Consider the following 276,232-nt stretch of genomic DNA (forward strand, 5'->3'; position numbering starts at 1 on the left):
CTTGGAGATCTTCTAGCCCAATTCCCTGCCCATGACAGGAGATCCTACATCACTTCAGACAAACGGCCTGTCCAGTCTCTTCCGAAAAACTTCCAGTGACGGAGCATTCACAAAATCTGGAGGCAACTTCTGTTCCACTGATTAATTTTCTCACTGTCTAGTTCTGGACTGGATCTTTCTTTAATGACTGGATAAAAGATTGGATAAGGGATTGACAGCCATTTACCTAGAATGGTACAGGGCAGTCTTGGTTAACCTTTTTAGCACCAAGTGCCAAAACAGGAGCGCACATGCATGCGTGCATGTGCCAGAAACTAGGAGATCAGCCCCCAATATGCATGCAAGGGAGTGCCGGAAACTGGAAGTTTAGCTTCCTGGTGTGCACGTGCACACCAGCCACCTGCTCTTCTGGCTGGTGTGCGCCGGAACCCAGAAGAGGAACGAGCAATGGCTGGTGTGCCCAGAGATAGCTCTGTATGCCACTTCCGGCATGCATGGCATAGGGTTCGCCATCATGGGTATAGGGTCTCCTGTGTGAGCAGAGGGTTGGGCCCCCAAGGTCCTTCCAACTCGGTTATTCTGTGTTAAAGAATTTAATATCTGGCACAGAATTTATTATCCATGATTGAGACACCCCGTATATAGTGTCCCATATAGTTCAGTAAAGAATCTTTCATTTTCTGAGTTATCTGCAAACTGGTTTCTGGCTTCATATTTGTATTCTTTTCTTATAGTAATTTTGTATCTTCTGCCCATTACTTCTTATCCTGCAATCAAATGGTTTGGAGCATAGGTTGACTCCCTCTTCTCTGTGACAGCCCCTCAAGTACTAAAAGACTGGTCTCATGATCAGCCCTAGGTCTTCTCTTTGTTAGACGAGACATCCCTAGTTTTCTCAATTGTTCATCATACGCTTTAGCCTCCAGGCCCTCTTTGTTGCTCTTCTCTGCACCCTCTCTATGGTCTCACTTTTTTTGTACTATGATGACCAGAGTTGGATGCAATATTCCAAGCTCAGCATCACTAGTGCGGTAGAAAGAAGTAGTATCACATCATGTGATCTTGAAACAAATCCTTCTGTTGATGTATTGACTGCGTTGGCTTTTTGCAACTATCCAGCTAGAGAATCCCAAAAGAGAACTTCTGGGACATTGTGTTTGCCCAAAGTCAAACTTTATTAGATCCACGACATTGGCCCAGAAGAAGTGAAGCCAGTTCTAGTTTTCCCATGTGTAATACCACATAGCTTTTTCCCTTTGGCCACCCCCCTCAGTTCCTTGCGTTGTCCAAGGAACTTCTTTTGTTATGGGAACGGTCCGGATCATTCAAGCACCACCGTTGTACAACCTTGGGGCTAGCAGCAAGGTCTTCCAATCTGCAGGAGTAGTCTTGGCATTCCATTCCCGCCCTTGGCATTCCATTCCCTCCCTGGTGGTGGCATTCCAACCACCACCACCCCCCTCCGATTGTTGTCAAGATGGATGCCAAGAAGCAACTAGGTGAAAGAGCGAGTCACTCTGCCAGCTCATGTTTAAGCGGTTGTCCACTAGATCCCTCTGACAGTAACTGCTGTTGAGCCAGGTGCCACCTGTTCTATACTTGTGCATTTTTTTTCTTGCCCAAGTGTGACTTTACTTTTCTCACTACTGTCAATTAAATTTTCTTGGATAATTCTCAAGTCTGTCAAAATCCTTTGGATCTTGAGCCTATCTTCTATTGGCCGTTGGCTATTCCCTCCAGCTTGGTGTCATTTGCAAATTTGATGAGTTCTCCTTCTAGTCCCTCATCTAGATCATTTAGGAAGATGTTGAAGAGTACTGGGTCCAAAACAGAACCTTAAAAGTACACCACTGCATGTTTCCCTCGATGTAGATATAGTTCCATTGTGGATTGCATATTGATATGATCTGATAGTGATGCTGTCTATCCCAGGGGTCCCCAACCACCGGTCCCTGGACCGGGACCGGTCCGTGGATCATTTTTTACCGGGCCGCAAAACTTGGGCGCCGCCATCTTGTTTCGATGGCGCTTCTGGGTTTTCAGTTGGAAAGTGGCGTTTGGGTGCTCGCGCCTTAGTTTCGTCGAAGGGGGTGGCAGCTTCGAACGAAGAGCCGTCCCGATGGCGGTGGAGTCTCGCGTTACTCAGGTACCGGTCCGTGGAAGAATAAATAATCGTGAAACCGGTCTCTGGTTCAAAAAAGGTTGGGGGCCATTGGTCTATCCCACACTGCTGTCTTACCAAGAGGTAGGCTGTGGACTTCTTTGTTAAATGCCTTAGTTGAAGTCTAAGTAAACTATGTCCACAGCATTACACAGTTTTAATCACTTCGTCAAAGAATGCAATAAAGTTTGTTTGGCATGGTCTGTTTTTGATGCACAAATGTTGGCTTCCCATAATAGCATTGCTTGTTTCTGGATCTTCCCAGCTCTATTCCTTGATTATCTTCTGCAAGATCTTCCCAGGCAATGATGTCAACAACCTCTAGCTGACAAGCTCGTAGTTTCCTAGGCCTCATTGTGAAAGATGGGGATTTGCTGCCTTAGGCCTTCCAGGCCTGTAGGAATTCTCGGCGATTCCTGAGCAGGGCTTTCTAGGTTTTTTTTTTTGTGCTCTGGAGTATTTTTGGCTGCAGGACCTGCATTCATCTCACTAAGCTCCTTCTGGCACCTCCTTGCCAAGCCAATGCAGCCCTTCCCTTCTTCTCCCAGGGGCAGAATGTGACCAACCAGGGCTCCTTTTCCTTCTCGGAAAGGATTGGCGCAAAACAAAAGGTCCTCACCCGTTATTTCTTCTCCACTTTCTCCTGACATCAACCCAGCCTGCTTTGACTTGTCTTTTTTAGCAGACAACCTTGCATCCTTGCCCTGCCCTTACCGCTTTCTACAGAGGGACGATCGAGAGTGTCCTGTCCTATTGCATTCCAGTCTAGTTTGGAAGCATGACCGCTTCCCTTCTTCTAGCTAGGTCAGAGCGTGTAAGTGATGCTTGCGTTCTCTGTAAATGACTCCGCCTAGGCTGCAGACAGACATTTTAGCTGGAGGGCATCCTGACTGCCTTCTTTTGGTAGATGAGCCTGTTGGTCTGCAGACTTTTTCCCTGGCTCTCTTGCTTTCACCTGATCCTCTGCTGCACCCACCGTGCACCTATGCACCTGCAGAGCATTTCTCTGCAGGTAGACAGGACATTAGACAGGGATGTTTTCCTTCCAGGTGCAGTACCGGAAGCTGTTCCAAATGGTGATTGTATTAGGAATGAGTGGGACCCTCCTTATTGGCTTCCAGGTCTCTGTGATCACCTATCTATCCCAGGTAAGCCACGTAAGCTTTTGCAACTCGGTAGGTGCAGTCCCAAAGCACAATATGGCCCCAAGAGAGCTGGGACAAAGTATTCCGTTTACGCAGCTGAACACAGAGATTTCTGGCCACTCTCCTTTCCTCTTGGTGTCCTTCTACAGCTGCACCCTGCTGCCAGAGTCATTCAACTGTTGCTTCTGCTGGGCCAAAGATCACCTCTCGTGGGCAGTTCTGTCAGCACAATATATGCCACCCATCCTCCCTGCAGTCATCAGATCAGGGAGGCCTAGGGGTGATGTCATGCCCCCATGATCATCATGCTTCCAGGCACAAGCTTTCACGCGACTTTTATCCAGGGCAGGGGGCAGAAATTTCTGTTTTTTATATAATGGATATCCTGTGTGGTAGAGAGTTTGAACCCCAGAGAATAAGAGCTGTCCAGTCACCACTTTGATGAGTCCCAGTAAGGTTGCAACTGGTGATGCCTTCCTATGGGCCAATGGGACTGAATGGTTACTAAAATCTTCTCTCTTCATAGTGTTGTGGCTTGTTGGCTCCTGGCCCCTTTGGCAGCTGAGTCATATGAGGAAGTGGTTTGGGAATCAAGGCCAGAATCAAGGCAACCTGAGAGCTCCGAGAGGGGAATGGAACTGTCAGAGAGAGAGAGAGAGAGAGAGAGAGAGAGAGAGAGACAGGCAGAGCCTGGGCTGTCCATCAGCCCTCAGATGGAGAGTCAACAGCTCCACAGGTCTGGAGGTGGCTGATGAGGAAGAGGAAGAACAGTGCCTGTGCCTGTCCAGTGCCTGATGCACAGAAGGCAGAGGAGAGGAGAGCAATGGAAATCTATGGGCCGGTCCTTGGAACGGAAGAGCCACGGCTGCTAGTGAGGCCCACCTAGCTCTGAGGATAAAAGGCAGGGGGAGGAGATGAATAGGTGTGGCAGATAACTATTCATCTCCCTGATGGTCCGCCACTGATAGTCTGCACTTCCGAATCCTGTCTGGAAATTATCAGAATTTTTGGAATCTGAAGCACTCTCTGGGCGTGTGTGTGTGTGTGTGTGTGTGTGTGTGTGTGTGTGTGCTGCTGGAAGAAAGCAAGAGGACTTTCCAGGACTTCCTTTGCAAGTGTGGAGAGAGAGAGAAAGAGAGAGAGAGACAGAGACAGAGAGAGAGAGAGAGAGAGACAGAGACAGAGACAGAGAGAGAGAGACAGAGAGAGAGAGACTCTCCTGATGCGTTGGGCCAGTTCAAGGGGAAAGGGAGCAAGCGTCACTTTCCACAGGACTTAGAGACTTTGTAGCCTGCTGTGAGAAAATGGCTGCTGGCACTCCTAATAAAGGGAACGTTTCATTAACCACAAAGGGCTTGTCGTGTTTGAGAGCCAGATCAGAGCACATGGGCATCCAATGAGTTCAGAGATACTGAAGGGCTAGTGACACAAAGCCCATGATTTTATAAATAGCATCTTCACAACAATGCATTTGGCAACAGAACAACAAATTCTGAGATCAGGCAGCCACATTTCTTCCCTTACAGACAATCTACAGGTAGTCCTTGATCTACCGCCGTTCCAAGTTAGGACAGTGCAGAACAAATGGTGGTTACAGTCCTTGGATGCCTGGTCATTCCGACACCCCCATAATCTCATATCATGATCTGGGTGCTCGGCAACCCTTGTGCACTTTCAACTGGTTGCCAAGCATGCAGCAATCACTTGCTCACCATCTGCAAACCTCCTAGTTGGCTTCCCCAGAAAATCCGTGAGGAAGCCAAGTGGCGTGGATAAATAACTCCCACTTGTGCACCCTCCCCCAGCTCCTCTGTGCTAGCTCCACACTGGACATCTGCACACCCCACACACCTTTGCACATCCTCAGTGCACCTTTGGGCAACTTCCCCAAACTACATAGTGCCTCCTGTGCACTCCCACAGACCCTCCACAACACAGGTGGCACGCATACCCTTGCACCATTGTGCACACTCTCTGATCTCTGTTAAAACCAAAGAACTGATTATGGACTTCAGGAATCATGGACAGGACCACGCCCCACTCATCATCAACGGAGAACGAGTGGAAGCTGTCCCTACGATCAGATTCTTTGGCATCCACATTTCAGGTGATATCTCCTGGTCCCCTAACACCAAGGCCATACTGAAGAAGACTCAGCAGTGGCTGCACTTCCTGCGGGTTCTCAGGAAGAACAATCTGGATAAGAAGCTGTTGCTGGCTTTCTATAAGGCCTCTGTGGAGAGCACTCTGACATATTGTCTGCGTGTGTGGTATGCAGGCTCCACAGTTGAGGACAGAAAAACTGTACAGAGGGCAATAAACACAGCTCAAAACATCATTGGTTGCCCTCTGCCCTCCCTGGAAGACTTAGCCAGGTCCCGCTGCCAAAGCAAGGCCATTACAGAAGACCCCTCACACCCTGGCAATTATCTTTTTGACCTGCTGCCGTATGGACGCCGTTTTAGGTCAATAAAATCCCACACCACTAGACTAACAAATAGCTTCTTTCCCTGGGCCATCCGAACCGCAAATAAACACGAAGTCACTACCTCATTAAGATGTGAAATCTCAATACCCCATTCAGATGTATAATAACATATTACAGTACAATCCATCTCTTGTGTATTATACTCGGCTAAGCGTTACAGTCAGTGTTGGGTGTATATTTTGTGGATATTCGTGGATATTGTACTCTCAAATTGCAAATGGAGACGTGGGTACTCTTTCTTTCTTATCTTCATTTTTAAGTGCTTTGGTTTTATTGTATTGCAAACAGTTGCTGGGGTGCATCCACAGTTTCGTTGTACCTGTACAATGACAATAAAGTTCTTCTAATTCTGCATGGCACCCCTCATGCACCCCTATACACCCACGTTCTTACCTTTCCCCAACCAACGCACTCTCATGCACCCCTGTGTACCCTCCCTGACTCACACAGCACCACTTGTGCAAACCCTCATACTCATACACACATACCCAAATTGTGCAGCATATACCTCACTGTATAGCACCTCTCATGCATCACCTCCCTCCTCTTTTCAACTCAGGTGTGCCTTTTGTACACCCCCTCATACACTCTCCTGAACTCACACTGAGCCTCTTGCACACCTTCCCCAATCCTCCCCACCCCTCCCTACTGCACCCAGCATGGCAGGCACTTACCTAACTGGGCCTGGGAGTTGCAGTTTCCTGCCAGATTCTCCAACTGACTGGTAGGGAGCCAGCCAGAAGTTGCCACGGGAAGGAAATAACAACAGCTGCTGTCATGAAGGGATGCAGTTAGACAGTACTTCACCACCAATTGCTTAGCAACCAAAATCCTGATCCAAATTGTGGTTGTAAGTCCAGTACTACCTGTGGCGACTTCATATATTTGTGACTCTTATAGCCAGGGAATATAATAAAGCAAGCGTTGATGGAATTCAGAATTCTCTTTACCGAGGCGATATTTTGCCTTAGTGATGTGTCCCTTTTTCCACTTTTTTTACTTGTCCTTTTTGTCACCCAGAACAGATCCACTGCGCATGCGCACACACCTCCCGCCAGCTGGTCGATTGTCAGGTATCCTCTGCGCATGCATGTGGGAGATGCACGCACATGCACAGGGGAGCAGGGCACGCACAGGGGTCGCATGTGCATGCGCAGAGCCACGCAGAACACGGGGGTCACGCACACATGCGCAGAGGCACACGGTGCGCACAGGGAGGGGGCCGCATGCACATGCAGGGGGTGCATTGCATTATGGGTATAGGCAGGGAGGGGGGTCGCATGCACATCCCGCGTGCATTGCATTCTGGGTATAGGCAGACACACTTTTGGCAGGCGACGAGGAAAAGGTTAGCCACCCCCCATTCCAGGCAAACGTCTGTCCCGTCTCTTCTTAAAAGCCTCCAGTGATGAAGGGCACAACTCCTGAAGAGAAGGAATTTAACATTGAACTAATCTGTATTAATATACAATTTTGTTTTAAGTTTTTAATGCTTAATTTAATTATAATCTATATGTTGTTTACATTGCATAATCTCAAATGTATCCTATATTTTATTGTATGTCACCAATAAAAAAACCTCTTTATTGAAATAAACCATTTTCTGCATTGACACAATATATGCATTCATGAACCATCCAGGTTATCAAGATTCATAGAATGTACAATACATGAAAAACTGATCCAGGTTGCGTTATTTTCCATGATGGCTGCTGAACGGACTCTCGCTTGTTCTCCTAGGACATCAAGCGTTTCATCAATGAGACGTGGCTCCAGCGGCATGGTGTGTCTCTTCCGCCAGACAGGCTGGCCGTGCTGTGGTCCTTCATCATCTCCATCTACTGCCTGGGGGGTCTTCTGGGCTGTTTATGGAGTGGATCATTGTCTGTGAGATACGGAAAGTATGGCTTTTTCTCAAGATGAAGTTCGTTTCTTGTCTTATAGCTGTGAGATTTCCTCACATAGGTTGAAGTCAGTGACTAAAGAATTGGAAGAGTTCTCATTTTCCACTTCACCTTAATAGCAATAGAAAGAGCGCTTAGACTTATGTGCCACTTAAGGTTGCTTTAAACTGCTCTCTAAGAGGTTTACAGAGTCAGTCTCTTGCCGCCAACAATCTGGGTCCTCATTTTACCCACCCCGGAAGGAGGGAAGGCTGAGTCAACCTTGAGCCTGGTGGGATTTGAACTGCCAAATTGCAGGCAGCCAGCAGGCAGTAGAAGGACCTGCAGTACTACACCACTGCGCCATCAAAACTCTTAAATGAGCTTAAGTTGCAGAGAAATCACTCAACATGGTTAATACGCATGTGACTGGAGTCTCTAATTAATACCTGATTGTGGTTTATTTCAGAAAGAAAACTTTTACTTGCAGCAATTTTATTATAATTGTGGGAGCTCTTCTTATTGGTTCCAGTAAGATGGCCGGATCTTTCGAAGTTATTCTGATGGGCCGTTTCCTTTATGGCATCAGTGCAGGTATGATGGAGAGGGGAGGCGGGCTTCGGACCCTCGGGGAAGCCAGATGCACCCCCCAAATCAGAAGGGACAGGCGGTGTGGGGGAGACCCTTTGATCCCCGTGATTCTTCTCTTGAAGGACTCTGCCTGAATATCCACGGGCCCTATCTTGGCGAAATTTCCCCCAAGAAGTTCCGAGGGTTGACCACCACCACGGCGGCCATATTTTTCTCTCTCGGAAAAGCCTTGGGTCAAATCTTGGGCTTAAGGTAAGCTCACCACCCAGGAGGAGCCTATCCAGCCAGACGGGCTCTTGCCCTTCCATCCTCCATTCCCACTGAACGATTCCCAGCCAAGGACTTCGGCTGTCCTGGGCCGCAGTTCTGCCCCCTGCTCTGCCAAAGAGAGAGCTGGTCTTCTCATGTCCTTTAGACCAATATGAAAACTGAGGAATAAACTGCTCTCCCTTTTGGGGTTCTCAAGGGGTCCTCGGTTCAGGCTGCGATGATGGGAAGGGGACTTGGCTTTCTTTGGTCAAAGTGATGGTGCTGGCTTCGCCTCCCTCACTTTGGCACCTGCTGCCCCCTTCCAAAAGAACAACGGTGTCTCTTTCCTCCCCCCACACCCTCCATATCTCTCCTCAGAGAACTTTTAGGCACCGAGGTCCTGTGGCCCCTTCTGCTGGCCTTGTGCGGCTTCCCAGCCCTGCTGCAGCTGCTACTGCTGCCATTCTTCCCGGAGTCGCCCCCGTACCTCCTGATACAAAGGAAAGACACGGATGCCTGCCGAAAAGGTGAGCCATGTCTTCTCCTGCAGGAAAGAACCTTCTATTTGTGCTTAGCTGAAGGTGGCCATTTAACGCCACCCAGGGTTGCTTTCCATGGGATGGGCAGCCATATAAATGTGACTAATAAATAAATACAAAAATAGGGGTGATGTAGGTAAGGAGGAATTAAATAAGGCCAGAAAAGAGATAGGTAAAAGACAGCTATTGACATGTTCAGGGGTGAACCAGGCTTTTCAGCCAGGCCAATCACAACTTTTCAGTGGCGACCCGTTGGTGTCCTTCAGCAGACCCAGATGGTGGGCTGACTGATGGTGGCCTCACGAGCAGTCGTGCTTTCTTTACGCTGGCTTTCTTCTCACTCGAATGCCTTCTTACTGTGCTGCCGATACATTGTCTTGAACTCGAATCATGGAAATCAAGAAAACAACCAGGAAACCGAGTAGAGACCAATAGGTTTTACTTAGGAAACAAAGATCAGATTTTGGGCATGTCTGGCTTGGTGGTAATCCCAATAAAAAAATATTGTGGAATACAATTAACAGTTGTTGATTAGAATTATGAAGAATCATCCCTGCGATCATACTGTAAAAAAGGCATATAGTCGGTTGCATCCAAAGAGTTTTGAAGACGCAAAGGAACAGTTCCATTTGATTCGGTGTTGCTGACACCTTGGCTTCTGCCTTCAGTTCCGGCACAAGGAGGACTCAGAGAAGCAGGAATTGCTTTTAAAGAAGCACAAAACGGATGATCAGGGACCTGTGACTAAGTATCAAGAGAGAGGGAAGGAATTGGGATTTGGATGATGACGAGGCCGAAAATTATGACGATTAGACAACTTGCTAACTTCCCTTTCCTGTGGGAAAAGCTGCAGTTTATGAGCAGTATCTCTCTCAATTTTATTCTCAAACTTAAGTATATTCTTTTAAGGAGGAAAGTTGAAAATGTTTGTCAGGAATGCTTTTCAGGAGAGAGAGAAATCCCCATTGATGGTAATGGATGCCAGTGAATCAAAAAGGAGAGGTATGCAAAGCAATTCCTGTTTGCTCCTCTCACTCACTGGCTAAAATAGAAAGTATGAACGGTTGTTGTATTTCTGTAGTGGTTTTAGTATTGAAAATGCCCTCATGTTTGGAGCAACAGGGCTCTGCATATGAAAACGGAGATCTGGGTTAAATGTGCCTCAGCAGAGCAAGAACCGCAGTCCAGAAATTCAAATTAAGAGACTGAATCATCCCACCCACCCACCCCGGAGTGCAGGACAAAAATATCAGCACCCTGTCTGGCTAGGAACAAAACGGAGGAGCGGGCAGTTTGGCACTACCAGATGCTGGAAAGAAAACATGAGGCCAAATCTATGAGAATTACCCTAACAATGTAACAGGCTGCAATTCAAGAAGCCAAATGCCTTATATCTTTATACATTGACTTGATTTAGTTGAGTCTATTAAGCTAAAAAAAATAATAATCTGACAGCTAGAACTAGACCCAGCCTTTTGGAGTTACAAAAATCCAAATGACCACTAAATGCCATCAGAGAGCAAATTTTGCTGTCATCCAATGATCATACAGATTTTGCAGTTGTGAAAGTGACTTTAGTTAGACCGTGGTGGTGATTTTTCTCTGCTTTTTGATGCTTTCAAGTTAGCATTGATTCCTGGCAATTGCCTGGGCCAGTCCCTATAGCAGGGGTCTTCCAACTTGACGGCTTTAAGACTTGTGGACTTCAATTCCCAGAATTCCTCATCCAGTCGTGTTAGCTCAGGAATTCTGGGAGTCCACAAACTTGCCAAGTTTGAAGACCCTTGCCCTATAGTTTTCTCCACTCCTTTTGAAAATTGAGGTGATATTTCTTCTCCCCTAGATTTTTGGGTTCCACCCCACCATCCAGGGCTTGTCCAATTGCTTAAGATAAGGAAGTTAATCTGCTGGAAACCATGAAGAACCTAAAGCCCATTTTGGCACAGTATCAAATATGTAGCTCTACTTGCCAGATGATCTATAGTTACAAAAATGTATAAGGAAATTTTCTTTAAAAGGTTATCATGGTTTTGAGGGTGTTTTTTTTTTAAACTGATTAATACTGTAGGTATTCAGAATCTCCACAGATATAACAGCATATAAAGTGTGCTTTAAACAAAAATCCAAATCATCCAATATGATCATCATCTTCTTTTAACAACCCCATAATCCCATGCATTGGGGTGGAGTCTGAGCAACTGAACGGAGCTGAGTGTTTACTGGCCAGATGCCCTTCCCTGTCGCCAATGCAGAGTTTTTTTTCAGCAGATATATTCTCAGTGTGCCTCGAGAGAGAAAGATCTGTCTCTACCTGCGATTCAACTCACAGTCTCCTGACGGTGAGGCAAGAGTTCCACTTCTAAGTCACCGCACCACATTGGAAATGATCGAATATGATGCTATTTCAAAATACAATTCCAATTCTGTCTAGAAACAGGCACGGGAAACCACAAACAGGAGTTGGATTCAAAGCACTAAGAATTTATTCAGCTACCTATACACAAAAACCTGATCTACTAAATGGTCAAGCGAAATTGGTGCTAGATAAGGATCCATGGAATTTACAGGGAGCTGAACGTGGGTCTCTTGTGGCTATACAGCGATTCTAAGCTAATGACACATTTAACCTTCACCTCAGCTACTCATCTCGAGTACAGAAATTTCTCTTGTTGAATCAGCTAAATGTGATCTTTTTAAAACCAACATTGAATTTTTTCTTTTCTCCCTTCCCCCAAAGCAATGAAAGACCTCTGGGGTGAAAGACATCCGCAAATGGAAATCGAGGAGGCATTGAAAGAGATGGCCATTGCAGGCTCCAAGAACTTAAGTATCTGGGAAGTGGTGACAACCCAACTTGCGATGGCCGTTGCTTATTGCCATTCTACTGGTCACAAGTTTGCAGCTCTGCGGCCTGAGTGCAGTTGAGTAGAACTATTTGAAAACAGCTAAGAAAGTGACCTTTCCTTTGGGGTTTTTTTTGATGTTGCTGTTTGTAGTCTTAGTACCGCTGCTGCCTTCCTCTTTGTGCTCCATACATAGGCAGTAGTGGTACTGAGACGGAAAAAGAGAGGAATTATGCGATTTGGCCCAGAGCTTCTAGACTCCTCCTTTTTCTTTTTTACCCCAAGGCATTCAACCAGGACCAAGGACAGCAGTTAATTATCTTGTGTTTCCATTTCTACCCAAGGACCCCCTATTTCAGATCAACATATTTTCATGCCTGCTTTTCAAATTAGTTTTTTTTTTTAACCTAACTTTTTAAAATAATGGTATGTAATCCTTGACCCACAGAACTGGTTCTTAAAAAATTTGAACCCACCCCTGGCCTCAGTTGTATAGTCACACTGGCCCCATGACCCCAAAAGTGTCTTCAGGCAACCAAAAGACCAAAAGACTCCAAGAGGTTAGAAAACCAGGAAAGACGCCCCCAACACACACACACACACACACACACACACACACTTAAGTGATGGAAACAAAAATAGATACCTATTTAAGATGGGGGCAGTGGGAAGAGAGAACTTAATCTGGATTTCTCGGAGTACAAGTTGAATTTCTTGAGCTCCGATGGGGAAGTTTATAGGCTGTGACTGTCTAACTTCTGAGTTCAGGCATGTTCAACTTTTATATTGTACTGAACAGTTTGCCAAAAGGAAAAAGAAAACCAGCCTTGAGGAAAAGCAATGTGAGATAACTACAACCCTAAAGGGAAGACTTGATGATAACAATGACAACGGGTAGCCTCTTGTTGCACAGATAATTTATAAATAGCACATTTTTTTAAAAAAAGTAATAAGCTAAAAAGCAAGCACAAAATGCAACAATGGAGCTTGAAAGCCTCTCTTGTCCACTACATATTCAAAACCCTTCATCTTGAAAACCTGCCATCCGTGATTCCCCTTGCTCTGCCTTCCAGATATACTTCTATGCTTTTGAAGTTTTCCGCACCGCCAGGCTTGAAGAGACGGTCATCCCTTACGTCACTCTGGGTGTTGGTCTCTGCGAATTCGCCTCCGTGGTCCTGTGCGTAAGTACACTCGTTTTGCACCAACAGCTGCAAAGAGAAGGGGTTCAGGCAAGCAGCCTCCCAAGGGAAACACGTCAGGGGACAACAGCTGGATCGAGCCCTGGTGGGTTGGCATTCTCTCCTCCAGAACAGGGGTCTTTCAGTCAGAAGTCAAGGCAGGAGCTGGCAGCTAGGTCAGGCCAGGCTCACTCACCTCCTCCTGCACCTGTGGCCTGTCGAGGTTCCTTTGGGGGGGAGGGAGCATCTGTTCGGAGTGACCGTCTCTTTTGCCCTCAGAGCTCCATCATTGATCGCCTGGGCCGGAGAGTTCTGCTGTGGGGCGGGTTTGGGATGATGGCCTTCACCTTGGCCCTCCTCGTCCTCACTCTGTCTCTCCAGGTAAGCAAGTCCCACCTGGCTAATTCCTGGCTCTGTGGCTCAACAGCTTTTGGACAATTCTTCCTTTTTAATTCGCCTTCCTCTAACCACAGTATTACCTTAGCTGTTGCTACTGTAGTTTGTTGCCCCACAAAGTGTCACAAAGGTTTTGACTTAATAGTTTCCTCATTTTTATCTAATTTTTCATCTAAATTTTAATTATACGAATGCTGTTTTATATGTGTGTGCATATGCTTGTGTTCATGCCTGTGTTTGTGTGTCTGTATGTACACTCTTGTCATCTGCTGATTATCAAATAGATTGATGGAAAAGGAAAATAAAAATCCACGAACAATTTAAAAGCTAAGGTTGTGCTAGAAATTAAGGTTTCACCAAAATTCAAACTCAAATTTAGATAGAGACAGAAAGGACCCTGGAGATCTTCTAGTCCAGCCCGCTGCTCATGCAGGAGGTCCTATACCATTTCAGACAAGTAGCTGTCCAATCTCTTCTTAAAAACCTCCAGTGATGAAGCACACCCACAACTTTATTTTATTTATTTATTTGTCAATCACTTACAAGATAATAGGTATAAGTATAAACATAGTTATGAATACATGAAATGGATACATATAAGAAAAATAAAAATAATCAATAGGAAGGGATGGTGCATTTATGCAGACCTCTTAGGAAAAGGGTGAGGTCAATAGTAGACAGTCTAAGGTTAAAGTTTTTGGGGTTTGGGAAAGAAACTACAGAGTCAGGTAGAGTATTCCAGACATTGATCACTCTGTTGCTGAAGTCGTATTTCCTGCAATCAAGTTTGGTGCAGTTAACCTTGAGTTTGTATCTATTGTGTGCTCTTGTGTTGTTATGGTTGAAGCTGAAGTATTCATTGACAGGTAGGACATTGCAATGTATGATTTTATATAGTATACTTAGATCGGACCAAAGGCGGCATAGTTTTAGATTTTCTAGGTCTAGAATTTCAAGTCTGATGGCATAAGGTATTCTGCAACAAATAGAGGAGTGGAGAACTCTTCTTGTGAAATATTTCTGGACTTTCTCAACTGTGCTAATATCAGATACATAATATAGGTTCCAGACTGATGAACTGTATTCAAGTATTGGTCTAGCAAATGTTTTGTATGCTCTAGTTAGTAGTGTGATATTACCAGAGAAAAAGCTATACAAGATTAGGTTAACAACTCTTAATGCCTTTTTGTTTATGTAGTTACAGTGGGTTCTAGCACTTAGATCATTAGAGATGATCCTTGACAGGTCCTTGACAGAGTTTGGATCATCAACAAGATCTTGACTAGTCAGCTTGTATTTTATTTTCTGATTTATTTATTTTTTTGCCAGTATGTAAGACAGAGCATTTATTTGTTGAGATTTGAAGTTGCCATTTGTTTGACCATTCTGATACATAGTCGAGGTCTTTTTGAAGGGTAGCAGTATTGTCTGTGGTATTGAACAGCTTTACATCATCAGCGAAGAGGACGCAGTTGCTCTTGATATGATCACAGAGGTCATTTATGTAGAGTATGAAGAGAGTTGGTCCTAGAACACTGCCTTGGGGGACACCACTGTTGACAGGTACAGAATTTGATAGGACGCTCCCAATTTTGACCATTTGTTGTCTGTTTGACAGGGATGCTTCTATCCAGTTATGCAGGTGTCCAGAGATACCATAACATTTTAGTTTTAGGAGTAGTTTGTCATGTACTACTGAATCAAAGACTTTACAGAAGTCTATGTAGATTGCGTCTATTGCTTTGCCCTGATCGAGTTCTGTAGTCCATATGTTTTTGCAGCGTAAGAGTTGCAGATTACATGATAGTTTTTTTCTGAAACCAAATTGTTTATTAGAGAGTAGGTTTGTATGCTCCAGTTAGCAGTACAATATTACTGGAGAAAAATTTATGCAAGATTAGGTTTACAACTCTTAATGCTTTCTTGGCAATGTGGTTACAGTGCGCTCTAGCATTAGATCATTCAAGATGAGAACTCCAAGATCTTTGACAGAGTGTGTGTGTGTGTGGGGGGGGGTCATCTATAAGTTCTTGACTATTCAGCTTGTATTTTATTTTCTGATATTTTTTTTGCCAGTATGTAAGACAGAGCATTTGTTTGTTGAGATTTGAAGTTGCCACTTGTTTGACCATTCTGTCAAATTGTCAAGGCCTTTTTGAAGGGTACTAGTATTGTCGGTGGTGTTGAAAAGTTTTACATTATCAGCTAAAAGAATGCAGTTGCTTTTAGTATGATCACAAAGATTATTTATGTAAAGTATAAAGAGAGTTTGTCAGATCCGTGTATCTGCCATTCTTCAATGGAAGGGGCGGGGGGTTGGTACAAGTAATCCTTTTTGATGTAGCCTGAATATCTTAAGTCTTGTATTGAATCCGTATAACTTGCACATGATATACAACTGGGGGACTGGAGCCCAGATGCCTGGAAACTTGTCACCTCTTGGAGAGATAGCAAGAGGAGAAGGGGCCATAAAAATTCCAGCTCCGAAAGAAACTTCCTGGGAATCTCTTCTCAACTACGTTCCCATAAAAAAAGAGGGATGGGGGGGGGATTAACCTGTTGCTTCTTTGTATTGACGAAATCCACACCGGACTAGGGGGAGGGGTTCTAACTCCCTTTATCTAAGCTGCATGCCTGGAAGGATATCAGATCCTGCTTTGACTAGTATCTGGATAACTTCCTTTTAATAAAGAATTCCTTTTGAAATACCCAGCTTTCAAAAGTTAATTCGTATCACCTGAACGGGAGAGACCCTGAGCCTTAACGTAAAGCAGTGTCTGTAATAGCGGTCAACCCGGAGAGGAATTTTTTTTCTCCTTCCAAAATTTAACTCTACCGAGGGGACCCTGCAGAAATGTCTGAACATAGCAACGAGCAAGAGGAAGCTGAGTGCTGGAAAACTTCAACAAATAGTTTGTCGTGTACCACTGAATCAAAGATTTTGCAGAAGTTTATGTCAATGACGTCTATTGCTTTGCCCTTTGTGTAGGCCCTATGTTTTTGCAGCGTAAGAGTAGCGTGAGATCGCATGCTACTGATCCCACACTACTTTAGGCCTCTGTTCTTTATGAATGCACCAAAGCAGGCAAAGGAACCAAGACTCGCTAGATCCGTGATGGCAAACCTATGGCATGTTTGCCAGAAGCAGTGTGCAGAGCCATCTCTCTGAGCATGCCAGCTGTTGCCCTTGCTCTTCTGGATTCCGGCATGTGCATGCGCTCTGGTCAGCTGGTCTTTGCGTGCTGGGGAGCTGCTCTTCCAGTTTCCGCTGCTCCCCCGTGCACGTGGGCGCTCCTATTTTGGTACTCAGTGCTGAAAAGGTTCACCAACACTGCGCTAGATCGTTGCAAGGTCAATGAATCTCCACAGGCCCAGTTCCTGTGGAGACCTGGGAGTGGGGGGAGGCAGGGCGAAGGTTGCAGTGCCTCTGTGGTCACTCGTAAGTATGAACGACTGCCGGGTGCTGCAACATTTGTAACTTCGGGACTGTGTCGTACTTGGGGCGGGGGGGTGAACTGTTGTAACTCAAGGATTATCTATACTTCATGTGATTTTGTTTCTATTCCTCTATTTATTCAGCCAAAGATTAGCTTTTGGGGTTGCTGCCGCACACGGCTGGCTCACTGTTAGAAAGTTTCTCCTGAATTCCAGGTTGTTTCTCTCCTTGATTAGTTTCCATCCATTGTTTCTTGTCCTGCCCTCAGGAGGTCTGGAGAATAGCTTGACTCCCTCTTCTTTGGGGCAGACCCTCAAATACTGGAATACTGCTATCATGCCACCCCCACCCACCCCCCGTTCACCTTTTCACTAAACTAACCAAACCCAAGTCCTGTAACCCTTCTTTATATCTTTTAGCCTCCAGGCTTTTAATCATCATTAATTTGCTCTTCTTTGTACTTTTTCCAAAGTCTTAACATCTTTTTTGTGGTGACCAAAACTGGATGCAGTATTCCAGGTGTGGCCTTACTAAGGATTTGTAAAGAGGCTCTAATACTTCATGTGATTTTGATTCTATGCTTCTGTTTATACAGCCAAGGATTACATTATTTGTTTTGGCTGCGGCCGCACACTCCTGACTCATATTTAAGGGATTGTCCACTAGGACTCCAAGGTCCCACTCACCGTTACTGTTATTGAGCCAGGTTCCGCCTCACCTTTACTTGTACCTTTGGTTTTTCCTGCCTAAAACCTCGCTTTTCTCCACATTTATTTTATTTTATTGGATAAGGCCAATTGATCAAGTCTGTCAAATCCTTTTGGATCCTGGGCTTGTCTTCTAGGCTGTTGGTATTCCTGCCAGTTTAGTGTCCTCTGCAAATTTGACGAGTTCTATTCCCTCACCTAAGTCATTTATGAAGATATTGAAGAGTACTGAGCCTAAGACAGAACTTTGTGGTACCCCACTGTTTATTTCTTTCCATGTAGGTGTAAGTATATCATTAAGTACTTGTTGGGTACTGTTTGTCAGCCAGTTACAAATCCATCTGGTGGTGATGCTGTCTATCCCATATTTTTCTAGCTTATCAAGAAGTAGGTTGTGGTGTGCTTTGTTGACGGACTTGCTGAAATCCAAGTATACTATGTCCACAGTATTTCACATAGCGTTTTGGGTTGGTTGTCCTGAAAGGAATCAGGCGATGGGGAGGGATGGGGGGTCCGTATCAGACTGGCCCCAGCTACTCCCTAGGAAAGAATGGCCCTTGACTTCATACGTTTTAGAGAAAAGGTACTTTTACTAGAGGTGTTGAGTGCATGGATGAGGCAAACTCTGAAGAAAACCTGCACAAAAAATCATATATTGAAAGCAATCCCCAATACACCCACTTGGAGACCAGTCCAATCAGGCCACGTTCTGATGTTTTGGGAATTCAGTGCTTCAGGCGCCCTTGTAAATCCCTTTCCCGGGACTGTTGTACTTAAAGCTTAGCAGGTGGCTCAGTTAGGCACCCCTGGCTCCTGTTAATGTCCATATCCCCCAATTTCCCATAGCATTTTTCACACCTCCAGCATACTTCCCTTTCCAGATGCCCCCACCTCCAGATGTGTTTATGGTAGTTGCGAGCAAGTTTCCAAGAAAGCAAAGATGAACAGCGGACAGTCTGCTAACTCAGAGACCTCCATGGCTAATACTCCGTAGGAGTTATTAATATTTAATATTGCTAGAACCACTATCCCAGCAGCAGCTATATCGATTGTAAGCTGGATAATTTGGGTTCCCTATTTCAACAGTCTCCTACACACACACACGCTGCAAAAGATATCATACAGGAGGCGACACAAACTTTGGGTTGCTGGGACCTCATTTTAATCCCACCTGCTCTTGTTCCTCCCTTTTAGGATCGGTCTCCCTGGATTTCATACAGCAGCATTACCCTCATCTTCCTCTTCATAACTGTCTATGGAAGTGGTCCATGTGAGTAGAGCGGAATTCAATATGGACTGTCCTTCATTCTCTAGACATGTTTTATTTATGTGTTTATAGGTTATTTAAAAAATATATATTAGCTTTATATATGGATTGTATTTTAATCTTATTGTATGCTGCCCAGAGTTGCTGTTTTGTGAAAAGGGTGGCCATACAAATTAAGTCACATGGTTTTAATGCCTAAATCAGAAGTAGAACTCATGGTCTCCCAATGGTTCTAGTCTGATGCTTTATCACAATGTTTTACTTCTCCAATCAAGTAAAAATGTTTCTCCAACAATTTTTTTTGTGGGGAGGGGGAAACATCTCACCTGGGGGCAAGGAAAGACCAGATGAAGCTGAGGAGATAAATTCTGGCAAGGTCCTTCTGGGGCACTAGAATAATCAAATGCATGGAAGAGGACACTGAGACTAGGCGGTCCCAACTTTCAAATCGGAGAAGCCATGACACAGATCATAGAATAACAGGGTTGGAAAGGACTTTAGAGGTCTTCTAGTCCAACCCCCTGTCCATGGCAGGAGTCCCTATATAATTCAGGACAAAGGGTTCTTCGTTCTCTTCTTGAAAACCTCCAATGATAGACCTCCGCCCGTTACATCTTGTCCTGCCCTGGTGCTTTGGAAGATAGGTTGACTCGGTATAGGAATAGATGTAAGAGGAAGATATTTAATATATTGAATGACTCCTCTCATCCGGGACATCAGTTCTTTGAACTATTACCATCGAGAAGGAGATTCAGGGTATTAAGAACAAGGACGACTAGATTTAAGAACAGTTTTTATCCAAGTGCAGTTTTGAGTTTGAATGCAAGGTCATAAGATTTTTGTGGAATTTAATGGCTGAGAGTAATGGGGTATTTACATTTTTAAATTGTATAGAGATTATTGTATGGTCTGTTGTGTTTAATTTTATTTTTCTTTCAATGGTGTTGTCCAGTTTTACTTGTGGAAGAGCACCTCATTTCGTTGCACCCGCTTGCGAGTGTAATGACAAATAAATAAATTCTTAATTCTTCTCTGTGACAGCCCCTCAAGTACTAAAAGACTGCCCTCATGATCAGCCTTAGGTCTTCTCTTTGTTAGACTAGACTAAATCAGTTTTCTCAATCATATGGTTTAGCCTCCAGACCCTTTATCATCTTGGTTGCTCTTCTTGCACCCTTTCTAGGATTTCAACATCTTTTTTCTTTTATTGTGGTGACCAGAATTGGATGTAGTATTCAAAATGTGGTCTCATAAAATAGTACTATCATTTCACATGACCTTGATACTTGATGCAACCTAGTAGTGCATTAGCTTTTTCGGGTGGTGGGGGAGTGGTGCTTTACTATGATACCTAGATCCAACTCAAAGTTGCTACTGTTGAGCTGAGTGCCACCTATTCTACATCGGTGCAGTTGGTTTTTCTTGCCTACGTGTAGGACTTTACTTTTTGCAACACTGAAATGTACCTTGTTGGATAGGGTTCAAATCTCTCAAGGTCCTTCTGGATCTTTCGCCTGTCTTCCGAAGTGTTGGCAATTCCCCGCAGCTTGATGTCATCTGCAAATCGGATGAGTTCCCCTTCTATCCTCTCATTTAGAGCACTTATGAAGATATGGAAGAGTCCTGGACCTAAGACAAAACCTTGGAGTAACTGACCTTATGCTTCCCTCCACGTAGATGCAGTTCTATTGAGAACCACTTGCTGAGTCCATTTGGTCAGCCAGTTGAGAATCCATCTGGTGGTTATATTGTCCTATCTTACCCAGAATATAGCCTGTGGTCTACTTTGTCAAATGTTTACTGAAGTCCAAATATACTGAAGTCCACAGCATTTCCCTTGTCTACTAATTTGGTCAGTTTGTCAAATAATGCAATAAGATTCGTTTTGCATGATCTGTTTTTAACAACCATGTTGGCTTCTAGCAATAACTTGTTCTAGTAATAACTTGCTTGTTTCTAGATGGTTTCAGGTCTTGTTGCTTGATTGTCTTTTCCTAGGATCTTCCTAGGTGTTGATGTCAGACTGACTGGTCTGTAGTTTCAAGGAACATTGGAGCCACATCTGCTCTTTTCAGTCCTCTGGCAGTCCTTTTATGCTCTGGGATCTTTGAAAGATTTCATTCAGTGGTTCTAAGATCACATCTGCCAGCTCCTTCAGAAATCTGGGATGTCATCCACCTGGTCCGGGTGATATGAACTCATCTAGGGTGGACAGGTGTTGCCTTATCCTTTTTCTTGCCTATTTCGACTTCGTATCTATGTCTTTTACAACACTGTTTTTGGACTGTTTTTTTCTCTTTTATGTAAAGAGAGATGTAAAGAATGATTTAATTAAAGAATGCAAAGAATGAATTAAGCTACTTTCTCCCTTCCACTCATCACCTCCTTGCCAACTTCTTCTGCTAGGTGATCAACCATTTCCTTGACTTTTGTCTCTTACATGTTGAAAGAAAGTTTATTTTGCAAATGACCAATGGGCACTACTCAATACTTGACTGAAGTGAAGGCTTCCATCTTCTTTATCAAAGGCTCTCCTGCCTCACCTTCAAATGGCATTTTTTCCTGACATTCAACCAGAACCAACTTTTCTGTAAGTTATATTTTCCTTCTGAAATCTTCTCTGTGTGAGAGATCCTTTCTGATCTTTGAAGGGCTTGGTCCTTCTCAAGATCAATACAGCTACTTCCTCCTATCTCTCTTTACCAGGGCTGAATTTCTAGCTCTCCTATCGTCTTTGATGTCCTTCTCTGTGAACCTGCTCCAGTTTGTCCGGAGCTTTTAAATTTGGGAGCAAGAACAGAACCGGTCTCTTCCAGAGTGAAACAACATGGAACGATTCGTGCCTGTGATCTCATGTCCTGGATTTGCCTCATCTTCAATATCCAATACTTTTTCAGGATTCCAAGTTGTTCCACTGGTTAATTGTTCTGACCATCAGGGCATTTCTCCTTAGTTCAAAGTTGCTTCTTTCCTTTATTAGTTTCCATCCATTGCTTCTTGTCCTGCCCTCAGGTACTTTGGAGAATAGCTTGACTCCCTCTTCTTTGGGGCAGCCCCTGAGATATTGGAACATTGCTATCACCCCTACTAGACATACTCAGTTCCGGCAACCGTTCTTCATATGTTTTAGCCTCCAGTCCCCTCATCCTCTTTGTTCTTGTTCTCTGCACCCTTTCTAGAGTCTCAACATCTTTTTACATCACGGTGAGCAAAACTGGATGCAGGATTCCAAGTGCGGCCTTACCAAGGCCTTATAAAGTGGTGTTAACACTTCAGATGATCTTGATTCTATCCAATTTGCTCCCAGGGAGTGCATTTTACGCAGCAGGTTATTACTATTCTCTCATATTGCGACACAGGATGATGGGGGTGATGTACCTCCCCCTCTCCCTGTTCATCTTGGGGGCAGAGAACATGTTCCACTCAGGGGTGTGGAGACCACAATCCTGACTATGAACTATGACATACTTTAAATTAAGTGAACAACATACCGAGATTCGAGGGTGCCGGGATTACTCTCAGCGAGCTTTTTTCACGCACTGAAGGCCTGTCCATGGCAAGCTCTGACAGGCACAAGGGACCCAGGGCTGCTCAGGAGCATGGAACCTCAATCCAGCAAGGAGAGTCTTGACATTCTACGGCTGCCTCTTCTTTCAGCTGGAGCCATCTTCTCTGTCATGGTGGAGATTTTCCGTCCTGATGCAAGACCATCCGCCCTGGCCGTGGCCGGCTTGTTCAGCTGGGCAGGCCTCTTCATCACCGGCATAGGCTTTCCCTTTGTGGTGGTAAGTTGGACTGAAGGTTAGGAGTCCACAGCAGGGGTGGGATTCAAAAAAATTTAACAACCGGTTCTTTGGGTGTGGCTAGTGGGCATGGCTATGTGACTGAGTGGGTGTGGCTTTTTTTGCAGCAACCCCCCGCCTCCATTTTGGGGCCTTCAAGGAAGCCTCCTGAAGGGGGCGCGATTTTTCTCCCAGAAGGCTTCCCTGGGGCCCAGAAAGGGGAAAAACAGCCTGGGGGGGCACACAGCACACTCCATTTTGGGGCCTTCAAGGAAGCCTCCTGAGGGGGGCGCATTTTTTCTCCCAGAAGGCTTAAGGGAAGGGGAAGACCGCAGTCAGCAATGTCAGGCATGCGCACGGTGTTTCGCATGCGCGATAAAGGCTGACTGGGCGGAGAGGGGAGGGGCAGGCGGAGAGGGGCAGGACCAACCAGGGGCACGATTCGCCGGTTCTCCCAACTGTGCAGAATCATAACAACCGGTTCTATAGAACCGGTGCGAACCAGCAGAATCCCACCCCGGTCCACAGGGGAAGGAGAATTTAATTAAAATAATAAGACGAATCGTGTACGTAGTGACAATCTTGGTGGTTGATTTCAGAGCTGATTTCCAATGAACCATTTCAAAACATTTTTATTAATTCTTAATTTCAGAGAAATTAATTTCTTTCACTTTAAAGAATAGCATATGGATTGGCTTCTGCTGTTCTTCAAGTGTCTTAAAAGATCGTGGTGTGCTGTCCTGTTGGCTTGGTGGCCTCTGGTCTGTTCCCAGTCCCAAATCCATTCCACTCTTGTCAGCTCACTCAGGGGCCTCACTCCCTTTTTAGGCTGGGGGAGCTCACCTTCCGAAGCTGCGGGGAGGCTCATTTCCGTTATTTGTTCAGGCCTCTCGGCTTGAGGAGCAACTAAATATAGCAATTTTTTTACTGTTTCTTTCCATCATTTTCAAAGAGGGCTCCCTACCCACCTCTCTTCTTCGCCCCAGTGAAGACTCTGGTCTTCCTTTCCTTCTTTCCCATTTCGACTTTCATGCTCCAAGGCACTTTAGAGACCGTCATTCAAAAAGGACCTGACTGACCAGCGCTTGAGCCAGTCCAAAGCCCTCGGCCTAACCTTCTTCACAGAGTCTGGCCCTAGAGATAAAGAGAAACTGCTTGGAGCTGCTGGAGAAAGAGCATGAAAGAAATCTTTTAAAATCAATCAATAATTAATAACGTAAGATTTTGAGACCCAAAGGGTACAAAAAGGCAGAGTAAAGACCTAATCATCATCATCACCGCCACCATCAGCAACAGCAGCAGGCACCCATGGAAAGATTTTTCCTCAGGGAGGCTGCGCCCCACTTCAATTACTTTAAGTGGTTCTTCAACTACTACTCTGTGGGGAGAAAGAAGCAAACGATGGTGCTCAAAGTATTGGCATGAGGAAGTGAAAGCCGGGGTGATACTGTCACCCCAGGAGTAATCATTCCCCTGGACTAAAGAATTGGCAGCCGAAGACCACCAGAAGAACTCGACCTCTCAGCCTCTCTCCTCTGCCTGCTTCCCTGTGCTGCTTTGTTGTTTGGAGGGAGGTTGAAAGTGTCTTCAGCGCTTCCTTCAGTCACCACAGTTTTCTACCAGCCATTTAGGCTCCAGAAAGGGCCTGTGCTGCTCCTGACTTTCAGCTACTCATCCCACCCCCGTGTTGCATCACCTGCAAAGTCAATTATTAACCAATCCATTACCCTCCACTTAGAGACAAATGACCGACTCTCTACGCCACCTTCGATCTGTCCTAAGCATAGTAAATAAAATTATCTATTGCAATGACTACTTCAGCTTCAACCACAACAATACACGAGCACACAATAGATACAAACTCAAGGTAAACCGCACCAAACTCAATCGCAGGAAATACGACTTCAGCAACAGAGTGGCTAATTCCTTGAATACTCTACCTGACTCGGTGCTTTCTTCCCCAAACCCCAAAAATTTTAACCTTAGACCGTCTACTGCTGACCTCACCCCATTCCTAAGCGGTCTGTAAGGGGTGTGCATAAGCGCACCAATGTGCCTACCATCCCTGTCCTAATGTACCCTTTTTATTCATATCCATTTCTTGTATTAATAATCATTTTTATTCTTGTATCTGTTATCAAATACATATTTTACTAAATAAACAAACAAAAAATTAAATAAATAAATAAAGTCTAGGCCTTTCTGAACTCTCTTAAATTTGTCCAACCTCTTCTTAGTTTGAGCCACTGACTTCTTTGTCCTTCTTGGAGACTATGTGATGGGGACTTTCTTATTGTCCAGCTCCACCTGTTGTCCGTCAGATTCACTCAGTGTCTTGGATTTCATTAGATTTTCAGTTCTCCAATATTTTCCCCCTTCCAAACAACTATGCAGAGGAGATTGTGGTTCTGGGAAGGGAGCCTTTCTGGAGAAAACCCAAAAGTGACTTGAGGTTAGACAGTCAATCTGTCACCTCTACATCTTTACACCTTTACTTTAATCTGTCACATTCTCACCATTCCGAGAGTCCGGCAAGGCCTCAGTTGGACCTCAGTTTCCTCTCTAAATCTCTGCCAAGAGACTCATCCTTAACCTTTGATTTTCTGTCCTTAGGAGGCCCTTGGTTACTACTGCTTCCTCATCTTCTTCGGTGTGCTCATCGGAATGGGACTTTTCACCTACCTCTTCATTCCAGAGACAAAGGGGAGGTCCATCCTAGACATCACAGAAGACCTCAACAGGATCCCTCTGTGGAAGAGGCGCACATTACCGGCTCTGGAAAACAGCTTTCCCCACAGGAGCCGCAGCCTCTGCACCAAGTTATGACCACAGCCCTGCGATCTCTGCAAAGGAAGTCTTTGACGCCCTAAGCCGAAGAGAATCACCTGAGTGAAGGAGGAGAGAAGCGGGGAAGGTGCTCCTGACGGGATCAGGGCAGCCAGGAAGAAGCTTCCGCCACGTGTTTCCCTCCTTCCATCGGAGCTGGAAAGCCAAGATTCTTCATCAGGCATGACAGGCACAACTCTGGGGACTATGAAGCTTCCAGGGTCTACCACAAAAGCCTTAACTTAAAAAACAAACAAACCCTAATATCACAACGTGTGTATCCTAACATTAAATATATTTAAAATATTATTACCATTTGATTATATTTATATTTGCTGCAATGGGCCAGAGTGGATGGGATCACTTTGACTCAATGGATGAATTCTGACCAAGCCTTGGCGGGATGGAGGCACGTAGTTCCCCTCCCACAGATGTTGATTCTGTCCTTATAGCCTACATCAGGGGTGTCCAACCTTGGCAACTTTAAGACTTGTGGACTTCAACTCCCAGAATTCCTCAGCCAGCTGGCTGAGGAATTCTGGGAGTTGAAGTCCACAAGTCTTAAAGTTGCCAAGGTTGGACACCCCTGACCTACATCAACCTGGGTGCAGGACTAAGCAAAGAAAATTTGATATATAATTTATATTAAAGAAATTTCTGGAAGAATAAAAACAATAGAAATTATGAAAGAAAAAAGTAAGGAAAATAAAGAAGTAATATGCAAATGTAAATAAAAATACAGAATAGAAAGAAAAGAAAAGAATAGAAAAGAATAGAAAAGAATAGAAAAGAGGACTGGAGGCTAAAACATACAACAAACGGTTGCAGGAACTGGGCCTGGCTAGTCTAGGGAAGAGAAGGACCAGGGGAGACAGGATAGCAGTCTTCCAATATTTGAGGGGCTGCCACAGAGAGGAGGAAGAAGTCAAGCTATTTTCTAAGGCACCCAAAGGCCAGACAAGGAACAATGGATGGAAACTGATCCAGGAGAGATTCAACCTGGAAATAAGGAGGAATTTTCTGACAGGGAGAACAATCAATCCATGGAACAGAAGTTGCCCTCGGAAGTTGTGGGAGCGCCATCACTTGAGACTTTCAAGAAGAGATTGGACTGCCATTTGTCAGAAATGGTGTAGAGTCTCCCGCTTGGGCAGGGGGTTGGACTAGATGACCTACAAGGTCCCTTACAACTCTGATTGTCTGTTATCTGAAAAAGTTTGAGAGATGTGGCTTCTGGTCTTCTTAACTGCAGAGAACAAGGGTATTTATAGTTTACCTTATCTCTCTGTAAGGTTACCTGACAAGTTCCTTCTTTCCGTAATTTGCCCTTTTTAATTATCAAATACATAAATCACAAGGTCACTTTTTCATGTTTCAACAAAAAGTCCACCAGAGGTTTCCAGCCACTAATAAATGTAATGATTATCCTTTCACTAATCAAGTAAGCCAATTCTGCCAACTCTGTTAATCCTGTCATTTTCACCAGCCATTCCTCCATTGTGGGCACTTCAGAGTCTTTCAACAACAACAACAACAAAAACCCGGAAAAACCCTCCCTGGAGATCATAATAGTCCCTCTCTAAATTGATTCAATAGCAGTAGCAATAGCAATGAAGTGGTATATAGACTTAATGTACCGCTTCACAGTGCTTTACAGCTCTCTCTGAGCAGTTTACAGAGTCAGCCTGTTTCCCCCAACAACCTGGGTCCTCATTTTACCCACCTCGGAAGGGTGGAAGGCTGAGTCCACCTTGAGCCGGTGAGAATCAAACTGTCAAACTGCTAGCAGCTGACAGTCAGCAGAATTAGTTGCAATACTGCCTTTTAACCACTAAGCTATCGTGGGTCAAAATGTCATTCCCTTAGAAGACGATCGATTTGCTTAAAAGGGTAGGTTATGGGAAGAGGAGATAATCTTCTGATCATAACCTTATAAAAAGTGAAGACTGGAAGAAATTTCTTTATTGTCAGCTGGGTGCTCCATTCAAAATCCAAGAAAGAAATACTTAGACCCCATTAATTAGAGAAAAGATATTTTTACTGGCAATCAAGTGGTAGCATCAAAGGAATTCTGAATCGGAGAAAATGAGCGTGTAAATCATATATACAAAGTGACGGCAACATTCCCACCCACAATAATCCAAACTGTCCATCCAATTAAAAGTTGTATGTAACATCATGTGGGCATCTTCAGGCGGTGATGTGGGCATCTGTCCGTTGACCTTGACGTATTTTGATAAAGTGGTGCGCTTGCGCATAGCATAAGAAAGAAGCGTAAACAAGAAACTTCCTCTCCTAACTTATACAGTTTATTCTCTGAAACCTCCAGCCTGCTTCCCATAACTATTTCACCCCTCCTTCACCCCATTACTTATGGCAGCCAAAAGATGCAAAGCAAAGGAAAGAAATCTTGAAGGCTAACATTTATATTGTTTGGAGAACAAATCTTTACTGGCACAGTTTGACTTCACACTGACATAGCGCTTTCATTTTCTCCTGCCTGATGGCAGCACCATCCACAACCAATGCACAAAATGAAGCGAAACCCAGCTTGGGTAACAACTAACCCAGGCAATGAAAACGACCCTTTCCCAAAGATGAGTGATTTGCAAATCACAAAGTGGACGTCACCCTGTGCGTGGATCTCACGTGGGTTGGGAGCAAACTCTATGTGCCCACAGGCCAAAGACCTCTGATTTTTACAAAGGATCCGTGAGTCTAAAAACTACAGGTCCTTTTGTTTTGTAAAAACCCTACATTTCATCAGATGTCAATTCTAGGGGCCGGGCACGAAGAAAGATGTAGAGGGATACATGGCTAGTTGTCCTGTGTGTTCATCAGCAAAAGGACTTGCTGGAAAGCAGCAGGGACAATTGCAACCAGTTGCTAGTCCTACAACACCCTGGAAGGAGATATTTGTGGACTTTACTATTTGAAAGCTCAGGGAACACTGTCATTTGAGTCACCACCAATCTATTCTCAAAACAGGTACGTTTTGTGGCATGCCCCAAGATCCCATCTGCATCTATTCTCACAGCATATCTATTGGCTACATGATTCCTAAAATTATTAGGGACTACTGAAGGACTTGGCTCTTCATATCCCCTTCAGACTAATAGTGCCTATGAACACATTAATGGCCTTTTGGAGCAATACCTCAGGCATTACATCAATTATCAACAGGACAATTGATCTGAAGAAATGGCATACAGAAATAGCAGAAATAGCATACAACAATTCAGCATGATGGCCGGAAAGGATTTTCTCTAGCCCTTTGCGAAGTTGCTTAAATTCAATTTAAATATAAGAGAAATAATCCTGATAGTAATATACAACAGTGAACCAGCCTTCTCTGGGAGGTTGTGAATTTTCCATCTCTGGAAACATTCAAAAAGTCCGGAAAGCCACTTCTCATGTATAGTTGTTAGGAATAACAAGGTTACCTAACGTAGTTTGGATAAAATAATATATATTAACTATGATAGTAAGTTTAAGTGTGTGTCACTTTAAATTGCAAAGCATGTAATTTTGGGTGTGGTGTGAAACCGCCATAAGAGGGAGCAAGAGAACCTGTTTGATTCCTGACGACGATTGCTGGTTTGATGGATTGATGGTTTGTTAACTGCGTGTTTCCCTACTGCTGAGTTGCTGAATGCTGAAGGAAGAAAGGGAGTTTTGACTTCTTCATATCTCTACTGTGAGGAGATATATTACTGGGCTGATATTTGTAAGTTTACTGACCTCTCTTTTTCGACACTGGAATTTGCAACTGAATAATCCCTGGATGGACTGAATTAGTGAATGATATATGGACTGTTTGACTATGCTATAACTCTTACTGGAATAAACTAACTAGCACTGTGTATCTGTTTTACTGAGTGTTATTTACAAAAACATTTATCTCGCATATTTTGCCTGCCTGCCTGCCTGCCGTGCAGATTCTGCTAGGGTGTATCCCTAACACTAGTTTAGAACAGCGGTCCCCAACTTTACTGGTTTGGTGACCTAGGGCGAGGCGGGGGGAGAGGGAATGGTTGTGTGTGAGTGGTAGGCATGCACATGAGTGCACACAGCTTCATTTGTGCAAGTGGAGGGCACATGTGTGAGCATGAGCACCCATCGCTGGCGCAAATGGAGCTATGCGCAAACATGAGCACACACCACTCGTACAAGTGGTGCTGCACATGTACGTGCATGCTCACCTGCCACCCCCACATGACCTGGGGGTTGGGGCCCTGGTTTAAAGGGTTTTCCTGCATACTGCAGAGGCTGGACTAGATGATCCTTATGGTATCTTCCAACTCAACAATTCTGTGATTCTGTTATTCAGGACAGCCCCGATGTTCTCTGCCTCCATGTTCTACGTTCAGGCAGGAGAGTATCTTGGAGCTGTGAGCCTTCCTGAACCAAAATGGCCGAGGATTGGTGAGCAGAGTTTATAACTAGAAAAGGAAGGAGATTTATTTACAGGAAATGGATGATAAGGTCTGGCCACCCCATTCTCCCAGGAGGAGAGCCCTGGAGCGTGTGTCCATGCGTGTGCCTGGGAAGAAAGGCGACACTGGGACACACAGAAGGGAAATCCCCTTTTCAGTTGCCGCCCACAGGTGAGCAGGACATGAGGGGCCAAGGAATCAAATGAGGTTTGGACTTCCAACAAATTAAAACCCAAAGGCAAAGCAGGAGCACTAGCCTTGCAAGCATGAGGGTTGGCTGGTAAGTTTAGATTTCATGCCTAAGTGAGTTTCAACTTTCTACCGTCAAACATTCCACTCTTTTATTCTGCCTGTATTAAATGGAATGAATTATCCAACAGTCTCATCTTACCCAATGAGCAAGAAGGACAGAAACAGGCAAGGTTAATGATCACCCTGCTTGTCGTGGTTTCGGTAGCTCAGAGGAACGAAAACCAGCTGAGCTTCCTCACTCAAAGCTCTTTGCTGAGGTGGAGTCACAGGATGATCCAGGGGCTCTTCTCCAACCTGGTGAGTAGGCAGGCAGCAAATGTGGCAGTCTGCAGCAGAGGCCCCTGGAGCACCAAGGCTTACTGGCCCATCCTGGGCGGCCCCTGCAGTCCACCTCGGGACCTCCTGCTGGCTCCAAGGTCAGGACGGCGTCTTCCTGTAAGGCTCGGTGGCTTTGTCCAGCATGCTGTGGATGGCCTGGTGGTTGTTTGGCTGGTTCTAAGAGAGTCTAGCTGCCATCAGCCACTTGGTTCTCTTGTCCTAGGGACCCACCCTTCTTCTCTTGTCCTAGGGACCCACCCTTCTTCTCTTGTCCTATGGACCCACCCTTCTTCTCTTGTCCTAGGGACCCACCCTTCTTCTCTTGTCCTAGGGACCCACCCTTCTTCTCTTGTCCTAGGGACCCACCCTTCTTCTCTTGTCCTAGGGACCCACCCTCCTTCTCTTGTCCTATGGACCCACCCTTCTTCTCTTGTCCTAGGGACCCACCCTTCTTCTCTTCTCCTAGGGACCCACCCTTCTTCTCTTCTCCTAGGGACCCACCCTTCTTCTCTTGTCCTAGGGACCCACCCTTCTTCTCTTGTCCTATGGACCCACCCTTCTTCTCTTGTCCTAGGGACCCACCCTTCTTCTCTTCTCCTATGGACCCACCCTTCTTGTTCTCTTGTCCTAGGGACCCACCCTTCTTCTCTTGTCCTAGGGACCCACCCTTCTTCTCTTGTCCTAGGGACCCACCCTTCTTCTCTTCTCCTAGGGACCCACCCTTCTTCTCTTCTCCTAGGGACCCACCCTTCTTCTCTTGTCCTAGGGACCCACCCTTCTTCTCTTGTCCTAGGGACCCACCCTTCTTCTCTTGTCCTAGGGACCCACCCTTCTTCTCTTCTCCTAGGGACCCACCCTTCTTCTCTTCTCCTAGGGACCCACCCTTCTTCTCTTGTCCTAGGGACCCACCCTTCTTCTCTTGTCCTAGGGACCCACCCTTCTTCTCTTGTCCTAGGGACCCACCCTTCTTCTTCTCTTCTCCTATGGACCCACCCTTCTTCTCTTGTCCTAGGGACCCACCCTTCTTTCTCTTCTCCTAGGGACCCACCCTTCTTCTCTTCTTGTCCTATGGACCCACCCTTCTTCTCTTGTCCTAGGGACCCACCCTTCTTCTCTTGTCCTAGGGACCCTTCTTCTCCCTTCTTCTCTTCTCCTAGGGACCCACCCTTCTTCTCTTGTCCTAGGGACCCACCCTTCTTCTCTTCTCCTAGGGACCCACCCTTCTTCTCTTGTCCTAGGGACCCACCCTTCTTCTCTTGTCCTAGGGACTCACCCTTCTTCTCTTCTCCTAGGGACCCACCCTTCTTCTCTTCTCCTATGGACCCACCCTTCTTCTCTTGTCCTAGGGACCCACCCTTCTTCTCTTGTCCTAGGGACCCACCCTTCTTCTCTTGTCCTAGGGACTCACCCTTCTTCTCTTCTCCTAGGGACCCACCCTTCTTCTCTTGTCCTAGGGACCCATTGTTCCCCTTCTTCTCTCTTGCAGGCCCTTCCTGCTGCTCAATGATTTAGCTCAAAAATAAGTGTAAGCCATAATCATAATCGTCAAATCCATATAGCACAGGACACAGGATAATGGGGTTGGGGGGGCCCTTGCAGGTCTTCCGGTCCAGTCCCTTACCCATAGATCCCATTTCGGGCAAATGGCTGCCCAGTCTTTTTTGAAAACCTCCCGTGTGGGGCACCCACAGCTTCTGGGGGCAGGCTGTTCTGCTGGTTAATTGTTCTCACTGTTTCTCCTTAGATCTCCTTGGATCTCTCTTTAACGATCCACTATCATTATGATATGAATGGTGATGATTATTAATTATCATATTATATTTAATGACCCCTCATGCTTCGTGCCATGGAAAGCAATTCTAATCAACTTCTGGGCATGTTTCCTTATTTTATTTTCTTTTTAAATTTTATTGGTTTTTAAAAACAAACATAAACAAACCAAACATAAAAACATCAAGCTGTCTTCCATAGGTGTACATACAGTGTGCCGGTTGGTTTACAAATTGTTTTGTGCTTCCATTTCGTAGTCTTCAAGTACAATTACATTACATATAATCTCATATTGTCAATCAAAAACTAAATACCTTCGTATCATTATTAATCAATCATTTTACTAAATTTTACTCATTCATGTTTTACAAGATAACCACAATTTACTTAATTTATTGTGTAACAGTTCATATTATCACCCCAAATCTATCCTAAAATCATTTTGTAGTTATGATAAGAAAGAAGTACACCTTTATATATTTATTATTTTCTAGAAATCTACACATTTCATTACTGTATTTTGTTATCTAACCATTGATAGAAAGGATCCCAAATTTTGTAAAATTGTTTATCCTCTTGTTCTCTCATTTCAAATGTCCATCTACTCATTTCAGCACATTCCAACATTTTCTTAATGATTTCCTCCTGTGATGGTATCCTCTGGACATGTTTTCTTCTAATCACAGGATGTGGGATTCTCTAACCCAGAGTACCCCCATGTTCTCTCCCCACTGCACATATTTTTAGAACTTCCCAAAGTCAGAGAACCTTCTGGAAGAATCTGACCGGGGGAAACGTTTTGCTTAAGAGAATCCATGCTTTGCTCTCTCTACAGGCTCCTTACCAGAAGTTTTTTCAGATGATCTTTGTCCTGGGGATTGGTGGGAACCTTATCATTGGCTACCAGATTTCTGTGATCAATTACCCATCTGTGGTAAGAGGTACCTTAAAGTTGGTAGATTGGGAGGCGGAGACCCCTCTGCCAGGTAGGGTTAGAGTTAGGGTTCATCCAAGCTTCCTCTCTTTCCTGGATCCAGAAATAGGTGTCTTCCCCCGCGCCTCCAACCCTTACCAGGTTGGAGACAATTCTCTTTCTGCATGTTGAACAACAGTGTCATTCTAAGTCAGACGAAGTTGGGCAGACAGAAAGCAAGTTCAAGTGGATTGCAGGACCCTCATCTCCATATTGATGGACGTATTTGGCTGATAGGAGGAAGTGAACCTTAAGGCCAGAATAGCTTTCAGTTAGCAGCTTGCCCTGATAGGTCACCGCCAAAGTGCTGAGCGACCCCCAGTCAGGAGAGAAATAAATAGTCAGGACGTGTTGGGGCAGGACTGGTCTGCTTCCCTTTGAACTTCTTTCTGCAGCCTGCCAACTCTAGGATGGAGCCAGTCCTGAGCCCCGTGGGCTCTTCCTCGTGGCTGGGTAGCCTGCGTTCTTCCAGGCGTCCGATCTGGCATGAAAAGCATGCAAGCCCAAGCTGTCCTGCCCCCAAAGCTCAGCTTCCTTGCACCCCATTATTGGCTATTTAAGTCAGCCAGAGGAGTTTTAATCTTTGTTTAAGCTCATCTGCCCTTCGGATGCAGATCAATGGCTCCCTCCTACTTCATCTGGCTCCTCCACAAAGTCCCACTGACTCCTCAGCCCGAAAACTTGCTTTCCCATGTTTATTTTGCAAACAGTATGTGTCAATCGGACCAGAACCCTCATGGATGTGGATGTTGCTTCATCCCAATCTTCTCCCATAGCACTAGTGCTTTGGCTAAATAAATACATAAGTACATTCTGGGCTGATAGGCCTGCTCTGTGCAAGCCGGATGCCCTGTCTCTCTTGCAGCTAAGCCCAAACGGACATCAAAAGGAAGCAGCCCAAAAGACCCAACTGCCCATAAGGCGGGGGCTCAGACAGGCTCCCACGTCACTCAGGGCACTTCCTAACCAACCACCCGACAGTTGAGAGATTCCTGGTTAAAAGCAACAACAACAACAGCAACAGCAACAGCAACAGCAACAACAATATAGGTTGCAAAAGGTAAGTCTACCTCTCTCACAAGCGAGCCAAAATGTCCAGCAGCAGACAGACTTCAGGAGCTGGACTTTGTCCTCTGCACCATGACTGGCCATATCACCAATGCGTTGTGTTGGTTCATGTGGCAAGACTTGGGATGGAGAGACTCTTTTAGTAGGATTAGACAGAAGATGTAGATGTAGTAGGATGTAGAACTACTACAGCACAAGACAAGTGAGCACTCCGCAAAGCCAGAGCTGCAAATGCTGCAACAATGGTGCCCATACCTGCCTGCCCGACATAAGGCAGAACATTCCGTGCCCATATAGGCCTTACTAGCCACCTGCGGACACACCATGGACAGCTCATAACCTGTTAGATGTCAAGGTCCTCTTCAAACACGATGGACGAACGTCATCAGTTGGTTCATATGATAAGATTTGGGGTGGGAGAAAACTGTTTTAGTAGGATGAGACAGAGGAAAGGACAGACACGCAAGGAAAGCAGCAGAAGTCTTTCTTTCTCTCCCATCAAACTCTGCCAGAAATGAGTCTTTGCCAGTGCAGCCTCTTGGAGCAGGAGGCCTTGCAGAGTCCCAAAGACTCATTTCTGGCGGAGTTTGGGGGAGAGAAAGGAAGACTTTGACTGCTTTCCTTGCGTGCAGCCAAAAGCAGAAGAAGAAAGAAGCAGAAAGAAGCAGCCCGGTGGTCAGGCAAGTTCCCCCCTCCGCCCTTCCCCGCTCCCCTCACTACCTCATGTTGTTCCTAATGCAAGTGACGCAAGCCTTGCCTTCCCGCGGGCCATGTGGGCGGCACAGCCTTGTGTTCCCCCGGGTTGGGGGGGGTGCTTTGGGGTGGCATTTCTCTGAGGACCACCAAAATTTTCTCGCAGACTACCTGTGGGCCACGGCCCACCAGTTGGTGACCCCTGGATTAAAAGACCTCCAAGACCTTCTCTTTCAACTCTGTTATTCTGTATTCTCTTCTGATGGAGCCCTCACAGATGCAGGAGGCAGGCTGGCCCACTGCTTCCTAGCCCCAAGAGCCCAATAGTCAAACCAACCCTGCAACCCCAAAGGTTGATAGTTTCTTGGGTCTGGAACCTCAGACTGAAATGCTACAAATTCCTTTTCAAAGGGATATTTATTATGGCAGATAGTACTCTGTGTGTGTGTGTGTGTGTGTGTGTGTATGTATGTGTGTATATATATGTTTTCTGAGGTTCTCGCGGGTATTTGTATGTGGATTTGTATTCGAATCTTACGCAGGAGAAAACCCGAACAACCAAAGATCCATCCATATATATACATATACATATACATATACATATACATATACATATACATATACATATACATATATATATATATATATATATATATATATATATATATATGGATCTTTGGTTGTTGGGTTTTCTCCCAGCTAAGATTCGAATATCTAGGCAGCGTTTGATGAAGTCTCATTCATCATCTTCAGGCTTCTGTCTCGGCTCTGTGCTTCTCAGGAGCCGAGACAAGCTGGTGATGAATGGACTTCATCAGCATGCCTAGATCTCAATCTTCTGTGCACCAAAGATCACATATAAATACGAGAACCTCAGAAAATATATATATATATATATATATATATATATATATATATATATATATATATATATATATATAAGTTTTAGGTACTTACATGTATGGTATTCAGCTTTGTTCAGGTATTTTCCACGTCATTATAGTTGTGCTTTTAAAGTTGTAGCAACGTTTTGGCAGAATCTCATCTGCCATCATCAGGCTTCCGTATTACATATTATATTCTGTATTACATATTACAGTACAGAAGCCTGATGATAGCAGATGAGATTCTGCCAAAACGTTGCTACAACTTTAAAAGCACAACTATAATGACGTGGGAAAATACCCGAACAAAGCTGAATACACACACACACACACACACACACACACACACACACACACACACATATAAATATTACCTGTACCTATGGATGAATGTTGCTTAAAAATACTACATGGACCATATAGGCCCACCCCCTCCCGCCATTGCTGAAATTATGGCTCACTTCATCTGTAAGCCTTGGTTTTACACCAGGTTTGCTCAGATACTTTCACATTGTAGGCTTGTGCAACGCAGCCAGCCACAGCTCAGGGGAGGGGCAAAAAAATTCCTGTACTGTGTGTACAGTAAATTAACAGTAATTTGGTCTGGAGAATCATCCTCATCCTCATCATCCTCATCAGGCTTTTGGCCAAGATCTCTTCTTCTCCTCTCTGTTCTCAGTACATCAAGAGGTTCATGAATGAAACCTGGCTGGAGCGCACCGGATCCGCCCTCAATGAAAAGACACTGCTCTTCCTGTGGTCCTTTGCCGTGTCTGTCTATGGCATAGGAGGAGTGCTGGGATGTCTTTGCAGCGGATTCCTGATCATGAAATACGGGAAGTAGGTGTGCTCAACAGATGCCAGAAAGCTGGCTACTTCCTTGGGGCTGAGCGGAGAAACAAATACATCCCTCAGTTGCAAAAGAAACCATTTTGGGCTGCTAGTCCAGAGAAAACAGCAGAGCCAAACTCCAGCAGGAGGGATCCACAAGAAGAAGTTTGCAGTTGTTTTATAAACTTTCTTTTGGCCTAATAAATATAGGGAATCAACGGGCTTATTCAAAATGCAAATGCCAACGGGATTTTAAAAGGGATGTTTCCTTCGTTGGCCCTGCTAGCAACTGGGATGCTGCCTCTGTCTCAGTCACCCTGAGTCACTCTTAAAACTTGTTCTCGCACACTTCTGGTTTGACTCCCTGTCCCTTTTAGGGGGGCAGGAATCTTTCCCAGTGGGTGGTACCTGGAGGTTGAGGGCTTTGAGGGAGCAGTGGATGGAGCCAGCCCCACGAAACAGGCTCGCAGGCCAGGCAGCCCAAGGCAGTGAGGGGGCTAACGTGGTTCCTCTCTCTCTCTCCTCCCTCTTCCCTTGGCCCACGGACACAGAAAGAAATGCCAGCTGAGCACGGACCTCCTGGTCATCCTGACGACCGTAGTCATGGTCTGCAGCAAGAGAGCCAAGTGCTTTGAAATGATTCTGCTTGGACGATTCTTTTACGGGATCGGTGCTGGTAAGAGGCCTTGGAAGACTCGGCCTTTAATGTGGCTTTTAATAACATTCTCCGGGGAAAGCTCAGGGGCCCAAAGTCAGCCGGCCTTCCATGAAATCCCAAGGACAGAAGGCGGCAGTTGCTGAGCCCACTTCCCCTGATTCTCATGGGGACAATTAACTGGTCAGCCTTTGGAAGAAGGAGGCCATGGGCTGCATCCATCAGAGCTCTTCCGCTCTTCCAACTTTCAGAAGAATAGAGCTGGAAGGGACCCTGGTGGTCTTTTAGTCCAACCCCTGCTCAAGTAGGAGACCCTATACCATTTCTGACAAGTGGCTGTCCAGTCTCTTCCTTAAAAACCTCCAATGATGAAGAACCCACAACACCTGAAGGCCAGCTGTTCCACCGGTTGATTGTTCTCATCAATAGGGAACTTCTCCTGAATTCCAGGTTGCTTCTCTCCTTGATCAGTTTCCATCCATTGTTTCTTGACTTGCCTTCTGGAGCTTTGGGTAATAGTTTGACCTTCTCCCCTCTTCTTTGAGGCAGCCCCTCAAATACTGGAAGGTGCTATCAAGTCCCGTTCCCCACCCCCCCAGTTCTTCTTTTCTCTAGACGAGACATACCCAATTTCTGCGACTGTTCTTCATATTTTAGTCTCCGACCCTTAATCACCTTAGTTGCTCTTCTTTGCATTCTTTCCAAAGGTGCAACATTTTTTTTAACAACACGATAACCAAAACTGGATGCAGAATTCCAGGTGTGGCCTTACTAAGGTTTTATAAAGTGATACTAATATTTCGTGTGATCTTGACTTTATCCCTCAGTTATGCAACCAAGGATTGCATTGGCTTTTTTGGCTGCTGCTGCACACTGCTATAAATGATTGTCCACTAGGTCTCCAAGATCCCTCTCTGATGACCTGGGCAATTGGCTATTGATGGCGGCAACCGAGGAGCCTGTCTCAGATTCTGGGGAGAAAAAAGTTAAAGTAACTTGTAGCATGACATGAGCACTATCGGGACCCTCCGCTGAAAAACCTCCAGGTGCCCCCTGTGATCTGAAGCAGTTCTTGTCATCTGCCTAAGCCAGCAAAAGTCTTCTCCTGGGACACTGTGGTGATTTCAAATTTCGTTGGTTTCTGTCTGTCCTCCCTTTCTCCTCCCTTTCCTTCTAGGCCTCTGCCAGACCATTCATTCTCAGTACGTTGGAGAAATTTCGCCCAAGAAATGGAGAGGACTTGCAAATGCGACCTCGGGATTCTTTTGGTCTCTGGGGAAATGCTGGGGCCAAATCTTGGGACTCAGGTACAGAAGGATGAGGAAAGTGGGAGGGGGGCTGCTCCTCCACCCCCAACCTCCATTCTCCTCCCCTCCAGGGAACTCCTGGGAACGGATTCATCCTGGCCTCTGCTGCTGGCCTTTCCCGGTGTGGCGGCCTTCCTCCAGCTGCTCCTCCTGCCCTTCTTCCCTGAGTCTCCTTCTTATCTCTTAATCCAGGAGGGAGATGAGGATGGCTGCCTGAAAGGTAAGTTGCCCTCAAAAAAAAATTGGTCCCGCCTCAGAATAACCGAAGTGGAGCTGGTCTTGGCAAATGTGTTGTCCAAACCTTTGACTGGCCAGAATTAAGGAACAGTTGGTTGATGGTAGGGACTTTAGCTTCCTTGCCAACCTGCGCGTCAACACTGTCTTCTTCATTATCATTATCTAGTGCTTCTTTGGAACGGTCCAGAATGTGTTGTGCCCTAAGGATGTTGTGTGAACGTTAAAGGGAAAGGCTAAATATGTATGGGAAGTCCCTGGTAGAATTCTGATCAATGTAATGACAATGGCAGTCATGAAACATAATCCTTAAAAAGCCTCCTGTTGGCCCTTCGCTCACCTGGAACGGAGTTGCTGGCCTGCAATCTGTGGCTGTCATAAGAGCAGCAAAATTGGGGCGATTGGGTTCTTACAGCCACAGGGTCATCTTTAAGAGAGGTTCTTATATGTGTTTTATCTATTTTATGCACCCCTTGTGGAGCCTTTTTGGATGCTTCATCACCTGGAACTTTTCTAAAAACTTGGGTGCAAAACGAGGAGAGGCCACCAAGGAATAACCGGGTACAAGGGTGCTGTTGTCCGCCATCATCCCAAGCAGTAACTAAGGCCTCATTCATAGTACAAGACCCTCAAGAACAACCCCAAGGTCCTTTTGAAATCCAGCATGGCCCATTGGGTACCCAAAGTGGACCAAATTGAATGTTTCCAAGGCCCCACATCAGAGAGCAGCTGTAGAGAACTACAGAGCCATCAAAGAGTGATCTAATATGTCGAGAGATAGATATTAAGATCTCCAGATCACATTGCCACTGGCCCAAGACAAAAAACAGATCGAACCTTTGTCTTCTGCTAAGGCAAGTCCATGGTTGCCACAGCCAGGGAAGGCAGGTAAAATCTCCCAGTGTCATAGGTTTGGGAAGCTCCACTGCCAATCAGGCAATTTAAACGTTTCTGTTTTTCTATCCAACTAGCCCAGTCCTTCTTAGCAAGCTGTGAGCTAGGGCAGGGGTCTCCACTTCCACAACGTAAAGATCTGTAGATTCCTCCACCCCAAAGCCTCAAGCTGCAGAGGGGGAGAAACACTGAGCTACAGGACCAAGCCAAAAGGCAGCTCCCCGCCACCCCAGTGGGCTCCTTTCCGGGGGTGGGATTCAATTTTTTTTACTACTGGTTCTGTGGGCATGGCTTGCTGGGCGTGGCAGGGGAAGGAGACTGTAAAATCTCCAGTCAGAGGTGGGATTGGCCGGTTCTCCAAACTACTCAAAATTTCCTGCTACCGGTTCTCCTGAACTGGTCAGAACCTACCGAATCCTCACCTCTTCTCCTTTCCCAGTGACCGCTTAGAGGTCGGGGCAGCTGCCGGCAAGGATGGGAACTGCTTCTCTGGGGCTCTCATGGCCTGCCAGGCCTTTCTGGCTGCGGGGCAAAGGGTGAATGACTTGGCTAAGCTTCGTGGCCGGTATCTTTTCTCTTCCCCAGCAATGCACCAGCTGTGGGGCCAAGGGAATCACCAGGAAGAACTTGGGGAGCTGAAGAAAGAAATGACCCCAGGAGGGCAAAGGAGCAGAGTGCTTTGGCCGGGAGAGCTGCTCCGTGATGCCTCGCTTCGCCAGCAGCTGAGCATCCTCGTGGCCATCATTGTCACTGTGCAGCTCTGTGGCATCAACACGGTTAAGTGTCCCTTCCTCACACAACCTCCATAGAATTGAGGGAGAACCAGCTGGGGTCTGCAGCCTAGAAACTGCCTGGGCTGAAGCAGAGGGTGGCTAGCCAGGTTAGGGAAAGGAAAGGCAGCATCTGGAGGGAGACAAACTGGGTTTATAAGATGGAAAAGCTAACACCCCCAAAAATGAATTAGCGAGGCAGCCCAATCTCTACAAGAACTACAGCAGGGCAATTCCCAAACTTGCACAACTCCTGTGGTGCAAGTATGCCTTCTCAATTAAGACTGGTGGAACTGGCACCACTGCATCTGGGGGAAGAGCAAGGGGCATCCTCCAGGCCCAGTTTCGGCAAGAGCCCAACTAGACAGTCCCTGGCACGTCTTTCACTCCGGGGTGCATGGTTTTGTCTCAGGCTGCACTGGGCTTTCTCCCGCCCATCTCCTGGGCTGCCCTCCAGGTCTCTAGGACAACTCACCAGTCAACTCGCGGTGGCCAACATGCCACAACCAACTTGCTGTGGCCAACTCACTGTAGGACAACTTGCTGTGGGACAAAATTGAAACTGCTTCTCGGCAATTATTAGTGTCTTCTTTTTCACCCACTTAGGTTTATTTCTATGCTTCCGAAGTGCTTCAGAACGCAGGTTTAGAAGAGAGACTTATCCCCTACATCTCCCTGGGCATCGGCTTCTCTGAGCTCTTCTCGTCTTTCCTCTGTGTAAGAGCTTTCTAAATCGTTTGTTTTATTCGGAAAACCTTCCTCCCCTCCCAATGTCCCGTTGCCGTTATGAATCTTCTTCTGCGTCGGTCACTATTCTCCTCACAGCCTCCTCCGTGATTTGGGTAGGAAGCCCAAAACTCTTGCCAGAACCGCTTGGGCGGCCTGCCAGTTTCCGCAAAGCCTTTGCCCAGCCTGGGTCCTCTGACGCTGGACATCCTGGCAGGGCTTGGCCCCCTCGGGCCCCTTGGAGGAAGAGCCAGACGCTCCTGGGCTCAACCCCAATCTAGATGGGGCTGTCTGACTGTGCCGTTCCATGGGATTGAGAGGCCGGAGGCGCTCGGGCCACAATTCTCCCAAAAGGAAAAAATGGACTGAGACGTCATTCACAGTAGCTTTTAATCTGAATATAAAGGTTCTGCTTGTCATCTATTCTTTCCATTTAGATGCCAGGAAATCCTCCCGTGTTCCCCTTATTTCCCCTCTCCAGATATTTACCATTGAACAGTACGGACGGAGGCCGCTGCTATGGAAAGGCTGTGGGTCGATGGCCTTGGTGCTCTTCTTCCTCACGGGGACTCTTTCCCTGCAGGTAAGAAGAAAGAACTTGTCTAGTTCAGGGGTCTCCAACCTTGGCAACTTCAAGCTGGCTGAGGAATTCTCGGAGTTGAAGTCCGCCAGGCTTAAAGTGGCCAAGGTTGGAGACCCCTGGCCTAGTTAGCCTCATTTCCTGTAGGAAATGAAAGCTTAGTGCCAACCATCATGGGGAAATGCAGTCTCTTCACTTTAAGGTGAATATTTGTCGACATTGTTTGGACAGTCCCACATAATTCTAACGATCAAATCCTAAAATCTTTTCTCAGTTTGTCACAAAAACTCCAGTAACGGCTTCCAGGCAGAAATAAAGTTCGTCAGAGTGGTTTTTTTTTCATCGAGGCTGTCCATTTTGCTATCTCTGTCAATTCCACCAGTTTCCCCATCCATTCTTCCATTCTTCCATTACAAGTGCTTTGGGCCTTTAAAAATCTCAGTGCCATCGTCACGTATAAAAGCAAAGGTCCATGAGATGACTCCATCTGTTTGTCCATTAAACAGAAAAAGAACACCCTCTAATTTCAACACCGCCTTCACTTTTAAAATCTCCTGCATCAAAATAACCCCAGCAGGCCAATTGGTCCACGGCTTCATAACTGATCACCCCACAGCAGATTTAGAGCCGGGCTTTGACTTGGCTATTAGAGACACACACAAACCCATCGCTCTCTTTTCTCAGTCATTCCTTGCTGCATTTATTGAAGTGTCTAGGGTCGTGGTTATGGGGGAAGGCCGGAAATCTGGCTGTTGTGAACCTCACAAGACAGGAAACGCAGCCACATTATCTAACTCCACTTTATTGTGTCACCTTGTAAAGCATTCCTGGCCTGCTGTCGAGTTGCCATGGGCACTGATGAAGCAGCCACAACCAGAAGCACATTCTACCCAATCTTGTTACATGAACAAGAGTTCTCCTACCTGCCAAAGAACTTAAGGAGTTCCTCCTGGGCCTCTTTCTCCACCCACTAGGCAGCTCTGGGTCATGCCCTCTCTTTTCTGACCTTTCTGGAGGCAGGATCCCTGCTCCCAAGGACTTTCCCACATACCACTTCATCACTCTGGGATGCTTGACTTGGGATCCCTCGCCCTGGGTAGGGTGTCAGATTTGATGGCCCTTCGGAGTCTGCAGGTCTGACTTTTGATCAACTCTCCCAAATGGTCGCTTGATGATGAGACCGAACACAGCGGCCTGGGCTGCTGATGGGAAGGAGGACTCCTGCAGCAGCGGTTGGAGTGCAGGCAGAGAGCGGTCAGCCATTTGAACCGTCTTCCAGGCAAGCTCCGCAGTCCTGGTGAAGCCTCCCGCTTTCCGAGAAGGATGCACTGACCAGAGAGCCCTGGGTTTGGGGGGGGCAGGGCTGCTACACACCCCGGTCTCCAAAGCTTCTAGACTCCTTGCTCTCTTGTTCCCACCTCCAGAAAAACCTCCCCTGGATGTCCCTCTGCAGTGTCATCCTGATTTTCTTGCTTGTCATCCTCTTTGGAGTTGGACCAAGTGAGTATACAAGTCCTTCCACAAGGAGCAATGTGGAAAGAAAAATAGGCCTGATGGAGGGGGCGGAAGGAGGCAGGGGGGAGGGGTCCTGCCAAGCCACAGCATTGGTGGAGATAAATAAAGGCAGGAGCGAAGGGATTTTAAGCAGCCAAGGGGGAGGGCTGGCCTGAGTAATAACAAAGTGCCACAGGTGGAACAGAAATGCTTTGTTGGAAGAAAAATCCAGGTCTTGTTCCAAGCTGGGAATAAAATGGGGGCTGCTTAAAAAAGTTTATGCTGTTGGTGGTTCTGGGACAGCTGACAAATTGGTTGAATGAGCAGATGGATCTTTACAGGGTTCTGTGATGCTGCTGGGGGTTGTGCAATATAGTGAGCTTTGTGTCTTTTGTTATTCTAATGGTGGTAGTAGTTTAATCCTATTACGTTCTAAAGTCCTGTTCTTAGAATTTGAGTGGAGAAGTAAATTTTAATCCCGTTGCTTTGTTTGTGAATAGGCTGGCCCAGTCTTAATGGGCACAAAATATCCATCTCTAAAGACGCTGCTGGAGGCTATTAAGGAAGGGCTGCTTTCTGCCTTTAAGAACATGTTTCTCCATTTCTCCTTTATAATATTCTGCCTCTTTAATATTCCCCCAAATATTTCATTCTCTAGGAATTGGGGGGCGGTGTTTCTCCACAGCTTGTATCTCATGTGACCAACCCAATTTGGCCACCTTTTCTGCAATGAGTATTAACTATGAGTTACTTATAAAAAATACAGAAAGGCGGAATGAAAGAGGGAGGGAGAGATTAAATAAGCTCCCAGTGACTCTGAGTGGTTAAGAAACTATTTAAAACCAAAAAATATTTAAACCAAAAGGGGGAGAGATAGCAGAACAACAAAGCGAGTGCAAGCAAAAGCAAACAGCCTAACAGAAAGAGGACTCCAGATCCTCCCTGCCAAAGGCCTGGAAAACAGCCGGGTCATCAGGCCCTCAAAACCCCAGCAAGGAGGGGCCCATTCAAATCTTGGGGCAGCCTCCCTCCACAGGGCAGTCCCAGTTTCTCAGGTGGTCCCTGGGGAAAACCAATTGCTCAGCCCTTCCCTAAACAGGCTGCTTGATGGCGATCAGTAAAAACTATAAGGATACAGAACTATAGATTTTCACGCACATCCCATTGCCATGTAGTACTGTTTTAGTTGTTACTATTCATTTATTAATGTTTATTAATTTATTAAACAAGTTTATATGGTCGCCCAACCCACACAGAGTGATTCCAGGCAGCTTATAGCGGTTAAAAATCTGCAACATAGACCCATAACCATCACCACCCCTGCCTCAGCAGTGGCAACAGATATGTTCACCTCAGCCCAGGGGTCTCTAGACCTGCTGACGGAAGATCTTCTGGGCCTTCCAGAAAAGTAGAAAGGTGGGGGCAACCTTATCTCTGGGGGAAGGATCAGGCCCTTTTTCTTGGTCCTGCCAGAGGCACTTCTTTCTGCACTTCATTGGGTAGACCTGCATCGCATAGATGTAACTGGGAAGGTGAGGTCCTTTGAATAACCTGTCCCCAAGCCACTTTAAAGTGAGAACTAGCATCTTGAACTGCATCCAGTGCAGCTCCTGCAAAAGAGGTGACATCAGCATAAATCTGGACTTGTGCAAAACTGGGCAGGCTGCTGCATTTTGAAGCAACTGAAGCATCAAGGGGAGCTCATTCCAATAGTCCAAGCAAGAATTGATCGGAGCGTGAGTGACTATGAGAAGGGCACGTTGACCAGGAATGGATGTAACTGGTGTGCCACTCACAATTGTGCAAAGGCCCTCCTGGCCAACGGCCACCTGCTCCTCCCTCAGGATTCATGAGTCCAGGAGGACCTCCAGACTGCTGGTCTGTGTGCAGCAGGGCAACCCCACCCAGGAGCAAAGATAGTAATCCTTCCTCTGTGCAACCCTCTGCCTACACGTCTCGCCAGTTTTATCTGATACTGAGAGGTGTTGGATCATCTGGGAAAAGGAGGCTTATGCTGTCCTATGAGCTCTTCTGACCTGGAGGCAGTTTCTGGAGGCTAATAAGATTCCATTCGTGGTGTGGACGGACCACAAGAACCTGGAGGCGTTGAAGGCCCAGAGGAAGCTGTCCCCTGAAGCTGTCCGGGGGGGAAGAACTTTCTAGCAGATGCCCCCTCTTGCATGCTCCAGTACAAAAATGCCAGAGAGGAAGCAGTTATCTTGATCATCCCACCCAGGCAGCTCTCAGTGCCAGGGCTTACGAGGCAACAGAGAACAGCCTCTCTGCAACCGGTTGGAGAGGCGTTGACAAAACCGCCTTGGGGACGGACGGATGGTTCCAGAGACATAAGATGACCTGATGTCAAAGGAGGCATGGAAAGAGGGTAAACTGTATGTCCCAGCCAGCCAGAGAACCTTGGTCCTGCTGAGGAGCCATGAGGCAAAACCCACAGGGCATTTTGGATTCCTGAAGACCCTTCATTTGGTAAAGAGCCCATTTTAGTGGCCCAAAATGAGAAAGAACATAAAGGCCTATGTGGCCAGTTGCCCTGTGTGCGCCTCCATGAAACATCTATAAGGGAAACCAATCCAGCTAAACCATGGGCGGAGTTGCCCAAGAGTGCTGGGAACACAGTAATTCTGGATTGTCATCGACTTGTTTTCAAAGCAAGCACATTTTATGGCATGTCCCAAGATTCCTTCTGCCCAGCCCTAGCCAAGAGGGTTGTGCAATAATCTACCAACTACATGGGGTCCTGAAGCATATGCGGTATGCTCAGACAAGGGGGTGCAATTCACTGCAAAGTTTTGGCAGGAATTCTTGAAAAGGATCGGTTCCTCCCAGAGACTTAGCTCCACCTATCATCTGAGTACCGATGGAGCTGCTGAACATGCCAACTCATTAGTAGGGCAATACCTGTGCTGTTTATGTACATTATCAGCAGACTAATTGGGCAGAATTTCTGCCTTTTGCAGAGGTGGCACAGGGAAATAACTATGCTTGCATTTGCATGGGAAATCCAGAGCTGGTTTTGCTTCTTCTGTGCCAGTGTAGTTTTTCAGTAAAGTAATTTTACACTCTTGGTAAAATTATGTCCTGGGAGTTTCCTTTTTTTTGGGAAATGCCAACTGGACAGTTGAACTGTCACCTGCACCCATTGCAGACAATGACATAAATGGATGCAAATAAGGTAAGAATATCAATTATGGAAATGACCTAAGTTGATACAAATGATGTAAAAGTTAATTTTGCAATTAAGATTTGACTGCCATTGAACACCCCTTGCCCTCAATACTCCGTTAAATTGAACTGAAATAAATGAAAATTAGCATCTGATAGAGTTATTGGTGACTAGGGTTGGGGTTGTTGTTTTTTCCATTTCTGGATGTTATTGTTGGTGTTTTTTGTTTATTGGCCCAAAGAAGGCTGTGGATTGCCATGCCATTGCTAATGGTTCTCCAGATAAACGAATTCTTGGGTTAAACAGGGTCTCCCTGGGTCTGAACCTATTTCTCTATGTTGTCCCTCTTAGATGGAGCCTCATTCTCTATTATGATGGAGATTTTCAGCCAGTCCGCCAGGCCAGCAGCCTTCACGATCGGTGGTTGTCTAAACTGGGCCGCCCTCTTTGTTATCGGAATCGCCTTCCCTTTTGCTGAGGTCAGTTTTCCCCAGCCCCCATTTCCCCAGCTCCTCCACAGGGCAACCATGATTGCTTCAGACACTGGGTTGGGCTCCAGGTAGGGAGAGGCACCACCTAGTGACCCATCTGGGCTGGGCTCACCCAGCCCGGGGCAGTCACTAAATGTGTCTGAAGCTGCTAGAAATAGCAATAATGCCAACAACACAGTTATTTAGCTGGAAGCTAAACCATATGGCGAACGACTGAAGGAACTGGGTATGACTAGACCAATGAAGAGAAGGACTAGGGATGATATGACAGCAATCTTCCAGGTCTTGGGGGGCTCTCACAGAGAGAAGCGGACCAATCTATTCTCCAAAGAATCTGAGGACAGAACCACAAGTAATGTGTGGGAGATCATTAGAGATTCAACATAGAACTAATGAAAATTCTTGACAGGGCGAACATTTAACCAGTGGAATGATTGCCTCCAGAAGCTGTGGGTGTGCCAACGCTGGAGGTTTTTAAGAAGAGATTGGACAATGATTTGTCCAGAATGCATATTTGATTTGTCCTGCTTGACCTCGGTGTTGGGTTAGAAGACCTCCAATGTCCCTTCCAACTATTTTATTCCATGTATTTTTAAATGTCAACTAGACAACCCATGCCCCGTTGGGTCATCGTTTCAGAGATATTTCCTATCTAAGTAAAGAAACAGCACAACTATGGATGGACAAAAAAGCAGGGGTCGCGGGAGCAACGTCTGGCTTCCTGCCAGCTTCCCCATTGACTTTCCTTGTGGGAAGCTGGCTGAGAGCATCCAAAATCATCCTTCCTCCTTTCCTCCCTCCCATTCATGTTGGTTTCCCCCTTGACTTTGCTATGGTAAGCTTGCAAGGAAAAAGCCATTGGGGAAGCCTGCAGGAAGTTGCAGGTCCAAGGTCAGCAGGCAGGTAAGTGGCCGCTGCAAAGCGGTGAAGGGATGAGGGGAGTCACATCTCCAGGTCAGGTGTGAGGATGCATGAGAGGGGCTGTGCAAGTTAGGAAGGGCGCATAGGGGTAGCATTGATGAAGCAGCATGTGTGCGGGTCACAGAGCGGTGTGTGTGATGTGCCACTTGGGTCAGGAATGTGGGGGGCGGGGAGAGAAGAGTGCCTGGAATTGGATGGCTATACGAGAGATGTCATGCCGTTCGCAGAAGGTGAACAGAATTTGGGGAGCGTGGGGGGTAACTGCATGGGCTAGGAAAGGTTCTTTCCTCCCTTCCTCCTTTCCTCCCTTCCTCCTTTCTTTCCTTCCTCCTTTCTTTCCTTCCTCCCACTCAATTTCGCTTTCCAGCAGACAAGTAAGGGGCTTCTCCCGGGTGGGGGATGAAGCAAGGGATTGTGAGAGTGGCTGGGAAACTGTCATAAAATATTAAAAATGGAGATCACATGACCGCAGCAGTAGCCCCAGAGCCAGTAGCACTGAAGCAGCGACAACTTCCCCAAATTTCATTTCCTTGGGAGTCATGGGTCCCAGATTTAGGACATATCGCGTATGTTAACCTATCTGATATACCTTGGCTCTAAAACTGTTGCCTTACGATGCACTGTTTTGCCCAGTTAAAAGCCAGGAAACAAATAATAATAGAGGCATCAGTTAAAGAGACCAAATAAAGTAACTGATGACACAATCCCAAATGAGCCTGAATGTCAAAGCTCTGCCTTTAAAAAGTTTCTGCATACTGCAGATGAAGTGGGCAAGAAGTTCCGTGGGCGTTTCTAGAGATGCTTCATTTGAATTTCTGCCAAATTAGCTTCTGTGGTTGGAGATACAAAACCATTCCTGGAAATTTACAGGGAAGAATGAAATCTTTCTGATAAGCTTTTCCCAGTTGTAGGGACTTCAGTTGTGCTCAGAAACGAAACGCACATGATAACCAAAGACAGCAGAGAAATTGAAGCAAAGACATGACATGTAGATAAGATGAACCAGGTGTCCAAGCTCCACCCAGAGCAACTTAGAAGTGATGGTATCTGTGCACCATCCTTAACCTGATTACTGGATTTACTCATTTTCAGCAGTCACATTAAGCCATAAAGTTGACAGCATCACACACTGAAGAAATCAAAGTTAGTCTCATCTGATGCACCCTTGTCTCCATCCTCTAATGACCCAGGGATGCTTTCTCTAGATGCAGTTTCTCTTTCCTCACTACTAGACCAGCCTGAACTTTTGGGGATGATGGAGATAAAAGAGGAAATTTGTTCAATGGCCTTCAGACACTAATGAGACCGTTACTGTTTATTGTTGTCCATTCCAGGAAAGTCTGGGGCCCTTTTGCTTCCTTCTCTTTGCCATCATGCTCTCTGGCTCCGGGATATACTTCTACTTATTCCTTCCTGAGACCAAAGGCAAATCTGCGGTAGAGATCACAGAGGAATTCAGCAAATCGTCTTTGGGAAAGAAACTTGCCGTTCTCAGGAAAAATTTCAACGAGGATCATTCGGTCTACTCCAGTTTTTGAGTTGGATCTGCCGAGGAAGATTGAAAAGGGGACGGGCATCACGAAGGGCTCTGCTGCCGAGATGAACGTTTCGCCTCCCTTGTGATACAGCAGTTTTGGCTCCTGGGAAGGCCCAGGTTCCCCCTCCCCGCCCCCGGTCCCCACCCCGGGAAGTGTCACTCTTCACTTGAGTCTGAGCACAATGGCTGCCTACAAGTACAGGCAGCCATCTTGCAACCCCTGTCCTTTGTGGCATTGAGGTGTCTTCCACTTCTTGCTGAGCACTTCTAGATCCCTCCCAAGATGTTGTCCCTGTTGCCGCTGCTTGCTGGCTTCATTTCTGCTCAAACTCAAATACTTTTCCTGCCCATCGTTTTCCTTATTGTTTTTTACTTGTTGGAAAAGCAACTCATGGCTCTGTTCAAATCTCAGGTCAGTCAATTAAACCAACCTGGTTAATGTGTAAAAATGGCTGCTTGGAATTATTTCCTTTCCTTTCCTTTCCTTTCCTTTCCTTCCTTCCTTCCTTCCTTCCTTCCTTCCTTCCTTCCTTCCTTCCTTCCTTCCTTCCTTCCTTCCTTCCTTCCTTTCCTTTCTTTCTCTCTCTCTCTCTCTCTCTCTCTCTCTCTCTCTCTCTTTCTTTCTTTCTTTCTTTCTGCTTTATGACTTGAAGTATTTACCCTTAAACAAATGACATACCCAAGGGTTTTACTAACATTTTATTTCTGAGCAATTTGAAACATGCTAACAGCAAAATGAAAATGAAAATGAAAAAAGAACAGTAGCTCAGTCCCAAGATGCTCCCAGTCCAAGTCCAATTCACTCAAAACATGGGCAAAGGGGCTGATACACTTGACTCTCAACTCAATTCCTATGTTATTTCTTCTTTCTAAACTACAGCTGTGCAGTATTGCCTAAGTGTCCATTAAGTAATTTTTATCAAATCTCCACCTTAGAGCAGGGAAAGGTAACTTTTACTTCAGAATTCAGGTTTGGGGCCTGACAGGGCCTCTTTCTGGAGCCCAGCTGAAGATAAAGCAACCATATTCAAAGATCCCGGAGCACCGGGGAACTACCAAAGGACTGGAAAAGAGCTGATGTGGTTCCCATCTTCCAAAAAGGAAAAAAAATGGATACATTTTTAATTCATAAATTAGAGAAGTTAAAATTTGATATAATTTGCTTACAAGAAAAACAACATGAACAATTACTGGCACGACCAAAATTAGGGAAAATATTCACTTCTCTGACCCATTGTAAGAAGAGAGGAGTGGTTTTATATATTAAAGAAACTATTACAGCAAAATTGATACATACTGACGAAGAGGGAAGAGTATTAATGGTTGAAATAGTGGATAATAATACAAAAACACTCCTGGTTGCAATTTATGCCCCGAATGATAAACAAGAAGATTTTTACAAAAAATTACACATGAAAATATTGGGACTGGACTATATTAATATAGTTATGATGGGAGATTTCAATGGGATTGTAGACAATAAACTGGACTATACAGCAACAGCTACTAGACAAAATAGAAAGACTCTCCCTAAATCCTTTTTCAAAATGATAGATGAATTAAACCTAAAAGATATATGGAGAGAAAGAAATGCTAAAATTCAACAAGAAACTACACCCTAATCAGCTTGACATCAATGCCTGGGAAGATTCTGGAAAAGATAATCAAGCAACAGATTTGCAAATACCAAGAAACAGGCAAAGCTATTACCAGAAGCCAATATGGGTTTGTCCAAAACAGACAAACCTTTATCCTTCTTTGATAAAATGATTACAATGATTAAATCAGAAGAACAACAGAATCAATCCATCAGAATAGAGCTGGAAGGGACCTTGGAGATCTTCTAGTCCAGCCCCCTGCTCAAGCAAGAAGCCCTATACCAGGGGTGTCAAACTCGTGGCCCGCGGGCCGGAGGCATCATGCACTAGCCACCCCGACCGCCCGGTTTAGCAAGGGGGAAAAAGTCACAATACCTCACATGATAACAGTGTGATGCCGTGAGTTTGACGGCCCCACTGCAACATAATGCCCACAACTCCCAACCTTGCAGGCAACCCAGAAGGGTTGTGATAGTGTGATCCACAATACTGGAGGCTTCTGGGAGATCCAGAGAAAGGCGAGTGTGCGCCTTTCATCTAATTCCCCATAAAGGTTTTCCGTGAGATCGATCAGTGCTGTTCCCATTCCACATCCCTTGGCTTGGATCCGGACTGCCGAGGTCCAGATAGCCTCCTCCTTCCATTGTCCCTGGCAGCTGCTACACGATCACTTTCCAGGAAGGAAAGGTTTGGAAGTGGAGCAGGTACTATTTAAATCTGCTGGGTTCAAGGCAGATTGTGGAGGAGACAAACTGAGCCCCTCCAAGGCTACGAGGACCTTCTCTCTTGCCCATTCCTTTTGACTGCAGAGCCAACTTCCCCTCCTCAGGACCCACAGACTCAAAAATACCTGGGTTACACAGCAAGGTACCTGCCTTCAACTTCTAACCCTCCAGGTTCTAAACTGGACTATTTACAAGTGATTTCATACAAAGGCACCAGGCAGACACTGACTGTGAACAATAGATTGACAGCTTCCCTTCCCTACTTCCCTTCTTTACAACATACAATCATTATACTCTGGGTTTATCTCTTCTCCACCACCAACCCCCATATTACTGGAATCCACCTCAGCCCAGTCCTCATCTAGCTATAGCAGTGGCCCCCAACCTTTTTTGTGCCACGGCCCGGTACCGGCATCACAAAATGATCCGCAGCCCGGTACCGGCATCAGCACGCATGACAAAGCAAGGTGAGCCAAGCAACCAGCCAGCCAGCCGTCCCCCGCTTCTCCCCGCCACCTTCAACTCCTCCTTTGTACCTTTGTTGATGGGCTTCAGGACAGTCGCTCGGCTCGCCTTGCCTTGGGTGCTGAAAGAATCCTCGTGCCTTAGTTTCATTCGAAGCCCGCCCCTTCGATGAAACTAAGGCGCAAGGATTCCTTCAGGACCCAAACGCCGCTTTCCAACCGGAAAAGCTCACCTGGAAGCACTTTCTCGTCAAACAAGATGGCGGCGCCCAGCAAACCGGTGGCCCGGTAGGAAATGTTCCACGGACCGGTACCGGTCCGCGGCCTGGTGGTTGGGGACCCCTGAGCTATAGTCCAAAGGAGTTTTCTCAGCACAGGTAGTCAGGAAACTCCTTTCGGGTTCCCACCTCCCACCCAGAACCCCGGCTCCCAAGCTTTGGTCCCAGAATCGATTTCCACACTTTACAACCCATCAGGCAATGGAAATCCTTCTTGTCTGGATGTCAGCATCCACCCTGACCATCTCCAGCCAGAGTCCCATTTCTAATCGTCTCCTCTCAACAATCCAGCTTCGTTGCTACAAAAATTCCACATCCTTCTTCCTCTGCTTCAATCACCATCAAGAAAGCTTCTCACTGGAAGAGTGCAGGCAACTGTCTATGAACTTATCACTCCTTGTTGATTTCTGCACTGGAAACCAGTCGCTGACCCCTGGTCACCACAGCTTGTCACCCGCTGTGGCAATGACTCTTGGCTCTCCGGTCCCCTCAGCACCATGAACGCAGAGCGGCGAGACTTGGGTTAGAAACCAACTCTTAGCCTCACTTCGCATTTCAAATTCTTGGAGGATGAGAATCAGCCCACACAAAGTCTACTGAAGCAGGCTTTGTAACTTTAATAGAATATGGATTCCTTTATAAGAAATATATGAGGTAAGCAGCAATCTAGCCCCTAGGGAGCTACATCCTACTAGGAGATGATTCAACAGTGTTGATGCAATTGCAAAAAGAAAAAGGCAGGCGAAAACCTAAGCTTGTTGCCTGAAGTCTAATGTCCAAATTAAAAAATAAAAATCATTGTTAAATCCTCTCCATTCCATTCCTAAAACGCTGCCCCAGTTTTGAACTTGCATCTCTGAAAGGCCAGTGACTAACTAGAGGTGTGCGGAGGAGAGCAACCCAGATAAAAACGGGCTGGGGGAAAAAACCTAGCTGGGGGAGGGAATATGGGTTGTTTTTAACTGAACAAGACTGCTGGGAGACACGGTAGTGGTCTTTAATATCTGAACACTGTCAAGTGGAAGATGCAGCAGAATCATTCACAATTACTCCAGGAACAACAAGAAACAATAAGTTTAAATTAGGAGGCTGCAGATTTGATTTGAAATCAAAAGAATTTCCTGTAGTAAGAGTTGCTCAACAGTGAAGTCAACGGCCTGGTCTTCCCTGAAGGTGTTGTAAAAGAAGACGGATGCTAGATCAATGCATTCCTGCAGGGAGAAGGGATTATGGTCCTGTAATTGAAGGGCAGAAAACAAATGCGCGTGAGAAGAAATCATATCAACGAAGAGTAGGCAGGCATCCCATCAACACATACAAAGCACAGGCATCCAAAGGAATTCCTAGTCATCTACAGCCCCTATGCTGAACAGGGATGACATGTTGAGACACGGGGGACTCGGATCTTCAGCCTTTGGACTCCCTCTGGTGAATCCAGAAGGAGCTGGAAATTGGAAAGTTTAAAAAGATAAGGGAAATGTGGTATTAGCTGTCAAACTCTGACTGTTGACTTCGGTGGCCCTCCGTCTGTCCCAGTGCAACTGAGATGGCGCCCTTTGAAGTGGGGAATTCCATCAAGGGGATGTTGGAGAGATCCAACAGCCGCTGCAGGCCGTGACTGCAGAAGAGATCTCTCTTCTTCCCATCATGCTTCGTCACGGAGTCTACGGACAGCCTAAACCCAGCAGGCAGATGCACCATTTCATCCGTTGTTCTTGAAATCCTTACAGTGAATGATTAACCGGGCAATTTGGGATTACACCAAGAAATGAAATCAAGAGCCCAAAGTCCAGGACTGCCTTCTGTTAGAGACAAGATCCAGAAGAGCTCCAAGCAGAGATGGCACTGATCTTCTGGGATGTGGTGAGTACAAGCCAGACAAGGCTTCCTGGCGTCCCATCCCAAGGGGATGCTAAAGGCACAGCAGCAGCTACTTCCGGGTCACCCAGAGCCCCCTGGAGCAAATGCTACATGGGCATCTTCCCTGACCTTCCACCCCTGCAAAACTCAGCATGCCGGTTTTGAGGGATTCCGCCCAGGCATGAAATTGGGCTAAATCCTCCAAGTGGTTAATATTGACCCCATGGGTTGATGGGACTTGTGACAGGGGTCATTGGTAGTAGTAATAGTAGTAGTAGTAATAGTAGTAGTAAAATTCAAAAACCAGACCCTATACTATTCCAAAAATGGCTGTCCAATCTTTTCTTTTTTTAAAAAAACAAAAGTTTTTATTTTTTACACAAAACATAAAAACATAAAACCATCGTTCTTATATATACATACAGTGTGTCAGTTGGTTACAATCTTTTGTGCTATCCTTTTTTTTACCATTACTCACAAGTTATATAAATTCTCACCTTATCGATCTAGCTTGTGCTTATATAATATCAATTATTCAACATTCATTTGACTATTTTTCCATCATTTTATATGAGATATTCTAATTTTCATTATGATTTAATCTTATACATTCATCCAAAGGTTATATATTTTATATTGTATTCTATATCAATCTATTAACTTTTATTGTAAGGCTTACTAGTCCATTTCTTTACCATGTCTTTTTATCTAACCATTGATAAAATAAATCCCATATCACATAAAATTGTTTATCCTCTTGTTCTCTAATTTCAAATGTCAATTTACTCATTTCAGCACAGTCCATGATTTTCTTAATAATTTCCTCCTGCATAGGTATTTTTTCATTTTTTCAGTTCTTAGCAAATACAATTCTAGCCGCTGTTAAAACATTTACAATCAAATATTTCAATTCTTTACAATATATTTCTGGTATAATCCCCAACAAAAATATCTCAGGTTTAAAGTCTATGTGTTGTTTTGTCATTTTTTCCAACTGTGTGTGGATTATAGTCCAATATCTTTTTGCAACCGAGCATGTCCACGACATGTGGTAATAGGAACCAGGTATCTGATGACGTTTCTAACATTTATCTGATTTATCCTTGAACATCCTGGCAATTCTCGTCGGGGGTAAGTGCCACCTGTAAAACATCTCGTACAAATTTTCTTTATATGCAATTGTCATTTTATAATTTTGAGACCACAATTTTTGCCATTTATCTAAGTCAATCCCATATCCAAAAATTTTCCCCCATGCAATCATTGTTTCTTTTACTTGTTCTTCCTCTAATTTAAACTCTAGCAAATGTCCATAAAATTTTTTGATTACTTTTTCATCAGTACCTGTCAAAATTTTATCTAAATCAGTCAACTTGTCATAGATACCTTTCTGTTTTAACATCTTTATCAAATCTAGATTGTATTTGCAAATATGAAAACCAATTCATTTTTACACCTTGTTCTTCCAACTCTTGCATAGATTTAAGTTCGCCTTTTTCATTCAATATCTCTCCATACCTAACTGTTTGTTCCTTTTTATATATTATTGGATAGGAAAAAGCTTCAATAGTAGATAACCATAGTGGAATTTTTAAATAATATTGCTTTTTTATCTTCTCCCAGTTTAGAAACAATGCTTCTTGAATATAATGTCTTCTAAAATACCCCTGCGTTTTAGTTCCCTTATACCAGAGGAAGGCATGCCACTCTAACAGCAAGTCATGTCCTTCTAAATTCAAAAGTCTAGTATTCCTTAATGTTATCCACTCCTTTACCCACATCAGACTTGTCGCCGGTAGTATAATTCCCAATTGGGCAAAGCAAATCCTCCTCCTATTCTTGCATCTTGTAACAATTTAAGTTTTATTCTCACTTTCTTCCCCTGCCAAATGTATTTTAGCACTATTTTGTTTAAATCTTCAAAAAATTCTTTCCCTAATCTTATTGGAATTGTCTGGAATAAGTATAAGATTCTGGGCAATACATTAATCTTAATTGTAGATATTCTCCCAATCAGTGATAATTGAAAATTTTCCCATTTTATCAAATCTGTTGCAATCTGTTAAGTTTGAGATAATTGTCCTCCTTAAGTGTGCTACATCTTGGTGTTATATGTATCCCTAAATACTTTACCTTGTTTGTGACCTGGATCCCCAAAATTTCCTCCAATTCTTTCTTTTGTCTTACTAACATGTTCTTTGCTAAAATCTTTATTTATTTTCAAACCTGCTACTTTCCCATACTCTTCTATCTTTTCTATCAGTTTAGGTGCAGACTCCAATTGATCCTCTAATATAAATACCAGGTCATCTGCAAAAGCTTGTAATTTATACTCTTCTTTTTTAATTTCCATTCCTTTTATTTCTTTTTCTTCTCTGATGTTCCTATTCAGCACTTCCAGTGTTAACACAAACAACAGAGGCGACAGTGGACAGCCTTGTCTGGTCCCTTTTCTTATATCTATAAAGTCTGTTAACTCTCCATTTGTCATAACCTTTGCAGTTTGTTTATGATATATCGTTTTGATGGTTTGAGTAAATTTTTTACCAAAACCCATTTGGTCCAATTGTAACAGCATAAAACGCCAATTCACATTATCAAAGGCTTTTTGTGCATCTATAAACATCAGAGCCATTTGTTTTTCAGGATGTGCCTCATAGTATTCCAGTGTATCTAAAATTATTAAAAAGAAAAAGCAAGAGAATAAAAAACTTTTCCAAAGAGTTATTTTGAAGGGAAAAAATAAAAATTAAAAAGGAAAGACCAGTCCAGTTTAAAAGTTAAAAAGTTTTAACAAAATCCAAAGTTCCAATAAAAAGAAAAAAAAATCCTTCAGGTTTAATTTGTGCTTAATCTCGCCGCTTGAGCACTTTTATCTTCGCTTTTAAATTTAATTTTTAGTCTTTTAGGGTGTTCTCTCCAGAAAAAAATAAGTAGAAAATTATCTCACCAAACTGACACACTCTCTTTCCAGCTTTCTTCCGTTCCGGAGCTGTCCCAGCTTCAGCAGCTTTAATGGCTGCCTCTCCACCGCGGGGGAAAAAAGGGCTTCTCCTGGATCTACTAGGGACTTTGCGATGTCCCTGGGATTGACAGGATGTGCCCTCCTCTGTCACCGTCTCTATGGGACGGTTTAGGTCCGTTGGGACCATCCTGCAATGGAGATATCAGCAGCGATCTTAGAGCTTAAAGATTGCATGTCGTACTGCTGCGACGCAAGCTCCCTCCAATCTTTTCTTAATAACCTCCAGTGATGAAGCACCCACAGCTTGAAGGCAAGCCATTCCACTAGTTAATTGTCCTCACTGTTAGAAAGTTTCTCCTTGGTTCCAGGTTGAATCCGTTGTTTCTTTGTTCCATTGTTTCTTTGTCTTGCCTTCTGGTGCTTTGGCCCTTCTTTGTGGCAGTCCTGCAGATACTGGAATACTGTTATCCTGTAACCCCTTACTTCTTCTTTTCTCTAGACTAGCCCTACCCAATTCCTGCAACCATTCTTCGTGTATTTTTGTTTCCAGGGTTTTAATCGTCTTAGTTGCTATTAGTTAAAGTAGTACTTATTAAATTGTTTTTAAAAATGAATACTTGGTTCGGAATGATGAACACTCTGAAACTTTATAAAGCAATTGATGAAGTTTGGGGAGCCCCGAGCTAGATGATCTTCAAAGTGCCTCCCAGCATCAAGATTCGGACTTTGTCCTTCAAAACTTCCATTTCCCCCAATTTGCTCTGGCTGGGTTTATACAACAAAATGGGTGCCTTGTACTACTGCAGGATGTAAAATAGCCCTTCACCTCTTCAAAGCGTCCACTCCCTTCTCAGAGGACCAAGTCTTCTTCTGGGAAGCCAGAATGATGGCAGTGGAGCTCTGATCTCAGGACCTTCCGTCATGGCCCCCTCCGCGGTTGGGAAAGCTCTTTTTGGAGGTTCCAGATCAGTAAGGTTCCAGATTAGGAGTGCTTACTGATGGGGAGTTACTCCTGAGAGGAGTTTCCTTCTCCTCTACCTTGGGAGGCCCCACAGGTTTGAATCTCAGCAGGAAGGGAGCAGTGAGTGCTGACAGAGTCATTGGCCTGAGGAGGGTCTTCCAGTCTTGTTCTCAATGTGTAACTATGAATCTTGTTCATGGTTGGTCTGGGTGCCTCCTCATGGTGACTGCCAGAGAAGGTGCAGGTGGGCTATATGCCCCCTGTGCCCGAGCTAAGACCCAGGCCACCCCCCTGTCGGGCCAACCACCTAGCAGGGGGTTTACTTCTGGTTACAGAACATTTAAGGAAAAAGGGTCCTCCGGACTTCAGGACCCCAGCAGTATAGATGGAAGCACTAGTGCCACATCTCCCCAAACCGATTCACCAAGTACCGTGTTCACATGCTCCTGTTGTGGCCGCCAGTTTCCCACCAAGCGGGGCCTGAGCACGTATCAACGACACTGTCAATCTGTCAAAGTCAACATCAAACATGTAGCCGCTCTTCCTACCAAGCGCCTGAAGTGGTACTGGGAGGAGGATGAAGCCTTGCATCAGCATTCTGACCATCTCTGGAAGACTCAGATGCTTAAGAAAGTACTTTATACATTTCTGCTCCCACACTTCCCTGGTCGTTCACAGGAAGCCATCAAGAAGCACCTCCAGACCATCAAGTGGGCCTCACCATCTGGCCCTATGCTTGTTTGCCATCTTCCGCCAGAGGATTCCAGACCAGGTTTCCAGACCAGACCTGTCAGCACTCTCACCTGCCTCTACATCAGCATCTGGCTCCAATCCAGCAGCTACCTGGATGACCACATTTTATCTTCCTGTTTTTGGCATGCAATAAAAAGGAGAGGAATACAAACCAGGTTTTTCTTTTTTAAAGAATGTAATTTCTCTTCTTCCCAGATTCAATATCGGAGACTCCTCTTAATGGTGGTTATTCTGGGAATCGGAGGTTCACTGCAGATTGGCTTTCAAGGATCTATGATCACCTATGCATCTGTGGTAAGCAATTGTTCCCAAAATGGGTCCTAGCTGGCCCTAAGGTGAACAAAGACTACCAGACACAAGAAATGGCATTTCCAGCTTCTTTTATCGGAGTACTCCAGCAAAAGGATAGCAGCAGCTGAAGGAGCCAAGACCGCAAACAATCACAAGCCCAAATTTGATACAGTTATGATTAAGGAAGTTAACATCCTAAAGTCACACGTTGGTTCCTTGACACATGTTTCTTTTGATTGGATTCTTCTCCTTCTTCACACATTCCATGTTTATGTTAATAAGCGTTCTTATCAAAAGAACTGTGTCTTTTACCACTACAATAAGCCACAGGTTACCAAAGTTTAAATATCTACGTGCCTTAGCTAGCATCCTTCTAGTGTGTCCTTCTAACTTGCTAGATAAAAGTTTGTTAAACCAATTCATGACACAGAAAGTTGCAACTGCAATGAGTGTAACAAATGACGGGACACTTATTATCTAGCAAGTTAGAAGAACAGTGTCCTGTCATTTGTTACACTCATTGCAGTTGCAACTTTCTGTGTCATGAATTGGTTTTAACAAACTTTTCTCATTCCAACCACAGTCCTCCACAGCCCCCATTCCCAGGCAGGATCTGCATGGAGGATCTACTCAGTCTTGGTCACAGCTCTGCAGAACCTGCCTTGAACTCATCACTCCAAGGCACAAAAGAAAGACGCCCCTTATGGTTCAGCACCTTTGACAGAAAAGGAGAGGCCTGTCGGGGCATCCTCGCCTGCTCTGTAGGATGGAGTGGCAGAAACGGTGGCTGTGTAGAAGGACATCTGGGGACTCCAGACATTTTGGCTGCTGCTGGAGTCCCCCACAGGGTGAGCTGCAGGGCCAATGTACCAAGGGACATCTTTGTGGGCACCCAGGATCCAGCCCTACCTTCCTATTTACACGTTTTATATTAAAAAATTAAATTAAAAGAATTGGGAACCTGGCCTGCTGCAAGGCATCCTATCAATCCCTACGTTTGATTTTCAGTTTGGTGGTAGAGTAGCTTTGGTTTCTTCTGGTCCAAACAGCTGGGATTGGGAGGCAGCTACCTCCAGGTTCCAGCCTCAAGAACACCCCAAGATCCCCACCATGTTTCCCCCCAGGTCTTTAAGGGGTTCTTTGCAGCTCCCCCTTCCCATCTTTAAATATTTCCCAGCTCCCAAGAAAAGTGTGGTTCTTTCCCGCAGGCAATGCCACGTCCCTTCCGGCACTTGGAGCAGCCCTTCCCAACCTTTTGAGAAGCCTCTGTCTCACCTGCCATGCCAGGTGCACGGAAAGGCACCAGCAAAGGCTCTTTAGAGACCTTCTACAGCCAGATCACAGGTAGTCCTCGACTTACATCCATTCGTTTAGTGACAGTTTGACATTACAGCAGCGCTATTATGACCCAGGTTCACACTTACAACATGGTCACAGGATCAAAATTCATGCGTTCTTGAGATGGAATTTTTGGAATGATGAAATGAGAATATGCGATAAAATTGCAAACTTGATAGATAAAAGCGTAAAGTATAATGAATATAAAGAGATTAGAGATATTTAAAGTTTAAGAAGATAGGTTATGAAAGGAATTGAAAAAAATATATAGAATAAGCTGGAGGAAAGTATCTGACACAAATAGTAGAAAATATGTAAAGTAATGGTAGGATATGAAATTGAATGTGAAAGATGAGTATGAAATTAAGGTCGAGTTTATATGGAAATGTGTGGTTCTTTCCTGCAGGAAATGCCAGGTCCCTTCCTGGAACCATGCCGTTCACTAAAAAAGATCTTTTTAATATGTGGAAAACTGAAATAAAATTTTATTTAAAAAAAAAAACACCATGCATTCAGCAACTGGCAGGTATCTATGACCACTCACTGACCCTGGGTCACAAAACCATCATTTGTAACCTTCCGGCTGGCTTCCGAGAAGTAAAATCAAAACAGGGGAAGCCAGGTATTCTTAATGACCAAATGATTCATTCAACAACTGCAGTGATTCGCTTAACCACTGTGGCAAAAAAAAAAGTGATAAAATGGGCAAAACTTACTTAACTGCCTTGCTTAGCAACAGAAATATTGAGCTCAATTGCAGTTGTAGGTCGACGAGTGCCTGCATCAGCCTTCCGTTGAAATTTGCCTGCTTCCAAAATCTGGCAGGTTCTCATTTTACTGAGCCTGGTGGCCCAGCTGGCTGGTGCCATCTTGCTATCATTACAGGCACTGCCTGCCTGGGCTGTGTCTTCCTTAGGCGTCTCCTGCCCTTCCCTTCTTGCAAACTTGGTTTTTGCCGTCGGTGGTGAGAAAACTATCTCTGCCTAACCATATCCCTCTTTTCCAGCACATCAAAGAGTTCATCAATGAGACGTGGTTGGAGAGGTTTGACCATTCCGTCCGTCCTTCAACGCTCACTTTATTGTGGTCTTCGGTGGTATCTATCTTTGGCTTGGGAGGCCTCCTGGGATCCATGAGTAGTGGATGCCTGGCTGCCAAATATGGAAAGTAGGTCCCCGTTGAATATTGGCTGCCATGAAGGCGGTCTTGAAAGCATTAAAGAATAATGTGTCCTTGAGAGTCTTTCAGCCTCCGTTTGACTTTTGAGCCGGGCCTTTTCAGTTGCCCTGATGGTAATTCTAATTGGTTGCTTGGCTGGTTGTTTAATTGTTATATTAATTGTTTAATTATTGGAGGAGGAGGAGGAGAGGAGGACAAAAGAGAAGATATGTGGTTGTTTAATTGTTATATTAATTGTTTAATTGTTGTTGTTGGAGGAGGAGGAAGAGGAGGAGGAGGAGGAGGAGGAGGCACAGAAAAAAAAGAGAAGATATGTGGTTGTTTAATTGTTATATTAATTGTTTAATTGTTGGAGGAGGAGGAGGAGGAGGAGGAGGAGGAGGAGGAGGAGGAGGAGGCACAGAAAAAAAAGAGAAGATATGTGGTTGAGAGTCCCACGGGTGCTCTACTTAAAATCAGAGGGGGATCATAGCTTGGTGCCATAGAAGCAATAGGGATGAAGATCACTGGAAGTTTATCAGAGTTTATGTTATTAGCAAGAAGCTGAATATATTTTGGAAGTTGTGTACGGCCATTTTTGAAAGCCAGTAATGCCAAATCAGGCAAGTTACCTACAAATGTACCTTCCTGACAGGATTTTTTTCCTGTCTTCCTATGAAGACAGTTCCAAAAACTGGATGTATTTAGCTACGAGGAAACCGAGAAGATATGCTCGCTCTGTTCCTCTATCTCAAAGCCAGAGACGTAGAAGAAGGAGGTCAGGGCTGGCCTCCTCTTCTTCTCAAGTATAGGACCTGAATTTCAATGATGGGAAAGAGAAACCTTCCAGAAGCTTCCTCTGTGGAATGAAGGACCCAGAGAGGCATCTCTCAGGGAGGCCTTAATGGACATTCCTGCCATTCCAGGCCTTCCCATGCCACCCTCAGAGTCACTTCCGCCACCATGGAGGTCCAAGCAACATCCTGAACTGGGGGAGGCACATGTTGTGCTGGGGCAGGAGAGGGGCCATTTTGACCCCCAGAGTTACTTTTGTCTGAGAGATTGTACAACCTGCAGAGAGGACACATTTCCTGCTCCAGTAGCTCAAACCAGGGTCCCAGTCTGCCTTAGGAGGCCCATCTCAACCAGGGTGCTCCAGGCTGTTCCCTTGGCCAATTTTTCTAGTTCTCACCCACCCACCCACCCAAAAAAACCCCACCCTGCTTGATGACAATGGGATGAGAAGTGGCTGGCTCTTCTTTGTCTGAAGGAAGGGATGGTTGCTCCTGGGCCCCCCATGAACAGGCCGGTCTCACTTCGAGCCAGAAATCCCCATCCTCTTCCAAACATCGGAGCTTCCCTTTTTTTGTGGACAGGAAGAAATGCTTTTTGGGCAGCAACGTGCTGATGGTGGCCAGCGCATTCCTCCTGGGCTTCAGCAAGATGGCCAGGTCTGTCGAACTGATTCTGGTGGGACGTTTTCTGTGTGGCATCAGCACAGGTATGCACCCGCCTCTCCCAACGGCAGGCCAAGACCCAAACAGGTGCCAGGACATATTAGGACTGAGGGAGCACAGAATGTGAACATGCAACGGTTGAGTTGTAAGGAATTTGGAAGGGTAGAGGAAGAGCACCAAGGGCGTTGCATTATTGCACCGGCTGTGGGCTGCCCCTTGTCGTACAACTTGCTCTTTTGTCGCCACCAAGGTTTTGATCAAGCCAAGCCACATCAACCAATCCTTGGCCGAGTCAAGTGAAAAGCTGAGTCCCGCCGTGAAGTCAGGAGAGGGTTGGGCGCCAGACAGAACAAGGAGCCCCACCCAGCTTGCCCCCATCCTATGCAGCCTGCACAGGTCCAACCCCGCTAAGATCAAGCCAGTTTCCACTGTTCCCTTTTGTGCGTCTCTTTGTAGCGAAACTGTTCTTGCTTCGCTTTGATGGCACAGCAGATTATTTTTGTTTCATGTGACCCCAATAACTTGTTTTCTGCCTTCAATTCAAGGTGTTTGTATCCTTCTTCATCCCCAGTACCTTGGGGAGGTTTCCCCCAAAAAACTCCGCGGATTAACCACTTCAACCGCTGCCATGTTTTGGTGTTTGGGAAAAGTCCTCGGTCAAGTTATGGGACTAAGGTACAGTCACACTTTCCTCAATGCCCTCGTTTCATGACACTTTTTCAGCGTTAATGGTTTGTGGTCACGAGGGCACAAGAGGTGGATCTGATCCATCTTTGGAAAAAACTAGGTTTTCTATCTGCTTTCGCAGGGAGCTTTTGGGAAGTGAGGCCCTCTGGCCAGTGCTGCTGGCCTTCAGCGGGGGTACAGCCTTGGTCCCCTTGCTCACGCTACCATTCTTCCCCGAGTCGCCACCTCACTTGCTTTTGCACCGAGGAGACGAAGAAGGATGTGTGAAAGGTAACAGGTGACAATGCTTCCGTGAGAAACAATAACATTAAAAAGCCTCTGAAAAGGCAGCTAGAAAAACCATGAGAAATTGGGTCAAGTCAAAGGGAGGCTACCAAGAGGGGCCTGAGTTTGGAATGGTCAACCCCGATTACCATTGTTAAGTGAGGACCACCTGTATATGGTTTTTATATAGTTTTAGTTTTTATTGTTCTTAAATTGCTATCTTGTTTGGATCCTTCCATGTTTCTTTTCATGGTTGTGAGCTGCCCTGAGTCATCCAGTTGAGGTGGGCAGCAATATAATTAGGATCAATCCTGAGGGTTTTTCCTATGGAGCAGACTCTTCCCTGGTGCTCCAGGTGGGGAGGCCAGAACCAAATTCAAACCCCGTGCAAGAAGATACAGAGCAGGCACCGGGAACAACTTCCTGACTGTGTGCTAGCCAGTGGAACAGACTGCCACAGGAAGGGGGTCCTCCCCTCTCTCAAACCAGGGCTAAGTAAGATGACTATCCAAACTGCCTGAGCGGGTCCTGCCTGCACCAAAGTGATTCTAAGGTCCTTTTCCACCGTGGGTCTCTCAGAGACGGAAGTGGTGCATGCTCCATGACTGGAGTTTTTAAGAAAAGACTGGACAGCCAGGAGGGTGTGGGGGTCTCCTGCTTGTGCAGGGGGTTGGAATAGAAGAGCTCCAAGACCCTTTCCAACGTGTGATTCTCTTCTGTTCTGTTAGAGACAGACCGTCCTCTGCCCACTCTCCTTTTTCTACTTTTCCTTTTGTGCCTCTACTAGCATGGCCCCCCCTGCTAACTCCACGAGTTCCCTACCTTTACGTCCACAGAAGTATTAGCTGTGCCATTACTGGTTTGCCACCAACTGGATCTGGGGTCCCCAGTAAATGGGCCAGCTGGTTCTGCTGCTAGGCAGAGAGCCAGAGGAGATGGGCCCGCTGGACCCGAAGTTGTGTCCTGTGGCAGCGATGCCCAGTGTCCCTGCCATGCCCTCTTTCTCCTTCCCAGCAATGAAGACCTTTTGGGGGGAACAGCCTCATCGGGCAGAGCTGGATGACTTGCGGAAAGAGCAAGCAGCCCTGACCAGCGCCCAGAGCAAGGGCCTCCTGGAACTGGTCAAGGAACCTTCCCTGCGCTGGCAGCTCTACATGCTCTTTGTCCTGGCGGTGACCACACAGCTGAGCGGCATCCAGGCAGTTGAGTGAGGCCCCCAGTCCATTGGAGGCTTTTTCACTTGGAGTTACGGAAGCAGGAAAACGCTGCTCCCTGACCTATTTTCCCCTTGGGAGTGGAAGTAGAGATTGGAGGGGGGGGGCGGTGTTTCCAAGCCAGGACTGGCTCTTCCTTCTCTTGCTTCCTAAGGCTGGTTTGATTAATGCCCTGTTCTGAACTCGCTCCCTCCTTCCATTGAAAGCCTCCCCTTCCAGGACTGCTCCTCTGCAGTCGTAGCATCTTCCTCCTATACCTCAGATGGCTGCCCTGGTTTCTCCTCCTCCTCCTCCTCAGATTTACTCCTACACTTTTGAAGTGCTCCAGGCTGCTGGGTTCCACCTTGAGCAAATCCCCTACTTGGCCCTGGGAGTGAGCCTCTGCGAACTGCTTTCTGCTGTCCTCTGTGTGAGTGAGTAGCTCTGCAAGGGAGCGGGGTGAGTTACAGCAGGGTAGTGGCTGCCCCAGAGAAGGCAGCCCTTCCTCCAAAAAGGAAAGAAGCCAAGACAGGGCCCTGGCTAGAGACTGCCTGGCTGGCTTTGTGGCCACCACTTGAACCCTCTGCAAGCATCAGGCATTGAGCGCACAATCCTGCTGGTGCGTTTCGAGGTTAAGGGCCTGGACTAGAAACCAGGAGACTGTGAGTTCTAGCCCAGCCTTAGGCAACAAAGCCGGCTGGGTGACTTTGGGCCAGTCGCTCTCAGCCCAACCCACCTCACAATAGGATTGTTGTGGTGGGGCAAATAGAGGACGGAGAGAGCATTGGGTACGTTCATCCACTTGAGTTGTTTACAAAAATGATAAAAGTGGAATAAACGTTTAATTATTAAAATAAATAAGGTGTGGGATAGCCTTACTTCCTTCTGGCCCTTGGAAGAAAGGTAACATATGTCAAATGGGGTGGCTGGCAAGTCTCAGGAGATTCCCAAGAGCAGCACTGCCCTCCGTGCTGGCCCTGAGCAGGCTTCCATAGCCTTGTTCTCAGAGCATCCTCTTGGGATCTATCACTGAAATCAGGGCGGGGCAGAGAACAGAACAGAATTCTTCATTGGCCAAGTGTGATTGGACACACAAGGAACCGGTCTCTGGTTTATAAGCTCTTGGTGTCTATGGAGATTCTCAGTCCTCCGGGTCCTGCTCGTCCCAAAGATGCTTTTTCAAGAAGCAACTGGACTTTCTGGTTTTTCTTTGAAGATGTTTCGCTTCTCATCCAAGAAGCTCCTTCAGCTCTCATGTTAGCCATGGATCAAACTGCAAGGTCACCTTCCAAGTGCTCATTCCTCTCTCCAAATCCTTCAGAGCTTCATCATCGAACGATTTGGAAGAAAGGTGCTACTCTGGGCAGGCTACGCTTTGATGGGCACCATGCTGGCTGGTATCACCTTAGCCCTCTCCCTGCAGGTAAGCCTCATGAGCTGCTCATCCAAACAAGGGGTGCCAGCTGTTGAGTGATCTACTGGAGGAGGCCACTGAACTAGGTTACATTCCCCTGATCTAATAGGTTCCCCCCGCTCCCTTTCTCACACACAAACACACATACACACACACCTTTGTGGTCAAAAAAGATGGAAGCAACAAGCTTTTGGCTGAGGAAGATGATTTGATTCCCAAGGCAAAAGCCAAGCTGAGGGCTGAGCATAATCAGAAGAGAAAATTTATTCTGCTGACCAGACAAGGGCTCTGCAGATGGGGAGACCAAGAATGGGGGGCCAGGAACCAGGATGTTTTTAGGATTTTGATAAAAATTAAACCTCTGGCTCATGAATCAGAGGGAGTTAGTTGGCATCCATGTTTGACCGTAATAAGTTAATGACCTAAAACGCAGTTTTGTTTATTTCAGCCCTGGTTCTCCTGGATGCCTTATTGTTGCCTGTCTTTGATCTTCTGTTTTGTATTTACCTTTGGAATGGGCCCAGGTAATTTCTTCAACAGAGATTTATATGGATACCTAAAGTTACTTTTGGTTTAAATCTTTCAAAGTAGGGGGGCAGAATAAAGTGAGGGACGGGTGAGGGCTGCAGCCTTTCTGTCATCAGTCAGACGGGCAAATAACTGTGGGGATGCTGCAGTTGCCACAACTTTGAAACCTGGTCATAAGCAGCTTTGGGAAATATGCCATAGCTTCCAGTCACAAGTTGAAACTGCCTGTACCTTGTCCAACTGTTGCTAAAGATGGGAAACTGGGAAATTCACAGGATATGCAAATACTTAAAAGAAGGCAGCACGTACTACTGAGCACTTGCCATAAGGATTGTTGTATACAGAAGTGTACAACTCTGGCCACAGGTGAGAATGCCTACGGTCTGTTTCCGGTGTTATGATCTGGAATCCTGCCATGACTTTCACAGGAGCTGGAGTGGTTGCACCCTCTTTAGCCACCATTCCCAAATCCTTCCAACTTCTCTTCTCTTTTCATCTCCATAGCTGGTGCCACAGTCTCTCTCAGGATGGAAATCTTTGATCAGTCATCCAGAGCCCCTGCCTTTGCGATTAATGGGACCCTGAGCTGGGTTGGGGTCTTTGTGATCGGAATGGTGTTTCCATTAATGATGGTAGGTGATTCTGGTCCACGGGGATTTATTCCTCCCTCCAATCTGCAGGAAAGTTGGCGCAATTAACTGCCAACATCTTGTAAGTTGGTTGAAGCTGACTTGCTGAATGATGCAAAGTTGGCAATACCAGCTGAATCCCAGGACTTGGTATTTGGAAACCAGACGGGAATATTTATTGGGAATTTGCACAAGAATCAGCCTCTGTTCCACTAAGAAGCTATTGTAATCCTTTTTTTTTTCACCCACAGGAAAACTTCCGTCAGTTCTCCTTTCTCATCTTCATGGGGACCCTTTACACTTCAGGATTTATTATTTACTTCTTCCTGCCTGAGACAAAGAAAAAATCCATCCTAGAAATCCAAGAAGAATTTGATAAACTTAATTTTAAGAAGAAACAAATTCCTGTCTTAGAAGCCGAGCTGACCAAAGATCCTGAATTGTGTACCAAACTGTGACAAAGCTGGACTCTCAAATCTCAGAGAAGCCCCTGCATGGTCCAACCTGCAGCTTTTTGGAGGTCCCTTTAGATGACCCTCCAGAGCTGCTTCTCCATCCCTAAGATGTTAAAGCACAAACAAAGCTTGGTTGTTTTGAGATGACATGATCCAGTAAGAAATAAAGATGCTCGTATTTTTGTCAATATTGCAGATTTTAATAGTTCACACAAGGGCCTGGCTGGTTCCAGCAGGAGGGGGCAATCAGAGGACAGGAAAGGGGGAAAAAAAACTTCTTAACCTTGAGAAAACAAGGCAACGGAGGGAGGATGCTGATGTTACTGCAATTTCACTGTCTGATTATAGCGAGGCACCTAGAAATGTTGACAGGTGGCATACAAGTTAAATAAACACACAAGCAAGCCAGCAGCTCCCAATACTGAAAAGTTGGCCTTCTTCTCTCCCATCCCAGAATGCAGATATAATGTTATGCCACGGAAGGTGGGAAGGAGAGCCACGGTCTGGAGAAATGACGTATAAAAGATGTCCCAGTCCACGGACAGGGGGCGGCATGGGAAGCATCTCAGAAGGGACCCTCCCCAGTTTTCCAGAGTCAAAGGAAAGGAGGAGAGAAATACTTTCAGTGTGACAACATTCCCTTAAGGCCACCTGACAAGACAGAGCTCATGGTTCTGTTTGTACTTCTTCACAGGACTAACAGCGGGGCACAAAATAGTGGCTTTATCAAGCTGAAATCGGAAAACCACCCTTAAGTGCTAGAGATGAGAGTCTCTTCTCTAGCACTTTTAAGATTCCATGTCTCTCCCATGTCTATCCAACAAGATGCAGCTCAGTGGTGAGAAAAGTAAGATCCTACACATAGGCAGGAAGAAACAGGCGCATAGGGACAGAACGTCTCAACAATAAAGACTGTGACAGGGATCTAAGTGTTGTAGTGGCGCTGCCCCTAGTATGACCCGGCCGTGAGTGGCAGCTTCCGAAAGAGCCAATGCTGTCCTAGGCTGCATCAACAGAGGGATAACATCAGTATCACGAAAAAAGTGATAGTACCGCTTTATGCCATGCGGGTGAGACCACACTTGGAGTACTGAACCCAGTTCTGGTCACCGTGACACACAAAAAAAGGATGTTGAGACCTTAGGAAGAGCACAGAGAAGAGAAACCAAGATGATAAAGAGTATGGAGGATAAATTATATGATGAATGGTTGAGGGAGCTAGATAGGTCTACCCATCCAAGAGAAGGATTTGTGGGAGGGACATGATAACTCTCTTCCAGGAACCTGAGTGAATTGAATTATTCCCTAAGGCAGTGGTCCCCAACCTTTCCAGCTGTGCGTGTGAGTGGCAGGTACACAGGCGTGCGCACAACTCCATTTGTGCAAGCAGTGGGCATGGGCACCAGCCATTCGCGCGAATGGAGCTTTGCGCGCTAGCGGAGGGCACTTGCGCTTGTGCACCAAGCTCCCTTGATGCGAGCAGACAGTGCTTGTGCATGAAGCTCCATTCACACGAAGAAGGCTTCCCGCACAAGTGTACTCGCACGTGGAGCTTTGCGCACAAGTGCAAGCGCCCTTTGCTTGCTTGGGCAAAGCTTCACACGTGGACATGCTTGCCTGTCTCTCCTGTGGACTGATTTGAACAGGTTGTGGCCCGTTAGTAGGATGCGGCCCGGGGATTGGGGACGCCTGCCCTAAGGCACCAGAGGGCAGAAGAGGTAATAAATGGAAGCTTGTTAGAAAGAGATCCAACCTAGAAGTGAGACAGTGAGAACAATTAATTGACAGCACTAATGGAACAGAATGTCTCCCCGAGATGCGAGTTCTCCATCACTGGAGGTTTCCAAAAACAGACTGGACAGCCATTCGCCTTGGGTGGTATGAGGCTCCTGCCATGAGCGGGCAGTTGGACTAGAAGACCTCTGAGGTCCCTTCCAGCCCTACAGTTCTCTGTTCTATGTACCCTTAGCTAGGTTAGCTCCTCAGATATCCAAAGGCAAAGGGATCAAGGAGAGGAAGGAGGGGACAGAAAGACTTTCACTGAGAGCAAAACTGTACCAACATCCGTACTGTTTTCCACCTCGACAATGATCCTGCACCCCAGTAGGCTTCTGTTCTCTCTACTCTAATGAGTGGAATAACTTTCAAATTTAAGTTTCTCCCTTTACTGATCGATAGAACATGGAACAATAGGGTTGGAAAGGACCTTGGAGATCATCTAGTCCAACCCATTAAGCATGGCATGAGACCCTATACCATTCTGGGCAAATGGCTGTCCAGCCTCATCTTGAAAATCTCCAGGGGAGACAAGTCATTCCACCAGTTAATTATTCTGCCAGGAAATTTCTCCTTAGATCTGAACCTCTCTTTAATGACCTTCCACCCATTACTTCTTGTCCTTTCCTCAGTGCTTCGGAGAATAGGTTGACTCCCTCTTACTCTGTGAGGCTCTGGTTAACCAGGGTCCCTGGTCATTTGGAACCTGGCTGCAGAAGCCGTGGGTGAGCACGCGCACACCCCACTTGTGTAAGCAGCAGGTGTGTGTGTGGCGAACTTGCCAGCCACTTACACAAAACCATCCCCGCCAGTCTACAAAGCCAGAAAGGTTGCGGAACTCTGTGGTAAAACATAAACTGTTCTTTCTCAAATCACTGCAGGTTTATGCGAAATGATCATTGAGAAATTACTGGCTAGTAATTTGCTGAAAGGTGACAGAAAATTCAGGAGTCCAATAAAATTCCATCCTACATTCCGGGAAGCCTGAATTATTAACAGAATAACAGAGTTGTGGAGGGACACCCGGCTGTATCTTTCAGTCTTTTTTCTTTTGAGCTGACAAGAATGAAAACCTGACGTTGCACACAATGTATATATTCCCTCTCCCTCCACCCTTTTGGTTATCCTATTGATATTGTCCCATTGTTCCTTTTTTGTGGTTTATTTTATTCAATTATTATTTTACTTCTGTTATGTTTACACTTTCATTTTCTTCCTTTTTATTATTGTAAGCCATCTAGAGTATGGCGAGATAAGAGGCAAATATATTTAATAAATATATAAATATGTGTGTAGGTGCCGCGTTTTATCAATTCATCAAACCTCAGTGATTCACCAGTTCTCTTGAACCAGGTCTGGTTTTTCTGTTGGGAGTCGCATCCATGAGCACAGAAACCGGCGAACCTGCACTTGAGAGCAACCTTGGAGTACTCATCTCTAATGATCTACGTGCTAGAGCCTACTGTAACAACATTGCCAAAAGGGCATTAAGAGTTGTTAACCTAATCCTGCGTAGCTTTTTCTCCGGTAATATTGTACTACTAACTAGAGCATACAAAACATTTGCTAGACCAATTCTCGAATACAGCTCATCTGTCTGGAATCCACATTGCGTATCGGACGTTAATACAATCGAGAGTATCCAGAGATATTTCATGAGAAGAATCCTCCACTCCTCTACTCGTATCAGAATCCCTTATGCCACCAGACTTGAAATTTTAGGCTTACACAACTTAGAACTATGCTGCCTTCGGTCCGACCTAAGCGTAGTAAATAAAATTATCCATTGCAATGTCCTATCTGTCAATGACTACTTCAATCACAACAATACACAAGCACACAATAGATATAAACTCAAGGTAAACTGCACCAAACTCAATTGCAGGAAATACGACTTCAGCAACAGAGTGGTCAATGCCTGGAATACACTACCTGACTCTGTGGTTTTTTCCCCAAACCCCAAAAACTTTAACCTGTCTACTATTGACCTCACCCCATTCCTAACAGGTCTGTAAGGGGCGTGCATACGTGCACCAATGTGCCTACCATCCCTGTCCTAATGTTCCCTTTTAGTCATATCCATTTCATGTATTAATAATCATGTTTATACTTATATCTGTTATCTAATACATGCTCGACAAAAAAAAGAAAAGAAAAAGAAATGTGTATTCAGGTAAACTTTCATTAACATTACATTATTTTGGTCCAAAGAACTGAATTTGTCTTGTCAACTCTAACCAACTGCTAGCAGAAAGTTTCATTTCTATAACCATCTCACATGGTTTTCAGGACTCAGTGAGGCAAGGGGAAATTTATATAACCTGATGACAGCAAAGGCCAAATATTCCCTAAATCTGTGGGTGTTAGCAGAAGCGAGGCAGTTTCTGATTCTTTAATTGGTCATTGTATCTACTGCTGGATTATTTATTTAACCCAAAAGCTCCAACTTTGCAGAGAAAGCAAAATTAATAGATTAATTAGAAACTTGCGTGGCAAACTTTAACTTTAATTAAATGGGGCCAACTGCTTATTTCTGCAGTAAGAGACTTCTTTGAGAAGCAGCCCACGTGCCTCCCAGTTACAGGAAATTAGTTCCTGCTCACTCCTTAAGTAAGAGATGGCGAGCTTCCTCTCTGATCTGGTGAGTACTAGTCTACCTATCATTTACTATCCCTACACAGACACATCCAGAGAGGGAAAGCTCTGGGTGCTGAACCTCAGGGGGGTGGGGGTGTGAGGGGTGGGCTGGGGGTGTCCTCCTTGCTGGTTTGTCCATTTGATAGCTCACCTTTAGGACTTGTGAAGGAAGCTACCAGGGACACTCAGCTACCTGAGGGAGGCATTCTTACTTCCTTAACACCTACCACTTTTTGGAAGCTCTGCCCCAATTTCCCAGGAAAGGGGGGGGTGGTATTGTCAAAGAAACACGGGGAGAGGATGCTGAGCACCAGCTGGAGTTGGAGAGAAGGCTTGGGACAGGAGTCGTCTAAAAGACAAGAGGTGGGATTCAGTGATAGGTCTCTTCATTGCACTGGAACATGATGGCATTTTGTGTTCTGAGAATCGGATCCTACGCATGTCTATCAAGAAGTGAATCCCGGTTCAGTTCAACAGAACTAACTGCCATAGAGTTAGACTGCCCCATAAGCGGCAGGTGAGTGGACATATTCTGGGACTCAAGGTAACACAGTGCATCCGCTTCCCTCCCTTTTATCATGCATGATAGTTAAATCCTGGGTTTCCCCTCCTGGCTGGATTGCAGTCACAGAAATGGCGGGGGGGAGGGGGGGGCAAACCAGCTTTTCCTTGGAGAGTGTCCACTTCGGCCAGGCCTCTTGGGACAATGCCAGAGCTGAGCCTTCTTTTGGCTTCAGCTGCAAAAAAGAACGCGTTACCTAATGCCAGAAACTTCAAGGCAAGGAGATTGGACTGCCATTTGTCAGAAATGGTGTAGGGTCTCCCACTTGGGTGGGGGGGTTGGACTAGATGACTTACAAGGTCCTTTCCAACTCTGATTCTCTGTTATCTGCCACAAACTGTCTGAAAATCATGGATGAAGAAGAAGAAAGGGCAGCCTGCTTCGAGTCCCAGGCTCAGTAGACCATGTCTTTTGACCAACTCCAGGGAATCCCTTGTAGCTTCATGTTTGGATCCCGCTTGAAAATGAACGGTGGAAACGAAAACATTTTGTGGGAAGGACAGCTTAGAAGTAAAAATATTCAGCATCCCAAAATGGAAGCTTTCTTGGGTTTGGCTTGTTATACGATCAGTTCAGTGACAAATGTGGGTAGCGGTGAAGACATTGGTCAGTCTCTGAGAGCGAGCTTGGCCTGTGATATGGCACCAGAGTTCCTTTGAAATAGAATTAAGCTTTCATTTCCCCCACAAGAATACTCATCGTGGAAATATCACTTACATAAAACCAGAAACAGCAAAAACTGGTATGTTCTTTTTTTTTAAATCATTCAACAGTCGTTAGAAAGGAAGACTTGGCCATTAGATAATTCCTGACTTGATGGCTACGTAAAGACATCAAGAAATGGAGCAATGTGGGGTGGGGTCCCTGGGAGAAGCCATCAGCAGGGAGGGAAGAGGGTGTGGGGAAGAACTGTGCTGGTGGGTTCCAGAACAGAAGGATGCCCAAATCCAGCTTCAGAGTCCCATTTGAAGCCCAAGATACAAGCAAAATCCAAAGAGTGGGTCCAGACAGTCTCACCAACTCTGAAACCTTCTGATGGAACCCAAAAGCTTATCCAAGGAGACAGTAAATAATTAGCTTTGCTAAGAAATTCTGTGTGATTGTACCCTTGCTTTCGCGTACTATCTTTTCTCAATAAACTCCCTTTTCATATTTAAACTTTATTATGCAGAGTTTCCATCAAAGCATCCCTTATGTGCACAATTGCAGTTTCCTAGCTACCTATTAACCAGAGAATCTGATCTCATCCTCTCAGACTAACGTGTTTGATTAAAAGGCAATCAACACAATATCATTAATAGGAGAAGGGCAAGCACACCTCCTCATTTCAACCTTTTAAGAGATCTTGGAGTTGTCACGTATCCCACACGGGGGTGTCAAACAGGCGTCCCATGGGGCAGAGGCATCATGAGAGGCCACGCCCACCCCAGCTCTGCAAAGGGAAAACAACCTTGTGATACATGTGACGTGATGGCAATGTGACGCAGCGAGTTTGACACTCGTGCCTGGAGTAAATATAATCTGAATTTGATTATTTGTTTATAATGCCATGATTAAAATCAATTATTTTTTTTCAAATTCAGCCATCTGTTAATCTACAGTTCGTTTCTGTTGATAGGATCAAAAGCTGCATGAATTAGCCAGAAAGGAAATAGTTTTTTTTATTGCTATTTATGAAATGATCCACTATAACACCATGGTCAACTGGGGAGAAGCCCTGGCTGCGATTCTGCAAGCACATCGTTATCAATGAGCCAGAACTTTAATTTATTGGCTAGGTGTTTTGCATAAATATTGTCCCTGACATTAATCAGGCTAATTGGTTTATAATTTTTTCTATATGGAGAACACTTATGCCTGTGTGCCAGCCCCGGAGAAGTTAATTAATTGGAGAATTAGCAGAAGTGGGATAGGGAGCAAACTATAAAATGTAAAGATTCTCCCATTCTTCTTTAGTTTTGTTTTTGTTCGCTCCAACTGAGGTTTACCACTTTCCAGAATAAGGTTGCATCCTTACACTAGATGGCAGTAGGAACAAAGGACAAAGAGTTCTTTTCTTGTCGAAATGTTAGGAAATGTTTATTCTCCCCTTTCTTCCTAAGGACAACCCATGAGGAGTAACTTCTTTGGTTTTCTTTGCCAAATTCCTAGCCATACAATGGGCTCAGTTGTGGGATTCAAAATTTTTTTACTATTGGTTCTGTGGGCATGGCTTGATGGGCGTGGCCGGGGAAGGATAAACTGCAAAATCCCCCTTCCCTCCCCACCCCACTAACCTGCTTTCCAGCTCCATTCTCCTGTGCGGGGCAACCAAAGAAGACCATGTGACCACCAGTTTAAAAAAGGTTGAGTCAGACCTTCCAACTTCTGGAGGGGGGGCAGATCTCACAAAGTTGGAAGGTCTGATTGAACCTTTTTTAAACTGGTGGTCACATGGTCTTCTTTGGTTGCCCTGCACACACAAGAACAGAGCAGGAAATTAGATTAGTGAGGGGATGGTGATTGCTCTGGAAGGGGGTGGAAGTGAGGACTTTGCATTATAATTATAATTGCATTATAATGCAAAATCCTCACTTCCACCCCACTCCAAAACACCCACCATTCCCTCACTAACCTGATTTCCAGCTGTTCTCCTGTGTGTAGGGCAACAAAAGAAGACCATGTGACCACCAGTTTAAAAAAGGTTCAATCAGATCTTCCAACTTCTTGGGGGGAAAAAAGATCTCACAAAGTTGGAAAGTCTGACTGAACTGACTGGTTAGCCTCCCAGCTGATTAGGGCTGCTGGTCCATTGCTGCCTCCCGGCTGATTAGTGTGGCTCCCAGTCATGCAGCCTCCCCACCCTGGTGGGCAGGGGGGGGTGAGCCGGCAGGCAGAGGTAGGGCCAGCCAGAGGTGGTATTTGCCGGTTCTCCAAACTACTCAAACGTTCCGCTACAGGTACGCCAGAACCGGTCCCAATGAGCTGAACACCACCTCTGAATGTGCTGCTCTATATTCTACATCAGAAGAGCAACTACGTTGTTATCAGTGGTGGGATGCTGCCAGTTTGAACCGGTTCTAGCCAACTGGTAGCTCCCAAAATCAGCTGGCCCCGCCCACCCATCCCCACCCTATCCTGTCCTATATTTCCACGTTTTTCAGCTCAGCTCATTTGCGTGGCACAGTGGACTTCTGCACCTCCACTGTTTTACTTACCACAGGGCTGCCCTAGAAGGTAAGCTGTCGAGCTTCAAATTGGTGTATTTTGAACACTTTGTGCAGGTGCGAAGCACGTGCTAACAGAACCGGTTGTTCACTGGTTACAGCCCACCACTGGTTGTTAAAAAGGTCTCGACCATCTTGCCTTAAAAAGGCATGTTTTATGAGCTCCGTTGAAGTGAACTGTAGTTCCCAAAAGGCTATGCCTTTTCATCAAATAGCCTGAAAAGATACTTCCCATTTCCTTCGAATGTCTGTGTACACGTCTGTGTACCCTGACTCTCCTCCTCCTACCATACCTCCAGCTGCCTATTATATCTCAGGATTGGCACATGGAGGTTCAGTTCTGTATTTCTGAGTGAGAAGGACCCAAAAAACTTTTCTCTTTGTCCCAGAGGGGAGAGTTTGTTGGCGGAAGGGCTGCAAAATCTCCAGCTGGACAGAGGTTGTCAGGACGTTCAGCCTGAGTGGGAGGGGGAGGTGAATTTGGCATCTTGCCCTGGGGATCCCCTAAAGCAGCAGTTCTCAACCTGTGGGTCGTGACCCCTTTGGGGGTCGGTCAACCCTTTCACAGGGATCGCCTAAGACCATCGGAAAACACATATTTTCGATGGTCTTAGGAACCGAAACACTGCTCCTCTATCCGTCTCCAGGCGGGTCCGCCCACATGCAGATACGACCACATACCGGTACCCGGCGTGATGACATCATCGTGCCAACCTCATCACATCACACCCCGTACAAATACAGGTGCATGTGACAGGGTTGGCGTCATAATGTACTTATGCGGACCAGTCACACATGTGTAGAGAGTAGCTACTGTGTAGAAAGCAGCTGCTGTGTTGAAAGCGGCTACTCTGTTAAAAGCAGCTACTGTGTTGAAAGCAGCAGTATTGGAGGCAAAATGACACTTCATGAATTATAATTACTGGGTAAGTGTAAAATGATGTACTGTAAAATCATCAACTACTGCAAAAAAAAATCTGCACCATGGGAACTTAATCTGGATGCCCTATCGGTCTTTGTATATTCAGCTGTGGTTGATGTGAAAACTGCCCCCTTGTGATAGTAACAGGCATGTAAAAAAGCAACACAGGAATGGTAAATCATAGGAAACTATTGACTGAACTATGCCATGTATCATCTTTTGTATTACTAAAGCTATTGTGATATGTTATTTACATTACAATTCATAACAGTAGCAAAATTACAGTTATGAAGTAGCAATGAAAATAATTTTATGGTTGGGAGGAACTGTATTCTAGGGTCGCGGCATTAGGAAGGTTGAGAACCACTGTCCTTAAAGGAAGAGTCAGTCACGGAAGTTGCATGTTATTCTAGGCCTTGTGGATGCCCTTCCCTTTTCTCAAGTTGTGTGCATGGGTGTGAGGGAGGGAGGGGGTGACTTTGAGGATACAGCTTCGGTAGGAAACTGGTGTCCAACGCTAGAAGCCTTAACATCTTTTCTCTTTCCAGATTCAATACCGGGGACTATTCCAAATGATCCTCGTGCTGGGAATTGGGGGCAGCTTCCCTTATGGGTTTCACATTTCTGTAATCAACTATCCCTCCATGGTAAGTGTTGGTGCCCCTTCCTTTCTATGGGCTTTTCCTTCAGTCCAAACATTGCCGCTTTAGCCAGGGGCAGAGGTGGTTCTCCCTCCTGGAGTTGCGGGACCTGTGGTGCTCATCGGGGTGGGGTGGCTGGGGCATTGTGGTAGGGTGGCTAATAGGTAAACTCATGGGAAAAAGTGAAGAAACTCATTAACTGTAAAATGAATGCATTTTCTTTATTCACAGCATATTAAAAAATTCATTAATGAGACCTGGCTGGAACGACATGGCTCACCACTTCCTCAAGAGAATGTTATCTTGTTGTGGTCCTTCATAGTATCCAGTTACGGGATTGGAGGTCTCGTAGGGAGTGTCTGTTGTGGATACCTCACCACAAAATATAGAAAGTAAAACTTCTTCACTAGTTAGATCTGTTTATAGTATGGCCCTTGTTATCTCCAAATACCAAGTGTTCAAAATGTTTGAAACTCTACATTGATTGTAGCCCTCTGGCGCCCTATTCAGGGTGTTCACACGGTACGGTCAAACTAAAAGTCGAGATGGTGGCCACAGTGCTGCCCTCCAGTATTCCTTCCTTGGGGCTAAATATTAAATGTTCCAGTGCCTTCAATCTCTCTCAATTTTCCTTCCTGTCCTTCTATAAGCCTATAAACCTGAGATTATAGTCCCCGACCAATTTAGTGACCAGAGGTACTACCCTGAAAAAAGTGACACAAAATTGGTTTTCACGCTTACAACTGTTGCAATATTCTCATGATCACAGGATCAAATTTTTCGGCAATTGGCGTGTATTTGTGACAGCTGCACTGTCCCTGGGATCATGTGACCACCATATGTGACCCCTTCCCAGCCAGCTTCCAACAACCAAAGTCAATGGGGAAGCCAGATTTGCTTAATGACCGCATGATTCACTTAACAACTCTGGCAAAAAATGGTTGTAAAATGAGGCACAACCTCAATTAGTGAGCCCCTCACTTACTAAGGGAGATCTGAGGCTCAATTGTTGTTTTAATTTAACTCCCTGCCTCTGAATCCTCCTTATATGTCGTTCTTGATTAATAACCACTTGTTCAGCAACCAAAGTCACAATGCTGCTGCATGAGTGGTAGTTGCAAGTGGTCCCCAAGATTCCAGCTTCCTCAGCAGGGTGCTTGGCAACTGGCTTGTACATAAAACAGTTACAAGCTCCAGCAGTCACATGAGCACCATTTGCAAGCTTCTTCGTTGCTGTCTTGCCTCAAGCAAAGGCAATGAGGAAGCCAGCAGAAACGTTCACAAGTTCCCCCCTCCCCGCCTCGTCCTCCTGCAGCAGCCCCTGCAGCACTCGCGCAGCCCCTCACTGGCCCCTCATGCGTCCTCCTGTGGCCTGCGGCAGCTATCCCAAGCCTCAGCCTGCTCAGATTGCACCTTGCCAGCCTTCACCCTCCTTCTCACACTTGGCAGCAGCCTCTTAACTCTCCGCCCAATCTGCATCTTCCTGCCAGCTTCTCCACCAACCTTGCTTCTTGCAAGCCAGCAGGGAGTTGTGAGGAGATCCTTGCTTAATGACTCTTGATCCTCACTTAATGGTAGTAACAGGAGTGCTGGAATTGCATATTAGGATTACATCGCTTAGTGATGGAAAATCCAGTCCCAATTACTACTGTTAATCAAAGACTACCTGTCTATAGGGACATTGATTATGCTTTGATCTTGTCCTTCCATCCTGCTCTCCGCAATTTTCTAGGGAAAGACTTAACTTGGTTTTTATCATTCCTGAAGACTAAATCAAAACCAAATTCGAATAGCCCCGTTTTTCCTTTGCTGGTGGTTAGCATTCTCCTTTGAGAGTGCAGGAGTCAGCTTGGATACCATGTGCTGCCTGGTGCTTTGAAAATTATAAGTCTCCAATAGAAACCAAAAACAATTAAATGTGTGCTGCTTGTAGAGCTGTGCTTTGCTGGAAAAAAAAAACCCTTGAAATGCCTGTCCCTCACTGACACCCCTGCACCTTCTGTTGCAGAAAGAAGTGCCAGATGTTCACCAACCTGATCATGCTGACGGCTGCCCTGTTCATGGGCTTCAGCAAGATGGCCAAGTCTTTTGAGATGATCCTCCTTGGACGCCTCCTATATGGGATTGGCATTGGTAGCTATATGGGATTGGCATTGGTAGCTATATGGGGATTGGCATTGGTAGCTGTTGGCTATCTTTTAAGCGTGAGCAAGTCCATTGACTCAACACGGGCAAAGTTCTGCTGTGATCAAATATTCTGGTGGAGAGGCTGATTCAAGAGTGGTTAACTCTGAGCCCTCCTTGGCAGAGGCCTCTCCTTCTCTTTAGCCCTTTCTGTTTCGCCTGGTGTGTCATTGTAATCCTTCACTACCCATAACTCAGTAATGCATCTTGGCAACGTAAGATGGTTTTAGTGACATGACCTCTTAGATGACATGCTGGCCAATTCTTCAATACTCTTCTTTGCAACCCTTTTCCTTTCTGAAGGCTTTTCTTTCAACATTCATCCTCAATATGTGGGAGAGATTTCGCCAAAGAAGTTGCGGGGATTTACAAATGCCACGGTTGCTGTTTTTCTGACATTAGGCAAAGTTGCAGGACAAATCATTGGTCTTGGGTAAGTCCCTTTCCAAAATACACTCTGTGAAAGCCATTTAAATCACCAAATTTAAATTGTGAACACTTAATTTAAGCTTTAATTTCACGATTTTTCATTTCAGTTGAAACTGGAGCATTTGGCTTTGAACCTAAAGATATGAAAATGTTACATATTATCTTGATAATTGCTGTGCAATAGAAATCTGATCAGCCATCTCTTTTGTCCTCTAAAATAAATAATCCAAATACAAATGAGGCAAAAATATTTTGAAAATGTTATAATAAACTCAGGAACGTGTTGTAGAATCTCAGGTTTTCCACCTTGGGTGCAATTTCATTCCACAGAATTTCAAATAGACCAAACAGTGTGGTCTTGTATTGCTTACAATAAGACTGACTTTCCAGTGAAAAGGAAAATCTCAGATCTGATTCCCATCTTTTAAAATAGCACAATAAATATATTACTTTCACACTGGCTGATAATTACACAGGTTATTTGCTATTTACACCAATCTGGATTGTCTATTTTGGTTTAAAATTAAATTTTAAATGCCATTCAATCCTTAGAGGAGGGATTTTCTTCCATCTTTGCTTGGTGAAGGAGGGAAGAAGATTGCGTCATTTCCCTCCATCTTATCCATGCTGGGTGGCACACTGGCTCAGTGGTAAAGACACTGGGCTTGAGTCAGCTGGAAAACCCACAGCCCAGGTTCGAGACCCAAGCTCCACGTGATATGATGAGTAGATAAATACAGTAGGTACCATTTTGGTGGGAAGCTAGCAGTGCTCCATGACATTACACCGGCCTTGGAAATGTCTTTGGACAGTGCTGGCTCAAAGGCCCTTGAAACAGAGATGAGATCCATTCCTTGTGGTCATCAATGTCTAGCAAAGTAAAAACTCCATCATTATCCCTGCTGAGTGTCCTTGACTCTGCAGAGACTCACAAAGTGTGGCGAATACTGTAGTGAGCAAATAAAGTCTGGTGGAGAAAAGCCAAAACCTTCTCTCGCATAGTGCAGGACAAACTATGTTCTTCCTTTTTCCGCAGGGAAATTTTGGGCTCAGAGTCCTTGTGGCCGCTCCTGTTGGCTTTTAGTGGGCTCACAGCCGCAATCCAATTGGTGACACTTCCATGCTTTCCTGACTCCCCATCATACCTTCTGATACAGAAAGGCAATGAAGAGGCCTTCCTGAAAGGTAGGAGGATCTTTCTTCTCAGACAAAAGGGGAAAAGGGGCTGGAATATGCAGTTACACTTGGAAGCGTCTCAGGTCCAGCTGTCCTCTGCCTTGGGGGCAAGCAGGACCATTAACACAGCTGAGGAGAGAGAGGAGGGGGCAGGATCTGATCTTACAAAGATAGGAAGTGGGAAGAGAATATCAAACTGCCCTGCTTGATACCTGGTAGAGCAGCCACCAAGGAAACCCTGAGAAAATTATGGGTTTCCATTGCTATGCCAATGCTCCTGAACTGAAAATTGGTTAAAACGTGATGGAATTAAAATGCCAGTTGAAAACAAATTAAGTTTCACCACAGAGAATGCTTATAAACATCTGGGTCTCTAACAATCAAATAGCATTAGGCACTTGGAGGTCAATACAGCATAACCTAGGACTATACAGAAAGCATAGGGAAAGTCCTGAAATTGATGCTTAATGGTGGAAATACTATTTAAACCATCAACACTTGAATTAGACCACTTCTTCAATCCTTTGCAGTAATTATATACCAGACACAAAACGAACTAGAAGCACTAGATCAAAAACTTGGCAAATCAACCATCAACCATGTAGTGACCTTAATAGAGTTGGAAGAGATATTGGAAATCTCCTAATCCAACCCTCTGCATAAACAGGGAACCCTATACTGTTCTGGACAAATGGCTGTCCAATCTCTATCCAGTGATAAGAGAAGTTGGTTAATTGCTAATTGTTCTCACTGTCAGGAAAGTTCTAGGCTGGATCTTTCCTCGATAAATTTCCATCCGTTACTTCATGTCCTGCCTCTCAGGTGCTTTGGAGAATAGGTTGACCTGCTCTTTATTGTACCCCATGGTGAAGGTACACTAAGGGTAGCCAAAATATATGCAATGACCTAACAAAGGAAGAAGTGTTGAAAAGCAATGAAACCATGGAAGTAGGTAAGAACAAATAGCTGATGACAAATCTAGCACTTGCACTTACTGGGCAATACCATGTCTGCAAAGGCTGCTTTGGTTACCAGTTTCTTCTTGAGCGCAATTAAACTGAGAGTCCAGGATGGAAGCAATTTGGGAGGCAGAAGAGGAATGAAAGATGAAAGGAACTTGCTCAAGCAAGAAGGAAAGTAGAAGGGAACAATATGAAACACACCTTGATAGAGGCAGGTAGCTTGACTTGGTGCACAAGATTAATTACAGCTTCCATAGGAAAGGGACTAATAAATTTGTGGTCTAATTTTTTGCAAGGAGGCAGCATGTCCAGTAGAAATCCAGACTTAATTGCCTGTTTGTAAACTGGGATCCGGTTCATGATGCTTGTTTGCAAATCCTTTGTAAGTCTCTTTAGCTATCTGAAGTTGATCTTGCAAGACTTGATAAATCACCAATTCTTAAAGTTCTTCACTGCTAAATTTGAAGAAGGGGCTTGTGAAAATGAGAACCAGGGACACCATACTTAGTAGGGAAGAGACATATGAATTGTTATATGATGTGCACTATTGTATGCATATTCTGCAATTGGCAACTGTTCCATCCAATTATCTTGCTGGAAATTTAGAAAACAAGGCAAATGGTTGTTCTAAAATACCATCCAGATGTTATGCAGTTTTAAGCCTAAGGATTCTTGTGCACTTGTTCTTGGAAATCCTTCAAATCATCAGATATGTTGATAGATGTGAACATTTCTAATAGAATGACACTTTGAAGGGAGCAACATAATCAGCTTAATTGTATTCAGGTTCCCAGGATAAAATGTCAGCTTGCTTACTATAGTTACTTGGAATGTAAAACTTGGAAATCAGATGGAGAGAAAAACAGGGATTATCTAAGCTTCCCTGGTTAGGTTTACGAGTGGATTCAGGTACTCTAAATTCTGATGGTCAGTTTTTATGCCAGGCTCCCTCGATATGATTACACCATGCTTTGAAAGCTATTCTGATGGCTAAAGCTCCTTATCCTAACTAATATACAGTAGTTACATTTAGCTGGACTTACTTTTCTTGAAATACAGGCACAAGAGAACAGCTCCAACAATAACATCCTGTCTCTACTAGGAACGTTCTCAACGGATCCCAGTGGCATAGGTTCGGTTCAAAGGCAAAATTGCCTCAAATGCTTTTTGCACCTTTGGGTCAGATTCAAGGTCAGATTAGGATCAGACCTAAGGACAAGAAAGGGTTCCCCCCATCTCAAAAAATACTTATGACTAGTATTTCTGGCAGGCCTTTGATAACTAATCAATGAAGAGTGTGTTTCATACTCTACTGTTTTTACAGTATTGTAAGAATTTTTTTACAGTATTATATTCAGATTTTGTATACACTTAAAAACAGCTGGCAATAATTCATCAATCTTAGACATAAATATTAACTCAGAACTTTGCCCCATCTCCATAATAGATGGATTGTCCATATCTCAATATCAAGTATATATTGACCTAGGGTCACCCAAGTGGGCAAAGGGACACAAGGGAGCCATCAAACGTGTCCTTCTTTCCACAGCCATCAAACAGCTCTGGGGCGAGGGAGACCATCAAGCCGAGATTGACGATATCAAGAGGGAAAAGGCAGCCATGTCTGGCACGAAAAGCCTCCGCGTCCTCGAAGTGCTGAAGGCCCAATCACTGCGCTGGCAGTTGTATGTGATGATGACCGTCATGAGCACCCTGCAGCTGTGTGGCATCAATGCAGTTGAGTCTTTGCTCAAAGGAATCCCACAACTGCTGCTGTCCCCTGTCACTGTTGGCAGAGAGTAACACAACCTGTGGCTCAGCCCATCACAAAACCCAGGTTGGCAAGATCATAGAACCATTTAAGAAAAAAAATGTTTTATTTGGTGCAGGCGGATTTGGACATTAATCTCCCCTACTTAAAATGAGGTGTTATCAACTGGACCCAAGGCCCCTTTTCTAAAAAAACAAAAAAATTAATAACCCTCTTTTTCTTCCTTTCTTAAAAACTCTGCCTATCTTCTCGTTTTTTGTTCTTTTCTAGATCTACTTCTACTCGTTTGAAGTTTTTCGCACAGCCCAGTTTGAAGAAACCCTCATTCCATACATTGCCCTGGGTGTTGGCATCTGCGAGTGCTTCTCATCCATTCTGTGTGTAAGTTCAAGAGGACGTGCAAGAAGGGAGGACCTTATTAAAGATGGGCAGAACCATGTCTTCTTTTTTCTCAAATCAGATTGAAGATGGTAGGTTATTCTTTGCTGATAGATGGTTTTCTGTGAGACAGATATGACATGATTTGCATCATCTGTATGGCTGCAATTATGTATGTTTTAAAGAGATTAGACAACTGTCCAATTTGTCTGAAATGGTCTAATGTCTCCTGCTTGAGCAGGGGGTTGATCTAGAAGACCTCCAAGGTCCCTTCCAACTCTTTATACTGTTAATTAAGATTTGGGAGAATACTTGTTAGCATTCCCACAATTGGCCCGTCAAAATGTATTTTCTCTTTATTTCCTTCTGCATTTCAGAGTTCCCTGATTGAGCGTTTTGGGCGGAAGCCTCTACTGTGGGGAGGATACGCTGCCATGGTGTTGGTGTTGGCTGCACTCACAGTAACTCTTTCATTCCAAGTAAGGGAGGTATTTTAGTGTCTGCTTCTGGCCATGGTAAGGTATAGCAAAATGAAAATGGGATGGATGGCTCCACCAGAAGGCATGGTGATTAAAAAAAAAAATAGATTGTATAGAGATGGACAGGCTAACGATGAAAATAAAAGACAGAGAAGATTCAATTTATTATAGGGCCTGGGATGCCTGGGATGAGTGGCTTAGAAATAAAAAGAAAATAAAATGGCAGTTAGGAAGAGAATGAGGGAATATGTAAATATACCACGGAGAAGATTGAGATGTAAGGATAAAAGATATTGATTTATAGTAAGAGTAAGATGTAATGGTAAAGGAATAAGTAAATACATATACTGAAAAATTTGAGTAAATGCAAAAGATGTCTTGAAGTTGATAACAATGTATAAAGTTTTGTTTTATGTTTTTTAAAATTTGGAAAATTTATAAAAAAAATATTTTAAAAAAGAAAGAAAATGGGATGGACGGCAAAATGAAGACCATTCAGATATGCTTTGTGGGCATATTTCAGGAGCCCCATTCTAGATCAAGAGGGCCAAATTTAATTAATCCAATTTGACACCTCAAATCTCCAACTGCCTTAGCAAAAGTCAGGAATCAGAGTGTGGTTGCTGTTACATTTAAAGGAGCCTTTTTTTCTTTCTAGCATCGCTTCTTTTGGATGCACTACTTGAGTGTCGTTTTCATCTTCCTCTTTGTCGTCTTCTATGGAATTGGACCTTGTGAGTATCTCCACCCTGGGCAGATTGCTGTACAGGCTTGGATGGGGAAGAACCATCTCCCACCCAAGATCGAACAGCCGTGGGGGGCCGGGGCCACCCAGACCTGCAGATATTCAGTCTTTCATCTTGAATGGAATTGCAGTCCCCTTTCAGGTGTGGTACACAATTTGGGGATCTTCCGGGACTCACAGCTCCAGCTCAAAAAGAGGTGGTAGCTATAGCCAGAAAGGTCTTTCCATAGTTTCCTCTGGCATGCTAGTTGTGCTCTTTCCTAGATCCAGGGGTGCTTCAGATAGTCACTGATGATCTGGTCACCTTTCAGCTTGACTACTGCAATGCAGTCTCTGTGGGGCTACACTTGAAGACTCCCCTGGAAATTCCAACTGGTCCAGAATACAGTGGCGCAGTGAACAAGCATGCTTCAAGACGCCCATATAACACCTCTGCTTCACGGGCTGTACTGATTGCCAGCTTGCTTCCTAGTGCAATTCACTACTTCTAAAGCCATACACTACTTAGGGCTTGGTTACTCGAGGGGCCGCCTGTCTCCCACAGTATCTGCGTAGCTATTTTGATCTGTTGGCACACTCCAGGTTCCGATGATTAAACATCATTTATCAGGACCACAGAATCTCACCTGCTCTGTACCAATCCTGGCCCTCTGGAATGAGGCTCTCCTTAAGATCCAGAAGGCCCACACTCCACTATTGTTTAGAGGAGCCATGAACCTGGCTCTTCACCCAGGTCTTTGGCAAGGAAGAGAGGGATCCTTTGCTTCATTTCCAGTCTATCATTCTTCCCATCTTGTATTTCTCCCCCCAAAATTGATTTTATTGTAATTTCCTTCTTTTGAATGTTGTAAGCAGCTTAATCACTGGGAGTCAGCTGGCATGCAAATTTGACAACTAAATAAATGAAGTTTGTGGTCAAGGACCTTATAACTCTGCTTTAAACAACCTGCTTTTCTGTTGTTAGTCACTGAATATCTGAGTTGTGTCCCTTAATCCTCCTCAGGGACAATGTTTTCTGGAATGATGAGTTCCTAGTAAGAGAATGCAATAAGGCTGCTCACTCAATTTCAGGAATGAAGAGCAGCGGGATCCCAAGATGACTTACTCTTGCTGCCCTCAGAAACACATCTATCCTCGCCTGGTCCATCCATAGCTACAAGAAAACCTTTCTCTTCGCTCTTCCCACAGCTGGAGGCCTCACATGAGCACTGACTCTGTCATATTAGGTATTCTTTCTCTCCCTCTTTGCTAGCTGGTGCCACAATATCAGTTATGGTGGAAATCTTCAATCAAACATACCGTCCATCTGCCTTTGTAATTGTGGGATTTATCAACTGGATGGGTCTCTTTCTGCTTGGGATGATCTTCCCATTCATTGTGGTAAGAGTAACTTGATTTGGCCATTGCACCTGAGTCACCAAAAGGACCAGATATACACACTAGCTTAGCTGCACCATAATATGAAATAGAAAAACACAGGGCTTGTTTAATAAACTAGATCCATCCTGTCTTTAAATTTAAACATTGAAGAATGCAACACTGTGTGCCTTTTTTAGATTTTAATTTTCCCTTTTCTCTGTTTTCAGGAATATCTTGGTCCGTTCTGCTTTCTGATTTTTATAGGAATCCTGGCCGTTTCAAGTGTAATCATCTACTTATATCTTCCAGAAACAAAAGGAAAATCTATTCTCGAAATTACAATGGAGTTTAATAAGCTAAATTATGGAAAGAAACAAGTTTTTCTCTCAGAAAATAGTTATCCAAAGGACACTGTACTTTGTACCAAACTTTAACTCTTGAACTGCAAAATCTCTGTATTTGGAGAACTGTACAGCACATAAAATTCACCAATCACAACACTACTGCATTTGTTCTGAAATTTTGCATAGCTTCAAAGAGCAAAATCCACCTCTTCACATTTGAAGGACATTTGGTGTGTCATATTGTACTCTGCACTGCAAACAAAGCCTGTCTTTTCAGTTCGTGTCCAGAGATCATAATATTAACTGGCTACCACCTATATATTTTTGACCATATCCAGAAGACGCCCGATATCAGTTTTTAAAACTATTTGACCCAATTATCCCTTTGTCTTGAAGAATATCTTTACTCCGTCTCTCTCACACACACACATTTTACACAAAAGGTATCAGCAGTGGTAGTCCTGAACTGGATCCTTGATTCACTAACAAGAAATCATAAATTACTCCTGGGTGCTTTTATATTGAAGCACCCAAGAAAGAGCATCAGTGATGAAATTCTTCCCCCTTGGCAAGTAATCAAGGGTAAAATTGAACTGATTGACGTACAAAGCCCATCACACTTGCTTAGTTTCCTTGGGGTTTTCAGGGCTTCTAAGTTCTTGTAGTCAGTCCACACTTCAAAAGGGATCTTATTGCCTGCCAGGTGTTTTTTTGGCCTGGCGATACTTCAGACGGGGGTGTGCTATGTGGCACGATGCCCCCTCAGGCCCAAGTAGACAGTCCCTGAATTCTCAGAATGAATCCCCCTTTTCTTCTCCCTCAAGAGGAGCTTGCGGTGGAAGTTCGTAAGAACTGACTGCCACGCGAGGACGGCATTCCAGCTCCCAATTCAAAGATTTCTAAAGGCTCTTGTGCCAGGCCCCCTTCAGGTGCTTCTTAGCCAGAAAGCTGAGATTGCGGTCAACATCTTTCTGGCATGGATCAGCGGTCCGCAGGGCTGTTTTGAGGGTTTTGGGAGTGAGGAGAAAGAGTAAAAAAAGCAGGTCAGTTTTCCCCGGGCCTAGTGTGGAAATGTTTTGAATCAGGAGCCCCAACAGATGCAAGTGAGGTGTGGAGGTGTTGGGGACTGGAGCCCCACCATGGGACACAGTGCCGGTCTGGCCAAATTTGGACAGAAGGAGTGGAAAAGTCTGCTTGTAGGAGCTGCAGAGAAGTTGGAAAGGGGAGATAATTTTGGGGCGCAGCCGTCTCTTCCTCTTCGGGGAGAGAATGGTTGCGGAGGCACCTCTGGGAGAAAGGGGAGGCCAGAGGGACGAGCTCCACCTCAGACCTCGGAGGGAGCTGCCGACAGGGAACCCCCTGGTTTTCACAGGTGGGGGGATTAGGCAGAAGTCCTGGGGGAGAAGCCCCAAGCCAGAGCTGCAAAAGGCGTCCAGGAGCATCCCCAGCTGTGGAGGGGCTTTAGAGTGCAGCACTATTTACAGCTGAGAGCCCCGCTGAAGCATCAACCAGGAGATGGCAAGTTCGAGTCCTGCCCAGCGCATAAAAGCCAGGTGGGAGACGTTGGGGCAGAGTCATCCGCTCCCAGCCCTGGGAAGCAGGAAACGGCCAGCCACTCCTGAAAACGCTTGGATAGAAGCGCATCTTCCGTCTTCCTTCCCCTCTTCCCTTCTGGAAGAAGTTTCCCCTCAGAAGAGACGGCTGTGGACATTCTCCATTTCCCCTCAGGGCCGCCTCCTCCTCCTCCTCTTCCCGCCTTTTCTTTGCTCCGCCTCCCGGCCCAGGGTTGGGGGAGGGGGGCGCAGCTCCGCCCATCGCGAGAGGGGATAAACGGGAGGGGGGGACGAGGAGGAGCCTCTGGAGGGGGGGGGCGTGCTCAGCGCCACAGCAGCAGCAGCAGCATCTCCCAGCATCCGCAGCCCCGCCGCCGCCGCTCCTTCCTGCAGCCATGCCGGTCTTCGTCATCTCCACCAACGTCTCGCGGGACGCGCTGCCCGAGGGGCTGCTGGCCGAGCTCACCGAGGAGCTGGCCAAGGCCACGGGCAAGCCGGCGCAGGTGAGGGCCGGGCCGGGGGGGGGGCCCGAGGGGGGCTCTGGGCGCGGGATGAGCGCTCCCTCCCTCTTTCTCTCCCTCCCCCCGCAGTACGTCTCCGTGCAAGTGAACCCGGACCAGGTGATGTCCTTCGGGGGCTCCAGCGCGCCCTGCGCCGTATGCAGCCTCCACAGCATCGGCAAAATCAGCGCGCCGCAGAACAAGGCCTACAGCGCCATGCTGAGCGCGCTCCTGACCAAGCGCCTGCGCGTGCCCGCCGACAGGTAAGGGGCAGGGGCGGTGGGCGGGGCGGTGGGCGGAGCTCCCTCCGTCTCTCCCTCTCACGCGTTCCTGCTTTTTTTCTCTTCCCCCCTTGCAGGGTCTACATCAACTTCCACGACATGGCCCCGGCCAACGTGGGATGGAACGGCTCCACCTTCGCGTAGCAGCGGCGCCGGCGCCGGGAAGGGGCGGGGCTTGGGGGCGGGGCAATAAAGGCTTCTGAACAGTCCTTCTGACTCCGGCTGTCTTATTGGCGCGGGCGAAGGGCGGTGGGAGGGGGGGTGGCCTGGGCGCCCTCCAGCGTCATCAGAGCGCGCCGCCGGCAGACATGGCGCTCTTCGTAGTTCCCAGGTGGGTCCGGCGTGCTATGGGATCCGCGTCGGGCTGGCTGGCTGGCTGGCTGACCGAACCGGCCCGTGGGGGGGGGAAAGGAGGAAGGGAGGCGGGCGGATTTCTTGGGCAAACGGTCGGGGCCTCTTGAGCCAACCTTGGCCGCTCGAAGCCCAGAATTCCCCGGCCAGCTTTGCTTCTGGGAGCTGAAAGTCCGCCGGGCTTGAAGTGGCCGAGGTTGGGGACCCGGTTCTTTGGAGGGTGGGGGCGTCTACCGACGGCGCTTCTTCGTTTGCTCGGGCGTCAAATGGAGCGCGGAAACAACAGGCCCCGTCAGAGGCCTCGCACGTGGGCCCTGAAGCGTCCCCGAGAGGCTTCAAGCGCCAAAGGTTGGAGACAATCCAAAAAAGGGGCACTGGGTGCGGCGGGCTCGAGAGGTCAAAGAGACAAAAAAGCAAGAAACGGGCAACGCTTTCAAAGTCTCCGGAATAACCGGGCCAAGGGGGGTTGGGGGTGCAAACGGTGTAAGCAAAAGCCCGAAGTCATGAAGCGAGTGAGCCTTAACGCAAAAGCCGTTCCTTAACGGAGGAGGCGATTGGCAGAGTAGGAATAATCGGATGTCCCGACTATTAATAATGTCTGGAACGGGGTTTTAAGAGGCTATTGCCCCTAGAGCGTCCTAAGCGCTGGTGAAATCTACGAGGGGCAAAATTTCCAGAGGTCGATTGCAAAAGGCCCCGCTGCCTGGATCCGTAGGTGTAATGTCCTCTTGCATTAGGATATTCAGGTGCAAATGAAGGCCATCCCCACCTGAAGAGCTGGCAGCTGCATGTCACGTATATAAGAGATCTTCCAAGCTATCTGATGAAGGATGGTTTGCACAAATGCTTCTCCCAGGGTTACAAAGCTTTAGGATAACCACCTGCCTCAGGGATAAAGGAATTGCAATCCTTATCCCCAAAACTGAGGATGATGGGAGCTGTGGTTCAACACCCACAAGGTTACTGATACTATTGCTTGTCTTTTTTCTCCCAAGTTTTAAAATATTACACTCTTTCAACATGTTTATGTGATGGTTGTGATGTCACAGCACCGCCACCTGGAGTCACATGAGCACATTTGGAGCACTCTCCTCTGCAACTGCCTGCATTTACTGCTGTTTGCAGCTTGCAGTCATCTGTGGTCACATGACTGCAGTTTATGACAGTTTTGCTGGAAACCAGTATATTCAGTTTTCCAGCAAAAACACTCCATAATGAACAATGGGTTTGGTTAACGACCACAGCATTTGCTTAATAACTGCTACAAAAGATGTGAAATTGGGTTCTGTCCCTTGGTAACCCACTTTACAACGGCATAATTTACAAACACAATTGCAGTCATGACTCAAGGACTACTTTATATATACAATACAGGTAGTCCTTGACTTACAGCCATTCATTTAGTGACTGTTCAAAATTACGAGGGATTTATAACACTTTTATTGTATCCATAACAATTTTTCAAACTACCACTGCAGCATAGCTAGGGTCCTGTGATCAAAATGTGGATACTTGGCAACTGGCATGTATTTATGACAGTTGCAATATCCCAGGTCATCTCTTGTGACCTGATCAAAGTCGACAGGAAAGCCAAATTTAACTTGTAACAACTGCACTATACATTTAACTGTTGGGAAAAAAGGTCATAAAATGAGGCGTGGCTCAACTGTCTTGTTTGGCAGCAGAATTATGGCTTAATTGCGGTTGTAAATTGAGGACTACCTGTATTAATCATTCTCATACCATGGCAGGACTTGAGCAGCTTTTGATCTTGGGGCGCCAAGATGCCAGGATTTACCATCCTTCATTCTGGATGGGGTGGCACTGCCCCAGATAAACCTGGTGTGCAATATAGGGGTCTTTCAGAATTCATGATTTGCTCAGCAGGAGGCAGTCATGGCTAGGAGGGTCTTTGCCTTCAGGTGCTATCATAGAACGTAAAATAATAGGGTTTGAAGGGACCTCTGCCCATGGCAGGGTACCATTGTGCTCTAGCTGTGCCCATTCCTGGACCAGGAAGCCTCATACTGCCCTGGTCACCCCCTGTTGGACAACTATAATACATTCTGCATTGGGTTGCATTTGAAAAACAACTGGAAGCTTCAGGGGTGCAAAATGTGCGGGTATTTATGTGCACACTTCAATCTACTCAGTGTCCTGCATTAGCTATCAGTTTCCTTCTGGGTTTAGTTCAAAATGCTGATGGTGATCTATAAAGCTCTACTTAAGGTATTTTACCAGCCTTTTGAAAAATTCTCAAAATGTTTAAACTATCAGTAGTCAAAAATTAAAGTGCCAGTTTGGAAAAACAAATATACTAATCAGTGTAATGCTGTTATCTGTTTTTTAATTATGCCTGAGTCTCTGATTTAACTCTCTCCACATTTTTGGATCTTGTACAGCTTCTTTCAGTTGTTTATACCCTGGCTGGCAGTAGCTTTTGGCAGCCTCGTTTTCTTTTACCACTGATCATTCTGAGCATAACTGCATAACTATCTAATAAGTAACTAATGGAACAAGGAAACTCTTCAGTTAAGATTCTGTCTCAGAAAATTCTTTTTGCTTGAAATCAGTAGCCTTAAAAGTAGCATACACTGCTTTAAAACAAAAGCAAACATGAAAACGGAGGGAAGGTAGCTAAAAAGTTGAATATTCAACTGAACATTAAAGATACTACTTGGTCCTTTCCTCCCATCAAACCACCAAGGATGAATAACTTGTGCATATGTTAAAATGACTTTCCTTGGAAAATCCCCAGGTATGTTAGTGATGAAGAGGATAATCCAGAATGTAAGTCCCAGTTGCTCTTACATCGGCTGCAGGAGCAAGCAAAGACTCGGCAGCTGCAAAAACAGGAACAGAACTGGCCCACTTCTGGGCAACGAAAGAGATTGGCGCCTGGAGCCCCTGAAGAAGAGACCAAAGGGGAATTAAAGAAAACAAGCAAAAAGAAGAAAGTAAGTCAGGAATCTCTTTCAGCCCAAAGTCACAGAGAAAAGGAGCCAAGACGACATACTTTTGGGGCAGAAAGTTTGCCCGAGAAAGATGGCTCAAGCAAACGTAAGAAGAATGGTGGGAATTCTAGAACACCTCAAGGAAAGACAGAAGCAGTTCAAGGTAAAACAAATTTTGGTTTTGATTGGGTCCTTCTGGGAGCTGTATTCGAGCAGGTTTCATTTGGATACCAGTCACAGTATTGAAGGACTGTTAATCTTTAGAGCTGTTTTTTCAGACTGTTGAGCAGAGCACTCATTCCGTAGTTGCAGTTTCCCTAAGACAAATGCAACAAACTTTGTGAGTCTGGGGTTTTACTTTTCTTAGCACAATCTACACTCACTCGTTTTGTTCAGTGAATTATTTTCTTCCCTTCTTGCTTGCATCATGTGGCTGTTAATGCAGGCATCTCATTGGAATCAATATTTCTGTTACCAACAGACTGAAAAACCCAAGTCAGCACAAAGTAGACTACCTGTGCAATTCTTTCTATAGCTTTTTGGTTTGGTACTTTTTGAAAAGGGTACTTGACAGTCCACCGTCAGGTCCAGCAGGAAGGGCACATTGCAGGACCTGTCCGTCATCTGATGGGGTCCAGGAGGAGAGCCTTTTGTGTTTTGGCACCCAACCACCCACCCAACATCATTCCCCCTGAGGTCAGACTGACCTTACCGGCCTTCTAGAAAACCTGAGCTTTGCCATCTGGCAGGGGGAGTTGCAGAACTGCAAAAGGGGAATACTACTAGTGAGTTTGGGTGTGCCTGCTCACGGATTATTATTATTTTTTAAATAGTTTGAATTGCCTTCCTTGTTATATTTTGGTTGTCCTTGTTTGTGCTTTTTTATTCTGCAAGCTGCCCAGAGTCACATATGTGAGATGGGTGCCTGTAGAAATTGCACAAACGAACTAATACTATTAGAAAATACCATTTCTTATATTATTACAAAACGTTGTCTACCTAGAGCCTCTTTCTGCCTGAAAACACACACCCTAAGATCAGCCACTTCCTTCCATAAAATGTTTCTTGAACACCAAGTTATTTGTGTTATGTCTGTCCCTTTTATCAGGAGATGAAGGTATGTTGGAGACTCATCCGGAAAGTCGAGCTACCCCAGAAGAAGAAGGTATGGGAGGTTTTGGAGACAAAGAGAGCCAAGCCAGTAAGGATCAGAGGATGCAGGCACCAAATCCAAGGACAGCTTCTTCACCTTCCAGCATGATTGTCCTTGGTCCTTCTGATCAAAGGAATCTGCACAAGGTAACATGATGGTTAACCAACATCAAATCAAACCTTTACTATGGCCACGGTCCAAAAGGAGTTTGGGGTGCAGTCAATTTAAAAGTCCAAAAACTACTTCAGTCTAAAACTGCAAGCAAGAGCCAGCCCAAAACACTTACCAGCTCCCTCAGAAGGAGAAGGAACCCACCACCCACTCCCAAACTACACCTAGCCATTTCATTGAGAAAGTCTTCTCCTCACCAAGGCTCCTGGCTGGCAGTTCCTGCCACACTTATTTAATGAAAACTCTGCCTTTTTAATTTGCAGGGCCGCTGCCTCCTTGGCCCCGGTTTAAGGCAGATTGTTTGAGCGTTGGAGAAGAACAGAAACCTTGACGGGAGCTATTGAGAGGGTGGGTGGGGCTTCCCTTCGTGGGTGGGTGGGTCCAGAGCAGAGGCTTCTAGGGATTCCTGCCTAGGTTGGGCTCTCAAGAAGGTGAGGGCTCTGCGTTTAACTTCCAGGTGCCGCCTTTTGTGCCACGGTGGTTCAGCCAGCCGCAGCAGTTCCAGAGGCAGATCCGAGAGAACCTCGTCCCTCTCCAGGATGTTCCAGTCATTCACCCTAAGCTGAGAAAGAAGCTGCTAGCCAATGGAATAGCCTCTCTCTTCCCAGGTATCACAAGCAGGAGGAGAGCCGGCCACATATTTCTGAAGTTCATTTGCCAAGTTTTCATATTGGAAATGATGTAGTAATAAAACGCTACTTTCACTTTTTGTACGTTAAACGTTAGCAGACAACCTTGGGGGGATAGTAGTTTTGATCAACTAATGTTTTTGCTTTAAGCCTATTGTTTTTGGTGAGTCCTGTTTGAGGCCACTGGAATGAGTGGTGTGGTGGCCTAAAGGATAAGTCGCTCACCTCCCATTCCAAAATTTGAGAGCTGAATCCAAGTTAGTGGCAGGTATTTCTGCCTCAGAAAAAAAAAATATCTGCAGTGAACACGGTGTGGCATCAGGAAGGGCAACCAGCCGGAAAATGCTCAGTTCCATTCAATCACCCCAACTCTGCTCCCAACTAAGGGACTACAGGGTCGTAAAGAGGCAGTTTATTTAAGGCCACTATAGCCTTCTTTTGATATTTAATTTGAAACCGTTATTATGCAGGGCACTTGCTACAGAACTCAAGAAATGTATTGTTATGTGGAGCAAATCTTTGAGCTAAATTAGAATTACCTAAAAAATAGACACAGACATGGACAGATGCCTCTCTGGTACCTCTTTGTTCTTCAACCTTCTGCCAACATTCATGAATCCGTTTTCCTGTGAATGAGGAAGGAGGCGCTCTCTTTGTGTCATAGAGGCTCTTGCCAAAGAAGCTCACAGTAAACACCCAAACGAACCTCCAAGACCATCCTCACCAGTACTGACAGGGCAATCCACTAGAACATCAACTAAGAGCAGACCCCACTCCTTACGGATGATGTTACCTATGGGTAATGAAACGTTTGCAAGAATGCAACCAAGCTCAGAGAGCACCAAGGACCTGCCAGGATTTCAAGTAACATGCGTATAGCAAACAGCACTCTGAGGCAAGCTGGTTCCTCAAATATCCGTTTTTATTGGACATACCTTAATGGCATAGGCTGATGAAAACTGACTCTGCAGTTTTCATCTAATTAAAAGTTTCCCTCCCCTTTCCAAACAGTCACATGGCCCAGTCAAGGTGTCATCCGGTTGCCTGGTTGACTTCACTCATCCTTCTTCCAGCCATCGGTGGGAATGTCCTTGGTTCCCAGGAGAAAGTATTTTGTTTTGGCTACAAAACCCCAGCTATCTGTCTCTATTCCACACTCCCTATCCCTCAGCTCCAGTCTGGCAACATTAAAGCCTCAAAATGGCCTCAGTCGGGTCAGCTTCAAGGTTGACCGGACCCCTAGGTGCCTTCTGCCAATCCATCTGCCCCGCTTCTTCCTCCTCATTTCCTTATTCTGTCTAAAGAGTAGAATTTGCCCAAGAGCTCCATGGAGGTTGAGGAGAGGCCCAATTCCCTTGCCTCCTTCCCTTGAGAACAATAACGAGAGGATGGAGCTCAGCTTTCAAGGAAGCCTCATTCAGATGCAAAGCACGGACGTTTACTCTTGTCTCCACATCTCTTCTTCCGCCTTTTCATTGCTACATTAGTGGTAAACCGTTGTTTGCCTCATCTGGAAGCACAAGTAGGGGGTTGGCCCACAAGAGGAAGCGGGCAAAGATTCATGGCCTGCTGGAGTACCATTTTTTAATTAAAGGAGACTAAGTGCTGCTCAAAGCCATTGGATATCTGATAGAAGAGAACATTTTTAGCTCAGGATGGAACTGTGGGACCCACTGATGATGTTACCTAGTTTGGCAATGAAACGTCTGCAAAGAAACCATCAAGCTCAGAGAGCGCCAAGGACCCTCCACCAGGTGTTCTGTTGAGTGCTGTTATTACCTGTGGCAAACACCTAAAGGTTTTCTTCATATCAATGGACGTTTGAGACATGTTACCTTTCCCCCACACCCCCTGTTTTGTGTGAAGCTCTTCTCAAGCATTCTCTTGGGTGGCAACCCACTAACGCTTCCCACTCTCCTCTTCAGTTCAGGCTGAAGTGATTCCAGCCATCTTGGATTGTGGGCCCAATGGGGCTTTGGCTGGCAGGGGTGGCTACCCCCCAAGCGACATCTGCGTTTCAGCCCCCACCGGCAGCGGCAAGACTTTGGCCTTCATCATTCCGGTGGTGCAGGTGAGCTTCAGGTGGAATCGAGCACTGCTGGTTGTGTCTGGGGGTGTGCAGGGCATCATCCAGAACCAAAGCTCCCCCTGCCCCCCTGCAGCCAATGCTGCGAAGCGTACGATACGCCAGAGAGGATCAGTGGAAGCATCCAGGGAGACCTGGATTTCTGCATTTTTGAGTATTTACTCCAATTGCAAAGATTGGATTTTCTTGCCTTAAAACTGAAAGCTTTGTAGTGAGTTTTAAGTAGCTTCGAAAGATGAAATAGAAGAATTAGAGTGAAAGGAGTGTAGGTCATCTGAAGGGACAACAGCAACTGATAATGGCGGTCAGTGTTCTGGGAACTCTCAGCCCGTGTTCCGGTGGGTGGGTGTTTCTCTGTACAGGGAGGTGTATTGGGGACACTTATTTGGGAGGATGTAGCAAAACTCTTAACATTGTGTCTGATCTCCTGTTTTTGTTTTGGCAGGCCCTGTTGGACCGCGTTGTCTGCCATGTACGGGCTCTGGCAGTCTTGCCCACCAAAGAGCTGGCCCAGCAGGTATCATCTGAAGGGGGCGGGGTGGTCTTTGTGGCTCCTATTTTCCCCTCCACACACAGCTTGAGAACAGTCCTGAGTATCAATACAAGAAAATGAAGGAGTTGCTACAACCCTCTGCTCACACTCCTTTGTTGCATCTGCACAAGAGCCTCATAAAATTGGCAGACAGACTTGTGGCTCGTCATGTTTGCTATGAATTTTGTTAGAGCCCCGAGAGCCACTTGCCGGGTGACCCGAGCGTAGTGGGAGGTGCCACAGTTGTTACTGATGCTCCAGCAGAAGAGACGATGAGGAGCTCAGGCTGGAACACTGAAGGTTTTGGTGCTCTCTGAGCTTGTTGATCTCTTCCAGATGTTTCATTACCAGGCTAGGCAATGCCGTTAAGAAGTTTCTACGAGATCAGTAACTATTATTTGTTTTTAATAACGCTTTAAAAAATAAATGCAATAAATATTCATTTTTAGCCAAAAACAATTAAGATTACAATCAAGATGTTCCTAGAGCAGTGGTCTGCGAGAAAATTTTGGTGGTCCACAGAGAAATGTCACCCCCAGAGCACCCCCCCCCAAAGCAATTAATCCAGGCTGTGCAGAACACAAGGCTGCGCCACCCACATGGCCCATGGGAACCCTCCCCGCCTACTCCCTCCTTACCTGGCAAACTTGCCTGCTAAGTTGCTATTTTTCTTTTTTATTTCCCGACCATCAGCTGTTCTGCTGTGCCAGGAGATTTAGATTAGCTAGAAAGCAGGAAACCGTTGGATTTCTTGCTTTCTAGCTAATCTTTAGATCTTTGGCACTGCTTTTAAGCAGAGCGGAATTTTCCTTAGGACTGAAGCTTCTATTATTCAGGTTCAGGTAGCCGATGGCAGAAAGATAGATCTCTGAATGAATGTGTGAGCAACTCAATCTGTGAGCAACTCAATCTGCCTGCCTGCTTTGCCTGATTTTGGGTAAAAGTTGCTCTTTTTAAAATAGTAATTTAAATATTTACGTAAATATTTATAATATTTACATACAAGCCATGCCCAGCCAGTCACATGACCATCAAACCACACCCACAAATTAGGCCACACCCACAGAACCAGTTAAGAAATTTGAATTCCACCCCTGCCTCTGTGTGTTTGTGTGTGGGGGGGACGGAGGGAGAGAGAAAAAGAGATTAGATCGGATATCTCTCTCTCTCTCCCTCTCTCTCTCTCCCTCTCTCCCTCTCCCACCAACGTCAGCAAGCCACCGTCAGTCAAAATTTATATTAATGGTCCACAGGATTTAAAATTGTGAGTTTGGTGGTCCCTGAGGTCCAACAGGTTGGCAACCGCTGTCCTAGAGAGCTCGATCCATTCCTGGCAGGCCTTCCTTTATTTCTTACAAAAGGCTTTTTTGCAGGGTCAGGGGAGCCTCCCTTGGAGAGAATCCCACCACAGAATCTCCCGATAAGAAGTCCCTGCTTTAGCTGCCTCAGTGTCAACCCCCAGGGGAGGCGTTATAACCTGGGCTCCCGGGTGACTTTGAGGCACGCAGCCTCAAGCACAGTGTGCAGAATAACAGCAGCTCTTCTGGCGGCCAGGGAACCTAATGGGGGATGGGGCTAGATGACCTCTCTGCAGAACCTTTGGGTGTTCCTAATTTTGGGGATCCTTCTAACGAAGGATAGGTTGGAAAATAGAAGTTGAGGAGATGCCGCTCTGTTTACTGTTTTCCTTCCCTCCCAGACGTTCACACGCTCATGTTCTGTTCCTCTCTCTTTCAACATTGACTTCTTTTGATAGGTGGCTAAAATATTCAACATTTACACTGATGGGACTGGGCTGAAAGTTGTCCAGGTTACTGGACAGAAATCTTTTGTGAAAGAACAAGAGTCCCTTGTCGAGACAACGTAAGTCCTGACCTCCTGGGCCTTTGCATTCATTTAATCGTGCTGCCTCGACCTGTTAGCTTTGAAACAAGAGAGATGAAATTTGTCACCATCCTAACTAAGAAAGACTCAACTGCAGCAGCTTTTCTGACCCGGAAAAGAGGATTGGCTGGGAGGGGCAGCTAAAGTCCAAGTCTGCTGCATATCTGCATTTGTGAATCTTTCATCCCGACATGACCTTGAGTACGCTGTGGCTTGACCTTGGTTGTCCTGTTAGATGATGTGTGGTGCAGCCTCCGGGCTGGTTGTCCTGTCAGTTTCCCATTTGCTGGAGGCTTTCTGGTTCCCAGAAAAAGTTGGGAAAACAAGTCAAAAGCCTGGGATGAATCAACTTGTGGAAGGGACCCAAAGCGGCATTCCCACGGGTGCTGCTACTAATTGCTCCGCCTTGTTGTTGTTTTTGGGCAGGCTGACGGGACATCGTAGCCTGGCAGACATTGTGGTAGCCACCCCAGGACGCCTGGTAGACCACCTGCAGCAGAGCCCCCAGTTCAGCTTGCGAGAGCTTCGTTTCCTGGTGAGGAAAACCAAAACCGTGTCTTTGGGCAGCCATTGCGAGAACATCAGAATTCCTCCTGTGTCCCAAAAGGTTTTCAGGTTTACTTCTGCAAATTCTAGCATGGAATTCATGAGGTCAGCATATTTCTGCTGGCCTTTGCCTTTGATTGGGCCTGCAGATTGGGAGCAGGGGAGATGGCTGCCTAGCTGGGCTCTTGTTAGTTCAGTGAGCTTTCCGGCAGGAGCAGCTGTCGCTGGAATAACAAGCTTATGCATCACAAGCTTTTTGCCCAAAAGATCCTGCCCCTCCCTTTTCCTCCCCACAAGAACGAGCCACCAGCCCAGCCTAAGTTCTCGGCAAGACACGCTCACCGTGGTTTCCAGCCTGCCAGAGCAGAGTCCCATGTCCCAATGGGTTCCCCTTCCCCTCTTATTTCTGAGGGCAGATCATGGATGAAGCAGATCGCATGATTGACAACATGCAGCAGGATTGGCTCCAGCAAGTCGTAGAGGCTGTGCACCGGCCTGAAAGGGGCTCCGGTCCCGGCGGGCTGTTCAGAAGGGTGCAGCCAGGTCCCTGCACGGCAGCCAGGTAAGCGGTTTCTGCGGAGAGTCTGCATGCGCCACAGAGACCCCCTTGGGAGGAGAGGGGGACCGCGCCTCTCAAAAGAACCAACCGGGAGGATGGTGGACAAACCAAGAGGGCGGCTGGCTTTCCAGGAGGAAGGTTCTCCCTTCCCTGTTCTCCCTTTCCAGGGCTTGCTCCCCCCAGCTCCCTCTGCAGAGGCTCCTCTTCTCAGCCACTCTGACCCAGAACCCCGAGAAGCTGCAGCGGTTGGGCCTCTACCAGCCTCGCCTCTTCGCGCCGGTTCAGTCTGGGAAAGGGAGCGACGGGCTTGGCTCTCAGTCGTGCGTCAGCGAAAAGTACATTCTCCCCGAGGGGCTCTCCGTAAGTGTCCTCTTCCCCGGATCTTGTTTGTAAGTTTTGTGCCTTTGCCCAGGAAAATAGGTTTATTTGCTTAATCCTGTCACAGTGTAGCCATCCTCGAGGTAGTTACTCCAGGATGCCCCCAAAAGGCATCTAATAGGGCGGGAACTAGAAGCATCTCTTTCTCTGGTTTTGGATACCAGACGGCTCTGTTTTCCAGCTTGGAAGGTGGAATAGATGCCTCATCAGCTGCTGCAAGAGTGGTAAACAAACGGGTGATTCATAAAAGAATTCAGTCACTAAATAGGCATTGGAAGCCTATTGCTGTAAAAAAAACAGGAAGCGGAACTTTTATCCCCTGTGGCTGCTGGGCCGGCCTGGAAAAGCTCTTCAGAATATTCTGCCCCCGAGTGAGGTGGCCTCGAGCGAGCCAGACTCCCAGGGCAAATGCTGCCTTTCCTTCTCTCTCTAGCATTATTACGTCCCTTGCAGCCTGAGTTGGAAACCGCTGTTCCTCCTGCATTTCCTGGTGAGACTGAAGTTCACCCAAGTGCTCTGCTTCACCAACAGCAAGGAAACCTCGCACAGGTGAGGTTTCCTGGCAGAGCTGAACTCGGATCAGGCCCCAGGTTGTGGGTCCCCGGTTCCTATTGCCTGATCTGGGTGGCAAACAGCTCCGTGGGGTTCGCAGCAGGGATCTCGATCAGCTGTACTGATCCCCCTCGCGCAAAAGCAGCCCTATCTTCCACACAGCTGGTCCCCCTCGCCCCCAACTGTCACTTCGGTCTTTCCTCAGACTCTTCCTGCTAATTCAGGCCTTTGGTGGAGTGAAGGTCGCTGAGTTTTCTTCAAAGCTGAGCCCGAGCAAAAGGAAGGTGACCCTGAAGGAGTTTGAGCAAGGCAAGATCCAGCTGTGAGTGTCTCCAGGTATCCCCAAATGCTGTTCCTGTCTGCACCAGGGCCTCTTTGCATCAGGAGTTAGAGGCTGGGACACTAACCAGGGCGGGCGCCTCTCTTTGAAGGCCTCCAACAGTGAGGTCTTCTCCACCAGGTTTGCGAGCAACTCTTGTCAACTTCCCTTGGCAATATAGTCCACTCTTATGCTACGTATTTTTGATTATAATTTCTAACGCTCAGATTTACCCTTCAGTGCTTTGGCTAGCACAGCTGGATATATATATATATTTTTAGTGCCTTCAAGTCAGCCTGGACCAATGCCTGCAGTTTCCTTGGCAAGATTTGAGGGCTGGTTTGCCATTGCCTCCTCCCTAAGGGTGAGAGAGAGTGACTGGCCCAAGGTCTCCCAGCTGGCTTTGTGCCCAAAGTGAGACCAAAACTGACCGTCTCTTGGTTCTAGCCCTTGCCAATCTACCAAACTGGCCCTCACAGCTGGAGTCTGGACACGCTGGAATTATTCGTGTCCTGTTAATTGCCTTGTGTTTTCTTCTGGGACAGTTTAATCAGCACAGATGCCACGGCTCGAGGGATTGATTTTGGTGGCGTGAAGTGTGTCATTAGCTACGATGCCCCTCAGTTCATCAGGACCTACATTCACCGGTACTTTTCTCAGAGGAACGTGGGGGTGGGGGAGGAGGCCCTCTGGAAATGGTGTCGGGGAATCTGATCTCTTCCCTGGAAGCCCCAAGTTTCCCTTTGGGTTTTAGGGAAGGCCGATTGGGGGAAAAGCGTTGTTCATCTCCTCACCAGGCGCCTTTTGCATTTAGGGTGGGCAGAACAGCTCGTGCTGGGAAGGCGGGCCTGGCTTTTAGCCTGCTCCTCAAGCGGCAGGTAGGTGGCCTCGTCCCGCCCTGGGGAAACCTCCCTCAGAACGTGTTCGCAGCCCCTGGGGGCGGCAGGGCATGTACTCCGTGCCGCTTAAGAGTGGCATATTTCAGTGGCACATTCAAGGGTGGCTCAGCAGAAGGCCCTGAGGTCTGGGCACCCGCTGGTACCTCTTTAGGAGGCTAGGTGCGCTTCCGCTGGACCTGCGAGTTGCTGGAGGAGGCCACCGTGGCCGCAGGGTGGAGAAGTAGTGACGTTAGGCCCGCTTTCCTTCCCTAGGAGCATAGGTTCCTGAAGATGCTGAAGGACGCGGGTCTTCCAGAGTTGGAGCCGCAGCTGGTCAAGAGCAGCTCCCTCCAGCCTCTCCTCCAGCAGTACGAAGCAGCCCTGGCCGAACTTGCACAGACTGTCAAGGTACCCTGGCTTGTAGAGGGAGGGAGGAAGCCGCCGACTCGGAGGGGTCCCTGGTATAAACATTCATGCAGCTGGACAGCTAGCGGACGTCCCTCTGCCTTTAGAGGCAGATTCTGTGTGCCAGTGATGGAAAAGCTTCATTTTCGTTCTTCAGATCTGTCACTGAGGCAGTTCGCATGCAATGCAAAACAAGGGACCAATTAGCAGGGTGCTGAGCCCAGCCTTGTTGGTCGCAGCCGTGGACTTCTCTTATAAGCAAGCGTCGTTAGCAAGCCAAGAATGCCCCCTGCATGGGTTGATCAGCGTGTGGCCAGCACTAGGGGTTTGGGGTTGATAATTGACTGAACCAACGGGATGCACAATTTGCCTGGTTTGTTCGTGGGACGGGCCTTGGTAGCCGTGATCACTGTGGGAGCGTTGTAACGGCTGCTCCTACCAGAGACGTCTCCTAGTGTGGCGCTTGGCCTGCGCTTGTTCTGGCGCTGACCCGCTTTCTGAAGTTCCGTGTGGGAAAAAGACGAGAGGCAGCTGAGTTTTTCTCCACTGGGAGAAAAAGCGGTGCCTGGGCACAAGGGCTGGCTCTGATCCAGGCACAGCTTTGAACCCTTTGCTCCCGTTTCTCGGGGTGGTTTAGCCAGAGCAGAAGTGGAACTGGCTGCTCTTGTCTCTCCGGGAAGCCTGGAGAACTTCAGTTCTTCCACAGCGGAGGAGGGATAACGGTCCAAACTGCTGTTCCAAGTGCCGAATGAATTCAATAGGCGTAACCTCCTTTCTCTTTCAACAGGAGGAGCAGGTTGGAAAGCGATCTTAAGGCAAAACGCTTCATGGATACACACCAAGGTGCTGCAAACCAGCAGAACTGGAACTCTGCCCCACCCTCTTGAGGGACCAATGCCCGGAAGCAGATATTCGTGAAAAGCAACTTGAGGAACAAAGTAGGAGTGAAGGGACACAGCCTGCTCTCACTGCGAAGCAAGAAGAATAATTCTCAGCTCTCCAAAACAGTTTAAGAGAAGCCGCTCTGGGGCAGAAGACTTCAGCCTTTGCCAGCGCAGGGCCACTTTCACGAGCAACCCTGAACAAGGGCGCAGTGGCACCGATTAATCTTTGAAATGACTGAATTGCCTCCCCAAAATGTGGCAAACCAGTTGTGCCTAAGATGTCCTTGTTGGTGAAATAACACTGATGCTAATTGATTATATCCGGTCTGTTTATAGCTATGTCTCCGTTACCAAAATGACACAGTTTGAGCGCGTGCATTCTGCTCAGCTGTGCAGCGGCCCTTCGGGTTCAAGGGAGACATGTTGTGGTACAGATCTTGTGCGGACACGGAAGTTGCTCTGCGGTCCCAATGGAAGCAGCCTAGTGCAGCCAGGGACGCTGTTGTAACTGGAGGTGCGATTCCGCGATGTAGTTCGCTGCTTTTCTGTCAGGTTTCCATGTTGTCTGTCTTCAAAGTCAGTGGAGGCTTTGTGGCTCAGAGCTCCCTAGCAGCTTAGGTCAGAAGCGGCCGCCTCTCGTTCCCGTGGCTGGATGTCCCAGGGCTCAGGGTTTCTTGCACGGCCTTTTCGTAGCCCTCATGTGCTGGACCTTCCCGGATTCCAGTGCCCTGTAGAACAACAGGCAAGGCCGTCCATTCTGATGCCATGGCCCCCACCTCACCTGAAGGGACTCAATGCTGGTGGACTCTACATAATCCAAGACCTGCAGGCCTGGTCAACAAACGCCAAGATTGACCCAAGACGTGCATGTGGCGTTTCTATTTCTTCATTTATTAAGCCTCTGCTTAAAGTCAACGTGGTGACTCAGGGCATGGCACAGAGATAACACAGCCGGCAGTTCAAACTGCCGCTTTATTGCTCCAAATATCCCCCAATGCTCCCATGTCTCTGGCAAGTCCCAGAGCAAGCGATGACAAACACCCGTACAGACCTCAAGCAGCCTCTGGCTGCAAATAGTCCAGCCCAGCACTTGTACACCATGATGCACAGAGCAATAAATTCAGTAGGGCGAATCAAGGAATTCGGGAAGCAAAGGGAGTCAGGTAATTAGTCCAGGAAGCCGGAAAGAATTCAAGGAATCCAGGAAAGTTTCAAACTCAACGCTTCAGGAATTCAGTGTTTGTTCCCAACAAAATGCCTCTCCCCACAGAGTCTGGAGTCTCAGTTCCCAGGTGTGCCTTCTGAAGAGGGGCGGGGTGTTCTCCTCCCAAGTAGCCTGCTCCATCTGCACTCTTCTCACCTTCACTCCGTGCTTGGATCAGGAGGGGGGTGGTCCTTGCTGCCCATCTCCCCCATAAGGCAACTTTGAACGGCTTACAGATTATAAAAAAAATAAATAGAAACGTAATTAAAATATTCAAATTTTAAAACTATGCCAAAACCAGTATTTAGAGATGGCATGGGGATGAGGTCTTGCCTTGTCAACTATCTCCAGGCATCAGCCCGCTCCCTCTGGGCCACCTTATTACGGGAGTTAGCAGTGGACTGCTGCCAGTTCGGACTGGCTCGCCCATACCGGTTGTTCTGACCACCTGCCCCGGTGCTATCCTGTCCGATGTATCCGGCTCGCTTGCCCTGCCCATGCAGCCCAGATGATTCCTGCTACTCCCTGGCTGCCACACACAGGAAATCCCCGCGTTCTTGCAGCCCTGTGCATGCCCACATTTCCAGTTCTGCATTCAGCAAGCCAGTTGTCACAGTATGCGCGGCCCATCTCTGTACGGCAGGCTCAAAGCCTGTTCAGATCTTCACAACCTCCAGGCGATGTTACAAGGTGTTTTGGTTTTTTTAAAACTATAAATAATCTTATTGATCCAGAGTCAATAAAAATGCAAGAAACTGGAAACGTTTGCGTTTTAACGCTAAACTCACCAATGCCTCCCATCTTGTGATCTCCTCATGAGGAGCAGCCACCTGGAGCACTTGTGGGCAATCTCAGTTCCTCTCCTTGTCTGGCACCCCATCACTTTTAGCGGAGCCGCCTTTTTTATTCTTCTAATGTTTCTTTAATCTCTTATTTTTCTCCATCTTTTTTTTTTTAGTTCATATTCGTTTTTAGACTTGCAAATTGTAATCTTTAATAAAATTGTATCACTTCCATTTAACAATTTTTCACCATTTTTCCACTTCAAACGATTTGCCGAGATCTTACTAAGTCTTCCATTCGATGGAAGCCTATTAACCGAAATCCAGTATGGTGTGATGAGAAATACTCAATTCGTATTTTATTTTATCGTAACGTCCGTTGTGAACCGGAGCTTCAGGTGTGTGCATTTATAAGGCGAACTAAGCGCTGGCACTCCCAAACAGCCCATGATATTTGCTACAACCAAGAAATCTCGTAACACCCCCTAGAGTTGACACACACACACCCATTCTTAAGCTCACAGTGGGTCATTGTAGGCTGCTTTCCCCGGACTTCCTTCTCCTCACCCCTGTCGCTTCTCCCTTGTCCCCACGAGAGTTTTGCTTTTGCTTTTGCTTTTTCCAACAGAAGAAGTTGCTGCCTTGCCCCTAAGGGCGGAACCTGGCCTGGCCTGGCTCCCAGTTTTCAGCTCTTTGCCCTGTTCTCCCTCCTGGGAGAGCCTCTCGCGGAAGGCGGCATGGGAGCACCGGCCTCCCTTCTGTAGTCTTCAGCCGCTCCATCCATCCAGCTGGTGGAAGAATATGGGGCTGGAGCTTTACCTGGACCTTCTGTCCCAGCCCTGCCGGGCTGTCTACCTCTTTGCCAAGAAGAACCGCATCGCCTTTGAGCTGAAAAACGTGGAGCTGTTCAAAGGTGAGGAGAGCCCCACACAGGCGCCTATCTGGGGAGGGGCTGTCTCAGCTGGCGGGGTGGGAACAGAGACGGAGCTGCCTTCAGGGGGACCCCTCTGGCTCTCTCTGGCCAGTGGTTGGGTGGGCCCTGCCTTGTTCGTTGGGTTTCATGGGGCCCAACAGAAACGGGAGGGGACTCTGCCGCGGGGTGATAGGAGAGGGGGCGCGGGGGGGGGGGCAAACTGGAGGAAAGATCTTGCGCTGGAAAGCTTTTGTTACGCAGGTGCCTTCTTCCTCTTGCCAGATTCCATCCTGGGGACTAAGGTGCCTGGAGCAGAGGCGGAAGGGGGGGCAACGCACCCATCGGGTAAGCGGAGCGCAGGCTTTACATGAATGGAGAACCGAGGTATGGTCTGCAGGTGCAGAGACGGGAGGGGGGGCTGTCCTGTGGTTTGGCACCCTCCGATTAGTTTTCCCCAAATGGGTGGAACGAATTTCAGTTGGGTCCCCAGCAGGACTGTGAAGTGGGATGCCTCTTGACTTCTCAGCAGCGGAGAGGACGACCTGAGGGCTGCCGCTGAGCACCTGCTCACAAGGTGTAACATTGTTAGGGATCTTCCCCTGCTGAGTTGCCTTAACCATCAAGAATCCAGTGAGATCTTCCCACTGGCAGCCGTTGGAAATGCCTGCCGCTGTTTTCCTCCTTTGGGGCTTCAGGTGCGTGTGGCGTGTCCCAACAGAGCCAGGATGACGCATTGGGGACAGGATGGGGGCGTAAGTAAGCGCCAGGCCCCCAACCATTTCACTGAAAGCTCTCTCGCAGCAGTGCAGAGTTCCCTGTTTGCTATGTAAATACAACTTGGAAGGGTCCAAAGGGCCATTTGAAGTTGCAAAGAGAGCTCTCGTCTGCACCCAAACTGGTTGGGGTTCTTCTGCTGATAAGATAAGCAACCTGATTCTTGTACTTTGGCTCCGTGGCCGCTCGAAGCACCTTTGAGTGTCGTATTCAGTACAGTCTTTCTGTAACTAATCCCAGTCCAGGGCTATCTGGGTCTCTTGTGACCTGGCAGCTTACAAAAAGGTCTTCATCGTCTTTGCGTTGGAGAGTTTAGAGATGCACAGAAATAAATGTCAACATTCATTATTCATTTTCCAAAGTAAACCTTCAATGGTTTCCTCATTCCCATCTTGCTTACCTGCCCTCTCAAAGTCAGCTTGGATTCCCCCCCCCCAAAAAAAAACCCCTGAGGCAGGACAACCCCTCCATACCTGGACCTTGTTCTATGTGGTGGTTTCCACATCCCTCCCTGTCCCATAACTCCCAACAAGTTTGATGGGTCCCAGAGTGGGCCCCTGTTCTCATCCCAGTTCCCACGGAATTCCTCTTATGGAGCCTTCATTCTGGCATTTTCCCACATGCTGCCATCCCCAGAACAAACCTTCCCGTTTAGCCATGAGAAGTAGGAGTGTGAGGTAGCTACGGTATGAAGCCTGGAATACGATGCTGTGCTCCCTTCTGTAGCTTAAAAGTTGTGAGTTGACAGCTGTCTGTGCTGTCTGCTCAACCGCTTCCCTGGGTAGAAAAAAAAGTTGACCCATTTCTGATCCACATCAGATCTGCTGGAAGAATCTAATTCTGAGATTATCTGACACCGTCTCCAATTTCCCAGTCAATTTCAACTGCAGAAAGCCGCGTTCAGACAGTTCTCACTTGACCATTTCAGAGGGACACGTCAGCACAACTTTTACCCATCCGTCTTTCTAGCTGGAATTCAGAGAAAGACCTGGGTGGAAGGAGATTTCTGCTCTCCGCTCCAGACAGACGTAGCCAGGAACTAAGGGGAGGGGGGCTTCTCTGCTTTTAGCCTCATGGTGGAATATCTGGTTTGACTCCAAGGGTCACAGCAGCGCAAGGAGACCACAAGAGTGAAGAAAGTCCCTATCTTGAAGGATGACACTTTCATCTTGTCAGAAGGGTAAGGAAAATTTCCCCCGTCCCGTTTCTCCTTGTCTAAAGCCAGGCTTGGAGAGAAGGTCAGAGGAGGCCCAGCAGGGAACAAAGTCGCTGGGACCCCCTGCAGGTTTAGGGCCAGGGGTTACAATGGATTGACAGCTAAAGACTTTCCTTTGGGAAGTCTTATTTATCCCAGATGACACCAGGTAACAAGGCATTCATTCCTGAGTTTGATTGCACAGTGGGAGGGTGGGAAATTCATCAGAAATGGAGCAGAACCTACATGCCTCTCTGTGGTTATCTTCGTTTACATGAGACATCTTGGAAATGTTCTGGAGAACTTCAGTAGACCCGGTGGACAATTGAAAGCCCGGAATACTTTTGCTTGTCTTAGTTGTTTCGCCTTTGACAATCCACATTCTGAAGGGCCTTAATGAAGCCAGGTGCTCGGTTGTGTTTGCTCATCGGCTCTTCCTCTGCAGAAACTAACTCCCGCCTTCCTTTTGTGACCCTTTTGTGATCTTGTCCTCGATTTCCATGAATCTGGTCAGCACGGCCATCCTTTTGTATCTGAGTCGCAAGTACAACACCCCAGATCACTGGTACCCGTCTGATCTACAGAAACGAGCCAAGGTGGACGAATACCTATCGTGGCATCAGGCTACCATCCGATCCAATGCTCCCAAGACAATGTGGATTAAGGTGAGCCTTCGAAGAGTACCTGGAGATTTGGGAAGCCTCAGCTTGACCCAGAAGATTTAAGATCTGTCCACAACTGTTGAAACTTCCAATCTGTGTTCATTATATAATTTGCCCAATACTTCACTTTTTTCTCCGTTGCTCATTCACGCGCACCCAAGGCAACACTCCCCCTTCCTCCCCCTAAAAAAATTCTCACCTACAAGATTGCAATCTTCCCCAATCCCCTTATAGAGTGATAAATACTTCTACATCATGTTATAATGTATTTTACTTCTTTCTTTTATTTATTACCCTAACATTGGCAATCAAGTACAGTTAATACAGCCATCCATCCACTTACTTTTAGAGTAACATCACAGTTTGTGACCGCAGTTGCACGAGGTGGCCACTGCTAAGAACCTCCTCCTCCCTGAGACCGCTCCATCTCCACAGGAGCATCCCAAGAACAGAATGTGGCTGGCCTTCCACATGCTCCTGTAGCTCAGTGCTCTGGCCCCACCAAGGCCACGCGGACATCACAAGCAGCTCACCCTGCTCAGCCATCCACAGTTACTTCAGTTTCTTTGGAAAGGAGTGTTGGCTGGTGTCCTCGTGCCAAAGGGACAATGCAGGGGTGCCTCTTCTGGGCAGGCAACCACCCTCAAGCTCCAGCCTACAGCTTACTGAGCTGAGCCCAGAGTTACTGCAGGGGTTACTGGATTTTGTTGCTCAGGATCCAGGCAGCCGTGCAAATGGTCTTGGATGCAGCTGTAGAGAGCTCTCTAAATGCTTTCAAAGGCTGCTCGGCCCGGTTTCCAACAAGGTGCCTTGGGAGAACAAGTTCCACAGTTCACCCACTAACTGAAAAATTAGCTTCCTTCCTATTCTCCCCTTATTCAGCTTGTTTGCAATTCTTTTGCTGCTATTAAGGGGGAAAACGTTTAAAGCACCAAGTGTACCACTACACATGAAGGCGATTCATTTACGCACGAGGTAGAAAGGACAGTGTTTCTTTTGCTTGCTTAAAAGAGCAAAGGATCCAGAGGGAGGGAATAGACACCCCTTGGATAGACTTTGAGCGTAATTGGATTACAGAAGGAAGGAGCCGTGTTTATTTTCCTAAGGCAAAGCAAACACAGCCAGCAAGGTGTGCATTTCTGGCTCAGAAAATAGAACCACCTGAGAGGAAAGTAAGGCCTTTTCCTGGGTTGGGGGGAATCCTCAAATGCCCAGGTGTGTTCATATCAGGTGAAGGCCAGGAACTTCACTTTGCCCTAGCTGGATTAAAAAAAAAGGGGAAAAGGAAAAAGGGAGCAGGCATCTCCCACACATAGACTCTCTGCCGAATGACAGAAGGGCATTGCAATAGGGGAGTTTTAGTATGTCTGGACTCATTTCTGAATGTTTCTGACATGGCGTTTGCTACTGTTTACGTGGACTGTCCTGCTCGGTCAGTCTCCTCCACATCTAGGGGAAATTAAAGGGTTTCTAAACACGAGGAGGCGCATCTAATCCTTCCCTTGATGACCCTGAGCCCACCTTCCCATCCTGGGCCTGGGCTGCTTTCTCGTAGGGATGACCGGTCTCCTCCCACTGATGCAGGTGCTGATCCCGCTGTTAACGGGGCAGCCGCTCCCGCCAGAGAAACTGCAAGAGGTGATGGACGGCCTGGCCATGGCGCTGGATTATCTGGAGGGGCTGTTTCTCCAGGACAAGCCCTTCCTGGTGGGCAGTGAAGTCTCTCTTGCGGACCTGGTGGCCATCGTGGACCTCATGCAGGTGACCCTGAGGGTGCTGGGCCCTCCTCCGCCCCTGGGCCCGATTGCCCTTCAGCGGCAGAGGGCTGTGCGTTGGCCAAAGTGCCAGGAGGGGAAACACACTAAGGAAGCAACGGAAAGACCCGGAGAGCTCCAGGGGACGGGCAATGGGGGGGGGAAGAACAGCCAATGAGCTACAAGCTAACGAAGGGGGGGCTCTGGTGACGCCCAGAGGGGCTGCTGGGTCTTTCCTCTCAAAGGTGCAATGGGGGCTTTCCCAGGTGCACACATCACCTGCCCTTCCAGCTAGGCCAGACCTGAAAATCAAAGTCCCACCTGCTAAAAACACTTTTAGAAGAGCTGCGGTGGTGCAGTGGCTAGAATGCAGTATTGCAGGGCTACTGCTGCTGTCGGCTGCCTGCAATTTAGCAGTTCGAATCTAGCCAGGCTCCAGGTGGACTCAGCCTTCCCTCCTTCCGAGGTGGGTCAAATGAGGACCCAGATTGTTGGGGGCAAGAGGCGGACTCTGTAAACCGCTCGGAGAAGGCTGGAAAGCCCTGTGAAGTGATATCTTAAGTCTACATGCTGTTGCTATTTATTGTAAGGCCAGAGGAGCAGAATTTGGCGAGTCTGAAAGAGCTTTGCGCTCCCTCCTTTTATCTTCAAGACATTCAGGAAGGGTCTCGTCTGAGACTCTTACTCAGGTTATAATCCTAGTCTGGACTAGTCAGATGTCTTCTCTCTCTCTGGCCATTTTCTTAGTAGAGGTTTTTTCTCCTCTTCCTCTGCCCATTGCAGTCCTTGACTTATGAAAGGGCGTCACCAGCTGCCCCCCTTCCCCACCGCAAGAGCAGCCTCCAGGAAGGGAGACCTGCATCAGAGCAACCCTGACTCTGATGGGAGAAGAAGGGAGGGGCGCAGGCCCCTACGGGACCTGAGCAGGTTCAGTGGCACAGGCTGGCGAGCCCACAGATCTCGCTGGGCGGAGGGCCCTGATCTTCTGCCAGCTTATCTGATGTCGCTGTTTGCCTCCCTCCCCCGTTTCCTCCCCTGTTTTCTGCAGCCTGTGGGCGTTGGATGTGACATTTTCAAGGACAGGCCCAGACTGGTCGAATGGCGCAAAAGGACAGAAGATGCGATTGGGAAGGAGCTCTTCCTGCAAGCACATGAATTGATCCTGAACATTAGTAAGCTGAGCACCATACAGATCGATCCACAGCTGAAGGAGCAGCTGGCTCCTGTTTTGTTAAAGATGATGAGATGAGTAAAGGAATTTCACAGGAGAGGATAGCGTGGCTGGTCATCTTTCCATCTCCGGGGTTGTTAACTTTTCACTTAGAATTATGTCTACTGGAGGCCATCCTGGCTAAAGCCCCCTCAGGCGTCCAGCAGCCATCGCACGAGCTCCACTCTTATGCTGGAGTCGTCCTGATCCCTGGAGGCTGGCTCTCTGCCCACCAGGACAGACCCTCTGCCCTTTCAACCACCTTCAGGAAACGGGTGGAAGGGCAGAGAGAAGGGAGCTGGTGGAAGGGCAGAGAGGCTCAGTGACGCGTGTGCCCCACCCAAGTCAGAAAGGGACAGGGGCCACAGGGTCTCCTTCTGGGGAGCCTCCAGTGATCACCTGCCCTGCTCCCAAGGCGTCCTCCCTCTTTACTCCTGGCCTAGGGCGCTCAGTGCCGAGGATAATGGGTCCTGGAAAAGTGGTTGCCCCCAACCTTCTCCCTATGCCTGGGCCTCTCTAGGCTCTGCTCAGCTAGACAGGAAAGGTCACGTCATAGTGGAGGCCAATCCTTCTTTCGTCCAGATTCCTTGCCAATTCCAGCCTGGTAGCAGCTTTGTGGTCCATGGAGTCCCCTTTGGAGAGGAGCAAACAAATTTCCCCCAAAATACAACCAATCCTATCAAGTCCTAGCTTGATTTTTACACATGCGCCCAATATAAGCTCTTATATCCAATATACTCTTGCTTGGCTGGCAAAAAAAAAGTCATTAAGCGAGGCAAAATTCATTTAACAACTGTCTCACTTAGCAACAGTAATTTGGGGCACAGTTGTGGTCGTAAGTCGAAGACTACCTATACTTTTCACTCAGCTGTTGCCTCCTGCCCTGGGCTTCCACCCACTGAATGGCTGCAGGGGTCGAACGGGCACCTAGGAGGTGGGAAGTGGGGCCACATGGGAATGTTGGGTCTTTGCAGACCTTCCAACTGGCAAAACAAGAGGAATCGGTTTAACAGATTGGTTAAATTAAGTCGCTTTCCTAGCATGCCAAGCTCGGTTAGCGACAATCTGGGTTTTTAGTTTAGTGTATCATGTGAACAGGCGGGCACAGCAGCCAAATTAGCTGTGCTACTGATTGAAAGCATGATTTCAACTGACGGCTGGAAAAGAACTCCCTTTAAGGAGAGCAGAACCCCTCAAAACGCTTCAGTAAAGCCACAATTTCTCATTGTTGATTTCCCATTTCTTGTGGGAAGGGGATGAAAGTGACACGGGCCATCAATAGCAGAAGGGCCCATGTCGGTTACTGCTGCCGCATCCACTGGGCTCCGTCGAGGGGTGCCGAACCCCCAAACCCCTCACACCCCCAGGCCACGAGAGCAGCCGCGGGCGCGGCCTAAGGGCTGCCCACCAGGTGGCTCGGGCAAAGGCCTGGCCTGATTGGGCCCCGGGGCCGCTTGTTCCGTCAGCCAATCAGATGCCTGAGGTTTCCGTTGGTGCCGCCCACCTTCGGGCTGGTCCTGGCGATGGTGCTAGAGCTCTACCTGGACCTGCTTTCGCAGCCTTGCAGGGCGGTCTACATCTTCGCCAAAAAGAACAACATCCCTTTCATGATGAAACCTGTGGAGATGCTGAAAGGTAGCGGGGGCGGGGGACGGCGTTCCCTGTGGCCCCGCTTTTCTCCTGCCCCCCAATCTTCTCCAGGCTCCCCCCACCATCTCCAGAAAGCTTCAGAGGCGGCCAGCCGGGGCCCGAGGGACGCCTGTGGGCACCTCCTGGCCGTCTGCCATGGCCAGGTCCTGTCCTCCCCAGCTACCCCATCCAGAGGCCGCCCTGTCTGAGGCACCGGAGGGGCAGACACGCGGCCTGGAAAGGTTCTCCGAGCTCTTGGAGCCATCGACGGTCTTCCCACCCTGATGTTTTTGCAGAGTCCTCTTGGTTTTGCTGGCTGAGGGATTCTGGGAGTCGAGGTTGCCATGGTTGGAGACCCCTGCTCTAGGGCACAGCTCCCACGGTAGAGGCCAAAGAGAAAGGGCTTCCCCACAACAGTCCGTTCCTCGCAACACCTTTGGGGAGCCTGGAGGCTTTGGGGAGGGAAAGAGTGGGAAGAGGCCTATTTTTGGACCCTCAACCCACCTGGAGCCCCCCGGCACCTGGGCACCTGTGAGTTGTTAGTTTTCGGGACTGAGCTCAGCGAAGAAGCAGAGGGGAGGGTGGGTGGAAAGACGGTTGCTTTGGGTTGTGGACCAGTGGTGGGATTCAATTTTTTGGTTACTACCGGTTCTGTGGGTGTGGCATGGCTTGTGGGCGTGGCAGGGGAAGGAGATTGCAAAATCCCCCATTTCCTCCCCACCCCTCTAACCTGCTTTCCAGCTCCGTTCTCCTGGGCAGGGCAACCCAAGGAGACCCACCAGCCGATCAGCCGGGACTCCATGGGAGGCGGAGAAGAGACGGGGGTTGGCGGGGCCAGTCAGAGGCGGCATTGGCCGGTTCTCCAAACAACTCAAAATTTCCGCTTACCGGTTCTCCAGCACTGGTCAGAACCGTCTGAAGACCATCTCTGTTGTGGACTTTCCTTTTTGGTTGATGCGGTTTTATCCATGTTAGGGCAACACTTCACTGAGGAATTTAACAAGGTGAACATCCTAAGAAAAGTGCCTGTCCTGAAGGATGGCGACTTCATCCTAGAAGAGAGGTGAGGGCTCCAGATGAGCAGGATGGGAGGGGGGAGTAGCCACGCCCGCTTGGAGCAACTGAGGGTCCCCGGGAGAAAACAAAGCATTATAGGCCCGGTAAAAACGCAGCTGGATTTGTGCCCTGCGGCTGGAATAAAAGGTTCCTTCCAGGGGCAGCTGGGCTGGGGACAGCGGTACCCGCAGTTTGAGTGCCAGAAGAGTAAGAGGTCACCTCTCATTCGGGGCCTGCTGGACCCCACCAACCGAAACTCTCCTGGCTGCGGTATTAACTAGCCAAAGGCTTAGACCGAGGCCAAAGGGATGAAATCCTGGTCTGCTTCCGCTAATCCGTCTCCGATCTTCCCTTTTGGGGGGAAGGTGGTTGAGAAGATGGTCACACAGCAGCTCCAGAGGTTTCTGGATGAAACGGACACACTTTTGGATGATCTCTAGTGGGAGCGGGATGGGGGTAATGCATCCGTCCTTGTTTTACTCGACCTTCAGCCTCGGCGGCTTCTGATACTGTCAACCATGGGATTCTTCTGGGGTGGCTTCGGGGGTTGGGAGTGGGAGACCCCTCTCAGTCAGTGTTGATAGGAGGGGAGAGATCCAGCCCTCGCCCACTGCTTTACGGGGCTCCTCAAGGCTCGGTACTCTCTCCTCTCCTGTTCCACATTCATATGAAGCCGCTGGGTGAGATCATCCGGTCATCATGGACTGAGGTGTCACCAATATGCTGATGAGACTCAGCTGTATGTCTCGGACCGTGGTGAGTTAAGTGTTGCTGTGTCCTCCCTGCCTGGAGGCTGTTATGGGCTGGATGGGGAGCAACGGGTTGAAATTAAACCCATGCAAGACCGATTGGCTCTGGGTTTGGGGTTTGTTGGTTCAGGGAGAATTACCACTTTTAGTCTTGGATGGGGTGGCACTACCCCAGACCCTGTGCGTAATCTGGGGATTCTCCTGGATTCATGACTCCTGTTCGAAGAGCAGGTGGCAGTCGTGGCCAGGAGGGCCTTTGCGCAACTGCGGGTTGTGCACCAGTTACGCCCTTTCCTGGATCAGCGGTCCCTACTCACAGTCACTTATGCCCTGGTCACTTCCCGTCTTGATTAATGCAACACGCTCGACACGGGGCTGCCCTTGAAGAGCATCCGGAAGCTCCAGCTGGTGCAAAATGCAGCGGCCCTCATGGTTTTATGCAGACCCCGGTGTGCACATGTGTCACCTTCCTGCGGGAGCCTCCACTCTAATACTTCTTCGGATGGGCGGGGATTTTTTTAATTTTTCAATTTTTTTTTCAGATTTTGTTCTATTGCACTTTATTAATTTGATCCTTTTTGTTTTGATTGTTTTATTTTAAATATGGTTTTACAAGTCGCCACGGGCAAATAGTCATGGCAATATAAGTTCAATAAATAAATCAATAAATTCCGAGGAGGGGCTGCTCAGATGCCCGGCAGTGCGGGATACGCAGGGCGGCAGTGAAAGCCGTTGTGCACCTGGTCAGCTGTGGCAGCAGAACGCCTGGCCTTCCCTCCAGCGAATCCACAGCTCAGGGATCTGGGCTGAGCCCGGGAACCAGGCAGAAATGCTGGCTGCTCAGCCAGCACACTTGGGGTTTTCCTTAGCAAGGCTGGGGTTTGTGCATGAAAGGCACACACACACACCCCGAAGGAAGGAAGGAGAGGCGTGTGACTGCCTCCCACCAGGGCAACTCAACGCCCGGAACAGAACAGCCAAGGGGACGGAAGCAGCCAAATCCAGCAGAGGGCAGAGCGGATGGAGGCTGAGCTTGTAAGGGGCTGGTCCCAATGGAGGAAGAGAGAGTCCAGAGGTCTGGTGGAGTATGACGGGTGGGGTTTTTACACAGAGGAGTGGCAGGTTCTGCCTTAGCAGGGACAAGGGCCTGGCATCGGAGCAGCCCCCGCCCCATGCCCGTGGGCGGCCACAGGCAAGGGCCGGATTCCAGGAGGGAGCGGGCTGGCTCAGACCAGCTCTGGGAATACAGTGCCCACTTTGTCGGCACCCAGGAGGGTGCCAGGACAGGCAAGGCAGGTGCAGGCATTTGGGGCCGAGAGGTCAGAACGGTTGGCAGAAATCTGGAGGTCTATCCGAGAGGGGAGCGGTAGGCTTGGTCTCTGCCCCTCAGCATCCTGATGGCGGCAGCTGTTGACCTTAGAAGCAGAAGGTTCTGTATGGCCAAAGAGGCGATTGGATCCTGCCCCCAGCAGTAGGTTGGGCTTGATGATCTCTTAAGTGCCTCAAAGCAAGCCTTTTTCGTGCCTTGGCTCTTTGCCTTCTGCTCACCAGCACAGCCATCCTTCTCTACCTGACCCGGAAGTACAACACACCCAGCTACTGGTACCCGCCCGATATGAAAAAGCGAGCACGTGTGGACGAGTACCTGGCCTGGCAGATCAGCACCATTCGGGCGGGCACGTCCAAAATCCTCTGGCTCAAGGTGAGACCACCACCACCCCTGCTCACTGGCGGTGCAGCTCCCCCCACCCTCCCCAGCCCTGCACAGACTCCAATGTCCCAGGAGAAGGGAGGTCTGGCTCAGGGAGGGGCCACCTGCGGGGGCTGCTTTCCCCACCAAACCCGCTGCAGGGGCTTGAGAGACAGGGGGTGAGGGGCTCCCCACATAGGAGAAGACAGGTAGCCACAGGGTGGCAGCGTAGAAGCCACCTGAGCTCAGGGAGCTGCATGTGCCCCAGCAAGTCTGCCGATGGCTGGCATCTCGCGGATGTAATGAGGCCCATGCAAGGGACGCCCTCGGCAATCAGATCATTTTCACACACACACACCCCGCAACACACCTTCGTGCAGACATGCCAGGGAGGGGCCCATCCCCTGGCAGCAACTCCTCAGATCCCCTGGCCCCGGGGGAGACCCCAGCAAAGGAAGCCAAGAGCCCACCTGGAAAGAGCCTCCTCGGGACCAGCCTCGGGGAGCCGCAGTCCCGGCCTCCACAGCGTCCCTGGGCGAAGCTGGTGCCCGCTCCTCCCGCTCTCCTTTGCCTGTCTCGGTGGGGCAGGTGGTGATCCCGCTCTTCATAGGCCACCAAGTGTCCCCAGAGAAGCTCCACGAAGCCATGGAAGAACTGAACCACGCCATCCAGAAGCTAGAGGACAAGTTCCTGCAGGAGAAGCCATTCCTCATCGGCCCAGAGATCTCCCTGGCTGACCTGGTGGCCATCGTGGAGCTGATGCAAGTAAGCCCCACCCCACACAACAGCCAAACCCCACTCCCCCCCCCACCCAGAGGAGACTTGGGGTCTTGCAAAGCAGACCCCCGTCAACCGCTCTGCCTCCTCTAGCCCTTCGGAGCCAGCTGCGACATCCTGGAGGGTCACCCCAAACTCCAGGAGTGGCGCAAAAGGGTGGAGCTGACGTTGGGCAAGGAACTCTTCATGGAAGCCCACAACCGGATCCTGAACCCTCAGGAACTCAAGAGCATCGTCATTGACCCCCCGCTGAAAGCCCAGATGAAGCCGCTGCTCTTGAAGATGCTGAAATAAACTTGGGGACCGGCCAGTGGGGCTCCCCCCGCCCGTTTGATCTCACCTTGCATCCTCCCCACCACCACCACCCCGACACACGCCTGGGTTTCACGCTTGGCTTCCAATGATCCTTGCTCCAAAATCCTTTCCTTATTGCCTGGCCCACCTCAAGCAGGGATAATTCCACTTGGCCTAATGCCATCTTCATCAGGGGCTTCTGAGGAACCCCCAACCCCCACCCCAACCAGCTACCTTGGGCAAGCCCAGATTCTGAATGAGGGCTGCAACCCAGGTTCAGAAGGAATCGAGTACTTTTGCCCACAATGGATGTTAAACCTGCAAATTATTCCCTCCTCAAATTGTCCACAATTCTTTAGGAAGTGTATATCGTAAAAGCATTAACAGAATAAAGTCCAGTGATGCATAAGATAAAATGATTAGTCAGTAATGTTAAATATACACCACGCACACCACAGGGGAACAAGGGGCTTCCAAATTCTAACTCCCAAAGATTTTTCCAGCACTTGGGAATGGAAGCCTCAACTGGTCCAGGAAGTCTCTCCTCCCCCAGCAGGCGAGAAGCTCGCATCTCACGAGGTGGGGGGGGCATCTGTGTGTGTGGGGGGGGAGTGTATGCAGAGGCCCTGAGCCAAGGCAGCTTTCCAGGCTTGGGGCCGGGCCGGGCCATGAACTGGTCTGACCTTGCGTGTGATCAGATTGGCAAGATCTCTGCTGACTTGCTTTAGACAGACATGTCCTATCATGCGCAGGGATCCAAAGGGGGTTAACGGGGCAGTGGCCCCTCAGCCCAGCGGGGCCCTTGAGGAGATACGGTCGAGTGGACGTGAAGCGATCTGGCCCGCTTCAAAGCCCGCCAAATGATGCACCTGAACCTTTAGGGCAGGAGAGGGCAATCTGTGTCCCGTTCCCCCGTCGGCCCAAGTTCGAGTCTGGCATTAACCTTGATTCCTGGCAAATATGAATGTTGTGGTTTCTGAAAAATGGTTGCCAGCTAGTCCACAGCAGGAAACAAACGCAAACTAAAAATGCAACTCCCAATTCTCACCTGTGGCCTCAGAAAACACTGCACGATCCCTGCCCACCGACTCCTCCCACACAGCAGCTTCTCCCACTTTCCATCATCCCTTTTGTCCCCCCATCCCACCCCCCAGTGTGCCTTCACCCCAAGCTATTAACCCTCCTGCAGGACAACAGGTAGGCAGGTGACGGGATAGAAGAAGCAGGGATCTTCACAGGCCGTAGGAGGTGCGGTGAAGCTGATGAGAAGAACACAAGACGTTTTTTTATCACAACTCTGCCCAGAGCTCAGACTTGCTCCAGGCTGGGATCCCTCTTGAATCTCGGCCTCGGTTGTTCCCTCTGGGAAGCAGGGCACTGAAGCAACCTGACCACCAAGGGAATCTGAACGGGAGAGACACACAGAGCTCGAACAAGTTACAGTTATTTGGTTTTATTTTTAATTTAGCGGGAAAAGCCTGCCTGGTGCTCTGCTTGGAGTTCTTATTGATCAGACATGAAGTTGCTGCTCCTCCGGAAAAGGTGTTTCTTGCCTTTAAACCAGTGGTCATCAACTGGTGGGCCGGGGACCACTGGTGGCCCGTGAGAAAATTTTGGTGGTCCACAGATAAATGTCCCCACCCCCAAAGCAATTAATCCAGGCTGCACGGGAATACAAGACTGTGCTGCTTTTTGCACGTTGCACCACCTGCAAATTTGCACATTACACGTGCCACCCCCTAGGGCTGAGATTTCCAACCCCACCATGAGCCAGTCCCATATTCCAGAGCTGCAGTGGTCACAGGACCGGCCCTTGGGTCATCCCGGAGCAGCTCCTCCAGATACATGGCAGGCTGGTGTACCTGGGTGGAGGAGCAGCTGCTCCGGGATTTGGCCAGTCCTGTGACTCCTGCAGCTCTGGAATATGGTACCGACTTTCCTACCAATGTCAGCAAGCCACCGTCAGTCAAAATTCATATTATTGATCTGTGGGATTTAAAATGATGAATTTGGTGGTCCCTGAGGTCCAAAAGATTGGCAACCCCTGCTTTAAACTACCTCTACGAAAGAGACACGGGAAGACATGCCACTGATTAAGGAGGAATCCAAGTATGATTGATGGAGAAAGTGTGATAAAAATCAAGCTCAAAAGATCAGTGGCTTCTGCAGTTAGATCTAACTCCCTAAACTTTTAGCATTATTTTTACAGCACCCAAGTGCGACCCGAGAAACATTGTTGACTTAATTTCAAAGTCCTTTTACCAAAGGATCTTGACAAAGAGGAGTCACGGGATAAGAGGGAAAACATTTTGGCAAATCAGTAACTATAAAAGCAGAGACTAGCGACAAAAAAAAAAGCCAATTCTTGCAATGGACCAAAATGGAGCCACAAAGCCAGGTTGTTCTGCTGTTGTTTTTAAATTGTACGGTGTTTTAAGTTGCTGCCAAAACAAAGTATGCAAACAATACCCTGAATTTCACACGCCATCACAATCCTGCTTGGGATTCTTCCAGACACATCAGATGTTTCCAAGCTGAGGAATGCGAGACATTATTTCTGAGGCCTGCTGGATAAGGGATAAAGCCAAAGAATACAAAAAAGAGGGCAGTACAGGAAGCCCTCCGCTTTGTAATTGTTCCAAGTTAGGACAGCTTCCCCCCAAAAAGCTACTTAGGGCCCCATTTCGAATGTATGGCCGCTGCAGACCCTCTGCAGTCATATGCCCTTATCAGGGCTCTCCAACCTTGGCAACTTTAAGCCTGGCGGACTTCAACTCCCAGAATTCCCCAGCCAGCAAGCTGGCTGGGGAATTCTGGGAGTTGAAGTCCGCCAGGCTTAAAGTTGCCACGGTTGGGGACCACTGCCCTTATGACCAATGGAAGAAGGGATGCTGCAGGACCCCCATCCCTGCCTATCTTCACCCACCCACCCACCCCGCTGCCATTTTGCCCCATGGGGTCCCTGCATGTTTTGCAGGGCTTTCCTCCCCACCGACAACCCCCTCCCCAGCCTCTGGCTCAGGGTGGCTCTGGGGGCAGGTAATCAGTCCCAGTTTATCTCTCCTACTGAAACTGGCCAATAAGCCACCGAAGAGACTGTCATCCTGTCAGGGAGAGGAAAGGAAGAGGCCTGGGGCTAACTGTAGACTTCAAGGTGCTGATTCAAGGGACTTGGGATGGCTAAAACCCCAAACAGGTAAAACTGATTTGTAGAAGAGGATTCACACAGACACCCCCCACCAGCCCCCCGAAATCTCTCCTCTTCCTCTGGAGCTGTCAGGGGCAAAGGGAAGAGCTAAGAAGCCGAGGAGGCTTGCTGCAGAGGGAACCCCCCTCACCGCAGGGACCCCACCCCACCGGCAACTGGTCCTCTGACCTGCCCTCCAAGTTACCTTGGCACACCTGGCCGTCTCCCACCGGGAGGGAGCCCCCTCGGTGGCTCTCTTTGGGGCTGCCCAAGGAATCCCCCTGCCTTCGGGTCGGCCGAGCGACTTGAAATGGGGGTCCCAGCCTGCCCAGAAGCCGAAAGGCCGCTTGTGCCCAGGTGTGTCCAGCCCACCCACCCCCAACCGGCCCCGCTTCCTTCTGCGAGGAAAGCCGGCTGGGCTCAGGACAGCAGCCACGGCCCGAGGGTCCCCGGGGAAAGGCGGGGAGGCCGGGGACCCCGCTCGCTTGCCCGGCGTCTCGGAGCTCCTGGGCCGGACCCGAGGCCTGCGCACTCCCGCCACCCCCCGAGGAAGAAGAGGCGGGGGCGGCCGGGGGCGCAGCGCTTTATTGCCGGTCTCCTCTTACAGGAAGGTCATCACCGTCCCCTTCTTGCCCACCTGCCAGGGTTCCAGCGGGTGGAAGCGGATCAGGATCCTGCGGGAGGAGCGCAGAGTCAGAGCCGGAGACCCTCGGCCGACCCGCCCCCGCCCGCCCACCTTCCCCGGCGGGGACTCACCTGTCGGCGCCCAGGCCCAGCTCGCGGCCCAGGAACTCGGCGAAGCGCGCGCTGTGCGTCCGGTTCTGCTCGGCCGAGCCCACCGCGCCCACCGCCCAGACCGAGAGCAGCGCGCCGGGCGCCGCCGAGCCGCCCATGGCCAGCGCCAGCTCGCCCTTCACCGTCGCCGCCACGCGCTGCGGGGAGAAGCGGGCGGGTCAGCCGGGGAGGAAGGAGGAGGCCCCCGTCCCCCCCTCCCTCCCTCCCTCCCGCGCCCCGCGCACCTCCTCCGGCTTGCCCAGGATGGCGGCGGCGGCGGCGCTGAGCCGGGCGGGCAGGTCGCGGGGCAGCTGCGCCGCCGGCACGTTAGTCTCCAGCTCCACGAAGGGCATCTTGTGTGGCGGCCCGGAGGGAGGGAGCCCGCAAACCCCGCCAGCCCCGCCTCCCGAGCCGCTCCGCCTTTTCCCCTGAGAAGAAACTATCCCGGCTATCGGGAATAGCTGCCCTTCCTTTTCCTCTTCCTCCTCCTCCTCCCTCCTCCACCACCTCCTCCTCCTCCCTCCTCCACCTCTTTTTCTTCTTCTTCTCCTTCTTCTTCCTCTTCCTCCTCCTCTTCTTCCTCTTCCTCCTCCTCCTCCCTCTCTTTCTTCTTTTTCTTCTTCTTCTTCCTCCTCTCCTCCTCCTCCCTCCTCCTCCTCCTCCTTTTCCTCTTCCTCCTCCCTCCACCTCCTCCTCCTTCTCCTCCTCCTCCTCTTCTCCTTCCTCCTCCTTTTCCTCTTCCTCCTCCTCCCTCCTCCACCACCTCCTCCTCCTCCCTCCTCCACCTCTTTTTCTTCTTCTCCTTCTTCTTCCTCTTCCTCCTCCTCTTCTTCCTCTTCCTCCTCCTCCTCCTCCCTCTCTTTCTTCTTTTTCTTCTTCTTCTTCCTCCTCTTCCTCCTCCTCTCCTCCTCCTCCTTTTCCTCTTCCTCCTCCCTCCACCTCCTCCTCCTTCTCCTCCTCCTCCTCTTCTCCTTCCTCCTCCTTTTCCTCTTCCTCCTCCTCCCTCCTCCACCTCTTTCCTCTTCTTCCTCTTCCTCCTCCTCTTCCTTCCTCTTCTTCCTCCTCTTCTCCTCCTCCTTTTCCTCTTCCTCCTCCTCCCTCCTCCACCTCCTCCTCCTCCACCACCTCTTTTTCTTCTTCTTCTCCTTCTTCTTCCTATTCCTCCTCCTCTTCTTCCTCTTCCTCCTCCTCCTCCCTCCTCCACCTCTTTCTTTTCTTCTTCTCCTTCTTCCTCTTCCTCCTCCCTCCACCTCCTCCTCCTCCTTTTCCCTCTTCCTCCTCCTCCACCTCTTTCCTCTTCTTCCTCTTCCTCCTCCTCTTCTTCCTCCTCTTCTTCTCCTCCTCCTTTTCCTCTTCCTCCTCCTCCCTCCTCCACCTCTTTCTTCTTCTTCTTCCTCCTCCTCCTCCTCTTCTTCCCTCCTCCTTCTCCTTTTTCTCCTCCTCCTCCTTCCCTTTAAAGTAAGCAGAGGTCTCCAACGTGGGCCCTTTCAGCCTGTAGGACTTCAACTCCCAGGAATCCCCAGCCAGCAAAGCTGGGAGCTGAAGTCCTCCAGGCTGAAAGGGCCCACGTTGGAGACCTCTGCTTTAAATAATAAAAGAACGACTATTTCTTTCTTTTCCCAAGTGAGTTGTTTTATTATTCTATTTATACCGTCTGTAGGTTTACTGTCCTTCTCTTTACTATTATTGATTTTTAGAAACAACATTTTTGTTTAATAGTAATTGTACAAGCAACCCTAATAAAGATGAACACTGAAGCAACTGCCACAGATACCAGAGCAAAACAGCAAACGCTATTGAAAAAATCCACAGTAGCCACTGAATAAGCAAAGCTCACAAGCAGAGAAAAAAAGCTTCCTTAATTGCTTACAGGAAAAAAAAATGATTTCTATTTGTACTGTAAAAGTTCAACTTTTCCCTCTTTCAACTGCAAATCACCATAATTTGCATCGGTATTTCTCAACCACGGCGGAAGAACGTCTATTTCGCGCTTTTATGAAAAACATCAAAACAAATTCAAATCAAATCGCGTTTCCGAAGCCCTCCGATCTCGCCCGAACAGCCGAATGCGGCGGGTGGGGGGGCAGCCGAGAGGCGCGGCGAGAGCGGCCGAGACGGGAAGGGGCGTTGCTCGCCCGTGCCCCCTCGCAGTGCGTTTGAGTACTCGGCAGCCAATAGGCGGCCGCCTTGCTGCCCGGTGGTTGCACCGGCGGCTGGGACCGCGGCTTGGCCAGCATGGTCCGTGTCTCCCGGGGGCGGCTGTGGGGGGGGCGGAGGGGCTCCGGCGGGGGGCCCTCCGCGGCTGAGCGTTGCTCTCTCTCCGCAGATCCGGATCGCCGCGCTCAACGCCAGCTCGGCCGTGGAGGACGACCCCGAGGGGACCCTCAAGAGCCACAAGTCGCAGACCAAGGAGGCGCAGGTGACTCGCCCGGCGGGCCTCCCCCCTCGCGGCCTGGCCCCGGCCGGGAGCCCCTGTGGCTCGCGCGGCTCCCCCGGTCTCCGTCCTGGTCGTGAGAGTCTCCGGCGGAGAACAGCCAGCCGGGTTCCGGGGTCAGAGGCGCCTTTATGGTCGCGCAGGGGCCTTCCAGCTGGACAGCTTTAAGACTTGTGGACTTCAACTCCCAGAATTCCTTCTCCAGTCATGTTAGCTCAGGAATCCTGGGAATTGAAGTCCACAGGTCTTAATGCTGCCATGTTTGGTTGGCTGTTGTCAGAAGTCTAAACAGGGGTCTTCAAACTTGACAGCTTTAAGACTTGTGGACTTCAGCTCCCAGAATTCCTCCTCCAGTCACGTTAGCTCAGGAATCCTGGGAATTGAAGTCCACAAGTCTTAAACTTGCCAAGTTTGAAGGCCCTTGGGGTGGTGGATTCTTAAGCAAGGTTTTTGAATGCAGCTCAGAACTGATAATCAACTTCTATTTCTGATCAGAAAGCAAAACAGGGCGACCTTTTAGTCTCCCACCTTAAACAGCAAGGCGAAAAGCAGGTGCGTGCACTAAAACTAAAACTTTTTTTCGTTTTAGGGTCTAGGCATATTGCTTGCATAGATCATCATAGTGTTAGAAACATAATTTCATATCCATTAGTGGAGAGGTCTCCAAACTTGGCAACTTTAAGATTTGTGGACTTCAACTCCCAGAATTCTCCAGCCAGCATAGCTCTCTCCCACTGCAACCAATCCCTGGTGCCCAGAAGGTTGGGGGCCGCTGCTGGATAAGATTGTTAATATGGTGATACTAAGCATAGCTGGCTGGAGAATTCTGGGAGTTGAAGTCCACAAGTTTTAAAGTTGCCAAGTTTGAGGACCCCTGCACTAGTCCATGCAAACCTCATGGTTTTCTCAGCACTCTGCAAACAAAGGACCTTAGTGGGAAAGAAATACATTTTCTGGCCTATAGCTCAGAGCTTTGTTAGGGGGTGCTATCTCACATTAGGTTGCATTTTAAGTTACAAGCGAGACCATCCGGCAATTATCCTGAGGCTTTATCTTTACAGTTGGCACTTTAGGTTACAATGGAGCTCAGCTCATCAGGAAATCAAAAGTTGAGTTAGGTACACTCTGTGTAAGCTCTAATCCTTTCACTTTCTAGCAGGCCCTGAAGCCCTTGCTGGGTGGCATGTGAGGGCTCAAGGGAGCAAGGCTGCTTAAATGCCCCAAACGTCTGCTGAGCTCTTCTTGCCCGTTAGCCTGATAAACAGCCGTTACCTTGTATTGAGGTGTCAAACTCATCCTCTGGAGTCTCTCCGCCCATGTAAGAGACCTCTACAAATTGCCTTGACCATTAGTAGTTTAGATTCTTGTGTATAGGTAGCGTAAAATAAATTAGTAGTACTTTTGAACTCTATCCCGGTTCCTCATTATACCTGAGAAGGACTAATCTGTACAATAGTGCTTGAAAGTTTGTGAAAGTTTTTGAATTTTTGCATTCAAAAACCAATCTGCATAAATATAACTTAAAATGTGATCCTAAATCTACATAAAGAGAACCAATTAAGCAAGTAGGCTAAAATATATTTTACTTAATAAATGAACAAGTGAAATACTTTTATCTCATTTATTTAATTGGATTCTCTTTATCAGGTTTAAGTATGGAGAACAGAACATGGTTAGGTCATATTTAAGCAGAAAAAAATGAAATTCAAAAGGATCTCTGCAAACTTTTAAGCATGCCTGTATTCTGGTTTACTGTCTAAGACGGGGGTCCCTAAGCCCCCAGGCTAAGGACTGGCACTGGCTTGCGGGATGCGCAAATGAGTGAAACCCATCTGTGCACACATGGGAGTGAAATCACTCCCCTCCGGTCCACAGAAAAACCTCCTTCTCTATAGAAGGATCTTTTTGGATCCTGAGTTTGTCTTCTGGAATGTTGGCTACTCCTGCCATCTTAGTGTCATCTACATATTTAATGAGTTCTCCTCCTACTCCCTCATCTAAGTCATTTATAAAGATATTGAAGACTACTGGGCCTAAGTCTGAGCCTCCAAGTAGATATAGTACCATTAAGGACTACTCGTTGAGTTTGGTTTGTCAGCCAGTTACAAATCCATCTGGTGGTGACGGATGCTACCTATCCCACATTTTTCTAGCTTACCTAGAAGTAGATTGTGGTATACTTTGTCAAGTGCCTTGCTGAAGTCTAAATATACTATGTCCACAGCATTTCACTGCTCTACTAATTTAGTCACTTTGTCAAAGAATGAAATAAGATTGGTTTGGCATGATCTGGTTTTAACAAACCCATGCTGGCTACTAGTTATAACTTTATTTGTTCATAGATCTGATTTTTTATTATTTTTTTCCAGTATCTTCCCAGGTTATGTTAAGGTAATTGCGTTGTAATTTCCTGGGTCTGATTCTTTTTCCTTTTTTTGAAGCTGGGAACCACATCAGCTCTTTTCCAGTCCTCTGGTAGTTCCTTAGTGCTGCAAGATTTTTTTAAAGATATGATACAATAAGTTTTGAGATAACTTCTGCCAGCTGCTTCAGAACCCTGGGATGTAATCCATCAGGTCTCGGTGATTTATATTCATCAAGGTCAGACCGGTTTTGGCATATCATTTTCAGAAAGACAATGGCAAAAGGGAATATACAGAGTACCATGCTCTGATGAACGTGCCAACCAATAAGAAAAACCTTGATACTTTCTCAGCTGCATTTGAAGGGAAGAAAAACTTAGAAGTTATCTTTATGGTGTGATTTGGGGGGTGGGGGGAGTTTTGTGTTGCTGTCTTGCTAAACATGGGGGAGGTCTGGAAGAAAATTCAGAAGAAGCAACCCAGCCCCCCCAGGCACCTTCTCTGAAGCAGAGCTGAAGCCTGCTGAAAGAATTCCACTCCAAAGAGCCCTATTGCCTTTCACTGCTGCAAAAAGCTTGTCTTTGTTCTGAGCTTGTGTGCATCTGGTAAAGCAGTGGCCCCCAAACTTTTTTGTGCCACGGCCTGGTACCGGCATCACAAAATGATCGCGTGACAAGACAAGGCGAGCCGAGTGACCGGCCAGCCAGCCGTCCCCTGCTTCTCCCCGCCACCTTCAACTCCTCCTTTGTACCTTTGTCGATGGGCTTCGCTCCGGGACGGCTTCGGGACGGTCGCTCGGCTCGCCTTGCCTTGGGTGCTGAAAGAATCCTCGCGCCTTAGTTTCGTTCGAAGCCCCCCCCTTCGATGAAACTAAGGCGCGAGGATTCTTTCAGCACCCAAACGCCGCTTTCCAACCGGAAAAGCTCACCCGGAAGCACTTTCTCGTCAAAGAAGATGGTGGCGCCCAGCAAACGGCCCGGTAGGAAATGTTCCACGGACTGGTACCGGTCCACGGACCGGTGGTTGGGGACCCCTGTGGTAAAGCATGTGGTAAAATTAACGTCTCCTTAAGATTTCAGAGTGGCAGGAGCCTTGCTCCTCTTTTGGAGTGGGCTGTTTAATCAAGCGCAACCCCCTCTGTGTCTCTGGCTCTCTAGGAAGCAGAAGCCTTTGCCCTCTATCATCAAGCACTGGACCTTCAGAAGCATGACCTCTTCGATGAATCGGCCAAAGCCTACCACGAACTGCTGGAGACCCGCCTGTTGCGCGAAGTCAGTGAAGAAGGGACGTCCCTCTTCTGCTTGATGTCAAGGGGGCGGGGCGGGGGGGAGCTTCTTGGTATAATTGGGAGGTGGCATCTTTGGCTCGGCTGCCATGGAAGCTCTCTCAGGGCAGAGGGTCTCCAAATCTTTCTGACTTAGCAACCTAGCCGGGGGGTGGGGGCGGTTCTGTGTAAGTGGCGGGCACGACCAGCTGGGCGCACGTGCTCGCCTGCTGCTCGTGGGCCTGGTTCTGAACAGGCTGTAGGTCCGCTAGTGGGCCTTAGCCTGAGAGTTGGGGACCCCTGTCTTAGTGGGTTGCAATCTGAAGAATCTCTTTATAGCCACAAGCTGATCAGCCTTATTAAAAGACGTTTACGGAAGGGATAGGTGGAAACCAATCTGTACATCAGAACCACTATTAAAGGCACGGGCTTCCCAGGGGACAGGGTGGCTGTGGATAGAAACAGGGGGAGGATGAGTTGAAGGGGCCTGGAGGTGTCCTTCCCCAGCACAGCCCATTCCTGCAAGGACCTGGGATCATCTCCCTCCGCTGCCAGCCTCACCTGCCCGGATGGTTCTAGAAGGGCCTCTGCAGAGTTCCTTTTTATCCCTGGATAACCCCCTTTCTGATTCTTCACTCCTATGAACACTTATGTGGCAGGAGTGGAGGGCTTAGTTCTGGATGCATCTTCAGGCTAAAACCAGGGGTTCCTACGTGGGAAGATCAGAGAGAGTTGTCTTTGAGAGTATTTTTCTTTCTAGGCCAATCTTGAATTTGCTATTGATTTTTTTTTTTAATGGACAGGGGGGGGGGGGGGGGGGGGGGGGGGGGGGGGGGGGGGGGGGGGGGGGGGGGGGGGGGGGGGGGGGGGGGGGGGGGGGGGGGGGGGGGGGGGGGGGGGGGGGGGGGGGGGCGGGGGGGGGGGGGGGGGGGGGGGGGGGGGGGGGGGGGGAGGAGGGAGGGATATATGTGTGTGTGTGTGTGTGTGTGTGTGTGTGAAGTTTTCACGGGTACTTACATGTATGGCATTCAGCTTTGTTCGGGTATTTTCCCATGTCATTATAGTTGTGCTTTTAAAGTTGTAGCAACGTTTCGGCAGAATCTCATCTGCCATCATCAGGCTTCTGTAGTACCCGTGAAAACTTAAGAAAACAAATGTGTGTGTGTGTGTGTGTGTGTATTCTTAAGTTTTCGCGGGTACTTACATATATGGCATTCAGCTTTGTTCGGGTATTTTCCCACGTCATTGTAGTTGTGCTTTTAAAGTTGTAGCAACGTTTCAGCAGAATGTCATCTGTTATCATCAGGCTTCTTTGTGTGTATATATATATATATACATATATACACACACACACACGTACATACATATGCGCGTACTTTCAGCTTCGTGCTTGTGTGAGCAAGGCATGATCGGAGCTGCCGTCTCCCTATAAATACTGGTGGGGAGGTTGGCTGTGTTGTCATTTCTTGATTGGTTGATGGAGTTGATGTTTGCAGATTGGCTGGCCTTTTTCGTAAGAACGTGTGTGGCTGAGGTATTGGCAAACCCAATACATGAGCCTGATGATGGCAGATGAGATTCTGCCGAAACGTCGCTACAACTTTAAAAGCACAATTTTAAAGACGCGGGAAAATACCTGAACAAAGCTGAGTACCATACACACACACACACACACACACACACACACGCACACACGCTTTGGGGCTTTGAAAGGCAAGTCCTCCTGGCTTTAGTCATGGCAGCTGTGGATAGCAGGGCTTGTTTTATACCTTAGATCCAAGGGAGCAGCCATGAAAGGTCATTTGGCGATCTTTAGAATCACCATTACAGCAAAGCATTTTCTTCCCCTTTCTTCCGATTTTCAGGCAGTTGCATCTGGAGATGAGAGGGAGGGGTTGAAGCATCCGGGCTTGATGCTGAAGTATTCAACTTACAAGAACTTGGCGCAGCTGGCTGCCCAGCGAGACGACATCGAGACAGCTATGGAGTTCTACCTGGAGGTAGGCCGTGGTCCCTCTCCCCTCTGTTCCACGTGGGCTGATCCTGAAGCAAAAAATGACGGGGGGGAGTGGGGGAGGTCTCACCTGTCTCAGCTGCTGTAGCGGCTTCATTGCCCCTTTCCTTTGTGTAAGACCTGTTGTAGTTGCCTCCCCCCGGTTTTTCCCCCCATTTTTGCCAACAGTGTTTGTCTCAAGCGTAGGTGTTCTGCTAACATTCCTTTTAAACATGGAAGTCTTTTCTGTCCTTGTACCAAGGTATTTCTTGTTCCATATGTCGTTTATTTTTGTTATTGTTGAGCAAGACAAGCGAGGTGGTTCAGTAGCTTAAAGAACCTAGAGATGGTCTTTGCTAGGAGAGGTTCAACTCCTAGCACTATGTGTTGGGGTGAGCTCCCGTCACTTCCTCAGCTTCTGCCCACCTAGCAGTTCGAAAGCATGCTACATGCAAATAGATGAGCAGGTACCACTTCCGTGGGAAAATAGTGGCATTTCATACGGTGTGTGGATCCAGCCAGATCTGGACCTTCCCCAATGCAAGGCTGAGCACAAGGCGACTGTGGTGGAGGGAGAAGCCCCGATGGAGCTCCAGAATGCCTTTGAACTTTTCTGAGCGTGGATCTAGTTTACCCCTTCTGGAGCGCTTTGGAAAGTGCATGAGCATAAACTGAATGGACAGCCATTGTTGGCAGCCAAACACCTAATTTGTACTCACAATGTAGCCCCCTGGCTAAGGTAGCTAAATGTGGATGCAAATGAATAATTGTTCAGTAAATACCTCAAAAAAAAATACCATCTGAAAGTAATCTTCTAAATGTTAGCATTTAGCAAACACTAAAATCATCTGAGAATTTTTCCTGAGATTCTGCACTTTGAAATGTGGCTTTGCGTCCTGGTGTCGGGGACGGGTGCCGAACCCCTGGAGAGGGCAGAGGGTCAGTTTTCAGATTTTTTCTGGGAAGGTTAGAGTAGGTAGCCTCCAGCTTCTGACGGTCCAGTTTACCTGCAAATCCTGCGGTCTGCTGTCTTTCCCAGGCTGTGCTGCTTGACTCCACAGACGTCAACCTCTGGTATAAAATTGGCCACGTGGCTCTCCGGCTCACCCGCCTGCCTCTGGCACGACATGCTTTTGAAGAAGGGCTTGCCTGTAATCCAGACCATTGGCCTTGTCTAGATAACCTCATCACCCTCCTCTACACCCTCAGCGACTACACGAGTAGGTCCTTCCCGCTTTTCTTAATTTAGAATTCCCTGCGGTGTCGGAGGCAAGCAGTCTTGGAAACTGCAGGTTGGAGGGTTGATGAGCACCAGTAACGTAGCAGTTATGCATGCCTCCAAATTATGAAACGTGCTCAATATACGCCTAGGGTGTTTTGTTTTTAAGTTTGTTTATACCTTAATTCCACAGTTAGAAAAGGACAAGCGGATGGCAAAGTTCCTCTCCCTGTCTGGTGACGCTCATACAGAAGATGATTCTGTTCTTTATTTATTCTGCTGTTGCCTCTTCAATCTCAAGGCAATCGAGACAATCACAGTAAACATCTTGTTTAAATTTGCAAGTGTTGAAAAACGCGACTTAAAACTGTGATCCATGATCAGAATGCAGGTGCTTGGCAACCGTCATGTATTTATGACAGCCGCCATGTCCCAGGATCATGTGATTCTATTTGTGACCTTCTCAAGGGGCTTCCGACAAGCCAAGTCAAGGGCCGGGGAGCCAGATTTACTTAATAATTACAGGGGGAAATCTTTTTAAGATTGGGCGTGACTCACTTAAAGAAAGCATTGCTTAGTAATGCAAGTTCCGATCTCAATTGTGGTTTTAAGTCAAGGATCAGGATGGTTACCATGCATGGGTCTCAACCATATAGATAAACTTATTTTGTAACTTCTGTAAAGCGCTAGCACAAAGGACCCAGGAAAGCATTAACACATATCTTCCTTCTTTGTTGATGCCCTCAGCGTGCTTGTATTTTATCTGCAAAGCCCTGGAAAGAGACAACTGTTACAGCAAAGGACTTGTTATTAAGGAGAAGATCTTTGAGGAACAGCCGTGCCTCAGAAGGGATTCCTTAAGGATGTTTCTGAAAGGGTAAATGACTTTCTTGTTTTCACATTTGGGGTTACTCTGGACGTCGTCACAACTTACCGTCGTGAGATTGGCAAACAGCGTGGCTCACCGGGTTGAGGGAGTATTTAGAACAGCTTTCTATAACCTTGCAGATCGGTGTCTGGTGTGTTATGTCCTATAGAGGGTTAAATTTGTGCCCAAGATTGTAATATTTACCCTCTCTGAATTCAGAAATAGATTGGGTGTGAATTTCCAAACAAATCGTGTACCTATAGGTTACTTCAGAAATTTGACATTAGGGAAAATATTTGGTAGGTAAATAAAGCAACTTTTATTGATTCGGAAACCATTTATATTTTTTATTTAATTCTACATCCCTAATTCATTCACATGTGCCTCATCTAATTCATTCATCTCTGTTTCGTGCTGTATTTTATTTCAAGATAATGATTCCATTAATATAATAAAATTAAAGTCAACCAGTCATCTAAGGCCCCACTTATACAAATTTCAACTGGAAAGGAATAAATTATCTTCTCCCTGAAGAACTTGTGAAGCGGAAGGTTGACTTCTTTCTTTCTTTCTGTTAGAGCAATAGACTGGGGTGTTAAGAGGTGTTTTCACAAGCCTAATTTATGGCTAAGTAGGCAGCAAACTAAATGCAAATCTCCAACCTTCAACTTGTGCTGTGACTTCCATTCTCACGCCAAAGACACGTAGTTACGAATGTGAACAGGGCATATTTAAATCCTTTTTCCTGGTTGCCTCCTTTCCCTGGACCGCAGGAGTGTTGGGCAGGATTTGTTTCAATCTGTAGAATAACAGAATGACAGAGTTGAAAGGAACCATGGAGACCTTCTAGTCCAGTGGTCGCCAACCGGTGGGCCACGGCCCACTGGTGGTCTATGAGAAAATTTGGGTGGGCTGCAGCCTCCTGAGCCCCAGGAAGCGGCTGCCAGCGATGCCCTCAGGTGATGACGTTGCAAGGGGGGGCTCGATCCCCCTCTCCCTCCTCACCAGAAGCGCTCACACGCCCAGCAGGAAGGAGGCGGCTTGGTGGTGCTAGAAGGGCGGTGAGCGCTTTGCGTGTGAGTGCTTCTGGCGAGGAGGAAGGAAGCTCCAGAGGGGAGGGAGTTGAGCCTCCCTCTCATAACATCTTCACCTGAGAGCATCGCTGGCAGCCGCTCGACCTCCTTGATACGCGGAGGCAGAAGGTATCACCGGTACCGAGGTTCCTTTCCCCCCACCCCCTCGCGGGCCAGTGTACACCCAGGAAGGTCTCCGATGCCGTGATCTCCTACGCTTTTGAGTCCATCCGCTGCCCGTATCGCCACTGTTGCCCCACCTCCCCACCAGCCATCTGGTCTTCAGCACGTGGCTCGTCGGCCTCCGGACATCAGATTCTCACCACCCAGCACCAGTTCAAGAGTTTATTTCCCCCTTACGTCTGTACCAAAAGTTATAACCCGGGGTTAAGCCGCTTTCTAAAAAGAAGTTTTATATTTTTTATGTTATGTGTTTGTTAGTCTACATTTGTTTATTGAGGAGTAATGTTGGATGCATAGATGCATATTAAGTTGTGTGTGGAAATGTGATAATTTAGAACTATATTGTACTTAAATGAGATGTCTTATTTGTTTTATTAAGTAGCTGTTAGAAAAGATGTTTTATGTTCTTATGTCTTATGTTTTGTTTGTGTATTCTCTTTGAAAGTTAATAAAACTTTATAAAAAAAAAAGTTTATTTCCCCCTATCCCCACCCCTGGGGACGGGGGTGGGGGAGAAAAGAGAAAGAGGGAAGGAAAGAGAAAGAGGGAGAAAGGGAGAAAGAGAAAGAAAGGGAGGAAGGCAGAAAGAGAAAGGGAGGGAAAGAGAGAAAGAGGGAGAAAGGGAAAGGAGGATGGGAGGGTAAGAGAGAGAGAAAGAGAAAGGGAGAAAGAGGGGGAAGAGAGAGAGAAAGAGAGAGAGAGAAAGAGATCCCAGTGTTTTGTTTTCTGTGGGAAACGAGTCCAAATGACTCATGAGTATTTAAGGTTGCAGAAACAGGCAGCCAAGCTAAGTGCCTGAAGGACCCCCTCCTGTCCTTGGGAGTCCAGGCGCTTCAGCGAGCGGCATGCTGGGTTCATATTAGTGGTCCACGGGATTTAAAATTATGATTTTGGTGGTCCCTGAGGTCCAAAAGGTTGGCGACCCCTGATCTAGTCCAAACCCTGCTCAGTCAGGACACCCTATAGTACCATCCCAGACAAGTGGCTGTCCAATCTCTTCTTAAAAGCCTCCAATGTCGGAGCACCCAACACCGAACCTTTTAAGTTTAGCTTTTGTGAAGTGTAGCAGCAGTGAAGGACGCTGCTCCTTCAGGACAAGGGCAAGAGATTGGTAAGGATACAAGCAACAGATTTTGGCCACTGCTCAGTACTGGTGTCAGATCGAGATTGTGACTACCATGATGGTTTGTAAATTGTTGCCTAAGACTGATCCTCCTATTCAGACACCTAAACTAACACCAATGGGATTGGTTGGTGCTCGGACAGCAGCAAAACTAAATTATTATTACCTTTATTGTCAGAGTACAACATGTGTACAATGAGATTGGCTGAGCCTCCCTTCGTGCACACACACACACACACACACCCAACACAACTCACAGCTAGGACAGAAGTCCCTAACCCAATCCTAATCTTATTACACTAGGTGACCTTATTGCACAAGGCGCCAGCCCCGCAAGTCTATCATACTATCTTGACATGAAGTTATTTTCCGTTCAGGAGTCTGACAGCCCACGGGTAGAAACTGTTCTTCAGCCTGTTGGTGTGGCTGGCTCTGTTTCTCTGTCTCCTGTCCGATGGAAGTGCTGACCGGGGTGGGAGTTGTCCCTGAGGACTCTTCTAAGGCAACGAGCCCTAGCGAGGTCATCTAGCGGTATCAGGGAACAGCCCATGATGTTCTGTGCTGGGCTCACCACCCTCTGTAGTGCCTTTCTATCGGCGGCCAGACCGGTAAAAGGAGGCCATCAGTCGTTCTTCCACTTTATTCTTTCGCAAGACCCTAAGAAATGGAGCCTCTCTTGGGCCCTTCTGGCCAATAATAAATAATTTACATGTCGAAATCTGATTCTTTTTCAGTGACCTGCCAGTGTGTGATGTGCCTGTGAGTGCGTCAGAAACACAAACGATTCTGGAGGAAGCCCTGGAGCTGCGCAGGAAAAGGCAGGCTTTGATGGCACGGAAGACTGAGCCAGATCTCAAGCTTGCCCAGCCGATCTCTCTGTTCACGTATGTTTCTGCTCATTATTATCAGCTTATTACAGAGGTGCACAGTTTTGATTAAAAAGCCAGGTTGAATGCCATTTCCTCCTCTCACTTTCCCCATCCGTTCTTGCAAATTAATGCTTTGCGAGTGAGCCATGCCCCCTTTTCCTCTGGAGTCTCCTAAAAGGTGGTTGTGAAGATCATGTCTCCCACCCTGGCACATAGCCAGGGATCTCCTCACTCTTGCCTGGCTCCTTCCCAATCTTTCTTGGGATATTGTCAGAACCTCCAAGGATTCAGGATCAAGACTTCTCCATCAGGATGGGAAAGTTCTGGAGTGGTTGATGGTATAGAAGTCATTAGTCTTCTCAACCTTCCTGGGTAGTCATCCTAGCACAGGGGTGTCAGACTCGGTTTCATCGAGGGCTGCGTCAAGGTTGTGTTCGATCTTGGGGGGGGGGGCAGAGTGGGTGTGGCCAAGGTGGGCATGGCCAGCTCAATGTCACTCGTGTTGGGGGTGCATGTGGTAGGCCAAGCGTTCTGCCAGTGAAAATGGGCTTCTGAGCTCCGTTTTTGGCTGCAGTGGCCTCCTGCAACCCTCGGCCAGCAAAAATGGAACTGTGGGCAGGTCCTTCACTGTTTCCAGGGTGGTCCATATCTAAGCATCCCGTGGGCCGGATCCGGTGCCCGGGCCTTGATTTTGACACCCCTGTCCTAGCAGATGGAGAGGGAGTTCGCTCATAAGAGATTTTGAAGGCCCAGCTGAACTTCAGCACCTCAGCAAATAGTAGTCCTTCTTTCCTCCACAGCACTTTTTCAATACAGAAAGTACAAACAACCCCTCCCCCACCCCCCACGGCCGTGTGCCCTTGCACGTACATATATTAATAGGTGTGCATGCATATCCTAAGATTACCAAAAGAATTTGCCCTTTTAGCCAGATGTGCTTGTCTACTGCAGGATTTTAGCTGCTACCATAAAATTAGCGATGGATTCTGCCAAACTATTGTTCCTGTTCCCCTGGCTGTTTTTGTGCCTGATCGTCTGACAATCTTAGTAGCTGCAAAATTGAATGTGTGTCCTTGTTCATTGCTGTGTGAGGCCATCCCTCACTTGTGTTCTTGAAATCCGGTGGTTAGCTTCCTCCCCATCTCTCCTGAATAGTCACAAGGCCAATCCACGCATGGGATTTGGTAATTTCGGTACATTGGAAGTATCTCCCACTTCCAAATAAACTTTACGGTGCATGATTTGTCCTCGTACGGTAGCCTCTGGGCGGTGTGCGATGTTGTTGAGGTATGGCAGAGTGTGCCATGTGGTTGGTCTTACAGTCTTACAGCTTGTTTCTTCCTTTCTCTTCCTGCCATGTTGCGCAGATGCCCTGTGACAAATGACTGTGGGTACCCATTCTGCTTGAATTGTTCAAGTAGGTACCTGCTCTCCAACTGTTTGGTTTGCTGGGTACTACAGTGGGTTCTCACCCTGCCATACATCGTTCTGGTGCAACTCCTTTTGTGTGACAGAGGGTGGTTGCTGTTGAAATTCAGAATCTGTGGCCTTACTGTGGTTTCTAGGCCTTCTGTCCTCTTGTCTGTTGACAAGTACAACTAAAATGGTAATTGCCTCGCTGTTTCTTGTGAACTGCATGTTGGGGAAGATGGAGTTCAGCTTAGTATGAAAGGCTTTAAGTGCATTTCTCTGGATGACGACAAACACGTCATCCACGTAGCATCACCAGAATTTAGGTGTGTAGTTCTGAAATGCACCGTTGCTCTAGTTCATGGAGGACTGTTTCTGCAATGACTCCTGATGTTGGGATGTCTCTTTTGTTCAAACATTTCACTTTTGAGTGTGGAGAAGGTGCACTGACAGTAATGGCGTAGCTTCATGATTGGTGGTGGTGACCGACTGTCAGCCTTCAAGATCTTCTACTGCTTGCTTTGCATCTTTTGGCTGCCATAAGTAACGGGGGGAGGAGGGGGATATTGTCTGGGAAGAGAGCTGGAGGTGTTACATTCTTGTGTAAATGAGGAGTTGGGGGAGTATAACTTCCTGCTCTTAGGTTTCTATTTCTCGCGTAGCTTTCCTTTTTCTGCGCAGCTGCAAATCTTTATCAAAATATGCCAAGGTCAACGGACAGAGGCCTCATCATCACCTGAAGATGCCCACGTGACCATATCCAGAACTTTTAATTTGAAGAATCTTTTGAACTTTGGGGGGGGTGGGAACAATTCCATCCCTTTGTATATGTGATCTGCGCGCCTAATTTCTCAGATTCAGAATCCTACTGGTGTTACCACTTCATTTTTCAGTAAAAGAATTCTTTCCTCTAGTTTATGGAGTCTAAGTATTTCTTTCTTGGATTTTGAACGGAGCACCGACTGACACCGACCCAGATCCGATGCTGCACATTAACCTGGGACACGTCCATTCACCTTCGTCCGTGTTTTTATTTCCCTGTTTTCCATGCAGGTGGAAATCTCTAGGAGAGAGTCTGATGGCCACTTACTTGCACCTCACAACTTGTGAGCCGCCTCGTCCAAGCTTGGGCAAGCGAATTGATCTCTTAGAATACCAAGATCTGGACCAGCACCTGGAGAGCCAGGCAAATTCAGCCCCTGTCAGTGTTCTTCACCCCAGCCCTGTCAGTTCCAACCCACTGATGCCTTTGACAGAACCACTGCTCGTGTATACCCCACTGACTCCCACCTTCCCCAGTTTGACTGTACTGGAATCAGTAAACTCTGCAGGTGAGCAAGATCTGTGCAAGAGACATGATATAAATGGGAAGTCCTTTCTCTCGCTGAATCGTCTGTCCTTCATTGAATAAACTTAGAAGGAAAATGTTGGCCATTTAGGCTTGACCAGGGGTGGACTTCACAACTTTTAGCGACAGGTTCTCTGCCTGGTTGCTGGATGGGCGTAGCCAGGGTGGCCTCCTTCACCACGGTGGAGCAGAGCGTGTTTTTGCCCTCCCCGCACTCCGGAGGCTTTCCTCGAGCCTCTAGGTGAGTGAAAGCAGCTTCCCCAGGCTCCGGAGGCTCTCGGGAAGCCGGAAACGGGCTAATTTCTGGCCTTCCCGACCTTCAGGACGGCCCGTTTCTTGCCCTCCCAGAGCCTCCGCGTGGGCCCTGCATCCAAAATGGGCAACGTGGGGACTCCTGGGAGGGGTGAGGTGAGGTGGGTGGGTGGGGCCAGCCAGGAGTGGGATTTGGGGGTTCTCCAAACTGCGCAGAATCTTAACTAGGGGCTCCCCTGAACCCCTGCAAACCCCCAGCAGCCCAGCCCTGGTCTTGACTACCATGTGGATGATATTTTACTTTTACTTTACGATTTTATTTTATGTTTATTTTTATTTAGAAAATTTATATGGCTGCCTAGCTCAATCATAGTGGCTCCAGGTGGCTTACGGAAGTAAAACCCCAAATACAAAATGCAACAAACCCCCAACAATTCATAACAAGTTTATGTAAGTTGTAGTAGCAGAAAGAGCTTGCAAATAAACCGGACCGTTAACAGACAAGCTGATCGATGGACAGGCTGTAAGATTCTATACTAGATTAAAATAAAAGTTCTCTAAGCTCTTGAAAATGTCTCTCTCTCTTTCTCTCTCTCTCTACACACACACGCACACACACACACAAAGTGTGTGCAAAATCCCAGCTGCCAGCTCTTTTCCACTTGGGGTTGGCTTCCATGTGCATTGAGTTTTTCTCAAGAACCCAGCAGAGTGATGGCGAAGCGCAGAGCCCAATCTGACGGAGGCTAGAAAGCCGTTTGCCAAGGAGGTTTTGTTTGCACTCCTGCCTTGGGCAGCGGGTGCAGCTTGTCCTCTGTGGCTCCAGCTGCTGCCTCCTCCTCCCTTGCTTGAGCTTATGGAGCTGGAGAGAAGGCCACAAGGTCTTTGCGGGGCCACCGCTCTGATCAGCCTTGAATTTGGGAACAAGAGACACACCTGACGACCCAGAAATGTTGATGTTTGTCAATTAAAAAGTCAGGGAGAATAACTTGATGGGGGCCGCTTGCTGATCCAAAGCTCTCTGGCTCTTCTCAGGTGATGCTTCTGGAGCTGACAAATCTAAGAAGGGGCTGAAACGGAAGAAAATAATGGAAGAGACTGGCGAAACAGCAAAGAGGAGATCGGCTCGAGTCAGGAATACCAAGTGCAAAAAAGAAGAAAAAGTCGATTTCCAGGAGCTGCTAGTAAAATTCCTTCCTTCTCGGTGCGCGTCCCCACTCCTAAACGTGTGCGGGTTCTAGGAAAAAGCCGGGGGGGTGGAAGGGCGCTTGAGGTTGAGAGGCATAGCCATGCAAGAGTGGATCTGATCACCTGGCTCCCTTTGCCCTGCGGCTCAGGTTCTCCGGCCTGCTTCTTCAGTGCTTTTCTGATGTGCTTTCAGCCTGAGGAAGCTGGATCCAGAAGAAGAAGGTCCGTTCAACCACTATGAGATGCAAAGCACAGCAAAGGAAGAGAACTCCCAGCCCCTGGGCTCCCATAGGATGTCCCTTGACCTGACAGTCTGCATGGAATCTGGTAGGAATTTATTTTTCCTGCAGATGGCACCCCTATAAAGATTTATCTCCACTTTTATTATGCTGTTTAGTTTTCTCAAACATTCACTTTAATCTGTTGATTCATTCATTTCCTGGAAAATCAGCTTGAGATGGACTCACACCCACAATGGCAATTTGTCTTCCAGAGAAGCAGGATGTTCATAAGTTCCTCTTGGCTAATTTGAGCAATGGAGGCATCCTTGAACTGATGATGAGATACCTGAAAGTCATCAGTCAGAAGTTCCTGGTCAAGTGGCCACCAGGACTGCCTGAGGTTGTCCTGAATATCTACAACAACTGGAGAAAGCACAGCAGCAGCCTACCCAACCCACTATTAAGGGACTGTCACAATCAACACATCAGGGTAAGGATCGACTTCGAATGACCTCCCCGCTGCTCTTTTGAGTGCAGGTAGTCCTCGAGTTACGAATGGAATGGAGCCTGCCAATTACATCTGGAACCCGAGGACTTGTAGGAGTGAATGCAGGAGCATTACTTGACCACAACCAGTCCCTGCTTTTGCCCAAGATTGTGTGGGTCATGAAGTGTGAGATCTTGTGCTACTGATCTCTTGTGATCTCACCCTACAGTACTTTAGGCCTCTATTCTCTGCGAACCGAGAGAGATCTCTCAGGGTGGGGAAAGCCATTGGGGGGGGGAGGTATCGCTGGAACAGGCCACCTGTCTCAGACCACCCAAGGCCTCCCCCAACCCACCAAAACACCTCATGCTCCCTCCACTGCCCCCCCCCCACAATTGCTCCCCCCTCCGCATCCTGCCACGTTGACTCACTTACCTTATGAAGATCTGTCTCCAGTCCCTCCCGCGGTTTCTTTGCCTGCTTGCAGTTGTAGTGTGAAGAGCGCTTGCAAGAGGCCGGGACTTTGGGGCAGCAAAATCGCATCGCTTGAAGCCTCCCATTGGTTTGCAAGCACTCTTCACACCGAGACTGGAATGGTGGGAAAGGCATTTGCGAGTTGATGGGAGGCTTCAAGCAGCGTTGTGCCCAAAGCGGCCTTGCAAAGCTCTGGGCCAGATCTGGTGCAGGTCTCGGTTCGCAGAGAATAAAGGCCTAAAGTACTGTAGGGTTAGATCACAAGAGATTAGTAGCGCGAGATCTCACACTGCTGATCTTGGATAATCTCGCACTACAGTATTTAGCTTCTGTTCACTATAAACCGAGGCCTGCACGATACTCATGGCAAAAGGCTTTGCAAATGGAGAGGCAGCAACATTTGTAATTTTGGGACTGGGTTGTTAGTACTTGGTGGGGGAGGTAGGTCGTAACTTGGAATGGTCCTTAAGTGAACTGTTGTAACTTGGGGATTACTGTATTTCTTCCTGCAAAGGGTAACCGAGGGTTTAGAAGGCTCTGCAGTGGCCTCCCTTTGGCCTGTCGGAGCCCCCATAGTAAAGGAGAAGGAACGGCTGCTCAGCAGGCACTGTGTAGCAAGTGCAGCCCAGCCTCTGCTTCACTTAAACGAGGCACGCAACTGATCTACACAGTGTTGTGTGTTTGCAGAAGAAGTGGGAGAGATTAGAAAAGTTATGAGTTTCCACAGCCAAGAAAGCTCTGTCTCTTCAGGCTTTCAGTCCCCAGAAGGAACCTGGACTCTGAGTTCCAACCATTCCCTTTGAGGAGGACAGTAGCATTTGATTGGAGAAGCCAGTCACAGTCATAGAATCGAAAGTCCAAGTCCAAAATGTTTTGTTCTAAACACAGTTCCATTGGAGGGTGTGGTCTCTGCCAGGGAGAACATGGGAATTGGTCTCACCAGCTCAAGAGAATCACACACCTTGGTTAACAAATCGGCTTCAGTAGCCTCTGCAGACGGCCAAACAGTCTAAACTCCTGAACTGAAAAATTGGCTCGGAAGCCCCCTCTGGATGCTGTGTTCCTTTTCGGAGCCCCTTCTACCTTCTGAGCGACTTTCTGTTCTGGAAAGGCCAGGTCTTGGCAGGTCTTGCAGGCAGCAGGATTAGTCCTGCTGATTAGAAGAGCTGGTTTTAACGACGGGATGCCTATCGAGAAAGAAATAGGGGAAAATCCACCCTGGCCACCCAGATTGTCCAGTGTCCCCTTCTTCCTGTCCTACCTTTGCCTGCATTTCAGGAGATGATGCTGATGAGCCTCTCCTGCATGGAATTGCAGCTGGATCAGTGGTTGCTGGCCAAAGGGAAGAGCTCCATGGGTGAGTGAGGGAGCACTGGAAGTCCCGCTGATGCTTTGAGAGGCGGGGGGGTCTTTGCTTACCAGGGGGCTGGGTCTCCAGGCTGGCTTTGGAGGGACACTTGGCTCGGCGACACTTGGCACGCTTCTCCCGAATGAGTCCCCAGGCTCACAAGGGTGGAAGCAGAGAAGGGGACTGCTGCCACGGGCCACCTAGACCAGTGGAAGGAGCTCCCCGGGAGTCTCTGCCTGCAGAAGGGGGCCTTCCTTTGCACCCCCTGCTTCAGGTTCCTGTGTCAAGAGGCTAAACGGGGGAAATGCTTCTTCCAGTATCTCCCAGGAATGGTCCCTCTGCCAGCTCGGCCAATGGCAAATTTGGCCCAGACTTTCCGGGCACCCACTTCTTGGGTGATCTGCTGCAGCTCTCGTTCGCTTCTTCCCAGCGGGACCTCTTTGAGGCGAGTTGGTTGCAGTTTGCTGTCCGGGTGTATTGGCTGAAAGCTCGGTTTATGGCTCTACAGGTTTGTATTTTTGCTGCAGCCCAATGCTTGATTTTATGTTCCTCGCAAGACAAGTTTAGAAAGGGGGAACTACCCAGCGTTTCTGCCTGATCAGGGCAAATGTGCGTCATGGGAACATCCCTTAAGATGGAAGCAGGAAGCGGCCCTTGAGTTATGGGCTTTGTGAACATCCCACTTGGCCTGAGGGGTTGATGACGGTACTGGAGGAGGAGGGAGCTGAAAGCTACGTTGCTCCCGCAGGGGGAAATGGAGCAGGCCCTGGAAAACTACGACGTCTGCACGGAGATGCTCCAGCATTCTGCTGCCCTTGAGGCCATCCCTGACAGCGACAAGAGAGTGGTGATCAGGCTGCCCAACCTCCATGTTGACTCTGTGGTTTCTTTGGAAGAGGTAACGTCACCGGGTTGCCTTTTTGAGTCGCCTTGTTGGCTCCAAGCCACGCTTAGCATCTCCCTTTTGTAGCTGGTTCCACACCAGGGTTTTCTGAGGTATTGAGGCTTATCTTGCCCTAAGGGTCTCACCTGAAACCTCCACTCATGCACCTGAGTCGGCCTTTTGCGGCTTGGTGGGTCCTGGCCTTATCTGATATTAGAAGCATCGTCTCTATGTTGGAGGAGATGCTTGATTCAGATACTCCGTTTATGCTTCTGGTTTTAAGAAATGATGACAGTAGTGATGACAAAAATGAAGTGAAACGCTGCTCTTACAATGCCTTTCGACCTCAGTGGTCTGCCATCATTCCACTGTGTATTCCCTGTGTATTCCCATCGAACGTAAGAAAAAGAGGCATTCTCCGTATGCTCTGGCTGGCTTTCCATAGTAGAATAAACACAGCTAAAAGTTCGATTGGGAGGCAGCCTGCTGTGGGACGCCAGCCACCGTCTTACGGTATCATGGCCAGATGGTTTGTTTGGTCATTGTGGCGAGGGTTTTTTTTTGTAACCCCAGGTAGACCTTGGACTGGAGCGTGGCCCATCCAGTGTTTCATTCTTGCAGATTGATAAGAATCTGAAGTCCCTGGAGAGATGCCAGTCTTTGGAGGAGCTTCAGCGCTTATATGAGGCTGGGGACTACAGGGCTGTGGTTCAGCTGCTGCGCCCAACGTTGTGCCTCAATGGAGACAGCAGGACAGAGCACCTGGAGTTGGCTATCTCCATTCCAGAGAGGCCAGCTCAACTTCTCTTGCTACAGGTGAGGGGTTTTTTTGGGGGGTGTGGGGTGGGGTGTTCCCTTTCAGGTGAACTGATGTAAATTAGCATAAAATGGATGCAACATTGTGAGATATGAGGAAGAATTGCCGAAGAAGGATGAAGTGGCCTCATAGCATTAATGCTATTTCACTCCTTTCATAGAGTGTAGTGAATTTAATGTCTGCCAGGATATCAGATTATAATTGGCAGAGAAGATACAGCTGGAGAGTAACATTTGAGTAATCCACCTGGCAAATGCCCATAATTTAAAATTGTATACTGATGGTACAGTACTTACAATCATTAATCCAAAGGATTCTTCAGAATTGATAAAGAATGTATACAATGCTCAATAGTCTGTACTTGGGATTAACCAAAATCAGTCCGTCTGGAGAAAAATGCAACGAATAGCAGAGTTTGATAATAGTATTAAGCCTTTTATATAAAAAATGAAGACTTATTCAAAATTAATTATGTATCTGGAAAAATTAATAAGGTGGAAAAATTAAATCTTTCTTGGTAAGGAAGAATATCTGTAGTAAAAATGAATATGTTATCAAGGATATTTTTTTTATTTCAAATGATCCCAGTAGGAATCTGAGAAAGGTCATTGAAGTTGATGAAATCTTCAAATTCTCTATGGAATGGTCAGAAATGGGTAGCTCGGATTCAGATCAGTATAGTTTAAACCAAAAATACAAAAATGAGGTGGCACGAAAGATTTGAACAAATTTGAAAGACTCATGACACAAAATTCAGGGCACCTTTGGGGATTGATATATAAGTTACTATTGAAATAAGATTCAGAAACCGAAGATGTGAAACCTTGCATGATTAAATGGATGACAAATTTTGTCCATTCAACAAATATTCTTGGAAGAAAAATAATCAAATTCACTGTGAATATTACACTTACAGCAAACTAGCATAATACTTTTTGTTACTATTGGTATATTGTTCCAGTTACAACTGTCAAATGGTTCATATTAAAAAAAATGGCTGGAAATGTAATAATCAGGTTGGATCATATCTTTATATTTGGTGACAGTCTCAAAAAGCTCAGCAGTTCTGGAAGACGGTTCACCATAAGATGAACTAAATTTTAAGCACTGACTTTCCAATCTTGTCAAGGGTTTTTCTGTGAAGAAGCACCGAGCCGTATATTCTTACAAAATACCACAATGACCACCGCTGGGACATTCTACACCTGCTTCTGGCAATTACATTCAGTTCCTTCATTAGAGGATTGGCAGATTAACTTTGGAGAGTGCAATACTTTCGTTACATTTAAAGTGTGATACTTTAATCTGAAATAATCTGTTTATGGAGTGCAATTTTATCCGGAAACTTCTGCCATATTTGAAATTCACATTTCTTTTAACATAAAGTTGTAAAGGACTAGATTTCATCTGATTTGGTACTACAGGTGAAACTCGAAAAATTAGAATATTGTGCAAAAGTTCATTTATTTCAGTAATGCAACTTAAAAGGTGAAACTAATATATGAGATAGATTCACTACATGCAAAGCAAGATAGTTCAAGCCGTGATTTGTCATAATTGTGATGATGATGATGGCTTACAGCTCATGAAAACCCCAAATCCATAATCTCAGAAAATTAGAATATTACATGCAATCAATAAAACAAGGATTGTACATAGAACAATATCGGACCTCTGAAAAGTATAAGCATGCATATGTACTCAGTACTTGGTTTGGGCCCCTTTTGCAGCAATTACTGCCTCAGTGCGGAGTGGCATGGAAGCTATCAGCCTGTGGCACTGCTGAGGTGTTATGGAAGACCAGGATGCTTCAATAGCAGCCTTCAGCTCTTCTGCATTGTTCGGTCTCATGTCTCTCATCTTTCTCTTGGTAATGCCCCATAGATTCTCTATGGGGTTCAGGTCAGGCGAGTTTGCTGGCCAATCAAGCACAGGAATCCCACAGTCATTGAACCAGGTTTTGGTGCTTTTGGTAGTCTGGGCAGGTGCCAAGTCCTGCTAGAAGATGAAGTCAGCATCCCCATAAAGCTCATCTGCGGAAGGAAGTATGAAGTGCTCCAAAATCTCCTGGTAGACGGCTGCGTTGACCCTGGACTTAATGAAGCACAGTGGACCAACACCAGCAGATGACATGGCTCCCCAAATCAACACAGACGGTGGAAACTTCACACTGGACTTCAAGCATCTTGCAGTGTGTGCCTCTCCATTCTTCCTCCAGACTCTGGGTCCTTGATTTCCAAATGAGATGTAAAAGTTGCTCTCATCAGAAAAGAGGACTTTGGACCACTGAGCAACAGACCACTGTTTTTCTTTAGCCCAGGTAAGACACTTCTGACGTTGGTTGTTCAGGAGTGGCTTGACAAGAGGAATACGACATTTGAAGCCCATGTCCAGGATCCGTCTGTGTGTGGTGGCTCTTGATGCACAGACTCCAGCCTCAGTCCACTCCTTGTGAAAGTCCCCAACACTTTTGAATGGCCTTTTCCTGACAATCCTCTCCAGGCTACGGTCATCCCTGCTGCTTGTGCACCTTTTTCTTCCACACTTTTCCTTTCCACATAACTTTCTATTAATGTGCTTTGATATAGCACTTTGGGAACATCCAACTTCATTTGCAATTACCTTTTGAGGCTTTCCCTCCTTTCCCATGATTGTGATTCCTACTGAACCTGACAGAGACACCAATTAAAGGCTCAGGAACCCTTTGCAGGTGTTATGGCTTAATTAGCTGATTAGAGTGGGACACTTTTGAGCCTAGAATATTGAACCTTTTCACAATATTCTAATTTTCCGAGATTGTGGATTTGGGGTTTTCATGAGCTGTAAGCCATCATCATCTCAATTATGACACATCACGGCTTGAACTATCTTGCTTTGCACGTAATGAGTCTATCTCATATATTAGGTTCACCTGTTAAGTTGCATTACTGAAATAAATGAACTTTTGCACGATATTCTAATTTTTCGAGTTTCACCTCTGTGTGACTTTCTTTAGTGTTTCCTGTGAGAATAAGGATGGAGTATTTTCTAACCTGACATTTGTATAATCTCTACCTGTATTTTTTTTTTTTACTAAAAGATTTTAGAAAGTCCAGGATTGTGTGCCAGACTATATGAATTGGTGTGCTGTAGGTTCTTGTGGGTGCACGTGAAAATAAGAAGGCGTAGGTTGGTGATAGTTGCATATTATGTTTAATGAGAGGTAATGGCAAATTGGGAGGTGAATTTGGAGGGAAATCGTGCAACGTTCTGAATTAATTGTCTGGCGGGGATTTCTCTTTTACATGACATGAATAGGCTGGTTGGCACTGAGACAAGAAAGCTTTTGGCCCACTTGAAAACGGAGAATGGCTGAAATGGGTGACTGCTGGGAAGGAGATTCCAGTCTGCCTGTCTGCCCCTGCTGATAGAAAAGAAATAAATGTCCATTGTGAACAGGATGATGGTGACGGTGGGAGGAGGCATGCCCCAGTGTTCAGACATTGTGTGGGTGGCATTGGTGTTGTCAGTTGCAAGGAAGAAGCATTTGGCTGCCCTCTTGTTTATCTGGAAGAGAAAGCGGAGACCTCTGGGCAGTGGGGTACTTAAGGAGCAGGATTGAGGTGTGCTGTATTTCATTTTCTACCTTTTAATGTTTCTTGTTCCTGAGTGTGTGTGTGTGTATGTTTTGCATAACACTGCAGACCCCCAAAAGGAACAGTGTGATAGGGATGAATAATGTACAACCTGCAGGAAGCAACGCAGATGCCTGTAGGATCCAGGGTTTATTATCTTTCTTTCTTTTATTATTTTTATTATCATAAATAGAGCAACATATTCAATATCCATATCGACAGTGTGTTGTCTGATTACAATTCCTTTGAACAGTACTCAGCATCATAATAGTGATAATATTCTCTAGCAATAACCTTAGAGCAGTGGTCCCCAACCTTTTTTGTGCCACGGCCCGGTACCGGCATCACAAAATCATCCGCGTCCCGGTACCAGCATCAGCACGCATGGCAAGGCGAGCCGAGCGACCGGACATCCAGCCATCCCCCGCTTCTCCCCTCCACCTTCAACTCCTCCCTTTGTACCTGTGTCGATGGGCTTCGCGACAGCTTCGGGGCGGTCGCTCGTCTCGCCTTGCCATGCGTGCTGAAAGAATCCTCACGCCTTAGTTTTGTTCGAAGCTGCCCCCCCTTCGATGAAACTAAGGCGCGAGGATTCTTTCAGCACCCAAACGCCACTTTCTACCCGGAAAAGCTCACCGGAAGCACTTTTTCCTCAAAACAAGATGGCGGCGCCCAGCAAACCGGCGGCCCGGTAGAAATTGTTCCACGGATCGATACCGGTCCGGGGACCGGTGGTTGGGGACCCCTGCCTTAGAGTACCAGTGCTTTTCCTTCATAATATTAATACCTTGGAATTAATAATACCTTACTGTAACCATCCATCATGATAAAATTAATCTTTCTCTTGTAATTTTAAAAGTTCTAACTTCTGTTTCTCTTTATTTAACCATCGATGGAAGAAATGCCGAATGTTTATGGTCTTTCTGGCCTTGCTCTCCTGGTGGGAAGGAAGCCGCTTTTCTGTCTGATGCAACTCTCCCTTCTCTTCCCTGTGGGTTTTTTTTTTAATCTTCTACCCGCTTCCCGATATTCCCCTAGGATTCCCTCCTTCGACTGAAGGACTATCAGCAGTGCTTGGAATGCTCTGAAGTGGCCTTGAACGAAGCCTTCCAGCAGATGATGAATACAACAGCCGCCTCAGCCAAGGAGGAGTGGGTGGCCACTGTCACCCAGCTGCTCCAGGGCATCGATCACTCCCTCTCAGCAGATAGCAGCAGCAGCAGCCTGAGCGAAGTTTCTGCCCTGCCGAATCTCATCCGATTGAGTCACAACCTCATCCAGGTAAGGGGGAGGGGCTCCCTTTGACCCCCCGCAGCTGCTGCTGCTGCAGCTTTCACCCCCAAGAGCTCCTTTCAGAGCAGCAGCCAGCCAAAGAGGGAACAGAAAAAAACATCCTTGTTTGGGTTCACAGGACCACGAGTCTTACAGAGATATAAGACATGTATTGTGATAAAAAAAAATTTGTAACATGTCATATTGGACCTCCAGATACTGATGGCAGGGAAAACCACAGCAAGAAGAGGCAGGTTTCTGGGTAAAGGGGCAAGTCTTCCACCAGAGCCCTGCAAAAGGTTCTTCAGGGCATGACTTGGTTGGCTGGCAGCCCAGCAATCATCTTCTTACAAGTAGTCTTCACTTAATGACCACCATTGGCCCGGCAATCTGTCACAATTCTTGAGCAATACATGTCATCGCACTGGACTAACGATGTCAGTTCTGCTGTAGCTGTTAGATGAACGATAGTTAAGGAGACATTGTTTCTCCATTGACTTGGTCAGCTGCGAAACTCACAAATGTCGACTAAACGGCCGACAATGCTGCAATGCTTGTGACTATGCGCTAGGTGTGACTAACAGAGTTGGAAGGGACCTTGGAGGTCTGGTCCCCACTCCTGCGCAGGCAAGAAACCCTGGACCATTTCAGAGAAATGGCTGTCCAGTCTCTTCTTAAGAGCTAGAGCATCCACAATTTCTGGAGTCAAGTCGTTCCACTTATTGTTCTAACTGTTAGGAAATTTCTTTTTTAGTTCTAGGTTGGTTCACTCCTTGATCGGTTTCCATCCATTGCTTCTTCTCCTGGTGCTTTGGAGAATAGCTTGACCGCCGCTTCTTTGTGGCAGCCCCTGAAATATTGGAACACTGCTATTCTGTCACCCCTAGTTTTTCTCTTCCCTAGACTAGACATAACCAATTCCTGTAACCGTTCTTCATATGTTTTTCGCCTACAACCCCCTAATCATCTTTGTTGCCCTTCTCTGCACTCTTTCCAGAGTCTCAACATCTTTTTTATATCGTTGTGACCAAAACTGGATGGCGAATTCCAAGTATGGTCTTCCCAAGTAAAAGTGGTACTAATACTTCATTTGATCTTGATTCTATCCCTCTATTAATTGGCTTTTTTGACGGTTGCAGCACATTGCTGGCTCACATTTAAGTGATTGTCAACTAGGACTCCCAAGATCCCTCTCGCAATTACTGTTGAGCCAGGTACCACCTATACTTGTGCCCAAATCATAATCATGTGACCATGGGGATACCGTCACAGTTGTAAGTTTGATGAGTGGTCCTAAAGTTACTTTTTCAGTGTCCTCTGTACCTTTAAATGGTCACTGAGCAGGGCAGTCATTAACTGAGGGCTACATGTACCAGACTCTGCAGTCCAGTTTGCAGCTTTTCTGACTAGCAGCTCCTGCAGGTTTTTTCTGTCCGGAGCTCCTACAGCTTCTGTCCCATGGCAGCACACGAGATCATATCTCTTTGGGGAGTGCTGGATGAGTGTTCTGACAAGTAACTCAGTGTTGCCCTGGTGCCTTTAGTAAGCTCCTCTTGTTGCGGCTGAATCTCAAACATCTGAACCAGAGGACTGACTGCTCGATGACCTTTGTGGCTTTAATTTGCTGTGTCTCTTTCTTTGGCGATTAGATTATCGATTCCAGCATGGTAGTCCAGGAGGAACCCAAAGAGCCGTTTGTATCCTCAGTGCTTCCCTGGATTATTCTTCATCGCATCATTCAGCATGAAGAAGAAAGCGTCCAGCCCCTTTGCTGCCAACAGGAGGAGCAGCTGCAGAATCCACAGGAAGGAGGTGAGTCCTGGTGTTTTTCTTTTCTTTTCTTCAGAGCCTGTTTTTCCTCCTTCCCGTCCTTCTGCAGTCCTCTGGCCCGATGCCTGTCCCCTTCAAAGGGTCCCAAAAGGGGAGGCAAGGTGTCAGTCTACAAGCGCCTTCGAGGCTCCCAGATGCATTCATCTGAGCGTGTCATCGGGCACTTCATCCGATGGCTTTCTAGCGACAAGGTGCATCAGGTCTGCAGCTGAGGTTCCCAAACAAACCTCAGCACTTTTAGCGTCTCAGTAATTTTGCATGTCGCCCCACAATTCCCAAAACGTACCTCAGTGCCGAAGATACTGCAGCAAAGATACTCGCGGGAGCCTGCAGCATTCAGTTTTTGGAAACCAGAATCATCTACTGTATTGCCACGATCCATTAAGGAAGTTGCCTGATCACAAATTAGGTAAACTTTTTTGTTTTTGACAAATCCACGCCGACCTCCTAATTCCTTATCGGATACCTGGAAGCCAGAAGGTATCATAGAACATAGCAAAATTGAGGCTGAGCCTTAGCACGATTGACAAGCTGTTTGACTGGTAACCACAGTGTAATTGCCTGAGTGCCCTTCTTGACCCTGAGGATCTGCCTTGAGGAGGAGATCCCCAACCTGGTTTCTCAGCGCCTTCAAAGTCAGCAGGTGCCATGGCTGCGGATGGGTTTATCCAGCTTCAGGATGGCCCTTCTTGGAACCAGGAGCTCTGCTGACCGTTACTGATGCCCTCATCACCTCCCAGTTGGTGCTGTTAGTGCAAAGTGCAGCAGCTGCGTGCTGAGGAGGCCGAGGTGATCGAGCAATTTGATCGACTGTTCTGAGTGATTCCTTTGGGCTGACTGTTTTGTTCCTTGCTTTGAAAGACTTTGTTGGAGCAAACAGATGGCTAAAATACTCTATTAAAATGAGAAACTGCTATCTCTGAAGTTTGCCAGCCATCCTTCTGAAGTTGATTTAAGAGTTCTGCTTGTTTCTCGTCTTATTTTCAGTGTCTCCAATTCAAGACACGCCTATGCTGCCCCCTTCCCTAATGCTGTTGAACACGGCCCATGAATACCTTGGAAGGAGATCCTGGTGCTGTAACTCAGATGGAGCCCTGCTTAAATTCTACGTGAGTAGAAATGTCCATTTCTTTTAGTATTGATTGCTTTTGATCTCCACCCTTGATATAAATAGGTAATTGTCCTGCATCTTGCATTGTTCAAAAAATGTAAGCTGATCTCTCTCTCTGCCACTATTTACAGGTGGCTTGACATCCAACCTTTTTGAATATCTTTAGAAAAGGCCGATATAAATAAAAGTTAATTCTTCTGTTGAACTAATCTCATATTGAGACCATAGGAAATGACATTCCTTAAGATTCTACGCTTTGGTTTATAGGGTATTCCAACTCTTTTTCCCAAGTTCTTGCAAATACCAGTATGTCCTTCAATGATATTGCTTGGTTTTCTATAAAAATAATTGTTTGCTTAGAAAAACCTGTAGCATTTAAGGAGAACATCTTCCTTCAACATTTTCTTTCGTATTTCTTGTGAACATTGGTCTGCCTAAAATCTGTTTTGTCCTGAAATCAGTAATTCTAACATTGCGTAGTCCCAAAGTTCTCAGCATTTTTTGTCTGCTTTATTTCTCAAATTTTATTTTCTTGTACCCTATGACTATTTTTAAGTGTTGTACCTTATGATTCTTGACTCTTGACGAATGTATATTTTATGTATACTGAGAGTATTTGCATCAAGACAAATTCCTTGTGTGTCCAATCACACTTGGCCAATCAAGAATTCTATTATAGGACTTCCGGTGGCAAGGCAAGGCCGAACAGAGGTGCAGAAGCACGTCTGTGGTTTCAGTTAATCTCTCTTTGCGGTTGGCGCGATCCTTTGAGGGTGCACGAGTCCCGGAGAGATTCGTGCCGGCACAGGGGAGACTCGGGTTGCAGTGTGGGGAAGGCAACCCCCGTGCAGCAAAGAGGAGCCCTCCAGAGCCCAATGAGCAAGAAACAGCCCCCTATCAATGGCGGTTCCGAAGTCCGGACTGGCACCGATGTAAAGAAGCGAGTGAGTGACAGTTTGTGAGATCATTGGAGAAGAGTGTGGCAGAGAAAATTAGCAGCGGAGAGGAGGATTGGAATGCCATAGACTTTTATAAGGCTGTTACAAGTGTCTGTCCGGAGCCCTAAAAGAAAGCGGCCAAAAAGTGGATGCGAAGCAAGTGAAAGTGAAAGGGTTTGGCAGACAGAAGAGAGAGAGAGGACAATAACGAGTAAAAAGGGAAGTTTACGAGGTTGGGAGACCAGCGGCTGGAAGGTGCCTGGAAGTTGTAGGGGATTTGGACTATCTCATTTGATTTTTATTCTGAAAGACTATTAAAGCAGAGACGGGAAGAAGATCAGAACTGACGGAACAGAGACAGTGTGGCGCCACAGGCGATACTTAGAAACCCTGAAGTTATCATAACAATATAACTGATATAAACCACTTAACAGCCCTTTAGGGAGCATACTGATCTAATTGAGGAGGTGGTTCCATCTGAAGAAAACCTTCTTTATTCTTTCTTTATAATGATTATAAATATGCATACTGGGGAAAGGAAAATTGATTGTTGTAACTGATTGTTAAATAATTGAATTAATTGATTTATTAATAATAGTGATAGTTATACTCTGATTAGATGTATAGGGAAAATAGTAAGAACATTAAGTATTATTTAATTAATAAGTATAGGATTTTATGTATTAATATTATAATTTATTGTGTGATCACAATTAATCCACTTGGGGACGAATGTAATACTGATTGTGTTTAAGAATATTTAAAATAAAGTTAGATAAATACACATATTTATAATATTTAAATATAGCTAGATTTGTGTGTGTGTGTGTGTGTGTGTGTGTGTGTGTGTATTACATGAAGCTATGTATAGAGGCTGAGCATAAACCTTACAAAATTATATATGTGATTTAGAATTTGGATTTAAAAAAATACAGTGATAATATTTTTATATATAAGTACTTATACTCCAGTAACCAATTAAGAGCACAGCTATCCAGCACATAGATAGATTAAGTAATTAGATACCGGTCAATCCTAATACAGAGATTCTATCACTGAATGTTAATTTGGGATAGTATAATTAATATAGTACAATAACAGAAACATATCTTAAAAGAAATGACTTCCACAACTACTACAGCTCAGAAAACTGGAAGAAAGGTCACCCCAACGTTAACAACTACGTCGGCAACAGCTTCGCCCATGGCACAAAAAACCATAGAAGAAACATTACCAGTGGAGAAACAAGCTAACATCTCAAATGCCAGCATCCAATCAATTTTGCTGACTTTACAGGAATCGATGACAAGCTGCAAGAAACAATGATGAAAAACCATAACGAGACGAGAGCAGATATTAATGAACTAAAAGAGGAGATGGGGAAATTAAAAGCAGAAATGAAAGTGGATATCTCCAAAGTAGAGGACAAAGTTGGATTATTACGGCAGGCCTTGGAGAAAAATGAAGCAACAATAAAAGAGGTAGAGATAAATACAGAACGACAGAACGAACTGAAAGGAAATTAGAAAGGGTAGATGAAGAATTAAAGAATGTGAGTAAAGAAATGGAGGACTCACTGGTCTACCTAGAGATGGACAAGGCTGCTACATACTTGAGATTCCAAAATGTAGTGGAATCCAAAGAAGAAGACCTGGAACAACTAATGGCGGGAATACTGGCTGGACTATTGGAAAAGGATAAAGATGATATCTTAAGGGAGTTTGATGAAGTATACAGGATTAGCACTAATTATGCGAGACGCCACAAATGCCCAAGAGAAGTCCATATATGATTTGCGAGAAGGAGTGTTCGGGATATCATATATAGGATGTCAAGAGATGAAATAATCATGTATAAAGGTAAAGAAGTCTTGATTCTCAAACAAATACCAAGAAGAGTAAGAGAACAAAGACGAGACTACAAGTTCTTAGCAGGTTACTCAAATCAGAAAAGAATCGTATTTAAATGGCTAATCCCAGAGGGGATGTTAGTTTTTTGGAACGAAAGGAAAATTAAAATAGACTCCATGGAAAAGGCCCTGGAATTTTATGAGCTATTGGTAGGTCCGGAAGATCAGAGCAGTAAGGAGGAAGTGGAAACAAACTCCCAGGAAGATCCAGGCTATCATAAGAACAGAGATGGAACTTTAGGAAATCAAGGAAATGCTCAATTACAACAGGAGAGAGAAGAAAGTAGGACACATCTTCAGGCACAAGGAGAGACCGGAGCCATTACAAGGCAAAGAGTGAAACAGAATTAAATGGAAGAAGAAAAAAAACTATTATCAATTAATATAAATGGTTTAAACTCGACGATAAAAAGGAAAAGGATAATAGCCAAACTAATCAAACAAAATGCTGATATAGTATGTCTACAAGAAACTCATATAAAGAAATCAGTTGCAAAATACCTAGAATGCCCACAAGTCTTAAAGTTGCCAAGTTTGGAGGCCTCTGCAGTAGAATGAAAGTCTGTTAATCTATTTACTGATGGTTCCACTCATGGTGAAAGAGGATAACATTTGTAATGCACCAGATTTATTCAGCTTAAGGCTATCCCCGAGGGATAATCTGCTGCTCTGCTGTACGTCTCAGGTTATCTTCGCCTGTCTGGTAAGATCCAACAGATTACCTCTTGTATAACAGGTTAAACAGTGATGGTTCCAGTGTTTAAGAATACTCCCCACTTGGCTGGACCCTGCAAGTCGAAAGGAATCCCAGACAACGTGGCTCGGCAGTCACAGCCTAGGATCATCCCCTCCTGAGCAGCTTAGATGCTGAGCAGAACAGCCAGGGCAACTGTGGGAGCTGTGCCTGGGAACCGGTCTGGCTTCAGCTCCCTAATTGCCATATTTAACCTGAGTTCATAACAGGGCTTGGTCAGAATCCGTTTCAGAATTTCTCCATGAAGGCTCTGCCTCCTGGAGTGTAGCTCTACAAGGTAGACCAGTGCCATAAGGTCAGGACTGATTTTATTGGAGCAGGTCTAGTAATAGAATCTTGCAAGTCTGAATTTGGTCCCCTGCCTCCCGTCCCGCTTTATCTTCTTGGGAAGGAACGGGGACGGGATTCTCAAGTTGTTTCTCTTGGCCTGGGCTCGAGTCCTGCTTGCCTTACTCCTCCCTTTCGAGGCCATTCCTGTGACCTCAGCACTGGGCTTCTCCTAAACCAAAGTAAAGTCTAGAAAAAGTGCAGAGAAGAGCAACCAGGATGATTAGAGGAGTGGAGGCTGAAACATACGAAGAACGGTTGCAGGAACCGGGCCTGGCTAGTCTAGAGAAGAGAAGGACCAGGGGAGACAGGAGAGCAGTCTTCCAGTATTTGAGGGGCTGCCCCAGAGAGGAGGAAGGGGGTCAGGCTATTTTCCAAGGTGCCTGAAGGGCAGACAAGGAACAATGGATGGAAACTGATCCAGGAGAGATTGATTCATCCTGGAACTAAGGAGAAATTTTCCGACAGTGAGAACAATCAACCCATGGAACAGAAGTTGCCTTCGGAAGTTGTGGGAGCTTCATCACTGGAGGCTTTCAAAAAGAGATTGGACATCTGTCAGAAATGATGTAATCTTCTAATGTGGCCCAGGGAAGGTGAAAGGTTGGACACCCCTGATGTAGGGTCTCTTGCTTGGGTGGGGGGTTGGACTAGATGACCTAGAAGGTCCCTTCCAACTCTGTTAATCTGTTAAGTCTGTTAAATACTTCAGGAAGTATAAAAACTGCTCCTGCTGACACCCGGTAACCAGACAGTTGGTGGGACAGGCTACCCACTCACTGCAATGCCCCAGCTTCTGGAGTCTCTCTGAAGCCTGGACAGACCTTTCTAATAGGCCTGACAGCCCTTGGGAGGTCTTGGGTCACAATCAGTGGCAATTGGATCAAGACGTGATTTAACTACAACCAATGTCTACATGCAATGCTTCTGTATTCGGATCACTGTAGCTCAGAGGCAACCATGAGGTGTAGTATGTGTTGTCCTGCATCTGTTGGGCCAGAGATTAATGAGGAGAAGCTCCAGGACCTGGCCATCAACTTCCTGTCTTTCCCTGATGAGTTCCCTCACCAGCTCTGAGATCAGATCAGCTCTGAGGGAACCAGCTGGTCAGCAGGACGGCTGCCCTTCCCCAGATGGACTCACAGAAAGACCACAGATTGTTTGTGATCACCGTCTCAAGTAACTCAGGATGCAGATACTTGTGGAAGCAACTTTTTTCCCATTCCACAAGATCCAAGAGGATTGGTACGGTTTGGATCCCACCTACCAAACCGTGTCATTTCTAGGACCCAGAAGATGGGCCTTCTCCGTCCCCCTGTCTGCCGATTGGAATAGGACTTCTCCAAGGTCCGTAGAGCCTGATCCTGCTGCCCTTTAAGAGGACCTGGCTTTTCCCACCGGTAGGGGTTAGGACGTTGTGTGCATCTGCCACTTGAGTTCCTATGCTGTGTGTGCTGCGTATTTGTTCAAGCTCGCCTTCCTGAACACCCAAATGAGATCTTTGCTTGCCCTCAACTGCACCTTCCGTAACCTAAACGTTTGTTTCTGTTCTAGGTGCGGGTTCTGCAAAAAGAGCTTTTGGCCTCCACCACAGAAGACACCCACCCTTATAAAGAGGAGCTGGAGACGGCCCTGGAGCAGTGTTTCTACTGCCTGTACGGCTTCCCAAGCAAAAAGAGCAAAGCTCGGTACTTGGAAGAGCATTCTACGCAGCAGGTGAGGCTGCCTGGTGCTCAGGAGCAGAGAGGCCTCTTGGCCAGAGATCCCTCCAGCATTTATGATGCCACCACGGGCAAAGCTTATGTCCTGTTTCTGACAGGGGTCAGCCACAGGTTTCTAAGACACCTGCCTGATGGCCATCTTTTTTCCTAAATTGTGTCTCAAAATGTAATCAAAAAGGTTTAATCCAAATAGTGAAAACAAGGCTAATGATATTGTCAATGCAATTAAGCTTAGAGCAGCTCTGTCTGTTCAGGACTCTGAAAAGTTATTGCACAGCAGTTCCTCAGAATCCTACAAGGTAAGAAATCCTGTAGGTCAGGGGTCCCCAACCACCGGTCCCTGGATCATTTTTTACCGGGCCGCAAAGCTTGGGCGCCGCCATCTTGTTTCGACGGCGCTTCCGGGTTTTCAGTTGCTTCCAGCTTTCGGTTGGAAAATGCTTCTGGGTTTTCAGTTGGAAAGTGGCATTTGGGTGCTTGCGCCTTAGTTTCGTCGAAGGGGGGTGGCGGCTTCAAATGAAGAGCCTTCCTGATGGCGATAGAGTCTCGCGTTACTCAGGTACCGGTCCGTGGAAGAATAAATAATCGTGAAACTGGTCCCTGGCTCAAAAAAGGTTGGGGACCACTGCTATAGGTTATGAAACCCAACCTCAACCTGGCGCTCAGTGCAAGAATCCAAAGTGGGCTCTTCTCAACAGATCCTAGTCCAGGCTTTGCTGAAACGGGGGTGGAAGGAAGAGGAGCCTCCTGGGTAATTCTCACTTCATGTCTTGGTTTGTTCAAGGCTTATTTAAAATCTCTTTCTTTCCAAGGTGGAGTTGATCTGGGAAGATGCCCTATTCATGTTTGAATATTTTAAGCCCAAGACCCTTCCTGAGTTTGACAGCTATAAAACCAGCACCGTCTCTGCTGACCTAGCCAACCTTCTGAAGAAGATGGCCACAATTGTCCCTCAAACAGATAAGCCTATGCTGAGATTAGAAGAAGTGTCGAGTTACATTGAAGGGACCTTAACCAAGGTACGGATTATTTGGCTTCTGGGAATTCTTCATAAGAGTCCCAAGTGCTTTATTTTCAGACTTCAGAAGAGAGCTGGCTGAGGCTATTGCATGAGGAAAATAGGAAAGCTTTGGGTGCACATAGAAACAGCTCTCCTTTTTGTGGATTTAAGCAGGTGCTACAAAGATTAAGATTAAACTGTGATCACTGCTGGTGCTTATGGGTTATTGAAATGTCTGCAAGTCAACAGAGAAGCTCAGAGAGCACCAATGAAACCCTGAGCCAGAGATTCTCTTCTGTTGGGTCCAACTCTGGTTAGCCATCCTTGTTAGAAACCTGCATAGTCCCTGTTTTAAGAAAGCCAACATTGTCCCATTATCCATCTGATTTTACAGCTTCTTCTGAGATTCAGTTGGAATCCACTTACCAAATTCTATTATCTGTTATCCCATATCCTGTGTTCTGACTTTCTCCTATCAGATGGAATTTACAGTGTTTGAAGTATGTTTATATCATCTCAGCTATCTTTTCTCAAGACTAAATATACCCAGCTCAACGAATTTCCTTTGGTTTTTTATCTTCAGATCATTGTTGTTACTGTTCTTTGTGCATATTTCAATTTCATTGAATTATAGGACCTAAAGATTGGAAGGGATCTTGATTCAATCCAACCCCGTGCCCAGAAAGGAATTACCCTGGCATTCAACTTCTGTTTAAGGGGTCCTCCATCAGCTGAGGAAGTCTATTCGATTGCTGAACGTGTCTTACCATTCAAAACCTGCCTCCTTATAATTTACCCCTCTTGTTTAATCATCTGTTTGTTTGTTCTGTGCAACCAGTTTCAACCAAGTGATTAAAAGTCGCTGAAGTCATGTTAATGCCTCACCTGATAGCCTCCCGGAAACTAGCTAAAATGGCTTTTCTAGAGACCGTTTTGGAAATGCCGTTCTTTTTTCTATAGTGGATTATTAATGCAACGTTGTCTTGGGTTTAAGTATGATTTTATTGGGGTAAACTGCCAAGACCTCATGAAGATTAGACAAGCACATAAAGACAGAAATGCCCACTGATACACTGGATGTGTCAGCCCACACTTAGACAACGGTTGCCTGTTCACGTTCTCTTTTGGCCTTTTGTGGACCTCCAGACACCTTTTGTGAATATCTTTGCCTTTGCTAGTCTCCTGAAGGCCAGCCTGGTAGTCCAGACAAGCCAGAAGTTGCCCTGATCCCTGGACAGAACACAAGAGTGCCTGATGTGGTGTATCTCTTTGTTGCCAGGTGCCAGCTCTCCCAGAGGGCGCAGACTTCTCTCCTCCAGTGGTGACCGAGCTATACTACCTCCTGGCTGACTACCACTTCAAGAATAAGGAACAGTCCAAGGCCATCAAGTTCTACATGCACGACATCTGCATCTGCCCAAAGAGGTCAGGCTGACTGGCTGCTCAGAGGGGAGCCTCTACCGGGTTGCAGGATGGTGTTTGTATTGGCTTCCTTTGGCCCTGCCCATGGTCTGCGTTCCATGGGCCTCCAGAAAATGGCTTCTGTGGCTGCTGCAGCTGTTGTGGATCCTGGCGGCGGCAGCTTCTCTCCTGGGCAAAGCCCTTCGGTGGGAAGCAGGTGATGCCGATTCTGTGTCAGGGAAGAAGGGCTGCCTCCCGCCCCCTCCATCGTGGAGAGAGGCCTCTCCTGTTTCCTCTTTGATCGGTTTTGCCCTTGAAATGAAAGGAGCATGAAAATGCCTGACGTGAGCACAGGTTGAAACACGGTCGGGGGTTTGCTCTGTTGTTTTTACATCTGTTACGCTATTTAATACAATAGACATCTTGTGTTGAATTACAGCCTTCCCAAGTCAACCCCATTGCTGTATTTTGTCATTGAAACCGTAGAAGGTTTTCATGGTTCAGAAGGTTCTTAGACCCAACAGAGGATATTAAGCTCATAAAAGAAATAGTAAGAAAGTGAGCCAGGAGGAACACCTGTGTAGGACTCTGTGGCTTGGGACTGATTTCCAAAACTGTAGCCTTGAGAAGTTGTTTCAGCCGCCCGAAAATGCTCTCAGAGCAGCTTTTAACTAGAAAGCTGCTGATACCAGATGCTTTATTTTGGATCCTGGACTGAGCAGAAGGTTGGGAGTTAAATTGCCACTTTCAGCCCTTTGATTCTACACAATATGCTTTTTGTTTATAAAATTAGTACTTCAGTTGGATCTCCTTTCATTTACAATAACCTTCTCAGGTTGACTGGACTCTGAAACCAAATAATATATATTCCCTTTGCTGATAGAGAGCTTAGAATAGGCTGTAGTTTAGATTCTCAAAGGACTTAGTTCTCATAGAAAAACGGATATTATTAGTGTGGCATTAGAGACACTGATTTAAGCACGTTCATATACAGGTACTCCCCGGGTTACGAGCATTCCCTTAGCGAATGTTTGAAGTTACGTGATAAAGTCCCCTAGTGTTTACAAACAAGTCCCGAAAACTACGAATCTTGCAGCACCATGAACAACCTCAGAGGCCCTGCAACATTCGTCCTGCACTTTGCTGGCCAAAACAGATTTGGAGGGGCAAGCCAGCCTCTCTGATGCTCCATTTTCGCCTGCTTGGGCTTCACCTGGCACTTTATGTTTTGGCTGGCAAAGTGCCGGACGAGACCCGCGCACAGCAAAATGAAGCTGCGGAGAGTTGCGCGCAGCTGAGAGGCTGGAGAGGAGACAGCTTGCTAGATCTTCGCACAGTAAGTGACCCGGCATGGCAGGTTGTGGGGAGGGGAAGCAATTGTGGGGAGCATGAGGTATTTCAGTGGGTCGGAGCAGCCTTAGGTGGTCTTAAGCAGGGGGCCTGTTCCCTCACCAGCCCCCCTGCCCCCCCGGGCCTTCCCCATCCTAAAATACCTCATGCGCACTTAATGAACAGACATTTGATTATTGAATGTGTTGGCGAAAGCAGGGAGTGATCTCATTCAAGATAGGAGATTCACTCCCACGAATTGGTTGGATTTGATGACCTGCAAGGTCCCTTCCAATTCTGTTAATCTGTAATCTACTGAATCCTCGGGTTACAAATGGAATGAGCAAACTTGAGGACTACCTGTACAAGTTCAGGAAGTCGAGGCTTAGGAATGGATGACATGACAGCTAAAAAGCATTTGGACAGCAAACCGCTAGTAAAGATGGGCTGCTGCCTTTAATGAAGGACAAGGAAGGTCTGGCAAAGCTGTGTTAAATCGGACCATGTTTGCACCACTGAGGAGAATTGTTTGGCTCTGAAGACCAGAAGAGAAGTAGCAACACTAGAGGACAATCGCAGACCAGCATGGAGGGCACAGAGAGTGTTCCAGGTGTGCTAAGAGTAAAAGTAGCAGAGTACAATTGCTAGCCAAACTGAAGAGAGAACTGCCATGAATCTGTGTGACACACACACACACACACACACACACACACACACACTTAACCTCTAAAATTTATACGGTTTTAAAAAATAGACTGGTGCACACACAAATTAAGTTTGTATCATAATCCGAACATCTGTATACATTCTTAGGATTGCTCTGGGGCCACCTGAAATTCAGGGAAAAAAACAGTTTAAAAGCTAGCAATAGCAGGTTGTCTTGTCAACAGAGAAGGAAGAGATGCTCTGCGATGGAAGGTCAGGCAATTAGCCAACTAATGGTTGCATTTACAAAGCTTAGCTGAAAAACCAGCTACTTCTGCTAGGTGTTATCAGAAGCTGGAATAAACCCCCAAATGCCCTTGGACTCCTCTCTTCTGGTCAAGGTCCCTGAGTCTGTATGCCCTCTGACAGTTCCCTTGAGCAGACTGGTGAAAAGCCAAGTGCCTTGCAGGATCTCAGTGGTCGGCCCTCCTGGGTTCTTGCAGAGGCAGAGTGGGACTGTGGGTGTATGTTCTCTTTCAGGTTTGACTCATGGGCAGGCATGGCTCTGGCCCGGGCCAGCCGCATTCAGGACAAGTTGAACTCCAACGAACTGAAGAGCGACGGCCTCATCTGGAAGCAATCCACCCCCGTGCTGAGCTGCTTCAAACGAGCCCTCGAGATCGACGGATCCAACCTCTCGCTCTGGATAGAGTATGGCACCATTTCCTACACTCTACACTCCTTCGCCTCCCGACAGCTGAAGCAGTGGAAAGCAGAGCTTCCCTTGGAGGTGGTGCAACAGGTGGGGACGGCTGTCCCCGCACAAAGGGGGGGCTGCCCACCCTGCCCACGATGCACTGCTGAGCTGGCTTCCTCTTTCAGATGGAAGAGCGGCGCAACGGCATGTTGGAAACCGCCAAGCATTGCTTCACGTCCGCTTCCCGCTGCGAGGGGGACGGAGACGAAGAGGAGTGGCTGATCCACTACATGCTGGGGAAGATTGCGGAGAAGCAGAAGCAGCCCCCAGGGGTCTACCTCTTTCACTACAAGCAGGCGGGTCACTTCCTGCATGAAGAGGCAGCACGGTACCCCAAGAAGATCCACTACCATAACCCCCCAGAGCTTGCCATGGAGGCCCTGGAGGTAAGGCAAGGCCCAGAGCCCCCCCAGTCCTGCCGCTGACCAGAGCTGCCTCCGCATAAAGGCAGCCTGTGGCTCAGATGAAAGTCTCCAGCCGTTCTTCCTCTTTGGCCTTGCAAGTTGCAAGTCAGCCGGATGGAGGAGGCTGGCCGAGCTTGAGCCTCTCTTCCCCCGGGGGGCTACAGACAAGGGGCTTGATATCTCTCCTGGACTGTGTCATCTTCAAAAAAACCACAAACATTTGGGATTTTGAGAAAGGCTGCGTTCCTGTGCATCTCCCCAATCTGGTTCCTTCTTCCACCCTTCTAGTCCTCGCTGGGGGCGAGGGATATGCACGAAAAGTCTGTGCACCATTCCTCTCATTTAACGCTGAGCCCCTTTGGCTGGATGGTTCCAATGTTTCAATCTGTAATTCCGTGCAGTAGACGTGCCCCGCTCCTCCCTTCTCCTACTTTGGTCATGACAGCCACCGCCCACTTGGGCTGGGTCAGAATGATTGGCCCAAAGTCACCCAACCGGTTTTCATGGCAGGTGCACCCCAACAAGTCCACCCCCACCCAAAGAGTGTGAACTGAGTGGGACACAGCCACTTTGGGAAGAAGTTACAGGTGCCATTCTCAAAATCCTCTGACTAATGTAATACAAGGAGTTCTCGCTTAACAACCATTCGTTCAGTGGTCGTTCAAAGTTATGGCAGTGCTGAATGGTACTTCACTCTTGGGCCTGAAGTTATAGCAGCCCCCCACGATTATGTGATCAAAACTTGGTTGCCCGGCAGGCCACCCCCACTACAACCCCCGGGGCAGTTCAATTCCCCCCACCCCCTACCTTCCCTGTCTCCCCCTCAGCCTTTTCAGCCATCCTCTGCAACAGAGCATGGGTGGCACCGTGGTTAGAATGCAGTACTGCAGGCTACTTCTACTGACTGCCGGCTGCCTGCAGTTCAGTAGTTCGATCCTGACCGGTTCAAGGTTGAGTCCGCCTTCCATCCTTCCCAGGTAGGTAAAATGAGAACCCAGATTCTTGGGGGCCACAGCTGTGGGGCTGAAGTGGAGGTCCACAGCTTCAGCCATCCCAGTACCTATACCGAGGAGTGCCACCTCAGGCCCTATGCCATAAGCAGCCATCCCAGCAAAAGGACACACACCCTGCCTGGCCTTTGCTGCACCCAGCTGACCTTCACCATCTTCCTCCTGTTGCCGATGAATTGTGCCCAGCCTTAGGCAAGAAGAGCTGCTGGTCAAGCTCACGCCATTTTCCAAATAGAATAGGATGGGATAGGAATGGGATACTTCGTTGGCCAAGTTTGATTAGACACACAAGGAATGTGTCTCCAGTGCAGAAGCTGTCAAATGTACAGCGCATCGCAAAACAACAGGGTAATAATACTCGTAATAATGACACCAATAAGAGGCTAGTAGAGAAGGTGAGAAGGACGATAATAATGCGACAACCATAAAACATGGATAAGACAGCGCTGTGGGAATTAGGTGTCCGGCAGAGTGATGGCACAAGGAAAAAACTCCCTGTGTCTGTTTTAGCATGCAGTGCCCTATAGTGGCGTCCCAAGGGGAGGAATTGAAGCAGTTTATGTCCAGGTTGTGAGGGTCTGTAGATATTTTCTCATCCCACCTACTGACCCTCGCGTTATACAGGTCCTCAATGGAAGGCAGGCTGGTTGCAGTTGCTCTTTCTGCAGTCCTAACGTTGGTCTGTACTTATCCTGTTCGATTGCTGTGCCAAACCAGACCAGTTACTGAGGCACAAATGACAGGCTCAATAATTCCTGCATAGAACTGTACCGAGCAGCTCCTTGGCAAGTCTGAGCTTTCTGAGTTAACCCAGGAAGAACATCCTTTATTGTGCCTTTTTAATGATAGTGTCCATTTCAAGTCCTAGGAGATCATAGAACCCAGAACCTTGAAGAATTTTACTCCATCTTGTGTTCCTACTGAATATTATAGTATTCATATTATGCTATATTCATACTGAATATAGTAAAAGGCGACAGAGGAGGTGGGCTCTTCCTAAAATCCACTCTCACCTCTACAGTTTGAAGAACAGCAGGCACAGCCTTGTCGCGTTGCTCGGGAAGGGTTCGGAAGGTCTCTGAAGGCTTTCTGAAGCATCGTGTGCGTCGTTTGGAGAGCAGTGCAAGGCCTAACACAGGCCAGGGTGGCACCTCTCATCTGCAAAAGGACCTCTTTTCTGTCTGTTGTGGTCTTGAGATACATTTCTTCCCTCATCGCTGCAGTGATGGGATTTTCTGTATCCCTCAATATCATCGTCCTTCCCCTCTACATGTGAAGATTCCTCCCGCTCTCCTCAGGCACTGAGATTAGCCCTTCCCCAACCCAGAGGAAGAGGAAGGAAGCTGTCTTGAGCTTCTGAATGAAATTGAAAGTCCACCTGAAGTCTGATGGCCTCCTCGGCCACCTTGCAGGCGGGTAGCTCTGCACAGTGGCAGGTTGGTTGATTGAGACTTTTATACGTTGGCGTTATTAGACTGCCTCTGCGAGAACGACAAGAGGAGTGAGAACACGAAAGGCCTCCTTGTCCATAGATTTGAAGGGCTTCCCTTGCCCTGAGAGGCCCAGCATGGTCCTGCCAGACGGACACTGCCAGAAAGGCTGGCTCCAGACCCCTTTTAGGGGCGGATCTGCCTTGCCTTGCTTTTCATTCTCCTCTCGTGCTTGGGTTTTGTAAGATGGCTGGGTTCAAAGGAGAAACTTTTGCCACAGTGAGTTTCTTTCCGGTAGGTCTACTTTCGGCTTCATGCGTCGATCCTCAAACTGGTGGGGAAACCTGACTCAGGAGCAGATGCTGAGCTGCTGGTGACTTTCATGAAGGAAGCTGCCGAGGGCCCCTTTGCCAGGGGAGAGGAAAAAAATACCCCCAAGCTCTCTGAAAAGTGAGTCCCTTTTGTTGACGGCTTCAGTCCAGAGGGAGGGAAATGGGCCGTTTTCTGGGGCGGGGTAGCAGCGGTGGTGCTAAAAGCAAACCTTTGAAAGGCGTATGATTACGGCCCTTGGACCTGCTGACATTTTGAATTGCCCAGTTTATACTTTATACCGGACGCTAAATGGAAAGCTTGGCTGAAATCTTCACAGGCCTCTGGACAGCCAGCTCGACATAAGAAGAGCCATCCTCTGTGTCAGTAAAAGCTTCTCGGGATTTCGCTTTGCAGAGATGCCCCATTGGCAGCTCTGCAAGAGACACGGTCATCCCCACACACCAAGTGTCCCAGGACGAGAATCCCGGCAGCGTGCCTGAGTCAGGGAAGCGTGGGAGGGAAACGTGGAGGGCCCAGCCAATTCCCTACCCCCAGCTCTGGGCCCAGTCTTGAGGCTGGAGGGAGCAGGGCAGTGCTGGGAGAGCGGACCGGTCTTCTCCAGCTATAAAAATCGGGGTGTGGGTGGGGGGGTCTAGGGTGTGGCTCATCACTGTTGAAGTCAGGCTGGGTCAGAGAGAGAATTGGGACCTCGTGAAAATTCCTCACTGACAACAAGACGTGCTTGCTCTGAATGCTGGGGACTCTCACTAAGAGGCTAAGCAAACAGCAAATAATGTTGTTCCCACGAAGACCCCCCAAAAATTCAAATGCAACATTCCTTTTTTTATGTTTTAAGATGTATTTTGAGCAGAAAGTCGGTTTGGCTCTCTCACCCAGTTGTCACCCAGTAACACCCGGGGCTGTTCAGGAGTCTTAGAGAAATGCCTTGTGCTCTGCGCTCTGTCCAGCTGGGCGAACAGGTGCTAAGCAGCAGCTGCCATCCTTGCGCCCCTTTTCCAGGCTGGGTAAGTCAGGGTTTAGGTGAGGCAGAAGCTGGCAGAGTTTTGTGCTTTTAGCACGAATCAGCTTCCCGGGACAATCATCTCGGGGATGGTTCCTGTTTGGGTGCCCAATCTCAACCACATAGGAAGACAGAAACGTCCCTTTACATTCTTTTCAGGCCACTTATTCGAATGGGTGGTGGCATTCCTTGAGAATTTAGAGTTGGAAAATATCAAAATAACTTTTGCATAAAAACAAAAGCAGAATAACGCATCTCTGCAGAGGAAAGGCTCCAAAAGGAACTTAGCAGAACATAAATGACATATCACCAAAATAAACCAGACTGATTGTAATAAGTCAGTATAAAAATAACTGATGTAATTTTCAACATGATTTATTAGGGCTGCAGTGTTTCAATACGGGTAGTCCTTGACTTACAATTCTTTATAGATCATTTTGAAGTTATAACAGCACTGAAATAAGTGACCTATTGCAGCATCCCCACAGTCATACGATCAAAATTTGGATGCCTGGCAACTGGGTGCACGTATATATGATGGTTTCAGTGTTTCAGGTTCACATGATCACCTTGGCAACATTCTGACAAGCAAAGTCATTGGGGAAGCAAGATTCACTTAACCACCATGTCATAGAATTGCGTAGCCGGTGTCCAAATGAAGTAATAGACCAGTGATGTCAAGCCTTTTCGGCCGGGTGCCCAAATTGGAACGTATGTGCATGCGAACGCTGGAAACCGAAAGCCAGCTGGCCTGTGTGCATATGTGTGCCGGCCAGCTGGTCTTCACGCTGGCCGGAATGCTGGAAACCTGAAGACCAGCTGGCTGGCATGCGCACAGAGAGGGCTCTGCGTGCCACCTCTGGTACGCGTGCCATAAGTTCGCCATAGATGCTGACATGAACTTACAGTGTTATATAAATATATTTACACCAAACAAGATAATCGTCAAGTAAATCAACATAGCAGGAACAACTTGAGGTAAATTAAGAGCACACGCGGGGAGGGAACAAGGCAGGAAAAAACTCCCTCTCCACGCCCATGGCAACCAATCACAGCACAGATTACTTCAGGCAGCAGGCAGCAATCTACAACTAGTTAACCCCCACAACTGTGTGCTACCGCACAACCTTTTACTGCTCCAGCCGCTCAATGTAAAAGACCTTAAAATCATGTTATTCACTTAACAGCTGCAGTGATTCACTTAACAACTATGGCAAGAAAGGCTGTAAACTGGAGCGAAGTTCACTTAACTGTCTTTCTTAGCAACCGGTATTTTGGGCTCAGTGGTGGTCCTAAGTTGAGGATTACCTGCATTTTGGTTTCTGAAAAGTGGGTTGAGTTCCAAGTAACGTAGCGTTTTCCCCCAGTCGCCTCCTATGTAGACCTCCTGCATCAGGGAGCTTCTGCAGCGGCATCGGCAACGTCACAAGCACCTATCACTACGCAATGTAGGATGTGCAGCTCCAACACCACCACGACCATTACGTTCAATTAATTCTTAGGTGACTGGAATCTGGGCCTAAATACGAGAGCTTTTCCTCCCTCAAAAAAATGCCAAAACTATGTGTTAATTAGAAGGGCACCAATCCTTGGAAAACCTGCTGTTCCTGGTCTTTGTTGGAGGGAAATGAAGAAGGAGGACGCAACTGACGAGTGGATTAACCGTCCCGGGGTGGGGGCTTGGGGGGAACGAGGGCTTATAAACACTTGGGCGCATTTCCTTGGCAGCAGCCAGAAAGTGGGTGCAGGGCGGTCAGAGGGACTTGTGGGCAGCAGGAGGGAAGGGGAGCAGCCTTGTGGGATATGGAATCGGGAGAAGGCGCATTAAGGCCAGGCCTCTGCCCTTGGGCCCTGGAGAATCCGGGTGTTCGCATCGAGTTCTGTCACGTTGTCCAGGTGTGACGGCTGTCCTGCGCCAGGCCCCCCGCCTCTGCAGAGTGCTTGCCCCCATTCCCTGCCCGCCCCCAGGAGCCACGGTGGGCCTTTCCGCTCTTCACGGTCTCATCCTCTTCTTCCCCCAGGGAAAAGCTTTGCATGGCAGACGAGGACTCGCGTTCTTCTGCAGGAACTCTGCCAGGCCCCGGGACTTCCCTGCTCTCTTCCTCCGGTCCAGGTCTGACTTCCCCACCCTACACAGCCACTCCAGTTGACCACGATTACGTCAAATGTAAAAAAAGCCATCAGCAGGCAACACCGGATGGTACAGTCCCTGTTCTCAATACTGTCGGCACTCGGAGGTGCTGGACTCCTGGCGGGCGGGCGGGCTCAATTGGCGGCTTCCAGGAGGGCGAGGGGTCTAGGGTAACACGGGCAATATTGTCACTCATTCACCCCTTTGCCACCACCTCCCCTCTGACCTCAACAATAGGCGGGTCTAGTTAACGCGCTTTCCTGCGGTCTCAGGCTCAGGGCGTTTCCCAGAGTCCCTCCCAAAATCCAAACTTCTGCCCCACACCCTGAGCGCCCCCACTTGGGATGACGTCAACTCCCAGGATCCCCGGCTGTCACAGCACGGGCGCTGCGCACCGTCCCTTTCTTCTCACGGGTCAGCTTAGCGCTGCAGCCGGTGGGCGGCTTGTCCCGCTGCAGCCGGATGGGAAGTGGCTGCCTGTTGGGATGGGCCCTGATCCACCAGGTCGCCTTGCGAGGGTCTGCCTCCGTCACGGAAAGCTCCGCCACCTCTTCCAGGGAACGCAGAGGAGTCCGCCACGGAGTTAGTTGGCTCTCCAGTCCTCCCAAATGCTTCAAAAGAGTAGACGGGGAGGGGCTTCCTCTTAACAGCCGCCTGCTCGCTTTGCGGGGCTTCAGTTGGATCTGGGGCGTTCAAGGTGGAGACCGCGGCTTTCCTTGTCTGGGAAGGGTAGAAGCAGCCTCACCACCAGGCTGTTTCCTGGCCTCTGTAGGCCAAGCAGGGCTTAAGGCCGAGCATGCGGAGGACGCCTTTCCTGTCAGCCAAGAGGCAGACCAATAATTCAGCTTCCCTTCGCTGTCTTCCATCGCAGCCGTTGGGTCGCTCATTCATTCTGGGCATTCAGTCATAGCCAGAGACGATGCCCTCCACCCACTAAGGATAGCTGCCTATTTAGCAACCTTCTTGCAAACATTCTGCACGAGGATCTGGGCGACAGATCTCGTCTCATCCTTTTGGGGATAATTTGGCCCAGAGAGCTAGACCTTTGATCTTCGGTGGACCTGGGCCCATTCACCAGGATGCATCCCCTGCTCCGCTTCCCAGTGAGAGAAGCTTCACCATTGTTTCGTTGGCCTTTTTGCCACCATCTGCCTATCTTCTCATTTCTCTGTCCATGGTCGCCCCATAAAACTGCTTTTTCTGAGAAGCCTTCTCTTCTGGAACATCCTGGTCTCTCTTGCACCATAACTCCTTAAATCCAAGTGGCCCATGCTAGAAGCAACGACAAATGAGTGACCGCTTTTACTCAGAAAACAGGGAGGGGGTGCTTTCGGGGGACCCTCCCCGAGCAGGGCCGGAGGAGAAGTGAATTGTGGCAAGTCTCCGGGGTGAAGCTGCCGCAGTTGGGAGAGGGAGCGGAGCCAGATAAATCCCGATAACCAGCCATGGAGGGGAGTTGGCCATAAATACTTAGGAGTATTTGTGGGTCCAAGATGAAATGCACTTATAGAAGATCATTAGGAGCCCTCGAACCTGGGGGGAGGGCTGTCCCTGGGGCTGCTCTTCTCAGTTTGTCCTGTATATGAGCAGAGAGGGCCTGGGATGGTGAGGGTCTGGTTCTGGTCCCTAAAAAAATGACCATTAGATTTATCTACCGCATTTTGTTATGGGGTTCACCAAGACGCACAGAGCACTCTTCCTCTTATTTTCCCCCATGAAAGTTTTATGATGTGCATTGCGCTAAGAGAGGGATTAACCCCAAGTCAGCCAGGGCCTCCATAGAAATGGAGGACAGACACACGTTCCTGTAAATAAGAGAAACCCCTTTCAAGGACTGATCCCACGTTGTCTGCAATCCACCTGGGATTTGGGTGCAGCTCAGAAGACAGAATGAGAGCCGGTTTCTTGTCTTACCCAATCCATGACTGGCTGCAGACATAATTCAACACCTGCCCAGTTTCACCTGGGCTGGGTGAGTCAGAAGTGCTGAGCTCCAGCTAGTCCCCCTCAGGAAGGGACTTTGTGCCTTAAATGAAACGGCCCTTAACTCCCGTGGCCACCAGTCAGCTGGAAAAGTGGATTTGCCCTGTAAGCCAGTTCACTCAGTGCGTCCTAGCCGGCTTAACGGCTTACTAATAAATATCAGCGTCTGTGGCATCAGAATTTCAGTCAGGGCTTTCAGCTAAACTGATCAGATGGGACACATCAGCTTAGAGGTGCAGAAAATGCGGCTGAGCTGCTCTTTCAGAAGGACGGGCAGAACCATCCGGTCATGGCAGGAATTGAATCCTTCATCAGGGAGAATAGGGAGGCCTCCTTGGGGATTGGAGGCGGGGGGAGAACTCCTCTGTCCTTGCCTCTGCAATGCTCCCCCCTGGTTTGAACAAGGAGAAGTTCTGACTCTTAGAGCAGCCTCTCCCTTATGGCGATGTCCATGAGATGTCCCTCCTTTTGACTGTGACTCAGCCCAGCCCCACAATTAAGACCAGGGCACCAGAAATGGACTCCTATGGACAGAAGCAGCTTGACCTGACCAACGTTTGCACTGGAGGTTCAGTGACTCAGCCAGAGAGCATGAAAGGACGCCTGCCTTTTTATTACGGCAGAATGAGAGAAGGCAACTAGAGAAGGCCCATCCGGCTGAACATGTCAAATGCTAAAGAGAGGCCCCTCTTGGGCCCGTTTTTGGATCAGCACGGTCCGTTCTGTAGAAAGGAATGGGAAGAGTCTAAATTGAGACTGGTTACCCCCGCCCCCCCCGGCCAGACCTGACTTATCTGCCTCCTTTCCCTTGACATTCCGGGGGAGCCAGTGTCATCCTTGTCACTCTGTGCCATTGTTCACTCAATTGTGGCTGTTTTGGTTCGTTTCTGCTGTGTTTTTGTTGTTTTTTTGTACATTCATGCTTTTGTAACCAATATTGCCTGTGTTGCCCTAACCCTGTTAAAAACGATTCATAGACTTTCCTTGCCTGCTTGTTGCCCATCCCGGCTTGCTTGAACATCAGCGCTGCGACTGATAAGTCTGTTGGCTGTGCAAATGTTGGAGAAGCCCGTAACGGCAACAGCTGCTGCAACCTGCATTGGCTTGACGATGGCTGGGGAGACTTGGGCCCCTCTCGCTTTTCTGCTGAATCCATTTCTGCTTATTCTTTACCCTGAGCAGTTAGTTACATTTCTGGGGGGAAAGGACTGTTTGTGGGCAACAGACAAATCCATTTGCAGAACTAATTCCATCCCCCTCACCGCAGAGTATCCCCCAAGGCAGCGTTTCTCAGCCTTGGCAGCTTGAAAATGGCCTTTGCTGGCTTGGGAATTCTGGGAGTTGAAGTCCACCCGTCTTCAAATTGTCAAGGGTGAGAAACACTGCCCGAAAGTGACCAGGTCTGACTTATTCCCGAACCGGGCCTGCCATTGTATTGAAATAGGTCCGGCAATCTGCTTCAAGAAACCTCGGAGCTGAGTCAAAATTGGACATTCAGTCTCGTGCCCGCAACTGAAGAACTGGGACCGATGGATCCAGATCGGGATAGTCTGAAGCAGCGGTCTCCAACCTTGGCCCCTTTAAGACACATTGTGGACTTTAGCTCTCAGAATTCTGGGAGTTGAAGTCTACAAGTCTTAAAGTGGCCAAGGTTGGAGACCCCTGGTCTAAAACCTGACCGTTTTAACTTTACCATTTGTTGGGCAGTCATGCTTCTGTCCTGTTTTTCACCCAGAAAAGCCCATCATGGCTGAAACAGAGGGCCGGGCAGGGCAGGAACAACTGTTAGTCTTCACTCTATTGGAGGAGGCTTTGATTTCCCCGATGAATGCTTTTCTAATATTTCCTAAGGTGTATACAAAGCTTTCTGTTTGGATGCAAAGTTCAGAATGTTGAAGCGTTTCCCCTAAGTTTTATTTACTGCCACGGCACTCTGAGCAGCTTTAGAGTTTAGAGGATTCCTTCTTATAGGAGCTTTCACAACGAAGCTCTACCAGAAGCAGCTTACCACTTGCTAAATTTCCCAGTTTCTTAATGACCCTTTCCTCCTCTGGCTGTTTGGTCAGTAAGAAATGGCAGAGACAAAGCAGACAATTAGCTCCACTGCTTCCACTTTCCTGACAGGAAATAAAAGGTATTCATCATAACTGGATCAGCAGTTGTCAAAAAATGACAGAATAAGCTGAGATCTGCCGAACTCTGCCATTTAATTCTTAGCGGAAGTGGTCTTTTGTTTGAGTTACAACAGGCTGCCAAATCCATTTCCCCTAGTTTTTCATTCTAATTTTCAATTTCATTTTAATTAAATTAAATTAATTTTAATTCTAGTTTTAATTGTTGTGTGAATGTGATTGTGACAAAAAAAGTAAGATTTCATCCCTTAATGTGGGCTCTATCCTGTGTTGGACAGGATTGGGTTTCTCCTCTGGGGCTGGATTGACTTTTCACCCCTCCCTCCAAGCTTTCTGGACAGGGGGCGTGGAGAATAGAGCCACCAGCTCCTTTCCTCAATGTCCAAAGGATATTCTTCTCAAAGACCACCCATTTTTAATAAAACCACCCACTGAAATGGCAAGAATGGCCCCCTCCCCCAGAATGGGGTGTCAGAGTACATGGGTACTTTCAGCGGCCTCTCTTTCTAATTCCCCCTCCATTCCTACTAAGTTTGGACAAGTCTAAACTCAGCCAGATATTTATATATCTGTTTCAATACTACAGTACTTTCCAAAATACCATCCTCCAGTCTTGCAGAAAAAGCAGGCCACGTTGGCAATGGAAGTCATGGGCCCTTCGCTGGAGGGCAGGTTCTGCGTGAGAATACTTTCTATGCCACCCTTGAGGCCACCCTCAAATAGTTTAGGTTGGGTATTGGTACCTTATTCTGCCCCCCAATTACTAAAAGATTGATAGGAGCTGGATCAAGGAGCCAGAATTCAGAACAAACAGAAAGTTGCCTTCCCTAAAGATGAAAAATGACTGCTTAGGATGTTTCCGGCCTATGTTCATGGCTGGACTACAGGTGTGTGTGTGAGAGAGAGATTCCTAGAGAACTGCTACCTCCTGCCCTTGCAAGGAAACATCTGGGCAACCAGAGCCAATCTTTTATCTCCTAGTGTCAGAACAGACTAAATGGATTTTCACCAGGAAAAATAATTTATGGGGAATACTTTTGTTCATATCTGCATGTGTGTTTAGTGCAACCACAACTAAAAATGATCATTTCCCCAAAGTACCTTGCCAAAAAAAAAAGAATAAGAAGTTGGCTTACAGTCAGTTGTTCCTGCAAAATTTCCCTTTATGCCAAGCGTCAGTGTTGCTTGCTTCCTAGCTGTCCTGCATTTAAGATTAGTTTGGGGAGATTTTTGTCAGTCAACGTGGAGGAGATTAGCCAAACCAGGGGGGGGAAGAGTCAAATAGGGAATTAGTCTGGAGTCCCTACATAGGCACAAGAATCCCCTGAACCTTATCTAGTCTTACCCACAAGCAAACTGTCAGTCTTCTCCTACCTATAGGCTTGAGCAGGAAACCAGCTAATTGAGCTCTTCAGGTGTGGATCTGCTTGTTTGTACCTGACTGCCAATAACTGAGCAGCCTTGCTTGGTGGGAGTGGAACTTAATCCTAGACCTCCCTTTGAAAACGAAGGATTATTCATTATAAAATGCTAGGAAGATTTATTTGGGTGCAGCAGCATGTATGCTTGTTGAGGGTGGTGTGGTAGAGAGAAGGTACATTGCCAGATCCAGCTTTTACTTCTGAACGTTAGCCATTTGTGATTTCTCCAGTCTGTCCGGACAACTGCCCATTCTGTAACTTCTCAGCCATCCTCAGATGAGTTCTCAATTTACCCTTTCATATGATCATTTCCTTGCAAGTTTTAAGTGTCACTCTCATTGCTTGCTATACTGTGCACATCTGTATTTATAGCTTACTAATTGAAGATAAGATACCCGATAAAAAGGAGCATTTCCCCCCCAAAAGCTTGTAATGCAGGGGTGTCCAACCTTGGCAACTTTAAGACTTGTGGATTTCAACTCCCAGAATTCAAAGCTGGCTGAGGAATTCTGGGAGTTGAAGTCCACAAGTCTTAAAGTTGCCAAGGTTGGACACCCTGTTGTGATGCAATAGCTGCTTCCCTGTTTAAGGAGCCACGGCTCCTTCGCTGCAATGCCATAATCACCTGAAGGCGAAGACCTTTCAAATATCCTTGCAGTTACAATTATTTCTAGCCGAAAGTTTTAAATTGAAGAAGTGTTAGTTGGGCTGCAAGAGGAGAGGCCGCGTGCTGAAACAAATGAGTGGGTGTGTTGCTCTTTGCGCTTACTAGAAACTGGGTGCCGAAATGGAGGGGGTGGGGAGAAGAGGGGGAACAGCAGCCGCTGCCTGGAAAAAAAAGGGGGGTGGGGTGTTGCCGCCAAAACACCATCTCACTTGGTTCCATTTCTCCTGTGCAGACAGGAGTCAGGACAGCACAGCGGTGGGGCTCTCGGACTCCAATTCCACCCAGGACACCTTTACGGAGCTTGCCAGCCTCCCGGACAGCAACAACAAGAAGACTTTTCCGGAAGGGAGGCCCTTGGCTCCTTGCTCGGACACCGCGGCACCCGGGAAAGAGAGCCTGGCACCCACAGAGGACAGGGGTAAGTTGGGCAAGGCTGGAGCTTTCGGGCCTTGTGCCAGGGAAAGAAAGCCCCCTTCCTGGGCTTCTACTGCTGGAAGCGGAAGGCAAAGCTGAGGCCGGGGGCGCCTCTCCGCTCTCCTCCTGTCTTACCTACCGGGCAGTTTGGGGGGATTGGGGTGACCTTGCCTGTTTCTGGCCCCTCCAGGAAAGCTGGAAGACCCCCTGGGCAGCCCTGACGCCTGCCGTGCTGCGGAGCCGAAGCCCCCTCCCCAGGGACCTTCCAAAGCCTCTGTTCCCCCGCTCCCCTCCCAGGGGGACCCCAAGAGACCAGCCGAGCCCCTCTGCACCAGCCAGTTCGCCCAGGGCCTCCCCGCAGACCTGGAGGAGCAGCGCACTTTCCTGACCGAGCGCTGCACCGCCGCCTTCCACCTCTGCCTCAGCCGCTTCCCCCAGCATTACAAGAGCCTCTACCGCCTGGCCTGCCTCTATGCCTGCAGCCCCACCCATAAGGTAGTGTGTGGGGGCTGGGAAGGGCCAAGGGTCTGCAAGCGTAAGGGAGAGGGGAACAAGGCAAGAACGATTCACCTTTCACCGAAGTAGAAAACAGGCCAGGACCCTTGGAGGGCTCTACCTGCAGAATAAACCTTGGTAACAGGAATGGATTCAGGCCCAAAACAAGGCGGGGAGTCCACGAGGGCAGCACTAGGCAGGGCAGCTGTGCCAGCAAAGCCCCTCTGCCAACTTCCTGCTCCCTGGGACTCTGCTGGCCCCTGATTATAACTCGAAGGGGGACTCTTAAGGACTAGAAACCTAGCCTCAACGGGAAAGAAAGATAAAAGATGCCCCAGAAGCCTGGCTTCTTTCCTTCTGACATACATACCGTACTGGGTTTGACAAAACATCATCCTTTTCTTTGAGGTGTCTTCCCAGCCCGTGCAGAGTGGCTTTTTTCTGGAAAGGGTCCCGCATACCGGACTCCCCCTCACCCCTATTGCTGGCCACCTTCATTAAAACCAGCATTGGGCCAAAAAAAGGGAGAACTGCGGACACCCGGCCTCCCTTTCTCCCGGCCACAAAAGAAGGCAGTGGCCAGCCTAGCCACACGGGCAGCACCTTAAGAGAGGCCGGGACTCTGAATGTTACCCCTGCGCCCCCCTTGGCTCCCCTTCCAGGCAGGGACATTCTGCACCAAATAACAGGGAGAGGTGAAAACCCACCTTCCTCGTAGTAGCCAGAAGAGCAGGAGTGAGAGTGCTGAGCGTCTCTGGGACACCTCGTCAGCAGGAGAAAGGCCTGGAGGGGATGGAGAGTCTGCTGTACCCTCCCAACGAGGAAGGGGACGTGTGGTTCTGAAGAGCCCCGGTTACCCCCCTCTTCCCCCCCCTCCCAGCCTTTCGGCTTTGCCTGAAAGTGGTACCTTGGGGAGCTTGGAAGGAGTGAGGGGCGGGAAGAAGGGACGCAGCAGCTGTCACCCACCGCTCTGGCTTCTCCTTCCTGCCAACCAATTTGTTCTTTTCTTGCACTCTGTCCTATATAGAATCTGCCGTGGGCGCGTGATGTGCTGCTAGGCAGCAGTCTCCCCTGGCAGCAGCTGAGGCACATGCCAGCGCAGGGTCTCTTCTGTGAGAGGAACAAGACCAACTTCTTCAACGTAAGTGGGCCGCCTGCCCGGGCTGCAAGCAGGGCGCTTTCTCTGGCTTTTCCCCGTGGCTTGTTTCCTTTGCCTCGGGCGAGGCTCCAGGCAGGCAGGCCGGCTGGCCAGGCCAGGCCTTCTCTGCCCTGGGAGTTGCGGCTCCCGAGCCACCTGCAGGGCCTCGGGCAGCTCTGTCTGGCCTCTGACTTGGCTGAGCGGAACAACATTGCTACAGGGACGAGGTTGCTTTGGTCAGAGCAGTACCTGTTCACCCCCTCATCATCACCCCACACCCCCCCAGAACGAGGCATTCCATATCCCTCTACTACCAAGGAACTAATGGCAGGAATTTGGAAGCATTTCAGCCCATGGAGAGCGAAGAAACATTTAAAGTTGATGAGGATGCTGTCCCCAAAGTCATGGCCTTGAGAGCAGTTGATGTGAATGTGAAGTCCAGTTCCTGGAAATGCCGTTGTGGGCGGAGAGTCAGGCTCGTTTGTGGCACAGGAGCTGCGTTGCCACTTTTATACCCTTCGGGGTTTTACCCTTTAGATCAGGGGCCCCCAACCTTTTTCGAACCAGGGACCGGTTTCACGATTATTTATTCTTCCACGGACCGGTACCTGAGTAACGTGAGACTCCACCGCCATTGGGACGGCTCTTCGTTCGAAGCCGCCCCCCCCTTCAACGAAACTAAGGCGCAAGCACCCAAATGCCGCTTTCCAACCTAAAACCCGGAAGCAACCGAAAACCCGCAAGCGCCGCCGAAACAAGATGGCGGTGGCCAAGCTTTGCGGCCCGGTAAAAAATGATCCACGGACTGGTACCGATCCGGGGACCGGTGGTTGGGGACCCCTGCTTTAGATGAACTATAGACAGGATGTTAGCCCCAGCAGCTCTCCAGGCCCTGGTGCGGAGAGGTTACAGGGAGGGAACCGAGAGTCCATCTTCCACTCAGCTCCCATGTGATATAAAGGGGTCTCCCATGTGAGGAAGGGAGCCGCCACTCCCAGAGGCTTATGCCTTTCAGTCGCACGGAAGGGCAGCTGCAGATGCGCCTAAAAACGTCAAAAACGTGGAGGCTTTCTTGCTTTACTGTTTCAATTGGCCCTGGTTCCGAAAAAGTGAGAATGGAACATATGGATGATAAGTTTCCAGGAAAAAAAATATATATATGGAAATCCGTAGTTGTGTTTCTACGAACCCCATGATAGAACGCCAGAAAGCCCCACAGGAGCCCCCAATCTCTTCCCTTTGGATAGGATCCATTAATTTTTTTTCTCTCCCCTCTCTTCTTTGGCATGGAAAGGGATGGAATCAGAGCTGGAAGGGACTTGGAGGTCTTCTAGTCCAACCCCTGATGAGGCAGGAAACCCTATACTGTTTCAGACCAACGGTTGCCCAGTCTCTTCCTAAAACTTCTGGAGGCAAATTGTTCCACTGATTCATTGTTCTTACCGCCCGGAAATTTCTCCTTAGTTCTAGGTTGGTTGATTGATTAGTCTTCAGGTGCTTTGGAGAATAGCTTGACTCCGTCTTCTTCTTCGTGCTAGATATTTAGATATTGGAAAACCGTTGTCATGTCAGCCCAGTCCTTCTTTTCATTAAACTAGACATACCCAATTCCAGCAATTCCATTCTTTATATGTTTTAGCCTCCAATCCCCAAATCATCTTTGTTGCTGTTCTCTACATTCTTTTCCAGAGCCTCCATTTGTTTTTTTACATTATGGCAACCAAAACGATGCAGTATTCCAAGGGTGGCCTTGCCAAGGCTCTATAAACCAGTGTTAGTACACTTCACTTGATCTTGATTCTATCCCTCTGTTAATGCAACTTAGGATTGCATTGGCTTTTTGGGCAGCTGCAGCACGCTGACGGCTCATATTTAAGCGATTGTCCACTAGGACTCCAAGATTCCTCTCCCAGTTAATACTATTGAGTGAGGTACCACATACCCTGTACCTGGGCATTTGGTTTTTCTTGCCTAAAAGTAGAGCCTTCCTTTTTTCACCATTGAATTTCGTTTTGTTAGATAGCGCCCAATCTTCAAATCTGTCAAGATCCTTTTGTATCTTAAGCCTGTCTTCCGGGGTGTTGGCTATTCCTGCTATCTTGGTGTTGTTTGCAAATCTGACGAGTTCCCCATCTAGCCCTCGTTGAGTTTGGTTGGTCAGCCAGTTACGAATCTATCTGGTGGTGATGCTAATCTAACCCACATTTTTTCTATCTCATCAAGAAGTAGGTTGTGGTTTTCTCTATCAAAGGCCTTACTGAAGCCCAAGTAAATTATATGCACAGCATTCCTCTGGTCCACTAATTGTGTCACTGTCAAATAATTCGGTAAGATTTGTCTGGCCTGATCCATTTTGTCAAAACCCGTATGTTGGCTTTTAGTGATGATGGTTGTGTTTGCCTCTAAGTGTTCACACTTGCTTGCTTATCTTATCTTTTCCGGAATCTTCTTAGGTATTGAGGTAGTCAGGCACTGCCTTCTTCTGCCTCCTACTCAGAGGTGGCCTCAGGGCACAAGTGCGAACTTGAGAAGGAAGGGCCTTTGATAGCTTTAGTCCAACAGCTGGACTTCTTTCTAAAGGCTGAGCCGGAGCCCCCGGTCAGTCCAGAACTAGCAGAACTAGCAGGCCAAAGTAGCGTGGGGTCTTTGTCTGCCTGTCTAATGCCACCTGGGGGTCTTTATGGGCTGCCCAAGGTCCCCTCCTAGGAGGAACAGAGGCAAAGTCAGCAAAGATGGGAAGGGGAAACCGTGGGGTCCAAGAGCCCAGAGTCTTGCTTGGGTTGAAGTGGAGCCTCTTGCACCCACCCACAGCTCCCGCAGCTTCAGGGCACTCAGGCGTTGAGACGGTGAGTTGGATGAGTTCACCCAGCCGCTTCGCCTGCGTGTGAAACGGGAGCGGAAAGAGGCCTGAGGCCTGCACCCCTGGCAAAGGAGGCTGCAGCGTTCTGGCCCATCAGCAGGGGGGTGGGGAACCAGCCCAAGGGTTCACCTCCCAGAGCCGGTCCAGAAGGATACCGTGATTGATGGTACTGAAAGCTGCTAAGGGGGAGGAGGCACCACTCCCTCCGCAGGTCAGCCCAGGGTCTCGACTCAGGCCACCCTCTCTACCGCCTTCCCCCCAGAAAGGGAAGGCTAGGGAAACGGGATGAAAATTGTCCAGAAGGATGGGGCCTAGGGATGGCCCTGCAGGTCTCCCTAAATAGCCAGTGGGACCAGCCCTCCCTTAAACTCAAGCGCAGGCCTTGACCAGCCCCAAAGGGCCCAGGCCGCTTCCTCGGGATAGGGTAGCTGCTTCCCAAAGTCTGGGAAAGGGAGCTGGCTTTGCTTGGGAGCAGCAACTGAAGCCCCGCACTTAAGCCCGGTGAGAAGGGGGTGAATCGTGATCGCCTGGCTTCCCCCCCCCCCGTCCAAATGAAGGGAGGGCAGAACCAGCGCTTGGGCCCCAAGATAGGCAATGTTCCCCCCCCCCCCTCAATCTGCTGCTCGGACAGGAGCATCCAGACCAGTTGGACCCCCCCCTCCCCCGGCAGAGGGGAAGCACGAAGCGCTGCTGCTGCTGCCAGGGGCCAAAGCGCTTCTGGGCGAAGAGCGAGTGAGGTTGCTGCTGTGGGGGTGTCATGGCGTCCCCCGTCCCCCCCACTTGCCCCCTCAGCAATGCAAAAGTGGTTATTTTGCTCATTTGGCAGGATATTTTTTTTATCTGAAAGAGAATTTCAGTTTTAAAACGGGATATAGGTGTAAAAACAGACCCAAACCCTGTGCTTCCCCATCTGGTCAAAGTGGGGGTGTGTGTGTTAAATTCAGTGGGAATTCCCCCTCCGGAAAAGAAAACCCGGCGCCCCATCATCCCCTCAAGGTCAGGGATTGGGGGGTCCTCCTTCAGGAGCTCCCCGCTTTCTGCCCAAGGCCTGTGCTGGGTGGGTGGGGGGGGGGGACGCGTGTGGTGCCTGCAGAGGAGCCCCCGCTCAGCCCCGCTTTCCCCCGCTCCGGGCCCTCCTGCTCGAAGGGGAGCGGGGAAAGCGGGCGCGGGCGCGGAGCCGGAGGCGCCGTTTTCGCAGCCTCGTAGCGGCCGCGCCGAGCAGGTGCCGCCGCGGGGTGGAAGGCGCCGTCTCCCCGAGGCGATCCAGGCGTTGCAGCGGCGGGCACAAGAGCGCAGCGCCGCCGCCCTCCTTGGGCTCCCGCGGGGGCAGCGGGCCGGGCGGCGCGGCCGGTCGCGGCTTCTCTGCCGGGGAGGTAGGCGGCGCGCGGGACGGGCTTCGCGGGACGGGCCGAGGCGGGCAGCGGCGGGGCGAGCCGTTCGGGTGAGGCCGCGGCCACTCCGTCCTCCTCCTCCTCCTCCTCCGGCGGCCGCGGAGCCACGCACGGGCGCCGCCCGGAAACGGCCGCGAGAGCCCCGGCGGCGGAGGAGGCAGAGGCGGCGCCACAACATCCACCCACCTCCCGCCCGCGCGCGCGCCCGGCCCGGCCCGGCCGTTGCCGCTGCCGCTCTTCGGGGACTGGCGAGGCGGGGGCCGCTGATTGCGGCCGGCCGACATGGTGAGCGGGCGGGCGGGCGTCGGCGGGGCGAGGGCGGTGCGACCGCTCCCGGCAAGGAAGGCGGGCGCGGGCGGCGGCGGCGGCTGAAGGGCCGGTAGGCCGGTGTCGCCGCCGCCGCGCTCGCTCGCTCGCTCCCTTCCTTCCTTCCTGGGCGGCTCCGTTTTGAATTGCGACCGGGCGCACAGAGAGCGGCGGCCCTCCCGGCCGCTCTTCGCGGACGCTTCTCGGTGCCAGGAGATGCTGGCGCAGCCGCCGAGCCCGACTCGGGCATCCGGAGTCACCGGCCGTGGAGCGGCCCTGCCTCGCCTCCAAGCCGGATTCCAACGCCCGGAGGACCAAGAGCTGCGGGGAGGCGGCGGGGGGCGGGGGGAGCTTTCAATGATGGGAACCTCAGGATCGCCGGGCCCAGCCGGGTGAATAGTCTCCCGAGTCCCCGTGGAGCAGCCAGCAGGTGTCCCGGCCCTTAAGACACCCTCCAAGGCAACCTCCGCCGACCGACGGGCCTCCTTTGCATCCTCAGCTGCCCGTTTCCACCTCTGGGTGCAGGACAGGCCCCTCCATTACCTCCCCTGAATTAGCTTTTATTAATTAGCTGGATTGTTTTATGAATTAGCAAGACCTGGTCCTGGTCTTGCCCCATTATTGGCGGCAGCTTAACCAACATTTGCTGTGGTCTCTCTCTCTCTGTTTCTTCCACGACTGACCACACTTGGCTAGGACCCAAATCATCAATCAGACAAGTCCTCTCCCTTTCTCTCTTTAAGCTTGAATAGCTGAGTTCAAATCACAAGAGTAGATTTTCTGCAGGCCCACATGCCTTGCGCTGGGTAAGGCGGCTGGCGGCGGTGAGCAAGATCTCTCCAGTGGCCCAGCTGCAGACTAGATGGGGGAAGCCAGCCTGTCCAAGAGCCTGTCCAGTCCTCTGCCTGCCAGCGTCCAAGAGGGACGAGCATGGCCCGTTAGTGAAGGTCTCCTCTTCCTCCTCCTCCTCTTGCTTCCTGCACAGGGAATTTGGCGCATCCCCGTGGATGAAATCGACCGTCCCGGTAGCTTCGCCTCTCATATGAACCGCTCCATTGTCCTGCTGTTGAACGTGCTGTCCCAGCTCAAAGATTACCACACTTTGCTGAAAATCTCCTCTATGCTGCAGAGGACCCCCGACCAGGGAAAGTGAGTGCCCTGTTCCCTCCGCCGCGAGGGGGCTTTGTTGGTGGGGGAGGAGGTCCCAGAGATAACCCCACGGGAAGGGAAGGGAAGGCCTTCTTGGTAGCATTCCCAAAACCAGAGGTGGCTTTCCTTGGGTCACCTGGGCCTTCCTGAGCTGGGACTTGAGCTTTGGGGTTGGGAACCGCAAAGAAGCAAAAAGAAACCAACAAACCCGCCCTGGAGATCAGAGCTTAGGAAAAGCCACGGGCTTCTGTGCTGCACCCATTGTCTTGTTTCTGCCTCTGATTAACGCTACTGGCGCTTTCTCCAAGTTGTCCAAAGTATTTTGAATAGATGACACTGGACCGAAGCTTTCTTTGGGGAGAAAAGGCGGCAGTTGGGCCGAGCAGGGGGAAGTGTTTGTTAGCAGCCTTTGCAAGTTGGTAGCACAAAGATTTTTTTATTTTATTTTGATAGAAGTGGAGCCCTGTCAAGGGATCATGTCTGGTCGTCAGGGCAAAGTTTCATCCTAAGGTTCTAACAGGCCAGGCCAGTTCCAGGAAGAGGAACACGAACCCTCCTCCGTTTGTCATCCGCTTCTTGGGGATGACAGGAGGCCAGAAATTGTCCCTTCGAGGCTTTTAGTCTCGGAGGCTCTGTTGCCATTTGGAGTCGTGTGGTTTTAACTTCAGCCAGGCGACTCTGTAAGCGAGTCTGTGGCTGAGGGTAGAAAGCCTCGCTGAATATAAAACCATGGAAGGTTTTAGTCCACCCGCGACTGAATCCGAGTGGCCGCTGCCCTGTAAGGTGGGCCTGGGAGAACACGATGGTGCCCCGGGGAGTGTGGCAGGCAGCTCGGATCCCCTTGAAAGGATGGGCAGCCCCTGCATCTAACCTGCTCGGCGCCTCCTTTCCACACTTTGCAGGAAATACTTGCGGGATGCGGATCGCCAGGTTCTCGCCCAGCGCGCCTTTGTTCTCACCGTGATGGTGCTAGAGGACATGTTGCATGAGCTCACCGAGGTAAGTCTTCCCGTGCCGCCCACGATGATGCAGACTCTTGTGGCGATCCAGCCAGCTAACTCTGTTTGCCTCGAAGGTCTCCGAAGATCAAAGCGGCCAGTGCTGCGACGTTTTGGAGACAAGGATGACTACCGATGTCTTTCACAAGGCGAGCGCGGAGGATGGTCAGGAACCCCTGCCCCCAAAGGCAGCCTTGTCCGGACGGGAAGGGGCATCTTACAGCACTGAGGATGTGGCCCAAGGAGAGGGACAGGACCAGCCTCTCACGGCCATGGAGCCAGATGAGGGCAAGCCGGAAAAACCCCGAAAGAAGCGTCTCCGTCAGGCCCTGCTGAACCCATGGAGTGCGACCCCTTTGCTGCTGAGCCTGAAAAAATGGAGGCCTTCTCTCTCTATCCTGAGGCGGCCCAGTTGCCCCCTGGCAAGGTCTGCAAGGACAAGGCCCCCGAGAGCCAGACCACGGCAGAGCTGTCCCTGGAGGACTTAAGCATCAGCTCCAAGCACCAGCAGCTGGAGGCAGGGAAGGGCCAGGCCGGCCCCACAGAGGAGACTAGCCAGAAGGCCAACCGGAAGAGGAAGCTGGCCGGGGACACGGAGTCGGGGAAGACCCTCCTTCTGGACGCCTACCGCGTGTGGCAGCAAGGGCAGAAGGTCATGACCTACGACCTGGGCAAAATTGAGAAGATCATGTCTGAGACCTACATGCTCATTAAGCAAGTGAGTCAAGGGCTCATGAGGTCTTGGCTTGCAATGGCGCCCTTAGCTGTCCTCTTGGCAGACTCTTACTAGTTTCACCCCAGGGTGCGCCACAAAGACCTACGTTTTAGAAATAAGTGATCCACCCGGATCGTCCTTAAGTAAAAATAAGCAAGCACTGTCCCAACTGAAACCAAAAACCATTACAAAAAAGAAGCAACGTAGACAGCCGTGAAAAAGGCAGGCTGTCCCCAGAGGGGTTGTCTCGGAGGCAGATCCAGTCTTTGTATCAAGAGAAACCAGCTGAGCCCCTCCTAGGAGAGAGCTTCGCCAAGCGGGGAGCCTGAGATGACGGTTCTGGGGATCCCAGGCGGGGCTGGTGGAATATCTTTTAGGAAGCCCCTTCGGTCTCCTTTAACTCCCCCTTGTGATTTCTGCCCACAGGTTGACGAAGCGGCCGCTCTAGAACAAGCCGTCAAATTTTGCCAAGTCCACATTGGCGCTTCTGCCCAAAAGCAGGTAAGTCTCCGGCCGGCGTCTCCTCAGCCCGTGGGAGAGCTGCTCTGTGGCTGCTGCTGGGAGCCCAGTGAAGGAGGGGGAGAGCCCTGCCTGGTCCTGCCAGCCCCTGGAGTGGCTCTGCTGGGCTTCAGATCGGCCCTTCCCTTCCCTCCACACCAGAGTTGGCTTGCTCTGCGCCTCTTCGCCTCCCCAGCGGAGCCCCGGACGCTCCCCGAGGGGGTCCAGTGAGAGATGCAGAGCATCCAGTCTGCAAATAGCCCCCATGCGCTGGACAGCTGCTTGTTCTCAGGGTCCGTGACTCTGTTGTCCTGCGTTCGGGGTGTTTTATTGGAGGACAAAAAGAGGGTGTGTTGGACCGCCTGCCTGCCCCTGCTTCAGCCTGGGGTGTGCGTGTGTCAGAAATGTAGAGATTCCGATTGGGTCCCGGCTCGTCCTTGGGCTCAGTCTGAGGCCAGGTTACATTTGTGCCCGGTTCGTTTCCCTCTCGTTCCTTTCTTGACGTGTGTTCCTTATTTCTAAAGCACCCTGGGAGCAGCTGGCTCTTGAGGGCAGCCGCCTTTCCTCCCCACTCCCACAAGGCTTTCCTGAGAAAAGCCACGGGATCCTTTTACTGGGGCTCCAAAGGTGCCAGGGAGAGAGGTGGCATGGGGCTGCTGGCTCTGAGCAACGGTGGGACGTGGCCTGGCCACCTTTCACAGAAGGTGGCCCTTTGGGACCGATTCCGTGGCTCACGGTGCCTCCGTCACATCGCCTCCCAAGAGAAAGTTGCTCTCTCTTTTGGGGGGGTTGCATTTCTTTCTGGAGAGATTTGGGTTCGTAGCCACATCTCCCCAAATGCATCATTTAGGAGAAGGCAAGCTCGGTGCCTGGATTTTAGACGGTTCTTTAAGCCTGACCCATAGAGGCCTTTACGGGGTGGGGTGCAGAGTTAAGAAACGCACTCAGTAGAATTTGCCAGCGAAGTGGAGTTGGGCCCTTCGTGCCGTTACGAAACACACACACACACACACACACACACACGTCGCCCTGCCTTTCCTTTTTCTCTCTTCTAGTTGGCTGGAGATGCCCCAGCCACCCCGAAGCACCCCAGAGATAGCCGGGACCACTTCTTTGCAGCTGCCCCTAAGTCTCTGACACCCCCCATGGGGACCGCTGCGGACGCGACTTCCTCGGTTGCAGAAGCTCTGCCCAGACTGGCAGACCAGCAGAGCAAGCCCAAGGCAGCCTCGCCCTCCTCCTCCTCCTCCTCTTCTTCCACCACCGGCGGTCTTCTCCTGCCGCCGCAGGAGCCGGCAGGGGTGGAGAACGTCAAGGAGATACCTCCTACCTCCAGCCTCAAGCCTGGTGAGTTTTTCTCCTGTGAAGACGCTGCTTTTTGACTGCTTGGCCTGCTGCCTCCTCAGAGTCTCTTCCTGTGGTTGGTGGCAGTTGCTGTAAGCAGCCATGGGACTTCCTTCTCAGAATCGACTTGTTTGAAGTAGTCAAAGCTTCCCATTGCGTTGGATATTAAAACCCAGCTAAATTTCCAAGCACAGCAATAAATCTATGTGGGAGGAAGGCTTGAGAGCATCAATTGCTCCCCCGGGGCTTCCTTAAAAGCTGGCCTGGAAGGGCTGATGGGCCCCGGGGGTGGAGGGTCTCCCTTGCGGATCTTCACTGAGGAAAGTAGCCTTTAGACAAGATGGCGCCAAACCAGCTGAGGCTCTCAAGAAAACGGAGAAACGGATTCAGAAATGCCGTAGTAGCTGGAGGAGACGGCAGCTCTCGCTCTCCCTCTGTGTGTTGGAAAGGGGTTTCAATTCTGCACCACCTGCTGCTTCCAGACCGTTCCAAGGCAGCCTCACAGAGTCCAGCCTGAGGGCAGTTGGGGCAGGTAGTGGATTAGCAGCCCCGGCCATTCTGACCACCCAACAGTCTCCAGGAAGGCTCTGTCTTTCACGGAGGTGATACGCTGAGCAACTGCCAGTTTCCTATCCTCACAACATTCCTTTCATCCTGGGCAGGACCTATTGCCATTGATCAGGAATAGTTACAGTCTGTTGGCCTTGGGCCGCTAGTCAGTTTTTAAAAATGAACCTAATATAATCACCACTATCACGGTACCACTTATGCTCAGCCCTTGGGTGACTTTCTCTAGTGGCATCTAATAGAATAGGATGGGATGGGATGGAATAGAAACAGAAACTATGGAATGGAATGGAATTAGAATAGGAATAAGAATAGAATAGAATTGAATTCTTTATTGACCAAGTGTGATTGGACACACAAGGAATTTGTCTTGGTGCAAATGCTCTCAGTGTACATAAAAGGAAAGATACATTCGTCAAGAATCATCAGGTACAATACTTAATAATAGTTGGAGGGTACAATAAGCAATTGAATCATACTAGGAAACAGTCAATATAAATCATAAGGATACAAGCGACAAAGTTACAGTCATACAGTCACAAGTGGGAGGAGATGGGTGATAAGGAGTGAGGAGAAAATTAACAGTAATAGTAGTGCAGACTTTGTAAATAGTTAAACAGTGTTGAGGGAATTATTTGTTTAGCAGAGTGATGGCATTCAGGGAAAAACTCCCCTTGTGTGTAGTTGTTCTGATGTGCAGAGCCCTATAGTGACGTTTTGAGGGTAGGAGTTGAAACAGTTTATGTCCGGGGTGTGAGGGGTCTGTAGATATTTTCACAGCCCTCTTTTTGACTCGTGAAGCATACAGGTCCTCAACTGAATTATCTCTTCAACATCTCCTGAAATAAGCAGGGAATGAGACACACAATGTCCTACACAAACTATTTTGTGTGTGCGTATTTAAAAAAAATCAGGATTAACAGAGAGCAGTTTAGGGGCTGCACAAGCAAAATCCTCTTCTGAAATGTTTGGCCCAAGAAGGAGCAGCAGCACCAGGACATGATGCTCATCAAATGCCATGTCAGGATTCCAGGTAAGAGACCCACGTCAAGCAAAACTCGGAGGGAGATGAATTCTCAGAAGAATAGCTTTATTGGATGTATCATATTGGCACAGGTCTGGCGAAAACCAACTCTGGAGGTTCCTGTGGTTTTCACCTAAGTAAAGTAAAAGTTGTCACTGTCTCAAAACAGTCAGTCACATGGTCGGTCCAATCACAATGCTGTTTGGTTGCCTGGTGATATCACTCCACCTTCTTCTGGCCAGGTGTGAGAATCTCCTTGGTTCGCAAGAGAAAGTATTTTGTTTTGGCTACCAAATCCCAGCTGCAAGCCTGGAACTTCAAGTCCTTCAGCAGAGTCACGGCGGGGCAAGTCACATGAGGTCCTGGAATAGCTGCAGCTCTGACCATAGTGGGCCTCACCTGACTAGATTCAGTCTGGCATGCTGTGTGCATGAATCTGTCCACTTGGTCTCCTGCAAAGCCTCCTGGGGGTGCTTTGAGATCCCGCTGAAATTAGGACGATTCCTTAATAACAGGCTCTGCACATCGCACATAAAGGCTGCATTTCAAATAATCCCAGCGTGAGAATTGAGCCCAAGTTCCGCTCCAAAGCTTGAGCTAATTTTAGGTTTAGTTGATGCAGTCAAGTTAGCTGCCATTTTGGATTTTTACATGTCAGTTTTTCACGAAAGGCCGAGCATGGCTTAGTGCTCTGTAGCTGAAAATCCTCAGTTTTCCAATCTATGTCGGTCTCAGTTGGCAGTGTTCGCATACAGGCACATAACACGCTTTAACTGGTTAAAGTGTGGAGTCAAGACGGGATGGGATTGGCCCTTCTGGCTTCCCAGTTTGCTGCCATGCAAATGGTAAAGGAGGTATTTTTCAACATAGGCAAATTCAACGAGCTGGTAAAAAAAATAAGAAACGCTGCAGCAAATTAAATTCCAAACAACTGTGATTTCTGGATTCTCTTCTGTCCTTCACATGCATTCTTCTCGGCTGCTGCCTCTTAACCAGGATCGCTTGTCCCCTGTTCTCTGTGCCAATCCTGAAGAGACAGCAGGCTCTTGGACACCTAGGCAGCTCAGGGGCAAATAAGTCACCCTGGGGACTCTGCAGGGGCTCCTCTGCTGACCCTGGAGCTGACCAGTGGCGAGGGCCCCTCTCCCATTACCTGACCGTTGTGCCTGTTTGGTGCTTTGGCCTCGTGTGTGGACTTCCCTGGGGTTTCCGGATGGGCCGTTCCCGTAGCTGGCGCCGTTCATTTAGCAGCAAAGAAAACCGGAGCGGCCGTTGCCCGTGACTGCTCCCTTCACCCCTCCTCCTGGGTAGCCCCTGATGGCAAACGGGGATGCTGTTGAGCCATGCAGTTCCTGGTACTTGTGCATAGACAGGGTGAATATCTTGATCAGCACATAGGGGACAATATCCTGTACGGAGGGGTGTCTCTTTGTCTTAGCATGGCCCTCGTGGGATTGGCCTTCAGTCCAGGAAGCCCCTCCCCAGATGCTCCCTTGGGCAAAAAGGTGCAGGAAACAGCTTTCCAAAGCAGGGAAACCTGAACAGGGAGCCTGAGAAACGAAGGTGTTCAGAGCCTACAGCCTGTTTTAAAAAAATCAGGCTATTTCAAAGGGGTCTCCGCTTGATCCGGAAGACCCAGAAAGGTGCGTCTTCAACGCCCCTCCCCTTGAATGCTGGCCAGGCTTGGTGGCTCCTGAAGCAGGACCCAGGACTTCTGACACAGGGTCCCTCCACTTCTTGCTTCCTTTAACGGAATAATAAAGTTGGAAGGGGCCTTGGAGGTCCTCTAGCCCAACCCCTGGCTCAAGCAGGAGACCTTACACCGTTTTAGGCAAACGGTTGTCCCATCTCTTCTTAGAAACCTCCAGTGTGGGAGGTTTAAAACCCTCCTTTAAAACACCGGCAGTGAAGCATACGAAGTATGTTGAGACTTGGGGAAAAGGGCAGAGAAGAGCAACTAAAATGATTAAAGGTCTGGAGGTGAAAATACAGTTGCAGGATTTGGATACAGCTAGTCTAGTGAAAAGAAGGGCGAGGTGGGACATGATAGCCGCATTCCAGGATTTGAGGGGCTGCCCCAGAGAAGAAGAAGAGGGAGCCAACTTATTTTGCAAAGCACCAGAAAGCAAGACAAGAAGCCATGGAAACTAATCAAGGGGAGAACTAAGAAGCTTCCTAACAGTGAGAATAATTAATCAGTGGAACAGTCTTTTACAGTTGTGTTTTGGGGTAGGTTGGGGTATAGCTTCTCTTTGCGTGAAGACCGATGCAAAGAACGAGTTAGCTCTGCTTTCTCTCTGCTGCCTGTTACTTCCTTGCCATCTTCTCTCTTTACTGTGTCCTTGATTTTTTTTTTCTTGTTATTTATACGTTGGAAGAACCTTTTTTTATTATTATTATCTTTGACTTTTATTGCAGGTCTTTTTTCCATGTCTGAGCCTTTGCTTTCCTGAACTTCGTCTTGGCAGATTCTGGCTCTCTGCTGATATTCTGCCACAGTTGTGTTGTCCCTCTTTCCATTTTTTCTGCTTGTCCTCTTCTAGGGGTTTCCAGGCCTGTGGCGGAGAGTGGGGGGGTGGGGGAGCAGTTTACACCTGCAAGAGTCACCTTCACCCTGGTGGATCTCTTTCTTTGCGCAGACAAAGAAGAGGAGAGCAGATCGGAGCCCCTCCTGGCGGGAGTGCCGCAAGAATCCTCCGGCTGCCAGCCGATGAAAATGGCTGCCATCCTCCCCTCTTCTGGTCTGCCCCCCTGGCAGGTGGAGCTGGAGTCAGCAGGACAGGTGGGGGGTCCAGGTGAGGAAAGCCTCGCCCCTCGCTTGGTTCCATTTGGGGTGAGTGGGAAGGATCTACTGGCCACCCCCATTTTTGCACTCTGCCCTCCGGCCTTCAAAAGGAGGCTGAAGGAGCCGTCCGGAAGACCCAAGAGCAGCCAGCCTCTCCAAGGGGCACACAGACCCCCTTCAAAGAGACCCCTGGGGCTCACTTATGTTTTTTGGGGGGGCAGGCGGGGGTCTCTTAGCATCCAGTTCCAAGGCTGAACTCGCAGCAGATGGGCACCCCCTTGGGAGGCAAGTCAGCAAAGCCGGCAGCAGCCGAGTGAAGTCCCGCCCCTTGCCCGGTGTGCCAAAGCTCTTCATCCCTTCGTCCGTCTCCAAATTCCCCCCCGAGATCACCGTCACCCCACCAACGCCCACCCTCCTGTCCCCGAAGGGCAGCATCTCGGAAGAGACCAAGCAGAAGCTGAAGGTGCAGTCTGTCGTTGGGGGAGGGGGGGGAGGAGGTGGTGTTCTGGGCTGACAGGGCGGTGAGGAGGGGAAGCGGCAGAGAACGGCCCCCTCCCTCCAAACCGTGGGGTAACCGCTGGCTTTCTCCCGACGCATACAGAAGAGCTGCCATTTCTGCTCCGTGCTTGGGGCTAATCCTCCCCAGGAGAGGGTGGGTTTTTTTCCTCTGGGCCGAAGGGGCTTTTTCTGACGAGGGGCTCAGACTAGCAACTGACCACCACCCCCCTCCGCTTCCCAATTTCTTCTTCCGGAACAGTCTGCGATCCTTTCGGCCCAGTCCGCGGCCAACGTGAAGAAGGAGAGCCTCTGCCAGCCTGCCCTGGAGGTGGTGGAGACCTCCAGCCAAGAATCTTCCCTGGAGAGCGACTCCGAAGAGGAGGAGGGCGAGGAAGAGGAGGAGGAAGAGGAAGAGGAGGAGGAGGACAACGACTGCATGGACATCTGAAGCACCTGGGCTTCTCCCAGGGAGGCTGAGGGGGGTTGGACGGAAAGAGGGCCTGCCTGCCTGCCTGCCTGCCTTTCCCACTGGCTTGCTTGCCTCTGCCACTGCTGCTTCCACCCCCCCACCCCAGGATGGCATTGTGCCCCCCACCCTCCCTTCCCCGGGCCAGTAAACGCTGCTCTGGCAACCCTTGCCTGGCTCCGCTGGGGGGGGGAAGGAACCTCCCGCCACGGCTGCGCAGGGCCTAGAAGCAGCTGTGGCCCCCAACCCTTCGCCCTTCGCCCTCGCCTGCATCTCTCGCTGCTGCCTGAAAAGAAAACCCCAGACGAGCTGGCCGTCGGTTTGCATGAAGAGGCGTTGGTCGGTTGGGGCATCACTGGCCGAGAAATGGAGTGGTTTTCGGTACCGTTTTGATAATGTCTGTTTTTTTTTACAGAATGACACAAAAAGTGTATGTACATGCTTTGTTTTTTAAGTCGCTGTGGGGAGATTGGTCGCATATACACGGGAGACAGTGAAGAAGACCAAGAATTTTTCTACCGAATGTTGTAATTTGTAGCATAATTAATGCGAATCCTGCACAGGGACCAGGATGTGTGTCACTTAAGCCTATGTGGAGTTTTATCAGGCTGGGTTTCAGTCTGTTGGGGGAACCATTGTATAAAGGGTGCAATGTAGGGCTTTGTATAAATACACATTTTTCTAATAAAGTCAAAACACGTCTCCTCTTTGCCTCCCAATTCTTTCTGTCTGCAACAGGGGTGTCAAACTCCAGTCCACGGGGTGCTTAGATCAGGAAACGCCCCGGAAACAGCGAAGGTCTGGCCCGCAGCGCCTCTGCCAGGGAAAACCGAGCTCAGGAGTCTCCGAATCTTTTTTTGTATTGTGACCAGAACTAGATGCGCTCTTCCAAATGTGGTTCTACCAGCGCAAAGTGACACTATCACTTCCACGTAATTTTGATACTGTCACTCTGTTGATGTAACCTAAGAATGTGTTGTCTTTCGGGCAGCTCCAGGACACTGCTGGCTCACACTGAAGTGACTGTCCACTAGGACCCCTACGTCCCTTTCACAATTACTACCGTTTGACCAGGTACACCACCCCTTCTATCCTTATACATTTGCCTTCCCTTTCCTGAGTTTAAAACCTTGCGTTTCCCAGGACTGAGTTGCATTTCGTTGCATAGGGACCAGGGTTCAAATCTGTGGAGAGCCTTCTGAAGCTCAAGCCCGTCTTCCAAAGAGTTGGCTATTTCCCACAGCTTGGTGCCATCCACAAAACAGATGAGTCCCGCTTCTGTCTCCTCATCTAGGCCATCCAACAATCTCTGGGCCCCTGCAGAGCTTTTCTGCAGCGCTAGCAAGCAGTGGGCGTAGGCTTCCTCCTCTGGGCCTCGGGCTTTGTTCCTCATCCAGGGGCCAGTTCTGTCTGGCTTCTCTGACTCTTCCCCTGAATGAAACGGAGGGCACTCCGGGATTTTGAAGACAGCGCAAGGGAATCATAGAATCATTGGGTGTGTGTGTGTGTGTTGGGGTTCACTGCATTCACCACTTTGGTTGGGCTTCTTCTCCGTGAGGAAAGCTTGATGTTATGCAGAGGTGTCAAACTCAAGGCCCGTGGGGTGCTCTGACCTGGCCCGCAGAGCCACCCTGGAAACGGAGGGACCCCAACACGAGTGACATCTGGCCACGCGCATTCAGCGCCCCCCCCCCCCAAGTCAAATACAACCGTAATGGGTCCCTCCATAGAATCGAGTTTGACACCCCTGTTGCAGAAGGTCTCGTGGGAGAATAGATGGAATGCTAAGAATGTTTTTCCATCTTTAAAATGGAATGTTTAAGTCTGTTTTTTTTCCAAGTAGAAAAACCTCTGACAAGTCAGAATTGATTCACGCCTGGCATTTGGGCCGTTGGCAGACAAGAGATTTTCTGGGAGGTTTATCTTGGATAAACAAGCAAGCCAGCATGGATTGAGGCTACGTTTTATAGGTCTCATTGTGGGATCTAGATTCCTAATTCTCTTATTTTAGGAGCTCTTTCGCCTGAAAAAGCAATAGTAAAATAACCACATACAATTTCAGGTTAAAGGTGGCACGATAAGTGAGCTAGGAACCTTTCTCATAGGACCTGTGTTGGAATATGTGCGTGGTTGTTAAGCAAAGGAATGACCTCTTGTTTCACTTTGGCGCCCTGTAAATACCCCCGTTCTCCAAAGGGCCATATGGGCAATTAAAGAGACCTGAGCATGAAAGGGCTCCGTTAAATAGTCAGGGAATGATCTCCTGGGCCAAGTACCTCTTAAGAAAACTCACATTAAAGGGAGACAAGCTATCAATGTGCACCACATCAATAGGTATTGAGCAAATTAAAAGCTGTTTTCTTCCACACATTAGTTCACTTTGCTGTCTAAAAAAAAAAAAACATTGAAAAGCTAAGCACTCAAGTGGGGGAGCAACCACAGAGAAAGAGTGACTTTTTTCCCCACAGCAATTGTTTTCATCTTTCTCCTCCCAGACCCCGTTTGATCTCCACGCAGCCGTTTCTACTTGGTGGCGCACTTCCTCACAACGGAATCGCCTGCCCTTCCAGCTCATCGGCCCCAATTGCTGCAAGCAAGATGAAGAAACAAGCCTCCAAATTCTTGGAAGATTCACCAGATCCTCATTTACTCATTCCAACTTCGATCAGAAGGGAGAATGGAAATTCTTCCTGAAAAGATAAATATTTGGCCCGAGATCTTCCCATTTTCCTGTCTGTGTAAACTACTGTTGGGAGAAACGCCCCTCTGGGTTCAGTTCCAAGTGGGGAAGAAAGACACTGGAAACATGGAGGCTGTTTGGAAAGATGGTTTAATGGTGGACAGGACCACATGGTTTGAGGTCCTGGGCAATTGAGCCCATGGGTAAGAGAGAGAGAGAGAGATTTATACCGTCTCTTGGGCTTTGAACTTGCTTCCTGTTCCTGTGGGAAGGGCATGTGTTCTGATTGGTTGTGTCAGAGCGTTTGGCAGTGTGACTACCTTTATGAGATAACCCAGGAGCAAAGTACAGCACACAGAGACTTAGACATTAACAGTGGTTTAATATACAACAGATATATACAGACAATATACATGTGGTAGGCAAAATACCTTTACAAGCAAGCTTTTCTTCTTCCTAACACACAGAGAACTTCTGCACTGAGCACTGGCCACAAGGAAAGAGAGGTATGCCCTCTAATGGCTTCCTTTTATATACACACCTCTTAGGGGCACTTTACTCTCCAGCCTTAAAGGGAAAATACTCATACTCTGCTGAATCGCTCTTGTTACATCAGCCAGACTTACATCAGCTTCACAGCATACAGCAGCTATTCTCTGCTGGTCAGTTCTTAAACCCTAATTTAAGGTTAACAGGTTGTTAGACTCCCATGGGGCCATGCAGGGGTAACTTTGTAGGCTGTCTTGAATCCCAAGGTCCGTTGAATCTTGCTGGGTGGTGCAATCTTCCCAGGGGCCGTGAGGTGAGATGGGTAGAAGGCTAATCCTATGATGTCCTGAGGGTGAAGGTCTTTGTTTTGTAGATAAGCTGGCCCAACATTTTGTCTTGTAGATAGGTTGGCACCAAAATATCGGCTTGGGAGAGAGCTGAGGCTCTGAGTTTATGTCTTTAGAAACATGCTTCTTCTTTAGGGAAAATATAACATTCTGCCTTTTTAATATTTCCTAGAATATTTCATTTTTTCCAGGAGAAGGATGGCTGCTAACTTTCTACACTACTGAAAAAGTATCTTTGGTGTTTGGCCTTGGTGATATGGCACGCTCAATTTTAAACACCCCCATAATTTTAGCCAAAGTAGGGAGGGGAGAAACCCACAGGATTAATGGCCTCGGTAAGCTAAGCCGAGGGCTTAAATTCAACCCACCCACAGACCCACCTCACATCTCTGTTTTTGGAGGAGGATCCCCTGTAGCCTTGGCCTCATTCAAGTCCACCCTGCAGTCGGCCTAAATTCATCCCTTGGTTGCAAGATTGGAACTGGGTTTTCTGGCTTCTTCAACAAAATATTTAGCACATGAGTGATCACATATCACTTACGATCTTGGAAATAATGTGGTGAATCTGGCATTTGCCAAGGTCCCGCTGGCCTGTGGAGGCTGCTGTGAAATGCTGCTTCTCCATTTCCGCCACCGGTCACTGTCTGCCAAGGGAAGCCAATCCCCTGATCTCCATGGAGACATCGGCTGGGGTTTTCTTTGGTTAGCCTCCTGAGAAGGCAGGCTCAGGATTCAGAGAGAGACAGACCTGAACACCAGGCCCTTTTCTCAACTGTGCGTTCAGCAGAGAGGCAAGTAGGAACACCGATCAGGCAGAATGGTGGGCAGAAGAATCACCAACAGCTGCAACAGCTGCCAGAATAGCTAATGCAATGCTGGGCTTGAACAATGCTGGGATAGACAGCGTGGAAGGGGACAGTTCCGTTCTACTCTCCTGGAGCTGGTTCTGGTGGCCACAGATAAGGAAAAACACTGAAGACCAGATGAAAGAACCGGGTATGTTTAGCCTAAAAGAAGAGAAGGTTGGGGAAAGATTGGTGTTATCTTTCAATCTTTATTCTCTGCAGCTCTTGAGGGCGGCTGAAGAACCTTGATGGGCGGAAGCTTCCCGCGGGAGATCCAGATCCGAGAGGGTTTCAAACGAAGGCTGGAAGGTCATTTGTCAGGGATGGTTTCAGGGTTCTTGCCCTGGGCAGAAGGCTGGACTAGAGTAGAGGATCTTTAAGCCATTTCCAGTCCTAGGAGGCTCAAGTCCACGAGTCTGTCTGGGGAGTTAAACATTAAATCCATTAATATCAGTCAATTAGAAGAAAATGGAGGACCGGCAATATTTTCCAACAGAAGGAAACAGAGATACTCACTCAGACATACACTCTTCTGAGACTGAGACTAAGACAACCCAGGTTTCTGGCTCCATCTTACGGCCATTTTGAGTAACCACACCCAATTGCAGTTTTTAGCATTTTCTTAAAGATACATTTTTAAAATGTCTATCCTGGTTTATATATTTCTAACCCAAATAGCTGTTAGGTGACCCATATTCCTAACACTCTGGTGGCACAAACCAAAACAGCCATGAAAGGAAGTTGGCAGCATGAGCCAGTCTGCAACTGATGGAGGCCCAGAGCTGATCTGATCTGCCCTGCCCTGGACAGGGACATGCCCTACTCACACCAATGCACCGGGGTGGGGCGTGGAAGAAGGTGGAGCCATCACTTCCCCTTTGGATCAGGCCAGCTTGCCTGCTCTAGGCGGGGGCCACGTGGGGGGAACCGGGAGGGGGGGAAGACGCCTCTCTCCTGCACATAGCCAAGCTTGCCCCCACCCCAAGAACCCCACACCTTAGGGAGGAGTCCAATTAAGGGCGGCTGTGCAGGTGCCCTTAGGTGGCAATAGCAATTTCCATTGAGTGGAGCAATAAAGCAAAGCTAAAGTGATCACTGGGTGCAATTCATGAGGGGGTCCACTTGCATTTGAATGGCAGGTGCGGGGAGGCGGGGAGCGATTTATGCTCCGTCCGGCCTGCAGTTCCCATTCAGGACAATGGAGAACAAGTTGTGCAGAAGTACCCAGTAAGGAACAGACATCCTGTTGAACAGACCGGCTGTTCCCGTGTCTTAGAATCGCTGGGCAGCCTCTGGCCCTTTGTGTCCCCCACCGCCACAGTCAGGTGAGATTCTCCAGCCTGAGGAGGGGGGCGGGGGGAGTGTGCAGAAAACTGGCAGTGCTTCCCCCTCAGAGGGGACCATTTACTCAGAAGTCCAGCTCTGGGATTTTTCTGAGATGGGGGAGAGAACAGTGATCAAGCCCCAGAGCACAAACACAAGCAACAGAACACAATGACACCAGAGTCTTGGATTTTAAAAGAGCTGATTTCAATTAACTCGGAGATAACTTGGGAAAGATTCCACGGATGAAAATCCTAAAGAGAAAAACAACTCAAGAATCTTGGGGAAACTCTGAAAAGTGTGATCATAGAAGCCCAGACCAGCACAATACCCCTGAGAAAGAAAAACAAGAAATCCAAGAAGAAACCAGCATGGCTGCCCAAAGATCTCTTTGGCAAATTGAAAGAAAAAAGGGACAAGTACAAAAAACGGAAAGAAGGACACACAACTAAGGCAGAATATCAGCAGATAGCCAGAATCTGCAAAGATGAAGTCAGGATAGCAAAGGCTCAGAACGAACAAAGACTTGCAATAAAAGTCAAAGAAAATAAAAAAGTTTCTTCCAACATATAAATAACGAGAAAAAAATCAAGGAAACAGTCGGTCCACTAAAAGAGAGAAGACGGCGAGGAAGTAACAGGCAACAGAGAGAAAGCAGAACTGCTTAACTCATTCTTTGCATCGGTCTTCATGCAAAAAGAAACTATAGCTCAACCCACCTTTTTCCTCCTCCTCCACTTCTTCCCTTCCTCTCATTCCCATTTCCTTCCTTTTTTCTCTCCCTCCTTCCCTCCCTCCAACTTCAGACCTTCTTCCCCCCCTCATTTCTTTCTTCCCTTCCTCTTAAATGTCAGACCTTTTCCCGCCCTTTTCCTTCCTTCAAGTGATTTCTTCACGCACGAGACTCCCGGAACGGAAAAGCAACGCGTGGCCGGGGAAGCGGGGAGCAGCGAGCCCTCGGCGGCAGTCGCCCAAAATAAGAGGGCAGCCCCTCCGCCCGGGTGAGAAGCATCGCTGGGCTGAGCCTCCGAGGGGAAGCGCCTGGCCAGAGTCGGCTGAGAGCCACGAGGCCAGTCATCCCGCCGGCCCCTTTTCCCGACCCGGGGACGCCGCTTCCCCGAGGCAAGGCTTTCGCGCCTCTCCGCTCCCCGGTGGAAGCTTCGGGCGCTCCCCCGACGGCAGCCGGAGCGGGGACATCGAGCAGGACAAGTGTCTGTGGAAGCCCGCCGGAGAAGCTGCAGAGCCCGGCTGGGAAGAAACGCTACGGCAGCCCAGCCGAACGAGGCGGGAGATCCCGGGAGACGGATTAAGAGGTGGAAGGGACCTTGTAGGTCATCTAGTCCAACCCCCCACCATTCCTGACCAATCTCTCTTCTTGAAAGCCTCAAGTGATGGTGCTCCCACCACTTCCGAAGGCAACTTCTGTTCCATGGGTTGATTGTTCTCACTGTCAGAAAATTCCTCCTTATTTTCAGGTTGAATCTCTCCTGGATCAGTTTCCATCCATTGTTCCTTGTCTGGCCTTCAGGCGCTTTGGAGAATAGCTTGACCCCCTTCCTCCTCTCTGGGGCAGCCCCCCAAATATTGGAAGATGCTCTCCTGTCTCCCCTGGTCCTTCTCTTCCCTAGACTAGCCAGGCCCAGTTCCCGCAACCCGGTTCCCCGTTTCTTCATATGTTTCATCCTCCAGTCCCCTCATCATCCTGGTTGCTCTTCTCTGCACTTTGTCCAGAGTCTCAACAGGGTTTTTTATAGTGTGGTGACCAAAACTGGATGCCGGACTCCAGGCCTTCTAACTGTAGAGCAGGGATCGCCAACCTTGGCAACTTTAAGACTAGCGGACTTCAACTCCCAGAGTTCCTCAGCCAGCTTTGCTGGCTGAGGAACTCTGGGAGTTGAAGTCCGCTGGTCTTAAAGTTGCCAAGGGTGGAGATGCTTTAGAACGTGGGGTTAGTACCTCACTCGCGGCGGGAAGAGCTGGCTTGAGGGGCCCGGACGGCAGGCCGGCCCTTGGCCTCCCAAGTCGGAGGTAGCGTCGCAGCCGCGTCTCCCGCCGGCTCCAGAGCTTTCTCCGCCGGCGCCGCTTTTGCCCCGCCGAGACCCACCCAGCCGCGCTCAAGTCCCGGCTGGCCGCGTCCGGCCTGAGGCCCCCCCGCGCTTCTCCAGTGCGCGCCCGGGACGCTCGCCGGCGGCGGCGGCCGCCTCTCTCTCTCCCGGGAAAGGGCCTCGAAGCGCCGGGAGCCGCGGAATCCGCTGCGCTCCCTGCGCGGCCGCCGGCTTTGCGCCGAGCCGTCCGCGAGCCCCGAGGGCTAAAGCCGCCAAAACGGCGCCGAGCGAAGAAGACTCGGCCGGCGGCGGAGCGGCGCCTTCCTCGGCCGGGAGAGCCACGAGGGGCCGGGACAGCGGAGACTTTTTCCCTCCGCGGGCCCCGGCGGGGCGAGCCGCCGGTTCCTCCTTTCCCGTGGGCTTTCGGGGAGGCCGAGCCCGCCCGCAAAGCAAGAAGCCCCCGACGCTGCGCCCGGCCGGAGTCGGCAGCCCCGAGACGGGCAGCTCCTCCGGCCGCGCGGCTCTGCCGCCCTCGAATCCGGCGCTTCGTCCGACGGGGCGGCTCGCCGGGAGGCGCCCTTTGGCTCTGCTTGCGCGGCCCGGGACTCTGCCCGGGCGCCTCAATCGGCCGGCGGCCTCCCTGCTTTTGCGCGCTCCCCCCGCCCCGCGGCCCTCCGCCCTTTGGGGGGCCCGACCGGGAACTCCCGCGGGGTCCGCCCCGCCCCCGCCCCCGCCTACATAAGGCCGGGGGCTTCGGCGTCCGGCGGAGCTGCGGGAGGAGAGGGGCCGCCTCCGCGTCTCCGTGGGGGCCTTTCCGGCCGCCGGACCGTCCCCGCTCGGGCAAAGATGCAGCCGGGATCGGGTAGGGCCGCTTCTTTCTCCGCTCGGACTGCCCCAAGGCGCGTGGGGTGGGGGGCTCTGACCCTGCGGCCTCACCCCCCTCCCCGCCTTCCCGGGCGCAGCGGGTCCTGGCTGGCGGCTAGCCGGGCGGGGTGAGGAGGAATCCTGGGCAGCTGCGGGGGACCTTCGGAGTCGCCTCTGGGAATCCGACGGGCCAAGGACGCTGCTTGTCTGCGCTATCATATGGCGGGGGGCTTGGTTTGGCACCGGGACGGGGGGGGGGCAGTCGGTTTGTTTACTACCGGCTCGGTGAACGTGGCGTAAAGTCTCCAGTGGGGGGGGTTTGTTCTTGGCCTGTTCTCCGAACTACCCAAAACTTCGGCTGGCGGCTCTGCAGCAATGGTCCGAACCGGCCACCTCTGACCGGCGGCATGGTCTAATCACCCGGGGAGGAGAGAGGTAACTGGCCCTGGGGCAGAAGCGGAGGGGGGGGGGCTTCCTCTTGGGGGGGGGTCTCCAGGGTTCCAGGGGTGCCTTGCATTGGGGGGAGACCTCTCTCTCCTCTGGGCTACTGTGATCTGGGTGTGAGCCCCTTGATACAGCCCCCTCCCCTTAGTTCTAAGGCCAATGAGCCTCCAGCCATTTGTTCCACCTCCTGCCCTTTCGCACCCCAAATACCAGCCCCGCTGAGGCTCTTGCCGCCCCCCTGCTCGGCCTTCGGTGCCCCTTGAAAGCCCACTCGGGCTCCCCTTGAAAGACCAGGCGTCTCCTTCCGCTGCCTTCCATCTTGTGGCCTCTCGGAGTCGCCTTTGATTGGGTGCCATTCCCAGAACTGGCTCCTTATGGCTTCTCTTATTCAATCTCTGTGCCAGGCACCCCCCTTGCCTGTCTCTACACAGTTAAGGCACTTAAGGCAGGCGGGATGGCTCTGCAGTGGCTGGACATGCTGGAGTTGGAGCAGCCCCCTCCCCCCCTTGTGGAAGAAGACCAGGCAAGCTTTGCGGGGGAGGGGGCCCGAGTGCGGGCATGGTCCAGGGCTCTAGCCGCCTGGAGCTGCCCCGAACCTGGCGGCATCTCTGGGCAGGGATAGAAACGTCCAGAGAGGAAGCGGGAAGCTGCCCTGATCTGGTCCAGCAAGTGCTGCCTGCTCACCTTCCCAGCCCCCTCCCAGATCCCATCCAGACACGGGGTCCGTGCCAGCTGCTCCGTGCGGCTTCACAGGCGGCTTCGGGAGCGGATCTGGCACGGGGGACGGGAGGGGGGCAATGCTCTCCAGCCTCTCCACCAATTGCCCTGCCAGGGAGAGCCAGTGGAGAACGTGGTCTCCTTAGCTGGAAGCAGGGAGGGGTAGGCAGTCCACCCCCCACCCCCGTCTTTTCTCAGAGGAAGTGGAGCTGGGAAGAGAAAATCCATCCGTTTCAAATCTAGGCTACTTAGAAATCGTTTGCTTGATTTTGTTTGGTTTTGCAAAGCAATCATATTTGGGGAAATTCTGAAATTCCTGCTACATTCTTCTGCTAATTCTGTCAAATTCTTCTTCTTATTTTTAACCCTTTCTAACCTCAGGTTCATACATCTTTTAATTTCATACATCTTTAATTTTCAGAAATAGGGTTCTTTTTAAAAAAACCAACGTTTGGAGTATATATTAAAACAGAAATGTTGGGGAAACACCGTTCCTATCCCAACGACATTCCCCAGTTGGGGATGCGGGTTATTCCATCGCAGCGTTTCTCAGCCTTGGCAAAGTCGAAGATGTTATGGACTTCAATTCCCATGCTGACTGGGGATTCTGGGAGTTGAAGCCCACACGCCTTCAAGTGGCCAGGGTCCAGAGACAGACCCGTTAGGGAGTGAAGATGGCAGGGAGGCTGGGGGCTGGAGGCCGTTTTGCGGAGGGAGGGAGGAAAGGAGGGACGGGCTGCCTCACCATCCCTGGGATTTTTCTCCTCCTGTTTTTCAAGGCTTCTGGGCTCAACCGGCCCCACTGGAGGCCTCCTCCACCCCTCCTCACAGCTCCGTGGCCGTCACTCTTGAAGAGCCAGATCTTTGGGCCAAGTTTCACCATGCAGGGACGGAGATGATTATTACCAAAACTGGGCGGTGAGCAAAGCCTTTTAAAATCTTGTGTTCTTCGGGGAGAGAGTCGAGCGCGGCAGCTCCAGCTTCTCCGCTCAGCTTTTCCCGCAAACCCTTCGTTATCTGAACGTGGCTGGCCAACATTCCCGGAAATTTCTTTGCCTGGCATTTGCCATCCCCCCAGCCCTGACTCCCGAGTGATTCTTTATTCTTCTGTAGGCATGCGCAGCTGTTCATGTAGGTATCTTGGCTGACCAACCTCCCCAAACTTGGCACTGTGTAAAAAACGAGAGGAAATTTCTATCCCATAAAAAAAAAGATTCTAAATGTGAAACGTATTTAATATCAGTCATACACGTTTTTACCCTGTGAAAGTTTCTCCCGAGCGCATCAAGTGGACAATTCAGAAAAGACTCACCTGCCTGCCTTCTTTTCCTCCTCCTGGAGTTAGGATTCACGCCATCTCTCCTGAGGTGCCACAAGTGAACTCTCAGGGATCCAACCTGGTGTCACCACAATGCTCACTGGGGCTTCTTGGCACCCTCTGAGACCATGGGAAGCGGGCCTTGAGAGGGTCCTGCTGGCAACCTTATTTAGGAATAAATGCCAAGCCTCCCCCCCCATTAGGATGTCCGAGCAAATAGGAGCCTCTGCAGGCGGCCAAAGCTGCCCGGGCTACCCCTGGTCTAGTCAGCCAAGAGCCATCGTGGCTTTTTCTGGGACGGGGAAGGATGGCATAGGAAAAAAAAAAAACCTGGAAACCCATAAAAGACAACGAATGCCGTCAAAGGCAGGACAGCAGCCGCTGCTCCAATCCTCCCCGAGGGACCATTTTAGGATCTTTGAAGCAATCCTTTCCTTTTCCACAGACGAATGTTTCCACAATTCAAGATCAAAGTCACTGGCTTTGTACCTACGCCAAGTACCTCATGCTGGTAGATTTCGTGCCAACGGACAACTTCAGGTACAAGGTAAACTAGCTGTGAGTCCCACCAGGTGAGACGCTGAGCATGAAGTAGCTCTGGGCGTTGAATCTGCCTTCGCAGTTGGCCGCCGGCTGGAACTGGAGACTGGCTGAAAGGCAGGCCGGGATGGGGGCAGGGGGAGGGGGAAGCTTATATACAGAAATGATACCTCTCAAGGCAGGTTAGCAAAAATGAGCGCAGGAGAGGAAAGGGCAGAATAAAACTGAAGCCAGCCGTGAAAAGAATGGAGAGTGAACAGGTGGCGTGTTCGCCATCTTCCCATTCGCTGTGAGGCGGGAACCAAGCTATAGAAAGCCTCCTCAGGCTGGTTGTGAAGGCCTGCTGTGCCCCCGTCCCTCCCCCGTCCCCCAAAAAACACCCCTCAGCTGTGAGTCACAACGCATTTCCTCCTCTTGTGGAGCAAAATCCTCCCAAAACAGGCTCTGCCTCGGTCCCTGAGCCCACATTTCTCCTCCTTCTTGTCCAGCTTTCACTTCATCTTCTCCTCGGTCCTTCAGCCGACCGAAATTAGGGATGTTCTGGCAGGACCGATTACTTCCTGGATGTTAGAAGGTTGGGAGCAGCGTAGAAAATCCATTGACTGCCCTTGGAAGACCCTCCACTCCAAAAGCCCACCCAGCAGATTAGTCAAGACACAAGACGGGGCCCTAGGTTGGTGACCAATGCTGGCACTTCAGCCTTCTGGACATGCCTGGGACCCTATAAAACAGTCTCTCTAGAGTTTAATCCTGCAGATTATAGTCTGGAAAATCTGAGTGTTCCTGCATTCAGCCAAAAAAAAAAGAAAAAAGGAAAAAAACCATGGACGTAATATGCTGGTGTACACGGTTCTTACAGGAGCGCTTATTTTCACATATATTTATCCACTTTATATAGGCATCCATCTCACCAAATGAGATTCAGCAAATGAGCTGGCAGCTTTTGAAAACGACTCCTGGCCTCGTGGCTGTATTGCCAGGGCTGTGGCTCCTTTGCAGCAAGGAGGGCTATTTTGCCTTGGGGTCCCAGGAGAGCTGGGTACAATCCTGGTCTCTCTTGCACCCGGAGCCCCCTTGCAAGGCATTAGTAGCTGGTGGCTCTTTTCTGCTGACTGGGCCCTTCCCTCTTATTTATGATATCCCATGTCTCTCAAGGCAGGGCCAGCCGAGCAGGGGATGATGGGGAGTAGCCGGTTTGAAGGAGGAGGCGACTCCTGGGGGGTGGGGGAAGAGGGACAGGCCACGGGGAGGCAGGCCACGTGATGACGTGTTGTTCCTTCTCCCACTCCCCAGTGGAACAAGGACCAGTGGGAGATTGCAGGGAAAGCCGAGCCACGGCCCCCATGCCGGACGTACATCCACCCGGACTCTCCTGCCCTGGGCAGCCACTGGATGAAGGAGCCGCTCTCCTTCCAGAAGCTCAAGCTGACGAACAACACCTTGGACCAGCAGGGCCACGTACGTCTCCTTCGGGGGCCCGGCTGCTGGCATCCTATGCCAGGGCTTCTGCTTGCTTAATTATGTTGAATTATGTCCATTTTAAGTTTAATATCTTTTTTCCTGTGGCATTTTCTGTAATTCTTTTTCCAGTTTTTTTGTGATCATCTTCTAAAGCTTTGATAGTTTGCCTCTTCCTAATGTTCTTTTTCTTTGTATAGTCTATTATTACTCCTCTCGCATATGCCTTCGTTGTAGCCCAAACATTCTGTATTGAAGTATCTTCTTTTTTATTTTCACTAAAGAAGAAGGCCAATTCTTTCTCCATCCATTGTGTGAAGTCTTTTTCCTTTAAAATAGTATTATTTAATGTCCATCTAGATCTTCTTTTTTGTCCTTTCCATTTAATTGTCATTGGATTATGATCTGCCCATGTACTTGTTTCAATATTTATTTCTTGAATATTAGATATTCATTCTGTTGAGGTCCATATCATATCTATTCTGGACCATGATAAATGTCTATTTGAGTAAAAAGTATATTGTTGAATTTTAGCATTTCTTTCTCTCCATATATCTTTTAAGTTTAATTCATCTATCATTTTGAAAAAGGATTTAGGGAGAGTCTTTCTATTTTGTCTTGTTGCTGTTGCTGTATAGTCCAGTTTATTGTCTACAATTCCATTGAAATCTCCCATCATAACTCTATTAATATAGTCCAGTCCCATTATTTTCATATGTAATTTTTTATAAAATTCTTCTTGGCACCCCAGATGGGACTCGAACCCACAATCCCTGACTTAGGATGCCTTCTTTTCTGTCATGGGCTAAGTCTTCCTTTTCTGTGGTTACTTCTAAGGTCGTCTAACGGGTGGTTACTGGCTACACCAAGATTTTCCAAGCATCACTGGAGCTCGTAATAAATATATAACAGAATAAAGACTTGGAAGGGGCCCTGGAGGTCTTCCAGTCCAGCCCCCCTGCTCAGGCACGAGACCCTATTCCAATTCAGTCCAGGCTCTTCTTAAAAACCTCCAGGGATAGAACACCAACAACGCCTGAAGGCAACTTCTCTTCCACTGGTTATGCCAGATGTACCTGAGATCAGGTCTGCGGAAGTCTGTTCCTCTCCACTTTTGTTTTTTAGTCACAACCATTTGAAGGTTTTTACTTCTTGTTTCCATGGTGAACAATCAGCTCAGCCAAAGGAAAATATGTCAGGGATTGCCCTCAACTCCTGGGACAAACTCCTGCTTCCTCCCTCCATTTTCTCACTCCATAGAAACTGGCTACCTTAAATTCCTCCTGCAAGCTTTCGCTGACTCATTAGGTAGCAGCACTTCATTTATTTTTATTTATTTATTTGATTTGTCAGTTGTTTACAAGATAATAAATATAAGTGTATACATAGTTATGAATACATGAAATGGGTACGTATAAGAAAAATAAAAGAAAAATAAAAGAAACAAGAGGACAGGGACGGTAGGCGCCTTGGTGCGCTTATGCACACCCCCTACCGACCTCTTAGGAAAGGGGTGAGGTCAATAGTAGACAGTCTAAGGTTGAAGTTTTGGGGGTTTGGGGAAGAAACTACAGAGTCGGGTAGAGGATTCCAGACACTGATAGGTCCTCCCACTCTCTGGATATATTAGCTTTCCCTTCCTTTGACATTAGGCCTCTTGAGTGCACAGCTTCTTTGGCGATTCCTCTCTTTCTCCTTCTGATGCTTCCAGTATTTCTGCCACCCTTCCACCTTCTTCCTCCACCCCCCACCCTCTTCTGAGGCGTCATCTCTGCCTGTCTTGAGTGTCATCCCCAGCCTGTTCCCTTATCCCTCTTCCTCTCAGCCAGATGGAAAGTCAACCCAGACGCATCCTTGAAGGGCTTGAACCACCTTTGCGCTGTCCTGAGGGAGGAATGCGGAAAAGAACTTGGTGGATCTCGGGAGGTCGTGACGTCCTTTCCCTGCATTGCTGCTTTCTTTGCCCAGCGCACGGACTCTTTGGCCCCCAGCCTCACCTCGGAATCCTTGCCACTCAGCAAGGGTGGGGGGGGTGTCTCTTGGGTCCCAGAGAAAGTGCCCCCGTCCCACACCAAGGTCTCAGGCAGAGGTCTTCCTGAATCCCCTTCCTTGGGTTGAGCGTCGGGGGGTCTTCCCAAGAGGGCAGAGGCCTTTGGTTACAAGGTCGGTTGGGGATCCGCATTTGTGATTCTAGCAAGTGGCAGTTGGGCCTTGGTGGACACTGGTGAGAAGACTCTGGCCTCCGAAGAAGTCAAGTTGGGCAGGCCTGCCAGGAGACCCTTTCTGAGTCATCTCTCCTCTCCCAGGTCATCCTTCACTCCATGCATCGCTATAAGCCGCGTTTCCACGTCATGCCGGCCGACGGCCTCTTCAGCACCCGCTGCGGCGTCTTCCACTCCTTCAGCTTCCCAGAGACGGTCTTCACCTCCGTGACCGCCTATCAGAATGAAAAGGTGGGGCAACGTCGGTGTCTACAGGAGGCTGCCCAGGACAACCAGTCCGGGCCTTGGGAGGGACAGAAGGCCAGGCCCCCCAGGACAGAAGGCCTTGCTTTGCAGCTTGTAGCCAAGGATTGTAGCCACTGGGAGCAGAGCAGTGGCCGGCGGGGATGGGCTGCCACGCAAAGAACAGGAAGCCTTTTGCAGGCACCTGGTTTTTGTAACATTTACCGGCCAATCACAAGACAGGATGATTACGTAGGTGCAAAATACAGCATCTGGTGCAGGTGCTGAGCGCCTCTCTTTCTCCCAAGATCACAAAGCTGAAAATCTACAACAATCCGTTTGCTAAAGGCTTCCGAGAACACGAGAAGAATGTCCGTCACTGGTAAGTCGACATGCTCTTCGGCAGCCATCCTAGTCAGTCGACTGCAGTGGTGCTTTGCCCAGAAACGCTGGACGTGGGGCCCTGCTTAACAGAGGCAGCACTGGTGGGCCTTCCTCTTAGGACGAGCGGCTGCTGTGGGGGGCCTGACCAAGTGTGTCTAGGCCGGCCCCCATCTTCCTCTTGAGGTGCTCCAAAGGTCGCCAACCTTTTGGACCTCAGGGACCACCAAACTCATACTTTTAAATCCCGGGGACCACTAATATGAATTTTGATTGACAGTGGCTTGCTGACGTTGGTGGGAGGGAGAGAGAGAGAGAGAGAGAGATCTCGTCTAACCTCTCTCCCTCCCTCCCTCCTTCCCTCCTCTCTGTCTCTTTCTCTCTCTCTCTCTCTCTCTCTCTCTCTCTCTCTCTCTCTCTCACACACACACACACACACACACACACACACACACAGAGGCAGGGGTGGGATTCAAATTTCTTAACCAGTTCTGTGGGCGTGGTCTAATTTTGGGGTGTGGTTTGGTGGTCATGTGACTGGCTGGACATGGCTTGTATGTAAATATTATAAATATTTATATAAATATTGATTTTTTTATTAAAAAAGAGCAACTTTTACCCAAAATCAGGCAAAGCAGGCAGGCAGATTGAGTTGCTCACAGAATCACAGATTCATTCAGAGATCTGTGAGATCGGCTACCTGAACCTGTCACATAAAATTTGCTTGCAAACAAACCCATACAATTTGTTAGCAAGTAAACTCACAAAATTAACTCACAAGACACCATGTATGTAAATATTGAATTTTTTATTTAAAAAAGAGCAACTTTTACCCCAAATCAGGCAAAGCAGGCAGGCAGATTGAGTTGCTCACAGAATCATTCAGAGATCTATCTATCTGCCATCAGCTACCCGAGTCTGTCACATAAAATTTACTTGCAGTGAGTCTACACTGAATAAAAGCTTCGGTCCTAAGGAAGATCTAATGATTAGTTAGAAAGCAAGAAATCCAATAGTTTCTTGCTTTCTAGCTAATCTAAATCTCCCGGCACAGCAGAACAGCTGTTGGTCAGAGGGGGAAAAAAAAGGAAAAATAGCAACTTAGCAGGCAAGTTTGCCAGGTAAGGAGTGAGTGAGCGGGGAGGGTTCCTGCGGGCCATGTGGGTGGCGCAGCCTCGTGTTTCTGCAGAACCTGGATTAATTGCTTTGGGGGGGGTGCTCTGGGGCTGAGATTTCTCTGCAGCCCACCAAAATTTTCTCGCACCCCACCAGTTGGCAACCGCTGCTCCAGGGAGTCTGCCAACTGCTCCTCTTCCTCTCTTCCCAGGGAAAGGACAGGTCGGGGAAGAAATCCAGCCAAAGTAGCCAAGATGGCAGCACCACAGCTTCCTGCAGGGGAAGGTAATTTGGGTGCACAGGGAAGGCAAAGCGGGATCAATCCAGGAACTTAAAACATGAATGCTGAAGCTATATCCAGTTTGGAAAACACACTTACAAATTATTTCTCATTCGTTAGAAATAGCTGTTCAAATATTTAAGTAGCCCCCCGTTCTGACCCAGCTCCCCAAACACGACAAAACCCTCTGATGTGAACTCAAAAGATTCCTTTATTAGGAAGACCAACAGCCCCGGCAAAAAAGTTTCTCTTGCAGGCTAAAAAGTCCGGCCGGCCAGAAGACGGATAGTTGTTTGCCACATCTATTCATTTCCACCAGATTAATATTATCCCCAGAGCTAGGGTGGGGCTTCACTAGCTGCATTGGCTCTGCCATCCCAAGGACCAGCCCATAGATTTCCACTGCTCTCCTCTCCTCTCCTTTCTGTGCCTCCATGCATCAGGCACTGGACACGGCTGTTCCTCCTCTTCTTCATCAGCCACCTCCAGGCCTGGGCGCTGTTGACGCTCCATCTGAGGGCTGGAGGAGCTCTGGCCTAGGCTCTGCCTTTCTCTCTCTCTCTCTCTCTCTCTCCCCTCTCCTCTCTCTCTCTCCTCCCTCTCTCTCCTCTCTCTCTCTCTCTCCCTTTCCCCTTTCTCTCTCTCTCTCTCTCTCTCTCCCTCTCTCTCTTTCCTCCTCTCTCTCTCTCTCTCTCTCTCTGCCAGTTCCACTTCCCCCTTGGAGCTCTCAGGTTGCCCTGATGCTGACCCTGACTCCCACACCTCCTCCTCCTCCTCTGATTCAGCTGCTGGAGGAGCTGGAGGCCAACAGGCCACAAGACACTCCCCCCTTTAAGAAGTTTGTTGCTTATTCCCTTACAAAGTGGGCCAGAATTGGGCTTACCTCTGACGGGAAAACGGGTCAGGGGTGGCATTTCCATGCCAGGGAGAAGCTGGGCAGCCAGGAGTGGCCTTGGAGCCAAAAAAGCTCAGCTCTGCCAGGAAGCCAAAAAAATTTTTTTTTGGTGGGGGGCAGGGTGGTTGCTAACCCTAACCTGCCTTTTGGCTGCAGCAGTCCAGCGGGAGCTTTCAGGAATGCCCAAGAGAGGGGGTATCCGAAAGCCCCCCAAGTCCCCCCTGCAGGCCCTTTCTGGGCGCTCCTCACTCTTTCTGTGCCTTGGCAGGTGTTGCCGTGGGGAGCCTCGCAAAGGGGAAAGCCGAGGGATGCCCGACTGCCCGTGGGCCCCCTTGGCTTTCTGGTCCCAGCACCCCCCCGCCGAAGATCCCTGCCCGGGGGGTGTCAGAAGAGCAGCAAGAAGGGCTGTCCGCCACCACCTCCTTTTCCCCACAAGCCCACAGGTAACAGTTGTCCTGCCTGGAATCGCCTCCAAGGTAACCACGGGGGGTGGGGGTTGGGTGCTGGCGTTGTGGTTGCGGCTCTGGCGTGGGGAGGGGGGCCCCTGCTGGTTGGGGACGAACCCCTCTCACAGCCCCCCAAGGTGCCGTTTCTCTGTGGCAACGTGACTCGGGGGCTCGGATGGGAAAGGTTGACCCTCTGCTCCCCCAGGCAGAGGCCGGCCAAGCAGAGACCCAAAGGGCCTCTTCCCTGGGCCAGTGAAGCAAAAACAAAAACCAAAACAGAGGAAAAACAACCCAAGTAATCGGGGGGAAAAGGTTCGTTTACATAGAAGAAGATAAGCAGGTAATTACTCATAGATCTCAGGAACTGACATTATGTCATGTTTCTCTAATTTCAGTCAATGCCTAAGTTTTATACCATGTATTGAATCTAGACCGCTGGGAATACTGTGTTCCAGGCTGCCTTTCCATAAGTGCAAAGCTACCGTATTTCAGGGCTGAGACATTTCCTGAAGGGAAATGTCTAGAATGCATATATAAATAGGGTCTAGAACGGAAATATTCTTCTGTGAGTGCATAATCACCTGTTTGCTCCTATCCAATCCTGTGTGTATTCATGTGTATCCATGATGTACAATTAAAATTTTTGGAATATTATTTTTTTAAAAATTAACATCTTCCTTCAAAAACCTGCTTTATTTATAGCCAATAAGGAATTTGACACCCCCATAACATATGGACTCGCATTCCTTCCAAGTCTTCAAAGTGATTTTAACTCCAGTGTAAAAACAAGACAGAACCTTTTTTCTTTCTCTTTTTTAAATGTTATTTGTTTTATTAATATATATATATAAAAATTCCATTTCAGTCAAACTGTGTGTTGTCTGGGTACAATTGTTTTTAGGTGATCACAATCAAGATGCTTACAATGGCATTTATCACAGTAACATTAACACTGTAGTAACAATAATATTTTGTTTGTCCATTTTAACAAATTTCCATTTTGACATTTATTCTTTTTATGTCCCTTTCTTTCTAACTTCTGTTTTTATTGTCTAGCCATCGATAAAACGAGTCTCATATAAAAAAGCATTTAGTTTCTTCTTTGGCCTTAATAGTAAGCGTTACTCTATCCATTTCTGCACTTTCTAGTATTTTCTTAATCGCATTCTCATCTGTCAGGATCTCATCACACTTCCATTGTTGAGCATATACGATTAGCTGCAGTTAATACATGTAAAATCAAGTATATAGTCCCTTTATTATGTTTTTCTGGTAGAATAACCAGTAAGAATATTTCTGGTTTCATGTCTATATGCTACTTTATCATTTTTTCCAACCAAGTACGTATTTTCATCCAATATTTTTTAGCTTGAAGACACAGACTTTTTCAATCATTCTCCAAGGCATCCAATAGTTTCTGGAGATAATTTTTTGCCAAACTATTTGGGTTTTAAGTTGTAACAGGCATTTGATTAAATAAATAAGCACAAATCTAATAACCTTGAAATCTGAAATTACTAATATAGGATACTCCAATTCTCGACTTGAAATTTGTCATGGGTTGTGCACATTTATTTTGTGAGGTTGGGTTTTTGTTTAGTAATTGTTGGCTTATTTTCAATGAAGATTTTTTTTCAAAGAAAAGTAACAGCCCTGATGTTTTTTTGAGCTGGAAGGGCATCCGAGCCTGTACGGATAACAAGTGTTTTAACTATATTTATGGATATTCAACCTTTCTAATTAAATTATGTTACTTTTGTAAAATGTCAGAATTGCTAATTGAAAGTGCATGGACATGTTTTTTTTTTTTAAAACCCACCCTATTTGAAAATGGAGAAGTGATTAAACTGCTCTTAAATGTTTAAATTACTTTAAAACAAAAGTCTCCATTTCTCATTTCAAAATGTCAAATTTAAATTTTCTATCCAATAAGGCCCCACTCCTGCCATCATTGGTACCTGCAAGGAAATAACGTCCCAGCTAGGACCACAGTGGTACATGTTTAATATTATTTCACTTTCATGATGTCTGAGATTATCAAATAAGCCCAAATGATTTTAATTGAAAACCAGGACACTCCACTGATGTCATTACATCCTCTAGCAAGCGCCCCCCCACCTCCAAAGCCATGATAGGCTAACTGTAATCCGAACCCCGTGCTCCTTTCTGAGCTTCTGTCTCTAGCCGGGGAGTGCCGGAGGAGCAGGATGAAGTTTGCAGTAGGCTAGGCAGGGCTTGGAAGGAGAGGAGCGGAAGAGGGACCCACTTGGATTCTTCCCTTCCAGAGACAGATGGTACCTTGTGATTCTGAGAACTTGGTAGGGCACGATCTCTTTTGATTCTAGATCTACCTCAATCTTGTGAGAAAGCAGACTAAGCTCCGAACTCCGAGGCCAAGGATTCCATCCTCAGATCAATGAAGCTCTTCCTCTTTTCAAACCAAAAAAAGACGTCTTCATGGCTTTTGACTTTGTTCCCATTTTTGTTCTATTTTTTTTTTCCATGTTCCTGTTTTCCAATTCATGTTTCTGTATCAGAAAAAAAATGCTGAACTGCGAGAAGTCATTGAGCTTCTCTCTTTCTCTTTCTCTTGCGGGGATCCAGCCATTTAGTGATTCTTGTCACTGCGGTTGGAGGGTCTCTAAAAGGAGGCTGGTGGGGCAATTAGCTCCCCAATGGCTTCCCCCGTCCCCAGGGGAATTTTATGGCACGTCCTGTATAGGCCTCCAACCTATACAGGCCTCCAACCGTGGCAACTTTGAAGACTTGTGGACTTCAACTCCCAGAATTCCTCAGCCAGCGAAGTTCAGCAAAGCAAAGCTGGCTGGGGAATTCTGGGAGTTGAAGTCCACAAGTGTTAAAGTTGCCAAGGTTGGAGGCCCCTGCTGTATAGCGTGAGTGGGTAAAGAAGCCTCCCTCTCCCCGGGACAATTCTTGAGCAGAAATAAGGCTTTGGAGATTCCGCCCTGTATCCCACCGTGCTTCTGGTGAGCGAAGGGGATGGAAGGATGTCCTACGGTAGCCATAGCTTCTTTGACTTCTTGAACGCTTATGTTAACAGTGATTGGGACTGGCATCTTTGTCGTTTGTTTCGTCGTCTTTGCCAAATGCCGTTTGCCATTTTTTCCATGTGGTATTTTCCAGTGTTTCTTGCCTTCTCGTTATATATCCAATATATTTTAAGCTTTAGTTACCGAATACTCCAGTGTCATCGTTTCTGCCTTCACTGAACGCTCACCCTTTACTTCACTTAGTCCTGTATGATCTGCTTTTCTTGTGGGCCGAGGTATTCCCAATACTTCCTTCCAGCGCTACAACTCGAGGCTCCCCATTTTCCTTTGTCCGGCCTTTTCCCCAGGTGCTGGGATAGGACAAAACTGGCACTGAGGATTGTATGGAAGTGGTGGGCCTGGTTATCTTGGATTTTTTTTTTTGTCTGGTTTTGCTTTTATTCTTCTTTGGAGTCAATCAGAGTCGTCTTACCAGGTAGATGGCCATATCAGTCCTATCTATATATTTCTGTGACCTAATTTCATATGCATCAACAACAAGTCACCAGATTCATGCTTTCTCATATGCCGTTCAGCCCTTTCACTCATAATTATACCCACCTCTTCACTTCCCCACATATATCATCAGATCTACTCCATAAGACTAAACAGTCTGTTATATTATTTTTGCTTTATGCTCTTTGTAAGTGCCAAGTGACAATCTTCCTTCCTTGGTGGCCATTTTTTTTTGACCTCATGGCTTCAGTTGATGGTGGCTTTTGTCGAATGTCTGTCGGAAGCAGAGGAGGGTGAATTGAGCTCCCGCCCTCTCCTCCACCTATCCCACATGCTGCGTCCTTGCTAATGGAAGGACACAGCAGATTGTTTGTTAAGGGAAGACCTGGTTTCCGTTAAAGTGCACTCAGTTACGTTCAGCTTGCTTTTTTAACCTGATCAGATGGATGATCTCAGGGAGACCATCAGATTAGACAGCTTTCAGAGAAAAAGACACGGAAATTGAGCTGTTCCTAGAATGCCCCAGCCTCCTCCTTTGCTGGATCTGTTGGAGAACATTGGAGGGGGGGATCGGTGGAGTGGGGGGGCTGATATGCACAGCCAGGGTCCAAGGATTTGTGCTTTTGAGCCAAGGATAAACAGGACTCCTTTTAAACAGTCACTTCCATCTTCACTTTGGGAAGCTTCCTTTGACCTCCCTTTCACTCCTGGTTCTTCTTGACTTTGGGGAGGCAGATATTGGTCATTCTACCCCAGGAAAGGGCTGTCCTTGTTTCCTATTGATCTGTCTTGTAAGGCTGGCAGTTGTGGAACATTGGACCTAAACAACATGTAATGCACATGTAACAACATGTAATGCTGGTAAAGACTTCAACCAGCCCCCTCAGGAGAGCATGACTCTCGGAATAAGTAGTTTTCGAAAGGTACAGGTCCTAAGAGAAAGTGATTGCAGAGAAATCAGGCGGATTCTGAAGTTCCCACACAAAGTGTTAAGCTATTCTTCCCCGTTCAAAATCTCACCCGCTGCACCCACCCACCTGTAGCCAATACAGTGCCACAAAGGTTTTTGGGGGAACTCTTGAGGCGTTCACTTGATAGCGGTTCATCCCCAGGACGCAGCGCCTTTGGTGTCAGGCTAGAACCGGCTGGGAGGAAGTCCATCTTGTCTACGAGATAGTCCCCCCCTCCCGAAACCCCCACGCGGTTCCAGCAAAGTCGGAATGGCAGCGCTCCAGACGGGATCTGACGCTGCTTGTTTTGCGTTGGGGCCAGATAGGTTGGTATGTTTAACCGCGAATTTTATCTAGGCTTGGAACACTCAATAATGACTATTCTGAGTATGAAATGTTGTGTTCAGAATAGTTCAATGTTTCTTCTGTCTAATGTATTTTTATAAAATCTATTTGGACAAACAAAAATTGTCCCAGGAAGGTGTCTTCTTCTCAGTTGCCCTGAGAGCAAAGAATCTACACCATTAACCCACTTTCCCTTCCTGTCCAAAGTTTTGATCCAGAATTTCAGAAATTCAGTGTTGTCATTAAACTATTAGGGTCTCCAGGTTTTCAATAATTAGGTTTCTTGCCAAGCCGTCTTTATGTGCACGGACAGCTAATATTAAAGCAAGAAATTAAAAGGACACATATCTGTTGCGGAACTGAAGGAAGCCAAGAAACTTCAGTGGAACAACCGAAGGGATGAATTTAATTTTGGCCAAAACTCAGCTGCAGCAGCTATCGGTCATTTCTTTCCGTTGTCACCTGCCCTGACAACCAATTGGCGGCTTCTTCAAAGGAACGCAACTCTTTCTCTCCATCCCTCAGGTTTCCTGCAGCTGGTGAGGCGTCTCTGCCAGCCCCTTCCAAGGACTCGAGCACCTTCAGTGAATTCTGGGCCAGGCCCCATCGGCTGGACTTCCCCACGGCGCCTGAGCGAGACCCTAAACACCACCAAAGTCTGGCTGCCACTCCGCTCCTTCCATTCTGGCAGGATGCCGGGGTGACTGGACATGTCGAAGAGCCCGCTGGCAAACCCAAACCCCAGGGGTTCTCGCCTTCCGCTCCAGATCAAAGCCTCAGCCAGTGGGTGGTCCCGCCACCCGGTGACTGCAGGGCCAGAAGTTATGCTGCCTTCTCTGCCGGGAGCTCAGGATCGGCTGCCGGGGGCCGGTCAGACTGGAGCCCATGTGCTCTGTTCCCTTATGCATGTTGGTGAGAGGGCCCCTTTCCTGAGGGGTGCTGAATATGGGCAGGAGGCACCCCAAAGATGCGTTCTGCAAAGGTGACGAGGCCCACGAAGCTCAACAGGTGTCACCGGAGGACTATTGGACAGTTGAACAGTGGAGCACCAACCCCGCCTCCCCTTACACGAGACTCCCATGTTTTGGGGGTGCCTTGCTACTCGCTTCAGGGCTGGAGGCAAAGTCCTGTTGGGAATTGGGTGCCATTGGGGTCTCTCTCTGCTCTGCTCTTGGCCTCTGGAAAGCTTCAAGTCTTTTACCTGGCCACCTTTTTGGAACACGAGGTCCGAGGTCCCGACAAAGGGCTGCTCTCCTTCAAGCACACCACTTACTGCCCGCAGGAAGCAACAAGGCCTCTCGGAATGCCCTACGCACTCACCGCATTCTGCATGGGGTAACTGGTTTGTCAATTTATGAAGCGGCTGCTCCATCGTTCTGGTCTGACAAACCTTGCTGTGTAACCGAGTGTAACAAAACAGCTCCTCTGTTCTGTTTGTTTGTTTGTTTGTTCTGTTTCTCCTCTGTTTGTTCTGCCTGCTCTTTAAGGCACCAAACCCCCACAACTCAGAGCTGGATGACAAGCTTGTCGAAGAAAGAAACGGGACAAGACCTCTGCAAACATGATGCATGTTTTATTGAAAGTAACACAAACAGGGGCACTGAATTCCTTTGCTCGATGTGGGACCAGTAGTGAATTATAATTATCAAGAAAACAAAAAGGCACTAACTTTAAACACAGTTCACATGTTCTAAAAATATACTTAATACTGTTAATTTGTAGCATAAAAAAAAAAAAAAACCCTTGACAAACTCTCAAACAGCGAGGCATAGTCCACAGATCCCAGGAGCCGGTCCCTGGTGAGCGTGAGCCTCCGTCCACTCTGTTCGGCCTGGAGAAGGGGATGGGCAGCCTGCAGGGGTGTGTGAGAAAGACCTGGGCAGAGCAAGAGCCTCGGGAGGGCATCTCCCCGATTTCTTGGGCTGGAAAGAGATGGAAGATTGCAAGCTGGACAGGGTCACCAGACCAGACGGGAAACCTGGTGAAAGAAGCCAATCCTATCCCTCGTGATGGGAGCGGGCGCCCGGAGGAGCAGAGAGTAGGGAAAGGGGCTCAGGGTATCCACACCTAGAATCTCTTAGGATTGACGGCAGTTGGAAGGGACCTTGGAGGTCCTTCTAGTCCACCCACCCTAATATCATCTATTAAGGTCGAAGGTAATAGCTTTAGTTTGGCAAGATTCCGCCATTAGAAGTAGACTAAGGAAGGATTTAATCTGATTTCATCTTTAGGTTTGGACCTAATAGCTTTCTTGTACAGTTACGTTAACCGAATCTCGCAAGTCTGAAAGTACAACTATCCCACCGTCTCCTTTAGAGACTGATAAATTAGGGAGCGAGGGGGGCTTCTGACCCTTTTGCTCCACCCACTATGCAGCTGTGGGCTATCCTGTATCTCACGCTCACCCGGAGGCCTTTCCCACAGGCGGCCTATTTCGGCCAGGCACGCCCCCCAGCTCTTCCTGGAGGGGCTGTCAGAGAGTCCCCCTCCCAACTGCCCAGAATTCAAATGATGCTTCACTGACTTTAAAAGATGCGTGAATTTCAGGCTACTTTTTCCCCAACTCGCATTCACTGGAGACACCAGAAAACGTTATATGACTGGTGGGGCAGCCAAACTGGAGTTCAGACAGTCTCATTCTACAATATTTCACCTCCAATCCCCTCCCCTCGGCAAAGTAAAATAAAAACACGTATGAAATAATCAGAACAAATGCTTTTCGCTCCTTAATTAGACAACCTGCAAGACCTTCCCTGATCTGAGGTGAGGGACAGCTCTTAAGAGGCCTTCCCTGCTAACCTGAGGCATCAATTGTTGCAAGGAAGAAACAGAAGGCCTTCCGCGGCCGATGGACCCCGCTTGCACCCTTCTCCTGCTCAATGAGCGAACTCATTTCTGAGTCACCTTCGAGGCTTTCAATACCTACATGACAAAGCACAGACCGAAAAAAATAATAATCCTCAAAATAATGCAGAGCGTAGCTGGATTCCACAGGAGGCTCTCTGAATGCAATAGTCGTAAGCAAACGGCAAGGACCTCCACAATCAAAAGCACTTCCGACTTCTCTAGGTAGGAAAGACCAAAACAGAGGGGAAAAAAGCAGTAAAGTAGCCAACATCTGGATGCCTTTAAAATGTACCATCAAATTAATTTAGTCTGCTGCACCTGAACTGCCTTGACCAGCTCTGATCAAAGCCATTCCGAGTCCACTCTCCGACTGCCCGCTTCCCTTCCTGGGGCCTTTGACATGGTTGGCGTGGTTGTCTATGACACTTCATTCTCCATTGACCAAGAAAGCAACCAAGAGTGGAGCTAACCAAAGGAAAGGGAAAAAGCCTTGGCTGCTCTAGAGTAGCCCGGCAGAATCACAACTCGCCGAATTCCAGGCGTCCTTGCTCCCTCTGCAGCCCAGCGAGGCAAAACACAGCTCAGCTACTGCCCTTGTCTGGATTGTTCATAGGATTAGGCCAGCTGTGCGGCAGAACTATGGTATGGCAGACGGACATTTAGTGCAGCATAAATATCCCTAACACAAAGCTCAGTAGTACGACAGTCATTCAATCGTGCCCAGGCACTTAATAGAATGGCCACATTGTAGTCCATTACAAAGCACCCGGGCAGCCCTCTCCCCAGAATGTCAGCCCCCTGCCCAGCGCTGCTGGTGATCCGGAAGGTTTCTCTCTAGACCAAACGGCTCCAACTGTCCCTTTCAGCACCTGTCGTCCTCGGGTTAAGGCACTTGAGGTTCAACGGCGCAAGAGATCAGCACCAGGGAACTTTCAAAACCGTCCCTCAGGGAGTCAAGGGCTTCACATGCTATAACCAACATTCAAGTTTCTTCGTTATCATATTTCACTGGGTTTAAACTTAGCACAGAGAACTGATTTCACCATGACTTTGTACTCCTGCGCCTCCACGCAGAAAACAAAGGCCCAAGAGTATCTTTTGAGTTGTTGCTGTTGCGTTCTTGGTAACTGATTATCAATGCTTCGTTTTTGCTTTTTTTAAAAAAAAACACCAAGATTTTAAAGGGGTAAATGTAGTTTCATCAAAGCTCGTATAAGGTTCTTCTAAAAGGTTGTATTTAGTGCCTGGAGTATCATTTCAAATCTAAATAAATCTGAATCAAGCAGAGGTTTAGGCAGGTATATGGCAAATGAATCAATTATACATGGTTATAAAGATGACAATGTGGAAATGTGGTTTTCAAGAGTTTGCTACAATTTATTCTAAATCAATGGCAAACTCAAAAAAAAAAAAACACCCTCTCTTTGTAACACAGAAGCATCAATAATTCTCTAAAGACGTAATTGTTTAACATGATTATGTCCTCTCATCTTCCATGCCTCATGAAAATGCATTTTTATTATTGTTTGGAGTTAGACAAAATTATCTAGAATTCTCTTTCTGAGCAAAGTATTCAGCAAAGAAACCGGATGTCTCAAACCCTCCCCCTCTGCCTAGACAGCACCACAATCAGCCCACGGTCCAAAAACCTTCTAGGAGAAACTGCAAATGCCGGACTACCAGGTGCGTTCTCAAAAGAGACATGGCTGGGCTGGTGAAATCACTGCAAGATGGAAACATGAGCAACTGGCAATCCTTAGGATGCGCCATCAACAACCACCGCACTTCAAATGATGCTCAAAATAGCCAGGAGAAGGAAGCAGCAATGCAGAGATGGACCAGCAGATCATTCATTTTCATCGGGATTCTGAGGGTCAATTATTTTGACGTGCGTGAAAGGGAAGAGCCCTTTTCTTCCATGGACTTCTCCTTCCCACTGACCATTGATATTCATCCGTGTGACCTTCACAATGTCACCAACCTGCAAAAAAGAAAAATAAATAAAACTGCATTACACGCGCGGGATAAAGTGGCAAAGGATCAAGTCATTTCTTCCTACAAGAACTGCATCTCAAGAATATTCTCCCATTCCTTCAAGGGATCTGCACACTCCCACCCCCAAAAGACAAGGCACCTCAAATCAGGACCTCAGCCAGTCTTCAGTGGTCATTGGTGGCTGCCTTTGGGAAGCAGAGCGGCCTGTTGTCCTGGGGCCCTAGGCTTGAAGCAGGCTGACTTCCAGGCAGAAGGTCAGTGGCCTCAGCAGCTTTCTCCACAAACTTTCTCTTCTGAAATTGCCCAAACTGGCCGGCAGCCAATTCCATGTTCTGATTATGTGCAAACTGCTTCCAGGGACCCTAAACCTCTCTGGGTTTCAATGGACGATCTCAAATTCTAACATCACAGACGGGGAAGAAAATATTTTCGTTTTTGGGGTGTTGTTTATAAGGTTGCCATTCTTACCAAGCTTCCGCTCTTCTCTAGTCAACTCAGGGGCCTGGTAGCACCTTTTGGGATGCTCCTTCCTTTTCTCCTCCTGACTTTTGGCTGCCATAGACTAACCTGGCTCTACCCCAACAATGCCTCCCCCCGGTCGGTCTCTGTAGGCCTCCATTAATGTACAAGTAACATTTGGATTTTTGTAAGATAGTGTAAACAATGAAAACTTTAAATATATAAAATGTTTTAATATAAATACATACGCAGAGTAAAAAAAAAAATGAAAAGGCCAGGAAAATTGTTATTTGGGAAACTTAAAAGATGTAACTCATGTTCTTCCATGTGCCTTTACTATTAAAAAGAGAGCAGAAAGAAAGAACAGAAACGTGCTGCATTAATAATTGCTATAATCTCGGTATTCTCCTTCCCGCTCTGCGTACGGCTGGCCTTTGACTTTCTATCGTTTGCTTCCCAAGCATTCAAAAGCACCGGAAAGGTGGCTCACAGCTGGTCCTTGCGCTGCAACGGCCGCAGCATCCCCGGTCACAGGACCAAAATTCAGGCGCTTGGCCACCGGCAGGTGCTTATAATGACTGTAGCATCCCAGGTTTGTGTGATTGGCATTTGTGACTTTCCCGGTTGGCTTCCAATAAACCGAGTCAATGAAGACAGATCCGCTTAAGGAAACGACCGCAGCGATTTCCATAACAATCGAACAAGCAAAAAGGGGTCATAAAATTGGGGTGCCACTTCCTTGACTGCCTAGCTTGGCAACAGAAATTCTGGGCCCAATTCTGGTTATAAGTCAAGGACCATCAGTAATTCTTTTCATTCATAAAACCTTGATGTCTTCATCATGTCCAAACACTAACAACAATCCAGTGGTTTTGGCCCTGACGGGGTAAGGAGAACCCCAGGAGTTAATGCTCTGGTTGGGCTTCCACAGCGAGATCTCAAATATACACCAAGGAGTATTTTTGCTCAACTCGATTGTAGGACATTTAATTTCATGTTATTTAATACAATTCTCCACTAGTTTAGCCGGACAGGACATTCAAGCTTGCTCTTTCTTAAAGAGAAGCCACATTTGGTTACCTCCAACTATCTGCAAATGTGGAAACGTGAGCAGCAGTAATGCCATCAGGATTATGCAGATTAATCAGTTAGAATGAAACAAGATTGGAAAGCAAGTACATCGGTCTTATTTTTTGATTATGTGAAAAATTTACAAGCCAATTCCTTAGAACGGAGTTAGTTCAAAGTATATTTTATTATACTACGAGGCAGCTAGTTTAATGCTATTCCCCTAAAGAATTTCCCTTTTTAAAAAAAAATCTGAACTGTCCCACAACCTGAATATCTCCTTCCTGAGCAAAAGAATGAACATTGTTCTAAAACAGGCTTTCCATATGCGTCCGGTGGGCATTAAGTGCAGGTAACAAGGATCTCCTTCCTCAATAAAACATCAGTGAGAGTTTTTATTTATAATTGATTTCTAAGCCCCTTCCTGGGCCCTCCACTGGTTAATGAATTAACAGCGATCAAGGTGTCTGTGCTAGCAAGGAAAAACGCAAGTATAGAACAGCCAGTGACAGAGGAGTTAGGAGGGTCACCTCAGCTCTGCCTGTTGAAAGAGCCAGATCTGGAGGATCTCCATCCACCTGTCAGGTCTCCACCCCAACTTTCACTCAGCAGACACAACCCGTCTGGTCCATTCAAGCTAAGATCAAAGAGAAGCTAACCAGAGAGACTCTCTCGATGGATGACGGTGACGGATGGATGGGCTCACTCCTTGGTAGCAGCTCTCCTTCCTCCAAGCCAACAAAACATAGTCTGCCTCCCTTTCCATGAATCAATTCAAGTGATATATATGCAAAAAATAACAACTTGAAAATGGGTTCACTTTCGGAAAAGCAAAGTCCTCCAGGGACCCTCAGAAAAGGTTGCTTCTGAGTCAGTCCGGGGACTCCCTGGGCACGGCCCTGGCCTTTTCTTGGCAAGGTTTTGGAAGTGGTTTGCCACTGACAAGGTCTGCCCAAAGTCTCTCGGCTGGCTTTGTGTGTAGAAAGTGGGACTTGTGCCTTGACCACTATACCAAAATGCCCTTCCGCTAAAAGATTTGCATTTACGTAAAGTATTTAGAGGGGCTTTTCTTCTTCTTTCACCAATATTCACTTGCCCTTCCATTAAGTTTACGTGAGAAAACTACCACCACATAAAAGGGGGGGGGGGAAATCCACAGACCATGTTTGGCATAGTCAAAAGAAATGTAAGTTGGGCAGAAGAGGTCATCTCAGACTGACAATCTGATAATGCTTGCCCCTCATGTTGAGTAAAAATCTGCAAGCATGCAGGAGGAGAGGATAGATCTATTTTATCAGTCTTTGAATTGAATTCTTAAAATTGATTTTTGCTGTAATTAGATAAAATTCTAATGTAGCGTGAGGCAAAAATGCAGTATAGCAAAAGTGTTACAATATGGCAGAAAATGGAACCTTTTTTTTGATGCTAAAAGGTTGAAAGTTGAGAGATTTTCTTTAATCACAGAAAATGGGAGAAATCTTCTTTGAAATTGATACAATCAAGCAACCCATTTGGAAATGCATCTCCATTTATGCCAGCAAACAGAGCAAAACAGAAAACTAGACAGAAGATTTCCAAAGGCTGGATAGATACAAAGGTTTTTTTTTTTTTTCCAAAGCATCTTGTGAAAGTAAGCTGCCTAAATAATATATTTACTAACCTGTTTCCGGGATGGGGAACAGAAGTCTAGAATGGAAAAAGGGCAGATCCTCCCATCATTCTCTTGATGGTGCGCTTTGATTTTTTTAGGATTCAGCTTGGTTAGTGTGGATTCAAGTTAAATCTCCAATATGAAGAGTGCGCCTGAGTGTCTGCAACCCTGCGCGAAGGTTATTACGTAACAGCCCTGTCTCGTTTAGCAACCGCCTTGGACAGCAACCAATGTGACAGTAATGAGCAGTGATAAAAACTCCTTTTGGCTCCCTCTTGGTGGGAGATTTTGACGGCAGTCCGTGGAGGTTTCGGCTGCGGGAGAGTACCGTGGGGTTCGGCCTCCACGCAGCGGCTCTTCCGGATGTGGGAGGAACTGTGCCCAAGCCAAGGGGCTGCTCGCGGCCACCTCTTCCAGTGACGCCCAAGGCTGGCAGGGGGGCGCCTCCAGGATGCCTCTGTTGGCTGGGGCACAGAGGCAAACCCGCCTTTCGGAGGGGGCAGGAAGAAGGGGCAGAGCACTTTATAGGCCGGGGGCACCTTGTTAACGGATGGCCCGCTTTTTAGGCCGGGCTGAGGGTGGGGGGCTTACAGTGCCACCCTGCCTCTCTCTGCCAAGCCAGCTCAGGTAGGAGGAATATGCTGGGGGAGACCAAGGGGCCAGCCCCCTCCCTTGCCTGCCTGAAATGCTGCCTGCAGGTGCTCGGGGGGGCAGGAACCAGGCTGAATGGACAAAGGCTCTTCAGTCCTTTGTCTGCACCCCAGGATTTGGGGGTAGGGGGAGTCCCAGCCCTCATTAAGGCATTGCTGTCAATAAGGAAAGAGATTTATTCAAGGAACTGAAGGCAGAATTCGTAGGCTTCCTTCTGTTTTCTCCCAAGAGTTCGCCAAGCCTTATAAATATCAGAAATCCATCCAAGTAGGCAACCCTGTGAGGCCGAACCGAATCAGCCTACCATCCCTCGCAGTTCACTCGAATCTCACAGGAAAAAAATAGGGAACTGGCCTTTAATAAGCCTGATGATGCTCCAATTAGCAGCCTCAAAGCTATTTGGACACTCAGCAACAGTTAAGGTGCAAGCAAACCAGGCCCGGCCTCCATGGACAATAGCACCCCTCCCCCACCAATAAATAAATAAAAATAAAATAAAAACCTGACATCACCTAAGCAAAGGAATGCAAACTATCCTTGAAGCTGAGTGCTGTTCTGGGCAGGAAGCAGGAAGTGGTTGGCCACCGCTGTCATCCGAGATTTTTCGTCAATCTCCCGCTCAGCAGTTTACGGCCTTAAGGTTTCTTTGTGGGGGAGGGGCTCCCATCTCATTAAATTAGCACCAAGACAGGCCACGCTTAGCTTCTCACGACAAACCAAACAGCCGAAATCGCTCCCCGCAAGCCACCGACAGGGACTAAATTCCTCCCCAGACAAACCCAAGATTGGAGTGAACGCACGAGGGGGAGAGAGCTGAAGGGCCCCGTCCTCAGGCATCGCTTCGTGGGGCAGGAGCGCACACCCCCCCCAAGGAGGCCTGGCTTGTGCTCCCCCCCTTTCTCTTCCTCCATTGACTGCGTTGCAACTTCCTTTCATACACAGCCCTTCGCCTATTAAATGCCAGCTCATCAGTCCTTTCTGATCTCTCAGGCTTCCAGGTGCTACCCAGACCCAGGAAGGGGAGCCTGGTGGGATCAGGCCCTGTCCTAGCCCAGCACTCCACCTCCCCGCAATTGGCAAAGGTGCATCTTTGGGGAGGTGCTCAGCCTGACTTGGGGGTGAAAGAAAAACCCCTTCCCTGCTGCTTCCCGGCAGCCAGATATCAGGAGCAGCACCGAAGGAGGAGGAGCACGAAAGGAGCAGTGGGCAGCCTGGGCAGAACTCAAGCGCCACCTGGAGAGGCCAGGAAAGGCTCCCCTGCACCGCAGCTGGCGCATCGTGAAGATGCGGAGTTCCAACTGTTGGCGATGTGACGACTTAGAAGCAGACGGGAGCCTCCCTTGAAAAGATATAGCTGGGTGCTAGAAGAGCGATTCAAGTATGAGTAGCACCATCTACCTTGTCAATTAGAAAGGAGGAACACCACGTTTTGACCTTTCAATTTTTTAAAACTGAATTTAAATACCAACGCACCCATAACCCAGGCACCCTCTCCTGCAGGTTCCAAAATATCGTTTGGGAAATAACGTTTTCATTATCCAACTCCTTCCTCCGTAAAACGCTTCTAAGTTCAATTGCCCACATTCTAAGGTAGTTGAATATGGGGACACAGTAAATTGTTTGGAGGGTTTCAACATGCCGTAGGGCAGAGGATTAAGTCCCACCGCAAGGGACTTGGGTGACAGTTGGGGTGCCTTTTCCTGAGCATTAGAGAAGAAATGGGAACAGGGAGCCTCTTGGGATCTCAATTACCTGCCTATCTGAAATGTAGTCCTTGAAACTTGGGCAGATATATATATATCTTAAATATATATATATATTAAATAAATGTTTTTTCCTGCTGAATGTTGGCAATACAATCTCAAGATACTGGGATTGTACTGCATACTGCTTGCAATTCTTTACTCCCTCATTAAAAGTATCTAAGGAAACTCTGAAGAAATCTTTAAATCTCTTGAAACGTTAAGAGTGTAAAAGGCTGGCTAAGGTGCAGACAGTAACGGCCAAATTCTAGCTATATCGATCAACTGAAAGCAACATGGTTTTAATAATACTTTGGATAAGGAAGAAGAAAAGGAAACAAAAGCGAAAGTACCTTGACATTTTTGAAGTGGACCACAAAGAAAAGCATTTTCTATAATTGCCCAATCAGGAAGAAATGTTTAAAGCTCTTTTGGCAGGATTCAAAATATTGGCAATGAGAAATTAAAGAGGCTGCGGCAACAGTAACCAAGTGTAAGAAAAAGGGAGAAAAACCTTATGAGAAAAACAACTGGGTAACGTGGCCAAAGAGTTACAGAAAGAGGATAAGCGCCTGGGGCCTTTACTGTATTTTTCAAGAAGAAATGGAAAAGATTAAGAAATGCAACTGTGAAAGAAAGCTTAGGCTATAAGCCTATTTTAGAGTGAGCCCTGCCACCGTGGGAGATCACTTCAGACCTAAGTTGCTCAAAACAAAATTGTTAAAGATATAATGAGAAAATAAGGCTGAACAGTACATACAATAATTGGATATTTAGTCTGAGAAAATTAACCAATAAATAAATGTGGAGAATGAGTGTGTTCTGCAGCTGTAGAATGGGGAAAGAGGAAGACCTAGAAACAGAACTGTAAGACGCCTTCAAAATTTCTAAGCGAAATACTTTTTTTTGTTCTGAATACATGACTTTAATGCCTTCACTGAACCTCATTTGTGATTCACCTAATCTGGAGAAATGTTAAATCTGTCCCATCCTGAGTCAATCTGGGCCTAGGACCTTGCATCCCAGGTTCAGCAGAAGGAAGGAACATGGAATACTTATGCAAGGCTACTTTGCTTAAATATTTAGAACGTGAACAGTCGTCCTTTCATAACATTCAAGGATTTTTTAATGTTCTGCAGTAGAGAAGCAGATTCACTAATGGCTGAAAGGCCCTCTGCAGATTGCAAAACCTAAATACAGTAGAATAGGTTCCGACCAAAAAATTCACATTTTTTTTACATCTGGTCATGAACACATCCTTGGGTGGCAATCAAACATGATCCTTGACCCAGAAATTCATGAAGACAAAACATTAGAAGACGAAGAAATTGCCAAAGTTAATGGAATGAATTATGGTCACGACCAGAGGTACTACTGTACGTCAGCTGCATCCCCCACGCCAAGCCTGATCACAAAGAGGCACCGAGTTTTACCAGGGGCTCCACATTTAAAAGTGACTGTGGGAGGTGAGATTGGAACATTTAATGACTGATCAGTCCGTGAAACGAGAGCGCGGAGAGAACAAAACTACTGGGGACCAATAGTTTGAGACAAGCCCTTCCAATTGGATGAGGGAACTGATCTAAGCTGCTGCTCCAGCTGAACGGCTTACCTCTAATGCCAAGGCAGTCTTGTCATAAGCACAGGGAACCCTCTTCTGAATGGCTTTGGCATAGACTGGTCCATTCTGGGTTGAAGGCAAGGGGTTGATGACCGCTCCGGGAGTGTGGGTGGCACTGGGAAGAGGGCTGGAGGTCTGAGGCTGAGCGTAGGCATGGGCGGGCTCCGGGATCCCATAGCTATTGGAATTCCTGCCACCCTGCTTCCCATGAGGAGACGATCTCACCAGCTTCTCAACATAGGGGACAGGGATCATCCCAATGCGCCCGTCTTTGTTTCTGGCACTCCACCACTGGTCTTCGGGCTTTTCTACGATGACGAGTATCTCCCCCTTTTTAAATGGTAGATCCTCCGCATCGTTACCAGGAAAGTCATAAAGAGTCCGAACATATTCCACATTCTCCTCTGCAGCCGATGCACCAGAGCCGGTACCAGAACCCATCAGCGGGTACCTGAAGACAACACGGGAATTACTCAATCGCTTATGAAACAATGACATCCTCACAACATTGTTTTTTCGTTGTTTGGTCACCTCATTGCTCAACTATTCTAAAGGGCTTACAGGGGGCTGCCCTTAAAGACGCACACAGAAGCTTCAATTAGTCCAGCATGTGGTGATGAGAGCAATAATAGACATGCCTTCATACGATGCGACACCATTACGCTGGTTTCCTTCCAAGTGCCATTCAAGGTGCTGGTTGTTGCCAGTAAAGCCCTACAAGACTCAGTGCTGGTTTCTATCCAGCTAATGTGAGCCAACCTAAGGTTGATGCCATTAAACAACAGTACCGTTTTGGGGGGCTCAGGGCATGCCCACCCCCTGGAAGGAAATTCCACCTCACCCTGATGGCATTCTGGAGGCCTGGATCTTCTCCCTGGCTGCCATGGGGTGCAACCAGACAACTGAAACGGGGGACGGCACTGGAATGCAAGGGAGGCTTGGGAGGGACAGAGCCAAGGTCGCCAGCTGGGGATGTCCGAGGCAGACAAGCCCTTCCCAAAACAAAGGGAGTTCCAGCCATTGGTGGACACACGACAAGGGGACTTCCAGGGGGAGAGTTTTCCTAATGGTCAGAATTGGCTTTTCTACTCCTGCACCCAGAGAGTTTTGTGGTTAAAAAAAAAAATGTCCGGGGGGGGGTTCTTTTCTTTTCTGGCCCCTGGGGGGAAGGAGGGGGACGCTGGCCTTGGCCGGAGGAGCTTTGGTGGCCTGGGGGTGGTGGTTGTGTCTTTGTCTGAGTGGCGTTTCTCACTTCTTCGTCTTGTTGAACTGGACGGGCGTTTATTCTCCTCCTCGACCGCATGCACACGCACACGCACCCAGGGGGACGGGACCCTCCCGGGAGGCTCAATTGGGGGTGGGGTGGGGGGCTCGGACGCCCATCTGCCCCACAAGCTGCTCGCGTGACGAGGGGCCCCTTCGGAATGAGCCGAAGCGACGCGGGCGCCGCCGGGCTGCCCCTCCCCGTCCTCCCCCGCCCCCCGCGCCACCCCGCAGGCGGAGGGCCGGGCTGACCTGGGCGCGGGCTCCAGCAGGGTGGTGGTGTCCAGGTAGTGGACCTTGTAGAAGTCCAGCAGGGCCGGCAGGTGGTCGAACTCCTGGTCGCCGATCTTGAAGCGCCGCCCGGGCAGGGAGTTGATGATGTAGTGGGAGACGCGCGCGTTCTCCGACACCGAGAGCACGTAGTCGCCGGGGCAGGTGGACGAGTCGCGCACCAGGAAGGTCCCGTGCCGCTGGCCCTGCAGCCGGCCCTGCGCCTCCGCGCGCGACAGAGGGCCCGCGTACCACGCCGACCGGTCCGACGCGTCGAAGCGGCGCCCCGAGGGCCCCGACGAGGACGAGGGCGGCGGCGGCGGCGGCGATGACATCATGGCGGGCGGGGCTCTCGCGCCGCTGCTCCGGCCTTGCCGCCGCGCCCGCCGGAGCCCGCGCCAAAATGGCGCCGCGGAGGAACGGGAGGGGGGGAGGAGCAAGAGGCGGCGCGCGCGCGACACGCTCTCCGCGCAGGCGCGCTCAGCCTCCGCCTCGAGGGCGGGCGGGGCTTCCGCCCGGAGACGAGGGGAGGCGGGGCTTTCCCGCGAGGCTCCGCCTTGTGCCCGGAGGAGGGCGGGGCTTTCCCCGTCCGGTCGTCGGCCCGTTTCCCCCGCGCCGCCCCCCGGCAAGGCTCTTCCGGGCCCGGTTTCCGCTCGACCTCGCCGGGGTTCCGACCTCGCCGCCGGCCAGTCCCGGGAGCGGTTGCCCGGGCTTGGGGAGCCTGCCAGGCCGAGGCGGCTCAGGCCAGGAAAGGGAAGGCGAGTGCGGCGCTCGGGGGCCCCAGTCGGGCCGCCGTTCGTTTTTCCCTTCGTTGTCCGGCGCCGGAGGAAAACTCCAGCACCAGCCGAGGGAGTTGACGAAAGAGGCGTCGGCGCTGCCCTCGGCCTCGTCAGCCGGCAACGGCGAAGAGAGCGGCCGCTTTAAGCCTGGCGGAGAGAAGGGAGCCGAGCTGCCCGGGGGGATTCTGGGAGTTGAAGTCCGCCAGGCTCAAAGCGGCCCCGCATGAAGAGGAGGAACAGCCGCCGCAACCGAGGCTGACGGTTCCCCCAGAAAGCGGATTCCGAGGGGGAAGCGATGGAAACCACCACGCGGCTTTCCCTGCGAGGCCGAGGAAACGTCCGAGAAGGGCGGACCGAAAGGCTCACCTTAAGCGGCCTTTCTCTTCCAAGAATCCGCTTTCCAGGGTCCTTTCTTCTCTTATCCTGCCCGAGCTTCCTCCCCTGGTTTAACCCGACCGTTTAGCCCAGAGGAAAGGCTGCCTGGGTGGCCTGGAAACCTGTGATTTCGCCCTATGTATATCGTGGCATTTTTAAACTAACTTGCTATATGTTTTCGATAGGTTTTAGACTAGGTTTTTAATTACTATTTTAATTTTCAAATACTCTAGTGTGATTGTGATGTGGTGCTTGGGACACTGTGCTGGAGTAGCTTTCAAATTTCATTGTTTTAAAAATCAAAATAAAATAAATAGGAGGAGCAAAAACAGAGGCTGGTGGTTTTTCTTTTCCATCTGTATGAAAATGCAGAGATGATCAGGAATGGTTTTCAGAGGTAATGAAGACATGGAGCCACGGTTGTGTGCAACAAAGCCAAAAAATACTATGCCAAACAATCTTTAATGCAGCTTCTGTGACGAATTAAGCAACACGGGTAAGCTTTTAGTAGCTGGTTAATTCGATGCATCTGTTTTACTGTTAAAACTTCTGAGGTTTGTTCCAATCAGCAAATAATTTGAAGATCAAGACTTACACTGTCTTTTTTTTTCTGGAAGTTTTCCACTGGCCAAGCAACGAGCTGTACATCTATGGAGATATTCTCAGTCATTCAGCTCATGGTGTCTCAAAAGTGCTTTTGCAAAAGGCAACCGGACTGATGTTTTCCTTAAGGAAGAGGATGCTCCGCTTCTCATCAAAGAACTTTTCCTCAGTTTAATGAACTGTACCCAAAAAGGCTTCTTGCGAAGGGCTTTCGCTTTCTAAATGGCACCAGGCTTCCTCCGGGTTGGAGCTCTGATGGCAGCCCAAATAAGAAAAGCCAACCCCAAAATAATGTCTAATTATCATTCATACTCTCAAATTCCTCCCAATCTAATATTCTCAGGACCTCAGCAGACACACCCGAGTAATCCTGGACTCTCTTGCGTTGTCCGTCAGACACACCCATTTCGCCTTCTGTAAGAACCGCCCTTGGTAAAGTAAGGATGCAGGCCGCCATCCCAGAAATGTCATCTTCCAACTGGGGACCCTCTTCCCAGCAGTCTCTCTCGGCATCGTAGATGTGAACGTAGTCCATACAGATCCCACGGTTATGAGATCTCCCTCCCAAGACGTAAATCCTGTGGCCCAGGACAGCGATGCCAGGCTCACCGTGCCCGGCATGAAGAGGACGGACAGTTGTCCACTGAGAAGTGCTTGGGGTATAGCAAGCAACCTATAGAAAACAACATTAAAAGAGCGGTCATTTTAGGAAGAGCATTTGGGAACAGCTGTTCTGACCCAAGCCTTGTTCAAGCTTGGTGTTTCTATTTGGCCGTTAAGCTACACAAGTCTTCTAAATACCTTGTTTCCCTGAAAATAAGACCCTGTCTTATAATTTTTTTTTGCTACCAAAAAAGGCACCAGGTCTTATTTTCGAGAAATTTCATCCACTGACAAACCACGCTTGCATGCATCGCCCCTAGCCTCCTTTTCGCTGTCAGAGGCGTTGCCAGCCCATTTCTTCTGTGGCCAGCAAGCTTTTCTGAAGGCTTCTGCAGCCGATAACAGAGCTCCAGATCTATCTGGGGCTCTGTTATCAGCGACAGGGGCCTTTAGGAAAGCCTTGCTGGCTGCAGAAGAAACGGGCTGGCAAGGCAGGTGTCAGGGTGTGCGAGGCCTGGCTACTAGTGTGCGAGGGTAGCTCCAACCCCCCCCATCCCCACCCTAGCTTAGTTTTTACCCGTGCACTCTGTAGTGGGCGGGATCTTAATTAGGGCTTATTTTGGGGGTGGTGGTTATGGCTTATATTGGGTGCACATGGAAAAATCAAGGTAGGGCTTACTTTCAGGGTAGGTCATATTTTCAGGGAAACGGGGTATCAGCAGCATGCAATAAAAGCGCCATTAGCCAAAGCCAAAGGCTGCCTCACCTCGTGAACGTCTCTTCTGTAGCCGGAGTCGTTGGTACTGCCTCCAATCACATACAGCCTCCCCAGCAGTGCAGCCATCCCGTGCCAAGCTCTTCTGACGGGACTGTCGCTTAAGGCGTCCCAGCGGTTGGTGGCCGGATCGTAGCACTGCAACTCTTTGAGGTACTCTTCTCCTCGCCTCCCGCAAGTGATGTAGATCTTGCCTTCCAGTTCTGCTCCTGCATGGGCATAGACCTGTATCAATGGGACAGAAAGCGACAAGTAGCAGAGAGGGAGACTAGCACTCTTGGTCTTCTCTCCCCCCCACCAGGCCCCTCGCCAAGTTTCTTAATTTTCACGATTTTCGGCAGCAACGCCTTCAATGGACCTTTGGGTACTCTGGGAAAACACAGGAGGAGGGCAGCCACGTTAGCCCTGATAGTAAAAAATAAAATAAAATCAGGAGTCCTGTAGCTCCTTTTCTGACTAGCGTGTTTTATTAAAAGGCATTCACTCAGATGATCTCAATCAAACTGGGGTTTTAACACATCACAACTGTTAATTGATAACATCTGTAAACTATCTCAAGTGCAACCTGCATCTGCATAGCCAACCCCCTTCTGCACCCCAAGTTACATCCTACAGCAGTCTAGCCACTCTACGCATTGAAGTAAGATGCAGATCGCTTCTGCCAGGACTCTCTGCAGCTACAGGGACCACCTTCTCAACAATCTTCACAGAGGGCAACGCCACAGCCTCAGGTCCCATATTCTAGGGCATCTGTCAGCCTTCAAGACCTTTTCTACTGCTTTGCATCTTTCGGCTGCCATAAGTAACGGGGGGAGCGGTTGTGTCTGGGAAGAGAGCTGGAGGTGTTACATTCTTGTGTTGTGTAAATGAGGAGTGGGGGGGGGGCAGTATAAATTCCTGCTCTTAAGTTTCTATCCCTTGCTTAGCCTTTCTCTTCTCTGCAGCAACTGCAAATCTTTATCAAAATATGTCAAGGTCAACGGACAGAGGCCTCATCACCACCTGAGATGCCCACATGACCATATCCAGAAATTTTAATTGGAAGAGTCTTTTGGACTTTGGGGGGTTGGGAACAATTCCATCTTGGTAGTTCATAAACTATTTCTTCAAGAATCACCAGCTCATCCCAGGTTGTGCCACAGGACGAAGCCCCAGGAACCAGGGTTGCCCAGCTAAAGTCCAACTCCAAAATACTTGGAATATTCCTCAAAGCAATGGGGTGATACGTTATGTTATGTTATGTTATGTTATGTTATGTTATGTTATGTTATGTTATTTATTTATTTATGTCAATTGCTTACAAGATAATAGGTATAAGTAAAAAACAGGGTTATGAATACATGGATACGTGTAAGAAAAATAAAAAAATAAAAGAAACAATAGGACGGGGCAGTAAGTGCACGTTGGTGCACTTATGCACGCCCCCTACAGACCTCTTAGGAAAGGGGTGAGGTCAATAGTAGACAGTCTAGGCCCCAAGACCCCAACCATTCACCCGTTCCAGGCGGTGCCTAAGGCCTCAGTCAAGCCACCCACCAAGCTTCCTCTGGAAATCCATGGGGTCCGTTATTCGTGTGGAATGGGTTGATCAAATAGCCTTAACTCCCTGCAGGGGAGAGAGGGATACCAGTGAATTTGAAAGCAATCAAAGACAGATCTCTCATGGCATGACCGGGGTTTATATCTCCCGTAACCTGCCTCAGACATACACCAGATCTACTGTGTCGCTTTTGACGCAGGTGCTGGGCTACTGATGACTTGTGATAGATCCGTGGTTGCCATGGAGACCACGAACATCTGAGCTATCCTGAAATCAACAAGGCTGGGGGGTCAAAACACGAATGAGGGCAACTTTATTACAAATATTTGCTTTGTGAGTCCTTTTGATTTTGATGTTGTACGTCGGGGGGTATCAAACTGGCAGCCCATGTGTCATTTGCAGGCCACACCCACCCCAGCTCTGCGAAGGGGAAAAAACATTGCGATGCATCACTGATGGCAATGTGACACCGCAACTCACGTTGCCGTCCCCTGTGTTGTAGATTGCCGGGAGTCTTTCTTAAGTGTAGCAGCACACACACACACACATACACACGCAAACCCGTGCATGAATGAAGATGAATGGTGCTAAGTAATCAGTAATTGTGGGTGGGGGTAGCGCATCCACCTTTGCTCTCAACCTCTCAGAGCAGCTTTCAATACTATTGAGCACAGTATATCCCATGGGGCTGGGCAGTGAAGCCTTGCATTGGTTTGGCTCCTTTCCCCAAGACGGGCTCCAGTCGGGGTTGTTAGAGAATGAGGGGTTCAGCCTACAGCTGCTTGCAAGCCTTGGTACTCTCGCTGCTCCTTTTTAACACTTGCATGAAGCCTGGGAGCGAGACTGTTCTCCGCCATGGGAGGAGGTTCCTTTAGAGCCCCGATGAAACTCAATATTGACAATACTATCCTGGGTGACCCAAATGATTGTTGCCCTCTTGCGGTGCCTGGAGGCCGCGAGGGTCTGGATGGGGTGGGGGGGAAACACAACAGATTTCATCTGAACCCTTTAAGTGAGTCGCTTTGGGCACGTGGTGCTTCCAGGGTTCCAGGACTTTAATATCTTTAGCTCTGGATGGGGTTGTACTACCCTGGGCAGACGCCGTGTGTGCAATTTGGGGGTTCTCCGGGACTCCATGAGCAGGTGGCAGTCGTGGCAAGGGGAGCCTTTGCACAACTTCACATTGTGCGCTAGTTGTGCCCTTTCCTGGATACGGAGTCCCTGTGCTCAGTCATTCAAGCCTGGTTCTCTCACACTTAGACTACCGCAATGTGCTCTACATGGGGCTACTCTTGAAGAGAATCTGAAAGTTTCAGCTGGTGCAGAATGCAGCTGGTTCAGGCCTTGGTGCCTCTAGGGTGGCCCATATTATACCTCTGTTCTGCGGGTGCCCGTTTGCTTCCAGGTCCAATTCCAAGTGCTGGTTGTTGCTCTTAAAGACTTTCCTAGCAAGGGTCCAGGCAATTGGAGGAACCAGCTCAGCCTGATGGGAATAGCCTGCCCCACCTGTGCCAGCAGAAGGGCCAGGCTGCCGATTCCGTCAGCCGAGGATTTTCACTGGTGGGAATATAGAAAGAAGAGCTGATTCTGGAACCTCAGGCCCCCTGAGGTGAGATCCTCATTCACCTGTTTGGTCTTCCAAAAGGCCCTGGAGACATGGCTGTGCCAGTGGAGTGTACGGCACTTTTGGAGTAGAGAACAATCCAACTGCCCACGTGCACTTTGCTCCCTCCCCCTCCTGGTTAGTTTTCTTTTAACTGGATTTTTAAATTTTTCGATAGTAATAGCACTTAGGCTTATAAATACCGCTTCACAGTGCTTTCCAGCCCACTCTAAGCAGTTTACAGAGTCAGCGTATTGCCCCCGGCAATCTGGCTCCTCATTATACCAATCTTGGTAGGATGGAAGGCTGAGTCAACCTTGATCTGGTCAGGATTGAATTCCTGGCAGCGGGCAGAATAATGGATGGATGGATGGATGGATGGATAGAAGGAAGGAGAGGGAAAAGGAAGAGCAATAGCGCCAGTACTTGGACTTATATACTGCTTCACACTCCTCTCTAAACGGTTTACAGAGTCAGCCTATTGCTTGTATGCTGTACAACTTGTATACTGTACAATCAGGCATGGAAACGACAACTATCTTTTCCCGAAGCACAATGGGTTGTGATGTAAAGAGTCCCCTTCTGGATGGAAGCACGAGGTTCTAAGCCGCAAAACAGCTCCTGACTTTGGAATGAAAATCCCAGGATGGCCCAAAACGGCAACGATGGGGAAGGCCACCACCAAGCCTGGTCCTTCCATAGTATTTCTGCTCTCGCTTCCTGCAGTTTTTTTCTTTCAAAAGGGGGAGGAAAGGCCAAAAGCCTCAGCTGCCCTTGGGTTAATAGGAGAGGCCTCCCTGAAAAGTGGAAGTAGCAGCAGCCCTGGGAAGGCTCAGCACAGAAGGCTGGAGCTGTTAAACGGAAGGAAAACGGAAACTGAACGCAGAGTTTTAGAAGCAAGTTTTTGATAAAAGTCAGAGCGGGAAAAGGCAGCGAGGAGAGGAGGCCAAGATGAATTTTTATAGAAGGAGATATTAAAAATGCAACTTCCGCCCAGTGGAAACAACTGAACAAAAAAGTCTGATGAAATCCTGGGAAAAACTTTAGAAAAAAGGACTCGTATAACAGATCTATTAGGCAGGTGGTTCTTAAACTGTCACTATGGATTAGGTGACACTGACCTGGAAAAATGGAAGAACAAAACTCACTTGAAACCTGGAGCACAGACCTGTATAAAGGCTTTGGCTTCACTGTGCATCTATGGTTTCTTTTCCTGTTTACATTAGAGGCTAATCTAGCCTCATCAGGTCTGAGAACAAAGAGTTGATTCTTGAATAAATCAGCCTTTCTCAAATTGAACAAGAGAGAGGGCTGCCAGAATGCCAGGCACACGTGTTTTCCACACAGGTATTGATGCAAATGTATGCTGAGTGCAAAGCAGTGGAGAGTTTAAGAGAAGTTTAAGAGAAGCTGCCTTTGGTAAACGACAATGGCTATCTTCAAAATAAAACCCAGATTTCAGTAATTATATAAAAATAAGCAACTCATTCATTTGATGGGGAAAAAAATCATTTTATCGGCAGGAAGAAGAGTTGATTAAATGGTCTCCAATTAAAAAGTTTGTGTTTATAAAGTGGCGAAGTTTAAGAATCCTTCTGTTAAGAACCCCTCTCAGAGCGCTGAGATTTACAAACAAGTCTGGTAGGAAGTCTAAGCAGTCCTGTCACTATAAAAGGACAACTTCTATCTGGAGACCAAGAATTCAACAACGGCTACTGAGCCCCTTGCAAACTCAGTAACTGTTGACTAGGATGCGTACTGCTTTGTTTCATTCTCAGAACCAAGTGACCACTGAAATGGACCTGCTAGCCCATTCCAATGGCTACACCCTGCCTGTACTGAACTATCGACTTCTTGCTTGACATATTATAGACTGGGGTGCTGCCTGACTCCCTCATTGGATGTGACCGATGTATCTCCTGGAGATGTCATGATGGGAGTTACCTAATTCAAATCTTTGAAAGGATGTATAGGACAAGCTCATGGCCAGGGTTAAGTGAGGCCTGCCTGTAACCCGGCCCCATGCCATACTGTGCTGTTTACCTGGTAGGCAAGACCCTGATTTTTCCTAACTAAGTAAGTTTATCTTTTTAAAATTGACAGGGAGATTTAACGCCGTTTTTGGTCTATGGTAACTTGTTTCATATTCAGGGTTTCATTGCGCCTTGACTCTAAGCCCCCTGGGAGCTGGCAAAGGGCAGAGAATAAAAACCCTCCATGAAGACCACAGAAGCAATTTTGCATTTGGCCAGGCAAATTATCCCAGGACTGAGCATTACGCTTAACCGCTAAGAGGCAAGCAGCCCCGGATTGCTTTTGCATTCAGAACTGGTCGTCCGCTAACAGGGCGAGGCCTGAGGTTCCACTAAGTTCCACCAGGTGGGCAGGGCTGGGGCATCCAAAGCTTATTCCTCCTCACCCCCCACCCCGGATACCCCTAGCGCGGGCCTTGTTCAGATCAGGGACACAGCCACATTCAGAGGGGCCATTCCATCCAAGGAGAGATTTTTGGGCAAGGCTCCTACCCAACTGCCAGATGGGTCAGCCTGCCAGCCCAACTAGGCACGGCACTCATCGTCTCCGGGGAAGGGAGGGGGGCCTTCAGGCCAAAGAGCTGCCTGCCCCTCCCTCCTTACCTCCTTCTGGAGAGGAGCCACGTATTCCCAGCTGTTGGTTTGGGGGTTGTATTTTTCCACCTCTCGAAGGTCCTGCCGGTAGTTGCGCCCAGCCACCGCATAGATCGCCCCGCCCACTGCGCAGACAGAGAGATCCGCATGCTCCTGCTGCAAGGGCTGGATCTGGAGCCACTTATTGAATCTTGGGTCATACCTTGCAAAGAAACAGGACAGACAGATTCCCCAAGAGGGTTAGAGGGGTGGGGTCTCAAGCACAACTCTAATCTCCGCCCACCCACCCATTTCCCACTATAGGGACCAATGGAGGCCACCAGCATTTCTTGGACTCGGCCTGTGCAAATCACAACTGTCTCCCCCTAAGCAACTGAGCAGTGGCCCCTTGTCTTGTATGTTCTCTTCTGCTGCCACCCCAGTCCGGTTAGTCACCATCCCTGGCGGCTTCCAAACCATTTCTGTTCCACAACAGCCGTCCTCTTTCTTGTTCTGTTCAAACAGCGCACTACTAGAACAGTTGGGCTTGCAATCTTTTCATTACCAAAATGGATCTGCTCCTGTTTCCCACCTGAGAAGAGGTGTTGAAGAACCTAGCTAGAGTAACTGAGCCATTAGGCCTTTTAAGGCAGCTCTGGGATAGTTGGGAGGGCCCTGGGCCTATTTCCCCAGGAACTGAAGACACCGCAGGCACTGGGAATAGGGGCAATTTATACATTCCTGAAAGGGATTCTCTTACCTCCAACATCTGGATTCTGCTCGAAAACCTCGAACGTTGTTATCTCCGCCAATCAGATATACAAAATTGTTGAGGACAGCTATTCCCTGATTGGACATTCTTGGAGACAAGGCTGTTGTGAAATGCCCCCATTCGTCCAAAAGTGGGTTCAAGTACTGGGCTTGGTTGCTGAGGGCCGTAGATGAGGTGGAGTGCATCCCCCCAAAGCCTACCACACAGTGGAACTCCGACCTCAGTTGTGTGTGCATATTCTGAAGCACCGGCTGGAAGCACTCGTTCTTATGGTACATTAGGGCATTAGCCACTGTCTCCTTTAACGGACAGGAACTTAACTTGTTGTGGAGTCTCTGCAGAATTTGGAACTCCATCAGAGGAAAACGGACCGTCTCCAGCAGCTTAGGAGGCTCCATCAGGGAAACCTGATCTGTCTCCAGTTCTTCTGGCGTGTAATGGTAAAGGAGGGCCCCTTCGTAGACCTCGTTCTCAGAGTTCACCTCCAAGAGGTTACTGTTGAGGAGGGCGTAGACCTTCTCCAGGGGAAGTTGGCGGTAGGTCTCTGTCTTTGAGAGGGTAACAAAGTTTTTCAGAAAGTAGGCATCCAGCTTCTCTGTCAGGTAACACAAATCAAAGAGATCAGCCAGTCTATACATGTCCACAATGTTCTCATCATCCACCCAAAGCATGAGGAAGTCACAGCAGAACTGGATGATCTCGGAGATCTACAAAAGAGGAGAAAGGCACAAAGGGACAGGAAAGAGATATGAGAAGGAGCAATTCTGGGCCTTCAAAATAACGCACCTAATCTTTGTAATTGCACATTTCTGGTAAATTCATAGATGGGATCAAAATAAATTTAATCTGTAAGTCTCACCATTGCAAAAAAAATCATCTGTTTGATGGATTTGAGATCAGCCTACCGACAAAACTTTATTAGCCATGGAACATTCACGCAAGAAAAGGGCAGTTAATCCTTTTTCCCAAGTAGCGGCCATTTCAGTCATCAGGGCCATGCAAGAACAGAATAGGAGCGGAACCGAGCAGGTTTCCATGGGGCCAATTCTCTGACATCTATATTAACACGATCATTGCGAGATTATTACCAAAAGCTTGGATAATAAACATGCCAAATACCCAACACTAAATTTATATGAGAAAAACAAATGCAAATGTAACCCAGATTCTGAATACTTCTAGGAAGTCAACCAGACTGAAATATGGTGAAGAAATTACCTTGTTGGATGGCATCTCTTGCCTTTTGAAATGAATGGTTTTGTGTTACAGGTGCCAAGCAACTCTGGGCCGGTAACAAGGATTAAAATCATCCCATGTGAAGAAAATGTCAATACCGTGTAACAAAGGAGAGGAAGCAAGCATACAAGCCATAATTGTACAGCAGGATCATCTCACTTCCTGGCTCCGCTCTTGGGAAAAGGACCACCTTCCTCGATGTTTTTTTGGCAAGGGGGTCGCCATAGGTTGCTTCCTCAGGCTGAGGGATAGAAGCAGCCCTAAGTCCCCAAGCTGGCTTTGTGCCTGAGGCAGGGTTAGAAACCTGGTTCCTATAAAGTGGTGTATGTTAGGTATAGCATTGGTCACCTAACTAGTTTGGGTAAGATAATATATATATAAGCTATGATTCTTAGTTTGAGTGTGTTACTTTAAATGCAAAGCATGTAATTTGGGTGTGGTGTGAAAACACCATAAGAGGGAGCAAGAGATGCTGATGAGACGCTGATGAGACGCTGACGATTCCCTGACGCTTTGCTGGCAATTACTGGAGTTGCAGAAAGGAAGAGAGGAGTTTCTGAGTTTGTGCATATCTCTCTCTACTGCGAGGAGATATATCACCGGACTGTTATTTTGTAAGTGTACTGACCTCTCATTTTCGACACTGGAATTTGCAAATGAATAATCCCTGGACGGACTGAAATAAGTGAATGATATATGGACTGTTTTGACTATGCTTTAACTCTTGCTGGAATAAAACTACTTTAATTGGCACTGTGTATGGTTTACTGAGTGTAAGCTACACAACACGATATCTCACATATTTTGCCTGCCTGCCTGACTGCCCTGCAGATCTTGCTAGGGGTATATTCCTAACAGTGTTATTTGATTGGCAGGATCAGAAGCATCCCCATCCTGTCAGAACATACAGGATGGGAGAAGAGAAACCATCAATGATGGTTGTCCCCTTGCCACGAAGGGCTGAACACCAGCACCTTGGCTTGCCCTTAGCGTCCGATGTAGCTCATACATTAGCTACTCTGTGTACCAAAGTGCACCCGTGACCATGTGCGCCACCACATTCTGGGCTTCTGAATGCTCTTTCTAGCCAGATTCACTGTACGCTGGATTACAACAGTCTGAATGTGGGTAGCCTTTTCTCTCCACAGCAGGCACAACTGTTGCACATATACCAATGTTCCCCACTCCCAGTACCCCGAGTTGGCCCACATAAAAGAAATCTGTAGAAGGGACTCATTATTCCTTTCATGACATACCTAGGTAGGATCAATGCCACGCCCGGGTACTGGCTAGGGGATCCAGATAATCTGGTTCCTCGAAGACCCTCTGCGATTATCTAGCACTGTTGGTCCAGTGATGCCTCTTTGAGGGAGAGATGGACCACTGCTTCTTGAACATCCCTCACCCAAGCATGAAATTATCACTGCTTGGGTCCTGGCGTTCATTATCTCCCAGGAGGCCTCTGACCAACCTTGGGGGAAATGGCTCTCATTCACCGACCGCCACCCCGTCCTGAGGACCCCGTTCCCCTCGAGCTTCACGGCATTCATGCTCTTCTCAGATAACTAAACCAGTTTGTGTCTGAGTCACCTCAAGAGAACATGCATAGTTGGGCCTACGCTTAGACAGGGCCCAAGCGATTATTCATCAAGGACTCGGTCTAATCCTCTCAGCAGCTCTGCAGATGTTCCTCTTGCCCCTTCCTTCCTAGTTCAGATCAGGTCACCTTAACGGCAGCTGTTGGTTAGCACCCAGCAGATGAAATAAGAGGGGAACAATAATTATATTCTGTTACCTTTATTACTACAACGCAGTCCTTAATGTAGGCTCTTATACATGTTAGGCCAGATTCCCTCATCTCTCTCCAGTGGTGCTCCGGGTGTCTCTTCTGTTGTTTCATTTCCTAAAACTCTTTTGAAAAACCAATGAACTCTATGAGATCCCTAAACAGGGAGAGGCCCAGAGGTGTCACGTCACCTTCTCATTCTAGGTAGCGACTAAGGCCTCCACTGGAATTCTGCCGCAGAGCCGCGGGGAACTCTCCCTGAATCCCAGTGGAGTCTTTCAGGGAAGGCCGACTGAATAGGATCACCTCCCTAATGGGCCAAGCCACCCCAAAGGGATCCAGAGCAGTCAGGGAACGGTCAGACCATGACAAGGGGTCAATATTAACCTTATTTATTTCATCTATTTCTATCGCTGCTCAGTTCAACAAGGACGCTCATTCTTTATATTCAGATGTCACCTCAAGATAAAAGCCCAGATCAAAAGTGGCCCGCAGTGCACATCAGGCCCCCAATGGCATGAATTGCGTCCGGGGTGGCCATGAATGCCCGAGCTGCCGAGGGACACAAAATCTCTCAGCGCGCAAAGACTTGGAAATTCTGCCACCAATGGGGGAAGGGGAGCCATTGTGCTGTGGAGAGGCTGCTGGCCACAATCTCATCGGGGTCCTGGAGCCCAAACTCACCAACAGGATCTCAGACCCAGTAAGCTGTGGGGCCTCTGAGTGCCTAAGACAATAATAATTCACTGCTGCAGCCGTTGCCATACCTGAAACCCAGGCAGAGGCCTCTTCCAAGAGGGGAGTGTCCATCCTAGCTCATGTAGGCACATCAAGTTGACTCTCTCCTCCATGATAAAATCCTGGATGAGGAAGGCCCTTTTACTGCAAAATGACCTGGTATTTAGAAGCAGCCCCTGGAGCCGAGGATCTGTTGACCTGCATCAGGGCTGAATCCAGGGAGCCAGAATAGGCCCTCCGTGCACCTTTCCCTGAGAACGGTCCCGCCGTATCTCCTTCTGCCCGTCAACCTGAGATCACGGGACTCCCTTCCCTCCGTGAGCCGCTCTCCCTCTTCCTAGCAGCCCTTCCAAGTTCAAGGCATCCTCCTGCCAATCCTGACGGAGCCTCTGGGCTGCTTCTCTTTCAGCATCCGGGCCCCTTGGACCCACCGCAGGCCCCAAGAGGGCTAGACCGGCCCAGCTTTCCAAGCTGGACAATTCTAAAGCCTCTGATCTACGGACCCAGCTTGGGCTTCTTCACCACTGGGCCTCTCTGGAGAAGGGCCAGGGATCCCCGGACATGGCACTGCATTTTGACCAGCGGCCAGCCCTCCCTAATTCTGCCCACAGGCCGAGATCCACTGGGGAGGCCTTCCTGAAGGGCAGAAAAGGGAGATATAGGGGAGCTGGGACACTTTTCTTCACCACACAGCGAGGCGGCAAGATCCAAAATGTGTGTGTGTGTGTGGGTGGGTAGGGTACCCTCATGAGGACCATAGAGGCAGATTTCACTATGGTCCCAGTGGATTTGGGGATCTTTATTTATTACTTTATCACGTAAAAGAATTTCAAAGATCCAAAACTTTTAAAGCCATTTTTCATCACACCAGTAGCTCACACGTTAGACAGATCCCTAACTGCCTGGACTATGGATGGGCTCATGGTGCCGTTCTTGAGGAGTGTGTGGTGTGGCAGAGCCCAGGCCAACAAAACTATCTGATCTCCCTTAATAAAGGAGCCGCCTTCCTTCCCTAACACATCTCACATCTCGTTTAGAGCTGCCAAACCTCACCTGTAGCTGACAAGATGCAGCGAGAATTTCTTGCACATTGTTGAAGCCAAGTTCCAGGTCCGAAGTGTAGATGAAATTCAGGATTTTACACATGGCATTGTAAGAGATGCCCTGAATATGAATTTCTTCCTGTTCCATTTCTCTGAGTCCGCCAGCAAACATTCCCCTGCAAAAGGAAAGATCTTCTTTCAGTTACTTCTCCCAATGAAAAGTATAATGGACAATAATTCCATAATGCGGTGTTTTTAAACTCGTCCTTGCACTGCCCTATTTCCTATGGAGATGGCAAGGCGAGATGTGCTGACAGGAGGACCCTGATGGTCCACTCAGGCATGATACAGATGATATGCCAGGCTGGGATCCACAACGTCGCCTCCTCCGCACACAACCCACTTGCCACTTCTGGGACTTCTCCCTGAGTCGTCATCTTCGCTAAGCCATAGCCGAGAGCCCGAGTGAGACCAGGATGACCGAGACACAGGACAAAGGCCCAGAATCCACGGCCTTAGTACATGGGAAAGAGAACCTGAACTCCATTCAAAGCCAGGTTGCATGAACAGGTGCCCAATGCTCCCGGTTACAGGAAGTGAAAGCTTGGCTCTATTCTGTGCAGGTGAGGTTCTCAAGAATCTGGAATCCCACCCCTCGCATTTTAAGGGGGGCAGACTGTGGCGCATAAGGGAAGAACTGCCAGGATTGCGGTGGGGAGGGAAGACCAGGAGACTAAGTCATGGGAGGAAGGGAGCATATTTAGTCCACAGATTAAAAGGTCAGATAAAGGTTTCTCCAATCCAGTCATATCCAACCCTGGGGGGTGGTAGTCATCTCCATCTCTTGGCCGAGGGAGCCAGCATTATCTGAAGATATTTTCGTGGTCGTGTGACCAGCGTGACTACACAGTGAGGCACATGGGATGCTGTTACCTTCCCACCAAAGTGGTACCTATTTATCTACTTGCACTTGCATGCTTTTGAACTGCTAGATGGGCAGGAACTGGGGCGGGTAATGGGAGCTCACCCCATAGTGTAGCATTCAGGTCTCAAACCCGGGCTGTCGGCTTTCCAACTGACAAGCTCAGCATTGATAATCACTGAGCCCCCATACTCCCAAGCTACAGATTAAAGGGAGGCACAACTACAGCCCGCACAACTGGAGACGGAAGAGGGCAAATGCTGTTTCCTCCAGGGAATTGTGCCACAATTAACTTCAGGAAAGCACACTGCAATTTTAGGTGCCCGTTGTGAGAGCTGTTTGTGTAAGAGGATACACTGATTTAGTTACTTGAAGTTCTTTCTAGGTACGGCTGTCTAATTATGGGATGACAGGCCACGTCAGCATCCTGCACTGAAAAGAGCTTCTTCGTTCTTCCTTTGACTGATTCCACCGCAGAATTTTGTAAAGGAAGACACAGACCTAACCTTGCCAAAGCAAAGGACCAAGCAACACTCATGTTTTGCAAATGCTTCTTAAATAGGCAGAAACAGGATTACAGGTAAGAAGCGGGAAGACAAATGCTAAATTTGGTTTGATAAATTTGATTAAATCTAATGATCCAATGAGATGCAGCTTTGCTTAATCATCAAGTCAGAGTTTGCCGGTTTCAAACAGCCGTGTTTTACTTTTCCACTGCTCCTAGCTCCTATCCAGCAATTTCAGAATTAGTTTCGTCATAGGCACAGACCTGAAGTAATCACAGGATGCGGCTAGGAGGATGCGATGAGCCTCGATGGTCTTCCCCTCTACGTGCAGAACAACATCAAAGAGAATGCCACGGTCCCGGAGAGCCCCCAGGCCACTCAGCAGGGTCTGGGAGTGCCCAGCGCTGTGGTAGGTCTTGCTGGAGCACTTCTTGGCGAAAGGCTCCAGGGGGATCTTGAGCGGCTCCGTCTCCTCCTGCTGACCCGCCATCCTGGGCAGAACCTCCTTGAGAATCCGAGGGCACAGCAACTGGGGTTCCCCGAGGAACAACTGGTTTCAGTTAGGCTGATTTCCTCGTTCCAAAACTTTCATTTGTGCCCATTGCCAGGAACACAAATTGCAGGCTCTTATCTACAAAAAAAAGAGATGATGGATGGAACCCAACCCTTTTGGCACAAAAAGGCAGCCCAATGCTATCCTCCCCCAAAAAAACCCTGGGCCATCAATGGGCTTAGTGCAGTGGTCCCCAACCTTTTTGTGCAGCGGCCCAGTACCGGCATCACAAAATCATCCGCGGCCGGTACCGGCATCAGCACGCATGGCAAGGCGAGCCGAGTGACCGTCCAGCCAGCCGTCCCCCGCTTCTCCCGCCACCTTCAACTCCTCCTTTGTACCTGTGTCGATGGGCTTGCGACGGCTTTGGGACGGTCGCTCGCTCGCCTTGCCATGCGTGCTGAAAGAATCCTCACGCCTTAGTTTTGTTCAACGCCGCCCCCGCTTTGATGAAACTAAGGCGCGAGGATTCTTTCAGCACCCAAACGCCGCTTCAACTGGAAAAGCTCACTGGAAGCACTTTTTCATCAAAACAAGATGGCAGCGCCCAGCAAACCGGTGGCCCGGTAGAAATTGTTCCACGGACTGGTACCGGTCTCCGGACCGGTGGTTGGGGACCCCTGGCTTAGTGGCTCTAAAAAGGCATGGAAGGCTGGTGGTCCTTCACACAGAAGACGGTTTCTCGACCACTTGTATAGTCTTTGGCTCACCCCATCTTGCCTCAGAGGCAGCCTAAACTTATCTGTAGCTGTTCTGGTGTCATTTGCCCCCCTTCCATTGACACAACCCTTGTTGCACAACCTAGGACCCCTCATGGAGGATGGGAGTCCGGGGACGACATTAGGCTGCTTTCATCTTCAGTCAATGGACCCTGTCCCCAGCCCTTTTGGCCTGGCCAAGGGAGAAGGCAGAGACCTGACCAGCATTCTGTAACAGCCATTTAGGTGTTGTTCACGTCTGGAAGAGCGCCAAACTATTTTAAATAGTTTTTAGATGGATTATCTGCACACTTTTTAGTCAGGTTTCAGGTTTGGATATGGTTCAAAATGGCATTGGTGACACTCGTGGATGTTCTCTGGCTGGAGCTGGATCGACGTGTTGCATCCATCCTTTTTCGTCTTCTCAATGGCTTTCAATACCATCAACTACGGTAGCCTGGTGGGCCAACCTAGGGAGTTCGGGTTGGGATGCATAGTTCTGCACTGGTTCACCTCTTTCCTCCAAGGTCAATCCCAACCAGTGTTGATAGGGAGCAGGAGGCCCAGCTCTCAGCCCCTCCTTTGTGAGATGCCACAGGGCTCCCCCTACTCCTGTTTAACATCTACATGAAACCATCGTGTGAGATCATCCATCAACACAGGATGAGGTACCAATAGTATGCTGATGATCCCCAGCTATATACCCAAGATGGAGTGAGTGGACACCCTTTTGTAGTGCCTGGAGGCTGTGGGGGCCTGGATGGATAACCATAGCCTTCAGCCAAGCCCTGGTAAGATGTAGTGGCTATAGGCCCTTTGCATCCAGGAGTTTATTAACTTTGGTCTTAGATGAGATTCCACTAGCCCATATAGACATGATGTGTAATCCGTGGGTGCTGCTGGACTGATAGTTCCTCCTCCAAAGCTGGTGGCAGCTATGGCCAAGAGGGACTCTTCTCAGCTCCATGTGGTGGGCTAATTATGCCCTTTCCTGGATAGGGAGGACCTTCCCTCGATCACTCATGTCCTGGTCATCTCCCGCTTGGACTATTGCAATATGCTCTATATGCAGCTACCCCATGCTGGTACAAAAGATGGCCACACAGCCAATTTTAGGGATCCAAAGAAGTGTACATAACAACTGTGCTCCATGAGCTGTATTGGGTGCCGGTTTGCTTCCGGGTCAAATTCAAGGTGTTGGTTGTGACCCACAAAGCCCTATGTGGCATAGGCCTAGGCTAACTATGAAACTGTCTTTGTCCCATTACATCAGCCCATCCCATCTGGTCAGGCAGGGAAGGTATGTCGCAGGTCCTGACAGTTAAAGAACTCCCACTGGCACAGTCTAGGAAGAGGGCCGTTCTCTGCCATTGCTCCCACCTGTGGAATATTCTTACCCTGGCAGTGAGGCAGCCCCCAACTCTCTCCTTCCAAAAAGGAGTGAACCTGTGGCTCTGTGGCCTTGCAGGGGTAGCCCTGGGGAGTACTCACCCGTGGGCTGGTTAATCCTCCCTTCACCTTTCAACTAATTTAAATTCCTTGCCTCCCTTTAATTTTTTTCAACTTTTATATACATTGTTTTACATTTTAACGTTTTTCTGTACACTGTCCAAAGTCCCTCTTAATGGAGGTGGGCAATTCAGAAATGTAACAAACAAATATATGACCTTCTGAAACAGAACTACTCCTTTCTTGCCAAAAAGCTTTTGGTGGCTGTTTCTCCCTGGTTCTGTCCCAAACATTTCCTGCTGGGGAATGGCTGAGAATAATATTTTAGGAGGTGTAATGCTGTTGATGTCAAGAGGTAGATAACGATATGATTGGCTTTAAAGAGGATGAAAATGAAGTGTAAAAATGAAGCTGTTGAAGGTTGCAATTTAGATGGTATATATTGAGAGAGGTTAAAGCAGCAGTGTCAAATTCATGATGTCACATCACGTATTGCAATTTTGTTCCCTTCACTAAAACGCGGGTGGGCATGGCCAGTGTGTCACGAGTTTGACACCTGTGTGTTAAAGCAGGGGTCTCCAACCTTGGCCACTTTAAGCCTGGAGGACTTCAACTCCCAGAATTCCCCAGCCAGCTGGCTGGGGAATTCTGGGAGTTGAAGTCCTCCAGGCTTAAAGTGGCCAAGGTTGGAGACCCCTGTGTTAAAGCATGATGCAGTGAATAGATATGGATTCAGAAAGTTTTGCAAGAATGTGGAGTTTAAGATGTTCTGCTGAATGCAAAGAGCGGCATTTGATGAAAATAAAGTTTGTTGTAAATGCAGATGAGATGCCTGGCAACGTTTAGCGCTGAGAGACGATGTCCCGTTGCTGGGAAGAATATAGTGTGGATTAAAAGCACATGAAACGCTTGCGGGGAGACAAGAGACGCGCAGCTTCTTCGGAGACAGAGCTGCTCCTGGCTCAGTGGCCAAGCGGACTGGCCTGCCTTTCGAGCCGGCTTTGGGGGCCGTGGGTCTTCCTGGCTCCGTCCCACCTGCAGACTGTGTGTACGGCTGGCCTTTGATCCCCCCCGCCCGACCCCAGCACCATTGGGGGCTTTCCTTGGGCTGTTCCCGGGCGCCTCCTCTCCCTCGGGAGCACCGGGGAAGCCCTCCCGACCCCCACCCCCCGACCCCGCTTCAGCCCAGCAGAGCCAAAGAGCCCCAGGCGGTGTCTGCACCCAGCTGCACAAAGAGGGCCCGCTGGAATGGGGGGGCAGGGACCCCCATGAATGGGGGGTTTTCCTTCCAACGGAGATTTCCCCGACCCCCGACTCCCTCCTCCGGCTCCCGACCTCTCGGCGGGGCTTCCGGGCCTGGGACCCGCCTGGGAGCCCTGCTCGGCAGCTCCCTGTGAAGGGGCTTCCCCGCAGGAGGCTCTCCCGGCTCCCTCCAGCCTCCCGGGCGAAGTCCGCCGCCCCCACCCCCGCGGCCTCTCTCCCGCCACAGCCCAACGGCCTCGCCGCCCCTACCTGGCCGGAGAAGGGGAAGGAATCCCCTGCGGTCCCGCCCAGCGCCGCCAAAGCCCTTCAACCCACCCCGGAATAGGCCGGGCAGGAAGCGCCCCTGCGGAACTCCGCTTCCCGGCATGCCGCGCGCCGCCCCCCACCCCCCCCACCACTTCCGGCGGCCCTGCGGAAGAGGAGGAGGAGGAGGAGGAGGCGCTCTAGCTCGGGCGCCCGTGGCGGCGGCGGCGGCGGCGGCAGCAGCAGCGGGATGGAGGATAGCGATTGGCGCAGCGCCAACTTCCGGCAGAAGCTGGTCAGCCAGATGTGAGTGCGGGGCCGGCGGGGGGGGGGTGGGGCCTGCGGAGCGGCTCGGGGAGCCCCCAGTGGCCCCACCTCTGGGCCGGGGAAAGGCGGCCGGCCCGCCCTGAGGACCCCCCGCCACCACGCAGCTGCCTGCCGGGCCCCGGTGGGAGGCAACGCAGAGCCCCCCCCACCGCCCGCCCTCGGATGGGGGGTCCGACAGGGAAAGCCGCCCCCTGTTTCCCCCCGCGCCTTCCCTGCAGGGAGAGCCAGGTGGGAAGTGGGGGCCGGAGCGGCCTGGCCCGCCTCGGAGACAGGCCTGCCCGGATAACCTCCAATGCAGGCGGACGGAAGGCGGCCCGTTGCGAACTCTTGCCCGGAAATCGTGTGGTGGGCCGGGGGTCTCCAACCTGGGCCCTGTAAGCCTGGCGGCCTTCCCCTCCCAGGATCCCCCAGCCAGCCACGTTTTAGGCCGGGTCTCCTGGGGACCCAAAGGCGCCTTCCTGCTTCTGTGCAAACCCCCCAAATCTGACTTCATTGTAAAACAGTCCTGGGGGGTGTCTGTGTCGTCCCCCCCCCCAGGACTGTTTTACAATGAAGTCAAATTAAACTTCCCCGGGCCTTTGGGTCCCTAGATGTGCCCAAAGCTTTGGGGTTCCTTTTGCAAAACTCACCTCGCCTTTCATTTTCTGAAGGCGATGGAGGATATTTATAGGCCGAATGCCGCTCTGGTTCAAGGAGCCGTGATTCGTGTCCCCTTCAAGCGGCGCCAAGCAGATGCCTCTTGTGTCGCCTTTATCGTTCAGTCCAGCCACAGAAGCATTGCAATAGTAGAACTCCGATGCCATAATCAGATTTGTGGGGTGAAAGTGGGAGATAAGACCTATGTTTCATTTAAATTTATTTGCAGATGAGATGAGTTTGACCCTCAAGTGCTTCTTATTCAGCTGGCTATACTAAGAAGGAGTTAGACCTGTCAGGACTCCGTTTTTTTTTTTTTATAAATAACATCTGGTATTTTTCACATTCCCCTCAAAACACAAAAAAAGGCTAGTTTGGGTGGCTTACCACAATAAAAAATGATTTTTGTTTTTTACTTTCCCCTGGGAAGCTGATGCAGCGCATAAAAGAAAAGCACATTCCTGCTACATCTTTGGTTGCTTCAGTTGCTGGGACCCCATTCAAACTGAGCAGTCCCTGAAATTTGTCATAATCAACACAGAATATTTTCTCCTGTAGCAGCAAACAACAGTGGCAGTAATCAAGGGGATCCCAGCCTTTGATGTTTATGGGGTTTTTCCTCCTTCTGTTGCACCATGTCTGAGTCTCTGAGACTGCTTGGGTTCATCCTTGCAGTTTCCTTGGAAAGAGTTTCCCCTTGCCTCCTTGGTAGGGCTGAGAGAAAGTGACTGGCCCAGGCAGAACTAGAACTCACCGCCTCTCCGTTTCTAGCCTGATGCGTCCACCATGACACGAAGTCTGAATGGTTTGCGCTTAGTTGTGCAGGCCTTTCTGATCCTGTGTTAATTTGCCTATATTTGTGTCTCTCGCCCTTGGAAGCTGGCCCTAGTAATATATGGAAACCACAACCTGAAACGGTAAATGAAGACACTTGCGGTAAAGCCCTCTATCTAACTGGAGGAGTCCAGGATCCTCAGCTTTGATGGGGGGAGGGGGGGTCCTTTGATCCCCCTCTCCGATCCGACCCATTGAGATGCCCTGACCCAGAATTGCTCCTGCCACAGAAGACTTTTATCCCCGTGAAGAAAAGTGGATGCAGGGGCTTTGTAGCCCAAGGGAGCCGGTGCAACTGCAATGCCCGGCGCTGTCCCAGCTGCTTGCTGCTGCTTTTAGGCAAGGAAGCATCCTTCTGCAAGGCAACTGGCTGGGTCTGGATCCTGGGCTGTGCTACCGGGGAAGCGAATGGGGCTGGTGCAGGAGAAGCCCAGCATCCACTCAGGAAAGAGCCGCCTCGGTTCACATCCAAGCCCTGACCGGCAGCGAAGGGCTTTGGCCACCAGTCTTCCCAGGAGTTTCCTGGGGGAAAAAAAACGACTGAACAAAATCCAAAGCTGTTTTCAGAGTGTTTTCTGGCATGAAGAGAAGCCAGGGAAGCGCCAGGCCCATTCCTAAATATTGGGGAGTTGTCCCAGGAGCCCCTGCAAAGCTGAGCTTGCCTCTTTGTTTCTTGCAGCGAAGAGGCCATGAGGAAGGCTGGCGTGGCTCATACTAAGACCAGCAAAGAAATGGAAAACCATGTTTTCATGAAGGCCAAAACGCGGGTAAGAAGTTCCTTTTCTTGCTGGGTGGAGGGGGGAAACAGGTGGGAGGGTGGCCCTTGCAAGGAGAAGCTGGCTGGCTGGTGGCCCTAAAGACGAGGCAGCCTCCACACAGGAGTTCCCTCTGGGGGCACCCTGCTCTTGGCCTGGGGCCACGGAGGAAGGGGAGGTCTGTGTAGGCTGGGATGGATGTTTCTGGAGAGGAGGCTCCGCTTGGATGTTGGAAATGCTTCTTAAGGGGAGGAGGTTCTCCTCCCCACCCCCAGGCCAACAGGAAGCCCGGCCTAGTGGTGAAGGTGCCCGAGTAGGAGCAGGGAGACTGCAAGCGGCTGGGAAGCCGAAGGGTCAGAGCAGGGACGCTGCGCCCTCCCCCCCTTCCTCCAGCTGAGCCGGCTCCCCCTCCGTCACTGCACCCTGAAGTGAATGGGGGATCTGCCCCTCCCAGCTCTTGGGCCAGAGAGGTCCTGGACCGCAAGGCAGCGCAGGAGGGTTTGTGACGGTTTCTGAGCCCCATGGATCGAGGAGATAGGAGAGCAACAGCCGGGTTCCACTGGATCCAGGGAGAGATCCCCGGAACCCACCCACCCAAGCCCTTCGGCTCCGGTGGTGGCTGCTTCTGCCTGGGCCACCCTCCCACTCCTGGGGCCTTTCTCCCCTGCCCCACAAAGGCCTGCAGGCCCAGCCGGATGGGACAAGAAGTCCCATCAGCCCTCGCCTGCCCCCCCCCGCCCCCCGCTGCCTTGCACAGTGCATTTCCCCTTTCTAATTCTAGGACGAATATCTCTCTCTCGTGGCAAGGCTCATCATCCATTTCCGGGACATTCGTAAGTAGCCCTTGGTGTTTCTGTGGACCGGCTTAAGGACGTTTCTCCTGGCTGCCTTGGCCCTGCGTGGGAAGGAGCCAGAGTAGGGAGAGCTCACCTCAAGTCTTCACCCCCACCCAGCATTTCTGCAGTTCGAATTTGGAGCCAGGTTCCCAACAGCTGAGAAAGCAGTCGCTGGGCCTGATCTCGGTTCCCGGAAACCCAAAGGAGAATTGTGTTATGCTGAGCTCGAGGGAGGGAAAGAAGGAAGGAAGAAAGGGAGCTCAAAATGAGGGATGAGAAAGCCAGGCCCACTGTGCCAAGTCCTCTCTTTGAAGGACTACCGCAACTCTGAGGGGGTGGGATACTCTCTTCTTTACCTTTGAGGCTCCTATGGAATAATAGCGGTAATATAATTATTCAGCTCATTTCGGTTGGTCTAATTTTCTTTTCCAGGAATTGAGGGATATTGCCATTAACTCTGAGCCCCCAAACATCGTCGCAAAGGGGACTTTGGGGCCTAGAAGCCCGTTGGAGGAAGAGCCCAAGACTTTAGGGGCTCCAGCCCCCCCCCCCCTTTCTGCATTTCCAGCTATAGATGTAAAAGGATTCCTGCCTTAAAGGAAAAAGACCCATAATCCCCAGCAGAAGCCCTGTTGGCCCAGTCGGGTCGCTCCCTAAATCTGTTGTGTATAACTGTTACCGTTTTTCTTTCCTAGACAACAAGAAGTCTCTGGCCTCGGTCAGCGGTAAGGAGCCGCTCTTCTTTGTCCCCTTCCTTTGCAGGGACGCTTCCCCCCAGGGCCTTTTCTCGCTGAGGAGGCAGGTCCCCTGGGCTGCCCAGAGGGAATGGCCTCTGGAAAGGGCATTCTGACAGCCCTTCAGGCTCCGCCGGGGTGCCCAGAATCAGACCTCTGCTTCACGGAAGACGGGGGGAGGTCTGAGACGGGGGCGGGGCAGGGGCTGACTCTTCCGCTGAGTTGGCGGAGCAGATTCACCTGCCTGTTTTTCTCCCCAGACCCAATGAATGCGCTGCAGAACCTGACGGGGGGCCCTCCCGCAGGACCAGGGGCCATGGGGATGGCTTCCCGTCCTCAGGGAGCCTCCCTGGCCGGTATGAGTGGGCTCGGGGCCCCCATGGGACAGCCGATGAATCTCCCAGGGCAGCAGCCTCCCGGACCTGCCGGGATAGCCCCTCACGGCATCCCCAACCTCCCTGCCGCCAGCCAGCCAAGTAAGTGTTTGGGGCAGGCCCCTGGCTTTGGGGGAGGCTCCCTCTGACGGGGTTGGGATTGGCAGTGGGGGCGTGGCCTCCCCCAGAACTCGCCCACTTCACTTCCATGGAGGAATGCAGGAGTCTCTTTTAAGCCCAAAGGCAAGTCCCCTCTCTTCATTATAGGACTCCAAAAGCATTGATGTGATACCCTGTTGTGGCTTACATGTCACCTGAAAAAGAACTGAGTTCAGATACACTTTCAGAGGAGAAACTTAATTAGGACAGCTGTATTACAATTTCTATCTCTTTCCAGATCAGTAGAGGTGTTTGGTCTCTGCTAAATACAATCTATTCAAATATTAGCAAGATAGCATTTTGATTATTATTGCATGAAGATGTTAGGAATTATGGAGAAGGGGAAAAACTCTGGGAAATTATTGGCTTAGATAGATTAAGCAAACTAGTATGGTGCCATTTATTTAAGGTGGACATGCACGTATATACAGTTGTGCTCATAAGTGTACATACCCTGGCAGAATTTATGATTTCGTGGCCATTTTTCAGAGAATATGAATAACACAAAAACTTTTCTTTCACTCATGGTTAGTGGTTGGCTGAAGCCATTTATGATCGATCAACTGTGTTTACTCTTTTAAAATCATAATGACAACCGATACCCAAATGAGCCCGATCAAAAGTTTACACAGCCTGGTGGTTTTGGCCTGATAATATGCACACAGGTTGGCACGAAGGGGTTTGAATGGCTATTAAAGGTAACCATCCTCACCTGTGATTCTGTTTGCTTGTAATTAGTGTGTGTATGTAAAAGGTCAATGAGTTCCTGGACTCCTGACAGACTCTTGCATTTTTCATCCAGTGCTGCACTGACGTTTCTGGCTTCTGAGTCATGGGGAAAGCAAAAGAATTGTAAAAAGATCTGCGGAAAAAGGTAGTTGAACTGTATAAAACAGGAAAGGGATATAAAAAAGATATCCAAGGAACTGAGAATGCCAATCAGCAGTAGACAAACACTAATCAAGAAATGGAAAACAAGGGGTTCTGTTGAAACTAAACCATGATTAGATAGATCCACAAAAATTCTGCCACCACCGCTGGGAAAATTGTTCAGGATGCAAAGAAAACCCCACCAATAACTTCAGGGGAAATACAGGACTCTCTGAAAACGTGGTGTGGCTGTTTCAAGATGCACAATAAGGAGACATTGGCAGAAGGATGGGCTGCGTGGTCGAGTCGCTGGAAGAAGAAAGCCATTACTAGGCAAATGCCACAAAGCATCGTGCTTACAATACGCCAAACAGCACAGAGATAAGCCTCAAACCTTCTGGCACAAAGCCATTTGGAGTAGCTTTTTGGCCACAACCATAAACGCTACATTTGGAGAGGGGTCAACAGGCCTATGATGAAAAGTACACCATTCCTACTGTGAAACACGGAGGTGGATCGTTTTGGTCCGAATTGATGGCAAGATGAATGCAGTCTGTTATCAACATATACTGGAGGAAAAATTGCATTTATCGGCCCGGAAGCTGTGCGTTGGACATATTTGGACATTCCAACATGACAATGATCCTAAACGTAAGGCCAAGTCGACCTGTCATTGGCAACCGCGGAATAAAGTGAAGTTTCTGGAGTGGGCATCTCAGCCTCCTGACTTCAGTATCATTGAGCCGTTTTGGGGAGATCTCAAACGTGCAGTTCATGCAAGACAGCCCAAGAATTTACAGGAAGGTTTGCCAGGAAGTCTGGGCAGAAGATAAAAAGCTTCATCCACACATACCACAAAAGACTTCCAGCTGTCATCGATGTTAAAGGGGGAAATACACCGTATTAAAAACTGGGGTATGTAAACTTTTGATCAGGGTCATTTGGATAGTTTCTGTTATCATGATTTAAAAAGAGTAAGCACACTTGATCGATAATAAATGGCTTCAGCCAACAACTAACCATGAACGAAAGAAAAGTGTTTGTGTTATCATTCATGTTCTCTGAAAAATGGCCAAGAAATCATAAATTCTGCCAGGATATGTAAACTTATGAACACAACTGTACATACATATACTCTGTGTATATATAAGCACAGACACACACGCACACAGGTAGTTTTGGTATGCAATGCCCTATAGCGTCGAGGGAAGAAGTTGAAACAGTTTATGTCAAGGATGTGAGGGGTCTGTAGTTATTTTCTCGCTTGTGCAGCATACAGGTCCTCAATGGAAAGCAGCCTGGTTGCAGCTGTTCTTTCTGCAGTCCTAACTCTCAGTTGAAGTCTGTGTCTGTCTGGTTGGGTTGCTGTGCCAAACTAGACCTAGAGGTGCAGGTGACAGACTCCATAATTCCTCTATCAGCAGCTCCTTGGGCAGTCTGAGCTTCCTGAGTTGGTGCAGGAAGAACGTTATTTGTTGTGCTTTGTTGATGACATATTTGATGTCAGGTGTCCATTTTAAGTCTTGAGATATTATAGAACCTAAAAACTTGAAGGGGTCTACTGTTGATACCGTCTGTAGAATTGTAAGAGGTGGTAGAACAGGAGGACTTCTCCCAAAAACTAACTTTCTAGTGTTTTGAGTGTCTTCAGTTCAAGATTGTTCCAGACACACCATAAGGCTAGTTCTTCCATTTCCTGTCTATATGCAGATTCATTGTTGTTTTGAATGAGACCATTGACTGTTGTATCATCTACAAACTTGAGTACTTTAACAGAGGGATCATTTGAGACACAGTCGTTGGTATAGAGAGAGAAGTGGGGGAGAGCACACAATCCTGCCCCACCCCCGTGCTAATTCTCTGTGATGTGATTTTTGCCTAACTTCACTTGCTGCTTCCTATCGGTTACAAAATTTATGACCCACTTGTAAGTGTGGTCCGGCATGGCTAGCTAATCGGTTTAGTTTACAAGAATATCTGGAATGATGGCATTGAATGCCGAGCCGAAGTCAACCAAAAGGACCCTTGTATAGATCCTTGGAGACCGAAGATGTTGTAGGATGCAGTGCAGAGCCATAGTAACATCATCCATTCGCTCAGTAGGCAAATTGCAAGGGGTCTTAACAGTAGATCCACGATGGTTTTCTGGTGGGCCAGCACTAGCCTTTCAAAGGTTTTCATAACTATGGTCTGTGGTTGTTCAGCTCCTTGATGGAGGGTTTCTTTGGCACCTGGATGGTAGCAGAGCATTTGAAGCAAGAAGAAACATAGCATATCTCTAGTGATTTATTAAAGATACCAGTGAAGATGGGGGCCAGTTGGTCAGCACAAGCTTTCAAGTAAGGATGACTTACCTTGACTGGACCTGGTGCTTTTCCAGGGCTTTGTCTGTGCAATAGATCTCACACATCTTTTTTTCTGTGATCACCAGAGGTGTGGGGAGGGGGGCATCAAAGGGTTAGGGTCAGTTGTAAGCTTGGCTATTGTTCATGTATCTGAGATGGAGATAGGTGACAAGTGGTTTCCTCTCAAACCTACAGTAAAACACATTCAGGTCATCTGCCAGTTGTTGATTCCCTTCAGCATGGGAAGGAGGTTTGCTGTAACTAGTAATATCCCCCCTGCCCCCCAACACACACACACATTTTGCTGGTTCCTTTGTTGAGAGCTGATTCCTCAGCCTTTCAGAGTAGCTTCTTTCTTCTGATCTCCCTTGTGAATACATCCTGGCCTGATCGTGGAGCATTCTCTCTCCTTTCCTATAGGCTTCCTCTTTAGCACGATCTTGCTGCTTGAGTTTAGCTGTGAACCGATGCTTGTTGTTACTGTGTATTTGCAGGTTTCTGGCCAGCACACGTAGGTCTTCACAAAAACTGACATAAGATGTTGCAGTATCTGTGAGTTCATCCAAGTCTGCAGAGGTATCTTGGAAAAAGGTTCCAATCTGTGCAGTCTAGGCAAGCCTGCAGCTTTAACTATGCCTCCTCAGTCCAAAACTTGACTGATTTAATTGATGGTTTTATGGTTTCGTCTATAAACAGGTACAGGGTGATTTGTATAATGACCAGGGTGTCCACAGCTGCTCGTGGTGAAGACCCATAAGCCTCTTTTAACGTTGCATAGCAGTGATCTAAAATATACTTGCCTCTAGTAAGACAGTTGACATGCTGAAAGTATCTTGGCTTAAGTTAGTACTGCTGAAATCTAATGCAATGAGGAGCGAGTCTGGGTATCTCTCAAGCCCAGATAATCTGGTCAGCTAGAGTTTGTTAATGCATTGTTTATGCAAGCTTGTTGAGGAACGTACCTTGCAAATAGAATAAATGTGGAAAACTCTCATGGAGAATTAAAAAGGGTTGCAATTGATGATTAATGCCCATATCACACATCGCAGAATTTCTTTAGTTACATTTTTACCCCACCGGTGGTTGATATAAAAGCAGAGACACCCCCCCCTCCCTTCTTTTTACCAGATGCTTCTGCAATTCTGTCTGCCCTCTGCATCTGCAACCCTGGGATGGGCAAGCCGCTATCATCAGTTGACTCATTTAGACAGGTTTCTGTGAAACAGAGAGCTGCTGAGTTGTAAAAATCCGAGTTGCATCTGTTTACATTCATTTCATCCGCCCTAGTAGCGAGTACATGTAAGTTAGTCAAATAGAGTGAGGGAAGAGGGGCTTTTATTCCATTGGTTCAGACTCCCTGCCCGCTTGCGCCTTCTTCTTCATAGCTGTTGTCTCCTCCTTTTGATTTTGTTTTTCCATTGTCCAGAGAGCTGCCACTTCCAGGATGAGAATCTCCTTTGCATTTGTAAAGACAGGGAGGCTAATGTCCCAGAAAGCTGCCCATTAAAAAAATAATAGCTTGACTTACAACGGTTGGTCACTTGAATATGAAATACGAAGTGAATCCCAGAGAGCAATAAAAAGCTGAAACATCTGTATGGAATATAGGCTAGTCTTTCCCGAGTCTGGATGGAGATCCCACAGGAGCTTGTGTAAAACAAGAAGGCCGGGATCCTGTGGGACTACCAGATCCAGGCAGGCAGACAAGTACGAGCCTGCTAGTAGACCAGAAGGCAGCGGAGGTGACAGATGCAGCAGTGCCAAGTAGTAGCAACCTCAGAAAGATGGACCAAGGCCTGAAGGAGGAACTGGAGAGGGTGTGGAAAGTCAGGGCGTAAGTGGCCACAGGAGCACTTTGGGGCAGTGACTCCTAAGATCCTGCAGAGAGCCTTGAAAGCCCCAAACCCCTGAGACTGAGGAAGACAAGACCACCCATAAGGCCGAGAAGGGTATTTTTTTATACGTACGTTCTCTCGTTTTACATTCCTGAATGCAGTTGCAGGGTTAAAAAAACCCAGTTCAAATATGCGTCTAGCTTAAAAGAACTGTTCGTAGCAGAAGCTAAGCATATGTAGGTTATTTCAAATCCCTTGGTGTCTAACTGCAGTTTCTACTGCAACATGTTGAGCTGCTTTCTGGAGAAGCTCTGCTTATTTAGTAGTGAGGACCTAATTGGGATTAGTGAGAGTAATTCATTATTAGGTGAGAGATTAGCTTCACCTTCCAGGGATGCTGGGCCATTTCAGGAGTGCCAAGGGATCTTTTTTCAACCTCTCCCTCTCTGAACATAGGCACAGGTTCTGTCGATAAAGAATAGTTATTGAAGCCCTTTTGTGAGCACCGCTGAAAGCAAAGCTGCTAAGCCTGCCAGTATAACTGTCCTCGTTGTGAAGCACAAGGACCTGACAACCATCCGGGGGGGAAGTAAAGGTGTCCCTGTGGCAGCAGAGGAGTGAGGCTGCCCCTTTGCCCATCACCCTCAGAGCTCTGCTTCTCTCGCCAAGCGTTCTCCCTACCTCTGGGAAGCCCCAAAACTGCGAGGTCCAGGGAGGAGACGGCAGCCCAGGCGGAGGGTCCCAGGTGTGCAGAGTCCGAGGTTTTCCGCTCCAAAGTGGGTCTTGGGGTGCTTTCAGCATGGGGACCCTTGTGATTGTCTCCTCAGCCCAGCTCCAGCTGCAGCAGATGGCTGCACAGCAGCAGCAACAGCAGCAGCAGTTCCAGCAGCAGCAGCAACAGGCTGCCCTGCAGCAGCAGCAGCAGCAGTTCCAGGCCCAGCAGTCAGCAATGCAGCAACAGCAGTTCCAGGCCCAGGTGCAGCAGCAGCAGCAGCAGCAAGCGGCAGCGGTTGCACAGCAGCAAATGCAGGTGGTGCAGCAGCAGCAGCAGCAAATGCTCAAGTTGCAGCTGCATCAACAAAGCCAGCAACAGGTGAGACTAAAAGCGTCCACGTCACCCTCTCTCTCTCTTTCTCTCTCTCTTGCCTAGCAACAGCAGACAAGAAGGATCTGGCCAGGCCAGCTCCTGTGGTCATCCTGGGAAGGGGCTGGGCTGGCTCCCCTGAGACCCTCAGTCTGACTGGGTCTTCTCTGCTCCACTCGGGTCCCAAGGGAAAGAGGGGCCCCATTTCATGCCCCTGTCGGAATCTGATTTGGAGGGGGAGGCTGAGCAGCTGACAGGGAGTGTGGGGAAGGGCAAAGTCCAGCTGAGCAGAGCAAGGGAGTGGGAATTCGGAGGAAGATCCAGGCCCACCCCCTTCATCCTAGGGCACGCAGGGAGGAATGGAGAAGGGAGCAACGTGAGTTGCATGGCTTACGGGGGAGGAAAAGGCCCTGATTCCCTTCATTAGCTGCAGTTGGGAACACAGTGTTTAAAAAGAGAAGTTGCACACAGCAAACTGTTGGGAGCAAATCATAAATTATCTGGTATTATCAAGGCTTACCTGGGCTCCTGGCGTCTTCCCAAGTGTGTGTATTTGGCTGTGCTTTCAAGGCTGCAATTCCTTCTCCTGTCTTGTCAAGTTAATGACTGCAGCGTGGTTTGTGTGGATTTTTATTTACAGTTCATATGTACTTTGTTTTTGGACTGAATTTCCTCCGCTTAAAGACTGTTCTTGGGAGAGTTTTTTTCTTCAACTGAAGGTAACCTGGACATTGGGGGCAAAGTTGCAGACACCAAAGGGACTTTTCTTACTTATGTGACTGTGCTGCCTTCGTATCATGCCCCGTTGGGTCATCACAGCCTGTTCATAGGTGGCTGTTTGAATCTGCTCCTGCAGACAGAAAAAGGAATCCAGGTTGACTTTGGGGTTGACTCCAATATTTGATTGTTTGGAAACGTTTTCCTCCTTCCCAGTCTGAAAGGGTGAACGGGAAGGACGTTAGAGCTCCTAAGCTTATCGAGGCGTTTCGTGCTAAATATCCCGATAAACCCTAAAAAATAGTATTATGGTGTTACCTGTATATTTTCTGTTACCTTCTATTTTTTATCTTTTCTAGGATTAACGTCTCTTTTGCAGGAGGGCCGAATGTCAGATTTTCAAGATTTTCTCCCTTTGCTTTGCATCTTTCGGCTGTCATAAGTAACGGGGGGAGGAGCGGGGATTTGGTTATGGGAAGTGAGCTGGAGGTGTTACAAACCAGAACTGTATAAGCTGGGGGTGTGTGTGGGTAGATTCTTGCTTATGCTTCTATCCAATGCTATGCGCAGCTGCAATTCTTTATCAAAATATGTCAAGGTCAACGGACAGAGGCCTCATCACCACCTGGAGATGCCCACATGATGACACACACAACTTTTAATTGGATGAGCCAATTGAACTATTGGGGGTGGGAACATTGCCATTACTTTGCAGGTGTGATTTACGCGCCCATTTTCTCAGATTCAGAATTCTTTTGTTGCTAACCACTTGATTTCCAGCAAAAGATATCTTTTCTCTGATTAATGGAGTCTTGAGTATTCCCTTTCTTGGATTTTGAATGGCGCACCAGCTGACAAATCTCCCAACACACGACAGCAGAGCTTCCCGGGGGCCTCTGTGCTGCTCTTGCCGCCTTCCTGGTAATGCTTCCTTCTCTTTGCACTTCTGACTTTAGATGCAGCAGCAGCAGCAACTGCAGCGAATTGCTCAGATGCAGCAACAGCTGCAGCAGCAGGCTGCTCAGGCGCAGCAACAGCAGCAGCAGCAGCAGCAGCAGCCACCGCCACCTCAGCCGCCACCCCCGCAACCGATGCAGCAGCAGGTGGCCCAAGCCCCGTCCCAGTCGCTTCCTCCCCAGCCCATGGTCTCCCAGGCCCAGACTGTTCCGGGACAGATTCCTGCCCAGGTCATGTCTATGGCCATCCTGCCCCAGCAGATAAAAGCCATGCAGGTAAGGGGTCAGGCTGGCGGCTTCTGATTGCCTGCGTCCGTTTTCCCGGGTGCCTCGAAAGACAGTAATGTAGAATGGTCGAAGAAAACAGGGAAATGGTTCACGGAGGTAGAGAAAATGCAGAGGGTTTTAATGGAAATAAAAGTTCATTGTAAAACTAAGAATAAAAGGCTAAGCAAGAAGTCTCCGACACAGGATGAAACTGAAACTTATGAAATTATTTGCAATGCAGCTCAGGTCAGAGATACCGTAGCTGGGAATAATATTTTAGAAGTTCTAGGGAAATGCTGTTGATGTCAAGAGCTGGATAATGATAGGTTTGGCTTTAAAAACGATGAAAAGGATGGGTAAAAATGAACAATTGGAAGGCTGCAAATTTTGATGGTTATAGAATAGAATAGAATTCTCTATTGGCCAAATGTGATTGGACACATAAGGAATTTGTCTTTGATGCATATGCTCTCAATGTACTTAAAGAAAAAATAAAATATATTCGTCAAGAATCGTAAGATACAACACTTGGTGATAGTCATAGGATACTAATAAGCAATCAAATCATACTAGCAAACAATAAAAAGAGTATAAGTTGTAAAGATACAAGCAACATGGATATAGCCATAGGTGGGAAGAAATAGGTACTAGTAAAGATGAGAAGAATAGTAATACAGTCTTAGTAGTTAATTTGACAGTGTTGTGGGAATTAGTTGTTTAGCAGAGTGATGGTATTCGAAAAAAACCTGTCCTTGTGTCTGGTTGTTCTGATGTGCAAAGCCCTATAGCGTCGTTTTGAGGGTAGGAGTTGAAACAGTTTATGTCCAGGATGTGAGGGGTCTGTAGATATTTTCCCAGCCCTCTTTTTGACTCGTGCAGCATACAGGTCCTCCATGGAAGGCAGGTTGTTGGTAGGAATTGTTTTTTCTGCAGTTCTAACTATCAGTTGAGGTTTGTGTCTGTCTTGTTGGGTTGAAGAACCAAATATAGGGGTACAGATAGAGTCAATCATTCCTCTGTAGAACTGGATCAGCAGCTGCTTGGGCAGTTTGAGCTTCCTGCATTGGCGCAGAAAGAACATTCTTTGTGCTTTTTTGATGACGTTTCTGATGTTAGGTGTCCATTTTAGGACTTGTGATATAGTAGAACCTAGAAATTTGAAGGTCTCTACTGTTGATACTGTGTTGTCTAATATTGTAAGAGGTGGTAGTATGGGAGGGTTTCTCCTAAAATCTACCACCATTTCTACGGTTTTGAGTGTGTTCAGTTCCAGATTGTTCTGCACAAGGCTAGTTCTTCAACCTCCCATCTGTATGCGGATTCGTCGTTGTCTAGAATGAGACCAATCACTGTTGTATCATCTGCAAACTTCAGTAATTTAACAGTAGTATATTGAGAGATGTTAAAGTACGATAAAATAAACAGATGTGAATTCAGAAAGTTTTGCAAGAATGTGAAACTACATTGTTATGGAGTTTCGCTGAATGTAGTTAAGAGTGGCATTTGATGAAAATAAAATTTATGTAAAGGCAGATGATATGTCTGGTAACATTTAGCACGGAGATGATGTCTCCTTGCTTGAAAGAATACAATATGGATTAAAAGTATATGAAATGCTTGTGATAGAAGTGTAGAGAGACAAAAATGTATAGCTTGCTGGCTAAAACCTGGTTTTAAGCAAATCTTTAATAGATAATTTGATATATCAAGGAATAAAAGATCTGAAAATTAATGTATCAAAGAATGGAATAAATGTGTTCGTCAGATGGAGCGAACAGTTGCATGGTGTGTGTGTGTATGTGTGTGTGTGTGTGTAAAACAAAAAATAGACGAGAAAATGTTTTTTGAGAATGAAGAAATACAAATACTGGTAAAAAAACAGATAGCATGTAGTCTGTTTTTTAATTTAAAAAATCTATTAAAAAGCTAGGTATAAGACTGTACTTCTGTCCGTTTTATTAAATGGAAAATGACCATTGCATATATCAGTAGAACCATAAAGCTGAGAGTAGAGGAATGTGAATGGTAAGAGAATAAGAGCGAGTGGCGAGTGGCGTATGAAGTAAGCGTGTTGTGATAGTTTGATCATGTAGAGAGAAATGATGAACAAAATGAAGACCAAGAAAAGGGGTTTTGCTGGAGAAATGAAACATTTGAACAATAAAATTACGAGGTAACACATAGCAAAATAAAGATTGCTTTGCAAGATAGAGAGGTATTGAGGAATTTAGTAACTAGTGCTGATGTAGCTGAATTTTCTTTCTTTCCCCCCCCCCCCCCATCTCCTCTCTTAATTTTTCTCTTTATACTCTTTGTATAATGCTTCTTACCCTGAAAGGTAAGGGGTGTAAAATGATACACCTGCGCTTTAATACCAGATTCGTGTTTGTGGGCAACGGTTTCTGGGTGCGCAGCTCACCAACTCGGGCAATTCTCAGCGTTTTGAAGCCTAGCTGACCAGAGGAGGCCCTGCTCGGCCTTCTCCTGGCAGCCGTGGCATTTCTGCGCACGGAGACAGCATGCTCTCCATCCTAGGAATGGAAGGGAAATCTGTGGGGTCCCCACATTTGAAAGAAATCCTTCAGCTGGGCCTTGGAAGGGGCTGCCAGGCTCCCCAGGAACTGGGCCACGTCTTGCGGGGGGGGGTGTCTGGGCACAGGTGGGGAAGATGGGAGTCCCTCACTTTGGCGAGAGAGCCGTGAGATTGAGCGCTGTAGAATCCACTCTTGGTTCTGTTCCTTAAGGTCAGAGCTTTGCAGCAGCACCAACAACAACAACAGCAGCAGCAGCAGCAACAACAGCAACAACAGCAGCAGCAGCAGCAGCAGCAGCAGCAGCAACAGGTGGCTTCCCAGGTCCAGGCTGCCCAGATGGGAGCATCCAGCCAGGTAAGTTGCTCCCCGCCAGAAGCTGCAGGCTGGGTAGGGCCTCTTTCTTAGTCCTGGGGCGAGGAGGAGGAGGAGGCGGCCATTTCAGTTCCCGTCTGCCCTTCTTTGGAGTGCAGTTCCTGTCTGCTGCAGTGGGGGAAGCTGGCCCTGTTGCCCTGTGCTTGGCAAGGCCCCCAGGCTGCTTTAGGGGGGGGGGTTTCCTGGTTTTTTTCTGAAAGAGGTTTGGTGGCAGTCGGTCCCTCGCTCCCTGTTGCTGAGTGAGTGCGCCATTTTTCTCCTGCCCTGGAAGCTTTGGTTGGATGCTCCTCCCACTTCTTCTCTGTTCCGGGTAACCTGAATTTGAGGTGCCGCCTCGATCCAAAGAGCCTGTTTGCACATGGCACTGATCGTGGCCCCGCCGTGCTGGGCCGGCGAGACTCTTTTTTTTTTGGCACGCTGCCTGATGGCCTGCGGTTCTTCCAGGGAAAAAGAACTGAGGATCTGGCTGGACGTAGGAAGAGGTTCCTGGAACGGATCCCCTGTATAGCCGTTCCCTTCCTGGCTCAGCTCGGGGCTGTTCCTGGAGGAGCTCTTGTGGCCCCTGGCAGACGTGGCTCCACGGCTGGCAAGAGAGCCAGTTCCAGAAGTCATTTTGTCAGGCAGAGTTTGGCCCGAGAGGCTCATCCTCCGAGGAGGCTCCCTTTCCTTCCCAGCATCACAGCCACGCGGGTTCAGTCTTGCTGGCATCGGGCAAAGTCCGTCTCTTCCACCTGGCCCTGGGATGCCTCTTCAGGGGGAGGGGTGTTTGTCAGGAATCCCCTGGACGTGTGAAGGCAAGCCCTTTGAGGAGGGGGAGAGTGGATGTGTTGGGAAGAGAACCCCTGTGGCTTCCATGGGAAATTTAGCACAAAACCCATAATTCAGTGTTTCCTCAGCCTTGGCAACTTGAAGCCATGCTGGCTAGGGAATTCTGGGAGTTGAAGTCAACACATCTTCAAGTTGCTGAGGTGGAGAAATACCGCCCCACTTCAGTAAATACGTCGGAGGAAGAATAGGAGGCCAGTTGCTCTTTGTCTGAGCAAAGATTTTTGAGCAGAGTTGAATGGGGTGGGGTGGGGGGGCTATTTCAGAGGGACGCAAGGTCCCCCGTCTGGGTTGCGGGCTGCCGATAGTCCTTGACTTACGACCGCAATTGAGCCCAAAGCTTCCATTGCTGAGCAAGGCAGTCGCGAAATAAATTTGCCCCTCATTTTACCCTCCTCTTTGCCACAGTTGTTAAGCAAATCACCTCAGTTGTTAAGTGAACCATTCCTTCATGAAGCCAGTCTGGCTCCCTTTCGTGGACTTTGCTTGCCTGGAAGCCGGCTGGGGAAGCTGCACAGGGTGATCCAGGGACAGAGCAGCAGTCGTAAATACAGGCCGGTTGCCAAGCCCCCCAATTTTGATCACGTGATGCGGGGACGCGGCTAAGGTGGGGAGGGTGGGAACTGGTTGCTTCTAAGTGCCATTGTAACTTTGAGATGACTGGCTGTCAGTTAAGCCCCCCCCCCCGCCATTTCTCCCTCTCCTTGGCTCTGTCTTGGATGGGCCCCTGTTGCTCCAAGGAAGACCCTTCGTGGGACTCTTTGTCCCGCTCGCTCTGAGGTCGGGGTGCCTTGCGCCAGAGATACCCAGACTCCCCAGCTCTGCCAGCCGTTCTGCATCGGCCTCAGCCCCCCAACGCTCTCGAGGGAGGCCCAAAGGCCGGCCTTTTCTGCCTTTGGCCTGGATCGCTCGTCCCACACTCATGCCTCCTCCACCCTCTCCCTCCGTTGCCCTGCGCTCTCCCACTCCGCAGACCTGCTCTCCTCCCCGTCTCTCCCCCAGAGGGATCAGCTCAGTTCAGCTTTCCCCAGTCGCACAACAGTCCCAGCTGGGGATCCCTCATCTCGGTCTTCAGGCTGCCAGAGTCCCAGCGGCCCTTCCAGGCCGCCTGTGCCAGGAAGACCGAGGACCCCAGAAATGGCTGTTGCGCCACACAGCCGGTTAACTTTGAACTTACGAACTTGATTTAAAAAACCGAGAGAGAATTGATAACTTTGATCAAATATCATGGTGAAATTGAATTCTTTTTGGATTTTGGCTCTATATTTCTTTTTGAACTGTTCTGAACTTTTTTGGAAAAAGAAACTTGGAACTAATTAAAATGGAGGGTACAAAGAAATGAGCCTGCAATTTTGAAGTTGACAAAGAGACATCGTAGCGCTTCGTGAGAGACACCTGCTGGTTTCTGAACTGAAGTGAAACTAACAAGAAAAAGGATACTTGGTTATTTGTCCCTTTATAGTAAAGCTCTTGTTCTTCTTTTCTTTTTGGTACATTTTGTTGATTCTTAACTTATTAAGAAATTTATTAATTTATTGCATATATAGGCAAGTATATAGGTAAATGTAATACACTCTGATCTCTGCATATATTGGGTAATATAGATTGATACAATTATACAAATATACAAATACAAATATAAATCATATAATATATACCTGATAGCTAGGTTGATTACTTAAAGTATAAGAGAAAATTTTTATTATTATATATTTTGATAGATTGGTATATTATGCTATAGATTAATTAGATATATATTTGTTATCTTCAAGGTTTGACTAAGTGGGATTATTCTAAGCAATATATTTGTTAAAATTAATTATCATATATTGATTGGTATTATTGTGGATATATTTTAACATACTACTGATTATTGGGTATTAGATTGGATTTATTTTTAGATTGGCTTCAATATTAATATAAATATTTGGACAAGTGATATAGTTATAGAACTGATATAAGGGGGAAAATTATTAATTAAATATTGCAGAGTGACATGTTAGTGTTAGAAATTAAAAAACGAGGGATTTGAAAGAGAAGAAAAAAACTGGAAGAGGTGGTGGAAAAAATATTATAGCAAAGATATTTAGTATGACAAGTAATACAAATAAACCTAAGCCGGGAGCTGGAAAAAAAAATACCCAAACATTGACAACGACCTCAATGGCCAGTCCCTCCACACAGAGAGCTATAGACAAAATGTTACCAAGGGAGAGATCGAACTCGATAAAAGATCTACAAGGACTAATGCCGAATTTGCAAGAAATGCTATCTAAAAACCATGAAGACCTGAAAACAGAGATAGGATCAGTAAGATCTGAATCAAAAGAAAAAAATCCAAATTATAGATGAAAAATTGTGTGGTACCAACAAGACATGAGGAAAAACCAAGATAGCAGAAATAGAATCTAAAATGGATAAAGAGGAGAAAAAAAGTGGAAGACCTGATAGATAAGCTGATACAAACAAATGAAGAGCTGGAATCTACGGTAATTCTACTGGAAGCAGAAAAAGCAGCTCACTATCTGAGATTCCAAAATATTAAGGAGGAAAAAGAAGATGATTTGCCGGATGTAATGGGTGAGATAATTGCGAAAATATTGAAATTGGAAAAAGAAGAAATTGTGATGGAAATAGACGAGATGTATAGAGTACAGACAAACTGTGGAAGAAGGCACAATCTTCCTACAGAAGTTCATGTTCGACTGATTAAGAAGTCGGTGTGCGATGAAACATTACACAGAATGAGAGATGATCCTGTAGAACATAACGGAAAACAACTGTTCTTAAACAGGTGCCGAGAAGAGTTAGGGAATTTGAGGAGACCTTACCACTTTCTGACAATGAAGCTAATAAAATATAACATAAGTTTTAGATGGTTAATGCGCTAGGGAATTATGTTCAACTGGCAGGAGAAGAGACATCAACTAGACACAATTGACAAAGTGGAAGATTTCTATGATCAACAATTTGCTATTGAAGAAGAGACAGCAGTGGAAGAAGAGGAAGAAAGGAAAGACTTGGCTGAGGAAAGAGGAGCTGAGGTAGAAAATAAGGAAGAAAATTCACGGACAAGAAGGAGAGGAGATATGGAAGAAGAAAGGCAGAAACATATGAAAGACAATATGCAGAATCCAGGAAAACGAGAGCAACAAGAAATATGAGACAAAGAAATAGAAAAGAAAAAAGAAATATGAGGTAATTTCGATGAACATTAATGGCCTAAATTCCCCAGTGAAAAACAAGAATGGACTTAATAAAACATGAAATAAATTTGCTGGAAAAAGAAGATTTAGCCCAAAATCTGAAAAGAATAAAACAAAATGTATTTGAGAATGCCAATAAACCAGGAAGATGGCTAGCCTGGAAATTGAAAAAACAGTGGAAAAAAGATGGATCACTAAGCTACAAAACAAACGGGGAAATACATTATCAAGAAGAAATGAAAAGGAATATAGCCCAAAAATTTTATGAGGACTTATATAAAGAACACATAATGGAAGAAAAAGTGATAAAATGTTTCAAGAAAGCGAATCTTCCGAGAATATCGGAAGAAGAAAAAATCCTATTGAATAGAAGTATAAATCTTGAAGAAGTGACCTGGGCAATAAATAAACAAAAAAATAACAAGGCGGCTGGCCCGGATGCACTCCCTGCTGAATTATACAAAACTCAACAAGAAATATTAGGCGACAGATTACTTAAATTATTTAACGAAGTCCTGGATAAGGCAAAGATTTTGGAATCGTGGAAGGAAGCAACGATTACGATTATTCCAAAAGAAAAAAATGATCAAAGATAGGAAATTATAGGTCAATATCTCTATTAAATGTGGACTATAAAATTTTCATAATAGCCGAAAGATTCAAGAAAATACTAAATAAATTTATACACACAGACCAAAATGGCTTCCTTCCACATAGACATCTTAGCAATAATATTAGGACAATTTTAGACATCATAGAGTATTATGAAGAGCGTAGTGGAGAATAGGTAGCATTATGATTCCTGGACACTAAAAAGGCCTTTGACAATGTAAAATGGAGTTTCATTCTGCAACAAATTAAGTATGTGGATTTGGGGCAAAAATTCCTAAATGTAGTATCAGCAATATATAATAAACAACAAACTAGGATATTGTCAAATGACCATACAACAAATAAATTTGAGATACATAAAGGAACGAGGCAGGAATGTCTATTATCACCTTTATTATTTATTTTCATTTTGACTAACAAGAATAATTAGGAAAGAACCGGAAATAAAAGGACTAAAAATAAAGGAAGAAGAATATAAATTACAAGCCTTCGCTGTCGATTTGGTTTTTATTTTAGAAGATCCGCAAAATTCGGGACCAAAATTGATAGAGCAATTAGAGGAATTTGGCGAAGTAGTGCGGCTAAAAAAGGAGGATTCGGCCTACTGGACTGGGGAATATATTACAGAGCGGCCATTCTGACCTGGGTTAAAGATTGGATAAGTGTTAAAATAAAAGAATATCAGATGGTCCTGGCCCCATCCCTGCATCGGATGCAGGACCCTCCTCCAAATCCTCCCCAGACTCCCTGACTGGTCCCCTTTCTTCCTCACTGTCTGATACCTCTGCCGTCTGCACCGGCTGTTGGCGAACCACAACAATCCCTTAGACGCATCTTGGGGGGCAGAAAAGGGCAGGATCTGGAGGGACATAAAGCTACATCAAGCGACCCACTTTTGGGAGAGAGCCCCAAATCTGCTGAAAACACCAGTGTGCCCACTTGGCTCCAGAATGGCCTCCACCCTCTGGGGCAGCTCGTTGGATGCGTCTTTGAAGGTGGCAAAGAGAGGGGAGGCTTCTTCACCTTTGCCCCGGGTGAAAACTTGGGGGGCTTCTCACTTTAGCAACCGCCTGGCCAGACCGGGGGAACCAGAGCACCTACAGGCCGGTTTCTGCTTTCTTCTTCCAAAGCAACTGGGTGGGGGCTGCTGAGCGCCAGTGTCTTTTCTAGGGGAGGCGCACCTGGGCTGAGCATGTCTTTGCAACTTTGCCCCTTTCAACAATTCCACATCTCCCCAGAGGGTGTTCTGGCTGTGCAGTGGGATCTTGGGGTGGGGGGGCGGGGGTGGAGGTGGGGGTGCAGAGAAGAGTCGCCTGAGGCTATGCCTGTGATGGGCTACGGGCCCTGCAGTTCAGTTGAGCACACCTGGGGGCTGAAGCCAGGGAAGGGCACCTTGGCAGCACCAGCCCTGAAAGGCCTCTGTCCGCCTTGGAGAACAGCTGGAGTGGCCCTTCACAAAACGCTCCCCCGGCCTTTCAGTCAGCTTGGCCGGTCATCCGTCCCTTTGGGGTGGGGGGGCAGAATTAGGCCGTTTCTCCTGGGGCCTCCGTCCCTCAGCTCCCCTGTTGGGAGGCAGCCTCGCAGGTTCTGCTGGGCCTCTGCAAGAGAGGCGAGCAGGCCGTCCCTTCCCCGGGCCCAGCTGGGGCTGCTGTTCCTGGCCCTGAGCAGCTGCTCTCCTGGCTCATGCGCCCCTGATATGCTGCAGGGCAGGTTTGACAGGTTGGCCTCCCTGGAAGCTGAGGGTTGCTGCCTTGCTGGAGCCTCCGGCTGCTGTCCGCGGGGGTCCCTGGTGGTGCTGACGGTGGTGGTGGTGCTCCTGCTCCGGGTCAGGGCTGCCTCTGGCTCCCACCGGCTCCCCTTTGGCAGTGTGGCAGGAGGCTGGGCCTCCCGCGTGGCTCAGAATGCGGAGGAATGCCTGGAGGGAGTCCATCTGCCGCTGCCCCCACCTGTCTTGCTGCCCCCCCCTCCCATCGTCCCGCCTGCCTTCGCTTGGAAGCTGGTGTTGTGCAGCGCTGCCTGCTGGTTGTGGCTGCCCTTTCCCTGCATGCGGTGGATGTTGCCAGCCCGTGTGCATGTGGTCCGTGTCTCCTCCCCGGGGCTGCTTCTGAGCGGCTCCCCCCAGCCCAGGCTGGGAACGGAGCTTCCTTGTTGCCCATCAGCTAAGCATGATGCTCTCATTGGATGCTCCCGAGCTGTGGCTTCTTTCCCCTTTGGCTGTGGCGCCTGCATGCTTTTCTTCTGCAGTGGCCGTGGCCAGCGCTGACCTTCTGACACGTGTGCTATGGCCGCTGCAGTCTTTGACTTAGTGGTGGTTCCCCAAAGAGGCCGGCCAATTGGTGCCGACACCCCCAGCTGGCTTACTTGAATGCTCGCCAGGTGCTGATCCGGCCACAGGTCCACCTGTGTCTCCACCCAGGCCTGTGCCCCTTGCTAGAAGGAGACAAACGCAGTGCCAGTGACCCCTGGGCTTCCCCTAGAGGTGACCCTCCCCGTCCCACCTCTCCTGTGACGGGACTGCAGTGGCCCCCCCTCCCGCTGCATTAGCCAGGAGCCTTCCTGGGACGAGTGCGCTTGGCTTCCGGCTCCCCAGAGGGCTGCATGCGCTTCTTATCCTGCCAATGTGCTGCATTTCTCGTGTTGCGATTACTTTTGTCTGTCCCTCTGTCCTCCCAAGATGATCACCGCAAGTATGGCCCGAGGTGGGATGCCAATAAGACCACGGTTCCCGCCCACCACCGCTGTCTCTGCCACGCCTCCAAGCACCATGCCTTTGGGTGGACCACAAATGCCTCAGGTACTTCGTGGGGCGGAGTGGGTTGTGTGGCTGGGGGTTTGTGCAAGGGCTGATGGGCCGCGGTCGGTCATCTCCCACCCTTGGCCCGCGCTCAGAGCAGCTGCTGGGGGGGTGGGGGTGGCGGTGCTGTCCGGGAGCTGAGACGGGAATGCAGGTGAGGAGAGAGACTTGATGCCGCTGACATCCTCCAGAGCAGGCAGGGTCAGTTTGGGGGTGGCGGTCCTGGGGGCGGGGTCATGACCGAAGGGAGTCTTTTCCGTTGCCCCTCGGCTCCGGAGCTCCTCCTCCGCCTTCTCTTAAACCCTGGAACGGAGCCCTTCTGCCGAGATCTGGGCTCCGTTTTACAGTTCCTTCAATAGGTTGGAAGGAAAACGCAAGAGAACTTCACACGTCAAACTTACTTCAAGCTCCTAGAGCCCAAAGAGTCGTTTTTCTCAGTTTTTATCATTCTGGCAGACGGCAGTCGAAGGCCTTGATCCCTGGGGGTGTCGGGGTAGGGGGAAATCATCCGGGTTGGTGGGCTTTGCTTCCTCTCCTCTATCTTCACGCTCGGTATCCTGTGAATTGGGTCAGGATCAAAGGGGGAGAGGGCCAGGTTAATTGGGCTGTTTCTGGGCCCGTTTTTCCTCAGCGCCCTTGGTGTGGCTTCTCCGGGTTGCTAGCCAGTGGCTACCTCGGTTGACCCCGCTTTGGGTCAGAATAGCCGCACCCTCCCCCTTTCCCGGGGTGTCTCAACCCCCCCTTTCTGTTTTTCCTGCCTTTTTATCGTGCCAGTGGCCTTCTTGGAAGGATTGAGCCCGGTGGTGCAGTAGTTAGAGTGCAGTGCTGCAGGCTCCTTCTGCTGCCTGCCGGCTGCCTGCAATTTGGCAGCTTGATCCTTACCAGGCTGAAGGTTGACTCAGCCTTCCCTCCTTCCCAGGTGGGTAAAATGAAGACCCAGGTTGTTGGGGGCCAGAGGCTGGCTCTGTAAACCGCTTAGAGAGCGCTGTGAAGACACCGTGAAGCGGTGTATAAGTCTAAGGACTCTTCTATTCCCGCCAGCTGGTTGGGTAGCCATCCAGTTGCAACCAGTTACCTCCTTCTGCCCCCCCCCCAAGCAGCAGCTCTTCTCTCTTCCCGTGGCTGTTCCCATTCTGAACCTGGAGGTTACGCGATGATTTTGGTAGCTTCAGAGCCCCCGATACAAGTCCAGGGAGAAGGCAGGTCACGTTCAGCTTCCGTCCTCTTTTGGGGGCAGGCCTTGAAAGCCGTTTTTGGTCTGCAGCGAAGCTTGCGTTTGACTTACCTGGCAGTGCATCAACCTGAAACGGGGGTTTAGTCCACATCCTCCCTGTGGCCCGGGGCTCTGGGTGGCAAGAGGAGACTAGCGGCGGCACCTCCGTGGCATTTCCATCCCTCTGGCTTTCTTGGCCTGCGCTGGGGCCTCCTTGCCGATTGTTCTGCCTGGCCAGCCCTCCATGCCTCCTCTGTGCGGTGGCGTCTCCGCCAAGGGCGATTTCTGAAAAGCCCCTTTTGTTATCTTGGTCTGAGAAGAAGCTGCAGCCCCCTCCCCGTGACTTCCTTTTTCTCCTCCTCGGGAGTTTTCCTTCCCAGCGCAGCTCCTGACTAATGGCGCTGTTGCGTGGTGAGGTTGGAGGACGGACGTGCTCAGGTGTCTCCTTGGCTTTCGGTCACGAAAGTGGCTTTCTGTAAAGGCAGCTGAGAGGCCTAAATGAGGAAGCTTTGAATCTGAACACACTTTGCACTCAGAACCATCTGCCTTCAAGTCGGGGGTCACGTTCCTGAGAGAATTGGTACGTTTTGTAAGTCCAGGCTTAGATAAAGTTTGTGGGAAGCTGAGCTCTGGCCATCTTCTTGCCCAGCCATTGTGCATTCTGGTCGAAATAGGGGCTGGCGGGCATTGGGCTCTCTCTGGCTGACTGAACTTGTCCCCGAGGGTCCTTAGAGGCCTCCTTAGTAGTCGGTGCACCCCGGTGGTGCTAGAGTGGCATCTTCTTCAATTGTGGGTTATGCCGGGAACCAAGGAAGCGGCCTTTCAAAATGTGGATAGGATTTGGGAACCTCCGGCTAAGGTGAGCTAATTCTGCACTCGGATGAATTGCAGTTTGTGACGGGCAGCCATATCAGTCAGCTAACCGAAGGCCACCTGTTTCCAGATGCCATTTTGTCCCGGTCTCTCTGGGATTAGTTTCTCTCGAGAGCCGCTCAGAGCCAGGCGGGGTGCAGTGGGGTCACGGGAGACATATATTGGCCACCTTCCTCACGCTTACAAGGGCCTCCAGTCTTCGTTTTATGGGCTTGCTTTGTGCAACTGAGGAAATAGTTCACGGTCCCCTCGTAATGTTGGGGTTCAGCTGAGAGGCGGCCACAGAGACCCAAAGGAGAGGGGCTCCTTGGGCCTGAGTGCGGGACCCCAAGTCTGCCTGCTCTGCCGAGGCGCCTCTTGCCATAGACGGACTTTCTCTTCCAGGTCAGCCAGAGCAGCATCACCATGATGTCTTCCCCGTCTCCGGTCCAGCAAGCCCCGACACCCCAGCCGATGCCCCCCCCGCCTCAGCCACAGCCTTCTCCTCAGCCCGGGCAGCCCAACTCCCAACCCAACTCCAATGTCAGGTGAGGGCTGATCTCTCGGTGGAGTGAAAGCAGCAGCCGCTGGCCCGTCCCTGCTCCGGGCGTTGAATCTTCCTCTTCCTCCTCTTCCAGTTCTGGGCCAGCCCCGTCTCCCAGCAGCTTCCTTCCCAGTCCGTCTCCGCAGCCTTCACAGAGCCCGGCAGCTGCCCGCACACCGCAGAACTTCAGCGTCCCGTCTCCGGGGCCGCTCAACACACCAGGTGCCCTGCACCGCTTGCGGCCTCTTCTAAAACGAATGGTGGATTCCTTCAGGAGGAGGTTTCTTGGCAGTGGGTTTTTGGGGGACCTGGCCAGGTCAGAGAAGGAGGCCCAGTGACTGTGGGAGCTGAATAACAGAATGGCAGAGTTGGAGGGGACTTGGAGGTCTTCTAGTCCAACCCTCACCCCCTCCACTCAAACAGGAGGCCCTACATCATTCCGGAGATTAATTCCATGATTAATGGTTCTCGTTGTTAGGAAATTTCTCCCGAGTTCTAGGTTCCTTCTCTC

General features: G+C 48.5%; 15 protein-coding genes across 27 annotated transcripts in view; 12 read left to right on the forward strand and 3 right to left on the reverse strand.

Annotated features, from left to right (window-relative positions):
* Window positions 1-3,195: 3,195 nt before the first annotated feature.
* Window positions 3,196-25,704, forward strand: LOC113447077 (solute carrier family 2, facilitated glucose transporter member 11-like). The gene is given in 12 exon segments (XM_026717081.2): window positions 3,196-3,309; window positions 7,535-7,695; window positions 8,147-8,271; window positions 8,391-8,520; window positions 8,896-9,044; window positions 11,794-11,899; window positions 11,901-11,976; window positions 12,973-13,083; window positions 13,360-13,461; window positions 18,814-18,889; window positions 22,544-22,671; window positions 25,282-25,704. Coding segments are annotated over 12 exon segments (1,491 nt in total). The 3' UTR covers window positions 25,495-25,704.
* A 7,357-nt stretch (window positions 25,705-33,061) lies between these two features.
* Window positions 33,062-49,937, forward strand: LOC113447088 (solute carrier family 2, facilitated glucose transporter member 11-like). Its single transcript, XM_087913509.1, has 11 exons — window positions 33,062-33,204; window positions 36,568-36,728; window positions 37,271-37,395; window positions 38,552-38,681; window positions 38,753-38,901; window positions 40,395-40,585; window positions 41,186-41,296; window positions 41,787-41,888; window positions 43,310-43,385; window positions 46,912-47,039; window positions 49,307-49,937. Exons 1-11 carry the CDS (start codon window positions 33,130-33,132, stop codon window positions 49,508-49,510), a joined length of 1,452 nt encoding a protein of 483 aa, XP_087769635.1. The 5' UTR covers window positions 33,062-33,129; the 3' UTR covers window positions 49,511-49,937.
* A 4,296-nt stretch (window positions 49,938-54,233) lies between these two features.
* On the forward strand, window positions 54,234-68,715 carry LOC113447087 (solute carrier family 2, facilitated glucose transporter member 11-like). 5 transcript variants are annotated; one of them, XR_015739636.1, is made up of 12 exons: window positions 54,234-54,437; window positions 59,309-59,407; window positions 61,749-61,909; window positions 63,277-63,401; window positions 63,903-64,032; window positions 64,166-64,314; window positions 65,323-65,510; window positions 65,821-65,935; window positions 66,718-66,924; window positions 67,364-67,439; window positions 67,948-68,075; window positions 68,324-68,715. XR_015739636.1 is itself a non-coding variant. In XM_087913505.1 (12 exons), the coding sequence occupies exons 1-12, from the start codon at window positions 54,414-54,416 to the stop codon at window positions 68,528-68,530; spliced, it is 1,500 nt and encodes a 499-aa protein (XP_087769631.1). In that variant the 5' UTR covers window positions 54,336-54,413; the 3' UTR covers window positions 68,531-68,715. The 5 variants fall into 5 exon arrangements, 3 of the variants coding, with proteins under 3 accessions (XP_087769631.1, XP_087769633.1, XP_087769632.1); XR_015739637.1 differs by having other exon boundaries at window positions 54,336-54,437; window positions 66,823-66,924; XM_087913505.1 differs by having other exon boundaries at window positions 54,336-54,437; window positions 65,821-65,931; window positions 66,823-66,924.
* Window positions 68,716-72,770: 4,055 nt separating this feature from the next.
* LOC113447053 (solute carrier family 2, facilitated glucose transporter member 11-like) lies at window positions 72,771-88,254 on the forward strand. Of its 2 annotated transcripts, XM_087913511.1 has the most exons (12): window positions 72,771-72,944; window positions 78,179-78,277; window positions 78,503-78,663; window positions 80,280-80,404; window positions 80,759-80,888; window positions 81,921-82,069; window positions 84,572-84,759; window positions 85,064-85,174; window positions 85,549-85,650; window positions 86,309-86,384; window positions 87,648-87,775; window positions 87,982-88,254. In XM_087913511.1, exons 1-12 carry the CDS (start codon window positions 72,921-72,923, stop codon window positions 88,186-88,188), a joined length of 1,500 nt encoding a protein of 499 aa, XP_087769637.1. In that variant the 5' UTR covers window positions 72,771-72,920; the 3' UTR covers window positions 88,189-88,254. The 2 variants fall into 2 exon arrangements, with proteins under 2 accessions (XP_087769637.1, XP_087769636.1); XM_087913510.1 differs by lacking the exons at window positions 72,771-72,944; window positions 78,503-78,663 and having other exon boundaries at window positions 78,212-78,277.
* Window positions 88,255-89,949: 1,695 nt separating this feature from the next.
* MIF (macrophage migration inhibitory factor) lies at window positions 89,950-90,641 on the forward strand. Its single transcript, XM_026717034.2, has 3 exons — window positions 89,950-90,154; window positions 90,242-90,414; window positions 90,510-90,641. Exons 1-3 carry the CDS (start codon window positions 90,047-90,049, stop codon window positions 90,574-90,576), a joined length of 348 nt encoding a protein of 115 aa, XP_026572819.1. The 5' UTR covers window positions 89,950-90,046; the 3' UTR covers window positions 90,577-90,641.
* Window positions 90,642-90,690: 49 nt separating this feature from the next.
* On the forward strand, window positions 90,691-105,033 carry DDX51 (DEAD-box helicase 51). 2 transcript variants are annotated; one of them, XM_026717032.2, is made up of 16 exons: window positions 90,691-90,763; window positions 93,542-93,900; window positions 94,846-95,036; window positions 95,519-95,669; window positions 97,616-97,761; window positions 98,222-98,293; window positions 100,065-100,171; window positions 100,619-100,727; window positions 101,155-101,300; window positions 101,465-101,657; window positions 102,109-102,224; window positions 102,433-102,549; window positions 103,092-103,193; window positions 103,361-103,424; window positions 103,698-103,832; window positions 104,617-105,033. In XM_026717032.2, exons 1-16 carry the CDS (start codon window positions 90,741-90,743, stop codon window positions 104,641-104,643), a joined length of 2,058 nt encoding a protein of 685 aa, XP_026572817.2. In that variant the 5' UTR covers window positions 90,691-90,740; the 3' UTR covers window positions 104,644-105,033. The 2 variants fall into 2 exon arrangements, with proteins under 2 accessions (XP_026572817.2, XP_087769638.1); XM_087913512.1 differs by lacking the exon at window positions 90,691-90,763 and adding an exon at window positions 91,556-91,742.
* Window positions 105,034-107,193: 2,160 nt separating this feature from the next.
* On the forward strand, window positions 107,194-113,265 carry LOC113447069 (glutathione S-transferase theta-1-like). Its single transcript, XM_026717070.2, has 6 exons — window positions 107,194-107,612; window positions 107,895-107,957; window positions 109,488-109,566; window positions 110,096-110,246; window positions 111,828-112,004; window positions 113,046-113,265. Exons 1-6 carry the CDS (start codon window positions 107,501-107,503, stop codon window positions 113,244-113,246), a joined length of 783 nt encoding a protein of 260 aa, XP_026572855.1. The 5' UTR covers window positions 107,194-107,500; the 3' UTR covers window positions 113,247-113,265.
* A 1,413-nt stretch (window positions 113,266-114,678) lies between these two features.
* Window positions 114,679-119,813, forward strand: LOC113447101 (glutathione S-transferase theta-1-like). The gene is made up of 5 exons (XM_026717112.2): window positions 114,679-114,842; window positions 115,812-115,899; window positions 118,193-118,343; window positions 118,920-119,096; window positions 119,202-119,813. Exons 1-5 carry the CDS (start codon window positions 114,731-114,733, stop codon window positions 119,400-119,402), a joined length of 729 nt encoding a protein of 242 aa, XP_026572897.2. The 5' UTR covers window positions 114,679-114,730; the 3' UTR covers window positions 119,403-119,813.
* Window positions 119,814-123,155: 3,342 nt separating this feature from the next.
* Window positions 123,156-123,767, reverse strand: LOC148124650 (D-dopachrome decarboxylase-like). The gene is made up of 3 exons (XM_087913513.1): window positions 123,609-123,767; window positions 123,346-123,521; window positions 123,156-123,263 (listed from the first exon to the last, which is right to left on the reverse strand). Exons 1-3 carry the CDS (start codon window positions 123,714-123,716, stop codon window positions 123,191-123,193), a joined length of 357 nt encoding a protein of 118 aa, XP_087769639.1. The 5' UTR covers window positions 123,717-123,767; the 3' UTR covers window positions 123,156-123,190.
* A 1,740-nt stretch (window positions 123,768-125,507) lies between these two features.
* Window positions 125,508-193,649, forward strand: LOC113447078 (calcineurin-binding protein cabin-1). Its single transcript, XM_087913515.1, has 35 exons — window positions 125,508-125,601; window positions 125,690-125,782; window positions 129,318-129,431; window positions 131,290-131,424; window positions 132,457-132,637; window positions 133,384-133,513; window positions 136,618-136,767; window positions 139,216-139,493; window positions 140,798-140,966; window positions 141,144-141,277; window positions 141,444-141,661; window positions 143,411-143,489; window positions 143,798-143,988; window positions 144,229-144,378; window positions 144,985-145,179; window positions 149,833-150,075; window positions 151,716-151,878; window positions 152,884-153,005; window positions 158,490-158,651; window positions 159,469-159,675; window positions 160,936-161,081; window positions 163,572-163,833; window positions 163,914-164,174; window positions 166,931-167,082; window positions 169,987-170,165; window positions 176,532-176,717; window positions 176,904-177,208; window positions 178,236-178,349; window positions 183,889-184,052; window positions 184,955-185,768; window positions 186,192-186,266; window positions 187,319-187,610; window positions 191,838-191,993; window positions 192,205-192,446; window positions 192,741-193,649. Exons 1-30 carry the CDS (start codon window positions 125,599-125,601, stop codon window positions 185,277-185,279), a joined length of 5,211 nt encoding a protein of 1,736 aa, XP_087769641.1. The 5' UTR covers window positions 125,508-125,598; the 3' UTR covers window positions 185,280-185,768; window positions 186,192-186,266; window positions 187,319-187,610; window positions 191,838-191,993; window positions 192,205-192,446; window positions 192,741-193,649.
* On the forward strand, window positions 185,391-193,649 carry LOC148124651 (calcineurin-binding protein cabin-1-like). The gene is made up of 6 exons (XM_087913514.1): window positions 185,391-185,768; window positions 186,192-186,266; window positions 187,319-187,610; window positions 191,838-191,993; window positions 192,220-192,446; window positions 192,741-193,649. The coding sequence occupies exons 1-6, from the start codon at window positions 185,391-185,393 to the stop codon at window positions 192,927-192,929; spliced, it is 1,317 nt and encodes a 438-aa protein (XP_087769640.1). The 3' UTR covers window positions 192,930-193,649.
* Window positions 193,650-201,460: 7,811 nt separating this feature from the next.
* LOC113447079 (T-box-containing protein TBX6L-like) lies at window positions 201,461-220,383 on the forward strand. Its single transcript, XM_087913523.1, is given in 10 exon segments — window positions 201,461-201,538; window positions 203,481-203,619; window positions 204,465-204,505; window positions 204,508-204,566; window positions 205,853-206,017; window positions 208,324-208,470; window positions 208,770-208,843; window positions 210,170-210,243; window positions 211,402-211,576; window positions 216,906-220,383. Coding segments are annotated over 10 exon segments (1,281 nt in total). The 5' UTR covers window positions 201,461-201,522; the 3' UTR covers window positions 217,297-220,383.
* Window positions 217,933-231,404, reverse strand: CRKL (CRK like proto-oncogene, adaptor protein). The gene is made up of 3 exons (XM_026717018.2): window positions 229,930-231,404; window positions 228,406-228,865; window positions 217,933-221,208 (listed from the first exon to the last, which is right to left on the reverse strand). Exons 1-3 carry the CDS (start codon window positions 230,283-230,285, stop codon window positions 221,074-221,076), a joined length of 951 nt encoding a protein of 316 aa, XP_026572803.1. The 5' UTR covers window positions 230,286-231,404; the 3' UTR covers window positions 217,933-221,073.
* Window positions 231,405-231,521: 117 nt separating this feature from the next.
* KLHL22 (kelch like family member 22) lies at window positions 231,522-250,186 on the reverse strand. Of its 3 annotated transcripts, XM_087913522.1 has the most exons (8): window positions 250,047-250,181; window positions 246,098-246,465; window positions 244,417-244,582; window positions 242,635-242,750; window positions 239,592-240,310; window positions 238,862-239,054; window positions 233,074-233,307; window positions 231,522-232,377 (listed from the first exon to the last, which is right to left on the reverse strand). In XM_087913522.1, exons 4-8 carry the CDS (start codon window positions 242,737-242,739, stop codon window positions 232,000-232,002), a joined length of 1,629 nt encoding a protein of 542 aa, XP_087769648.1. In that variant the 5' UTR covers window positions 242,740-242,750; window positions 244,417-244,582; window positions 246,098-246,465; window positions 250,047-250,181; the 3' UTR covers window positions 231,522-231,999. The 3 variants fall into 3 exon arrangements, with proteins under 3 accessions (XP_087769648.1, XP_026572864.1, XP_087769647.1); XM_026717079.2 differs by lacking the exon at window positions 242,635-242,750 and having other exon boundaries at window positions 250,047-250,186; XM_087913521.1 differs by lacking the exons at window positions 246,098-246,465; window positions 250,047-250,181 and having other exon boundaries at window positions 242,635-242,748; window positions 244,417-244,500.
* A 34-nt stretch (window positions 250,187-250,220) lies between these two features.
* The window catches only part of MED15 (mediator complex subunit 15), a 32,178-nt gene continuing 6,166 nt past the window's right edge, over window positions 250,221-276,232 (forward strand). The window contains exons 1-11 of one of the 5 annotated variants that reach the window (XM_087913519.1): window positions 250,221-250,346; window positions 252,517-252,604; window positions 253,374-253,425; window positions 253,861-254,153; window positions 254,423-254,638; window positions 260,573-260,838; window positions 262,503-262,778; window positions 265,514-265,657; window positions 272,993-273,112; window positions 275,583-275,725; window positions 275,816-275,943. In XM_087913519.1, the coding sequence (XP_087769645.1) occupies window positions 254,428-254,638; window positions 260,573-260,838; window positions 262,503-262,778; window positions 265,514-265,657; window positions 272,993-273,112; window positions 275,583-275,725; window positions 275,816-275,943 (1,288 nt within the window). In that variant the 5' untranslated portion in view covers window positions 250,221-250,346; window positions 252,517-252,604; window positions 253,374-253,425; window positions 253,861-254,153; window positions 254,423-254,427. The remainder of the gene's footprint in view (window positions 250,347-252,516; window positions 252,605-253,373; window positions 253,426-253,860; window positions 254,154-254,422; window positions 254,639-260,572; window positions 260,839-262,502; window positions 262,779-265,513; window positions 265,658-272,992; window positions 273,113-275,582; window positions 275,726-275,815; window positions 275,944-276,232) is intronic. The other 4 variants (XM_026717008.2, XM_087913518.1, XM_087913520.1 and 1 more) reach the window with 4 other exon arrangements.

This window comes from Pseudonaja textilis, chromosome 15 (genome assembly GCF_049901715.1).
Source record: "Pseudonaja textilis isolate UNSWEBS1 chromosome 15, rPseTex1.2, whole genome shotgun sequence".
Lineage (NCBI taxonomy): Eukaryota > Metazoa > Chordata > Lepidosauria > Squamata > Elapidae > Pseudonaja > Pseudonaja textilis.

What these genes read in the sequence shown, in the direction of transcription:
- LOC113447088 (XM_087913509.1), top strand. Translation starts at nt 33,130, where the DNA reads ATGATCTTTGTCCTGGGGATTGGTGGGAACCTTATCATTGGCTACCAG. An exon ending in GGCCAAATCTTGGGACTCAG is followed by an intron (nt 38,682 to 38,752) that starts GTACAGAAGGAT and finishes CCTCCCCTCCAG; the next exon opens with GGAACTCCTGGGAACGGATT. An exon ending in TCTTCTCGTCTTTCCTCTGT is followed by an intron (nt 41,297 to 41,786) that starts GTAAGAGCTTTC and finishes TCCCCTCTCCAG; the next exon opens with ATATTTACCATTGAACAGTA.
- LOC113447087 (XM_087913506.1), top strand. Translation starts at nt 58,982, where the DNA reads ATGCTTAAGAAAGTACTTTATACATTTCTGCTCCCACACTTCCCTGGT. An exon ending in TCTGTGTGGCATCAGCACAG is followed by an intron (nt 63,402 to 63,902) that starts GTATGCACCCGC and finishes CTTCAATTCAAG; the next exon opens with GTGTTTGTATCCTTCTTCAT. An exon ending in CCTTAGCCCTCTCCCTGCAG is followed by an intron (nt 66,925 to 67,363) that starts GTAAGCCTCATG and finishes TGTTTATTTCAG; the next exon opens with CCCTGGTTCTCCTGGATGCC.
- LOC113447053 (XM_087913511.1), top strand. Translation starts at nt 72,921, where the DNA reads ATGGCGAGCTTCCTCTCTGATCTG. An exon ending in TAATCAACTATCCCTCCATG is followed by an intron (nt 78,278 to 78,502) that starts GTAAGTGTTGGT and finishes CTTTATTCACAG; the next exon opens with CATATTAAAAAATTCATTAA. An exon ending in CCTATATGGGATTGGCATTG is followed by an intron (nt 80,405 to 80,758) that starts GTAGCTATATGG and finishes TCCTTTCTGAAG; the next exon opens with GCTTTTCTTTCAACATTCAT.
- MIF (XM_026717034.2), top strand. Translation starts at nt 90,047, where the DNA reads ATGCCGGTCTTCGTCATCTCCACCAACGTCTCGCGGGACGCGCTGCCC. An exon ending in CCACGGGCAAGCCGGCGCAG is followed by an intron (nt 90,155 to 90,241) that starts GTGAGGGCCGGG and finishes CTCCCCCCGCAG; the next exon opens with TACGTCTCCGTGCAAGTGAA. An exon ending in CTGCGCGTGCCCGCCGACAG is followed by an intron (nt 90,415 to 90,509) that starts GTAAGGGGCAGG and finishes CCCCCCTTGCAG; the next exon opens with GGTCTACATCAACTTCCACG.
- DDX51 (XM_087913512.1), top strand. Translation starts at nt 91,627, where the DNA reads ATGCTTCTCCCAGGGTTACAAAGCTTTAGGATAACCACCTGCCTCAGG. An exon ending in TGTGGTTCAACACCCACAAG is followed by an intron (nt 91,743 to 93,541) that starts GTTACTGATACT and finishes GAAAATCCCCAG; the next exon opens with GTATGTTAGTGATGAAGAGG. An exon ending in TTCTCCCCGAGGGGCTCTCC is followed by an intron (nt 101,658 to 102,108) that starts GTAAGTGTCCTC and finishes TTCTCTCTCTAG; the next exon opens with CATTATTACGTCCCTTGCAG.
- LOC113447069 (XM_026717070.2), top strand. Translation starts at nt 107,501, where the DNA reads ATGGGGCTGGAGCTTTACCTGGACCTTCTGTCCCAGCCCTGCCGGGCT. An exon ending in ACTTTCATCTTGTCAGAAGG is followed by an intron (nt 109,567 to 110,095) that starts GTAAGGAAAATT and finishes GAATCTGGTCAG; the next exon opens with CACGGCCATCCTTTTGTATC. An exon ending in CCATCGTGGACCTCATGCAG is followed by an intron (nt 112,005 to 113,045) that starts GTGACCCTGAGG and finishes TGTTTTCTGCAG; the next exon opens with CCTGTGGGCGTTGGATGTGA.
- LOC113447101 (XM_026717112.2), top strand. Translation starts at nt 114,731, where the DNA reads ATGGTGCTAGAGCTCTACCTGGACCTGCTTTCGCAGCCTTGCAGGGCG. An exon ending in GACTTCATCCTAGAAGAGAG is followed by an intron (nt 115,900 to 118,192) that starts GTGAGGGCTCCA and finishes TCTGCTCACCAG; the next exon opens with CACAGCCATCCTTCTCTACC. An exon ending in CCATCGTGGAGCTGATGCAA is followed by an intron (nt 119,097 to 119,201) that starts GTAAGCCCCACC and finishes TGCCTCCTCTAG; the next exon opens with CCCTTCGGAGCCAGCTGCGA.
- LOC148124650 (XM_087913513.1), bottom strand. Translation starts at nt 123,716, where the DNA reads ATGCCCTTCGTGGAGCTGGAGACTAACGTGCCGGCGGCGCAGCTGCCC. An exon ending in TCCTGGGCAAGCCGGAGGAG is followed by an intron (nt 123,522 to 123,608) that starts GTGCGCGGGGCG and finishes TTCTCCCCGCAG; the next exon opens with CGCGTGGCGGCGACGGTGAA. An exon ending in CTGGGCCTGGGCGCCGACAG is followed by an intron (nt 123,264 to 123,345) that starts GTGAGTCCCCGC and finishes CTCCTCCCGCAG; the next exon opens with GATCCTGATCCGCTTCCACC.
- LOC113447078 (XM_087913515.1), top strand. An exon ending in GACAGTCTGCATGGAATCTG is followed by an intron (nt 141,278 to 141,443) that starts GTAGGAATTTAT and finishes TTTGTCTTCCAG; the next exon opens with AGAAGCAGGATGTTCATAAG. An exon ending in CCTGCAGCCCCACCCATAAG is followed by an intron (nt 177,209 to 178,235) that starts GTAGTGTGTGGG and finishes TGTCCTATATAG; the next exon opens with AATCTGCCGTGGGCGCGTGA.
- LOC148124651 (XM_087913514.1), top strand. Translation starts at nt 185,391, where the DNA reads ATGGAGTGCGACCCCTTTGCTGCTGAGCCTGAAAAAATGGAGGCCTTC. An exon ending in CCTACATGCTCATTAAGCAA is followed by an intron (nt 185,769 to 186,191) that starts GTGAGTCAAGGG and finishes TTCTGCCCACAG; the next exon opens with GTTGACGAAGCGGCCGCTCT. An exon ending in AGACCAAGCAGAAGCTGAAG is followed by an intron (nt 192,447 to 192,740) that starts GTGCAGTCTGTC and finishes CTTCCGGAACAG; the next exon opens with TCTGCGATCCTTTCGGCCCA.
- CRKL (XM_026717018.2), bottom strand. Translation starts at nt 230,285, where the DNA reads ATGATGTCATCGCCGCCGCCGCCGCCGCCCTCGTCCTCGTCGGGGCCC. An exon ending in CTGCTGGAGCCCGCGCCCAG is followed by an intron (nt 228,866 to 229,929) that starts GTCAGCCCGGCC and finishes TGTTGTCTTCAG; the next exon opens with GTACCCGCTGATGGGTTCTG. An exon ending in AGACTGCCTTGGCATTAGAG is followed by an intron (nt 221,209 to 228,405) that starts GTAAGCCGTTCA and finishes TCTTTTTTGCAG; the next exon opens with GTTGGTGACATTGTGAAGGT.
- KLHL22 (XM_026717079.2), bottom strand. Translation starts at nt 246,324, where the DNA reads ATGGCGGGTCAGCAGGAGGAGACGGAGCCGCTCAAGATCCCCCTGGAG. An exon ending in GCATCCTGTGATTACTTCAG is followed by an intron (nt 244,583 to 246,097) that starts GTCTGTGCCTAT and finishes TTCCTTTTGCAG; the next exon opens with GGGAATGTTTGCTGGCGGAC. An exon ending in CTGCATCTTGTCAGCTACAG is followed by an intron (nt 240,311 to 244,416) that starts GTGAGGTTTGGC and finishes CCTCTTTTGTAG; the next exon opens with ATCTCCGAGATCATCCAGTT.